The 288,358-nt window shown below is 41.9% G+C and overlaps 2 protein-coding genes across 5 annotated transcripts in view; both read right to left on the minus strand.

Moving 5' to 3' along the window:
- Window positions 1-23,735: 23,735 nt before the first annotated feature.
- On the minus strand, window positions 23,736-157,257 carry RSU1 (Ras suppressor protein 1). Of its 3 annotated transcripts, none has more exons than XM_063450775.1 (9): window positions 157,184-157,257; window positions 156,756-156,872; window positions 148,158-148,208; window positions 129,339-129,459; window positions 125,379-125,497; window positions 124,439-124,521; window positions 123,963-124,077; window positions 83,013-83,145; window positions 23,736-24,109 (listed from the first exon to the last, which is right to left on the minus strand). In XM_063450775.1, exons 2-9 carry the CDS (start codon window positions 156,862-156,864, stop codon window positions 24,007-24,009), a joined length of 834 nt encoding a protein of 277 aa, XP_063306845.1. In that variant the 5' UTR covers window positions 156,865-156,872; window positions 157,184-157,257; the 3' UTR covers window positions 23,736-24,006. The 3 variants fall into 3 exon arrangements, with proteins under 3 accessions (XP_063306845.1, XP_063306846.1, XP_063306844.1); XM_063450776.1 differs by lacking the exon at window positions 157,184-157,257 and adding an exon at window positions 157,092-157,167; XM_063450774.1 differs by lacking the exon at window positions 157,184-157,257 and adding an exon at window positions 157,030-157,048.
- Window positions 157,258-169,696: 12,439 nt separating this feature from the next.
- MRC1 (mannose receptor C-type 1) overlaps window positions 169,697-288,358 on the minus strand; it is a 122,714-nt gene continuing 4,052 nt past the window's right edge. The window contains exons 2-31 of one of the 2 annotated variants that reach the window (XM_063452501.1): window positions 284,444-284,842; window positions 278,423-278,596; window positions 260,884-261,045; window positions 257,565-257,678; window positions 244,823-244,969; window positions 243,351-243,533; window positions 241,157-241,314; window positions 240,626-240,739; window positions 237,109-237,224; window positions 235,200-235,348; window positions 228,224-228,423; window positions 227,366-227,496; window positions 225,776-225,863; window positions 216,920-217,064; window positions 215,311-215,352; window positions 214,339-214,502; window positions 208,978-209,051; window positions 201,286-201,386; window positions 200,739-200,881; window positions 198,656-198,770; window positions 197,597-197,769; window positions 195,725-195,778; window positions 184,139-184,241; window positions 182,594-182,826; window positions 179,909-180,074; window positions 177,050-177,196; window positions 174,974-175,090; window positions 173,104-173,271; window positions 172,590-172,625; window positions 169,697-170,724 (exon numbers count right to left, since the gene is read on the minus strand). In XM_063452501.1, coding sequence (XP_063308571.1) covers window positions 170,477-170,724; window positions 172,590-172,625; window positions 173,104-173,271; window positions 174,974-175,090; window positions 177,050-177,196; window positions 179,909-180,074; window positions 182,594-182,826; window positions 184,139-184,241; window positions 195,725-195,778; window positions 197,597-197,769; window positions 198,656-198,770; window positions 200,739-200,881; window positions 201,286-201,386; window positions 208,978-209,051; window positions 214,339-214,502; window positions 215,311-215,352; window positions 216,920-217,064; window positions 225,776-225,863; window positions 227,366-227,496; window positions 228,224-228,423; window positions 235,200-235,348; window positions 237,109-237,224; window positions 240,626-240,739; window positions 241,157-241,314; window positions 243,351-243,533; window positions 244,823-244,969; window positions 257,565-257,678; window positions 260,884-261,045; window positions 278,423-278,596; window positions 284,444-284,842 — 4,364 coding nt within the window. In that variant the 3' untranslated portion in view covers window positions 169,697-170,476. The remainder of the gene's footprint in view (window positions 170,725-172,589; window positions 172,626-173,103; window positions 173,272-174,973; window positions 175,091-177,049; window positions 177,197-179,908; window positions 180,075-182,593; window positions 182,827-184,138; window positions 184,242-195,724; window positions 195,779-197,596; window positions 197,770-198,655; window positions 198,771-200,738; window positions 200,882-201,285; window positions 201,387-208,977; window positions 209,052-214,338; window positions 214,503-215,310; window positions 215,353-216,919; window positions 217,065-225,775; window positions 225,864-227,365; window positions 227,497-228,223; window positions 228,424-235,199; window positions 235,349-237,108; window positions 237,225-240,625; window positions 240,740-241,156; window positions 241,315-243,350; window positions 243,534-244,822; window positions 244,970-257,564; window positions 257,679-260,883; window positions 261,046-278,422; window positions 278,597-284,443; window positions 284,843-288,358) is intronic. The other variant, XM_063452502.1, reaches the window with a different exon arrangement.

The raw sequence follows: 288,358 nt of genomic DNA on the forward strand, positions 1-288,358 counted from the left end.
CTTCAGGACTGTAGTGGACACTGAATACACTAGCCTAGCTATCGATTTCCCTATTAAATCAGCAGCAGCTACACTGTCCCTCCTCTCACTAAGAATGCAGCTTCCGAATGAATCTAAAATGGATGCTGTCCAGGAGGTGGGAAGGTCTGGGAGAGAGGGTCTGCTGCTGATTGGCTGGAATGTGCCTGCTGACTGTGAGGTGCAGAGTCAAAGTTTACTCAATGATGATGAATAGGGGGCGGACCGAACATCGCATATGTTCGCCCGCTGTGGCGAACACGAACAAGCTATGTTCGCCAGGAACTATTCGCCAGCGAACTATTCGGGACATCTCTAATCATCTTGTTTTTTACCCCACAGGCGGAAATCCGAATCACAACTCATATGAATGTGCTCGGTATTGCACAAGAGATTTGTTGGTTATACGTCCATATGGCACTTCAGAGTTATGGAATTCAGATTATCCACAGGTTGGCCTAAAGTAATCCGAATTGCCAATCGGCTGAAAACGAATGCAGAAGACTAATGCAATGTGCTGTCTGTACATAGGGCAGGCCCAAGACAATTTGCTGCTGGGGTTTGAGAACAAAATGTTACTTGTTTTATTATGTTACCATTTGCGGGAAAAACTTTTTTCAGTTTTATGCAATGAACAGTGATGAGTGATGATTGAGGTGAACATTAATCCTTATACTTTGCCCAATTGCCAGTCTAGGTATGTACAGAAGCATTGGAAGCACTGGCTGAATGTTGCAATTGCCACGCATTCACATTAGGTACTCGGTGCTTCTCTATGAGATTGGAGTTTGGATTGGACCAGAGATCATCCAGATGCATTAGTTCAGATGCAGAGGAGCGACTATCATAAGGCGACTTATCAGCACTGGATTAAACAGTGTTTTTTAGTTTAGAAGAGGGGCTCGTCATATAACAGTCCTCAGAAACATTTGATTTAAACATATGTTAGAGTGTTCCTTTAATTCTTGGCTCATCACAAGTTGTGATTTTAAAGTCAAGAGTGATTTACATAAATAAAATAAATTGATCTTTATGTCTTACTCCCGTGTACCTGAAAAGAGGATGTCATTCATCCATGTACGACATTTACTTGTCCATATCTGAACGATGGCTGATGTAGTTTGACTTATTACACAAGGTCCAGAATCTACAATGAGCTACAAAAAGGAATAAACAAACAAAATTCTCCACTTATGATCTGCAGAGCGTGTTCTGTGTTCCATATTTTATTATCACAGACGGCCTTTATTTTCGTTTTTTTCCACTGCAACACAATAAGGTCAAAGAGCCCGACACTGGGAAACAAAGATTTATTGATTTTTACATTTGAGAAGAAATGTCAGATATGGGGAGAGCTTCATCCTGAGAGAATCAACATTAAACTTACAGGAGAGAATCTCTGCCGGCAAAATATTCTTGTTTTTTTATGATATCTTTGCCATCAGTCTGATAAGGTTGGGATGCTACTTTTCATCTTTTCATTTGTAAATATTGCATTTGTCCCATTCTGCATCTGTCAGTTCGGTGTTTTTATCTATTACAGACATACAGTGAGCATTTGGCCACCAGAGCTCTTCAGTCTAGGAGGGAAATGGACAAATTTGGAATGAATATTGTTACTTTTGTCAGATGGAACGCTCACTTGCAGATAAAAGGACCAAGGGACACCGTCGCTATAGCTAATGCTGTTCCCTCGTTATTTAAAAACTTTTGACAATTGATTAGATTCAACTGGATCAAAGAGATGGAAGTTATGATTTAGTCTTTAAGGCTTGAACTATGCAGTTGGTAAAATATAGAAGCAGTCAAATTACCTTTGTTATTATATAACAAACAGAATGCAGCAAGGCAACAAATTGTCATAACTTGTTATCTCTGCCATTCTTACCAGTTCAGTCTTTTCTGGGAAAAAATAATTCTAAAATAATTGGGTTTTTTTTTTGCAAAGAGTAACAAAGCCTTATTGGAACATAGAGACATAGTTATACATACCGTCTATTCTCTGGGTCCGATCCAATCTTCCTAGAAAGAAGCCCTTCTGACAAGAATTGTGTTTAGAAAACGTTTCTGTAGATTTGGTTTTTGTTTGTTTACGTTTAGAATTTAAACCTGTCTGTTTGGCTAAATTATGTTCTGTGACTCCGTCTATAATATAAAGTTTCTGTACCTTTGATAGTGATAATTGTTGCCAGTATTGACAGCTCATTGGTGGAATGATAAGATTATCACGGTGATGAATCCTACTGGACAGATCTTCATGTAATCTGAAGGACAAAGGTTCATATCCCATTGAGGTCCAACTGAGGTCAATGACATCTACGAAGGCTGTAGGTAACCCATAAATAATATAGGCTGAACAAGAGAGTCGCAGGGAGACAGGTGTGTTATATTTAAAGTCAAAATATTGAGCAAACTTCTTTATAAATGATCAGTCTGATTCTCTTTAAGACATTTATTATTTTATACTTCAAAAAAAAAAAAGAAGAAAAAGTTTAGCATGACTGTGCCAATCCCACGCCGGAAGCTGACTTGTTAATATGGCCGATGTGGACGGATGTAAATAAAGTTGTTCACATACATTGTGGGAGCCATATTGGAAAAGCAAACATTTCAATCCAGGCAATTTCAAGGAACTTTGCAATCGCTATTTCCATATTAATCATGCACACCAACCTGCAACTATTCTAGTCATTCATGTATTTTGTAAATTACTGAATTATTGAAAACTTTATTTAAATTGGTTCCTTTCGGTTCAGATGAAAGAAACACAAATAATAGAATGACATGGTTACATGGAGGAGGAGAGTTTGTCTCTGCACAAACAACTCATCAAGATAGTAGGAGGAACATCTGTTAAGAAAATAATTTTAAAAAAGTGTAGCTAGCATTATAAAATATGTCTAATTAGTCTGTTATGAATATATCACCATTTCCAAATTAGGTGTCAAGTAAAAAAAAATGTGCCTGAAACCTGTGTTTTACAATACATTCTGTTCACTCCATTACACACACCTCACATACACGCACGCACGTCTATGAAGAGAGAAAAGTTCTCATACATTTCAGTGCCAATTAGATTGAGCCCCCTCAGAATTAAGTAAAAAGTTTACTTTTACTTACCTTAACTCCCCTGTTGCGCTGGTCTTGTTGCAGCAGTTCGGCCTCCCTAGCTGAGATTATCAAGATTGATAATCTCAGTCAATCCACTGCTTCCCCATAGGAGCACTAGGAGGTTAGTACGCATGCACAGCAAAACACCACACTGCGTCAATTAAATGCTCCCAATGAAAATTGTTTGATCTATAACCAAGTTAAGTTTGATTTGGTTATAGTAACGGAATCACATTTGGTGGCTGCCAGGAAGACAAACACAAGAGACGTGTTAACCTTGCATTAAAAACATTGCCATTTTTGCAAAACAGTAATGTTTTCAATTGCAGGGATAAAAAGACAGGGCCATTGCACCCACTTCATTGCGATAAGGTGGTCTGGGTGCTGTTAGTGCCTTTTTGAGCTTAGACACCCTGTTTCAATTTTATTTTTCCATGTTGGGAAGCTGTAATATGGTTATAATATTGCTATATTGTTGCCTATGTTAGAAGCTATTTTAATCACGAATGCAATTTATTGTGAGCATCATGTATATTTACACTATTCTGCAAATGTCTAGCACCCTTTATTTGGACAGACCGTCACAGATTTATTTTAAGATCTGTGAGACGAGAAAAAAAAAAAGTTTACAGGTAATAATGCTCAATTTTGTATGTGATCAATCAGACTCTGTTTCCCTAATGATTGATCGTCAGGACTTTGTGTAATATTTTTCCACATATTCCCAGGAAGCTATATAAACTTTCTGTTTAAATTCCAAAAACTGAAGATTCTCTGCATGCAAATCTGAGAATATAACCCCCATTTGTCTTGTACTATGACTCAAAAGGATTTTTTACGCACAGCAAGATATTTTTTTTTTCATTAACTGTAGGATCTAGTGAAGAGAAGATAGATGTCCTGACTGCAAAAGACTAAGGATATTCACTCATTAGCGTACTGCAGGACTGCTTTATACTATCAGCAGATTAATCTACATCAGGGGTGGCCATAAGACAGATGTGATCTATGGAGCAGTGATTTAGAGGAACATTGCAAGCACTATAACCCCTAGAGCCAGTTGTAGTAGTTATGGTACCAGAAGTGCCCTGGTGCTCTCCCCGAGCAATCTGTCAATCTATTTATGAATGGTTTCACAACTTACCTGGGTCCCAACAGGTATCTGTTGTCTCAGCCCTGCTAAACAGGGCTGCACATTGCCACATTCATTGACTGAGAGCATCAGGTGAGTCAATGAGTGCTGCTAAGCTCAGTTAAGACATCATGCTTCTACTGCAGGGGAAGGCTCAATGCAATGCAGGTGCCCAGGGGATGCAGGCAAGTTGTAAAAATGTTGTAAAACAATTTGACAAATTATTTTGGGATGGAGCCCGGGTACCCCCTCGTACCATATTCACTGCAGGTTTGCCAAACGCTCTGGACACCACTGAAATTATACTTGTTAAAAAGTGACCTTATACAATGGCTTAGACAGGGCAAAATAAGCCAAACATTTAGGAGCATGGCCAGTGTAATGTAGTACTGGGCTGCAACCTCACGGGCCCGGCGGGCCTGGGGGTCAGAGAGACTCCTAATGTGCTTACATATATATCACTTATCGCTATATATAGGTGCCCTGGCAGCAGCGAAACTCCTGCCGGTGCAGCCAGATTGCCACACGATGAGGAGGCCCATAATGTGGCCCTAAGTACGTGGGCCACCCGATGGGCATCCTGGCTGCACCCGCGGTAGTTTTGCCGCTGTCTTAAGGGTCTGGTCAGTGCTGTTGATCTATAATCTCCTTTAATGATCCTGGCAGTGCTGGGATGAAGTGAGATCTTTATCCAGCTAACACCCATGCAGGAGGGAGGAAGAACAGGGTTTATGTGTGTGTAACTTTGTGTCAGTGTGTATCTGTATATTTGCATGTATGTCAGTGTGTGTCTGTGTATCTGTATGCGTATCAGTGTGTGTGGCAGTGTATCTGTCAGTATGTGTATCTGTGTGTCTGTTTGTATCTGTGTGTCAGTGTGCATCTGATTGTGTGTGTAGATATCTGTCAATGTGTGTATCTGTGTGTGTAACTATTTGTCAGTGTGTGCACCTGTGTGTGTAACTTTGTGTCTGTGTGTGTATCTGTGTATTTGCATGTGTCAGTGTGTGTGTCTGTCTGTCTGTATGTATGTGTGTGTGTGTGCGTGCATGTGTATAAGTGTGTGTCGCAGTGTATACACTACACACAAATGCACGCTTGTATTTAAACACCAACATTCACATACACATATACTCTATACAAAAACATTCTTACACTCAAACACACATTCAATACACTGCTCAGTGCTAAATACAACCCTGCAAGACTGGGAAATTGTATATCCTAAGCAGGCAAAGCATTTTGGGACTTGTTTGATAGATGGGAATCTACATTTTGACTACTTTACACACACTGCATTCACTACACACACACACACTGCATTCTTGTGGGCGGACTCAGGGGCAGGCCCTTTATCAGGGGCCGCAACATTTCGGATGGCAGCCCTGTGAATATAGTATACAGCAGCGTCATGGCATTATACTAACACTTGCATTCTGCTAACAGCATGCTGTTTCTGCTGTCCATTCTACAAGAAACTGTGGAACATCAGATATTATCCTGGATGGCTGGTTAACGGATCCTCTGACTAAGTACTGTTTTTTTTACGAAGATAAATACTCTTACCTCAATAATTAAGATGTCAGGTAATGTTCTGGGTCTTTTTCAAGTCTGAGCAATTGACGTCACACAACATACATCTCTGAAACGTAGTGATACATTTTTTTTTTTTTTAATTCTTTATTTTGGTGTGCATAGAGAATACATACACGCCGGCATTGCCACAACAGCAGATACCTGCGATTCTAGATTAATAGACAAAGCTTCAGACTGCACAATTTTGGTATATTATTCATGCTTGACGCTTGGTTAAACGTTGATTATGTCAGTAAGCTGGCAACATAAATCATAGACAACTGGCATATAAACTGACATCAAGGGTAAGGTATTTTGAAACCATAGTATACATATACATGCTTAGATTATAGGCTATGCAAAAATAACTTCATGTACCGGTTGCTCTACTCCGATTGAATTTAACCACCAGGGGTCAGAGTCACTAGACTAGCCGGGTGAGTTATACAGGTTAAAACATACAGGTGGGCTCAGTCATCCACAGGTGATTTCTGCGCGGATCTGCAGGGTTAAGATCAACTGTGATATGCTCAAAAATAATATTTAAAAAAATGCTAGCATAGGAGATATCAAGTGCTCTGCTAGACCTTTAATTGTGAAGGATTAGTAACAGCTTAGTTGTGTCTGCAGCTGTGCTGGTTCGGCTTTGTCGTCCTGGCTGTACTCAAGTCCCTTATGCTTCACTTTGATCTCTTGGTAGCTTGGGTACTTGTTGGCCAGGAGTGCGATAGATCCCCCGTGTGCTGGCATCGGCCTCTGGTAGAATGAAGCCTGTTCTCGTGCCCGTTTCTCTATGTTTGAGCAGGGTTGGAGTCCCCACAGCTCCGCCGGTAGCGGTGAAAGATGTTGTCTCAGGCAGTGTAAAGATGAACTGAGCCCACATGATGAACGTGTTTGCGGACCGCTGTCAGTGCTTGGTGGTCTGGTCTGCTTCGGTTTGTGGACAGTGCGCAGCTGTTGCTCTAATGCTGCCACTTCTGTTCTTCTGCTTGTAATAGGCGCGGTGGCCATCTTGATTTTTGCCATGCGGTCTGTTTGATCTGTTCACGGCTCGGATGTTTTAGATGCTCTCTGCTTCCCCGGTTGGGTGCGGGATAACCCCCCCCGGCCCACAGGGGGGGGGGATTGGGGCCCTCAGCAGGCGTGCGGGAGGTCCTGCCGGACTAAGTACGAGAGATCGGCCGTTTCTCCCGCCAGAGCCTCGCGACAGGCCGCAGTCCCATATGCCCAGCAAGCCTCGCCGGTAGGACGGGGGCTCACTGCTGCGCTGAGTATTGATCGGGTCCCCTGTGCCTTCTTGCAGCTGCTGGATGTTTTTCCAGGGGAGACAAGGCAATTTTAGGCATTTTGGGCTGATTATTGATGTGTCGTGGAGCCGAGGTGCCCCACGTCCATCCAGCTCAGCGGTCAGGCCCCGCCCCCAGTGATACATTTTTAAAGACTCAATATGTAAAACATGGTTCCATTAGAACACTTTAAAGCATTGCTCCTCAACCCTCTCCTCAAGGCACGCCTACCAGTCCAGGATTTACTGATTACCCAGCTGTGTCTACGGTGTTCAGAAAAAAAAAACACCTTAGACTCTAAGGTTTTTTTTTTTTTTTTCTAAACACCTTAGACACACCTAGGTAATCAGTAAGTCCTGGACTGGTAGGCATGCCTTGAGGAGAGGGTTGAGGAGCAATGCTTTAAAGGACAACTCACAGATTTAGCTTTATCATTCATTGGGTGAAAAAAATAATAGTGGTAACACAAAAAAATCAGTGTGTTCACTCCAATAATATTAAAGGAATAATCCACTGGACAAATGTTTATATTAACAAGTTAGTGGTTATACCCCCAATAAAAATATGTGTGCATTTAATTATGCATTTTTTTTTATTAGGGTATATCTAAAAAAATTGTTTGTAAAAGCTGCAGATTTCTCTCTAGAAGGTTTTGCAAGGCTGGTGCTCTAAGCTACTGCCTGGCTTTTTAGTTTAGCTCCACTCAGACTGGTTGTCTGATTGAAGTTCAAGGGGTGTGTGTACACAAGGTTAATTTATAAAAGTTTCTATTTCTACTGAAATGTGCACTTTATTTGTAAAATAAAAAAAGAGCACATATACTTTATACATTAAAGGATCACTAAAGTGTTAAAACCCCTTCAGCTACTTACTTTAATCCAGCGCCGGGCTCCCACGGCGCTAGTGACCTCTCCTCCCCGCCGACGTCAGCTCCCGAGTGGAGCAGAATGCGCATCCAGCGTCTCTGAAACTGCTATGTTTACATCTGAAGGGTTAAAACCTGGGGGACCTGGCACCCAGACCACTTCATTGATCTGAAGTGGTCTGGGTTACTATAGTGTCCCTTTAAGCACTTCAGCATACGGAAGTCATTTAGGTGTGTGGAGTGAAAATTTAGAGGCCAGTTTAACACTATCCCCCATCCCTATTAGGGAGAAATCCTATTTTTTTTAAGACAGAGGCTGCGATCGCAGATGGAAGCAACCGTACTTAAAAAAACAACTTCTGAAGGTCATAGGGAAGTCTAGATTTGTCTTTAAAAGCCAAATATAAGAAACACATTTTGACCCAGAGCTTAGAGCTAGAGAGTTAAATAGAGTACCCACATATTGTAAGCATATTTTCTACTTGTCTTCTTTTGGCAAGTAGATCATGTTACAAAAACATATTTTGACCTGTCTACATTAATATTTCCTGGCTAGAGTTTCTGTTTTTTTTGTTATCAAATATCTCACCCATCTGCTAACCATAGAAAAGAATCTGTGGAACAGTTGGTCTGTTTTGATGTAAGTGATTGCTATGTTTTACGTTTATCTTTAAAAATGTGTGGGTTATTGTTTGTTAGAGATATACAATTTGGGGTTTTAATTGATACATTCATCTATAAATTGCAAACATACATTCCCTCTATAGTGGATGTAATAAGTGAAATTAAATATTGCAAAATAATGTAAAATGAAGACATGCGTAAAATATGTCTAATCACTAAATGGGAGTTTTTGTGCTGTTTTCCCTATATCTACAGAAACACACACAAAAACACACGCGCGAACACAAACACACGTGCACACTATTCAGTATTAGATCGATAGATGGACAAGCCGACAGATGAAATAAATATGTAGGCAGAGAAGATTGACAGACAGACAGATAAAGCATGTACTTTGTTGGTGCCAGTGTAACACCAAATGCTGATTAACGTTCTGAAATTTGAAATTCTAAGCACATGTTATTTGTTGGATAGCTTTTGCATCTACACATCCAAGTTTAAGTCTATTAACTAAAGATGAATATTCATTTGCATTTTCTTCCAACAGGAGCAAATTTCAATTGCTCGTTAATTGTCCTTTTGACAGTCACAAAAGTCCAAACTGATCTACAGCCAATAAGTTACTATGAAAATGTCTATATTGCAGTCAATATTCCTGTGAAGGGATCCTAGCTCACAAATAGAACGCAGTTCATTGACATGCAGTGATTTCAGCAAAGTCAATTTACCGGCTCTTAACAGGCTCTGTTTATTGACACATGTTAGAAGAAGCCATCAAAGCCACTACACAGCCTTATAAGGGTGTTAACATAGGAATATGGTAGAAAAACCGTACCCATTGTAACACCTAGACTGCATACAACATTTTACATGAAAGAAATCAGCACAAAGTCAAAGTACACATTTGAATTATTGTAAGGGTTTCTTAAAAACTCCTTACTTAAGAGAGAGTACTAAAACTCTCGGCTATTCTTAACGGGCGACTCTACCAAGACCTATTCTTTGGATCAAACTCGACTCCTGTGCTGATATTGCCACTACAGAATCATATTTGATGAGACACACAGAAGTGTAGTTTTTGCATTATCAAAGCGGCTGAAGAGGTTGCAGAGTTTGGGAGCCATGGAGAGTTCTAAAACAGCTAATTCACACAGTTGTATTAACTAAGTGTCAAATGACATAATTTGTCCAAATGTGGCTGTCTGCCTAGAACGTGCTAATTGTAACCCACTTGTCTATAGATAAATGTAAGATTTGGTTACTATGGTGATACTTGCACATCTGTCATCCTAGCCTCAACCCCTTTGCCCTATAACAATACCCACCCCTAAATTCCCTCCCAAACCTACTCATTCCTTGGCTTCATATATGTTTTTGTAGAAATACACCCCAGAGTGTTACATGAGGTGACTATTACACATTTGCTTAAGTATTTATAATCAGTTATTCAAATGTTAATGCAAATTTGCTGTTAATATACTCTTAGAGATTATTTTGCCAAAACTGAATGGCCTATGCGGCAATTTATACATGACGTTTCTGATGCTTCAATTAGATTTCATATTCACAAGCTCTGTACAATATTATTATAAGCAAAACACCAACAGGGCTATTTAATAAACTCCTAATTTTATCAAATGGCACAATTGAGGGTGAAATAGCGGCTTTATAAAAATTGTCCAACTCATCTATAGTCATAGACTCGGCTATACTTTTTTTAATTTCAATTTTGCCATTCAGATATAAACCTCAATTTAAAATAATATTTTCAAATGATTTATCTACATAAATTCCCATACACTTCAATGGTTTTGTCTGCAGCTAAAAAAGTTTTTTTTTCTGAGAGATATGAACAACTTAAAAAGTTTATGAAACTGAGGCCTAATTTGCTAGGAAATTGAGTTTATTAAATAATCTTGTCCATTACATAAATAGAGAGCAATAATTCAATTGTACAATAATCTGTCCTTCCAAGTGAATATTGCCAGTCTTATATGAAGCATTGGGAAAGGTAAGTCTTATTGGTAAAATTGCCCTTTCACGCCATTAATATTGCACTGATTTAGGAATAAAATGTAGACACTGTTAAAATTGTATGGAAACAAAGGTTCACAATCTTAAATGCCATTGGATGAACTTGTAGTGTTATCCTCGATTTCTAAAGGAAGCTTTCAATGAATTACATTATAGGTCCCTCCAGCATTGAAAGGTTAATTGCTTAACTGGAAGGTTGAAATATGGTATATGACGGAGGATACATTGTATGTGAAGTGATTGATTTCTAAATCTATACAGTGTATTTGTTCAATGACACTTTTACCTTGCTTATTAGGTAATTTTCCCAGCTATGTGCAACACATAAATAATTCATAAGGCAATTCGTTTTACAAGCAAGGCTTCATATTTCCATTTTTATTTTTATTAATTTCATGTATTTATTGTCTAATCCAGGACATATAATCTATACAACTGTACTCTACCATTTAAATATCTGTTGGATGTCGAAGCAATTTGATGATCTTACGCAGGTCTTAGGACTGGGACCTCTGTGATGCACAGAAGTCTTATTGCCTGTTAAAATGAGGATTTAATAAGGTTAGGGCAAAGAGTGAATCATAATTCTAAGCTCAAAATTAGACCTTTACATTGATTTCGATATCGGTTTGTACTATCTGCAAGCTATCTAGTGCGCTAGCAAGCATGTACCCCATCTACTGTATTTTCAGTGTGTACAAAATCAAAGTTTCATACATCATGGGTACTGAGACAGAATATCTCATGCTATTACTGAGCTCTTAACAGGCTTTGTTTATTGGCACATTTTATAAGAAGCCATCAAAGCCACTACACAACCTTATAACGGTACTAACATAGGAGGAATATGGTAGACTACATCTAGTAAATTATATTTTTTGAAATTTGTCCAAATTAATTATCAAGGTTCAAGATTGTTAATTTTCACTTGCACATTGTAAATATTGTAAATTGTATAAACATTTGTCATTTTGGAGCTATACAACATGTTGCATAACAAGGTACACTGTAGTCAATATAACCATTTCATCTGTTTGAATTGGTCTTAGTTCCTGAAGTTCCCTGGCACTGTCCCTCCATTCAATGTGAATCCATTTTAGAGCACTTTAACACTGAATACGGCTCTCTGGCCACCCATGGCACGGTCCCTCCTGGAGGTGTTTCTAAGGCAGAAACTACACACTTCCTTGTAGTCATACCCTTCAAACCATCAGATGGAGTGTTGATAGGCCAAAAGCAGTCAGCTAACACTCTCAGCTGCCTGGTGCTTCCTCACTAGTCAAAGCAGCACAAAGGGGATGAGCTGCTGGGGGCTCTCATTTAGCATTAAAACATAAAAACATTAAAAAATATGTGAATGAAATGACGGTACCAGGAGACTCCAGACACTATAACCAATTAAATGAGATGAAGCAGATACAATTCCAACACTGTCCCTTTAATTTATTTGTTCAAACAAAATAATGAGAAATGTTTATCAAAAATAATAATAATAATAATAATGATGATGCAAAGATTAAATGTAATGTTATTTAACAGACCATGATTGGTACATTTTATGTTTTTATTTCAATTCTGAACTATTTTACACAATTTCAAGCTTTTGGTTTAAAAAAATAAATTAAAAAAATCGAGATTCTTCTGAATTTGGGGTGTATCAGTGATTCATTCTGAATTCCAGAACTGTGAAACGCCATATGGACTTAGGACTATAAATAAGAAATGTGAAATGGATGAGCCGCGTTATTTGTTTTGTGATTTGTAGTTGCGTTCATGTAATATAAGGAAGGGAATGGAGGAGAATCTGATTTTTTGGGGGTAAAATAAGTACATGGACAAGTGGGGACGTGGGCTGTATCTCCTTTATAAAAACAGATAGGCATCCTTTGGCACTCCAGATGTTGTGGACTACATCCCCCATAATGCTCTTACACCCATAATGCTGGCAAAGCATCATGGGAGGTGTAGTCCAAAACATCTGGAGTACCGAAGGTTGTCTATGCCTGATCTAGAAGCTATGCTTCCTCGTTATCCGTACAAATTTGAATGGAAAGGATGTGATACTTTGGAGACTTACCTCAGCAGTTGCAAACTTTTATTGTTGTTAAAGGGACACTTTAGTTAACAGAACAACTATAGCTTATTGAATTTGTTCGGGTGAGTAGAATCACTCCCCTCAGGTTTTATTCTGTAAACACTGTCTTTTCAGAGAAAATTCAGTGTTTACATTACAGCCTAGTGATAACTTCACTGGCCACTCCTTTGATGGCTGTTAGATGTGTTTCTTGGGTGAGTACTGCCTAGAATGCATCACAATATTCAGTATCTTCACCCTCTGCATGCAGACACTGAACCTTCCTCATAGAGATACATTGATTCAATTAATCTCTATGAGATGTTGATAGGCCAGGGTGGCGTTTGACTTGTGCTGGCTCTGCCCCTGATCTGCCTCCTTGACAGTCTCAGCCAATCCTATGTGGAAGCATTGTGATTGGCTCAGGCTGCCACTTCTGATTATGTCAGCAGGCAGTGGGCAGGTCAAAAGGAAACAGGGACAAAGCAAGTAGCTCCAGACTTGAATACAAGGAAGATTTTACTATATTTAGGGATGCAAGAGAGGGGCCAGGGGGGCTAGATGGTTTTAACACTATAGGGTCAGGTATACATGTTTGTGTCCCTGACCCTATAGTGTTCCTTTAACATTTAGATATCTTTCTACAGATATTGCTGAAGTAAGATTTCCATATTATCTCAACAGCAGTAGAAGGGTTGGGTACCAAATGTTTTAAGGCAGAACTGTCAACTCCATAGAAGTAACATGACCTTGGTCCTTCACCCCAGTCAATGCTATTTCAGTGTTTAATGTAGTAAAATGCAACAGAAGTAAAAAACAAACAAAAACAAACCATACCTACTTTACACTTCCTATTGTGTTAGTTAGTTGTGTGTTGGGCTGTGCTAAACTTGGGAACATGACAATTCCTCTTTTAAAAACTTGTTTTCATTGGGCTGCATTGGATACAATTTGACAAAAATACTCCACAATCTGCAACCATATACCTTTTTCCCCATAACTGCTACAAATCTACTTGTGCAAGCCAAAAATGAAGTAGATTTAAGATGGCCTCAATGCACTATGCAGCTGCTCCAATCAAATACATTATGAAACCCAGTGGCACTCTTGGCTGACGCACCCTCTTCCACTAAGTGTCTTCACTACCGTTTTCAAAAGAACAAATTAAGAGACTCCATCTCCTCTGTCACCTAGCATCCAGTGATAAGGACATAAGAAAAGAATGGAATATTGACATGCAAGAAAAAACCTGGCAAACTATCATTGATATGATTTTTTTCTCTAAATGAATATTTAATAGACAGAAATACCTTAATTTACAAATGCCACGGAAGTTATAGGAATTGTTTTATACTTATGATGCCATTAAAAAGTCGATTGGCACCTTTCCTTTAGGTGGCATACCATAAGGATTCTGGCGAGATCTTACAATGACAGGGATGAGTATAGTCTGTATCAGTAGAAATATTTATCAACATTACAAGACTACATCTTAAAGCAAGTTTTCTTACAACAATTCAAAAGACCAACAATACGCTTTATGCAGAGAAGATTATGTATACAAAACCACAACACAAAACGTATGCCCACACATGTAAGTCCTATGTAATATATATATTAAAATGAAAATGCAAACAAGCAAACTATAGGCACCCAGACCACCTTAGCTCATTGAAGTGGTTTGGGTACAGTGTCCCTATTGCACTTAGTGCTGCAATGTAAAACAAATGTTTATCACAAAAGCTGTGGTTGGTTGGGTCACGCTTGGAGATGACTCTTATGTCTTTACAGCAGATGGTTAAACTCGGCTGAGCAAAGGAGATATCTAAAAAAAGTAGAAAGAAGTTCCTTAATGTCCAGCATCAGAGAATTGGCCATGATTATATAGGTAGCAATTAGCACAAACTCAACCATGAAGCTCATATCATAAGATACCGTGTGGGTTCTGTCATTGATTGGTGGCCATAGGTTGGAATAACAAACTGACCCCCCCCCCCCCCTCCCCCCATTTTGGACCACATGAAAATTAAAAAGCTCCCACCATCTTGTTCAGAACGTGAGCCTGATACCTGGTTCAATTTTGTTGCCTAAAATTGCTGCTGATCACAATATTGAACCAGGCATCCCTATTCATAAACTATTTAGCCTTTTATAATAAAAAAGAGGCCAATATCTACACGGCACTAGCAAAGTCTCTTACAGCCAGCATTATTCAGTAATTCGAACGGGAGATAAAGTGTTCAAATGTCAGATGTAGATGTAAGATGTAGTCTTTGTTGCTGACAAAAAAAAAAAAAATACAAAGAAACAAAAAACTTATGCTGAAGATACCTGGGTTCATCGCTGATTAAGACTCTTTGATCACAGACTCCAAGCCACATTCAGTATGCACAGTGGAAGAAAAAGGCCAGGTTGTGCATGAGTTTCAGGAACTTGCACCATGCAGTATTATAGGAACACTATAGTCACCAAAACAGATTTAGCTTAATGAAGCAATTTTGGTGTATAGATCATGCCCCATGAAGTCTCACTGCTCAATAGTGATGTCCCGAACGGTTCGCTGGCGAATAGTCCCTGGCGAACATAGCATGTTCACGTTCGCCACTGCGGGCAAACACATACGATGTTCGGTCCGCCCCCTATTCGTTATCATTGAGTAAACTTTGACCCTGAACCTCACAGTCAGCAGACACATTCCAGCCAATTAGCAGCACACCCTCCCTAGCAGACCATCCCACCTACTGGACAGCATCCATTTTAGATTCATTCGGAAGCTGCAACCATTTTATTTATTTTTTTCAATTTTTTTTTTCAGTGCATATAAATGTTACAAGCAGATACTCCCCCCAGACACTCTGTATTACTGCAGATACTCCCCCCAGACACTCTGTGTTACTGCAGATACTCCCTCCAGACACTCTGTATTACTGCAGATACTCCCTCCAGACACTCTGTGTTACTGCAGATACTCCCTCCAGACACCCTGTGTTACTGCAGATACCCCCTCCAGATACTCTGTGTTACTGCAGATACTCCCTCCAGACACCCCGTGTTACTGCAGATACTCCCTCCATACACCCTGTGTTACTGCAGATACTCCCTCCAGACACTCTGTGTTACTGCAGATACTCCCCCCAGACACTGACACAGAGCAGAATAGGGACTGTTCCCCCTACATAGGGTCACTTGGCAGATATGGATTGACACCTATCCTAACGATCCCTGATACACAGCAGAATAGGGACTGTTCCCCATACATAGGGTCACTTGGCAGATATGGATTGACACCTATCCTAACGATCCCTGATACACAGCAGAATAGGGACTGTTCCCCCTACATAGGGTCACTTGGCAGATATGGATTGACACCTGTCCTCAGGGACCCTGATACACACTGGGGGGGGACCTACTGTCCTCCCCGCGCCCCCACCCCTGCGTGGTGGGTGGGGGCCATACAATTAATGAGGGGGGTGACCTACTGTCCTCCCCACGGCCCCCACCCCTGCGCGGTGGGTGGGGGCCATAAATCACAATGGGGGGAGGACCTACTGTCCTCCCCCCGCCCCTGCGTTGTATGTGGGGGACATAAAAATAATGATGGGGGGGACCTACTGTACTTCCCCCTGCCCCCACCCCTGTGAGGTGGGTGGGGGCCATAAATGACAAAGGGGGGAGGACCTACTGTCCTCCACCCGCCCCCACCCCTGCGCGGTGGGTGGGGGACATAAAAATAATGAGGGGGTGACCTACTGTCCACCCCCAGCCCCGACCCCTGAGTGGTGGGTGGGGGCCCTAAATAAACCCCCCCCCAATCAAAGGTGACTAGGGGTCCCCAAGCCCCTAGTCAGCCACCCCCCCACCCCCAAAAAAGTTACCCCCTACCTACCCCCCTCAGCCTAAAAAATAGTGAAGGGGGAATAAAATAACTAACCTGTAAAGAAAAATTCAACTTACCATTTGACGTCTTCTTTTTTCTAAAATCTTATTTTTTCAGCCCCAGAAAAGGCCAAAGAAAAAGCCATAAGAACCGACGCAATTTAAAAAAAAAAAAAAATAATAAAAAAAAATCAATCTTCACCCTTGGAGGGCTCCGCGCAGTCTGAGCTCTGCAGGGCGGGGGAAGGCTTATAAAGCCTTGCCACGCCCTGCAATTAGGCTAAGAACACTCTGATGGGCTGGTGTAAAATGACAAAGAGCACTCTGATTGGCTTAAACCAGCCAATCAGAGTGTTCTTAGCCTAATTGCAGGGCGTGGCAAGGCTTTATAAGCCTTCCCCCGCCCTGCAGAGCTCAGTCTGCGCGGAGCCCTCCATGGGTGAAGATGGATTTTTTTTTTGCGCTCGTTTTTTTTTTTTTTTTAAATTGCGTCGGTTCTTATGGCTTTTATTTGGCCTTTTTTGGGGCTGAAAAAATAAGATTTTAGAAAAAAGAAGACATCAAATGGTAAGTTGAATTTTTCTTTACAGGTTAGTTATTTTATCCCCCCTTCACTATTTTTTAGGGTGAGGGGGTTAGGTAGGGGGTAACTTTTTTGGGGGTGAGGGGGTGGGTGACTAGGGGACCCCTAGTCACCTTTGATTGGGGGGGGAATTTTTATTTAGGGCCCCCACCCACTGTGCAGGGGTGGGGGCCGGGGGGAGGACAGTAGGTCCCCCCCTTATTATTTTTATGGCCCCCACCCACCACACAGGGGTGGGGGCAGGGGTAGGACAGTAGGTCCGCCCCCCATTGTGATTTATGGGCCCCCACCCACCGCGCAGGGGTGGGGGCCGGGGGGGAGGACAGTAGGTCCCCCCCTCATTATTTTTATGGCCCCACCCACCGCGCAGGTGTGGGGGAGGGGGAGGACAGTAGGTCCTCCCCCCATTGTGATTTATAGCCCCCACCCACCGCGCAGGGGTGGGGGCCGGGGGGAGGACAGTAGGTCCCCCCATCATTATTTTTATGGCCCCTCCCACCGCGCAGGGGTGGGGATGATGGGAGGACAGTAGGTCCTCCCCCATTGTGATTTATGGCCCCCACCCACCGCGCAGGGGTGGGGGCCGGAGGGAGGACAGTAGGTCCCCCCCTCATTAATTTTATGGCCCCCACCCACCACGCAGGGGTGGGGGTGGGGGGAGGACAGTAGGTCCCCCCCAGTGTGTATCAGGGTCCCTGAGGACAGGTGTCAATCCATATCTGCCAAGTGACCCTATGTAGGGGGAACAGTCCCTATTCTGCTGTGTCAGTGTGTATCAGGAATCCTTAGGATAGGTGTCAATCCATATCTGCCAAGTGACCCTATGTAGGAGGAACAGTCCCTATTCTACTCTGTGTCAGTGTGTATCAGGGATCCTTAGGATAGGTGTCAATCCATATCTGCCAAGTGACCCTATGTAGGGGGAACAGTCCCTATTCTACTCTGTGTCAGTGTGTATCAGGGATCCTTAGGATAGGTGTCAATCCATATCTGCCAAGTGACCCTATGTAGGGGGAACAGTCCCTATTCTGCTCTGTGTCAGTGTGTATCAGGGATCCTTAGGATAGGTGTCAATCCATATCTGCCAAGTGACCCTATGTAGGGGGAACAGTCCCTATTCTACTCTGTGTCAGTGTGTATCAGGGATCCTTAGGATAGGTGTCAATCCATATCTGCCAAGTGACCCTATGTAGGGGGAACAGTCCCTATTCTGCTCTGTGTCAGTGTGTATCAGGGATCCTTAGGATAGGTGTCAATCCATATCTGCCAAGTGACCCTATGTAGGGGGAACAGTCCCTATTCTGCTCTGTGTCAGTGTGTATCAGGGTCTCTGAGGACAGGTGTCAATCCATATGTCAAGGTGTCAATATGTCATATGTCAGGTGTCAATCCATATCCATTGTGATTTAGGAATGTTAGGTGATTTATGCCCTTTATGGATTAAATCCAGACTCTGCATCAACTGTGTAATTTTCCAAGGGAGTTTTGCCATGGATCCCCCTCCGGCATACCACAGTCCAGGTGTTAGTCCCCTTGAAACAACTTTTCCATCACTGTTGTGGCCAGAAAGAGCCTGTGGGTTTTAAAATTCGCCTGCCCATTGAAGTCTATTTGCGGAAGTTTGCGTTTGCGAACCGAAAATTTTATGTTCGCGACATCACTACTGCTCAATTCTCTGCCTTTTAGGAGTTGAATCACTTTGTTAATGCAGCCCTAGTCACACCTTCCGTGGCTGTGACATACACAGTTGTATAATTCTTCTTTCACCACCAATACTTCCAATTGGTATCCCTTGAGAGTAATCCACTTTGCAATGTGTACTAATAATGAATAGCATATCCCTTCTTCACCTCTTTCAAGAACTAACTTTATCCCTGTTTCGAGATAAATGTCTAGTACTACCAAGTTATTTAAACCAATATACAATTAAACGGTCTGTGCCATCATTCTTACCGGAGAATTTTTTTTTTTTAATTAAATGTTACAGAAGAATAAAGTAAAAGAGTTACAGTGTTACAGATTTACATCATATTCAAAACACTCAAACATTCCATCTGTCTAATATCAGTTGTATTGTGCATGTGCTGCATTGGGTTTGTGTAGAAAACATACTCGTTTTCCTGGCACGATAGGGTCTCTAGGTACCCCCCACCCTCAGGGCCCCCCTCCTGCCGGGCTCTGGAAGGTGGAAGCGGTTAAATCTTACCTGTTTCCCTCCTCCTTTTCGCCGTCATCAGCTTAATGCGCATGCGCGGCAAGAGCCGCGCGCGCATTCAGCCAGTCCATAGGAAAGCATTCTCAATGCTTTCCTATGGACGCTGGGGTCTTCTCACTGTGAAAATCACAGCGAGAAGTGCGGAAGCGCCTCTAGCGGCTGTCAATGAGACAGCCACTAGAGGCTGGATTAACCCATAGGTAAACATAGCAGTTTCTCTGAAACTGCCATGTTTACAGCAAAAAGGGTTAAACCTAGATGGACCTGGCACCCAGACCACTTAATTAAGCTGAAGTGGTCTGGGTGCCTATAGTGGTCCTTTAACAATCTAATCTGATATGTTATGAGTATCCTCAATATATAAAGGAATTTGTTACCATATTAAACATAGCTAGTCTAATTGATATAGAAATTGATATAGAAAATGCATTTTACTTTTCCCAATGCACAAACTGTTGTCCCCGCTGTCTCTTTATTTACTTATGCCTTCAAGGTGCTGTAGCATTCCCTTTATCTAGATAGAGACCCCATTGATGTGTACGTTTCCTCAACTCCCATACACACAAACAATCAATCATCACACACTTCCTGTAAAGAGAGATCTAATATTTAAATTTCCCACAGCGTGATTCCGGCTCTGCTAAAAGCCTGCTAGACCTTGCAGGAGCCTTGTGTGTGATTAAAGTTCAATTAACAGATCAGGAGATAAGAACTTTTAAAGTAAACACACTATGCTGTTACATACTATTAAAAATTAAAAACATTAGTGTCACAGCAGGGGAGGTGTGACTAGGGCTTCTTAAACAGAAACAAAACTGATTTAACTCCTAAATGGCAGAACATCAAGCAGTGAAACTGCAATGGGCATAATCTACACACCAAAACTGATTCAATAATCAAATATTTTGGTGCTTTGAGTATCATTTTAACTTTACACCATATAGTGGATTATTTTGTGCAAAACTAGGGGAATATTAAAGGTTCCATTTCTACAATTATTTCTATTAAACATTAAAACAGCAAATAAACGCAAGTGGGCTGAAACCGTAATTAACTTCAACCTAAAAGATCAAATCAGTATGCTAGTGAGCTCCTGGTTGTGTTATTGTAAAAACAAAACAAAGAAATACCTTAAATGAAATTCAGCTTCACATTTTGCCAATAGTTACTTGTGTGGCACGCACATTATGGGTAATGGTATTTTGTAATATATTTTATTAAAGTGGTTAAATGTGGATTGTTTCTGTAATTTGCAGGCACAATTGTGGTAGATTACCCATATATATATATATACATACATAATATAAATATATATATATTTATTTTTTACATTCGTACACGAATAAGTGTGTTTGTAACAATAAAAAAAGTAAAGGTGATGTGACAACAAAGTGTATTTCTATATTTCTTATAATGCATTAAAGGGACACTATAGTCACCTGAACAACTTTAGCTTAATGAAGCAGTTTTGGTGTATAGAACATGCCCCTGCAGCCTCACTGCTCAATCCTCTGCCATTTAGGAGTTAAATCCCTTTGTTTATGAACCCTAGTCACACCTCCCTGCATGTGACTTGCACAGCCTTCCATAAACACTTCCTGTAAAGAGAGCCCTATTTAGGCTTTCTTTATTGCAAGTTCTGTTTAATTAAGATTTTCTTATCCCCTGCTATGCTAATAGCTTGCTAGACCCTACACGAGCCTCCTGTATGTGATTAAAGTTCAATTTAGAGATTGAGATACAATTATTTAAGGTAAATTACATCTGTTTGAAAGTGAAACCAGTTTTTTTTTTCATGCAGGCTCTGTCAATCATAGCCAGGGGAGGTGTGGCTAGGGCTGCAGAAACAGAAACAAAGTGATTTAACTCCTAAATGACAGTGAATTGAGCAGTGAAATTGCAGGGGAATGATCTATACACTAAAACTGCTTTATTTAGCTAAAGTAATTTAGGTGACTATAGTGTTCCTTTAAGTTAAAATTGCAAAGTAAAATTTAAATTCTACCTTCACACTTGATGAGACATATGACTAACAAGGTTGAGATGAAATTCCGATAGTACTTCATAATGTGATTCCATGTTATAAGTTGCATGACAAGTGGAAAACAAAGTTGCTCAAATTATGCAAGGTTTCAAATTAGATTAACTAAAGATAATTGCTTAAAAAAACAACAACTTTCTTGTATGTGAAATAGTGTAATATGTTATGTGGCATGTTGGAATTTACAAATCTGGCTGAGGAAACATACATAGGAACATGCAACATTTTCAAAGAATCTCTGTATTCCAACTCATCGAGGTAGAGTTTGGTCGTACACACTGTAATTGTTGGTGCCAATCAGTTTGCGTTATTCTTGGGGAGCAGTGCTATGTGATAGATTGTTTGCAGCTAAACATTTGCACAATAATCACATACGTACTTTTCTTCTTTTCTTCAGGGTTCAACGTGACCCCTATTAACTCCATGAACGGGGCACAAGTAAATTCAGGGATTGTGATGAATTTATATTTGACAATGAATGGTAGCAAATAACAACAGGTTACTTTCACAGTCAGGTGGCAAATTGCATTTATTTATCATGTAGTTCCTCTGTAGAATTTTATGAATAATGAAAAATTTAAATATTCCCAAATGCAGCCGTTAAATTTCTTTCACTCAAAAATACCAGAAAATTGGCAATTTGGAATGAAAAAAGAAAATAAAAAAGGCTGTCAATAACAGTACAAAACTGGAATTAAAGAAAGCAAACACAAAATCCCAAACATTTAAATTTATGTAATTAAAATGATGTACTAGTCAGAAAAAATAAGACTCTAGGAAATAAAACGTAATTTCTGTAGTGTCAAATATTCTGCTCATTTTTCAAACATACCTGAAATTTCTGCAAATCCGTAGTTCGGCCCCAACTAAGTCAAAACTCTTGTCACTGTGTTACCACCTAACTCAAGACTACCATTGTCCCAAAACATACCCATATATTATAAAATGGGAAAGAGAAACTAGCATTAAGATTGATTCATCAGAGTTAATACGTGCAGTGACTATTTCGGCATGTACTATCATATTGAGGCACACTGCAAACTTCTGTACAGATGGTAACCCACACCAGAAAGATTAGCAAAAATATTCTCAAACCCTTTGGCTGCCAGCTGGTGATGCAGCTCAAGAGTAGGTACACTCACACACATATGGTGGCGATTCCCTTCAATGCAGGTCTTTGGTCACAAGTTGTCGACCTCATATACAAGTTGTGTATCAATCCTCAAAATAATACAAACCACATTATAGCTCCTGTTCCCGGAGGATAGTCCCTTTCCATCACATATTCTCGCAGTCAGACACCTCATCGCTCTCCAGTGGAAGAGCACTGTCAAACCCAACCCTTTTTAACTGATCAACAGAATTCACCTTAACTAGACGAATCTATGGCTGCATTTACAATGAAGCAACTATTGGGCACTGTGGACAAACTTTCGGGAAGTAGAATTTAGGACAAATGTCCAGATACCCATTGACCTCACTAGATCCTAGCAAATTCTTCCAGTAAGTAAAAACAACAACAAACAAACAAGAAACAAAAAACAAAACAATTGGCAGTTATACCCATCTCATATTTTAAAATACTGGTGTAGTCTTCCATGACAGGAATTCTTTACAGTAAAGATGATTATAGGAACCAGCAGCCACTGGTGTTCCGGAGCAGGACCAGCAATCCCAACACTTAAGGCATCAAAGAAATTCCCCAGGCACTCAGAGTGTTAAAGCCGCAGGTAGATTTAATGAAACAAAAAAAGGCAGCAACGTTTTAACCTACTAAGAGGTCTTTTTCCCAAGTTGGGGAATTTCTTTTGGAATTCTTTGTTACCTGGAATTCTTTACAGTCATCTAATCAAATAATTGGTCTTTTTAATTGCATATGTTTAAACCATGTGATGTACATGTTGTGTAATGTGAATTTTACTGTTCCCTCCCTCTTTTTGTTATGTGCATCACTTCCTTATATTTTTCAATAAAGTACTATAATTTTTTTTTTAAATAATAATAATAATAATTGTCTTGGCCAATTTGCACATTACAATACATAAGTTTCAATCCCCATGCTTCTGGCATAAAGGGCACAAATTACAATAATAGTGGTTACAAAGTGGTTACTTCTAAAAATACCAGGAAAGTTCAATCATACTCTACCTAGCGGACAGCATCGTGAGATTAGGATAGCATCTGTCTATTCTTATAAATGCATTGTGTGAGTTCTACTTTTTACATTTTCAGGGCATAAAGCACCAAACTGTAAGCAAACATCAGTTGCTATAGAGAAATAAACAGAAAACACGAAACATATTGTGTGAATATAAGATATATGTATAAATGAAGAGCAAAATAAGTAATGCCAGTGAACAAATACATAATAAAATACAAAAAAGTAACAGTCACTTTTCAACTGTTTGAGCCATCAAAGTATTATATGGTTGCGCTTGCCAAATAAGCAGGACATAATAAAAAGCTTAACAATGGAAGGATTATTTTTGTGTTAGTGATCCCTATACAATGTATATCAGGAAATAAATAAAAAACAATTAGCCATATTCCGAGCTCAGCGCCTATCGATGATCTATTTATTCTTGGCTGCGAGTGGTTTGCGGCTAATCTTCTTGGACTTGTCGTTGTTCTTCTTTGGAGGCTCGGGGTTGGCTTGCATGTGTCTTCCATAAAGACTAGAAAATAAAGCACAAACAAATGAATTATTGTCATTGGTGTGACAATGACTTTTTTTTGCTATCAAATGTATATATTAGGAGAAAAACCTATTTAAAAATATTATTTTCTCCGAGCTGCCGAGGCATTGACTAACAAGGGAGAGCAGAAAATAACTTCCACAGGAGATCCCTCTGCTCTCCTTCCATAGCAACCACAGTGCATGCACAATTGTTGCCATGGAAACTCTAGTTGGCGCTTCCAGCACTGGCTATGGAGTATAGGAACAAAGTGACATAACGTTACTGTCATCCAAGCCAGAGTGCCATCGTCACTGATGAGATTTGCCCTGCTTCAGGGTGCATCCCAAGCAGGGCAAATCAAAGAAGAACAGAGGCCACAGCCTTCCTATAAAGAGAGATATAATGTCTAAACTTGCATTACTGCACAGTCTGTTTAATTTAGAATTTCTTTATCTCCTGCCTCCTGTGTGTGATTAAAGTTCAATTTACAGAGCAGGAGATAAAAACTTCTGAAAAGTTAGCATTTGATTGATAATGAAACCCTTTTTATTTCATGCAGGCTTTGTGAGTTACAGCCAGGGAAGGTCTGACTATTGTTTATGAAATTTGTAAAAAAAATAAACCTGTAACTTTTTTTTTTTCTTTTTGCCTTTAAATTGTAATACAATTTTAATTTAATTTGTGCCCGAATGCATTTTTTTACATACATACATTAAAATTTACACACATATGTATTCACTGATATTGTATACCTCTCTGTAAGCAGACCTTTAAATAGTTAATTACACTGTAGATCTTCAATCATTATGTTTCTACAGACAGAGGTTTATTTAATACAATATCAAACAGTATTTTAACTTTAATGGTTCTTTAATCACCCATCTATGATAGGGGGAAAATAAACTAGAATGAAATGGGGACAATTTACCCTGGGCTACATATGGAAACATGGATTCAAATGCACATGAGTGACTTAGCTAGTGAGATTCACTTTACAGTGCACTGAACACGAAGTTTGGTAAGAAAACCCAAGGGCTCGATAATGTGACAGAGTAATGCTGTCAGAATATTCCCCAGCCAGTCCTGTATGATTGATTGTAGAGGCACTGCCACCAACACATCAATGCCACATTAATAAGTACTACTGATTAGATGTTGACAAAGAGTTCTACAATTAGAATGCCCAGCACTCAGAGCAATGCTTGATACAATGTGCACAGACAAACAATACATTCCATATGGCAGTGTATCTACAGAGGCATGTGATAGGCTGGAGCAGTTCATGTCACCTTAACTCTGCTAGATAACGACACAGAACAGATTAAACTACCAAAATGAAACGTCTAAAATAGAGATATATAAGGGAAGGTTTGTGTTGGTGGAGAAATAGTAATAAGGACTCAATAAAGCTATATAAATCTTCCGAGCAAACATTTTTTGTTGGGTTTTATTGCAAGACTTTTTAATTTATTTATTTTTTAGCAATTTTTCTAATAAAAATTTCAGAATTAGTGAGTGCTGCTAATGTTATTGAGCTATAACAAAAACATTGTTAAAAAAGTGAAGCTAATTACAAGACATTAATTTGAAAAGCAAACATAAAACAAGAAAAACCAAACACGAACTCCCACAAAATAACACGAACAGACAATAAAATGGTTTTATAAAGAGCATTAGAAATATAAACATTTTCTTTAAAGGGAACCTATAGTGCCACATGGTCCAGAAGGGGTTAAAAAAAACCTTCTGACTCCTACCTGGGTCCAGCACTGATGTCCATCAAGCGGTGGGGAACACCTAATGCAGATACGCGGCAATGGCCACGCTCGCAATAGGCTTTCCCCATAGGAAAGCATTATTCAATGCTTTCCTATGGGGATTCTGGTGATGCTAGAAGTCCTCATGCATTGACCAAAAGTCGCCTAACAATCCAGAAGTCCCTCTAGTGGCTGTCTGGTAGGCAGCCACTAGAGGTGGAGTTAACCCATAAAGGTAATTATTTCCTATTATAAAAAACTGCAATATTACGATTGTAGGGTTAAGGGTGCTGGGACACTGCACCCAGACCACTTCAATGAGCTGAAGGGGTCAAGGTGACTATGGTGTCCCTTTAAGTGTTCATTACGTGGTCTTAGCATGGAGAAATATTCGATTTTACATCATGCACTTGACCAATTTATTACCCATATTCACAAGATTTAGCCCCCACTCTCTAATTCTGTTAACACCTTCACAACGGGTAACATACCAGGACTATCACAAAAAGTGACCATGGAAGATAAATGACAACCTGGAAAAGTCGGGATACACTGAGCAGAAACATACATTAGTTATGCTGCGAGTGTCCACATTCTAAGCTCACACTTCTCACTCACAGTGATCCCAAGTAAAAGGGAGTCCTAGAGCTTAGGTCAGAGCTGCCACTCTCCCACCATTGATTAAAGGGGAACAGTCATTTCTCAGGTTTTCTTAACATTATGTTGTAACATTATTATACATGTCCTGATATTTAGCAAATATGTATTTATAAGATGTGAAAAAGAAAATTAATTTAATTCAACACCTTTTTAGTCTACAACTGGGTGCCTCCATTTGAGCTCCCTGTCAATCAGTATTATAAGCTCTGTCCATTGCACCTGCTAGTCAGCATAGAGAAAGCATTTTGAGAAGAGGAGAAATGAAACATTGTTTCTATTTCCACTTTTCATTTGCAATGTGTATTCCTGGCTATATTATTTAAAGGGATACTATAGTGCCAGGAATACAAAGCTGTATTCCTGGCACTATCAAGCCCTTCAATCCGTCCGTCCCCGGCTCATAAACCCTTTATTTACTTATCTGATCCCAATGAGCTGAAGTGGCCTGGGTGCCTATAGTGTCCCTTTAAACTGGATTATGATGTAATTTTTTAAATCTTTAGTACAATGGAAAAAAAGGATAACAATGTACAGGCGAATTTCTATGTTATAGTCAGTGGTGTAAAAGCCAGAGAAGTCATAGTTCTCCTTTAATGTTGAATGATAAAAATCACATCACTGAACATATGTACAAAACTAGGACAGTCTACTGGCAAGCAAGAATGCAGGTCACCCTAAGCAAAAGTAGGATTTATCCTGTTGACATGCAATATGAAATGTAAAGATTTTAGGTTTTACTCAAGGTCGAGTGCAGTGGTGTATTTTGGTTTTGTGCTGCCCTAGGCATGACTAAACTTATGCACCCCCCTCAATCTTAATGTGCCCCACTGCTTCTGGTCAAGGCCACACCTCTTCCTTTTAAGACCCAACCATTCTGTAAACTCTACCTCTTTCTCTTTAAGCTCCACCTCTTCATCTCTGTCCTCAAACAGTTTACGAAGCAAACTTTGCCATCAAACCGCTTTCCAATACCATCTTTGTCCCAAAACAACTTTACAGTGCCAGCTTTGTCCCCAACCAACTTATTAGTGCCATATTTACACATAAACAACATGCCAGGGCTATCTTTGTCCACAAACAGTTTGCCAGTGCCATCTGGTATATGAGGCCTCTATGCTTTAAATGCATAAACTTGGGATATCATAGTAATCGGTTATAAATGCATAAACTAGGCATATCATTGCAATCAGTTGTAAATGCACAAACTTAGTATATTTTGCCAATGACCTGGAGAGTGCCTCACTCTGAAGCCACTGCCTCTGAGCGAGCACTAGGATGTTTTGTTACACACGGCGCTCAGGTCCGAGGGGAGGGCGGCAGACAGCTCAGTAGTAAGTTGAAGTTGTGGAGGCAGGTGGGGGTCACTCTATGCAGTAACTCATGGTGTCACCCTACTGCATATCCTCCAGTATCAGACCATTCAGAATCCTTAGTGCAATATTGCAATTATTCAGTTTATTTACAATACCAGTATAGGATACGGTTATCACAGACCAACATTTAGAAGAAATGAAAACAGAAAACACTTGACTCCTACACATTTCAATTATTTTACAAACAAAGGTGTATTAAGCAACTTACTCAAGTTATTCAGGCTGGACATGGAAAAGTAGAAGTGTTAGGTCTAGCTCTCAGAACACATCAATTTCCAGGAGCAATGTTACCGACACAAAATGACAGAACTCTTAAAGGACCACTATAGTGCCAGGAAAACAAACTTGTTTTCCACTATAGGGTCATTAGCCCCCCCCCCCCGCCCCCTCCCCCCACATAGTCTTTGTGTATATATTTTTCTATAAATAAAAGTCTCCCACCTTTTTGTTGGACCTGGCTTCTCTATTACAGTATAATAACAGTATATAGTATTTTACTTCATACTTCTCATTTTAACAAAACAACTCCCTTGTAATTAAACAAATACATTTAACAACCTAGAAACATACAGTGAAACACAAATCAAACCACTTAAATAAAAAAATGGAGAAATCAATTACATTTAAAAGAGCAAATACACAGAATAATTTTAGTTTAATGTTCTAAAATGTGAGGTAGTATTAAATTCTGAAAGATCCGTGCAGCCCACTGTCCCTTTCAAATATCACTCTGAAGTGGCAGTAATTCCAGTCTGAAGTGGAAAGTGACCAAAGAAGTATGGTTATAAACAATGGTAAAATATGCAGAAAATACACTAGTAGTTAACCTATCAAATTTAAAAGATGTACCCAAAGACAAAGGAGGGGTAGGTCTATATTACCAAGCCATACATCTTGGTTGCATAATTGATTGGTCACACCAGACGTCATCCAAACTGTGGATTCCCATAGAACAAGCCCAGATAGGGGAATCACTTCAGACATTACCCTGGCTATTAACTGCCCCCAATGAGTGGAAAGTACCAAATCACCCGACAATATCTCCCACAATTAGAATATGGAAAAAAATCCTCGCGGGAGCAGACATAGCCCCAACTCCCTCTCCGAATTACCCAATAACAGCTAATCCAAATTTCCCAGCCGAGAAAAAAGGTCTACTGTTAAAACCACAAAAAAGGCATTAAACTAACAGGTCATATAACGTTAGTCAAGGTTATAGTCAAAGAAGGAATAACTCCAGTATCTCTTATGATGATGGGAGAAATGCCAACACTTATCCAAAATTTCCAATACGAACAACTACGGCATTTTTTTTAAAAGCACAGGACTTATTACACTGGAGCCCTAGGGAGCTGACTAAGTTTGAACAGTTGTGCCTTCAGGACAAAAACCCACTCAAACCAACTTCCACGTGTTATAAATTATTACAAACACAAACACATACCCAACTACCATATTTCACTAGAACATGGGAAGAACACCTACACACTGAGCTGGGGAGGGGGAATGGAACACTATATTTAAGACCATTTTCCATGCACATTCTAGCGTCCCACTACAAATTCATATCCAAATGGTACACTACTCCAGTAGATGTTAATAGATTCGACCCTACTACGTCCCCCAAGTGTTGGAGATGCACAATAGAAAGAGGCACGTTTCAACATATATGGTGGTCGTGCAATCTTATTACAGGATTTTGGAAGGAGGTATGGAACACGGTAAACTTAGTAACAAAATTGAACATCCCCTTTAACATAGAGGCGCTTCTCCTGTTCCATTTCAACACGTCGCACAGTAGCTTCAGGTACTCCCTCACTTATTTCATGCTGACAGCAGCCAAATATAATATAGTGAGTAATTGGAGAACCCCCGCATTACCCTCTAAAAAAGATTGGTACTGTAAAATTGAACACTTCCACACAATGGAGGAACTGAGAAGGGGAGCGCTAGATAAATGCCACAGATATAAAGAGATTTGGCAACCATGGCAGCAATTTCTAAAAGGGACAATCACAACATAACAGAAATCATAGGGTGCAGCCTAAGTTTCACTGTGTTTATGTTTATGTGTTTGTAATTGTCATGAGAACAAGCTGATTTCATTTCACTCCGGAGAATGTTAAGTTGTAGAAATTTAACTTTTGATAAGTAAAAATGTGCTAAACATTTTCAATAACATGTCATTACATTAAGTTACACCGTGTAATTTTGATATTTGCGTATTTTGCTGTATTGTTAAGAAACATCTATGTATCACAAGGAAAATATGACAAAAATAAAATATAAATAAATATATATATATATATATATAAAAAGATGTAAAACATAAAAAAAAGAAAAATAATGCTCCAGAACCATTGTGTAGTAAGTTTTATAGATCTGAGAAGATTGCTCCTACTTGCCTATTTTATTATTTAGAGTACTCAGATCCAAGACAAACAGTACTCAAGAAAAAATAATTACCAACTATAAATAATCTCACTCGTTGATTAGAAAACAACACAAACCATCTGTGAATTTTAAAGATGTAAACACTGAATCAAATAGAAATACGGTACCTACATTTCTGCATCCTTGCTTATGAAAATTAAATATTAAGAAATTATTATTTTTTTGCAAAGATTTTTTTATCTGAACAATTCCAAACAACTAGCTTGTTCTGACTCGAAATTGGTAATTGCAAACAAATGATCATGAAAACCTGTTGTTTTATTTCTTTGTAATTATAACAATAGCAATATCAACGTATTTAATTAGGAAAGGTACATTTAGCTTGTTGCTGGTTTCCAAGTACTTCCTGGGGTTGAGATGTTATTGTTACCCAATTTAAAGGTACTCATTTTATTGACCTTCATCAAAGGATAAACGTCTCAATTGATTTGCTGAGAATTAAACCTGTGACTCTGAGATGCTTTCTGGAAAGTATGTATACAGACATGAAATATAAATGCACCCATTTAATGACAAAATAACATTTTTGTTAATCTTTAACAGTCAGTTACAAAAACGTATTTAACTTACAGAATAACAGCGTAAAAGACCAGAATATTATATTAAACTATTTTATTAGCAAGTCATTCATGCAAAAAATGTGAAGTATGAGATCTTATAATGCATGCACAATCTCCCGGAAGGGTAAAATTAAATGTGCATTCCTAATGCTATAGTGCCCTTGGATCATTTAAGGACCCTGAAAGTTGTAAAAAAAACTTAACAAGGAGATTTTACTTGACTTTCTCCCATGTAGCGCTGGTCTTTGCGCTGCTGTCTCACCTCATTGGCTGAGATCATCGAGATCGATGACCTCAGCCAATAATACAATGCTGTGCTGTAGGAAAGTACATGAAGATTAGTGCTCATGCACATCAAATGATTACTAAGAGACAATCTAATAAAAATAGCCAAGTTGTACTATCTCTACTGAAGCGTCTCTGTCAATAATTTTCATTGAGATGCTGTGGTTTGAGTGCCTATAGAGTCCCTTTAAAGATGTTTACCCAGATCTTTTAGTAAGATTAGAATTAACCAAACCAGCTTTACGAATGAGAACAAGAACAGTGTTATAATTAAACAAAACAATGAATAGTAGTGAATTAACTAAAATGCAATATTTAGACACAAAATGCTGATCTGTAAATTTATCCAGCTCCTCTGTAATCACAGCTTACTTAATGCTTTCTGAACAATTCACACAAACCCCTTAGATTGTCACAATATGTTTTATATAATCCAATACTATATTACACAGGCTTCCCACACATTCTAGCTTGGGTACAGTTAGTATCACAGCAGGAGAGAGCATGTCGTAACAAGGTGTGAAAACTCAATGCTAGATTACAGAGTTGAAAATATCATAGACATCTTATGTCTTCTGAGTGTAAGGAGACTAATGGACACGAACAATACAAACAAAATGTCAAGCTCTTACTTCTTCAAGACCTCAAGGTCAGTATAACACCTTCCCACAAATGCAATTACAAACTAGCTAGTTACTTAAAAAAAAAAAAAAAAAAATCACAAAAAAACCTTGATGCTTTCACTAATATTCATCTATCATCCCCAGTGCAAGTGAGAGGTCAAGCTCTTTTATAAAACCATCCATAGTCCATATCTACCATAAATCTGTATGCATATATCAGTTTATAGTAATTATGTTCCTGTGTGAGCATGCTGGAGGTCTAGACTTAATAATACAAATGCTTCAAGTAACACTTTAAAGTTAAAAAAACGCTAATTATTTATCTCAAAGGGAAGCAGTGGCTGGAGCAAAGCAGGGAGCCCTCCTGGCTGTCAGCTTAACGTCTAGGGGGTATTCCTAAACACATTATTAAAAGAGACGGTTTCTCGTTAATAAATTGGGACAAAAGGGCCCCTCCTGTTAGCAAGCTAAATCGCATTAGGGGTCTGTATTGTTCCTTTAGAGCAGTGATAGGCAACCTTCGGAACTCCAGATGTTGTGGACTACATCTCCCATAATACTTTTACAATCCATAATGCTGGCAAAGATTCAAGGGAGATGCAGTCTACAACATCTTGTGTACCGAAGGTTGCTGACCCCTTCTTTTAAAGAGTCACAAATGTTATAGAGAATGCTGTACTGAAATCACATAAGTCAAAACTTGATATTGTCAATGTGTCAATTGTATTTTTTTTCTTGTGTAGTGGATGGCACAGATATCCTGTCCTGCTTAAAGCGGCAACAAGCGGTGATAAGAACAAAGATGGCTCTGCATTCCTACAACATTTTTTTTTTTTTTAAATCTGAGCAATGGTCTTTTCCAAGAAAAAGAAGACTTGATCTCTGTAAAAGCACTAAACTAAGGATTTGTGTCATTGGAGGAGTGCTGGGCCAACTTTGTCATTGTCAAAAAAGAATATTGGACCAGTCATACAAAGACAAGTAGATGCCAAGGTTTGTTTGATGTAAATTGTAATTGATATAATCAGCAAATACATTGATAAGTGTTATACAGTATACAAAGAAACAGACTTTGACATCAGTCAAATAGGAACCAGCGAAGTTAAAGTTGAATTATCACATCTTTGGAAGTGATAGTTCCTCATTCCTCCACCCCAATAAGTGATTTAAAAGTGCTTATTGGGTAAATAATGTAGTACAGGTAAACACTCTCACAGACGTTCTGCAACTGGGGCAACATCATCATCCCATGATGCTTCATATGTACGCAAACAGCTGTAGAGAATGGTGTACAAGTACAAGGCAACACGGGATATGCAAGCTGTACTCTGGCTTGTGCATGGACAGCCAGTCATACAAGGTACATTAAAAAAGAAACACTGTACAATGTAAAATGTAATATAAAGCACAAACACAAGCCTACATTTTAGTTGTCCAGGTTGTGAAAAAAAAACAAAAAAAAAAACACATTAGCAGTTTCATTTAACATTGTCGGTTTAACAAAAAATGTTAAAATAAAAAAAATTAAATAAAGTTTATTTTTTCTTTTAACAAATTGATGAGGCAAGGCAAGATACGTGGACAATGTGATTAACCGTGCCCTCAAATAATGCTGTGATATTTGTGGTTTACACCTCTTATAGACCCAATTAGCTACAATCTTTAATAAAACTGCAATTGTCACCAACTCAAAGGTGATAGATTCTCTAAAGTTTAGAAAGACGAAAACCTATTTCCAATTAACACGGGTCACTTGCACTTAAATGAAGTGTCATGACACTCATGAAAGTTTAGAAATGTAAAATCAGCTTTCTATGCAGAGAAAATACAATTATTGCTGTTCCTGCTGTTGCTCCTACGTTTATTTATAGAGTACCATTTTTCACATTGGTGAAATATCGACTATTAAATGGGCACTATAGGCACCCAGACAACTTCATTTTATTGAAATGGTCTTGGTGCACTGTCCTATTAGTCCTGCAATGTAAAACATTGCAGCTTTTGAGAAACTGCAATGATTACATTGCAGAACTAAGACTGCCTCTAGGGCTATCAATCAGGTATCCACTAGAGGCACTTCCTGGTGGCTAAGTGACTTAAGGTCGCTTTACTGATGCTGAACGTCATCACACTCTGCATGAGGACATCCAGCGTCAGTGAAATACACATAGAAAAGTATTGAATCAATCCTTTCCTAAGGCGTGGGCCTAATGTGCTTAAGCTATAAATAATATAAATAATAAATAATATAATAATAATAAAGGTGCTCGCTGTGCATGCGGAATAGCCCCCCTGTCGGATGACGTCAAAGGAGGTGGAGTGCTGACCCTGCATCGCGAGAGATCGGCGATGGATTTGGGTGAGTGCACAAAGGTTTTTTTTATTTTTTATTTAACCGAATGAGCCTGGGGGTGGGGGGACCAGAGGGCTCTATAGTGTAAGGAATATAACTTTGTATTCCTTAACCTATAGAATCCCTTTAAAGGTTACAGACAAAACAATGTCTAATTAGACAATCACAGTATGTACAGGGTACAGAGGGAAACAGCCCCCAGTACTGGGTAAAGGTATCGGCAGCCTATAACAGAATTCTGATCGAGGGCAGGCTTTGTAAACCTATTGCTGGATGTCTATACGTGAGATATGAATACATACCACAATCAGAACTTACTTGGATTTGTATAAACCATCAACAATGTCCTAAAACATGATTGCCTGATCCTTATGGCTTTGTGCAGCACTGCTATCCTTGGGCAGACTCAGTGGGCTACAAGGAGTTTGAATCTCGCCTGATCAGTTAAACCTGTAGTAAGGGGGGAATTTAAATGGCAGCCATAACCTGTATGTCGGCTGCCACAGACTGTATAAGTTATGGAGCAATAACAGGAACAGCGGCCATAGCGAACGACTTTTATATAGGAGCTTAGTAAATGTAATATTAAAAAAACCTGGAAAGAGAGTTCATCCCCACCCCAATGTAGGTAACAAACAAAGGATGGGTTCCTGCTAATGTATCAGGTGGTCTAAGCTGTCACAGGAAAGCAGGCTGTTCACAAAGGCAAACTCTCTAGGGAGCAGAGGGGATTTAGCTTCCACATAATAAATGCAGAAAAGATCAATAACCGCAAGCTGGTACATTACTTAACCATTTAAGGAAATAGGCAATTCTTTCAAATTAAACAACATTGTGCTTAATGCTGTAATTTCCCACTTAAATGCTGTACTGCTAACGTGACAATACACTAGGGGGAGGGAGAACCCTTACGAAATTAATGATTTTTTTTTTTTATTATTAAATTAAATGGACCAAGACTAATAACAGAAAGGAACTTCCCAAGTCATTTTAAAACGTGAAACGTGCCACGGATGTAAAAATATGTTTAATCCTGGTTTAGAAATGATAAACTGCATTTTATAGAATCCATGTGCCTAGTATATAATGTCTGTAGAAAGAAGGAAAAACCACTCTACTGCCTGAAACAATGATATCCCTGTGTCGGAGAAAACACTACACAACATGTATGTACATCACGTCTATGTCCGGAGTACAAGGACTGTATTAGGAAAACCCCAGGAGGACAACGCAGTGTACCCCAATAAAGAAGAGGTGCAGTTTGATGAGAAGAGTAAGTCATAATGAAGAAACCCCCATTAGAAACCACACAACATGTAGGATGAGCGCTGTGGCAATAATCTTGTATACTTATTGTGTTAAAAAAATGTTTTTAGTAAAAATAATAAAACATTTTGTATATCCAAGTATACAAGACCAATACATTGCACTGCGTTATACGCCTCACAAGACATGCTGCATGTTGTATTTTATCGCTTGAAAATAGCGTGCTAGAAAACAGCCAGAAAATGAATATTTTCAATGAATATACCCGTAGAGTATTTGCAGAAGAGGATTTTCTACAGGACTGAGTGGGCTCTTACATGGCGGTTACACATAACACTCTACGTGGAGTTCTATTCTTTATATAATGGATTATGTCATCTGCAAAACACAGTTGATAAGGTAAGCTTTAGGAGCATATAAAACACAGACTGTGTAGACGGAAAAATAAACCTAATCTGACCTCAACGTCTCCTCCAATTTGGCCAACAACAATATACAATTACAAACCATGCAGAGTACACATGGCCATGTCAAAGTAGGCACGCTAGCCCAGTATTATGGCAGACAAGGGTCTTGTGCTCCTGGCACGTTATGGCGACAATGGTCGAAGAATACCAGGAGTGCTGTGAAAGTGTGATCTGTACATCCACTCCTCACTACATATAGGACTGACACAATCAGAAAAAATAACAAATCCTCTTCATCGTCATCATTCATTCATTCATTTTTTGACTAGACTACATTTTTCGGTATCTATCCATTTTAGAGTATGCCCTGCCCCATTCTCAATAATGCTGTACAATAAAGCTTATTAAACTGGAATAGATTGGACGTATTGGGTAAACGTCCTCTGTATCTTTCTTTGTTTTTAAATGTTTTTTTTTTTGTTTGTTTTTTAATTGCACCTACAATACTTTTTAATGTTGCTCACAGCTACTAACACCCTTGCCAAACTCTTCCAAAACACAGCTAATTGTATTTGTAACATTTAGAATGTAAGCCATTAAACCAAATCTGCTCAGTCACTATGAAAATATAGGACAATGAAGCTCTGAACACCTACATAGCATAGGGGTTTTATACCGTCAAACAAAATAATATCAACTGCCTCTCTGGTCTACTTAAAAAGAGGACCCGTCAAACTGCCTTTTGTTATCCTGGGACACTCTACTGATCTGGAAACTACAGATTTTAAAACGACGAATAAATTAGATGTTATTATAGGTTTTTGCCACCTGTGTACTTCAGTACAATTATGTCATGACTCAGGCAATTTTAAAGATTTTTATATATGAGATATTCACTTGAATGACGCATCTTAAAATGAAAGGGGCACACAGTAATATGGAGCAGATTCTTACATCAAAGAGTTGTCTTATAATGCATTATTGAGGATGAGTGTCACTTCATAGTAATAATTAATTATGAACCAACAAAACAAAATTGTGCCCTGGCTCCAACATGAATGCCTTTGGTGATCTGTTTAATTATGACTCAGATTTTCTTGATATAATTAAATTTTAGTGTTTTTGGACGTATTTATTCACGGTTATTTTATTAAAGTGAGAGTTCAAAGTGAATTTTTAAACATGAGGCCAGGGAAGACAAATAGAATGCTTAGCTAACACAGAATTTGTCAAGTCTGGCTATTTTGAGTTACTTTCCTGATTTTGAGAAAAAAGAAGGAAGACTATGAGGTTAAACCATTCGAGAACGGTTTAACCCCTTAAGGTGAGGCAGCACCAGGGACCTCCTGGCACCATAACAACTTCACTCTGAAGAAGTTGTTATGGTGCCCAGAGTTACATCTAAATGGAGTGAATGTTTAAAAAGAATAGTTAAGTTAACGAAAATAACTAGTTAACATTCTGCATTGTTTTTTGTTTGGTTTTTATTGTTATTTTCTATAGCATTTTCATGTAGTTACACAGTCTGCTTTGAGGCGAAGATTTAAATCTAAAGTGTCTAAAATGTAATTCACTCTTAAAATACTTTAAACAAATAACTAAACTAATATGTCCAACAAATCAATAGAAAGTTAATTTTAAAAAAAAAACTAAACAAAAAAAAAACAAACGCTATGTTTTATTTAGAAGAACAGCAATAGTATGACATATCAGAGAGTTTGAAAAGCTATAGAGGAGCATATGGAATATGCAGAGAGAGAGAGAGAGCACCCCCTAAATAAGGAACCATTCTTTATGGTTCCCATAGAAATGTATTTATTAAAGGATTTCTACATAGATAGCAACGACAGGTGCACAATGCCGGCTCCAAGCTTAACCTCATAGTACTGGGAAGTAATCCGATAAATGCAATATTGTGTGATCACGAAAGGGCTCATATGTAAGGGAAAGCATGCACTTTGAAATACAAATCCGGGCATAAACAAGGATAACTAACTGTGGTGCACCAGATGTCTATGAACTGCAACTCCCATGTTGCACAGACAGCCTGTCGGGTGGCTGCGTATAATGGGAAATGTGATTCAGAAACGTCAGGGACGCTAATGTTCTTCGAGAAAAGGACTATAAATTGTGAAATGTAAGAATCAGGGTTATTTAAGTGAGAATTTTTAGAAATTAAAAGTGAATTTCATATTACTATGATTTAACCTAAAAAGTCCTTTCTTTTCTGTAACCCTTCTGTTGAAATACACCAAAACTCCAAAAAGAAAGAATTTATTTAAAAATAAAATAAAAAAAGAGAGTGGATTTCAGATTTTGGACCAAAGCAGCCAAACTGGAAACACAGCTGACTTGAAGGATTTTTTCCAATTCAGCTATTTTGGCCTTAAATTCTCTTTGAATTAGCGATAATTTTTGTTTTAGTAAATAATCCTGAATGTGTTAAAGGCTGAAAATTAAGACGTAAAATATCTTTCCTGTATGAATCCTTGACATGTCACCTACTGATAGATGGGAGTAAATAGCCAATGCTAAGGCATGAAACGTTATTGCTGGAGACATTTTCATCAACAATACTCTCAGGGGACTTAATATGTCAAACAGATTCTCTCTGTATAAACGCGGTGTAGAGATATTAGCAGCATCAATGGTGCATAATACAAATAAATGCAAATACACTGTGTGTTACCCACAAGGGATACAAGAGGATGGATGGATATTTAGATAGGGGAACAAACAGATGGATATTGTAAAATATAAACGTTCTCCTGTGGACCACAACTCCCATATTGCTCAGCCAGACACACACATTTCACGATGATTACTGAACACCATGAGACCTATAGTGCACCTGGACAGGCAGACACAGACAGACAAACATACACAGGCACTCTCTCTCTCTCTTAACAGTGCATTGGCACCCATATGCATACATCAGTGAGTGTGATTGGGGATCAGGGAAATGCAGTTTAGAGAAATCTGCGGTACCAAAGGTAACCCATCACTGATATATGTATCACACACAGGGATATTTATGTACAGTACAGTTGCAAAATTTAATCTGGAAAAAAGGAAAATATTTATGTTTCAGTTTATACAAGTTTGTCATATGATGCCCAAAGAGCAACAGATTGGTTCATATATAACATCAACGAGTTCATTTCCAGCAATGCGTTCACAGCCTGAGCTGGACATTTACAGCAATGCAATAAACGGGTATAAACAATCTGCCTGCTTACTCAGTGCGATGGTGCGAGAGAATCCGCCTTTTTGGTACTGTGAGACTTTCAGAGAAAATATAGCAACTTTAATGAACTTGCTTTTTTTAAAGACAATTTTTTATTTTTAGTAAGTTATACAACATACTAGATACATGTCCCCTTTGGAGGGGGGGGAACAAGTTGTTCTAATTGATAAACCGCTAAATACACTAAGATATGAAATACATTTTAAACAAGAAAAGGAAGTACGTTTCCTGGACAGCAAATAATCAGGACACGCAGTATCTATCTTGAGACAAAATATTTCTTTTTAGAAATGACAATAAAACAGATCTTATATCTGCCCTGCTTTATATGCCGTGGATATGATGGGAAACATAAAATCCTGATTTACTGGGTAAGATAGTGCTTTTGTCATGTAAACATCAGAGATATTGAAAATATGAAAAATCATGACTTATTCATAACTTCCAATTTAAACCATTTTTAGTGTATTCCGTTCAGTAGAAATGGTAATATAAAAGTGCCATTACATGTTTCAACATATACACGTTACGGAGTTACTTTACTAAAGAAAAGTGAGATTGGACTGGTGAGGCTGAAGAGGTAGAGTGGCAGTAAGACAATGTGCTCAATGCACACCCAATGGTCAAAGTGTCTGCCCGCAGCAGTCTTGTGCCAACATGCAACGCTAACTGCCAGTCAGCCTGGCACAGCAAAGCACCTGGCAAACACCTCGGTAAATCGGAACTGTGTTTAATAACAAGTTCAAGATATATTGATGTATTTATGTATCTTAAAATAATAATTAAAGGATCACCATAGGGTCATTAACACAAGCATGTATTCCTGACCCTATAGTGTTTAACCCACCATTTAGGTGGCTTGCCCCCTCCCTAGTCCCCCTATAAAAGTTTAAAACAAATCTTGTTTCCAGCGCTGCGCGGGTCTGCTGGTGCTGGCTCCGCCTCCTTTGTGACATCATCAAAATGGCCGATTTCTAGCCAATCCAATGTTTCCCTGAAGGGAGCTATTATACTCACTCATTAAGCTGTGGTTGTTTTGGTGACTATAGTGTCCCTTTAACTTGGATCTTAATCTATCAGAACAAAAGTCAGTTGAGAAAGACCGGTAATCAGACCACTTGTGTTTGTTTAAATTATACCATTTTGTTGTTTTTAATATTCAGTTCCACCCTATATACACAATATTAGAAAACGTGGAGTAAATTTCTAACAAAATACAAATTCAACAGTAAAAAAACATGTAACTGGGCCCATGGCTTATAAAACCTGTTTTTAAATCGGTTAGCTAAATGAATATTTACAGCCACTGAACCTCTCTGCTGTCCAGCCCGTGGTATCTCAAACCACCACACTCTGGGGCTCGAAGTGCTTAATCTAACAATATGATCGCAGATTCAGAAAGAAAATGAGTACATCAGTCGAATATTCCGAGAGCATAAACCCGCGCGGAATAGGACTTTAGCTCACTGCATTACTAGACTACAATAGGAACAATGTTTCCATTATAACTACAACAAGATAGAATGTAACAGTAGCAAGGAACAAAGGATACCACAATCAACAAATATATATATATATATATATATATATATATATATATATATATATATATAAAAGTCATCATGTTTAACAAACTACCAAAAAAAAAAAAAAAAACCCCAGTATGAACCATTAGAAAGACCATAGTGATATAAGACCATGTTTTTAAACTGTTGAGCTGTCCAGCTTAGAACACATTTCCTACAGGAGATATAATTCTTTCCTGACAGTCCATCCACATGTCATATGTCTTGTTTCATTCAATAAAAGGAAAGTACTGTTACATTGGGATAACCGTCTTGTACATCGTCTCCCAGCTGCCTAACTATAAAAATAAATGTTTGTTATAACACAGTAAGTTTTGTCTGCTCCTGACATTTTCCAACTGCCAATTTCTGGTGTCATAAAAAAAAAAAAATAACAATTTCATGAATTGTAAATGAATCCCACCCAATACAGTAAGAATAATAATGGGAATATTAGATTTATATAGTTATTTCTCAAAGAAATAGTGTCTATTTTCACACTTAAACGGATAGGTTAATTTGCACCTAAATCCCTAGGGTGTTTTTAGAATTACTTGCAGGGTTTGTTACTAGTCAGACCCGCCACAATATCTGAAAAGGGGAAAAGGTAAAAAATAGTAAAACTAGCTAAATACCAATTAAAAAAAACATTTCCAATATTTTTCAACAACAGATATGTTGAGGTTGTTTCCTAAAAACAAAAACTACTCCTCTCAACGGGAGGGTCAGATACTTTATTCAGAGGGAATCAAGTGTAATATAAGTGGTACGGTCATCTGAAAATGTCTAACCACGCTGAATAAATAATGCAAATAAATCAAGCAATTGCAAATTAAGTTATAATTTCCACCTGAAGATCTGTCAACATTTCAGTGCGGAGGTCGTATTTTCCGAATAGCAACTTTGGAAAACCATTTTTACTGAGACAAGTTCTAAAACTAGCCCATAGAGAACATGTGATATCGGAAGCCAATCAGAATGGGTGATTAAAAATAATCATCATAAGGTATAGGCAATTTTGTGTCTACTCCAAGCATCATACCAGCTAGTACCTTGAAGAAGTACTGTGGCCTGGATCCCTGTTAAAGGACAAACCCTAAGCAACAGTTTGCCCTCTGACCTGGGTCCCAACTGGGCGCCGAGGCTCTTGGTGGCTCCGGTGATGCACTTTTTCAGAATTGAAGGAAAGTGAAACTGATCCAGGCATCACTTATTGGCTAAGACCCCAAGGAGAAAAGAGGGACTGCACTCAATCATAGAAATCACAGGGTGCTAACCGAGTATGGGTCAGCATATCCTATAAGAGCAAGTATAAAATAAAAAAATCTCAGGCACTCACTGATAAATCAAGAAGATTTATTGGACACTGGAATGTTTCGACCTCTACCCAGGTCTTTCTCAAGACTGTCAGATGACTGCTCTCAGCCAATGAATGGCACAATGAGCATAAGAAAACATGCACAGAATTGACATTAGCCAGTCTGGAGCTCTCGTTCCGGCTAGCTGATAACTACTGCAGCCAAAGGGTTAAACTTGGTATGTGCTTTATTTCATAGCAAAACACTGCACAGACCATGACCACTTCAATACACTGTGTTGGACCGTTATAGCAGCATGTGCTCTGAGCTGGAGAAACCGTTCAGTGAGAGGCTTCTCTATGAGAAGACTATGATTAGACGACTCAAGCTTCCAAAAATTTAAAATATAGGGGGGACCTAGTGAATAGTGCCAAACACGGTATTTTATATAGGAAATCGATGTATCCAAAAAAAGAAAAAAAGGGTTAGGGTAAATCTTTTAAAATAAAAGCTGAAGCATGAAATCCCCCCATGTGTATATTAGGCAGAAAGAGGCTAAGCAAGTTATAAGAGCTTCCAAATCAAACACAGAAGAGAAAATAGCACAGTCAGTAAAAAAGGGGGACAAAACTTTTTTTAGATACATAAATGAGAAAAGAAAAGTAAAACAAGGATTAGATATATTAAAAACAAAAGAAGGAAGGTATGTAGATGAGGATAAAGGTCTAGCTGACTGCCTCAATGAATATTTTTGTTCGGTATTTACAGATGAAAATGAAGGAAAGGGACCTCAGTTAAGAAAAAGGATAAATGAGTCATTTATTACACGTGAGTTTACAGAGGAAGAGGTTCTATTTCAACTGTCAAAAGTAAAGACAAATAAGTCAATGGGACCTGATGGAATACACCCAAAGCTATTAAAAGAGCTTAGTGGTGTACTAGCAAAACCATTAACAGATTTATTTAACCAATCATTGATAACAGGAGTAGTCCCAGAAGATTGGAAGTTAGCGAATGTTGTGCCCATTCACAAGAAAGGTAATAGGGAGGAGTCGGGCAACTATAGGCCAGTAAGCCTTACTTCAGTAGTGGGGAAAGTGATGGAAACCATGTTAAAGGATAGGATTGTTGAACATCTAAAAACACATGGATTTCAAGATCAGAGACAACATGGGTTTACTTCAGGGAGATCATGCCAAACTAATCTTATTGATTTTTTTGATTGAGTAACTAAAATTATAGATCAGGGTGGTGCAGTAGACATTGCTTACCTAGATTTCAGTAAGGCTTTTGACACTGTTGCACATAGAAGGCTTATCAATAAACTACAATCTTTGAGTTTGGATTCCAATATTGTTGAATGGGTAAGGCAGTGGCTGAGTGACAGGCAACAGAGGGTTGTAGTCAATGGAGTATATTCGAAGCTTGGGCTTGTCACCAGTGGGGTACCTCAGGGATCTGTACTTGGACCCATTCTCTTTAATATTTTTATTAGTGATATTGCAGAAGGTCTTGATGGTAAGGTGTGTCTTTTTGCGGATGATACTAAGATATGTAACAGGGTTGATGTTCCAGGAGAGATAAGCCAAATGGAAAACGATTTCGGTAAACTAGAAAAATGGTCAGAGTTGTGGCAACTGACATTTAATGTGGATAAGTGCAAGATAATGCATCTTGGAAGTAAAAACCCAAGGGCAGAGTACAGAATATATGATAGAGTCCTAACCTCAACATCTGAGGAAAGGGATTTAGGGGTGATTATTTCTGATGACTTAAAGGTAGGCAGACAATGTAATAGAGCAGCAGGAAATGCTAGCAGAATGCTTGGTTGTAAAGGGAGAGGTATTAGCAGTAGAAAGAGGGAAGTGCTCATGCCATTGTACAGAACACTGGCGAGACCTCACTTGGAGTACTGTACACAGTACTGGAGACTCTATCTTCAGAAGGGTATTGATACCTTAGAGAGAGTTCAAAGAAGGGCTACTAAACTGGTTCATGGATTGCAGGATAAAACTTACCAGGAAAGGTTAAAGGATCTTAACCATAGGCGTGCGCACGGGGTGTGCCGGGTGTGCCTGGGCACACCCTAATCCCCGCGGCACGTCTATGGATTGAGTCCTGCAGGAACGGAGTTCCTGCCCTTTTTTTGTGCAGGAACGCCGTTCCTGCAGGCACTCAGCGCCCCCTTCCTCCCCCCATGTCCCCCCTGTCATGGATGGGAGGGGGGGGGGCAAGAGGTTATGGACCCCCCCCCGGTCGGCTCTCTCAATATCAGCCGCGGCGAGGGAGCTGTGAGCTTTCTGCTCCCTCTCGCCGCGCGCTGCTTGCTGATGCTGGGAGCCGGAATATGACGTCATATTCCGGCTCCCAGCTACAGCAGACAGCCCACGCGGCGAGAGGGAGCAGAGAGCTCACAGCTCCCTCGCCGCGGCTGATATTGAGAGAGCCGCCCGACCCACTGGACCCCAGGGACAAGTCCACGCCAGCACTCCAGGTAGGGAGGCTGGGTGGACATTTTTTTAATTAAAAAAATAATCATTTGTGTGTGTGTGAATGTGTGTGTGTGTCTGTGACTGTGTGTGTGTCTGTGACTGTGTTTGTGTGTGTGTGTCTGTGTGTCTGTTTGTGTGTGTGTGTCTGTGTGTGTCTGTTTGTGTGTGTGTGTGTCTTTGACTGTGTATGTGTGTGTGTATGTGAATGTGTGTGTGTGAATGTGTGTGTGTGTGTCTGTGAATGTGTGTGTGTGTGTGTGAATATGTGTGTGTCTGTGAATGTGTGTGTGTGTGTCTGTGAATGTGTGTATGTGTATCTGTGAATGTGTGTCTGTGAATGTGTATGTGTGTCAGTGTATGTGAATATGTGTGTCTGTGAATATATGAGTGTGTCTGTGAATGTGTGTGTCTATGAATGTATGAGTGTGTGTGTCTGTGAGTGTATGTGTGTGTGTTTGAGTATGCGTGTCAGTGTGTGTGTATATATATATATATATATATACATACACATATACATACACACACTGGAGTGTATATTATTTTTTTGGGGGGGTGGGAATCTTGGTTCCCACACTTTATTCCCCAGGACTTTATTTTCCCCTGTCGGCTCACGCAGAACCGGCACTGAGTGTCGGCTCTGCTCTAAGCCTCCATGGGCCGGCGGGGAGATCAAAGATCTACCTCACCGGCCCACAGCAGCATGAAGGGAGGCAGGAGAGGACCCGGGGAGCTCTAGACAGCAGCTCCGCCAGGTTCCTCTGGCGAGATCTGAGCGTTGCCACGGCAACGCTCAGATCTCACGAGAGTTAACTCTAGCCCCGCAGGCTAGAGTTCACTCTCCACTGGACCACCAGGGATGGCACATGGCAGCAAGGATCCCCCCTCCCTACATAAGGTAAGAAGGGAGGGGGGATATTTACTAATCTGCCCCCACCTCCACAATCTGTCCAAACATACAGCACACACACACAAAAAGCACCTACAGACATACAGCACTCTCACACAAACAGCACACACACAGCACCCTCACACACACAGCACCCAAACAGCACCCACACACATACAGTACACATACAGCACCCTCACACACACAGTACACTAACCGCACCCTCACAAACACACACAGCACCTTTACAAACACACAACACCCTCACACACACAGCACCATCACACACTAACACTAACAACACCCTCGCAAACACACACACACAAACAGCACCCTCAGAAATACACGACACCCACACACATCACACAAACAGCACCCTCACACAAACAGCACCCTCACACACACAGCACCATCACACACACACACACAAACAGCACCCTCACACACAAACAGCACCCTCACACACAAACAGCACCCTCACACACACACAAACACACACACACACACACACAACACCCTCACCCACATAGCACACTACCAGCACCCTCACACATACACACACACCACCCTCACACACACCACCCTCACACAGCACACTAACAGCACACACACACACACACAGCAGTGTATGTATATATGTGTGTGTGTGTGTATATATATATATATATATATATATATATATATATATATATACATACATATACATGCGGCGTGTGTTTGTGCTTTAGGGTGCACACCCTAATGCAATAGGCTGCGCACGCCTATGATCTTAACATGTATAGCTTGGAGGAAAGACGAGACAGGGGGGATATGATAGAAACATTTAAATACATAAAGGGAATCAACACAGTAAAGGAGGAGACTATATTTAAAAGAAGAAAAACTACCACAACAAGAGGACATAGTCTTAAATTAGAGGGACAAAGGTTTAAAAATAATATCAGGAAGTATTACTTTACTGAGAGGGTAGTGGATGCATGGAATAGCCTTCCAGCTGAAGTGGTAGAGGTTAACACAGTAAAGGAGTTTAAGCATGCGTGGGATAGGCATAAGGCTATCCTAACTATAAGATAAGGCCAGGGACTAATGAAAGTATTTAGAAAACTGGGCAGACTAGATGGGCCGAATGGTTCTTATCTGCCGTCACATTCTATGTTTCTATGTTTCTATGTATATGGGAAGGATGAATCTTTCATATGTCTTGTTTTACATGTGTCAACCAAAAACGTGCTCACTTGTGTTCATTATAAAAACACAGAACATCACAAAGTTATTTTGTTTGAGAGTCATTTTAAAGTCACAAGAGAAGAATGAGCACATTCAGATTAGGCATTATACTTTTTGCTGTGGAGCTGTGTTACAAACTCAGACACACCAGCAATGGAGCTCCCAGAAAAGAGGGATATTAGAATACAAAATAAGGAAAGAGATATTTGGGTCGAAATTAGGGACAGCCCCTCTGAAAAAGGGACACTTGGGAGGTATAGGCGATACAGTTTGAATGACTTGTACAAAGATTATAATGGTTTTAAATTTTGCACGCAAACATACCAAATATCTTATTACAAACACTTTAAAGATGTGAATCACCTTCTTTGCCATCAGAGAGGGGAGATCCACTACAACTTGATCATCATTATAAAGATCTACTGGAAATATATACGTATGTCCAGTCTCTGTGTAGCTATGAATTCAGATTATATTTATATCCTTACTGTATGTTACTCACCAGCAACTTTCTTTAGAAAAAGAAATGAAGTCTAGGCTCAGCAGTCAAGTATTAATTACAGAATATCAAGCGATGAGGTCTTGGCCTATCCCGAGGCTAAGCTCATGCGCCACTGCCCTAACAAAACAAATCCTAAAAGACTTTCCTGTGCGTTGTCAGCTTGATAGATGGCGCTTAATATTCCTTGCATTATAGTCCAAAGATTTATAGCTTTAAGGTGACTATTTGTATTCTGAGCGTTTACTATAGCTCTATTTCAAGACAATACAGTTAACCTGTCTTCTTCAACACTGCACAAGAGCTTGGTCAATTAACTATTCGTCAATTCTGGGCTGTATCTTAGTTTGACAGAGATACAGAAAGGCTTGAACGCAAGGATGTCAGTTAGGACAAGAGCATTATAGCTGTGAACGATACGTTATTTTTTAAACCACATCAAGCAGTAAATATAGATCATTATAAAAAACAAAGAAACGGAAGTTATATAAATATAGATCATTTACGATCTGTCAGTTAAATGCTTTTAAAGTCCTAATCCTGAATGCACTGGATAATGATAGCACACCCCTCCTTTTAAGATGCTAGTTTGGCCAGCTTTGAAGACATCATGAACACAGTAAAACATCTGTACTTAAAGTACATTATTGTGCTAGGTATACAATGCTAGAGTGTTACCATAACTATTAGAATTAAAGCTCCCTCTCCCCACTTCAAATCAATGAAAAGGCCATGGTGCTTGGAGGAACCCTCTAAATTATGTTGCTTAATGTGTAACTTTAATACAAATAAATGAAAGATGGCAAAGCTGACCTGAATTCTATTTTATCAGTATAAAGGGATATTTTTTATATATTGTGTTTTTGTTGTTGTTGTTTTTTTACGCATTTGTACCCTATATAAATTTGCACAGTCAAACTCCAAGCTTTTCATATCTAAAAATTTGTTAAGAAACGCTCATAATGAACATTTAACAATTTCACTGTAAAGTCCAACACAATCAAGAGATAACTACGAAAGAAATTAGGTATTTGGGGCAAAATGTGGCCATGGGCAGAGCTTCTCCCACGGCAAACAGCATTGTCCAATCAATATGTCAGTCACAAATGCTCATGGGAACAGGGAACAGGTAGAGCAGGCATGGGATTATCGGTGGAAGATCCATCAATCTCACACAATCTTCCACAGACCCAGCTTTGTATTTTTGTGCTTAAGTGAAAGTACATTAGTGACGTCGACTACTGGCACTTGAAGGAAGAAGATGGCAGCAGTAAGGAGAAAGAGGTTCAAATATGTATATATAATCTCACTCTCTAGGTATCACAGTGTAAGCAGATACCTCACCATCATTTTTAAAAATCTCAAAAGTGACAGTACCACTTTAAGACACCCTTATTTCCAAATCTTATGGTTAGAGTTGCTTGCATCTGATCTCTACTGTAAGACTTCTTAAAGGAATACTAATGTTAAGAATACAAACACGTTGAACTTGATGGATGGGAGTCCTTTGATCAACCTAGATTACTATGCAATTGTGTATTTAGAATATTAGAATGTTTTCCTATATATTGAGATGTATGGCCTCTATTTAGCAAGTTAAATAAAGCACTTTACTTACCTTTAGTCCCCTGGTGCACTAGTCCTGCCATGGCTGTAGCTCCTTCCCTGGCTGAACTCATCAGATAGTCACAGCCAATAGAATGTTTTCTCACGAGTGACAGTCACTAGATGCGACCTTTGGGACGAATGTATTCTCTGAAAGGCCGTATTTACAATCGTCAGACTGCAGGGACAGCATCTTTGCAGCAAAACCACTACATTAAGTAAATGTTACATTTGGGGATCTTTGCCTATTTTGCAAAGACCCTCAAAGGTGACATCTCTGGTTAGGGTTCAGTAGCTGTGATGTAACAGTCATAAGCAGGTTTACTTACCTGAAGCTGTACCTGGTTATTGATGGATCTTCATCCTAGGGACCGTCTTTAGCTCCTGTCACTTCAACTGCCAGGAGCCGGGTCAGTGCTGTACTCTTGCGCATGCACACTAGTACAGCACTGAGGACTATGGAGGATCCCACGAGCCTCCATAGACTGATGCCTGAATCCCACAGTCATCATTTATGATGCTGCAGGGATTGGACAAAAGTTAATATAGACTGTAAGCTCGTTTGAGCAGGGTCCTCTTCAACCAATCGTTTCTGTAAGCTTTTTGTAATTGTCTCATTCATTGTTAAATCTCCCTCTCTTATAATATTGTAAAATGCTACGGAATCTGTTGGCGCTATATAAATGCCAATAATAATAATAATAATATTGGAGTGCTTTCTTTTATAAACCTCACAGTTATACATGAGACAACGTAGTTTCTACTTTGTCTTATGGTATAACTGGATTGCGTTGGAATTTGCAGTCAATGGTAGTATGTCATTGCATTTCTGTACGAAATGCAGAAAAGTGACAAAGTGGCTTTAACTCACTTCTTTTTGACACTTTGCAGCCTCTTGTGGTACATATGGGAAATATATGAAAATGGGAAGCAGGTTAGATATGAACTGCAAATGCAAATTACATAACACAAAGTGAACGTTCCAACTGTTTTAAAATAAATGTTTACATCATGGATTGTATTAATTATAAGAGTTAAAAAAACACAAGTGCCATAGTATTAATATTATTATTTGTAAAGTGCCAACAAGTTCCGTAGCGCTGTACAACGGGTGGACTAACATACACGTATTTGTAACCAGACAAGTTTCGACGCACAGGAACAGAGGGATTGAGGGCCCTGCTCAATGAGCAGACATGGTAGAGGGAGTGGGGTAATGTAACACAAAAGGTAAGGCTAGGGTAGAAAAGTAGGTTGCTAGGATAGTGTTCATTGAGGGCGTAGTGTTTTGTTTTGATGACAGTTTCAGGAGAGGAATCAGGGTGCTGGGAGGGAAAGCTGTTCACAGTTTAATGGATTTGCTTTCCTAAAGAAGTAAGTTTTCAAAGATTTTTTGAAGGAGTGGAGATTGGGTGAGAGTCTAACAGAGATGGGAAGGGTGTTTCATAGGAACGGTGCAGCCCTATAGAAGTCTTTAAGGTGAGCATCAGAGGCAGGAGTTCAACAGAGGTTAGACGTAGGTCTCCGGCAGAGCGTAGGGGCCTAGACGGGACAAATTTGTGTATTAGTGAAGATAAGTAGGTGGGAGCAGAATTGTATAGAGCTTTGTAAGCAAATGTCAGGATTTTAAATTGAGCCCTTTATCTTACGGGAAGCCAATGTAGGTACTGACAAAGGGGGGGGGGGGAAGCATGGGAGGTGTGGGCGGACAGGAAGATGTGCCTCGCCACCACATTCATTATAGACTGACGGGGCACGTTGGGAACACGTAAGACCACTGAGAAATGGATTACAGTAGTCAAGGCGGAGAGGACAGCAGCATGAACAATCACCTTTGCCGTATCAGGTGTTAAATAGGGTCAAATCTGTGCAATGTTGTTGAGATGGAAGCAGCAGGATTTGGAGGGGTGAAGGAGAGGTCGGAGTCAAAGAAAACACCTAGGCAACGAGCCTTAGAGGTAGAGCGGATGGTAGCGCCATTGACTTAAAGGGACACAGACAAGGGAGTAGCAACACTTGAGGGAGGGAAGACCAGAAGTTCTGTTTTGCACAGGTTCAGTTTAAGGAAATGAGCAGCGATCCAGTTGGAAATAGCAGAGAGGCAGTCAGAGAAACGGAAGCCGAATGTGCTGATGAGTTTACCAAGGGAGGCAGTGTAGATAGAGAACAACAGGGGACAGAGGACCAGGGCCGGATTAACATAGGGGCCCAGGCCCATTTAAAAAAAAAAAAACACCTGATTGTGTTTTTTCACTGGCACAGCCGGTATTTGAGGCTGCCTGGCCGTGCCGGTATTGCAGCAATACCGGCAATACAAATGCAGGTAATTTTCTCTGAATAAATGGAGATTACTCTGCAATACCAGCACCGGCCAGTAGGGTTCACTGTGTGTGGAGAGAGGCAGGGATAGGAAGTTACAGCATGTCCCTGCCTCTCTCTACTACTCACTGATCCGTGGTCCAGACAGTCCAGAGAGCAGCTCTACAGCTCAGGTAAGTGAGGGACGGGGGGAAAGGCAGCAGGGAAACATGGGGACACTGAGACACTAGGGGACACAGACATTAGGGGACATATGGGGACACAGACACATGGGGACACAGACACGTGTGGACACAGGAAAACATGGGGACACTGGGACACATGGGGATGCTTAGACACTAGGGGACACTGTGAGACATAGAGACATTGGGAAACACAGACATTGGGACACGGAGACACTATGTTCCCATGTCCCCCAGCCAGTGTCCCTAGTGTCTCCAAGTCTCCCAGTGTCTGTGTCCCGTGTCTCTCAGTGTGCCTAGAGTCCCTATATGTCCACAACTGTCCCCATGTCTCCCCAAGTGTCTGTGTCCCTAGTGTCTCAGTGTCCCCATTTCTAACAGTTTCCCTAAATATCTGTGTCCCCGTGTCTCCCAGTGTCCCCATGCCTCTCAGTGTCCCCATGCCTCTCAGTGTCCCCATGCCTCTCAGTGTCCCCATGCCTCTCAGTGTCCCCAGTATCCTAGTGACATGGGGACACACTGAAACATTGGGACACTGGGAGAAATGGGGACACAGACACTTCGAGACTAGGGGACTGGGCGACATGGGGACACTGACACTGTGATACATACGGACACTGAGACACTGGGTGACTTGCGAGACTGAGACACTGGGAGACAGGGAGACACTGGGAGCAATCCATCTATACAGCAGAATCAAACTGTGAGTAGTTTGTTGGTGATTTTACAGAATTTTCTCTGATGTCACTCCTTGTGATTTACATCATTTGATGTCACGCATAACTAATTAATTATACAAATGATTAAGGCTGGTATTTTTTTCCAAGAAAGGTGGCAACCTTAACTACTCGTCACATACTCTTGCTTAAAGGAGCACTATAGGGTCAGGAACACAATCATGTATTTCTGACCCTATTATGTTAAAACCACCACCCTGGCCCCTTCTTGCCTCCCTAAATATAGTAAAATATTACTTGTATTCATTACTGCAGCTGCTGGCTCAGAAGTGGTGGTCTGAGCAAATTACAATACTTCCCCATAGGATTGGCTGAGACTGTAAACTAGGCAGATCAGGGGCAGAGCCAGCACAAGTCCAACATAGCCCTGGCCAATCAGCATCTCCTCATAAAAATAAATTGAATCAATGCATCTCTATGAGGAAAGTTCAGTGTCTGCATGCAGAGGGTGGAGACACTGGATGGCAGTGCTGCACACTAGGCAGTACTGCCCCAGGAAGCACCTCTAGCAGCCATCTAAGGAGCGGCCAGTGGAGTTATTTTCTCTGAAAAGACAGTGTTTACTGCAAAAAGCCTGAATGGAATGATTCTACTTACCAGAACAAATACAATAAGCTGTAGTTGTTCTGGTGACTATAGTGTCCCTTTAAGTTTGGAAGCTTAAGAGGGATGTATGGGAACAAAACTTGTGTGGACTGGCTGACATTAAAATTAGTTTAGGTAATGCAGACGTTGGTCTCTCTAACACTGTGGCATGTCCCCTTTCTTCTACACTAACTACATACACCTTTTCTCTGTCTCAGACTAAATAACTTCTGCCTGCTAGTAAGAAGGTAAGGAGGCAAGTGGACCAGCGAGTGCTAGGGGACAGTCCTTAGAAAGCATGGAGTGAGCGCATCATTAGACGCATTTATGTCAAGCTCAAGGTGCTGCCTGCATAGTATGCCCTTAGTTGGACAGCCTGCAGGATTGGCAGGCAGCCTGACATGCATTCATGCCAGGCTAACCTTCCAATTCTTTGGACAAACATGCCCCCTTTTTGGGCATGTTCACCCCTTTTGGCAGGTCTTGTCACGTGATTTGCGCCAGTGGCACAACCTTTTATCCCACCCATTGACTTCCTGCTTCACTGCTCTTAGGGGTTATGGATTTACTTGAAAGATGAAAGCATAAATTAGAGAGAAATTAGCATAGAGTATGTGTTTTCTTATAGCTGCATCCTATGAGTTTCCCTCCAGCACCATCTCCATCAGATACATGACACTTGGGAGGTATGACTGTTTTAGTGTTTTTGGTCGATAAGATTCCGTAATTAGGCCCATCATAATTGTCAGCACCAGGCCCACTGTGCTCTTAATCTGGCCCTGCCGAGGACAGACACTTGGTGAACACCAACAGAGATGGATTGGAGAGAAGAGGCAAAGCCAGAGGTAGGAAGAGCACCAGGAGAGAGCGGAATCTCGTAGACTGAGATTACGGAGGATGACAACAAGCTGTTGATGATCAACAGTGTCAAAAGCAGCAGAAAGGTCAAGGAGAATTAGGATAGAGTATTGGCCATATAATATTTAATATCGAAACTGTTGGTTGTAATTAACATTTTTCTTTTCTGAAATTAAATAAACTACGGTATTTCTAAATACTTTGCAATTCTAAAATTACTAATTACAGCATCTCAATATAACAAGCTGGGGGATACAGCTTCATTTTATATATGTGTAAACAATTCTGTCATCACTTACTGTTCATAGAACCCCCATCTAATTTTATTGCTGACAGAGGAGTTCAGAGTGCACATATCTTGCGAAAAAGATAAAGCTATTAAAAGCTCTAATTTTCAGATAATAATAATAGCCTGATCTTAGAACTCCTGAACCAAAATGTTAGTGGTGTAGAAATAATGCAAGCTCAAAAACATGCAACTACTTAAGTGTTACATTAATGATGTAATGTGATGTTGTGTCTCCACGGCAACGGAGCATTCGTGGCAAAGGAAAATACCATATTTTCTGGAAAATTGAGAAACACTTAGAAACTAGGGGACTCACACACATTTTATTTTGGCATGGAAAATAATATATGTAGTTCATTCACTTTTACAAGATAGACAGCCAGGGAATAGTCAAGCTAAACATTTGATTTCAGAGAATTTAAAAATCGATATCTGATTCTGACTCCATTTTTTCCCCAGGTTACTGTAGGACTTCCACACCTAGCTTGTAAAACGCATTAACATCCTGTTGACATGTGCTGTTTGGGAGAACGAGAATTCATAGAATTGCATGAGAATGAATATACACTGAACAGACTCTTCCTCTGAGTGAGTCCATTCAGGAAATAAGTCAGCTTAAAGGAACACTATAATGTTATGAATACAAAACTGTATTCCTAATGCTATAGTTTCCCTCTCCCTCAGTGCTCACCCTCCCCAGCCATGAAAGGGTTAAGAAAAACTTTCACTTAAATTATTCCATTGCTGAGGACCCTTGGAGCTGGATCTCTCTCCTCCTCTTGCAACGCACTGTGGAGCCCAATGAGCGGGTGCCACAGGTGCATTAGGCCTTCCCCCTGGGAAAAAACACTGAATCAAAGCTATCCTATGGGGATTTTTAGGATGCTGGATGTCCCCAAGCAAGATGTGAGGAAGTCCAGCGTTCGTATTTTTCCTACGCTTAACAAAGTTTATAAAATAGCTACCTTTTGTCAAGCCTTATCAAGCCCTCAGCCTCCACTAGTGATGGCTAATGGGAAAAAGCCTCTGTCTATGGAGGATTCATGCCGCCTCATGGGATCCTCCATAGACCTCCATGTACACGCCAATGTCGACTACTGGCCGCCAAAGTGCCAGGACCTATAGAGGACTGTCAGGAAGAAGATGGCAGCAGGCGTCAGGTATAGGTTCATGTAAGTATAACTTGCCTTCCTCTGCACCCCTCTGCCACTGCACACCCAACACCCAAATTATGCAAAGATGGTGACATAACCATTTTGAAGATCTGCTTAACTAATAGAAGTTTGTGTGTTGGCTCCAAATAATAGGTTTATATTTATTACACACATGTTAATATTGTGGCGGAACCACTGCCTGTTCATGTGGTTCCCGCTTGTAATATGTGTTTTCTCTGTATTTCGTTTATTGTGCCCTCTCTCTATTCGGGTGTGCTTCGACAAAGGGAATTAATTCACCACCCGAACGGGGACCACCCCAATACCTCATATAGAATGTTAGTACAGAATGTTCACACCTCCCCATCACCTTGCAACATAAATGTCAAAACCGCAAACAGCAAGGAAAACAATTAATGAGTGCTTCCCTGGGTGGCCGCCATTTGCATAGGCAACGTCATCAGGGGGAGCATTTGTGGATTGTTTCCTGACTCGTTCGTATCCCGAACTAGGGCCTCCCTGGTGCCCCATTAGAATGGTCACACCAATTAATCAGAACGCAACATAGATGTGAAACCGCAAGGGAAGTAATGAGTGCTCCCCTAGGTGGCCGCCATTCGTACAGACGAACGCCATCCAGGGGAAGTATTCATACCCCCAAAGTAGACGCTTCCCTTGTCTGTGTTTCACACCAGTACCTCCAAATGGAGCCTAGTCGATCAAGGCGAGGATCCCTGGGATTGGTGTGGGCCCTTTTGGGACACTGGCGAGTTTTGGCAGGCTCTCATGAGCCCGAGGGACAACGAGACCAGCTCTTTTCCCGCGTGCAAGCTTTTCTGTGCCTGGAAGACAAAAGGGATGTTCCATTTTCCCCGCGCTAGACTCCCAAACACGGTGGCTCTTGGGAAGAAGAACCCTGGCGGTTGGTGTGGGGAACCGCAGAAATTTAGTGGCGGGCTTTAAGGACAATATATATATTATTATTATTATTGTATATTTTTTAGTAATATTGATAAGTTTCAAAACAAAACAGGAGAGGAACCTTGATGATGTTGGGTAAGCAAACATTGCTATGGTGCTAAAACCTTTTTTCCTGAGTTTAAGTTGCATCAATAAAAATCTTAAAAAAACATTGCTCTTTAATTGGATGCATAGCATGCAATTCCTCATGTGCGTCAACTAATTAAAGTAAAAGAACCTCTCAAACTATTTAAGTAGATAATAGGGTATGCTTAAAACCTATACACACCTGCAGTTTTATAAATGAGAATTCTCAGAAAAAGAAAATGAAGACAGAACACTATGGCCCTGCTCTGATTATTTAAAGTGAACCACAATTTAGTAACAGGCACCGCAAATGAAAACAAATGATCAAATAAAGCAAACAACCTTAAGTTAGCGAATATCATGAACTGGTAATTAATTGTCTGCTGAAAAGTTACCAAGTTCTTCCTACAACTAATAAAAAGCTTCCTTCACCGTGGCATGCTGCCATCAGACTCCATCTGGCAATAGAACTTCAAAGGAGCAGCAGGAATCTCACCTGTCTGGGTACAGTGATTAGGAGCCATTAGCTGGAAAATTACAAGAAGCTGTCATTGTGGCAACGGCCTGAACGAAAAATAAATGTAGAGTTGAGTGAAAGGATTGGAAAAGTGCAGAGAAATGTCATGCTCTGCTCAACCATTTTACTCTCACTTTTAAATAAAATAATAAAAAAAAAAATATATATATATTTTGCTTTAGAGGTCCCATAAACGCCATTTACACAGGGACTTATGGGAAGCATACAGCTGTATGTGTTCCGATATACATTTTCCAGGAATGTTGTAAAAAAAATAAAAATAAAAATAAAAAAACGGTGGATCTAAAGACTTTTTGCAGAAAACTGATCTAAAAAAATCCAGATACTTTTTTATGAAACATATTGCTACATACAGGTACATTCTGGCATTGATTTCTCTTTAAAATTAACACTCGATCAATGTATTGGCAAGTCTATTTTGATTATAAGATAATAAATAAAAATCGGTGGGGGGTTATTACGCGTATGGGAGAGCAGTTGGATTCTCTTTATTTAGCTACACAGTGCACAAGAGCAAAGTTCTGTTGAAAACACATAGTTGTGCCACGATTTTTATATTTAGCCTGTATTTTTATTTTTCAATCAAGTAATCCAGAACCAGCATGGTATCAAAAACAGAGAGCACCATATGTATACGTTCTTAACAGCAAATGTATTTTAAGAAATATTGTAATTTAAAATCTGGATGCATTTTATGGTAGTCATGACAGTAAAAGACAAAGATACAATTAAAAAAACAAAAAAAAAACGCATAAATTGGACACAAAAAATACCTGTCATTTAAGATTTTTACAAATTTTTTTTATCAGTCAAAGAAACAAAAGTGTTAAAGAGGAACTTTGAAAGCTACATTATAATTTGATATCCCAACATCCAATTGTGGGTCTTGCACCAAACATCAGAAATATACATTGCGCCAAACAACAAACTCTGGAAACTATGTAAATAAATGTTTAAATATGTTGTTTGGAAAGTTCAGTACGTCTAAACATTCATGAGGTTTTTTTTTTGTTTGTTTTTTTTAGTATACCAGGAATTGCAGAAAACAGAGGGAGACTTCATATTTCATGCCAAAACAGCAGAGGGGAAAAAAGAGCAGCATTTTTCCAATTTGGATGTTATGGCCCAAAATTTGCAATTCCTGTCTCAATTTGCTACAATTTCTTGTGCAGGGAAAAATCTCTTTAAAAAAAAAAAAAAAAAAAGTCTATTAAAAAATGGAAAGCTGAATTAGAATTTGTACCTAAGTAAAGATTCCCATTGACTATGAAATAAGGCTCACTTGTTATAGAGCAACGTATTGTGCAGATATTCCAGTAAAAAGAAAGGTCAATGCTTGCTGGTTAGATCAGCAATAGCAGTACACAGAGAAGAGAGGTTTAAAGCTTTCACCCTATTACAAAACCAGGGATGTGGAATTCATGTTGCCTGACGCACAGGACCGGGCGTGAAGATTTTTTTCTTTCTTGCTGTTTGTGGCTATTTGGTGCGGTGAAATGACTGTCCGCCGTATCCTGGAGACAACTTGGGCCACAGCACACCGCCTGGAAGGAAGGGAAAGGTGCAATGAAGCCAGAGCTTCTGGCTGCCGGGAGCATGATGTCACATCCCGGCAGCCAGCACTGTGCATGGAGGGAAGGGGACAAACTGCAGACCGACCATGAATATTTTTGAATACATTTCTCAAGTGATTTCATATTTTTTTTTACTTCAAAAATATTATTTAAAAAAAAATAACAAAATGTCAAAAAAAAATTACAAAATGAAAATATTTTTCATGATATTAAATAATTGTAAAAGTCCTAACAAAAAAGGTTACATCATTTGAAATGCTTATACACAAATATTAAATATGGACCAAAATAAAGCTATTTTAATCTAAGAGAGCAATAGTAATGATACATGTAATTACTACATGAAGAACTGACCAAATGTTCAATGTGGATGGCTATCTTTAATTTGCATCATGAGTTTTCTAGCTGTTGCGGATAAAAAAAAAAAAAAAAGAATTCTGCACAAAACACGTGATGTCAGCAGCCAATCAGAATCTGTAGTAGGGGACAGCTTTGCACAGTGCAGGAAACAGGAAGATGAAACTCCACCTCCTTGTCTTCCTTGCCTGCTACTTTCAACATTTGGTAAAGGTTCAGAGACCTGCCTAAGTAAAGTGGGCATCTAAAAGCAGAAGTGGTCATGGTGGTTGCAGTAGCCCTTTAAAAAAAATAAAAAAAATAAAAAAATACAATGACAATGAAAGTAATAAAATATTCAGTTAGTGAGAATAAGAATTGCTGATTTTTTTTTATTAATAATTCAATTTCTGTAGTAGCTAATTGGAGGCAGTGCTCCAGATGACAATCAGCATTTTTCTCCTCAATTTCGACTTGAAGTGCTTCATTCTGAAAAACATCCGTTCACATAAGAACCTGCTTCCGATGAGGGAGAAGAATCTTGCCACATGCATTTTTAAATTGATGGATTTTCCCTTTTCTACATAATTTTGCTAAAATTGTAACAAAGACACTGGATTCAGTCTGATTTTCAGGTCTGGGGCATTATTATTGCACACATGCCAGAGTGAAGGGTCCGGTGGGGCAATGTGACATAGGCTGAGCATGTGAACCCCAGGTCTACTGGCTGATCTGACATAATTGGAGTTGCGGGTGGCACGGACAGAGTTGAGAGTGAAGATGTAAGTGGAGACTGCTGAACTGGGGATGAACTTGCATTGTTGCCCAGCCTACATGGTGAACACTCCTTCACAATCTCCTCAGACTCACAATAGAATTTCTTGTAGTCCAGGCTAAAGGCATAAACTGCTGTGTTGTTAATAAGACTAAAATTATTACCAGCGAAAGCAAAGATTAGGGACAATTCCCTCTTGTCCTTGACCATTTGGCAATATGTACTACTCCTCAAAAGTCTGTCCTTCGACTGATGGTGGTGACCGTAGTATTGCCACTAGTGATCGTTATGGTGAGGATTATTGCTGCTGCTACTAGTTTGTACGTCTGATTTTATTTATTGAGTAAATCACAAATCTAGAAAGAGTTAAATGCACTGAATCAAGGGAATTTATATAAAATAAAATAAAAACAAAACCCCAAAAGAGTGACTTTAGGAACAAACATCCTGATAAATCCTATATAATTAAATAATAATGACTGTAACTGCCACTTACACACTACCTGTGCAGAGAACTACTAGATTAAATTAAACAAAGAAAAACAAAAAACACTCTATGCACCATACTCCACTACAGCCCCAATTGAAGTAATCAAACCCATTTAGAATGTTATGACTTCCTACCTGGGGTCTGCTGGGTCCTGCTTCCCACCATCACTACATCATAGATCTGGAAGCTGTCTGCCTCTGGCTGAGAGCAATGAGCGGTCACTTGCAGCCAATGAGCGACCTAGTCTTGCACTGCAGGGCTTACCTCAGCAATGGTAATGGATGCTCCTAAGCTGGATCAATGGAGCTCTCCATTGAAAATCTCGGAGACAGGGAGTGTAGCCCAGGAGACACCAGGTATGACATCAAACCTTTATAAAACAGCTTGATTACATAGAAGGGGCACGGCATTCCTAACACCATAACCACTAACACCCACTGCAGCCCTCGTAGTGCTCAAAGTGTTCCTATAAAAGATTTCTAAGCTGACTGTACAATGACAGTTCACTATCTGGACTAACTGAAACTTTGCTACTAAGCTCACACACACTAAAGCATATTTCAGCTAAGTCCCTAGGACGAGCTAGCTACAGACAATCCCAAACTTATTAAAAAGTCTGTATAGAAGATAGGCCACTAAAAAAAAAAAAAATCTACTATTTACTACACGATTAGACTGGGGACTCTGGGTTAGGCTGAATAAAGCCTAGAGTGCAGGTCAGGAGCCTATGAACCTTTAATAAATCAGAATGTATCTGTAGATGGGATCAGAATTTATTTGCAATCTAAGAATAAAAAAAAAATAATAATAATAATAATCACACAGGACACAGGAACTATGAGTGGATACATTGCCGGTACATCTTCCCAAACAAAGGAGCTGATTAGTCAAGAGAAAATCCGCTCCTTCTCCCTTTCTTTAGACGAAATAAACTTAAACGAAAAAAAATGATTAGTCAAGTTGTTTTTCCTTCATTTTTACCATCTGCCATTTTGTTCATTATTTATTCAAACAAAGCAACAAATTGTTGCAAATTCACAATGCATCAAAAAAAGAATGTATAAGTCTAATAGACAGCGCTGGTTGGCATTCAGTTCTGGCTGTTTGCGCTGGGATAGCACACCCCCTATCTGTCTGCCATGCATGACAGTGTGCCTTTAAACTATCTGTAACACTCTGCATTCATATATTGTAACTACACACAGACAAGATGGTCAAACAATGAAACTACATCTACTCCTTACTTACCGACCAAGTTCCGTTTTTACGACTCGTTCGAAAACAAATTGGTCGGTAAGTGAGGATGCGTTACAGAGCATTGCACCAGTGAAGGTCTGTCTATGTTAGGGGAAATTTCCCTGGACATAGACCAGCTCTCTAACGTGGCGAATACCCTGCATCCCCATGCTAGAGAGCTGGTCGTAAGTGCGAGCCGTCGTAAAACAGGTAGGTAGTAAAGTGAGGGCCACCAGTACCGTAATACCAATAATAGAAAAATAAAGTGTAAATATATTTTATTCTGTGGGTATAATTTAGTTGAAGAAGCATCTCTAAGGAAATACTTCATTTTTAAATTAAATCTGAATCTATTGCCAAGTCATAGATCCATCCCCAAATGAATAATTTGTTGTATTTTTATTTATTATTAACTAAGTAACTATGCAGGCTACCGAGCTCCATTAGATCTCTAAACACATCAAGATATTGTACTTATTAACACCTGTCTAAAAGCGTGTTACACATTTCAACAGATTCTGACTAGTTATGAAAACTGTAATTAGTCTAGCTGTCAGAAAAGCACTAATAATATTGCAATACTGTACCATATTACTGTCTGCCTGACGAGGAATACGTTTTATTTATTAAAATAATTTTCAGTGACAACTCTGTTGGCAATGCATACACTAATATATTCAAATTACATTATATAACCCCAAATTAACAATATTTGCTTGTGGTTTTCAAAACGTACTATGACGTATATCTGAATTTTGTCTGTGGTTTAACTTGTTTTTGATCAGTGCAAATCAACTTTGCTGAGGGGGGGGGGGCAAGAGCTGAGGAAGGGGGACAGGGGCTGAGGAAGAGAGACAGGGGCTGAGGAAGGGGGACAGGGGCTGAGGAAGAGAGACAGGAGCTGAGGAAGAGAGACAGGGGCTGAGGAAGAGAGACAGGGGCTGAGGAAGAGAGACAGGGGCTGAGGAAGAGAGACATGGGCTGAGGAAGAGAGACATGGGCTGAGGAAGAGAGACAGGGGCTGAGGAAGGGGGACAGGGGCTGAGGAAGGGGGACAGGGGCTGAGGAAGGGGGACAGGGGCTGAGGAAGAAAGACAGGGGCTGAGGAAGAGAGACAGGGGCTGAGGAAGAGAGACAGGGGCTGAGGAAGAGAGACAGGGGCTGAGGAAGAGAGACAGGTGCTGAGGAAGAGAGACAGGTGCTGAGGAAGAGAGACAGGTGCTGAGGAAGAGAGACAGGTGCTGAGGAAGAGAGGCAGGGGCTGAGGAAGAGAGGCAGGGGCTGAGGAAGAGAGGCAGGGGCTGAGGAAGAGAGGCAGGGGCTGAGGAAGAGAGGCAGGGGCTGAGGAAGAGACGCAGGGGCTGAGGAAGAGACACAGGGGCTTAGGAAGAGACACAGGGGCTGAGGAAGAGACACAGGGGCTGAGGAAGAGACACAGGGGCTGAGGAAGAGACACAGGGGCTGAGGAAGAGACACAGGGGCTGAGGAAGAGACACAGGGGCTGAGGAAGAGAGACAGGGGCTGAGGAAGAGAGACAGGGGCTGAGGAAGAGAGACAGGGGCTGAGGAAGAGAGACAGGGGCTGAGGAAGAGAGACAAGGGCTGAGGAAGAGAGACAAGGGCTGAGGAAGGGGACAGGGACCGAGGAAGGGGACAGGGACCGAGGAAGTGGACAGGGCTGAGAAAAGGGACAAGGGAAAGGAGCAAGAGCTGAGCAAAGGGACAGGGGCTGAGCAAGGGGGGCAGGGGCTGAGGAAGGGGAACAGGGCTGAGAAGAGGGACTGGGCTGAGTAGGGGGACTGGGCTGAGTAGGGGGACAGGGGCTGAGGAAGGGGGATAGGGGTAGGGGCTGAGGAGGGGGATAAAAACAAAACAAAAAAACAACTAAAGTGTATCCCCCTCCCTGAGTCTTACCTTAGGCCAGGGAGGGGTGGGCAGGAGCCAGGAGGCAGGAGCCAGCAGAGTCGGCTGGCCTCTCCTGATGATGTCAGGAGGAGGGGGTGTGACTTCCTCTGCTCTCCTCCCAGACTCCCCATGGTCCTGGGAGAAGAGCAGTGGAAGTTATGCCCCCTCCTCCTGACATCAGGAGAGGCCGGCAGACTCCACTGGCTGCAGGGATAGTGAGATAAGTTGAAAAATCCGAGTCCCCAGCTTCAATTACATACAGGAGGCTCCAGCAGGGTTTAGCAAGGTATTGACATTGGAGGAGACAAGACATTAGAAATTAAACAGAGTTTGAAATAAAGGAAGTGTAGACATAAGATGACTCTTTGCAGGAAGTGTTAAGGAAGGCTGTATAAGCCACATGCAGGGAGGTGTGGCTAGGGCTGCATAAAAAAAGTTATTTAACTCCTAAATGGCAGAGAATTGAGGAGTGAGACTGCAGTGGCATGATCTATACACCAAAACTGCTTCATTAAAGGGAAACTCCAGTGCCAGGAAAACTATCAGTTTTCCTGGCACTGGAGGGTCCCTCTCCCTCCCACCCCCCAATCCCCAGTTGCTGAAGGGGTGAAAACCCCTTCAGTGACTTACCAGAGGCAGCGACATGTCCCACGTCGCTGCTTCCTCCTCCCCTGCTGCTCCTCCTTCTGCTTACGTCGGCTGGTGGGCGAGACTGATCTCGCCCGCCGGCCGAGGAGACCTAATGCGCATGCGCGGCAATGCCGCGCATGTGCATTAGCGCACCCCATAGGAAAGCATTGAAAATGAATTTCAATGCTTCCCTATGGGGAATAGAGCGACGCTGGAGGTCCTCACACAGCGTGAGGACGTCCAGCGACGCTCTAGCACAGAAAACCTGTGCTAGAAACCAGGAAGTTCCCTCTAGTGGCTGTCTAATAGACAGCCACTAGGGGAGGACTTAACCCTGCAAGGTAATTATTGCAGTTTAAAAAAAACTGCAAAATTACACTTGCAGGGTTAAGGGTAGTGGGAGTTGGCACCCAGACCACTCCAATGAGCAGAAGTGGTCTGGGTGACTATAGTGTCCCTTTAACTTTGATGAAGATGGAGGTGATCACTCAGCACTGAGAAGAGTTGTGGAGGTTAAGTTGCTTAAAGTGTTCTTTTAATATGTACAACTGTAAGACTCTACACTTTAGTAAATGTAAAAAAAGGGTGCATGTAAATTTTAACTATGTGCTTAAAGCTTACATTCTGAATTAAAATGTTATATAAAAAAAAATTACCAGATGCTTGACTTTCATGCTGCTGTTTTTTTTTTTTATATATTCTTTATTTTGTTTGTGCATAGGATTAACAATAACTATAATGCATTTTATGCCACAACAGCGCTGTTTTTGTTTTCAACAAGGAAATCAGTATGGCTCAGGTTAGACCTGCACAGTTTTTAGTAAGTTATTCAAGCATAGCGTGTCCGCTAAAAGAGGACAGTGATGGTTAGCACATTGTACATTGTACAGTTAGTACATTCATTCGTGTAGCAGTTGAAAGTTGAAAGCAGTTCTGAGTTTACAGTATGATATAACATATTAAGTACAGTATGATATAACATGTTAACCAGGCTCAACACAGTTATACTATGATTACAGAAGAAAACTTGTATGTCGTTAGTAGATCCTATTTGTCTAGCATATGCTCGTTAGTGGATGACATTTGAGAGCTTTCTGTGTGTTGGTGGGTCCTGGTGTGCGTGGGGGTGATATGGATTGTGCCCCTTAGCTTTCAGGTGTGGTGGTAGTGTTGGGCATAGGGCCTAGGTGGTTCGTACGTGGGTGTTCTTGTGTTTATTATTTTTGTGCCCTGCATGCCAGGTGGGTACATACGTGGTACATGTGAGGTTATGACCCCTAACCAAAAGGGGGTCGCGTGGGGGGGGGGGGGGAGGTGAGTAGTGATGGCCGCTGTGTGTGCCTTGTTTGCGGTAGTGGTCAGTGTAAGGTGTAGGCTAGCCTCTGGTGGACGTGTCGACCTTCGGTGTATAGCACCCCAGGGGGGGGGACGTCTTGAAACTGGGAGATGTAACATAAACATTAGACATTCAAAAACTCTATTGCATTAACTAAATAAGTAGGTAAACGTTGCGCCTGTGTGCTGTTGGAGTCATGTGGTATCTATCGGGGCGCCTCTTCATGCTGCTGTTTTTACTGCTAAATCTCTGACCATGGACCTCCCATCACTTTCATGAGGACAATTGTGCTTAGTCTGGCAATGGTGTATTCTTTTTTACCATTGAAAGTTTATTGGTGTTTTAGCAAAAAATAGAATAGAACAATTATTATTATCGCCATTTATATAGCGCCAACAGATTCCGCAGCTCTGTTTATGAGAGGGGGATTTAATTATAAATGGGACAATAGCAAGAAAACTTACAGGAACGATAGGTTGAAGAGGACCCTGCTCAAACGAGTTTACAGCCTACAGAAGACTGTTGCATCATGGATACATAAAGGGAACAAACTGGTTCGAGTCAATCAAATATTAACATGGTAGACACATGGATGTGTAAAAGACTAAATGGGAATTGAGGCACACCCAAAACATGCATTTCTAAGCAGTGGAGACCAAACTCTATGCAAAGTAGAAACAAAGGAATAACACACACAAAACAAAAACAGAGTTTTACATTTTATGACGCTACTTAAAATCACCTATCTCAGCAAACATTTTCAGTCATAGATTAAAACACGGCTAAATGTTTAATATAACCATTGCAATATTGCAAATATAATGCAAAAAATAAAAAAAATAAAAAAAAAGGGAGAAAAAATAAATAAAAAGTAAAAACATTAGCAAAACAATGCTCATTTTTAACAAATCCGGACTCTTTAAAAGTTCCAGTAAGTGATTATTCCCAAAGGTCATCCTGTAGTCAATAAAACGCAGGAAATATTATGTGTTTTTGTCATTTATTTGAAGACAAGATACACACAGTTTCAGCCAACTTAACTAGTTCTTTTACATGCTGCGCCGTTAGGCCATTTAAGATGGTAGTTGTTTCTGTGATTTATAGATTAATAAATTTTTGATGACTGCTAACTCCAATAAAATTGCTTGGGTGCTGACTACATTGATTAATAATTCTGTAGCATCGAAACTGTCAAGAATTCATGTATCGCTGGAAATTACGAGCACCCGGCATATTAGATATCCCATAAAACAAAGGATAAAAAGGTTGGTCTGGTAATTTTTATCTTGCTTCCATTTACTTGTTTTAATTTATACGCAAAATTGTCATTCTTCACATCGATTCTCCACTTCTCATAAAGCAAATTAAAAAAATATGCATGTTTTGGGGTAGCAAGGGTATACAGTAAAAATATATATATTTTCATGTTCTGTTTTGGCCGTGTACAGTGTGGCTATGCCTGTGGTCGAGTGAAAAAACAGGACTCTTTGCAATATGAGAAATTATGTTTGGTAATATATCGAGCAGACCCTTTTCTTTATTTTAACAAGGAAACACTGTATTCTGTTCATTTACTGGTCATAACCTAATCTTAGCTTACTCGCAGCTCCTAATTGTAGCATTATGAGAAATGTATTGAATATATGTACAGTGAAAAAAAAGCTGTCCATTGCAAAGGGGGTATGCAGAAATGCAGTATGAAGTCTGAACTACAATGCCTGTCTTTGCTCATTTGCATGTCAAGCTGGGAACTCTGGGATAGTTGTGAAAACATCATTTCTTGAGTTTCTTTGCCCCAAAAAAGGCCTTCTCAAAGTCCAACTTGAGATATGCAGGTGATGCATAACTCTAAAATTTGGAATTGTAGTGTGGATTATTTTTTCGTGTTTGATCTCACCATAATCTTTATGGTACCTAACTTTACAGTAAAAAACAAATATATTGCTAAATTACAATTTGGATGTAATATCACAAGGGCACTCTGCTATATAGCTTAGGATATTCATGCTGGGTCCATTTTTACTTTATTATTACTAATTATCATTCTTTCCTTTCATCAAAATAAGTCTTCCTTTTCTGCACTACTCTTTCAACATGCAGTATTTTCCTTTCTGCTCAAAATTACTGCCATGCATATAATGTCATGGCTTTCTACTACAGTAGACAGTGACGAGCTGAACTACAACTCCCACAATCCTTTACTGTGAGAGCGCAGACGATGGTCATGTTCTAATTTGTGCACACTCAAAGTCATCTTTAATGACTTTTAGTAATCTTTAATGTATTGTTTTTAACGTTACCTGCATAAAAATAGTGGAAGAAAACTCCAGCCTGCATAGCCCATAATTATTACAAATATACTAAAAATATTCATTTTCAGAAAAATAAAGATTTGTTTTGCAACCCCTGCGGTCCCAAACACAAGATTCACGTTTGTTTCAATAAAATAACAGTGGGCTAAATTTGGAGTGCATGCACACTGGGGTAGGAAACGTTCAGATACACATTCATTGGTCATAAACTTTTAAATAAAACTCTGTTCACAAATCAAAACCCATGTGATATTATGGAACTCATTTCTTTTAAACAAAGGCCATGAAGAGGGGTTCGTTTTAGATCTACATGGTCTAAAAACACATGATATACCAATAGAATGACATCGCAAGAAAGAAAATATATAAAATTGTGTAAGTGATTCTTTTCTCCTTTGCCAATCCAAGAGAATTAGGAGAAAATCTCGGAGGCACTCATACGCTGGAAAAACCCCAAGTCTCAAAGAGCATAAACAGGCAGGCAGCTGGTTTTAAAATTGTGGTTACTTTTCTGCAATTAATTAAACTCTTCACGCACAATCTTCTAATTAGCTCTGAGAGTGAAATAAGAAATCTAATTTCTGATGGAATGTCTAGTTTTGTGGAGTTTGGAAGGATTATTTATTGAAATGTACGTTTCTTGGACCCTCTCCACGTCTTAAGAGTAAATATTTTGCTAGGCCTCTGGGTCCTTCATTTTGCCAATATGTTGTTGTCTAATTTATGCATTTGGTCCAGAGTTGTCGCATTTAGGAGTAACTTAAAGCGTTACCAAATAGTCAATATTTATACACTTTAAAAATGAACGTTTAAATAAATCAGAACAAGTTAAGTGACTTGCGTTAACATCAGTTATTCTATAGTTCCGTTTTACATGTTGTCTTTTATTAACTGTAAAGTAAATGTGAAATAGACATTAATTCACATTGTGGCTACCTTCTTTTGTGCATTTACTGTATCTTCGCTCCATTTACTGTATTTTATTAAAGCTTGTTTTCCAGCTAGTGATGGACAATATTAAGGGACACAATAAGCATCAAAATAACTTTTGCTTAACCCCTTGGTGACCAGACTGCTTTTCAATTTTCTTACCAGGGCAGTTTTTACGTTTCTGCTGTGTTTGTATTTAGCTGTAATATTCCTTTTACTCATTTACTGTATCTACACATATTATATACTGTTTTTCTCGCCATTAAATGGTCTTTCTAAAGATACCATTATTTTCATCATATCATATAATTGAGTATATAAAAAAAATATAAAATATGATGGGAAAAAACAAACAAACACTTTTTCTAACTTTGACCCCCAAAATCTGTTACGCATCTACAACCGCCAAAAACACCCATGCTAAATAGTTTCTAAATTTTGTCCTGCGTTTAGAAAGACCCAATGTTAACGTGTTCTTAGCTTTTTTTGCATGTTAAAGGGCTATAGGTGCAAGTAGGACATTGCGGTTTCAAAATATATATTTTTAAAATGTATCAAAAGTGACATTGTAAGACTGTTATCTGTCATAAATCTCTGAATCACACACCTTACATGTACATATTTTTTTTAAAGTAGACAACCCAGGGTATTCAATATTGGGTATGTCTTTTTAAGTAGCTAGCCACTTAGTCACAAACACTGGCCAAAGTTAACATTTATATTTGTTTGTTTGTGTGTTAAAAATGCAAAAAACAATTATGAACTCTAACTTTGGCCAGTGTTTGTGACTAAGTGGCTACTAAAAAAAGACTGGACATACCCCATTTGCAATACCTTGGGTTGTCTTCTTTTGCAAATAGTATGCCACCATGGGGGTAATTCTATTCCTGGGCTACCATACGCTCTCAAAGGCAACATAACCAATCTGGCAAATATCAATGTGAAAAAAATGGAAAATCAAGCCTTATATTTGGCCCTGTAACTTTCAAAAACACCATGAAACCTGTACATGCGCGGTACTGTTATACTTGGGAGACTTTGCTGAATACAAGTATTAGTGTTTCAAAACAGTAAAACGTATCACAACAATGATATTGTCAGTGAAAGTCTCGTTTGTGTGTGATAAACGCAAAAAATGGCACTTTCACTGACGATATCAGCCAAGAAAGCGGAGCCAGCCCGTGAAAGGATGGCGCTGGAAAAAGGCAAGTAAAATCACCTGTTTAAAAGTAGGTAAGGAGGGCCAGGGGCTTAAACTGTTATTTTACAACTATAGTGTCAGGAGTACACATTTGTATTCCTGACACGAAAGTGTTCCTTTAAATGTGAAATCTACTTTGAATTCTCACTTTATTGAATAACCCTGAATGTGTAGGGTATATAAGCATAGCATCCCTCTCCTGGGCTTTTTATTTTGTTTTTAAACTATATAAAAACAGCTAAAACCTGTAAACGTCTGGTTTGTTAAAAATACCCAGGATATTTGGAAAGGCTAAAATTTTATTTTAACAGCAAAAGTTCTCATGTTTAAAAGGAACATTTTTTTAAAAATGTATCTTTCTATCCACTCTACATGATAAATATATGAAAGAAAATACCTCTTTCTAAAATGATCTTGTCGGAGATGTTGATTGCTACTTGACTGCCCTCTGGGAAACAATCCTCCTAGATACCTAAACAATTGGCAACTTTTCCATCATAATACTGTCTCAAAGCAGAACGCAGGTCAAGGGAAGGAGACAACAGTCGTTAAGAACTTAAGAACGTGTAACTCACTAACAATCAGCAAACTCTCAGAATAATGCAGACTCTTCAAACTCAGCTACAGTTCAGAAAGAAACGGAATCTAATAGGCACTGAATAATGATTGAAAATTATCATTTCTCTGCAATCAATTGACAGGGAATTATTTCCCTGCGTTCTAAACCAGAATACACAAGGAGTACCTGTCACAGATGACCAGATAGGGAAGTAAGATTAATAGTATACATGGTCCGTAACATCAATCACATTTAGTGTTGTCACAGTAAGTATGGGATTCACAGAAAGCGCGGTTACAGAAGCTTTTAAAGGATCTAATAAACAAGGTCTAATTTACAATTGCAATTCCCTAATAATAAACTCTGCAGTTTCTTAACAGCAATTACAATTGTATCTGGAAAACAAAAGTATATCAAGGTCTATATTTTGAAGACAATATATTTATGCGGGCCAGTTACCAACAAAATTAGCTTAGGGCAAGATCCTTTTCTGTTAAGAGAAACCTATAAAATAAATACTTTTTCACATGTTGGAAGTTTGCTGTACAAATCGGTATAATGTCTGTAATCACCATAATATTTATACAACCCTACACATTTGCCAGCATTCCATATAGAAGACATTTTAAACTCTTGAAAGGGTTACTCCTGCTGTAGCGGTTATGATGGCAGGAGTACCCTGGCACAGTTCCCCGGTAACCATTTTGTAATGGTTTACCCTCTTACCCGGGTCTCACTGGGCACTGGGTCTCCTATGCTGCTGGCTGTGACAATACTGTATTTGCATTCTACAGAGCAGCAGAAGTCAGTTGCCAAACCCCCAGCCATTTATTTTGAGAGTGTCAGGTGACCACTCTGAGAAGTGGCATTAGACAGCCCGTAACTCTAGTTCCAGGTTGGCTAATGATGCCAAAGTGACGCTGCCAGAGGTAGGATTACACCTCCGGCAGCAATGCAGTTAAATTCTGTGTGTGCAGCGTTACATTGCTGAGCCTGGAAGGACAGGGTAATAACACCAGAACCACCACATTAAGCTGTAGTGGCTCCGGTGACTATAGTGCACTTTTAATATATATATATATATATATATTTTTTTATAAGACTTCCTTTTATATCCTCTGGAAATAAATTATTATTAAATATGAAGAATGGTAACTTCTTCAAAAAACATGAAGTGAAACATGAAGGCAAAAACATGAAACAAAACAAGAAATAGGACTTGGTAGAGGTACGAGGTACAGGGGCAGTTTTTTTTGGACAGAATACAATGGTGTTTCAGCTCAAAAAAGGGCCTTTATCAAGTTTTGGGCTGGAGGGAAGGTGAAGGTCTTTACTTTTTGTGAGCCTACCCACATCTCGCTCTCTACTTTGGAGTGAAAGGCACATAACACTTAACCAACTGAATAAAAATGTAAAATAAAATAATTAATTTGCATCAAATGCAACTAGAAATTTTACCATGATCACCGTGCACGGTTTGTGTTGCGGCAGGACACAAAGAAAGATGATTATTGGAGCACTTGCATAAATATTATGGGAATACAGCAGTGCAAATCATCCAGAAATTGCAGCAAAGGTAGGTACTTACCTCTGCTGTGTACTACTCACCCGTGGACGTTTTAATAGCATTTACTGGATTGAGGCATTGAGGAACTGCCACCAACAGAAAATCGATGGGTTTTGTTTAAATAGGTCTGTTCATTTTGAACAGAAGAACATGGCCTCACTCACGTCTTGATAGTTTTAGAAAACAAAATTAACTGGTTTGACATAACTCCCAACAATGAGAGTTTTGGCACAGGACAAATAGTTGGATGAGCAAAGAGGGGTGGTGACAAAGGGCTGGCCGGCAAGTCAAGTGGTCTGCCTAAAAAAGGGTCAGCCTGCCACACATTTGCCGATACGGGACCTACATCCTAAATGAGTGCTCACTACATGTAAATACTTTGAAATTTGCCTATAAAATGGCAACAGTATCATTCTATCATGAGTGAAAAACACTTTAAAGAACAAAGAATAATTGCAGAAGAAAAATTGTTTATTTGTATTCCAATAAAAAATGATTGTAAGAAAGTTTTGTGAGACCTGACTTTGTGGCATGACCCCCTCTCCTTTCCTACACTACATAAAGAATCCGAAACGGCTGATGATAATATAACAGTAGTACCTTGCGGGGATAAAAATACCCAAAAAGTAAAAAAAAAAAACACCTCATGACAGTTCTGTACAAGATGTGAACACACGCATTTCTCTTCTAGCTGTTAATTGGTATTACATGTAGATTTATTTATTTTTAATTACTACTCAAAGACCTGTACTACAGGTAAAAATATCTATAAGGCAAATATGAGATAGGTGTAATTAGAACTGGGTCAATTAAGTAACTTTCCTTCTGGATAACTTTGCATTGCTTTAGCAAATCTAAGTATGACAGTTCACAAATTTTCACATTGCGTTATTTAATTAGTTTGCTGTTAATTACAGTAAACACCACATCATGTGATATATTACCAGAACACTTCTCATGCATTGCAGAAAAGTTGGAGAAATCAATCATTTTGCTGATGAAAGCTCAGTTCATTCTTTGGAGTGTTTACCAAATACAGAAGTGCAAATCGGAGAAGATTTTGATGCACTTAGACATTTTAATGGGATCTAATTTTTCACTATGTCATTAGGAATACAAAACTGTCCCTCGGTGCTGAATCGATCTCCTCCTCCAGCAACTTCACGCAATGGGAGAACCTAAAATGCATTAGACATTCCCCATAGGAAAACAATGAATCAACGTTTCCCTATGGGGATTTTGAAGACGCTGGACATCCTCATGCAGAGCGTGAGGATGTCCAACGAGGTTTCATAGAGTTAAACTCTGTGACAATTCAGGAGGATCATCTAGTGCAGTGATGGCTAACCTTGACACCATAAATAGTTTCTGGACTACATTTCCCATGATGCTCTAAAAGCTAGTGTTTAGACTCTAAAAGCTAGCTGAGCATAATGGAAAATGTAGTCCAGAAACAATTTATGGTGTCAAAGTTAGCCACCACTGATCCAGTGGCTGTTTGGTAGACAGCCACTAGAGATTGTCTTAACCCTGCATTTCAAAAACATTGCAGTTTTTCTGACGTTGCAACATTTTATACATTGCAGGGTTAAGGGGACATGGACACTGCACCCAGACCACTTCTATGAGTGTCCTTTGACGATACTCATGGAATAAGCAGTTTTGAACAAAAAACAAAAAAACGCAATGTATGCATATTGATATATTCATTTCATCATTGTAGTAACGGCTTAATGAGATTGAACAATTGAAACTTCTTCACGCATTTGCAGTTTAGAAAAAAATGGACAAAGTAGCCTCCAATAGACTACTTGCTATATCCATAATAGTTGAGGTTCCTTTCTATATGATTGGCCTGCTGTGAGCAAAATAAAGGAACCACCATCGCCTGATTGATAGAGTAAATGGAAGCAACAACATTTATAGGATGTTCAGTGGAAATACTTATCCTCATGGAAAATCAAGGAGGGGTTTGCCTCTTTAGTACCGGAGACCAATCAGACATTTCCTCCACTATTTTAAATGGGCACTTTCCCCCCTGTTATTGCACCCTATCTTGCTTGCACTGTCTTAAAAAAAAAAGTACTATCTTATACAATATATATATTTTTTTAATAAAACAAAATGGTAATCTATAAACTGTCATGGGGGTGATAACAGTAATTGTGTATACCTGTAAAATACATTTCTCCAACATGTCATTGTTTTTACAGCTGTGAGACCATGTGATTGCATTCTGACTGCAATTGTGAAACATGTGAGCAAATGTTTTATTTTGTACAAAAGAGAAGCTTCTATTTTATACTGCCAACAGGCCAAACGTCTTCCCAGTAATCACAAAGTTGTAGATCCACCGTGAGTACCAATTTATTCAAGGGTGAATGTGTAAAAGTCTAGAGCTTCCCTGGTACCATACACAACTATAAATACACATAAGTCTGCAATTCAATGCCAAGACTCGGCAAGAGCCACAAAAATGATTTTCAGCAAAACTTCTCAATTCCGAGCAATTCTGCAAAAGGAACATTATTATTCTGCAGATCTCCTGTTGTCAAAATCCAGTCTCCCCCCCAAGACTATTCATATTCCTCTTTAAAGGTTATGTTATCATCTGTATGGTAATAATTCATGTTTATACCCAAGCTGGAGAATGTACAGATACAAATAAACAAAGTAAAAGCAGTATACTATATTGAAGGCAATTGGTAACCGTAAAAAGATTCTAATACGTAAAACTGCCTGGCTTTCTGTCTGTATAGGTTGGGATATCTATTTTTTTACTTTTTTTTATAGGGTTGACAATGTCACCTCTGGCCACTGTCACCTCAAAACTATTTTTGTAACTTTTAATCCTTTCATCAAGTTTTTAAAGGAAATAGATTTTAAAAAAAATTACATATATGTAAAAAATTAGAAAACCTCAAACCTATGTTGAGTATATAACAGGATCCTTCAGCCATATGCCTGTACCCTGGGTTGGACACTGTTTGAAAACGGACAGTCTCTCTATTCTTCCCTGCTTCACTCCCTGTAGAGAAGCAGGACATACCATAGAGACCACCTGATTTTACTTGGCCAGTAAAGAACCTGCATGAGCGCCTCTAGTAGCTCTAAGGAATGTGGCAGAGACTTGAGCACTGAGACTGCAGGGCCAAAAACGGTCTACCAAAACCACTTTATCAAGATTAAATAATCTGCATTGTCACAAATACCTGCTGGCTGGCTGATAATCTGTTCTATAATACACAGTTTGCTCTTAAAGCGGCACTGAACTTACCTTTCCCCAATCGATTCCTCTTCTCTCCCTCTCTCAGGATCTGTTCTTCTTTTCTTCTTATCTGCTATAGTTTTCTTTAAAACTTAAGGAAAAGTAGGGACTATTTCTCTTCTGGAGGTTTCCTACGCAGTGACCAGCGGAGGAGCAACGTGTGCTTCGTTTCCGGTGGTCACTGCAATTTTCCCATGATCCTTAGCTTTCCTCCCTGTTCCCACGATGCTTCCTGTCACTTAGACAGAACGCCAGCAAAACTGCCGAATTGCGTTCTAACAGTTTCTCCATTCGTGTTAGAACGCAATTCGGGACTTTGTTCGGATCGGAATTTCATTCGAATGAATGAAACTCTGATCCTATTCATTGCTGTGGCTGCATCTTGCAGCCGCTTAGTAGATAACTCCCTAATTCCCACGGTAAATAATATGCCCCTACTCGCTATACCGAGAGTAGGGTCATGTCTAGTAAGCAGTGAGCAGCCTGAGGCTGCTCACTGTAAAAAAAAAAAAAAACCACACACAACCCCCCCCCCCAAAAAAAACTATTGGCCCCACCCCTACTGTCCTGCCCCCACCCCTGCGCGGTGGGGGCTATAAATCACAATGGGGGGGGACACCTATTGTCCACCCCCCGCCCCTGCGCGGCGGTTGGGGGTCCTAAATAAGGATAGGGGGGGGGACCTACTGTCCTCCCCCCGGCCCCCACCCCTGAGCGGTGGGTGGGCGCCCCGAAAAAACAATAAGGTGGGGGGACCTACTGTCCTCCCCCCCCGGCCCCCACCCCTGAGAGGTGGGTGGGGGCCCTAAAAAACAATAAGGGGGGACCTACTGTCCTCCCCCCGCCACCTACCCCTGAGTGGTGGGTGGGGGCCCTATATAAGACTGGTGCGGGGGGGACCTACTGTCCTCCCCCCTGGCCCCCACCCCTGAGCGGTGAGTGGGGGCCCTAAAAAAACAATAAGGGGGGGACCTACTGTCCTCCCCCCCCCGGCCCCCACCCCTGAGCGGTGGGTGGGGGCCCTAAATAAAAATCCCCCCCCAATCAAGGTGACTAGGGGTCCCAACCCTAAAAATAGTGAGGGGGGAATAAAATAACTAACCTGTAAAGAAAAATCCAACTTACCATTTGACGTCTTCTTTTTTCTAAAATCTTAATTTTTTTAGCCCCAAAAAAGGCCAAATAAAAAGCCATCATACCCGTCGAATTTAAAATAAAATAAAAAACCTAAGCGCAAAAAAAAAAATCCAGTCGAAAAAGAAAAAACCCGACGCTTAAAAAATTAATCCATCTTCACCCATGGATGGCTCCGCGCAGACTGAGCTCTGCAGGGCGGGGGAAGGCTTATAAAGCCTTGCCCCGCCCTGCAATTAGGCTAAGAACACTCTGATTGAAAGATTCCAAAGAACTTTCCAACGCTGTGTAAAATGACAGAGAACACTCTGATTGGGTGGCTTGAAGTCCATCCAATCACAGTGCTCTGTGTCATTTTACACAACGTGGTAAAATTCCAAAGAACTTTCCCACGCTGTGTAAAATGGCACAGAGCTCTGTGATTGGATGGCTTGAAATCCATCCAATCACAGTGCTCTGTGTCATTTTACACAGCGTGGGAAAGTTCATTTTCCCACGCTGTGTAAAATGACACAGAGCACTGTGATTGGATGGCTTGAAATCCATCCAATCACAGTGCTCTGTGTCATTTTACACAGCGTGGGAAAGTTCTTTGGAATGTTCCCACGCTGTGTAAAATGACAATGAGCACTCTGATTGGCTTAAACCCACCAATCAGAGTGTTCTTAGCCTAATTGCAGGGCGGGGGAAGGCTTTATAAGCCTTCATAAACTAAATATGAATACCGCACTCAATCAATAACATTAAATAATTATTAAACCTATGCTTAATTTCATAGTATTTATTGAAAAGCTTATAAGAATAATTCATAAAGGTAATGGTATTTCATCAAAGTAGCACATAATTCATCCTATATACACAAACTATGTACAAATATCTATCTAGACACAGTATCTTCCTATGTTCAATCAATAGTTCAAAACAGTGTAAAAAATGAAAACTATTGGAGAAATGAAAAAAATGAAAAAATTGTGAAAAAAATGAAAAAAATGAAAAAATGAGAAAAAATGCAAAAAAATGAAAGAAAATAGCAAAATTACAAACTAAAGTCCTGATAAGTGGCAGTCCAGTATATAGTGCACTATATGTTTGCCCACTATCTGTGGGTTGATCTCACCAATGTCGTCTCTCTTTATGCTGTATAACACTGTTTTGAACTATTGATTGAACATAGGAAGATACTGTGTCTAGATAGATATTTGTACATAGTTTGTGTATATAGGATGAATTATGTGCTACTTTGATGAAATACCATTACCTTTATGAATTATTCTTATAAGCTTTTCAATAAATACTATGAAATTAAGCATAGGTTTAATAATTATTTAATGTTATTGATTGAGTGCGGTATTCATATTTAGTTTATGATATTGATTAGGAGGTTTTTTGTGGGGTTATACCTCGAATACCGGCACCTAACACCTAATTGAGTGCCAGCACATATTGTTTTTTCTTTATAAGCCTTCCCCCGCCCTGCGGAGCTCAGTCTGCACAGAGCCCTCCATGGGTGAAGATGGATTTTTTTCGCTCGGGTTTTTTATTTTATTTTAAGTTCGACGGGTATAATGGATTTTTATTTGGCCTTTTTTGGTGCTGAAAAATGAAGATTTCAGAAAAAAGAAGAAGTCGAATGGCGAGTTTAATTTTATTTACAGGGTAGTAATTTTATTCCCCCCTCACTATTTTTTAGGGTGAGGGGGGTAGGTAGGGGCTTTTTTATTTGGGTGGGTGACTAGGGGCTTGGGGACCCCTAATCACCTTTGATGGAGGGGGGGAGGAGGTTATTTGATTTAGGGCCCCCACCCGCCGCCCAGGGGTGGGGGCCATGGGGGGGGGGGGGAGGACAGTAGGTGTCGTCCCCCCCTCATTATCATTATGGCCCCCACCCGCCGCACAGGGGTGGGGAGGACAGTAGGTCCCCCCCCATTATCTTTATGGTCCCCACCCGCCGCACAGGGTTGGGGGACGGAGAGGGGGAGGACAGTAGGTGTCGTCCCCCTCTCATTATCATTATGGCCCACACCCGCCGCCCAGGGGTGGGGGCCAGGGGGGGAGGACAGTAGGTCCCCCCCCTCTTCATTATCATTATGGCCCCCACCCGCAGCACAGGGTCGGGGGCCTGGGGGGAACAGTAGGTTTCCCCCCCCCTCATTATCATTATGGCCCCCACCCGCCGCACAGGGGTGGGGGCCTGGGGGGGAGGACAGTAGGTCCCCCCCTCATTATCATTATGGCCCCCATCGGCCGCACAGGGGTGGGGGCCTGGGGGGGGAGGACCGTAGGTCTCCCCCCTCATTATTATTAAGGCCCCCACCAGCCGCCCAAAGGTGGGGTCGGGGGGGAGGACAGTAGGTGCCCCCCCCATTATCATTATGGCCCCCATCCGCCGCTCAAGGGTGGGGGCCGGGGGGGGGGTAGGACAGTAGTTCCCCATCTCCCCCATTGTAATTTATTGCCCCCACCCGCCGCGCAGGGGTGGGGGCCGGATAGTAGGGATTTTATTTTACAGTGAGCAGGCACAGGCTGCTCACTCTTCAGTAGACATGCCCCTACTCGCGGTATAGCGAGTAGGGGCATTGGGGAGATTTTATTATTTTTTATACTATTATGGGGGTCATATGACCCCCATAATAGGGGGAGGACCTGGGGGGCTTATGAAGTGGTGGGGATCACTGCTCCCTGCCGCTTCTGTCTTTACATATTACAAGGAGGGAGCTGCGTGCCGGTAGCTCCCTCCTTGTAATAAACTGAACGAACAAACGAACACTGATACTCAGTGTTAGTTTGTTCGTCTGATTTTTCTATTCATTCATTCGTCTGTCTGATGAATTAATGAATAGATGAAATTCCCGTTCGCATGTCCAGGTGTTTCACTGGGCATGTGCGGGAATCTCAATGCTATCTAGTGTGGGCAGATGACGTGTCCCACAGGGACTTCACCTACCCACACAAAGATGGCGGCGCCCTGAATATAGATCGGGGCAGAAAATACAGATTAATAAATAGGTAATCTGGGGGGCTTAGGGGCATTTGGGGGTGACTAAGGGGTCAATTGGATGTAGTGGAGGCGGGTTAAAAAAAAAAACAACGGGATTCGGCATGACAGTGCCGCTTTAAGAGCTTCTGATTTATATACAGTGGAGTTTTCCAAGGGGCAAGATAGATCATCTCATTTCAAGTCTTGCAACTTTGAAAAGTTACCAAAAATACATATTAATTTCATATAATGTTCAATAATAAATACATACAATGGGATCATATAATGTATGCACTAACCAAAAATGTTCAGTAATCCTTTTATACTTTTCATAGAAATCCGCACTACATTGTGTGCTTAAAAAATAATCACGCTGAAGAGCCTTTGCTTTTCCCCTGTAGTTCTGATGAAATAGCTAAAATCAACCTTGACAACTGGCAATTTAAATAGACAAAAGAAAAGTTCAACACCAAAGACCATCCAGCATCAAACAAGTTAAATTCTTTGCATAAGACAATATTCACAGAGTTTTAGATTTATAAAGACATACATTTGAAAAATAAATTGGAAAAATAACTTGTACTTAATCCATTGCCATTAAAAAGTCAGTTAACAATAGTCTAAAAATAATTCAGCACCCTTCTTTTGTGTCTCTTTTTTAATTTTTTTTAAATAAATGAATAAGAACTCTTCCACACTGTCAAATGGGTCAACTTATACAGTTCGATGTTGCTTGGATGATTCATTTGTATCAAAGAGCTAAATTTAGAATAAGTTTAGGAGTTTTAAAAAAAAAATTACAGTAACTTATTAGCTTGGTGATTTGCTTAAAGGGACATTATAGTCACCAGAACCACTACAACTTAATGTAGTGGTTCTGGTGTCTATAGCCTGTCCCTGCAGCCTTAGCACTTTGAGTTGCTGGTTAGTTATACCACTAGTGGAGGTCACTGAGACAGCCACTATAGGTGCTTCTTGTGACAGTGCTGCACACTGGTGTTCAGCTTTTCTACGCTCAGCAGGGAGGCGCTGAAATTAATTCAATGCATCTCTATAAGGACATGCTGATTGGATACGCAATAGCCTCCGGAAAGCATTGTATTAGGTGAGATCATCAAGACTGATCCATTGCCAGCCACATCGAGAGAAGTGCAGCATTGGAGAAAAGGTGAGTAAAATCATCTTTAATCTCCATGGAGATGGGGGCTGAGAAATCAGAGGGTCACATTAGCAGAGGGAGGGTTAGGTTTACAAATAGCGCTCAGTACAGTGAAACAAATAGTATCACTTCATCAACTTGTGTCCCTTGTAAGTAAGCATAGAGCCATGTCAGAGTTAGAGCATGTCTGTTACTTGACCCTACAGTGCCTCACACTCCTGGCAAAAAGTACAAATGTTTGGTATCATGCATCATACTCCACGTATCTTGTATCAAGATCGGTAGTAAATTACAAATATGGAGTGTCAGTAGTGGGGGCAAACGTGGTGTATGAATTTGACATTAAAATGAATATATGAAACATGCAAAAAATTAAATATAGCTAGCAGATTTGACTGATGTAGGTGATAGTATGATTAAAAGAGAGAAATAGACTGGAAGATCTACTCTCTACTAATATATACTGTTGTGTAGCAGGGGGACACTATTAAAGTAATCTCAGCATCTCAAATTTTAGCTTTGGCACTGTAATTCAGTCTTTGCAATAGTTGTTTTATAATTTATAAGAATATATTAAAATCCTAGACATATTTGGCATTTTAAGAATCAGGACTAATTAGTGAATCTATTTTGAGTTATTTTTCTTTTGTTTGTAGAAATTATTAAATGCAAAACTGAGAATTAATAAACTGTTTTTTGTTTTTTAAGTGTGTCCCAGGGAAATGACCAATCAGAGGCATCTCACAGAGAAGCGTCTAAATCTCAGCCGCGAGATTAGGAGGACACAGCAGCTGGGGAACCCAAAGTAAAACAAGCTCTGTAGACAAGCGTATAAGCCCCTTCTCACATGCAAACTATGACTTGGGCAAGACAGTTGCAGGCACTCTTGTAGAGCACCCCTGCCACTTCCATGCACTCAGTTGGGGTAACAGAAGAATAAGAGAACCTCTCCAAACGTTTAATTGATACTTGCAAAAACAGAATATTCAAGGATATAATCTTTCAATGTGGGGTAATAACTGTTTGATCCAAGGATAAATCTGATTGCCATTCTGGGGTCAAGAAGGATTTTTTTTCCTAGCTTGTTGCAAAATTGGAAGGGCTTCAAACTGTTTTTTTTTGTTTTTTTTGCCTTCTTTGGGATCAACAGCAAAAAAACTAATGTGAGGAAGGCCGAATTTGATGGACATAAGTCTCTTTTCAGCTATGTAACTATGTAATAAGCATGGAGATATTTCTTAATTTACTTATAAAAGTGTCAATTTCTCATTGCAATTAAGATGGGATCATCTCATCTGAAGTGCGTTATTCTTGTGGAGTGGTGTTTTACTATTAAGTTATGTATACAACTAGGGTGTCAAAAGAAAGCCCTATAAATGATATAAACCGGTGCTGTTTAATCCTTACCTATGACTATATTTCACATTGCTTTGTGTACCTTCCGTTGCTTATTTTGCTGGGGCAAATGATGCTATGTGTTCCAACACTATTCTCTGTTCACAAACTGCATTTATGAACTGTATAGTGATGCACCGTGATTGCTTCCTTTGTACTACAATGTAAAACTTTCAGTAAACATTTAAATACGAGAAAAAAGAATTGATATATAATATGTATGGGTGCACTTAAACAGAAAGAGTGAAATGGTGGTAGAATGAACTCATGGCAAAATTACCAAAAGACCTTGGTCACGAAGGCATTTGCTCTTTAACAGAAATGGAAAATACAAAAAGGAATCCAATTTTGTGCATCTTTATGATACATGCCTTGCACCAATGACACTTGGCTGCTACCCAATGTAAGTGAGTGATTTGTTTTTATTCTAAATTCTCCTAGCAATCAAAATGTTGCACTGTCACTGCAGGACCAGCAGGAGAACCACACTGCCCAAATGGTGCCAACAAAATCTTATGTGACGGCTGTTGCTGTCAGACGCCTATCTGTGTAAAATTGGGAAAATCTGAAACGCAACACTCTACTTTACAACAGATAGCCATATTTTATCACAAACAAAAAGTTTAAAAAATAAAATAAATCAAAAAGGCTTGAAGCCTTAATATTGTTTAAAGTTTTTTTGCACATAATAATATTCACTTAATATCCGTTCACGAGGATTCTATGTGATAACCAAGTAGCAAAAAGTGTATTCTTAGGGAAAGCTTAACCTGGCAAGGGTAAACATCTTTATAACGGCCTGGATTTCAGTGTAAGGTCACAACTACGAAGTAGTAGTAGGCACAGCAGTAGTTTGGATACTATGTTAAATAAATGCCAAATAATAAGGTGTCATGCTCAAAATGTGAGACCGTGAGCTTAATTCTAACTTTACCATATAACTGATAAAAGCACACTTTGGGGGAAGATTTAAGTTAAACCAATAGCTGTTGAGTAGTCTTAGAGCAATAATCAATATATATATTTTCCCCAAGTATTAGAAACATAGAATGTGACGGCAGATAAGAACCATTCGGCCCATCTAGTCTGCCCAATTTTGTACTTTCATTAGTCCCTGCCCTTATCATAAGTCTAGGATAGCCTTATGCCTATCCCACGCATGCTTAAACTCCTTCACTGTGTTAACCTCTACCACTCCAGCTTGAAGTCTATTCCATGCATCCACTACCCTCTCAGTAAAGTAATAGTTCCTGATATTATTTTTAAACCTTTGCCCCCTAAAATTTAGGAACTATGTCTTCTTGTTGTGGTAGTTTTTCTTCTTTTAAATATGGTCTCCTCCTTTACTGTGTTGATCCCCTTCATGTGTTCAAATGTACACGTTAAGATCCTTTAATCCATGAACCAGTTTAGTAGCCCTTCTCTGAACTCTCTCCAAAGTATCGATATACTTGGGTACTAATATGCCTCTTTAAACCAGATGTTTTTTTTTTGTTTTTTTAGAATTTTGTCCCCATTTTATTTATTTATTTACTTTTAGACTCTCAGTACTATAAGAATAAAGCTTTCAAAAAGAGTATTGTACTCTCCACAATGTATTATTGTAGTCGGGAACCTATTAAAAGTCGGATTTGAAGAATACTTTGAAAGGTCTGCGCACTTTTAATTCTACGTAATGTGAATTACTGCACATACAGCCAGCAAATCCATGTGTTCTAAAGTTATAAAGCCAGAATAGAGCTATGTATGACTGTAACAGGCATGGCTTATTCTCACAGAGGATGCAGACTCGTTTATTGCTTATCCAGTTATGGTTACAATACATTTATTCTAGCTCTAAATGTTACTTACTATTTGTAGGTCTCTGAACGGATGTATTCAAAAACGTGAGACACTCCCAGTTGGAACTGATCGGCAATGGGTGTCACCCAGGGATTGTTCTCCGCTTTAAATACCTGCTTTTGTCCAGTGAGATCCAAATTACCTGCAAAAGAAAGCAAACACATTTCAGTTAGTGGCAGGGTCAAAATGTAGAGAAACTTAAAAAAAAAAAAAAAAAAATAATATGGGTAATTACAAGGTGACAAGTAAATAAAGTTCAATTCTATTAAGTGGAATACACTTCGATACAGTCTGTCGGTTCTCAGCATCTCCTATACAGCTCTTTTCTCTAGTGTATACACTTTATTAAGCCCCAAAAGACGGGGCGAAACGGGTCATATGACGTCAAACACCGGCCAGCCAAGCATGAGGAAAGAGCTGTATAGGAGATGCTGAGAACCGAAGTGTATTCCATTTGTATTTTAATCTTTATTGCTGTTTTAATACATTTTGGCATACTCGTACCTAGTGGCTAGAAATTGATGATTTCAGCCATGGGGGCGGGACGAGACGGAGCCAGCAGCGATGTGGGAGGAAAGGTAAGTAAACTCACCTTTTCACTGCATAGATGGGGGGGGGGGGGGGGGTACTGTACTGGGTACAGTGTCCCTTTTGCCCTTAGTGCCAATATCTAAAACATTCTGTAGTAGATATCTACCAGTAAGCCACTAGAGGCACTTCTGGAATCTTACCAGACTTTAGGTCCCTTAACTGATGCTGGATGTCCTCACGCTCTCCATGAGGACATCCAGCACCAGAGAAATCCCCATAGGAAAGCATTGACTCAGTGCTTTTCTATGGGGAGGGCCTAATGCGCATGTCGAAGGAGGTGGAGCACCAACCCAGCACGAAGCACATAGGCGATGGGATTTGGTAAGTAAATTAGGGGTTTTTAACCTTTTATTAGCCAGGTGTGTTGGAAGGGAGGCAGAGAGAGCTATAGTATTAGGAATGAAGATTTGTATTTCTAACACTATGGTATCCCTTTAACCCCTTAACCCCTTAAGGACACATGACATGTGTGACATGTCATGATTCCCTTTTATTCCAGAAGTTTGGTCCTTAAGGGGTTAAGGACACATGACATGTGTGACATGTCATGATTCCCTTTTATTCCAGAAGTTTGGTCCTTAAGGGGGTTAAACAAAACACCTCGCCCAAAAAAAAAAAAAAAGCAAACAAGCAAGGAAAAAAATAAACAACTTTCTGAAACAAGAAGGAGATGACAAAGTATTATTAAATAATAGTATAACTATTTGTAGTATAGTATTGTGGCGAAAGTTACCTCGCCACAGGCTTCTAGAGGGGCCTGCTAGCCAACCTCCTGCCCCAGGACTATGGCCCATGTGTAAGACCTTGGTTCAGAACTGTGGAAAGGCTTTGTTCGTGCCTTTTCCTTTGTCTGGTTCGGTGTATGGGATCTACCGAACGGATACGACTTATACTGTTCGTATGGCGAACCATCTCCCGTACAGTTGGACCACCCAGGAGAGTAGTGTGACTCTTTTGACCTCTATCAACTCCTTAACCACAAAATTCCAAGTGGTAGCTGGGTGGCCGTCGTTCATATGTACAAACACATAGCGGCGCCCATCTTTAGCCACGAACACGTACAGCGTTGTTGGGTCGTTGAGTGTATGGAACTATAATCGGGCACTCAACGGCACGACCACTGTTGGGACTTTCAACTCTACATACATTCAGCTGGAATAATATGAGAAGAGCAGCGTTCGGTGGGAACAAGCTCCCGAACGACGGGCACAGATTAAGAGCACGTACGAACAGTCTCATTCGTATATATTGATGTATTGTGAACTCCCGAAAGAGACAGACTGCACAGCCTGATTTCATGGAACTCTTTTGGGCAGGAGCCTTGTGTGCGGTCAGTCAAATTATGACCTCCATGGAAATCCCGAACCTCTGAACCGATCTGGGTGATTTTTGGATATGTTGGTCCCCCAGATTGGGGCCATCAGGGGATGTGACTTTTGTGGGGTTTCCATGTGTTTTAGGGGTACTTTCAGGAGGTTGTTAAAATGTGTGCTTTCTGTGCCTGAAAATAATAATTGAGTTTGGTACAGTTCCTGACTCAATTTTCTCTCAGGCACAGGGGAGGGATTACTCTCTTTTGTGTGGGAGTGTCCTGGGCCTGAGAGCCAATGTAATCATGTGTATGTTTTTACCGTAGAACCCTCTCAGGTGCAGTGGGGAATGCCCTGGAATATGTTAGAGTAAACCCCTTGCATGGAGACCTGCATATAAGGCCAGTTGTGGCTGCCATTAAAGGAGTTCCTCTTCACCCTCAACATAAAGCCTCGTCTTATGTGTGGAGGGGACAGCTAAATTCCCTCTGTGGATTGCTCTACTCCTTATAGTCCCTTGCATTATAATCACTAGCTCTTGAGAGAGCTATCCTGCTATACTATCTGGAGTAGGAGAGGTCTACCCACTGGAAGCTGGATCCTGGTCTTGGGTCCAGGGTGGGTGGAGGACAGCGAGACCCCAACCAAGTTGTAACGCTGGCTGTGGGAACTATGGTGGTTATGGTGTCTGGTGGAGTGCTTGGAAGTACTCGGTGAGCACTAGGAAGCATCGATTGGTGGAGGCACCAAGATGGGGTGCCAGGCGGTTCGCCACAAGTATGTATAGTGTTTACTATATCTTTCTTAACCATATAATTATAGTACAAGAAAAGGTACCTATAAGCTCATAAGAGCAGGGTCCTCATCAACCTATTGTTCCTGTAACATTTTGCAATTGTCTCAATTATTGTTACATTTCGCCCTTTTAGACGTTGTAAAGCACTGCCAATTTAGTTTAGGGGGCTATATAAATTCCAAAATGTATAATAACAGTAATAGTATAACAGCAAACATAATACTCATAGTAATCCTAACTGCTTGATTCCCATAGAGGGTGGGGTACAGCATTGCTGGTTAGTGATTCACACCCATCTGGGCCACGAAGGGTTAAAACAAGAGGTGATAGTGGGGAAGCGAATCTCCATCCATAATTTCTTCAGGCAGCAGACTGTTAATAAGCAACAGATGTGCATTAATAAATGTAGCATCCCACGCATGACAGAAATTTCAGTGCTCTGCAGGTACGATCCGTTCTCTAGCATCTCTCGCAGTGAAGGGAGCTGTGCACACCTGATTCACAATAACCCATCTTATTTTATTTCAGAATATCTGGAAGCTCCTCAGAAGCTATTTCCATGCAAAACTTGTTTCACCCTTGGCTAAGCCTTACAGGCAAATGTTCATTTGAGGAAGATCATTGTAGACTTTGTGCGGCCAAGTAAATCCATGGTTCATTCACAAACAGTTATGAATTCCAACGCACCTTCTAAGTGAAAGAATGTCCCCAATACACTTTGATCGCTTTGTAAAGACATTGCCATTATTTTTACCTTACAATCTAAAACTAACATATTATTCTAACTGCTCTCAAAGAGTCTCATGGCAAAATCTCTGTGGCATTGAAATGTACTTGGCGTGAAAATATGTCATTGTGACACTTTATAGAATACAATTTCATCTCTATATTGATCTAATCAAAGTTCTAGCCGAATTATTGATGCAATATTAAAAAATGGACAGAAAAACAAAATATGTTTGTGTTAAATTATCCCCCCATTCATGGTATTTCTTAGATACTACAGGACATAAAAAGATTTGTTGGATACAATTCCATAGGATGTTAGATCACAGATGGATGATATTTGCTCTGTTGGTATAACCAATGTTTATGTCACACAAGACTTTCTTTTACAATTGTAATTGGCATCACGGTGCTTTTTCATAAACATTTATAGGATAATTGTTCTATTATTAATGTAGTTTATTAGTTTTAAATAAACACTTTATGTAGCTCAATATTGTAATTTTTAACCCTGACAAAGTTCAAATGCAAACTTATGATATGGGAAAGAGGTTACATATATAAAGGAACACTATAGGGTCAGGAGCACAAACATGTATTCCTGACCCTATAGTGTTAAAACCATCATCTAACCCCCTGGTCCACCATTACCCTAAATATAGTACGATCTTACTTTTGTTTAAGTCTGCAACTGCAAGCTCTGCCCCTGATCTGCCTGCTTGGCTGACATCATCAGAAGTGATTCTCTGAGCCTATCACAATGCCCACAGGTTTGGCTGAGACTGTCAATGGGGCAGAGCCAGAACACAGCCCTGGCCAATCAGCATTTCTTCATATATGACTTGAATCAATGCATCTCTATGAGGAAAGTTCAGTGTCTCCATGCAGAGGGAGAAGACACTGAATGTCAGTCCCAGGAAAGCCCCTGGGAGAAAGGCAGAATTAATGGGTGCAGCCTCAAATTGGAGATATAGCTTGCAGTTTAACTCCTATCAATCTTGCACTGAGCTTTGGAAGTCTGCAATTCATGCCATCATGTCACACAGCAATTCACAACTAATTACATTTTTACATTCTGCATTAACCAACCGCAGGGGTAGGCAACGGTTGACCCTCTAGATGTTGTGGACTACATCTCCCATAATACTCTTACAACCATAATGCTGGCAAAGCATCAGGGGAGATGTAGTCCACTACACCTGGAGGGCAGAAGTTACCCCTTGACCAACTTGTTCTATCTACAAATGTCTTTAATTTTTGTTGACCCTATTCATCCCCCTAACTTGATTTAACAAAGAGAGTTATCTGTATATTATTATTATTATTATATTATTTATATAGCGCCATCACATTCCGTGGCGCTGTACATTGGGCTTGTATAAGAACGCTTTGCGGAGCGCCTCTACTTACAATGTTCCCAGAAGCTGCAGTATAGATTCTGTTAGCTTGCTGTGTCGTTTAATTCAGAAAACTAAACACATTGTGGCCATGCTAACTCCTGGCAACTCTGAAGAGATCTCTTATAGGAAGTTGCAGGACTTTACAGCTGTTCATGATGACCTCGCACACAGCTGTACTATTACATGAGAAAATCCATAATGCAGTTTGGGATAGAGGAACAGATTCGGGAAGACTGAAAATGAAAAAACAAAAATAAAAGCGAAGCAACAAATAGTGTGATTATTTGCAGTATCCCTTTAATCTGTACCATAGAATCTGCACTTACCAGCATTGGAACAGGTTAAAAGCAGGAGGATGAGCAATGCATTCTACCCTTTGCCAATCAAGCAGCTATTGCCTTAAATTTTGTACGCCTCAGTGGTCCAGCTTGAAACCATCTCCTTTATTAGGGAGCTCAGAAGCAATAGTGTTTAACAAGGATCAAGCAGCATGCAGCCAGATTAAGCACCGTGACAAAAAGAACCTAATAAGACAGAAACTGGCGAGTCTCAAATTATGCTAGCTGGATGCAAGATGCACACGTCCCCTCTTTTCACTATTCACTTTAAAAGCACAGAGTGTAGGAGGAGAGGCAGCAATGTGATTAGCAGTCACCTCTTGACCATTTCTGCCATAAAGATATATATCACTCACAGGACTGCTCTGCAATTGCAAATTGGATTTTGTGTTTATTGCTTAAAAACAGAACATCTTTCTTTGCAAAGTCACATAAAGTATGTTTCTCTGAACGTTTACATCTTGCAGCTAAGCAAGTCGCTGTTCAGTTATGTGCATAGCACAAATGGTTAAACAACCTGCTTAACCCTACAAGTGCTGGCACAACTCTTTGGGCACAAATGAAAGGTAAATAAAAGGTTGGTACTCCACATTTTGGAGTATTTTCTGAAGCATTTTCTTTTGTTGTATCTACAAGCTAACAGATTGAATCCTAATTTTGCGTTGGTAAAATTATTTATAAGACACCAACATAGTCTGAAGCGCTGTACAATAGACCAGTGAACAATGGCAGATTTAAGAAAACGAAAGCCAGCACAGACGTGCTTGTGTTCAAAACTGGACAAGATTTTGTGTGTTTGACTTTAAATGCATCTGTTGACGAAGTTCTCAACTCAAGCGTGTGTGCGGGCTGTTTTGATTCTGCTTGGCCACATTTAATTTACAGCCCATATTAAACAATCCAGGGAATTCTATTTTAACTTTATCACTTCTCGTGGCTCGAGCGCTCTTAACAGTCGCTGCAGCAACCTGCAACAGTGATGTCAATCTTCCGTTCCATATGCTTTGCAATAAAGGTTCTGACAAGAGAGAGCAAGTGTTAAGAAATGTTTAATGACAAAGAGGACCCTGTGGTTTGTTTTAATTAAGTAAAATGTCTTTTGCCAACACAAAATGAACAAACCCTTTGAAAAAAAAAAAAAAGAAAGAAAAATAAAATAAAAACGCAGGAGGATTTTAGTAGCAGCAAATTAAACAGATGAGCAAGTTTTGGCCGTAGTTGTAGACCTTGTATATGTGTATACAGTAGTTTAAAACCGACATTGTAAAACACAAACCAATGCTGTCTGCTATCTGGGAAAAGGATCAAGCTAACTGTTTAATACAGCACTCAAGACCATACTTTTCAAGGTGGCATTTATATAGCTGCTGCTGCTACCAGTAATCATTATAGACATCATCTCAACAAGCCTGTTAGTAAAATCATTTTTAAGAGCATAACATGCTAACAAAATTAGGAGCCAATCTGTTCGCTTGTATACGCAAGGAAAAAACATCCCCATTTTCTCTCCAAACAAATACTCAAAAATGTGGAAAACCAGCTGAAATACTGACCCAGCCATTCGTTAATCTTACATTTGTGCCAGGAGACTTGTGGTAGCACTCGGAGGGTTAAGCAGGCTGTTAAACCATTTGTGCTATGCACATAACTGTACAGCGACTTGCTTAGCTGCAAGATGTAAACGTTCAGAGAAACATACTTTATATGACTCGGGAAAGAAAGATAGTCTGTCTTTAAGCAATAAACACAAAATCCAATTTGCAATGGAGGCTAAAATGAAATTCAACATGATCTGCGGCTAGTTACAACTCACTCCTCATTGGCACTTAACTACCTCTATGCACCAGTACTAAGTACGAATATCTCCCCTTGCTGGATTCCTGTAGTACAGACTAGTACAGACTACAAGGTAGCGAGCTGTCAATATACTCCCTGTTGGCAAACATAGCTTTTCCTGTGTGGCATTCTGACTAAGTATGGCACTGGGACTATGGATTACAACATCAAATGCTCCTGGGCACTGCCATTGGATTTCTTTTCGCTGAGAGGGGCAGAACTAATGGGCGCAGCCTTAAATTGGAGATATAGCTTGGAGTGTAAGTCCTATCAATCTTGCATTTAGCTTTGGAGGTCTGCAATTCACGCTATCATGTCACACAGCAATTCACAAATATCTACACCATATTGAACAGTATGACAAGATTTCAAAATATGATTTGCATATTCATAAAACAGACTGATCATGCAGGTATGATATATATATATATATATATATATATATATATATATATATATACACACACAAATATATATGTAAAAAGTTGGCTTGTATTAGCTTATGAGCACAGCAGAGAAAAGGCTCTTCAAATATTAGGTTGTATAACTTGTTGACTTCCACAGCACATCTTTTGAGAAAGGGATTTATTTCCTTAATTAAGGTAGACAGTACAATTGAGATATTAATGTAATTTTGTATTTCGATTTAAGTAGCTAAATTCCAGTTTTATTAAAGGTTAAGAAAGGGATCAGACAGAACAAGCATTGCACAACCCTACACAACGGCAGTATGTAAAGTTAGAAGCAGCGAGACACATTTTCAAATTTCTTTTTTTTACTCCTGGGCTTTCAAATTTTATTACTTCAGAGCCAGGAGTTAAGGTTCTAGGATGATAATGTAATGTTCTTATATTCCTGCAAAGAGAAAGAATCAGGAGAGCAGACAGACTGTATCCCGCATTGTTTTATGCTTTATGCCCACATTACTAATGAATGATATGTAGGTTGTGACTAACACGACCTAAAATACTAACAATATGCTGGACCTGGCATGCATAAGTATAGTCCTGGGGTAGTCAACAATATTTTGACAGCAAAATATGATGGTTTATTCACTTACTGATGCCAGGTCTCCCAGAGCACTTAAAAAGATACTATAAGCACCAAACCAATGTAAGCTTATTGTAGTGGTTATGGTGAATAGATCATGTCACTGCAGTTTCCCTGCTCAATTTTCTGTCACAGAGTTAAACCACAGTGTTTACTCAGCCTAGCCACAGCCCCCATATCTTAAGCCCCTAGACACCCCTGAAGTGTCACAGGTGTACTTTTTCTGTAAGTGTGGACACACGCAGTGTTACGCTGGTGTCCAGGTGTGATCCAATCACAGAAATCTTTTTGTTATTTTTCCCTTGGAGATACACGTCTTAAAAAAAAAAAAAAAAATTAAAGCGTCACTGTCATGCCGAACTTACCTTTCCTCAATCTCTTCCTCTTCTCCCCCTCTCTCAGGATATGTTATTCTTTTCTTCCTGTCTTCTTTAGTTTTCTTTAAAATCATAAGACAAAGTAGGGACTCTGTCTTATGGAGGATTCCTCCGCTTGACCAGCTCTGACCAGCGGAGGAGCAAAGTGTGCTTCATTTCCGCTGGTCAGACCAATTTTCCCATGATCCCTAGCTTTCCTCCCAGTTCCCACAATGCTTCCTGTCAGTATTGCCGAACGTCCTGTCACTTAGACAGAACGCCGGCAAAACTGCCGAATTGCATCCTAACAGAATGAGCACTGTTTCTCCATTGGTGTTAGGATGCAATTCGGTACTTTGTTCGGATCGGAATTTCATTCTAATGAATGAAACTCCGATCCTATTCATTGCTGTGGCTGCATCTTGCAGCCGCTTAGTAGATAACTCCCTAATTCCCACGGTATCAGGGAGCTATCTACTAAAAGGCTGAAAGACCTAAATTGGTCTTTCAGCCAAATTTACTAACACTAAGTAAAAATGACTTGGTATTAGTAAATAATATGCCCCTACTCGCTATACCGCGAGTAGGGGCATGTCTAGTAAGCACATGGATTTCAAGCCATCCAATCACAGTGCTCTGTGTCATTTCACAAGCGTGGGAAAATTCCAAAGAACTTTCCCACGCTTGTAAAATGACAAAGAGCACTCTGATTGGCTTAAACCCACCAATCAGAGTGTTCTTAGGCTAATTGCAGGGCGGGGCAAGGCTTTATAAGCCTTGCCCTGCCCTGCGGAGCTCAGTCTGCGCGGAGCCCTCCATGGGTGAAGATGGATTATTTTTATGTGCGCTCGGGTTTTTTCTTTTTCGTCCGTTTTTTTTTTTTTTTGCGCTCGGGTATTTTATTTTATTTTTAGTTCGACGGCTATGATGGTTTTTTATTTGGCCTTTTTTGGGGCTGAAAATGAAGATTTTAGAAAAAAGAAGACGTTGAATGGTAAGTTTAATTTTACTTTACAGGTTAGCAATTTTATTCCCCCCTCACTATTTTTTAGGGTGAGGGGGGTAGGTAGGGGCATTTTTTATTTGGGTGGGGGGTGGGTGACTAGGGGCTTGGGCACCCCTAGTCACCTTGATGGGGGGGGGGGGGGGGAGATTTACTTAGTGCCCCCACCCGCCGCCCAGGGGTGGGGGCGGGGGGAGGACAGTAGGTCCCCCCCCCCATTATCGTTATGGCCCCCACCCGACGCCCAGGGGTGGGCGCCGGGGGGGAGGACAGTAGGTCCCCCCCCCCTTTTACCATTAGGGCCCCCACCCGCCGCCCAGGGGTGGGGGCCGGGGACTGAAGGACAGTAAGTACCCCCCCCTTATTACTATTATGGCCCCCACCCGCCGCCCAGGGGTGGGGGCCGGGGGGGAGGACAGTAGGTCCCCCCCTATTACTATTATGGCCCCCACCCGCCGCCCAGGGGTGGGGGCCGGGGGGTGGAGGACAGTAGGTCCCCCCCCCCTTATTACTATTATGGCCCACACCCGCCACCCAGGGGTGGGGGCCGGGGGGGGGGGAGGACAGTAGGTTCCCCCCCCTATTACTATTATGGCCCCCACCCGCCGCCCAGGGGGTGGAGGACAGTAGGTTCCCCCCCCCTTATTACTATTATGGCCCCCACCCGCCGCCCAGGGGTGGGGGCCTAAGGGGAGGACAGTAGGTTCCCATTATGGCCCCCACCCGCCGTCATTCCCATTATGGCCCCCACCCGCCGTCCAGGGGTGGGGGCCGGCGGGGGAGGACAGTAGGTCCCCCGTCCCCCCCTTATTACCCTTTTTTTTTTTTTTTTTACAGTGAGCAGCCACAGGCTGCTCACTGTTTAGTGGACATTCCCCTACTCGCGATATAGAGAGTAGGGGCATTGGGGAGATTTTAATCTCCCTTGTGCTATTATGGGGGTCATATTAACCCCCATAGAGTGAGGAGGGGACCTGGGGGGCTTATGAAGTGGTGGGGAGCACTGCTCCCTGCCGCTTCTGTCTTTACATATTGCAAGGAGGGAGCTGCACGCCGGTAGCTCCCTCCTTGTAATAAACCGAACAAACAAACGAACACTGATACTCAGTGTTAGTTTGTTCGTCTGATTTTTTCTATTCATTCATTCGTCTGTCTGATGAATGAATGAATAGGTGAAATTCCCGTTCGCATGTCCAGATGTTTCACTGGGCATGTGCGGGAATCTCAGGGCTATCTAGTGTGGGTAGATAACGTGTCCCACAGGGACTTCACCTACCCACACAAAGATGGCGGCGCCCTGAATATAGATCGGGGCAGAAAATAAAGAATAAAAAATAGGTAATGTGGGGGGCATAGGGGCATTTGGGGGTGACTAGGGGGTCGATTGGATGTAGTTGAGGCGGGAGGGGGGTTAAAAAAAAAAACGGAATTCGGCATGACAGTGCCGCTTTAAGTGTACATTTTGTAGCTGCCATCATTGCACAGTGTGTTTAAGGGACAGTGGTCACCTCAAAATTTTCTTTATTATATAATAATCCTTTTATCAAGTTTCGAAAGGAAATAGATCTTTTTTTTCTTACATGAAGTACGTGGAAAGAATGCAAAAACCCCATCCCCACCTTTACTGTTTGGCAGAGTCCTTCAGCCAAATGCATGAACCCTCAGACAGAGTTTAAAAATCTACACTTTATCTCTATAGTCTTGCCTGCTTCTGTACAGGAAATGATGCAGGAAGACCATAGAGCAGGGGTAGGCAACATATGGCATGTGTGTCATGTATGGCACTCGGGCGTCTTTGCACGGCACTCAAGACTTCTAGAGCTAAACAGGCTCTGGCCTATCAGGAGTCCCAGTGAAACTTCAGATATTGCAAAAAGGTGGTGAGGGACAATCCTCAATTTATGCATTACAGCACAAAGAGGAATGATCTGATTCATTACAGCACAAAGAGGAATGATCTGAGATCACTTCCTCACAGACATTTTGAACAGGAAACCACACTGGAGTAGAGCTGCCCGCAGCAGCTATTGCAGCTCCTGCCCACAACCTGTACTTGGCCGGTCCGGTCCCCACTGGACCACAAGGAAGCCACCCACACTGCTAGATATGCACTGAGCTGCAGAATAAGCAACCCCTCATAGAAATAATACAAACAAACCGCACACAAACACACACACAGTCCCCCCCAGACACACCACTGACAATCCACATACACACACAGAACTCCACAAGCAGCCTCTCACAGAGGCAGGCCACCCCGCAGGGGCAGTCGTGGTCGTGGTGCTCTGATTCCCTTTGGCCCTAGAATAATGCCCAGTGTTCAGAGGCCACGTACCCTGAACTTGAAAAGTTCTAAGGACATAGTTGACTGGCTAACACAGGACACCCAATCTTCTACAGCTTCCGCTCGGAACCTTGACGCACCATCCTCCTCCAGCTTAGCTTCGGGCACCTCTCAAGTTACCACTCGCCCGCCTGCTGCCACCACCAACACTAGCACCACAGCCGCTTCACTTGATCTGTCAGAGGAGTTATTTACACATCAGTTGGAAGAAATGAGTGATGCGCAAACATCATTGCCAATGGATGTAGATAACAGGGATATGTCTCAGTCAGGCAGCATTACACACATGGACGTACAGTGTGATGATGATGATGATGTTGTACCCGCTGCTGCTTCTTTTGCTGAGTTGTCAGATACAAGTGAAGCGGTTGATGATGACAATGCGTCCGTGGAGGTCACGTGGGTGCCCGCTAGAAGAGAAGAAGATTGGGGGAAAGTTCAGATGGGGATACACAGAGGACCAGCATCTTCAGCCACGTTAACCACTGCTGTCCTCCTTGCCCTCTCTCAACCATCCGCCCCTCCGTCTCTCGCCTTGAGCAGTTCCTGCTCATCTGCCCACAGTCAGGTGTCTGTCAAGGACATGTTTGAGCATAAGAAGACAATGTCACAAAGTCACCCCCTTTCCCGGCGTCTGACAGCTGGCTTAACTGAACTCTTAGCCCGCCAGCTTTTACCATACAAGCTGGTGGAGTCTGAGGCATTCAAAAACATTTGTAGCTATTGGGACACCACAGTGGAAGGTACCCGGACGAAATTTCTTTGCACAAAAGGCAATCCCCAACCTGTACTCGATTGTGCAAAAGGAAGTAATGGCATGTCTGGCACACAGTGTTGGGGCAAGGGTCCATCTGACCACTGATACCTGGTCTGCAAAGCATGGTAAGGGCAGGTATATCACCTACACTGCGCATTGGGTAAACCTGCTGACGGCTGCCAAGCATGGAATGCGTGGCTCTGCAGAGGAGTTGGTGACACCGCCACGACTTGCAAGCAGGCCTGCTGCAACCTCCTCTACTCCTCCTACTCCATCCTCTTCCATAACCTCCTCGGCTGAGTCCTCTTCTGCTGCTGCGTCTTGCTCCACATCAACGGCACTCCCCCAGCTCCCCAGGGACTGTTCCAGATCCCGGATACGGCAGTGTCACGCCGTCTTGGGGTTGACTTGCCTGAAAGCAGACAGAACTCCTGTCCGCCCTGAACGCACAGGTGGATCAGTGGCTGACTCCGCACCAACTGGAGATTGGCAAAGTGGTTTGTGACAACGGAAGAAATTTGTTGGTGGCATTGTATTTGGGCAAGTTGACACATGTGCCGTGCATGGCACATGTGTGTAATCTGATCGTACAACGCATTGTGCATAAGTACCCAGGCTTACAGGACGTCCTTAAGCAGGCCAGGAAGGTGTGTGGCCATTTCAGGCGTTCATACACAGCCATGGCGCACTTTTCCGATATCCAGCGGTGAAACAACAGGCGCTTGATTTGCGACCGCCCAACACGTTGGAATTCAACACTCCTAATGTTCGACCGCCTACTCCAACAAGAAAAAGCCATTAACGAGTATTTGTATGACCGGGGTGCTAGGACAGCCTCTGCGGAGCTGGGAATTTTTTTGCCACGTTACTGGACGCTCATGCGCAATGCCTGTAGGCTCATGCGTCCTTTTGAGGAGGTGACAAACCTAGTCAGTCGCACCTAAGGCACCATCAGCGACATCATACCATTTGTTTTCTTCCTGAAGCGTGCCCTGCGAAGCGTGCCCTGCGAAGAGTGCTGGATCAGGCCGTAGATAAGCGTGAAGAGGAAGAGTTGTGGTCACCATCACCACCAGAAACAGCCTTATCAGCATCGCTTGCTGGACCTGCGGCAACGCTGGAAGAGGAGTCAGAGGAGGAATGTGGCTTTGAGGAGGAGGAGGAAGACCAACCACAACAGGCATCCCAGGGTGCTCGTTGTCACCTATCTGGTACCCGTGGTGTTGTATGTGGCTGGGGGGAAGAACATACCTTCAGAGAAATCACTGAGGACGAGGAACAGGACATGAGTAGCTCGGCATCCAATCTTGTGCAAATGGGGTCTTTCATGCTGTTGTGCCTGTTGAGGGACCCTCGTATAAAAAGGCTGAAGGAGAACGACCTGTACTGGGTATCCACGCTACTAGACCCCCGGTATAAGCAGAAAGTGCCTGAAATGTAACCGAATTACGGCAAGTCGGAAAGGATGCAGCAGTTCCAAAATCAATTAAAAAGTATGCTTTACACAGCGTATAAGGGTGATGTCACAGCACAACGGGAATCTAACAGGGGAAGAGGTGAAAGTAATCCTCCTCCTCCCACGACCATGCCGGCAAGGACAGGGCGCTTTACAGACGTGTTGTTGATGGAGGACATGCAGAACTTTTTAAGTCCTATGCATCGCCACAGCCCTTCGGGGTCCACCCTCAGATAACGATTTGACCGACAGGTAGCAGACTACCTCGCCTTAACTGCAGATATCGACACTCTGAGGAGCGATGAACCCCTTGACTACTGGGTGTGCAGGCTTGACCTGTGGCCTGAGCTATCCCAATTTGCGATAGAACTTCTGGCCTGCCCCGCTTCAAGTGTCCTGTCATGGTTTCCTGTTCCTGGTTTCCTGAGAGTGCTTTATCATTGTGAATCTGATTTCCTGGTATCCTGATCTTGGCTTTTCCCTGGTTATTCTGAATTCTGGTTTCCCTGACTTGGCTTGTGTAAACAGTATTGTGTATTTTTTGGCTTCCTTGACCTCGGCGTTCCCTTTGACCATTCTCTGTCTCTAGCGTATTAGTCCGGCCATTCTAAGGTCCGGTTTATGCTTTGTCCTTTTATTTTCATTTTCTTGCCTATGTATATGTTTACATAGTTTCTGCGTGCTGGACCACACTAGTAGTCGTGACATTGGGATTAAACTGATAAGAATAGTACTACTTAACACACCACTCCTATCTGGTGGCACATTAGATTGCACGCGCAGTGCCCCAAATTTGAAGTAGGAGGACCGACCAAGCATCTTTTTCCATCTCCCGGTTCCTAAAATCGATGCCATATACACGTCCCCTGATAGGGGACGTAACAGGGATTAAACTGATAGGAATAGTACTACTTAACACACCTTATAATAATGCAGAGAGAGGCAACACTGAGAGAGGAGTCTGAAGAAGAGGAGTCAGAGGAGGAAGGTGGCTTTGAGGAGGTGGAAGACCAAACACAGCAGGCGTCCCAGGGGGCTTGTTGTCACCTTTCGGGGACCCTTGGTGTTGTATGGGGCTGGGTGGAGGAAGAGAGACCTTCAATGACATCAGTGAGGACAAGGAACAGGACATGGCTAGCTTGGTATCCAACCTTGAGCAAATGGGAAGTTTGCGGTTGTGCAAATGGACTGTTTGCAGTGCGTTAAACGGGGAGTGTGGTCTGTCACTGTGAAGCGGGCGTAACCCTTACACTACCTGATCGATACAACATAATACCTGATGTTTTAAAGCACGTTATTCCAAACAATTTAGGAATGTTAGGTGATTTATGCCCTTTATGGATTAAAACCAGACTCTGCATCAACTATGTCATTTTCCATGGGAGTTTTGCCATGGATCCCCCTCCGGCATGCCACAGTCCAGGTGTTAGTCCCCTTGAAACAACTTTTCCATCACTATTGTGGCCAGAAAGAGTCCCTGTGGGTTTTAAAATTCGCCTGCCTATTTAAGTCTATGGTGGTTCGCCCGGTTCGCGAACATTTGCGGAAGTTCGCGTTCGCCATTCGCGAACTGAAAATTTGATGTTCGCGACATCACTAATGAGGATCCTATGGCAAGATATATGCAAATGATTGCTGCAAAAAAAATTGCAGATAACTTGCGATTGGATGACTCGAGACAAGATTCTACAGTAGTTAAAGAAAATTAATGGAAATACAGCTCCAGGGTCTGAAGGTTTTCACCCACGAGTACTAAGGAGTTAAGTGGGGAAATAAGTGAACCTCTGTATTTAATCTTTCAAGATTCTTTTGTTTCAGGTATTGTACCAGAGGATTGGAGGAAGGCAGGTGTCGTTCCTATATTTAAAAAGGGTTCAAACTCCTTGCCTGGAAATTATAGACCTGTGAGCTTAACTTCTGTGACTGGGAAAATATTTGAAGGGCTATTAAGGGATAATATGCAGGAATTCATCTGGAAGAACTGTTATTAGCAATAATCACCATGGTTTTATGAAACCTAGGTCATGTCAAACTAACCTAATTGCATTCTACGAATAATTAAGTAAAAGTATAGATTAGGGTTTTGCAGTGGATGTGATCTACTTGGATTTTGCCAAGGCATTCGATACGGTTCCTCGCAATAGGTTAGTCTTTAAACTAAAGAAATTGGTCTAGATGAATATTCTTGTTCTTGGGTAGAACATTGGCTTAAGGATAGAGTACAACGAATTGTCATTAATGGTAAAATTTCAAGCTGGGCAAAAGTGGTAAGTGGTGTCCCTCAGGGTTCTGTTTTGGGACCGCTTCTATTTAACATATTTATAAATGATCTTGCAATAGGCATTGAAAGCCACGTTTCAGTGTTTGCAGATGACACAAAACTTTGTCAAGTAATAAAATGTGAGCAGGATATTGCTTTTCTGGAGAGGGATTTAGATAACTTTGGGGGACTGGTCATTAAAATGGCAGATGAAATATAATGTAGAGAAATGCAAAGTTATGCACTTCGGGGTCAAGAATGCACAAGCAACTTACACCCTAAATGGTAGTGAATTAGGGATAACCCCACAAGAGGAGGATTTGGGAATTATTATAGACAACAAATTAGGCAACAATATGCAATGTCAATCTGCAGTTGCTGAGGCCAGTAAGATTTTGTCATGTATAAATAGTGGCATAAATTCTCGGGATGAAAATATAATTTTGCCTCTTTCTAAATCACTGATAAGACCACACTTTGAATATGATGTGCAAATTTGGGCACCTGTTCTAAAGAAGGATATCATGGCACTAGAAAAAGTGCAGAGACGAGCTACAGAATTGATAAAAGGAATGGACCATTTTAGTTACGAAGAAAGGTATAAAAAAAAAATTATATCTCTTTAGTTTGGAAAAACAGCGCCTCAGAGAGGATATGATAACATTATACAAGTACCGTATATACTCGAGTATAAGCCGACCCGAATATAAGCCGAGGCCCCTAATTTTACCCCAAAAAACTGGGAAAACTTATTGACTCGAGTATAAGACTATGGTGGGAAATGCAGCAGCTACTAGTAAATTTCTAAATAAAATTAGATCCTTCAAAAATTATATTAATTGAATATTTATTTACAGTGTGTGTATATAATGAATGCAGTGTGTGTATGAGAATGCAGTGTGTGTGTGTGAGAGTGCAGTGTGTGTGTATGAGAATGCAGTGTGTGTATGAGTGCAGTGTGTATATGAATGCAGTGTGTGTATATGAATGCAGTGTGTGTGTATGAGAATGCTGTGTATGAGTTCAGTGTGTGTGTATGAGTTCAGTGTGTGTGTATGAATGCAGTGTGTGTGTGTATGAATGCTGTGTATATGAGTGCAGTGTGTGTGTGTATGAGAATGCTGTGTGTATGAGTGTAGTGTGTGTGTATGAATGCAGTGTGTATGAGTGCAGTGTGTGTGTATGAATGCAGTGTGTGTGTATGAATGCAGTGTGTGTGTGTATGAATGCAGTGTGTGTGTGTATGAATGTTGTGTGTATGAGTGCAGTGTGTGTGTGTATGAGAATGCTGTGTGTATGAGAATGCTGTGTGTATGTATGAATGCAGTGTGTGTGTATGAATGCAGTGTGTGTGCATGAATGCAGTGTGTGTGCATGAATGCAGTGTGTGTATGAATGCTGTGTGTGTGTATGAATGCTGTGTGTATGAGTGCAGTGTGTGTGTGTATGAGAATGCTGTGTGTGTGTATGAATACAGTGTGTGTGTATGAATGCAGTGTGTGTGTATGAATGCAGTGTGTGTGCATGAATGCAGTGTGTGTGTATGAATGCAGTGTGTGTGCATGAATGCAGTGTGTGTGTATGAATGCTGTGTGTATGGGTGCAGTGTGTGTGTATGCGAATGCTGTGTGTATGAGTGCAGTGTGTGTGTATGAATGCAGTGTGTGTGTATGAATGCTGTGTGTGTGTGTATGAATGCTGCGTATGAGTGCAGTGTGTGTGTATGAGAATGCTGTGTGTATGAGTGCTGTGTGTGTGTATGAATGCTGTGTGTGTGCATGAATGCAGTGTGTGTGTGTATGAGTGCAGTGTGTGTGTGTGTGTGTGTGTGAATGCAGTGTGTGTATGTGTGTGTGTAATGCAGAGTGTGATGCAGAGCCTTGGTGGGGGGTGGGCATTTTTATTTTTTAATTATTATTTTAATATTTTTTTTGTTTCATTACATTTTTTTATTATTATTATTTTTTTATTTTATTATTATTATTTAATTATTATTTTTATTTTATTATTTTTATTTTTTTATTATTATTAATATATATATGCATTTTTTCGTCCCCCCTCCCTGCTTGCTAGCTGGCCAGAGAGGGGGGCTCTCCTTCCCTGGTGGTCCAGTGGATGGGCACTGTGTAGGAGGGGGCTGTGGGGGCTGCAGAGAGATGTTACTTACCTTCCTGCAGCTCCTGTCAGCTCTCTCCTCCTCTGCCGGTCCGTTCAGCACCTCGGTCAGCTCCCAGTGTAAATCTCGCGAGAGATTTACACTGTGAGCTGACAGAAGAGCTGAACGGACCGGCGGAGGAGGAGAGAGCTGACAGGAGCTGCAGGAAGGTAAGTAACATCTCTCTGCAGCCCCCACAGCCCTTGTCTGTATTATGGCAATGCAAATTGCCATAATACAGACAATTGACTCGAGTATAAGCCGAGTTGGGGTTTTTCAGCACAAAACATGTGCTGAAAAACTCGGCTTATACTCGAGTATATACGGTATATTCGGGGCCAGTATCATTATCTGGAAATCTATTCTAAAACAGGGCTATACGTAGGAAACAAGGTCACACAGTCACACATTCCAGCTGGAAGAAAGGAGATTTCATCTAAGGCAAAGAAAATGTTTTTTTTTTTTTTTTACAGAAATAGCAATAAGGATATGGAATTCTCTGACTGAAGAGGTCGTTTTATCAGAGTCCGTACAGATGTTTAACCCCTTAAGGACACATGATATGTGTGACATGTCATGATTCCCTTTTATTCCAGAAGTTTGGTCCTTAAGGGGTTAACAACAACTGGATAAATACTTGCAAAAACATAACATACAAGGATATAATTTCTAATTAGTGGGGTAATAGCTGCTTGACCCAAGAAAAAAAATCTGACTGCTATTTTGGGGTCAAGAAGGAATTTTTCCTAGTTTGTTGCAAAATTGGAAGTGCTTCATACTGGGTTTTTTGCCTTCTTTTGGATCAACAGCAAAAACATATGTGAGGAAGGCTGAACTTGATGGACGCAAGTCTCTTTTCAGCTATGTAACAATGTAACTAAGGATACCTCAACTGGCCACTCATCATATGGCTACTAGAGGTGCTTCATGAGACAGTGCTGCGACATTCAGTGTCTCCACCCTCTGCATGCAGACACTGAACTTTCCTCATAGAGCTGCATTGACTCAAGGCATCTCTATGAGGAACTGCTGATTGGCCAGGGCTGTGTTTGGCTTGTGCTGGCTCTGCCCCTGATCTACCTCCTTGACAGGCGCAGCCAATCCAAAGCGTTTCTATTGAAAAGCATTGTGATTAACTCAGATCATAACTTCTGATGATGTCAGCCAAGCAGTCAAATCAGGGGCAGAGCCAGCAGCAGAAGACTGGAATAAAAATAAGATGTCACTATATTTAGAGGCCAAGGAGGGCTAAATGTTGTTTTTTAACACTATGGGGTCAGTAATATCAGTAATATATGTTTGTGTTCCTGACACTATAGTGTTCCATTAAGGATTAATGAGCAGGGATTCACAAAAATACCACTTTCTGTCCAATTAGAAATGTTGGCAGATGACCTCACACTCCAATGGTCATTGGAGAGATACTAAAAAACCCTCCAGTTATTTAAATGTAAATAGGGATTTGGGATAGTAAGCAAGTAACGGTTTTGTTTTATTCATTCGAACTAAGTAGTCTTTACTACACATCTTGACAGGCTCACCAACCCTTGGACCTGGTACACTCATATTTTGTCATTTCATAAGACTATATCGGCTAGGAGAGTTAATATGGTGTCTGATGATATACTTTAACTGGTTTACTGTGTGTACGGAATCTCTTTCTGTTACATTACTAAATCGGTAAAATGCCATCTTGTGCTGTTTTGCAGTTACATCTACTGTTCTAATTTTTGCTGACTCTTTGTTTTATCGTTTTCCTTTTATTACCGAATGCTGATTTTCAGGGGGCATTCTGCAGATGTAAGCTACTGAAGCGTTTGTTTTTATATGCAGTGCCACCAATTGTGTTATATTTCTATAATATGATATTCTATGGTGTATGCCTTGCTTAAACAATATGCATGGTTTTGGCTTATCTGCACTATGTTGTATTATTCACACTATACCATGTATGTTGTCACTTGCATTGCTATATACTCCATGGTGTCCTGTGTATACCTTATCAAGAACATTTAGCAGGAGGGGGAGGAACTTTACTTTAAAATACAATATCTAAAAGTGTACAACATGTTCTATCAGTTATACCAGTACAATGTAGAAATTAAATTGTATGATCTCTAAAAAGTGTACTACTTTACAATTTAAACCTGAAGTACTGGTGGAATTATTAGCTCAGAAGGAATGCAGAACATTACCATTAAAGGTCCCCCCCCCTCCAAAAAAAAATGCAACATATAAAAATAAACATTGTTATTTCTTTCATATGTTGGCCTTAAAAAAATAAAACATAATAAACAAGGCAAACCATTAAAGACCATAGAAAAGGTCATATGAATCATTAGAGGACACCTTGTGGTGACTTGACAATATATTACTCCAATAACACAATAACAGAGGAGAGATTAAAAACCCCAAGACCAGGTCCCAGTGATCCAATGAATACAGAACAGACTCATCATTTCACTTCTCTAATCAACGATCTATCATAACTAAAGAACTATAATTTCACATCCGCAGCAGCTTCCAGACGTGATGGACGAAACATTTCACCTCTCCAGACGCGTGATCAGTTGTCAATTACTCTTACAAGAGCTAGGAAAGGAATGTACGGAGATCATTGTGCAGTACTTTACGGGGGGAAATAGAGGCATATATATGATGGATCGCTGCCTGTCAATTTGTTCCTACTGCTAAATAAAAACTACCTTTGCTGGAAGGCTAATACATGAATGCACAACTCTTTCTGTTTTTTACTACTCCAATAAAATGGACACAGAACAATCTTTTCTTGCAGCTATCATCCTTCTGCTAAAAATGCTACCCTCTTAGATTATCACATGCATACATTAAAGGAAAAAAGCTTTTTATTTTTAAAATCCAAAATAGAGGGCGTGTAAGCAGTAATGGAAAAAAAGAAAAGAAAAGAAAAAAAAAGGAAAGAGCAAGTTGCTTTTTCGTTTTAAAACATATCTTTTTCAGTGGGATCTGAAAGAGGAATTTTTCTTTTTCAGGAAATGGCAATTCCTTGTTCCCTCACCCCTAAAAAAATGCTTTTGAAGCTGAATGTGAACTGTGCTGCACAGGTAAGTTAAAAATAGACTTACCTTGGCAGCCGTTCTGAGTTCAGGGCGAATTTGAAAATGCCAGAGAAATGCCAGTAGTGGTCAGGAGTTTCTTTCATAGAACCACTGCACTCATGCATGGCATTGCAGGGGTCATCGGGATTTAAATAACATGAAAAAATGTTAATTGAAAATAAAATAAAACTACTGGGATTTTTCATAAACTATAAACCCAAGCCATGAGGCAGTCTGTTATTGCATGCTTTTCTCTTACCTGCAATTCATGGGAATATATATGTAATGGAGTCCCATTGTACAGCGCTGCAGAATTAGTTGGCGCTTTATAAATAATAATTGCAACCATATAGCTTCCTTTGCTCTGTGCGATGTGCTGTAATTCTACAGATAATCTGACCTTGCTGCTCTGTGATTGGCTGAAGCTGGTTTGAAGTTTGAAACGTATATTTTTTATATGCGAGGGAAAATTGCTTCTATTTTGTCATGTAGCAGTTTAGCTAGGGAAAAAATAATGTTTTTTTTTGTAATAGTCGTACCATTGTAATATTTTTTACAATAAAGAATCTCAATCATTCTCTCCGATTACAGGTCATCCCCAATGTTGCTAGAAAGCACTGTGAATTTGTGTATCCTATAATCACAGTTGTGCAGCGAACAACTAATAACGAATTAACTCAGGATTACTGAATTGGACGTATTGCTGTTCTGGGTGCAGTAAAATAAGCTACAACTGCGGACTTGATGGGATGTTAGTCCACTTTTAGGCTGAATAAAGCACAAATTAAATTTAAAAGGAAAACTGAAATTTATCTGGAATGTACACCAAACATAGAAAATTCTGGTCTTTCCTCCCTCAAGTGTTGTTACTCCTGTGTCTGTCTCCATCCAAGTCAATGGTGCTACCATCAGCTCCACCACGCAGGCTCGCTGCCTAGGTGTTCTCTTTGACTCCGACCTCTCCTTCAAGCCCCATGTTCAATCGGCAAATCCTGTCATTTCGATCTCAAAAACATTGTGCGCATCCGCCCCTACTTAACGCCAGATGCGACTAAGGTGTTGGTCCATTCCACTGTCCTTTCTCGCCTTGACTACTGTAATCCGCTTCTCAGTGGTCTCACGTGCTCCCAACTTGCGCCGTTACAGTCCATAATGAATGCGGCAGCGAGGCTCATCTTCCTGTCCGCCCGCACCTCCCATGCCTCACTCTTGTGTCAGTCCCTACATTGGCTTCCTATAAAATATAGAGCTCAATTTAAAATTCTGGTTCTTGCTTTCAAATCTCTACATAATGCTGCTCCCACCTATCTATCCTCCCTTATACACAAGTATGTCCCGTCTAGGCCCTTACGATCTGCTGAAGACTTACGTCGATCTCCTGTCCGTACTCCCACCTCTGATGCTCGCCTTCAAGATTTCTCGACGGCTGCACCATTTCTGTGGAACTTACTTCCCTCCTCCGTTAGATGCTCACCCAGTCTCCACTCCTTCAAAAAATCGTTAAAAACCCACTTCTTCATAAAAGCGTATCAATTAAACTGTTAATTGCTCCCGACTGATTCCTCTTCTGCAACTGTCACTAGTCTAATACTATCCTTACCTTTTTGTGTCATTTTACCCCACTCTCTCTAGCATGTAAGCTCATTGAGCAGGGCCCTCAACCCCTCTGTTCCTGTGTGTCCAACTTATCTGGTTACAACTACATGTCTGTTCGTCCACCCATTGTAAAGCGCTGTGGAATTTGACGGCGCTCTATAAATATCATAATAATAATAATAGAAAATTATTTATAACTTGTGTTAACATTTTTTCATGAGATGCCCTGTTTTCCTTTAATGCTATATTAAAGTATTAGCACCCAGATACTGGATAAAGAGGTGTTGATTTCTACATTTAATTTGATTAGTTTCACACCTCACAAATACATATTTGCTAAATATAGGTATTGGTCAACACAATACTAAAATCCTGAGAAATGGAAGTTCTCCTTTAAAGGACCACTATAGGCAACCAGACCACTTCAGCTTAATGCCAGGTCCATCTAGGGTTTAACCCTGCCTGCTGTAAACATAGCTGTTTCAGAGAAACTACTATGTTTACATTAGGGTTAATCCAGCCTTCAGTGGCTGTCTCACTTTATGATTCACTTATCGGATGAATGAAGGGACTCTTAGGGGAGCTGAAGAAAACGGAAAAAAAATAGTTCTCTTTTGATGGTTGGACAATCAGCTAGGATCCAATTCTAGTGAGGTGAAAAGGAAATATAAAGAAATCTATTTGCAATATTCCTTGTCTTGCATGGTATGCAGTTTATATATATATATATATATAAATATATATATATATATATATATATATATATATATATATATATATATATAGGGTTACTCCAAACAAAATGACCACTATAGCCCATTGTAGTGATTATGATGCCAGGAATACCCAGGTCTGGTTTACCAGTTATCAGATAAACCGTTTAACAATGGTTTTCCCCCTTTTCTCGATACACACAGGCTCTTTTGTTCCTTGGTGGCCCAGTGATGCACTTCTCGCTTCTGCAGAGCTGCCAAAGATACACCATCGCCATTGATTGGCTGAGAGGGTCAGCTGACTGCTCTCAACCAAGAACAGACATTCTGTGCAAATCTAGTTCTAGGCTGGCTGATGATGCCCCAATGACATGGCCAAAGGTGGAGTTACACCTGCGACAGGGGGCCCAGCCGCCATGCGGACCCATGCAACCGGGTGCCCGTCGCCATGTGTTGCAGCACCGGCCCGCACGGTTAAGGGGCCCATCGGGTGGCCCATGCTGTTAGGGCCACCTGTTGGAGATTAATTTCCCCCTGTGATGACATCAGAGCTGGGAGGAAGTGATTGCCCCGGTCACTCCTTCCTGCTATCAGAGAGAGCCGTGCGGCAGGAAGGAGAAAGTGTCAGAGTGGGAACTTTGACTCCCACCAGCATGAGCCACCACTGGACCTAAGGAGGGTGACTTAAACATTTTGTATATGTGTATTTTTTTTGTATGTGTGTATGTGTTTGTGTGTCTGTGTGTGTGCATGTCTGTATGTATGTGTCTGTCTGTACGTAAGTGTCTGTATGTATGTATGTATGTATGTATGTCTCTGTCAGGGGGGCCCATGGATCAGTTTCACACCGGGGCCCCATGGACTGTGTGTACGCCACTGGCTGCCAACATTTGGTTTCCACCACAAGGCTGAAAGATGAAAGGACATTACCTGCTACTCTGAAGCAGATACCAGTGTGGCATACTCCCCAAGTCCCCTGAGAATCAACCCGAATTTGAGGGCCTGTCCCACTGTCCAGAAAATGTCCCCAATCAGTGTATCATGAGCGCATGGATAGACTTAACATTTTTAAATGTTCTTCAAAACAGTTATGCCTGTTAAGCAAATATGTTCTTTACCAATATACGGACATTCTAAGATGTAGCTAGTCATATATGGGATGCATGTACCTTACAATCATCTATACGGAGAACATGTATTCATTGTTTTAATTGTAAGAAAATATTTTGTGATAATGCCTTACAGGATGAAATTAAAATATATAAAAAAGGCAATTTACAAGATTAAAAGAAATTATGTAAATTCCTTCCATCGCATTTTTAAATTCGTCACTCACTACAAACGCTGCAAAGACATTTGACAAACACTTTAAATAGATGCTTCCTCTGTAACTTGCTGTGATAGAAAATGGATTCATTTGAGTACTACCCACAATCCATCATTTTTTACATCACTCTAATGTCATAAATGGTGCTTAGGCTTCATCAATAAACCTACTTAAGTAAGACAAACTATGCAGGATTCGATTGATTTAGTTTACTTACGAACAATTGCTATTTGGTTTTTTTCCCCATCGTGTTTTTTAAATTAAAATTATAAACTTCTTAGTAATGACATATCTATCCTCCTTTGACAGTGAAGGACAATCTTACATTTTCATTATTCTTAAAAAGGATTGTACTGAACACCAATTTCTAGACAGAAGACTAGCAAACAAAACAGACAGATGACTGGATTGCTACAGTATGAAATAAGAACAACATTTGTAGTTCTTCTTTGCTCCGAAGTAATACATCATTTAGCTTTTATGTCAGAGTGATGTCTTCAGTATGTACATCACGGTGCAAGAATCCCCTTTTGATCTGATGCTAAAAATCATACATGGCATGTGTCCATTATCAGAAGCCTCCATTTTGGCATTTAAGGCCATACTTTGTTCAAGGGTCCTATCTGGTGATGGGACCCACTTGGTTGCCTCTTTAAAGCTATGTGGGCAGGTTGAAGAGATAGAAATATCTCCTTAAACCAGACCACGTTTAAGAGCGCACCCTGAACAGACAGGAGCAAATGCTCTCTCACAGAAAAGCATGGGATGAATGTGATTACACGTTGCTTACTCGAGATGACACACAGAAAGATTCCCTGGACCGCCTAAGGAAGGGAAGCATGACTGCTGCCCAGGGATGGGGGCTTGATCAAAGGGGGAAACAATGTTTCAAAATGGGGTACAGATATAAGGGAGCCTGGGCGATGCGCACTTACCACTTAGAAGGAAGGAGTGTAATTGACAGGAGCTCTATACAGGTGTTGTGTATTTATTGGGCAACGGGAGGTTTACATGGGTCAGCAGTCAAGCCCAAGGCTGAGCTGCCAGTAATTTAGTCAGAGCCAGTGATACGACTGCATCCCTGGACTGCCCCTTAACTCATTTCCTACCTGTGTCCTGCTTCTTGGGACAAAAATGTTGGGGAATATTACAGATATATTCGGGGCCAATACAAACCATTGTGTGGAAATCTATTCACAAACTGGACTTTACATAGGACACGAGGCCATGCGTTTAGACTGGAAGAAAGAAGATTTTGTCTAAGGCAAAGGAAATGTTTTTTTTTACTGTAAAAACAATCAGGATTTGGAATTCTCTGCCTGAAGTAGTTTTATCAGAGTCCATACAGATGTTCAAACAGCTACTGGATGCATACTTGCAAAAACAGAATATTCAAGGATATAATCTTTCAATGTAGGGTAATAACTGCTTGATCCAAGGATAAATCTGACTGCCATTCTGGGGTCAAGAAGGATTTTTTTTCCTAACTTGCTGCAAAATTGGAAGTGCATCCAACTGGGTTTTTTTGCCTTCTTTTGGATCAACAGCAAAAAACAAATGTGAGGAAGGCTGAACTTTATAGACACAAGTCTCTTTTCAGCTATGTAACTATGTAAGAACTATGTATCTGTGTTTGTGTGTTTCTGGGAGTATGTGCCAGGAGCTCACCGCAAAATGATTTTATTAAGGGCCCAATGAATTCAGATTACAGCTCGGTGTCATTTCAACGGAAATATCGTGTTTTCTATTTCCATTCTGCATGGACAGTTAATTGATGGCTGCTAATTTATCTCCATAATCTTGTACAGACTGAGACTTGCTATGTCCTGGTCTGCCCACGAGTTACACTTCCAAATGGAACCTGCACCTAGTTTAATAGCAGCCGCTGCAGTAGCTCTCACTATCCTCCGGTAGCATCAGAAAGTATGCCAAAAGGATGCTGGGTACTTTTCCACAACTAATCCTCAGATGCGTGCCGAGTCTGGCTGTCAACATGCTGACTGGCTGTTGGTCATGCCCCTGGCAGCTGCCCATCACAACATCTTACGCCTTCCATCTGTCCCGAATCCATTGGGACAGTCCCTATTCCAGGGTCGTGTCCTGCCCTGAAGAGTTTTCATTATCATGGAAAAGCATAGCACAAGTGCACCAATAGATGAGCTCCGGCAGTAGTAACTGCATTAGGACCATGCAGAGAATGCTTTAACAGGAAGAAGTACACTGCAGAAACTGCATAGAGATAAAGTGACAGTGTGATATGTTTCATTTAATATTTTTTCTTTAAAATGGATTGGGTTAATGTAATGTAACCTGTGATTTACAACAAACCCGTTTCAAAAACATCCAGTCTTCCTTAACTTGCTCATGAAATTCACACTGTACTCATGATCTGAAATTGATCATTTTAATTAATTCCGCCTCTGTTTTTGAGTGCTGATAACATCATTGTCTTGTGAGAAGATAGTCATGTGCGAGAAAAAAAAATTAAGCTGATGGAATAATATTTTCAGCCAAATATTTAATGCACTAAGAACAATAGCCTCCATTTAATATTTTTGAATAAGCTTTTTCAAATGACTTACCTACAAAAGTCACCATTAAAGCCTACTATTTTTGTAGATACAATCATTTGAAAATGTAATCCAAAAATATTCAATCATTTAAACAGCTTATCATAAAAAATCTAAATTGAGGCAATTGTGTCTAAAAATGATCTGGTGTTATTTGGTATGTATGGTAGTTGTGGAAACCAGGCAAATAATAGAACTCTGCACTTAAAATATGTGTGAAGACTTAAAGGGACACTAGAGTCACCAAAACTACTTTTGCTTAATGAAGCAGTTGTAGTGTATCGATCATGCACCTGCAGTATTACTGCTCAATTAACTGCCATTTAGGAGTTAAATCACTTTTAGTTCTGTTTATGCCACTCTAGCCACACCACCCCTGGCTGTGTCTAACACAGCCTGCATGGAAACAAAATGGTTTCACTCTCAATCAGATGTAATTTAATTTAAAAGTTTTTATCTACTGCTCTGTAAATTGAACTTTAATTACATCAAGGAAACTCTTGTAGGATCTAGCAAGCTATTAACACAGAAGGAGATAAGACATTCTAAATTAAACAGAATTTACAATAAAGGAAGTGTAAACATTAGATGACTCTTTGCAGGAAGTGTTTAGGAAGACTGTGCTAGTCACATGCATGGAGGTGTGCCTAGGGCTGCATAAACAAAGGAATTTAACTCCTAAATGACAGAGAATTGAGCAGTGAAACTGCAGGGGCATGAGCTATGCACTAAAACGTCTTCATTAAGCTAAAGTTGTTTTGGGGACTATAGTATCCCTTTAAAAAACAGGTAAATATTCATACACATAAATATAAATATGTGCTTGTAGGTCTGAAAAATAAAGTTAGATCCACACTACATATTGTTATTCACTAAAGTGAGAATTGCTGGGAATTCAGACCGAATTGCAAATGAATTAAAATGTTTACCCCCTTAAAGACGAATTCGATTGTACAAGTTTGAATCAAAACAAAACCTAGAATTTGAGCTATATGTCTGTTCAACCATAATTTACCTATTTTATATTAAAGGAACACTATAGGGTCAGGAACACAAATATGTATTCCTGACCTTATAGTGTTAAAACCACCATCTAGCCCTCCTGGCTCCCCCTGCCACATTAAATATAGTAAAATATTACCTTTATTCCAGTCTGCTGCTGCTGGTTCTGCCCCCGATCTGCATGCATGGCTGACATCATCAGAAGTGTTGATCTGAGCTAATCACAATGCTTTCCCATAGGATTGGCTGAGCTTGTCAAGGAGGCAGATCTGGGCAGAGCCAAACATAGCCCTGTCCAATCAGCATCTCCTTGAATCAATGCATCTCTATGAGGAAAGTTCAGTGTCTCCATGCAGAGGGCGGAGACACTGAATGTCAGTCACAGTGTGCAGCACTGCCCCAGAAAGCACCTATACTAGCCATCAGAGGAGTGGCCAGTGGAGGTATCCCTAGGCTGTAATGTAAACATTACCATTAGTTATATGTAATGTAAACAAATAACCATTAGTTATTTGAGACTCCTGTGATCTAGGCAGAGGCCGAAACATTGGGGTATTTTTGTCTCCACCCCTAGGTCAGTATACAGTTTCTGAAGGTAACCTTGTTGCACTTTATTTATGTGGACTAAGGTGTAGATACTTTGCACTTTATTCATTATTTTTCGTGCGAGCAAGTAACAGACATATGTGTGGAGCCACGACAGCAATTACATGTTACATAATAACATAGCGTAGGTAATACAAGACGTCATGATGGTACAATTTGCAAATTTTTTGTAAAATGGACTGATAAATTATAGAGGTGAGACTTGAGATAAGGAGAGTGTAATTCGCTCGTCTGAGTGTGAAGTACAGCGCCACTATCAATGAACCGTGAAGCCAGTGAAATAAATAGGCTTGGATATGGTGTCCTGATGTTGCAGGTGTTCCTTGACTCTCGAAAGATTGGTAGCTAAGTGTGTTCTATGTGTGTTAAGTTTTGTAAGTCTAGTCTGTATGAGGACATAGTAATGTGTGTCGTTGGAGGTTCATGTGCAGCAAACCTGTTTTCTAGGGAATTTGCGTAAATTAAATTGGACTAGGACAAGTGGTGAGGTGTAGTCTTTTTGTGGAATACTAGCAGTGTAAGTCTAGTTGAGTAGAAGCTTGGCAGGGTTTCACAGCCTAGCTGAGCCGTTAGGGTGCAACCATAGGGATAGCATCTCTATTTATTTGCTTGGTGCGGGTTTAGGGAGGTGGGCACCTATGCAAGATGTACCCTGTTACCATGGGGTTATGTCACCAGAGAAAAAGAGCGTGTTTTAGAGGTGCATTGCTCTAGTCTCAAAGGCATTAAACCTGTGAAGTGCAATTAACTATTTAACAGGTGAAATAACAGGGTTAAACATGGCTGGAGAATAAGGTACTTTAACATATAATTATGATCATATAGAGAAACAGCTGTAGCCGATGGGAGTTGGCTCAGGTCGTGGCACTTCTCTTCTCTCTGGGTCTGTCTCACTTGCAACACTGCAGCCACTAGGCATATGATAAAGTGAGTTAGCTCTTCCAGCGGTATCGACTCCTTGATCACTCTGATTTTGATGTTCTTGCGCCTGCCCCTGTTGTCAAGTACGTTTACTTGTCTCGCCATATTGGCCTGTGTCCCGTGCCTGTGCCCTGTCTCAGGTCTTTTACTTCGTCCTTGGTCGCTTGAGTGCGTGCGGTCACCGCTTGCACTTTGGTAGTAAGTACCGCCAGATCCACTTCCCACATCTTCCTAACTGCTGTAGACCTGTCAGCATGGCTTGTATGTCACTTTTGAAGCTGATGTACAGTCCTGCATGCCCTGAGGGAGCTCTTGAGGTCAGGGGCTCGATTGAGGGCTGTCATGTGGGTTGGGTCCCCATTGTCCGATGGCAGTGGTGAGGCCTCTTGGTAGGTCGGGGCCCGTGCTGCGTTAGGCGTTTGAAGCATTTGGCCTATATCACGCTGTGGCTTGGAGGTGAGTGGGGGCGGTTTTTGCAATCTGCGTCCCATCTCACCTTCGTTATGTGTGCCGGGTGCCTGGTCCTCCGGACTGAAAGTATTCCACAGCCAGAGCCCTCCAGTGATGTCTCTGTTGTCTGCAATATCTGCAAGATGTTCTGTAGGTGATGGTGTGTCGGGTTGCCAGTTATTCAGAAAGATGTTCGTGATTTACCACAGATTAGGGTAAGAATTCTTGGAGCTCGGAGAAATGGCGTCTGCGCCAGTGCGGTGTTAGGCTCCGCCCCATCTTTATTGCACTTTTGATTGTACACTTATGACATGATATATTGTATCTTATTTAATATATATTTTTTGCATGAAATGGTATGCTGTGGGTTTCTTCTATTTGTAATGTAAACACTGCCTTTTCATCAAATATTTATACTGTACAATGTAATATACCGGTAAATACAATCTAAAAGTATGAGAAATTAAGATATGTTATTTTCTTAGTTCTGCATGGCATATTAACTGTGAATGTCATAATATGGTTAGCTTTTACTGCAATAAAATACACATATTTGTGTTTAACGGTCACACGAGTACAACAGGGTTTTGGAAACGTGCAGGGTCAAATATAGGGTTTTCCGTTTTTATACAGTGAAATTTGCCAGATTGTTTTGCTGGGCCTATGTGGCCTTTAAGACCGTCTGGCAACCTAGGAATGAAAATGAACCTCATCATGGCATACCATTTGCAAAAGTAGACAACTCAAAATGAATTTAAGAGGGGGGCGTGGCCTGGACGCTGAAGAAGATGGCAGCATAGACCTAGAGCTCCCTGTACGGCTCCGCTAAATCACCGCCTAAAGCACACTTTCACCCCGAAAATGGGCAAGACAAATCGACCCTCTCAACCCCCTAAACAAGCGGATACCTCCAGGAGGTCTCAAAACCCCTCCATGAGGCAATTCTTGACCGCACAAGCGGACGCAGACCCTCAGGCCTACACGAGCCAAACGGCCCCAGAGGACCCGCTCCCACTCACGCCAAACGGAGACGGGATCATGGCGGACAACCTGCCTGCCAATCCAGCCACCCATCACTCAGACTGGATGGAAATGCTACGCAACTTACCCACAAAAGCCGACCTAAAAGCGGCCAACTCGGAACTCCGCACCTCCATCTCAACGGAGCTTCAAACGCTCAAGGAGGAAATCCGAGGCCTACACCAGCGGGTCGCCCAAGTGGAGGCGGACTGCGACCACATGTCAGCGGCGCAGTCTGCGAACACGGACACGCTACGACTCCACACCCTCCAACTACAGCAAATGGCGGGCCATATGGAAGACCTGGACAATCGTGGCAGGAGGCAGAATATCAGAGTCCGGGGGATCCCGGAGGAAGCAGACAACTCCGCCCCAGTGCAGACCACGCTGACCGGCCTTTTCAATTCCATACTGGGCCGCACACACCATGATCCCATTGACTTTATAAGGGCACATAGGGCTCTACGGCCCAAAGGTCCGGAAGGGACCCCACCGCGCGACATCATATGCTGTTTGATGAGCTACCAACTCAAGGAGGACATACTCAGAAAGGCCAGGAACGCAGCACCGAGGTACAACTTTTTCCCGACTTGGCACCAGCCACGCTGGCTTACAGGCGAGCATTACGCCCCTTCACCAAACAATTACAAGCAAATAAGCTGCGCTACCGCTGGTGCTTCCCCACGGGGCTACAAGTACAGACACCAAACGGCCCCTTCCTGATGAAGGACAGACAAGACCTGACTGCCCTAGCAGCAGAACTCCATATCACGCCGGCACCCTTACAGTGGCCGGACCCGCTAGCACCATACACGCCTGCTCGAGGGGCTCCACCCCAACCACAGAGTACGCAGACCCGGAGAACTACGCGGCAACAGGCGCTGAGGCCCTCGGGGGCCCAACTTTGAGGGGACAGACGACACACGCCAAGATGGCGGACGACACCGGCCGACCACCACCAGTAGAGACTCCCCTGACACAATAGCAGAATCCTAACCAGAAACGGACTATCACAACTCACACGGACTCCCCATACCTGGACACGAGGAATGCCCACCTTATGGATTATACCTAATGTTCTATCTAGAACTTTGAAACCCCTCCTTCGGAGACACCCGCCTTCGGAACTACGAAACCCCGGGTGCGGCCCGGACTTTGCAAATCATTCGATATATCACAGGACTACCGCCCCCGGCCACAACCGAGACGGCGCCCATACTGAAAGACTCGCAAGTATATGCTGGACTCTTAACACAGGACTGGCTAAACCACCTGGGGAGGGGGTGGGGGTTGAAGGGTGGGCAGGTACAGCCAAAAGGTAACAGATAACGCAAGGGCCGGGAGGGAGACGGGCACAAGATGAGGCCGACTGGGCTGGGCAAACGCTTCTCCTACACCGGACCCGTGATGACCCCAGCAGGAGCGGGCGGGAGAGGCGTGGGCCCGGCTCACTCGGGAACTGACAGGGCCGCTATCGGCCCGTAGAGGAGGAGGTTAGAGGAGGGAGGAGGGGGGGACATTCCGTAAAGCCTAGAGAGCAGATACACAGGAAAGGGGACCGTAGGTCACCCCATGCGGACCACCTCGCACACAGGCTCCAACACATGCCCAGACCACTCAAGATACCCATCCAGAGCACGGAAGAGCTGGCAGGGCACAAGGACACCTATCACCACGAGCTAGGGTAACTGGGAATAACTGGAGGCAGGGGATGATCTATAGCCAACTTGCCTTGCTGAAAAAGCGAAGGGAAGCGGAGATATCCGCAATACTCACCGAAATCCAGGAGATAGACACACAAAACAAGGGCACCCAATCACACGCACTACAAGACAAACTTCTTACACTTCGCAGGGCACTGACCCAACTCCTACTGAAGAGACATCTCAGGGACGCATTGCGACACAAAGCGTTCTTTGCACTACATGGTGACAAAAGTGGCAAACTACTCGCTAGGATGCTAGCAAAACGCAGACAGCAGACATATATAGAGCGCATTAGAGACGAAAAAGGCACACTACACCGACTACCCACGAAGACATAATTAAAACATACTATGCCAACCTATACGACCTGCCCCGCCCACCGACACAGGCTGCCGACGAACGCCTGACGAATAAAATAAATGACTATCTCACTACACAAGACCTACCCTCACTAGACAAAAACACCGCAGACCTCCTAGAAGAGGAGATCACGCTGGAAGAATTGGCCCTCGCAATAAAACAGACGAAACCGGGCAAAAGCCCAGGCCCCGACGGCTTACCCCGGAGCTACTACAAAACATTTGCGGACATACTCTACACCCCCCTAGTAGACACATACAACGCTATCAGGGCGGGACACCACTTCCCCAAACAATCACTCGCAGCTCACATCACCATCCTCCCAAAAGAGGGTAGAGATGGGGACCACTGCGGAAACTACCGACCCATCTCTCTCATCAACTGTGACCTTAAATTTCTGGCCAAAATACTGGCCAACAGACTGCAACCACACGTGCCCTGCCTGGTACACCCGGACCAGGTGGGGTTCGTGTCGGGGAGAGAGGCACGGGACAACACTATGCGCACCCTCACTCTGATACACAGCCAGAAACACGCTCACGGGGGCCTCCTCCTGCTGTCCACGGACGCGGAGAAGGCCTTCGACAGAGTCGGATGGTCATACATGTTTAGAACACTAGCACACACCGGCATGGGCCCCAGAATTAGAGGCTGGATAGAGGCCCTATACACACAACCATCCGCACAGGTAGTGGTGAACGGGGCACTGACAACGGCATTCAAAATTCGAAATGGCACCCGTCAAGGCTGCCCCCTATCCCCATTGCTTTTCGTCCTCGCACTGGAACCACTCTTACAGGCCATCAGGACAAACCCAGACATCACAGGGGTGACGGTGGGAAAGACCCACCACAAAATCGCGGCATATGCAGACGACATGCTATTTTACATATCGAACCCGGAGGTTTCTCTCCCCAACATCTTGAAGGCACTACATGACTTCGGGGCCATATCTAATTTAAAAATCAACAACACAAAATCATCCATACTTAACATCAGCATACCGGAACACAGGACAACACACATGCGACAAAGCTACACCTTTAGGTGGGCAGCACACAAGATCCGATATCTGGGCATCTGGCTAACCAGAAAGGCAGGGGACATGTACGGGGAGAACTTTACACCGATGCATGCACAGCTACACGCAGACATGAGGGAATGGGCATACCCACACATCTCCTGGCTGGGCAGAATACAGGTGGTCAAGATGAACTTCTTACCACGCCTGCTGTATCTGTTCCAGACCATCCCCATAACAGTTCCTCGCACATTCTTCACCACATTACGCTCCGCTCTGGGCAGATACGTGTGGGACGGGAAAAGACCCAGGATAAGCCACAACACACTTACACTTCCCAAAAACAGAGGCGGTCTAGCCCTCCCGGATTTCCACTTGTATTATAGAGCCTGCCACCTCCTGCGGATACTGGAATGGTCCAAGGAGGGGGTACACAAGCTCTGGAAGCAAGCAGAGGAGGGAGAGGCAGGGATACCGACAGCGATAATACCATGGATACCACCAGGATCAGGGAGTAAGACGCTAACACAATCACAATATGTGAGGGCCACCCTCCAGGAATGGCAGAGGGCGAAGGGAAAACACAATCTGTCAACGCACCCCTCACCCATGCTGCCTCTGACATACAACCCTGAGTTCCCCCCAGGTCAAGACCCGAAAGCTTTCAGGGCCATAATTCCAAACCCCTTACCCAGGCTCAGACATATCTCTAGACCCGACGGCATTAAAACCCTGAGGGAGCTTAGGGGAGAAGCACCAATCACATTCCTGACGCAACTCAAATACCGACAGCTACGCCATTACATTGCCACACTCCCTCAAGGCACATCGCTCACGAGAACCCCAACGGCATTCGAAAGGGAATGCCTAGAACCCCAACCATTGGCACATGGAGTCTCTTTTCTATACAACCTACTACTGACTCACACACCAACGACCACACCAGGCTTCATGGGAAAATGGGAAGAGGCACTAGGGCACACACTTGACGAAGCGGCATGGGGAAAAATCTGCTACCTCACACACCACTGCGCTAGCTATAGCAAGACTCAGGACACGGCATACAAAATCATGACACACTGGTACCGCACGCCAACGACTCTACACGCGATCTCCCCGACACACTCTCCACAATGCTGGAGATGTGAAGCGGAGAGGGGCACACACCTGCACATTTGGTGGGAATGCAAGGGAATCATCCCGTTCTGGCAGGGAATCCACAAGATGCTACAACTGTTCTCAGATGACCCACCCCCCTTCAAGCCCGCAGAAATGCTCCTGCACCATACTAAGATGCCGAGATCCGCATACAAAAAATCGCTGTCCATACGAATACTGAACACGGCCAAATCCATCATCCCAAAATATTGGAAACAAACCACAACCCCACCACTGACCACTTGGTTCGCCCATATGGAAGACCTCCGAATCCTAGAGGAATTCCAACACACAGCAGCAAACACACAACAGACATATTTTAACACGTGGACACACTGGATATTACAGACCTCAAAACCAGACTTTACGGACCGCTTGAGACTGATAGACAGGAACGAACCATAAGGGACTACAGACGCACCCGACACCCCCCTAATTCCATGACCCCAACCCTCTACCCTCGACCTCTCCTACACACCCCGACCAAGAAGGACCAAGTCTACGACCTAGAAATAACAGACGGGCCTGACGGGAGTAGCAGACCGAACTAGAAGCTAGCATAGGTAACAGTTGCCATAGGCAAGCTGGCGCTAACTGACGCCCCTAACCAGACACTCTGAGAGGGCACAGAGGAGGCAGGGACAGACACGGCCAAGCCACGCGAAAATAGCTGTTCCACAAACATCTTGGAGCAGAGTGTTTACCAAGCCAGGGGTGGTAAAGGTTTTCCTATATGCTACTGTTCTAGAGATTTGAAATGTCTAGCTATGTTGAGCATAATGCTATCTAAATGAGACCGGTCTGTCTCTCTCTTAACACTTTACTTATGGAGATCACTTGAGGCCTGCGAGCCAAAATTAAGAACAGACGATAAACGGGCCTGCGTGCCCATGTGTACATGTGTGAGCTAGAGACCTGCGAGTCTCCATGTTGAATTTCTACGTTTGACATTACTTATTCCAAAAATAATAAAAATTATATTTACAAAAAAAAAAAATGAATTTAAAATGAAATATGTCCAGTCTTTATTAGGGTAGTTTATTTAGTGAATAACTTTACGTCTATCCTGGAACCATATGTCCCAAGTGTCCCTGTTTAGAAGATGCAGTCTCTATTTTAGACCCTAATTCCTCTGCTTCTCCTTTCTTTACGAATGTCTAGGAGCACCACATTGTTGTAGTGCCTGAGTGTATAACAGAGTTCCACAGCAACATATTCACAACAATGCGTCTTTAAACTACAATAAACATGCTTAATAATCAGTCTGTCAAGATATATTGCTTTAAATTACATTTTAGTTGCAAAAATTGTTATTCGAAAGTCACTTAAACTTTCTCAAAACAGCCCCACCGTCAAGGGTATGGCCAGCAGCCGATGGAGATGGTTGTGTTAAAAGGAGAGCTTCTCTGTGTCCCAGCGCAAACATCTTGATTACGTCAGCATTATAACCCCAAATCAGCCCAAAGTGAAATACATACAGCAAGTACCAATCATGCAGGGTACCAATCGTTCAGAAAAAAACAAAATTAAGCCCCTTTGCTTCAAATAGAGGCATTCTTCCCGTTGATTGCGAAGGCCAAAGAGGGCACCTTCCAGACTTTCCCACTATCCCTACCCTCGAGCTCATTCCAAAGCAACATCTCTACATCTAGGGTCCACACAGCCCCTTCTACTGACAGCTCAATTCAAATAATGTTAAACTCTTACAAATACACTTTATTAGCTGACTTACACCAGATTGCAGCTTATATTAGGAATGATATATAGGCTATAAAGGAGAGGACAGCTCATCTGGATGAGAAAGCGGAGGAAATTATAGATACACACAATTCCCTGGCAGATGTGTATACAGCCTTTGAAACCAAGTTATCTCATATGGAGCTCAAACTGTTGGACATAGAAAACAGGAGAAGAAGACATAATATTTGTCTCCGGGGAATCCCAGCAGCAGTTAAGCCTGCGGATTTCTATGAATTTGTGGCATGCCACAAGAGATGCTACAAGATCGGACCCACCGAATCGCTAAGCCGAAGAGAATTGCAGGCTCACTGAAAGTCCAACCCAGTCAAGAGATATACTGAGATAAAGTAGGGACTAATTTGTCTCTGTATATTTCCTACGTCAGACACTTCAAGACAATGGGCGGCGCTATCACTATCTAGAAGTGTCAACCCCACCAGCCATCACCAGTGACTGCTGCAGAGAAATGGCTTATCTATGGAGGATCCTGCTGTCTCGCGGGATCCTCCATAGACCACAACTGTACTCTGGCGCACATGAAAAGGACCTACCAGGAGAAGTTGGCGGCACCAGCAAGGGACAGATTCAGGTAAGTAGAATTCACCTTTGCCTGCCCACCCCAGCGGCGATGCAAATTCAGAAAAGTCCCCAGACGGTGACAGTGCTGCTTTGATAGTCCACAATACAACTGCATGAAACCCAGACAACCACACTGTTCCACTGTTACGTGTCATTTTATGAATGTGTATTTGCTATTTTTTTTCCGTGCCACATATAAGCTACATAGCTGGTTAGGAGAACATCTAGGGAAGATAGACAGACAGACATAAAATCCTAAAATAAAAACTACATAAAGACACACAAGAAATGCAAGCATTAAATTTGTCACACATCTAAACTGGATATATAGTTTCTTGGGGGTAATACCTGCATGAGCCTGTAGCACTGAACGGTGTTTTAGCACAACTCAGAAGAATAATAGCAGTGTACCTGCATTTTGAGAATGACCATAAATGGAGGAAAATATGAATTACAATGAATAGGCTGACGGCTATCTGAGCTGCTGTGACTTTATTGCATACGGAGGTCACCTCTGTTCAATCCATTTCATCCCACTGTTCTCTCTGGGATTGATGTACATGAGATTTTGATACGCTTTCAGCTGAAGAAGTAAACTTTTGATGCTTTTCCAGGACAAAAAAAAAAAGGGCAAAATCTCATTAACTTTAAATCTGTGCTCCCGTGTGTCATTCTCCGCAAAATTATTTGAGGGAATAAACAACTTGTACTAAATAGTCATTTTTTTTCCCCCACCTGTCAGTTTACTCCAATCAATGTTCCCAGCAGTGCTTTGGAGAGATGCATCAAAGCGAACATCACTTCCCTGGGAAATTCATTGTTCTCAGATGATGCAGTTCCAAACGGTGCACAATGAGCAAAATAAAATTTAATGGAAAGTGGATGTTTCACAGTGGATCAAGAATGTCACACTCTATTATGCAGCTATTTGATTCCTGCAAACCGCTATCTTGAAAAATAAAAAAAGGGATTTATTAGTCCTGTCAACGCTGAAATTTGGCATTTCTAAAGCTCTGAATAAGCTTCATTTTCACAACAGCAATGCTAGCTCCATGCAGCCACATTATTTCAAATGCCATTCCCAAATATTGCTAGTGAACAGGGTGGATCACGCTAACTGTATCTGTCTGAATATTGGAATCCTTCGCATCATTCTTTGCTTCTGCTCCAGCACCATTCTAATTGTTAAAACGGTGAAAATACAGAAAAAGACAGCTTTAGTGATTCTTTAGTGATTTATATCTCTGGCTGCAACTTAGTGGTTAGAAAAATCATGATTTATGTGTCTCACAGGCATGAAAATAATATCAGATCTGTTCCTTTGGTTTTACCCAAAACATCTCAAATCCGTAGAGTTAAATAACAAAAGCTTTCTCTTGGATTAGAACATAACTATATTTCAATATAGATCTCTCTCTCTATATATAACATATATAATTTTTTCTTATATATGATACACACACACATGTTCATTCATGAAAACTTTGGATAAATATATTTAGAGTATAAAATAAGCTAGTTATTTTCTTATTTTGGACTACAGACCTCTAGAGAATATGGAATTCTCTATTAGCAATGAAAAACACTACAATCATTGGCTTTGGCAACTAATCAATAATGTTTTATGACTTTAGGCCAATATTGTGCAACAATTATAAATATGATCACAATTCAAATTTCACAAACCATTTTACTGCCAGTATCGTCACTGAAATCTGAAAGCATTGCACACGTCTCACCTCATTTGAGGAATCTTTGATTAAGGATGGGACGTGCTTCCCTGCTAGAAGCCAAAGGGTAAATGGGTGTCGTTGTCACCAGATAGACTAAGTTAGCAAACAGAAGTCTATGAGTAGTCATCAACATGTTAAAACTGCTTCCATTGCTTTTGTTTTCCATACAGGGTGCCCAGTACCCATACCAAGGATATGCAACCTTTGTCATTCCAGATGTTGTGGACTACATCTCCCATGATGCTCTTACAGCCCCAATGCTGGCAAAGCATCGGAGAAGATGTAGTCCACAACATCTGGATTGCTGGAGGCTACACCTGACCTATACCAATACACAACATAATATAAGTGAAAGTACAGAAAGAGTGCAGGTATGGGGCAAGAAAATGCTAAACTAAATGCCAATATAAACGCCATGCTGATACGTCAGGGGTTGTGCTCAGATGAAGGCGAATCTAAAAACCTTCTTGCATCCAAAACCCCTAAATCACACAGTTCTTTATAACAGGATCACCATCAGCCAAACACTTTTTTTTTGCACTACACAGATATTATAATAATACAGTAACTTTACTAGCTAAGCAGCACGCTATTTGTAATCTGAATAAAATATACTAAACATATTTTTCAGGGCATCCTTTCTTAATTTCCTACGAATCTACCTTGTTAACTCTCTGGATCTTATTTACTTGGGAGTTGGTGATAATTTACGAGAAAGTAAACGCTCCATATAAGAAAAAACAAAAACAAAAAACAACAACCCTCCTTGGTGCAATCACAAAGAAAGGCGCCATCAGTCAAAAGGTGACATACTCGGAGATACAGAGGTAAGTTTAAGGTTGTGAGACTGGTAATCTCAGAGACACCTTTGTACAATAGCATATTTACCTACAGTACTGATGAATAAGAAAGTAGCTGCCAAGTAATATCTTTCTAATCAGATGAGGAGTTTTGCTTATAATGACAGGTACTCAGAGAATAGTTGGTGCAATTTAAACGTACCTAGTTCTGGGGGCAGAACAGTCAATCTGTTCCCTTGGATGTGAAGTTCTTTAAGCTGTGTCAGTTCGCCTATCTCTTTAGGTAATGATATAAGATCATTATCCCGAAGACTGATCTGCAAAATAAATAAATAAAATACATTTTAAAAATGGGGCGTGGGGGATTGGAAGCCCAGATACAGTCAATGTGTAATAATATATATATATATATAAATGCACATATAGAGAGAGAGAAACTTACATAAGATAATCTACATATAAACACATATACATATATATAAAATGTTTTTTTTTCTGGCCTTCCCTCTGAATTTTCAATTTATTTACAAGTTTGCACTGATGAGCAAGTAGCAGCAATGGTTTCAGTAGCTTCTTTCTATAAAATAAACCATACTACATCGCAAATTGACTAGATTCTACCATTACAAGGAGCGTGAAAGAGAATTGATTTTCCAGGAATTTAGATAAATTACTTACGATCTGCAACTTTGTGAGTTTCCCAATATCTGGCGGCAGGGTTTCAAAATCGTTGTCACTTAGATAGAGAGCACGCAGGGTGGCTGCAAATTAAACAGCAATATATAAACAGGGTGGCGTAGAGTCCAACAGCTCCAGTACTGATCAATAAAAGCGAGTCAGCTCTGATTAATAACTCTGACTTAGTGAAAAGCCTTTGACATACCCAGGGCTCACAATAATAACAAGCAGGTCAAACGCAGATTTAGTGGCTTTATTGTCCGGTTTGTACAGCGAGGAAAACATCCATATCCGAAGCCGTGACACAATTAACAGTTTATGATGTAGTAAATTGTTGTTTGATTTTTTTTGCCACATTCTCTGATGTTTTACACACTGCTATTGGTGTTTATAGACCTATTTGCATTGCACAGATTGTAGTATCGAAATACTGAAACTGTAGCGTTAAAATTGCAAGTTTGAGCAACGTTTATAAATGTAATCTACATAACATTTTTTATTGATATTATATGTGTGTGTGTGTGTGTGTGTGTGTGTGTGTGTGTATATATATTTATTACCGTCTATATTTTAATATTATCATTAGCTTATGGATTTCGGAATTAAATAAAATCTGTATCAAGCACACAACGTTTGAAAAATCAACAGCAAATATATAAATGAATAAGATTATCAAGATAAAAACAGGTGCAATGCAGAGGCACAGCGCTAAATAAGCACTTTGAGACAGTTTCAATATGCTTCTATAGCAGCGGTTCCCAACCCAGTCCAGGATTTAGGGATTATCCTGTTAAATAGAACTGGGGGGTACTTGAGGACTGGGTTGGGAACCACAGGTCTATAGCATCAACACCGTGGATATATACAACAGTATAGAGCTGGAGTGGTTATGGTGCTTAAAGTGCCGCTGAATGGAAAGTATACTGGTAAATTTACTTACTTAGATAGAAAAAATTTCCAGACAAAGAACTCTCATTCAAATTGTTGTACGTCAAATCAAGTACTTCTAGAGCAGGAAGTGAACCAAATCCTCTAGGTAATGTGTTTAACCTGTTCATGCTGGGAAATAAACATAAAAAAATAGCCATGCTATAGTTAAATGAAATTGTTGGCTGGTAGGTTAAACACAGATCGTTTATACGGTTAGTGCACCATAGCCCTACACCTAACAAAATGTTACACTACTCTGCAAAAATCTGTGTCTAAACTCTAATATCATTAAAATGTGTTTATCTAGACTGGTTATTTGTAAATCATACTGAATATACATTAAAGGAACACTATAGGGTCAGGAACACAAACATTTATTCCTGACCCTATAGTGCTAAACCCACCATTGAGGTGGCTTGCCCTTGCTTAGCCCCCCTATAAAAATTTAAAACTCACCTTATTTTCAGCGCCACGCGGGTCTGCCTGCACTGGCTCCGCCCCCTTTGTGACATCATCGAAATGGCCGATTTTTAGCCAATCCAATGCTTTCCCATAGTTGCTTTTTTGGCGGCACTAACCCAGGAAGCACCTCCAGTGGCCACTTGAAGGTGTCCCTAGAGAGAGTGTAAACACTGCCTTTTTTCTGAAAAGGCAATGTTTGCATGAAAAAAGCCTGAAGCGAGCTATTATACTCACCAGAACAACTACATTAAGCTGTAGTTGTTCTGGTGACTAGAGTCCCTTTAATATGCAGTATATTTCTATGCTCCTACATGAATAGAACACATTGGGTCTCTGATGTAAAAATATATTGTTTAGCCGTAAAAAAACTGAGTAAAATTTGTATAGTTTACATCTTTTTAAACAAAATGCATATGTTTCGTTATATTTTTCACAGATTTAAGTCATCATTATGTTGTTTTTTTTTAATGTGGCAATTAAATGTTAAAGAAATGGTTTAAAAATGTGAACAAAACTATTTCAGAATATATATACGTTCTTTTTCTACATTAATTTGCCTTGGGATTCGTAAAACAAAATATAAAAAACAAGACCCAGTGTATCACATTTTGAGAGTATAGTATTTATCCAAGTCATTAAGTCCCAGCACTTGAGAAGCATCCTTTGTGTATTCTAATTGAATGATGTCTAAAATCATTAGCCCAAGACTGCTGACAGATTGATTGCTCCCCAGAGTCTACCTAGAAGTCTTGTGTCTAAATGGATACTTCAAAATCCAAATCTATGCCATGCCAAAACCAATCAAGCAACAGGCATCAGGAGTACAAACTTACCATGAAAATTAACTATATTATAATTAAGATTTAAAAAAAAGAACCTAACTCTAGTTCTTTAAAGGACGCAGTACTGCAGCAGTTAAAGGGGAAGCATAACTACTGTCGTGAGTTACCTTGTTACGCCACTAGAATGGTAATGAGACCAATCAAGTAGACATCTCACTGGTGGTGAACAAGTTCTGGGTTAATAACTAAACTCTAAATAATAATAATAATAATAATAAAAACAAAGTATTTAACCAGGAAATGTATATTCAGGTTACTCTGGTTTCCAAGTACATCATGGGGATATTACTATAACCCATTTAATGGTACTCATTTTTTCTACCTCGGTAGGATGAAGGGCTGAGTCAACCCTGCCAGGATTTGAACCTGCAACCCTAAAGGATTCTACTGATGATGCATTAGCTCACTGAGCTATTTGACCATACTTGTTTTCCTGGCACTAGAGTGCCCTGAGGGTGCCCCCACCCTCAGGGACCCACTCCCGCCGGGCTCTGAGGGGAGGAAGGGGTTAAACTTACCTCTTTCTCCAGCGCCGGGCGGGGAGCTTTCCTCCTCCTCTCCTTCTTCCTTGCGACGTCATCGGCTGAATGCGCGTGCGCGGCAGGAGCCGCGCTCGCATTCAGTCGGTCGCATAGGAAAGCATTTACAATGCTTTCCTATGGACGCTTGCGTGCTCTCACTGTGATTTTCAGTGAGAAGCACGCAAGCGCCTCTAGCGGCTGTCAATGAGACAGCCACTAGAGGTTTAGGAGGCTGGATTAACCCTCAGTATAAACATAGCAGTTTCTCTGAAACTGCTATGTTTATAAAAAAAAGGGTTAATCCTAGAGGGACCTGGCACCCAGACCACTTCATTAAGCTGAAGTGGTCTGGGTGCCTAGAGTGGTCCTTTAACCCCTTAAGGACACATGTCGTGATTCCCTTTTATTCCAGAAATGTGGTCCTTAAGGGGTTAATCTTTAGAAAATGAAAAGTTAAATTTCAGGCTATTTTGGCCTTAATTTTCTCATTTAGATTTAGTTTGCTAAACGTAGTTTATAACATGTATTAAGCATCTTCGCTAATGAATGACCTTGCCAGTTAGTAGCCTTCTTAAACACTGATACATAGACACTTCTATATTTATTGGATTCGTTATACTCCCTGTACTGGCAGAGACAAGACAAAGATCAAATGCTTTTAGACCAATTTAGAACATATTCTGGGAATGGGAGGGGGATGTGGTGGGAGCTACAGACCCGAATATGGATGCCTTTAGCCCAGAATCTTTTTGCCTGCTCTGTGCTTCCTGACTTAGTAAGTCTAGGAGTCAGCAGAGAGTGGAAGCAGTGCAGTTATATGGCAGATACGTAATATCTATATATATCTATTATCGTGCTGCTACTGCTCCTCTTTGATAATAAGCAGAGCAGACAGGGAAAGCACAGAAGGCATGATGTCAGGGGCAGAATAAACCTAAACGAGTTCTGTGGTGTGACATCCTATCCCTGCCCCCTCTGCACACTGAGGCTGTGTGGGGACTAGAGAGCAGAAACCACAGTAGTAGGCGCTAAAGGCAAGCTATAAACCTAGGGAGGGGGATTTGTGACTTAGCTGGGAAACACAAGTATGTGGGTAAGCTTGATGGTGAGACAAGTAAAGGGTTGAGGAGAGATATGGGTTTGATTTGAGTTTGGATTGAGACACACACACCTTACAAAAGCTATCCTGCATTCATTCATACACCTGTGTGTACACACACACACACACACACACACCTTTGTCCATCCACCCAAATACAGCCCATGTTCACACAAACCAATCTCTGCTCACAAAAAAAAATTACAAGCAGTGTTCAAACAAAAAAACAACAACGCCAGTATTCACCCACAGGTATTTCACACAATCATATCATCTTAATTCTGGTGCACATGCATTAACAAACTTGCACTATACACACAAATTTGTCCTGCATTTGCACAACCTATATACTGAATTCACACAATACTGCCACTACAATGCATCTGACAATATACATTCAGACTTCTCCTTTATTTTAGCGTCGCGCGGGCCTGCTGCGCTGCAACTGCTCTGCCTCCTTCACGGAGATCAAAATTGACAATCTCAGCCAATCCAATGCTTTCCCAATTCTGATTATCTCAGGAGGCAGGGCAGGACCAAACACTGAGCTGGCCAATCAGCATCTCCTCATATAGATGCACCAAAACAATGCATTTCTATGAGGAAAGTTCATCAGAGACGCTGAACGTCAGTGCTGCACGTTGCCCTAGGCAGCAATGTAAGCACTGCCTTTTCTCTGAAAACACAGTTTTTAAAGCAAAAGGCCTGCAGGGATTTTAGTGTCCCTTTAAGTTAAATCAGGATTCAATGTTGCAAAGTAGAATTTCCCCCTTGATATACATTCAGCAAAGTTGTGCTCACAAGTAATTCTATTGACAAATGAGGAGTAACAAACAGGTAAGATAGGCATACTGAGCACCCAGTGACAGCCCATATGGCAATATCTACTTTCTTGGATATATTTTTATTTTTATTTATTTATTTCCCCCCCTGGGAAACCACACTGGGAAAATGTAACATAACAGTAATTTTCATATAAACCCTATCTAACTTAGTTTTTTTTTTCCATATAACATTCATGATGGAAAGAAACCATGGCAACGTACCCCAAATTGAGATGTTTTAGTTTTTGCAGGCTGCTAATCTGTGTCGGCAGTTCTTCAATCTGGTTGTTGAAAAAGTTGAGAACTTCTAGATTTTTCAAATCAGCAATGTTTGGCGGGACGGCTTAAAAAAAAATAAAACATTTTTTAAAACATTAAATACATGTCTGGAAACAACACAATATAATACTATTGGATCTCAAATCTGTGAGATGGTGTATGAAACTAACCCTGCGAGTTCCAGAGCAATAATTTTCAACCCAGTTATCCACAAATGCCTGCATTCCAGTGTTTAACAGGATTCCTATAAGAACTGATTCGGAAAATGACTCAATTGGTTTGCTGTGATGGCTAGATATGGAACCACTGGAGTACAATGCAAGACACTGTGAAATAATAGCTCATCAAATAACAAATATAAAATAGCACACTGCATAAACGGTAAGAGATGCAGATACAAACGGTATCTATGAAAGTTTCAAATGGCATAATGTTGCTTTAAAAAAAAAAATATCTCCATCCATATAAATAGATTGAAATTCAATGTGCTAGAGTAAAGAGTCTAAAACAACACCTTGGGCGCTCGTGGGCTGCACAGTATGCACAAAGCACATTATTTTTTTGTATATATACCAGTTACGCTTTCCATCCCGTTACTGCAGTAAATCACAACAATCAGAGCGCGAGTGAATTGCACAGTTTCAGTTCTAGAGATTCTACAATAGACTGATATCCTTGCTATCCGTTCTTCGGTGAATGTACTATCCGATGGTGTATCGCAATCAAAAACACATGTTAGAAAAGACTTGTTTGTGATTGGTATTAAGAATAAGAATATTTCAATCTATACATAAAGCAATCTAAGATTGGAATCTCACGTGAAAACAGTTTATATGCTTTTAATTGGCCTGACTAATTAGCTGTTTGTGGTTTCCCAAAACAAACAAATATTTTTCAGGATTCTGCATCTTTGCCCAGCTTTTAAAGAAGCTGATTCTTGCTGGTTTCTGTACTCTATGATTTCACCAGAAGACATATCTGTACCCTCTGTGTCTTGTCTCTGTCTGTCATTCTACCCCACTGTTTGCAGGGATTTCAAAGACCAGTCCACAGTGAAAATCCATGAGAAAAAAAAACTCTTTAGTAGATATACCCATAGAGATAAATGAATATATTCACGCATTTTTCATGCATGCATTCGTTGGCGGTATTTCTAAAAGGAGTTTGCAAAATCTGCAGTTTTTATGACTGCAGCCTTTGAAAGCCCTTCCTTATTTCTCAGTCTGTTCTCAGGAAGAATCCTCTGCAGCTATCCCCTGTGTACGCGCATGCACACACCGCACAGCGTTCAAAAGGAACACTGGTCTGATCTGAGAAGGAAGTATGTGGGGAGCAGCAGGCGCACTCAAGTAGATCGTGCCTGCTATTTTCATTAACAGTAGCAGGTAGAAACCGCTCTGGCTGTTTGATTGACAGCTGGGGGTGTTTCATTATTTGTAGTTGTTCTGGTGAGTATAGTCAGTCCCTGCAGACATTTTCATGTAAGCACAGTCTTTTCAAAGAAAATGCAGTGTTTACATTGCTGCCTACAGACACCTCCAGTGGAAGTCACTCAGACGACCACTAGAGGTGCTTCCTGGGTCAGTGCTGCACAATATCTGCATGGAGACGCTGAACTTGTCTCATAGAGATGCATTGATTTAGTGCATTTCTGTGAGGAGATGCTGATTGGCCAGCAGGGCATATGGCTGCCCCATCCCGCCTCCTTGACTGTGACCATCAGGATTAAAGATCTTGGCCAATCCTACGGGAAAGAAAAAAGAAAAAAAGTTACCTGCGCTCTTCCCAAATCCCTATGCATATTTAAACAAATGGAGGTTTTTTAGTTAATCCAATGGCCATGAGAGGGAATGCCCACCTGCCACGTCATGTGGACTGACGTGGAAGGTGGACATTCCCTCTCATTGCCATTGGAGTAACTAAATTACCTCCATGTGTTTAAATCTGCATTGGGATTTGGGAAGAGCGCAGGTAACTTTTTTTCTTTGGTTTTTAATGTGTGTATTGGAGCTGATGTGTACTGTGGTTGTTGCTGCCGCCCAAGAGTAGTGGCAGTTTGAGTGCAGGATTTGTTTTTTTTTTGCATTTGTATTCATTTTTGTATCGAACAGCTATGTTATAATGCTGCCGACCATTCCATGTGTTCCCTATTAAGGGTTAATTAGTATGTAGGTGTGGATATAAAAATACCCCCCTCTGTCTCATTAGATATATCTTTGCCAGAAGCTCAAGGAAGCAAGGTGAAAGGTTAGTGTAGGACCCACCTGAGAGGTTTGCCTTGACAGGACATGTGGGCATTCCCTCTCATGGTCATTGAAGTAACTAAATAACCTCCATTTGTTTAAATATGCATAGGGATTTGGGAAGAGTGCAGGTAACTTTCTTTCTTTGATTTTTTCTGTATTGGGGCTGATGTGTACTATGGTCGTTGCTGCTGCCCAAGAGTAGTGGGAGTTTGAGCACAGGACTTGTTTTTTGTGTGTAATCCTATGGGAAAGCATTTGATTGGCTGAGATCATCACTTCTGATGTCAGCCAAGGAGGCAGATTGTGGGCAGGGCCAGCACCAGCGGACCTGCACGGTGCTGGAATAAAAGTGAGTTTTAAAAAATTGTCAGGGTGGCCACGAGCCTAAACTGCATTTTCAACAATATAGGGTCAGGAATACACGTTTGTATTCCTGACCCTATAGTATTCCTTTATAAAAAAAAAATATTATAAATAAAGCATTATTCTCCACAAGCCAATAATTTTGCCTCCTCTTCTAACCTGCAGTGTTTGAATTTGCCGTCAGCATTGGTTTCTAGGTTTGTAGTTCGCATAGAAATGTGAATACACACAATTTGAATACTCAAGTGAACTAAAACTGGGATGGTAAATAAATTACAAAAATAGAATACATTTGCATAAACGTATATATATATGTATTAAAAAAAAAGGATTATTTACAGGTTTAAAACTAGCAATCATGGACTCCGACCAGACCTAAATTTCTCATTCTGTCAAACAGATTGTTAGTGTTATGTCTTGAGTATATAACTGTAATCAATACACACAAAAGGTTACATCAGATTAGCAACAGATCAATGCTTGGTTATTATCTAGAAATATGAGAAAGCTGCCGAACAACATGGTTTGAATAACATTGTGCAGATAAAAGGTTAATTTGGCTGCTCGGAATTAAAAGTTCCATTTTGTGTAGGTTTAATTGGAGCTGTGGAAAAAAAATATTTTTGTATTGCAAACAAGAAATCCATTTAAATTAATTTACTGCCAGAAGGTCTTTTAAGCCAAGAGCTTAATATAGCAACAGGAGCCCCCGGAAGTATCATGGTAGTCGGGGGTGGGGGGGAAGCATGATTAGGGGGTGGCTGGCCAGAGATCAGAGAGAGAAAAATATACAAATAAATATGTGCCATTGTGTTGCAGCTCACATTGCTCCCTCTTGCTAAACTACAAAGTAGATAGTTACGAGGGGTTGCAGACACACTGGAAGTTAGGCAGTTGTTGGGAAACATGAAAAACAAGCACTATAACCATTTCACCATAGTGTAATGATTTGACCTTTGACGTTTTTTCATTGTGAACATAAAATCAGAGATACTGAAATGTTGTCATATTGCTGCATACATTCCTGTAGTGGTGGTCAGATTGAATGCAACGTTAGCCACCTTAACAGCTTTCATTTTTGCGAAAGTCTTCACATTCGGCGTAGCCCATTTCTTCTCCGTGATAAGCACTGGATTGACGGAGCACAGCGATTGCTCCACTTCCCCCAATGCTTCTCTATGAGAAGTATTGTATTGGAAATAAATCATCATAACTGATGATCTCACAGAATGTTGATTGGCCGCAGACAGGAATTTAATAGATTGTTGTTTTTTTTTTAAAACAACCGTTAGCCCTGAAAAAAAACATTACGTTCTGTAGAATGGTAATGCCCACATCACAGGATTGACACACCTCTAGGAGGTGAACAGCATCACGGAGACCGGCGCAGTGAGAGCTAAAAGGTAAGTAAATCTCACCTTTCCAACCATCAAGCAGGGGACACATGTAGATAGATAACGGGGAACCATAATAAAGAACACGTGCTTTTATTCCTAATGCTATAGTGTTACTTGAAACTAATACATTTCATTTCACACTAAGTTAAAATGACCCTTTAAGAACCAATACTATATCTGATTCTGCCCAGAATTCAATGTGGTAGCGAAATTGGTAGCAAACAAACTCTGTTCTACGGCAGGATATCTCCAACCTATCAAGAAGAACAGGCTGTTCGTAGCTGAAAGCAAATCTGGAGGAAATACACCCGAAGACTCCAAACACCATTAAAAGTAAATTGAGTTGTAGTGATTAGGGTGCTTACAGTGTCCCTTTAACAATTGGCTTATATTGATATATATATATATATATATATATTTTTTTTTTTTTTAATCTATTTATGTTTAGTTTTACGTCCCTCCTTTCACATATCCACTCGGTTCCCCCTATCAGAATTGATGGAATACACTTGATTCAGGACTTTGAAAGTCCGTTCACCTTCAAAGTGTGACCAGGTCTCCTCGTACGCCTACTTTCAATCAAAGGTGACATGAAATTAAATGTAGCTAGGATGAAAGCGGCTTCTTAAAATGTGCAACCTTCCTTACATTTTTCTGTAGATGCAATTAAATTTGGATCTAAGGTATTACCTTTTTGACAGGATGAGAGATTATTTCAGTCTCCTTTCTAAATCAATCCCGTAATTTAAAACAGTGAATTATGGTAAATGTGTTCTCGATGTTCTTGAATTGATACATCTCAGTTCATTTTTCTAAATCACCTGTTAACATCTGTTCAGCATTTAAATTGGAGTCCAATACTCCCAAAACAGATTCAAGTACAATTATCCAGCACGAAAATATTTTTACTAAAAGATAATTTTGTACTTATATTAAATTTCTCTTAATCCAAATAAGCTCTGGTTTTAAAGCAACTGGTTGACAAGTAATAAAACACTACTTCTTGTGACATTAAAGTAATGTCTGCAATAGGGAAATAATCATACAATAATCAGGAACAATACTGCAAGGCAAATCACTGGGTTCCGTCAACAAATGTTTATTTTTCTAAATTTGGTTAACCATTACATTGGGTAATCCACTCCTCCACCATTCGTTTCTCTTCATATAAATCTGGAAAAACCGTACATTATTTTGGAAAGGAGTATAAAATTGTATGCACAACAGTGGGAGATGGTAAGACCTAAAGAAGGAAGACAGCCACAATGTTGATATTTTACTCTACATTTTTGCAGAGTATACTAAGCCCATTAATGTTTTTTGTACATGATTGCCATGGAGTGAGTCTCTCCGAGAGGATGGGAACATGCATGGTGAGTCTACCCCAAGATGAAACACCATACCATACAGATACTTGATATATGTGTGAGAAGGCTATATGTGGTGTGTTTATAAGGGGCTAAATAAAAAAAGAAAGTTCTGCGTTCTACAAACGATACATTGAAAAAAGGTTGCAACAATACTTGAAGTGTCTTTTTAATATACTATAAAACATCAACAATAATAATATGATGAGGTAACTGATCACATCTATAATTTACCTCTACAGGTAAAGGCTGCGACTTCTAATGTTTTTTTAAAGATTTTTATCTACGGTCAGTAATATTTGACCATTTCCGTTTGAACCTTCTCATCCCGAAGGTTTTCTAATTGCATTTACTAAATGCCCAGTGTGATATCCTTGAACGCTTTAAATCAAGTCTCCACAAATAAGATGATGTCGAACAGGCACAATATCTAGACAGTATATATGCAGTGTTAATTATCCAAAGTGAAAGCAAATGGGATTTTAGAATGCACATTGTGACTTTAACATAACGTTAACTTTTACTCTATCTGTCCTATTGATCAACACAATTCCAACATGTCTGGCCTTGAGTAAAGCTCATCAATGAGAATACAAAAAACACAAGCCCCACTAGAAATTAACACAAACTCATCTACCAATATAATCCTTATCACCCATTACATAAATACACCGAAAAAGTCAGCGCTGCAGAATTTATTGGGGCTATATAAATAATAATATTCCAACTTCAAGGTATCATAAATGATAATATGCACAAATACTTAAATATTTACATAGATCGAATACAGGCGTAGTACATTCTACAAAACTATGATAACATGTAACGTTGAAACACTGTCCGGTGAAAAGGTTGGATGGTCAACTGAGCTGACTTGCGTTATAAGAGCAAACTGTAATACACATTAACAATAAATAATATAGTCGAACGCAGCCTGGAATTTTCCCAAGTATTAAGTAAAGGTAACTGAGAAAGGAGAAATCAAACTGACAGGGGCGGCAGATGTAGAGCAATTAAAAGTAAAATGTTGAAACTCAGTCGGCTGATGTGTGTCACCAGCATATAAATATAACTCCATATATTTAATATATAAAAAAAAAAATGTAGAGGTCTTATTCAAGTTCACATCTTTTCTTCAGTTGCAATTTATATTTTCTGACCTTATATATTAACAAATTTGCCAGAAGCATTGTCAGGATCTCTGTAAGAACCTGTAGTATACAGAAGCATACATATTGTGACAGAGTCACAAATACAGCCTCCCTCGCACGGCAACTAGTAATCATTTCACACTGAATTAAAAACAGCATTTTTACAAAGCTTTGTCACAAGCTACGGGGAAAGTTTAGTACGGTCTTCGGGTTCACAGTATCTATTAATTGGCTTATGCAATTTTGTGATTCGCCGAAAGTGTGCTCTACGAACACAGCTTGACGGGGTTTACCGTTAAGTAATGGTAAAATATACTCCATCTTCTTTTATACACAGTAACACGTAAATATTGAGAGGTTAAAGATGTTCGCGAAAACTGTTGTTTAGCTCATTCTATGCACGAATCCATTTGTGTATGTGTCAAGGATACAGCAATAATGTAAGAATAATTGAAAAACAAAACTTTTCCTGAAAGATTAATGATCTTTTTCCCAGCATGCATTTTGTTGAACAGGCCTGATGAACTGCAAAAATACAGGTGCTTAAATGGAACTATCACAAAAAATAACTATATAGATACTGCATATTGTAGTTATATTTTATTATACGCTAGTATGCAAACTTGAAAAACAATGATCACAGGTTTTAATTCCTTCAGCCAGCTTCTGTTGATAACCTGTAAAAGGTCCCAAACACAACTGTAACCAGTGCAGATGCCAGTGTTCCAATCAGATAGGTCAACTTCTAATACTCAAAACATACAACATCCCAGACTGGCATGGATTTGAGGGTGCCTCATGGGCTGGGGGCAGTTCCATGGGCAGTTCCAATATCTCCAATATCTTAGTCTAAATGACTATTGCTAGACATTTCTTGGGCCATACAGCAAGATTCAACAAATCCAAGGTTCCAGTTCAACCCAAAAATTGGCACTGAAAATTTGGCTCCTTGATGATTAAGGTATTTTAAAGGCTGCTAGACATTATTCCTCCCCTTCCCCCACACTCCTGGCAGGCCAAACAGGTGTTTACATGTCCACATATCATTGCTCGACTCTCTCTGATCATATCGGAGGTATGGCTCTTTCCTGCACAGATACGTCTCCCTTCTACGATTGATTTCATGGTAAGTTGGTAAGTACTTTCCAAAATTTTTCAGACGGTATGACAACGGATAGGTATTACAGACTATAATGCTTCAGTGATGCAACCTGACTTCAAATTTCCTGTTGGAGAGGTACACATGGCAGGTGCTTTGCAGAATATGAATCATTAGGAGGTCCAGGGAAAGAGACACAGGGAAAAGGAATCTCGCAGTATATTATCGAAGATGCCAACAACCTCTGCAAAAGATCCCAAACACCAGAAACTGGCAGTAAAGTTCCTTCAATTAGGCGGTCTGTCCCAATTGCAAGTACCTACTGTACATAGGATTTGGTCCAGCGCTACTCTCGGTCTCCACTAACCCACTGTATCTGTTTGACCAATTACACAGCGATAAGCTGGTGACAAAATCTTGGGGGAGATGGACACTTGGCCACACAGACATGTCTGCATTTTTTTTTTTTACAATGTCAGCTAGTCCGACATAATTTCAAAGTCACTATATCTATTTGTATGCTCTGCTGTGCGATTTCATGAGATCAAAATCACTGGTAATGCCCACTGGTGAAGCTAATTATATACAATCGTAAAATAAGTACTACCAAATTCTGCTTATTGACAGGGCACTCTCACTTACTTTACTGCTATGTGTCTTATTATGTTGCCTTACAAAGTGTCTATTACTCATGGATGGATGGAATGTTCTCTGTGATCTTACTCAGGGCCGGAACATCCTATAGGCGACTTAGGCAGTCGCAAAGGGTGCGCCAGCCTGGGAGGCGCAAGTTTCGAGTTACCCAGCAGGAGGGAAATGCACAGCGCTCCCTCCTGCCAGTCACTCAGTGTAGCGTGGCCGGGCACTGAAAGGCACTCTCTCGGTGAGCACATCCTGTCAGTCTGGCCGGGTACAGGAAACAGAAGCTCTTGTACCGTGGTCGGCGCTGCCCGGCCACGCTACAAAGGAGGCACAAAAGGGAAGGGAGGGGAGTCTACACAAAGGGAAAGGGGGTGGGGGGAGCAGAGACCACTAAGGGAAAGATGGGGGGAGGAGGAGAAACCACTAAAGGAAAGATTGGGGTTGGGGGGGAGAAGAGACCACAAAGGAAAAGATAGGGGGGGACCACTATGGGAAAGATGGGGGGTGAGGAGAAGAGACCACTAAGAGAGAGATGGGGGGGTGAGGAGAGGCCACTAAGAGAAAGATGGGGGGGGAGGAGGGACATGGAGGAGCACTAAGGGATAGGGGGGAAGGGGAGATCACCAAGGGACAGGTGGGGAGGGGAGATCACTAACGGATAAGAGAGCACTAAGGGGCAGGAGGGGAGGGGAGAGCACTAAGGGACAGGAGGGGAGGGGACAACACTAAGGGACAGGAGGGGAGGGGACAACACTAAGGGACAGGAGGGGAGGGGACAATACTAAGGGATAGGAGGGGAGACTTCTAAAGGACAGGAGGAGAAGTGGAGATGAGACCACTAAGGGACGGGGGAAGTGGAAGAGATCATTAAGGGATGGGGATGTAAAATACACAGAGAGGCTGAGGAAGAGGTGAAAGAGAAGCACAGAAGGGCTGGTAGGGAAGACAAAGACACACAGAAGGACTTAGGAGAGAGACACACAAAGTCGCTTGTGAGGGAGACACACAGAGGGGCCTGAGGGGAAAAGAGACACAACAAGGAGAGGGGAAAAGAGACACAACAAGGAGCTGGGAAGAGTAAGACACAAAGGGACTTGGGGGAGTAAGACACGCAAAGGGGGTTGGGAAGACTTAGGAGACATACAAAGAGGGAGTGATAAGAGACACACAAGGGGCTTGTAAGAGATACACTAAAAAGGGTATAAGACACAAAACAAAGAAAAAAAATATACAAAAAGAATTATATTAACAAAATAAATAAAATAATAAAATTAAAAAGCTGCTCTCCTCTCAGCCCCTATCCTACACCACAAACCCTCTCTTTCACATTACACACACACAATGCATCCTTACATATACACAGAAACACACAATGCATCCCTACTCACATACAGACACACTGAAACATACAAAGCATCCTACACTCACACAGAAACACACAATGCATCCATTACACACATACACACACACACTGCTTCTCTTAATGCATCTCTTACACGCAAAGGGGGTTGGGAAGACTTAGGAGACATACAAAGAGGGAGTGATAAGAGACACACAAGGGGCTTGTAAGAGATACACTAAAAAGGGTATAAGACACAAAACAAAGAAAAAAAATATACAAAAAGAATTATATTAACAAAATAAATAAAATAATAAAATTAAAAAGCTGCTCTCCTCTCAGCCCCTATCCTACACCACAAACCCTCTCTTTCACATTACACACACACAATGCATCCTTACATATACACAGAAACACACAATGCATCCCTACTCACATACAGACACACTGAAACATACAAAGCATCCTACACTCACACAGAAACACACAATGCATCCATTACACACATACACACACAGTGCATCCCTTACACACACACACTGCTTCTCTTAATGCATCTCTTACACACACCCAATGCACCCATTACAGACACACACACACACTGCATTAAATTACTTACATAGAAACACATATTGCATCCCTTACACATACAAACACAGATTCACACAATGCATCCCTTACACACACACAAACTAGTATCCCTATACATTACATAAGAACACACACACATAAAGCATCCCCTACACAGCAAACTCAAGGGTGGGCCTTATAGGCATAAGACTTATGGATGGGCCTTGTAGGCATACTCACAGTCAGGCCCTGGGGAAAATGGAGCTGCTGCCTGTTCATTGATTGTTTATTGATTGATTTATTTTTGTGAGCACTGCCTCCAGAGAGCCTGTTTTAACACCAGACCAGTGGAGTCAGACTGCAGCCTGAGCCCATTATTATTATTATTATTATTGTCATTTATATGGCGCCATCAAATTCCGCAGCGCTTTACAACGGGTGGACGAACAGACATGTAGTTGTATCCAGACACGTTGGACACACAGGAACAGAGGGGTTGAGGGCCCTGCTCAATGAGCTTACATGCTAGAGGGAGTGGGGTAAAATGACACAAAAAGGTAAGGATAGTATTAGACTAGTGACAGTTGCAGAAGAGGAATCAGTCGGGAGCTATTAACAGTTTAATTGATACGGTTTTATGAAGAAGTGGGTTTTTAACGATTTTTTGAAGGAGTGGAGACTGGGTGAGCATCTAACGGAGGAGGGAAGCGAGTTCCACAGGAACTCGAGAAATCTTGAAGACGAGCATCAGAGGTGGGAGTACGGACAGAAGACAGACGTAAGTCTTCAGCAGATCGTAAGGGCCTAGACGGAACATACTTGCGTATAAGGGAGGATAGATAGGTGGGAGCAGCATTATGTAGAGATTTGAAAGCAAGAACCAGAATTTTAAATTGAGCTCTATATTTTATAGTAAGCCAATGTAGGGACTGACAGAAGCTTGAGGCGTGGGAGGTGCGGGCGGACAGGAAGATGAGCCTCGCCCCCGCATTCATTATGGACTGTAATGGTGCAAGTTGGGAGCACGTAAGACCACTGAGAAGCGGGTTACAGTAGTCAAGGCGAGAAAGGATAGTGGAATGGACCAGCACCTTAATCGCATCTGGCGTTAAGTAGGGGCGGATGCGCGCAATGTTTTTGAGATGGAAATGACAGGATTTGGGGATAGACTGAACATGAGGCTTGAAGGAGAGGTCGGGGTCAAAGAGAACACCTAGGCAGCGAGCCTGCGTGGTGGAGCTGATGGTAGCACCGTGGACTTGGAGGGAGACAGACACATGAGTAACAACACTTGAGGGAGGAAAGACCAGAATTTCAGTTTTGGTCAAGTTTAGTTTAAGGAAGTCATCATTCTCTTGTCCTCATCTGGTGGTATGTAGGCAATCCAGTATATTATTAGTGGCACTAATCTCTAATTTACCTCACAGTAAAGGGACACTATAGTCACCAGAACCACCACAGCTTAATGTAGTGGTTCTGATGTCTTTAGCCTGTCCCTGCAGGATTTTTAATGTAAACACACTGCCTTTTCCGAGTAAAGAGACTGTGTGCAGCACTGGCGTTGGCTCATATGGCAGATCATATGGGTGGGGCATTGTGATGTCACATGGTGGGCAGGGCATATTGGGGGGGGAGGGGGGGCAAATTTGTGTTTGCCTAGGGCAGCAAAAATACTTGTACCGGCCCTGATTTTACTTCTGTCTCCACAATGAATATCCAAGTAGCAGTTTGATCCACTATTTCAAGCCTTTATCTCAGCTGACTTCTTATTTATTTATTACAAAATGTGCAGTTCATGTATTTATTTTTTTGGGCCTTATTCTTGTGTATATGCTCATGTAACTGCACTGGAAAAAGTGAAAAATAAATTTAAATGGCCAGCATATAGGATGATATAGCTTGACTTTACTTTTTGTCTTTAATAGTAAATTTTTTGACTATTATTGGTAAAACAATCTAAAACGTATTAATCATTTTGATTTTGTTAAAAGAAGCAATATTGTGTAATTGGAACACATATCACCAGGATTAATCATAGCTATTGAGTCTTAGAGGAACAATGTACTAGAAAATAAAAATGGATCTTATAATCCCATAGAAAGTCAGCACAAACTACACTAGTGCATGACTGTATTTAGGAATATACCAAGGGGTGAAACGTTCCAAATCATTAATATCAAATATGCTCCACACTGTAGACTCTGTATTTCTACATTTTTTAAACTTACAGTGCAAAATAAAATATATCTGTTAGTTTTTTATTATTACAGATTTTATTAAGTTTTTTTCCACAATTTTTAACAGACATGAGGTACCGTAGTACATAATTCAATCATAATAGTTTTTTCATAAGTTTCAAGAACTCATGTCTGCCTCTAGACAATGACATACATATATACACAGAAGTCCTGTAATATTCACAGGGCTTTACCTAAAAAAAAAGATCAATCCGTTGTCGAACAGGATTTTTATTTTTAAAAGAAGACGGAACCTCACAGCAGTCAATGGGGCTGCTATTCGTTTACACTCAACTGGAGGTATTTTGGTCACTGACAATGTTCTGAACACCAGCCTTGCTCTGATAGGCTGGCTAGTGCTTTCAGTTAGCATTTTAAGTACCTGTCAATTTTTGCAACTTTTCAGTAAAATCCATGGTTTCTTACACAAAAGGAAAATACACTATGTTCTTTTTTTTTTTTTAACACTAGTTTGTATATAACATTCATTTAAAAGAAGGCATTAATGACCCTTTAAAACCGCACGCCAATAACCCCAATAAGCACTACAAGGATAAACACAGCAGAGTAGCTAGATTTTCAGGTTTTTTGTTTAACCTTTTGCTCTTTTCACAGACGGTCTCTTACGATATGTACTTGTCCTGATTTGATAGCTGACAGCTACTGCGTTTTGTTGGGCTGCTTGGCTTTCTAGGGATAATTTAATCATCTGACTTAGGTATATTCACATATGCAAACACTCTACAGCAAACCACTTTCATATCATTTGCTTATTTAAACTAAACAGTTTTTAAGCAATTGGTCTTTCCCAAGTTCTTGATCGATTTTCCTCTTTTTTTTTTTTTTTTAAAGAATATTTTCAACATAGCTGTAGCTCAACAGTGACCCCTGCTGAAAGTTAATGGAAATTTAACATTTATCCTTAATTTCGTTTGGACAGCTTTTGTAAAGGCAAATAAGATTATTACTAATATTATTATAATTATTGGTATTTATATGGCGCCAGCTTATTCCAAAGCGCTTCCCATTAAAAGGGGGAATTTACCAAATGAGACAGTAACGAAATGTAACAGGAACAATTGTGACAATAAAACATATTGCTGATCCTAAAGGGTACAACCTGCATAAAACCAGAGTAATTTAAAGACCTTAATAGTTACTTTCCTGAGCCTACAGCCTCCTGCAACTCAGCTGTTTGGAATGGAAGGATCAGCAACAGCTCTTCATTCCTAAGAAATGGTCACATCTGGACTTAACACAATTGTAATCAAAATTATTCAACCCCCCAACATTCAGTGCCTTCGCTATCTTTTTGTATCTTGTTCCTTGTTTGTGAAGGGCGAATTATTTATTCACTTAACTTTTGTGGACCAGTCTTTTGACTTATTCCTAACCCGCAGTCAAATGTGACACTCAACAAACCCCTGGCCAGTTCAGGTATTTCAAGTGTTCAAGCTGAAGCACACCTGGTGCAACTAATAAAGCCCTTGATTAGTTGCATCAGGTGTGCTTGAGACAACACCTGTTTAGCATATTTGTGCTGTTTTGATGGATTCTATTCAGGCGGTTGAATAATTTTTGAGACTGAGAAGTCATTATAAATTGCATTTTCAGTTGAATTTGGGAAAACCACTTGAAGCATTTGTTGTGTTGAGCCATTTCAATTGCTTTTGTTTGATTTGTTCATTTGTTCAAAGCTGAAAGTCTGTACATTTTAACAATAAACCTGACTTTCAAGGAGGGTTGAATATTTTTGATTATGACTGTATATGTTGTACACATTTGCAAGCAATTGCACCAGTATGTACAGATTTTTTCCAGGATGTAGGATAGGATTTAAAAGTCAGTTTCATGTTGCAACCAATGCATTGTTAATTTAACTGTGATAAATGAATTTAATAGGCGACCACGCATAAAATCTGTCAGCATAGACCTCTGGTGTAGACTGGGAGTCATAGTTTGGGAGGGATAGAGAAAGAGGGAGTAAAGGGGTGAGTGAGGTGAAATACGAATGACAATACTGGGGGTAGCATGGAGACAGTGTCACAAGTGCGGTGAGATGGAAAGACGTGTATCTCCATCCCAATGATTATTTGTAGAACAAAGAGTGAAACATTCAAGGGGAGGACTGGAGAGTCCACGAAAATTAAATGAAAAAAATAAATGAACTGTGAATAACATACATGAAAGATCACAAAACAACTCACTAAAGTTTGGGCACTCCTGCTCTATACCAGACGCACACATGACAAGTGACCAGGTGTTACAAAATGTTGTATTTAATATAATTAGCCAATACGCATAGATGGTCAATGGCAAAACCAAGCAGAAATATGTTTTCCCTTTAATTTTAGGCATTTCTTAATCCCAAATGTTAAAATAAACATGTGCACTGATATACATTAAATCTTAGGTGTAAGCCTGGAGTGCGCTAAGGCACACCCTAATGCAGCCGGAATTCTGGTTGTTGAACAAGTCAGCAGAGATATCAAGGGGTCTACCTGACTTCTGTTCCCACTTCTTCCAGAAGTTGCTGGCCGCAGTCATAAGCTGGCCCCTGATCCAAGGGGGAGGAGGGAGAACGTGGCCTGATCTACTACGTACAGCCACACACATCACACACAGCCAGTCTTATCCATCACACACAGAAAATCACAACACACACAGCTACAACACTTACAGCCACCCTACATCTACACAAGGCACACATCCACTCAACATTTTATTTAAATGTCCTGGTGCACAACCTAATGAAATGGTCTGTGCACACCTATGCCTTTGAGATTGCCAAAGGGTTTCAAGTATATATATATATACACATATACATATACATACATACATACACACACACACACATACTGAATGTCAGATGGGAAATGTGGTCACTACATCAGAAATGGACATCTCAACAGTGACCAATAGTACAGTTCATGTCACGAGCTTATTTAATATGTATCAATATCTATATTTAAAAACACATTTACTGCTAAACTACGGACTTCTACAATGTTTTCAGAAATAAGAATTCCGCAAGATAATAAGTGACATTTCTGTAAAGGGTTTTAACCGACCTTAAATTTGCATACTGACAGCTCCAATCCCCAATACTGAGCTAGCAGCAACAGTGTGAATAATAAATACATGAAAAAAATTGGTGTTAAAGCAAAACTGAAAAAAAAACCAATTAAAGTTTAAAGCCGTAAATTAAAGTAGTATGAAGCGTAAAAAAATAAAAACAAGTGGACAAAATGAATATGGCAACTATACACATTTTTTTTCCTGTGTATATTTATACACTTGTCAGGTGTGCATATTGATGCCACAGCTAGACAAACAGCGACAGATTCATTTAAATGCCACAAAAACAACAAAAGATGCTAATTTGACCTTAGGGAAACATTTCATCTGACTCTGCCAGAGGATTTCAAGTCATTTACGTGTGTTATCTATGGAGACAGTTAATTATTGTATCTTACTGGATTAGGTCAAATATGTCCCAGATGTTGGAATTAGAAACCTGGACATTTTCAAACAAGTCACATTCCAGGTTATTTAATTTCTTGTGACAGAAATGGAAAATAAACTTGTAATAACGTATTGTACCTTGGAAATAAACACATTTCTAGACTGCACCGCAGACCTGCCAAGGTTGAACGGATTCTATAAATAAACAATTTGGCATTTCGGTGATCAGCTTGTCTACCAGCAGTCACCTCACTCAATTGCTTCCATGATTGTTGGTGATATTTGATTTATTGTTATTATTATTTAGAAAGCGCCAACATAAACTACAGCGCAGTCCAACAGTTTAAGAAGTATACACTCTGTGGCCATTTTCTCTCTTTCTCTCTGATTTTTTTCCATTTCCCTTTGTAATTTTATATTAAGGCTAAGCGATCCTTCATTTAAAAAAAAAATGCTGCTTACTTCTACCTATCTGTATCACTTCTTGAATTTGCTCTTCCATGTTTTCTTGGTTATAATTCCAGTTCTGCAATTTTGGTGTAAAAAAGTCACAATTCCCTAGTCGTCAATTCTTCACATAACTGAGATTAGAGAACAGCCTGATAATAGATCAGAATGCTAATGTAGCACATGCGTGATAAATGGAGCTGTGCAGATGTTGCAGCATTTGAGCCTTGAAGACAGATTAAAGGGTCACTGTAAGCACTACAACCACTGCCTTTTTTTGTGTGTACAAGCTGCCTCCCTGAGCTGTCAATCAGCCAGCTGGAATACTCTCTTCCTGGTTGACAAAGTCAGTTTTTGCAATTTTTGTGTCTGGGGTCACCGCACAAAGTATGTTAACCCCCAAACACAGCAGACAGGCTGCACAGTTTATTTCTTTATCTGACACACAGCCAGCAGTAGCACGGTGTCAGCATAGATGTATGTATGCAGCTGTGGCAGAGTGTGAGGATTTTCCCTTATTTTACTCCTTGCTAAAGATAACAAAAACAAAAAGCAAAACATAAATCAGTTCTGGTATCTGCTCTTCTTAGGTGCATGGATCAAAAGTAAAACAAAAACAAAAACAAACAAAAAATAGCCCACTCTGTTGGAAATTTGTGTCCAATCAACTCAAGTGAAAAAGTTGCTGCTCCTGCTGGAGGATAACCTACAATACAATATGCCAAGTAAGAATTTGGGTGAGGCTGGTAGGAGTTAAAATATATATTGTCAGGAAACCAATTGCTAAACAGCTTGCCGTATATGTAATCTCCGATAAGATTCTCAGTACAAATATTATATAAAAAACACACACACACACACATAAATCCAAACCTTTGCACTCCAAAATAAACCCGGTGCCAAGTAACACTGTAAATACCTTATGTAGAAAATACCGGCACTCCTGGCTTTATAGTCAATGTTGTTCTTTTATTGTCAAAGACATCAACGTTTCAGTTCCTCAACGGGCGGGAGGACAGACACTGACACACACCAAAATCATAAAGAACGATAATTTAACATTTAAGCTGAAAACAGTAAGGAGGGGTTTCTCTTTGTTTTTTTTAAATTTTATATAAGCCCCTAGAGTGCGGATCCAGTATCCCTCCCTCCCAAGAAGCTACAACACCAGGTCCTAGCTGTGGGGAAGCTTTGGGACGTAATCAATCCCTATAAAATTAATGATATAGTAGTGGAAGTACGTAAAGTCTCAAGAAACATATTATATATTCTATTACTGTTGTAATCCATTAGGCAGTGGAAGTCCATCACAGGAGATTGGAAACCTTTTGATCTCTCCTGATCAACAGGGAGACACTTTGCAGGCAGCAATGCTGGATGTTTGAAATGCACATCATGAGGACGTTTGCATTCTAGAGCACTCCATGCTCCACGTACACAAGTGTATATGGGAAAAAAACAAATCTGAGTGAATCATAATTTGAGGTATTATTGGCTTGCTAAATTAACTGAAAATAAAGCATAGCTGACAAGGAGAGAAATCTAGCACAATTAAACATGACGGTGTGATCCTTCCCATGTGTGAGAGTTTATTGCCAGAAGATTGCTGGATAGATTATGTGTTCCTCGTGTCATAAGACATTAGAAAAACACGCAATCATAATTTACGCTTTCTTAGAGACAACAAATGGTCTACCAAATACAGCAATAAACACAATTAATTTTTCTATCTGAAGATTTACTTACAATACGAAAACATAATTAGTTTTACTAGATGTCAACAGCTTTATTATATAAAAACCACCAATAGCGCTACAAAATGTAACCATAGCCACTTGTTTTTAAACTTTATTTACAGATACACCTATGTGAAAAGGAGTCTAGGAAAATTAGAACTCAGACACCTTTGAAGGTGAACTAATAAATCCCCTTAAGGACACATGACGCAAATATTCCGTCATGATTCCGTTTTATTTTTGAAGCTGTGTCCTAAAGGGGATAAAATAAAAAGTTTTCAGGAACAAAAATGCTTTTCCAACAGGTTTTAATAATAATATATTGCACATGGCTAGTGTAGCAATAACAAAATAAAAAGATATGGGAGTTGTTGTTTTTTAATTGGGAATAGCCTATATGCAAGGATTTTTATCTTTTTAACTTTTCAAAACCTTTGCTTTCTGGGCCTTAAAATGTAACAGGATTTGATCCCAAACTAACAAAAACATGTATTTCTTTTTTTTTTTTTTTTGCATTATTTGCTCAGGAGATTGGTGTTGCAAAACAACTGCATTTGGCTTTCGTAGATCCATATTAATAGAACACTGTATCTGTGGCCATCATTTTTAACTCCGTTTCTGATTATCTACTTTTAAAATCAAGACAAAACCAGTAAAAAAAAATCAATCAAAAAAAAAATTATAAAATAGAAATCAGACTTACCAGTCAGCTTGTTGTGGCTGAGAATCAGCTGAGTGATATTGGACAAGGTGACTGAAACAAAATCACAAATGTTATTCAAGTCAGTAATAACAGTCATATAATAATTAAAGGAACACTCCGCTGCCTAAATACAATATAACATTTTAAAATCACTGTTTAGAAGATATGCCCCAAATGAAAACTTACACACATTTAAAAATGCATATTTTATTGTGGGTAAAGCTAAAACAGCTTGCAAGCTTGACAGTAATCCTGATATTAATATTTACTCTAGAATATTGCAAGGGTGGGGAGATTCTCCTTGCACCTAAAAGACAAGCCTTTGTCTGCTTCCAAGCTGTCCAACCTTGCATGGCAATGATACTATACCACTATAGGCACCCAGACCACTTCAGCTCAATGAAGTGGTCTGGGTGCCAGGTCCATCTAGGATTAACCCTGCCTGCTATAAACATAGCAGTTTCAGAGAAACTGCTATGTTTACATTAGGGTTAATCCAGCCTCTAGGGGCTGTCTCATTGACAGCCGCTAGAGGAGCTTCCGTGCTTCTCACTGTGATTTCCACAGTGAGAAGACGCCAGCGACCATAGGAAAGCATTGAGAATGCTTTCCTATGGACTGGCTGAATACGCGCGGCTCTTGCTGCGAATGAGCATTCAGCCGATGACATCAGAAGAGGGAGAAGAGTCCCCAGCGCCGAGGGAGCCCAGCGCTGGAGAAAGGTAAGTGTTTAACCCACTTCCTCCCCCTTCAGGAGGGGGACCCTGAGGGTGGGGGCACCCTCAGGGCACTATAGTGGTCCTTTAACTGGGAAATTGTTAAACAAAATAGCAGGATAATACCCAAAGAGACCCTGCACCATAACCACTACAGTGAGCTGTAATGGTTTTGGTGTGCCCTTTTATTATATATTTATTTCCATACATGCACCTCTAATTTCAATAACAAATGTCAATGCATGCATTAATATCATTCCTATTACATATGTAACCCCTTAAAGAGACACCCCACTGCTCAAATACAAAATAAGTAAAAAATCACTGTTTGGTAGATAAACCCCAAAATGAAAAAGTACATGCATTTAAAAATGCATTTTTTATTGGCGGTAAATCTAAAACAGCTTGCAAAAACAACAGTACTCCTGTCTGCAGCTCAATGCAAGCTCTCGCCTTCTAACCACTCTCAGACTTTCTGTGGCTGTCCAATCACAGGCTTCCCAATGCAAGTCAATGAAAAGTCTCTGCAAGGCAGGTGCTCTGAGCTATTGCTGCCTCTTGAGTTTAGTTCCACCAAGCTAAACTACCAGGAAGTAACAGGACCTGCTGTCTGCTTGAAAGTCAAGGGTGAGTAACCATTTTAATTAATTAAAAAAAAAGTACATTTTTTATTGCTCCACTTTAAAAAAAAAAAAAAAAAAAAAAAAATTAAGGAGGACACATAAAATAATCTGGGGTGTCCCTTTAAGGACAGAAGCAATTATACAGGTTCTGACCAAATCTAAAACGGAAATTTGAGAAATACGTGCACCAACACTTATCATTTTGTTCAGGAGAAACATCATACATACACATATACATATATATATACACACACACACACACTACTAATTTGAGGGCATGTATATGTTCTCATGTTAGTATATTTTAAACACTAGCACTTGGTTTTACTGTACCCAAGCACTTCTACTTTGCAGTGATTTGTCCCTCTTAGCACCATTGGGTACTTTATTGGATATAAACTGGTCCCTTTTACCTTTTTATCATTTTATCATTTGCACTTCAAACACAGTAGTTCACAGCACTGTCACTTTAAATAGTACGCATGGTACTAATCTTTATGTCTATTACCTCTATTTGCAGATTGGCTTTTGTCGTATAGAATATGGCAAAAAAATTTCTTAATGAACATGATTTTCTATGTATTATTCTTTATGCTAATCCTTGCTTTATATTACAATCCGGCACTTATCTTTTTGTTTACACTCATTCCCATAGTGACACAGCAGCTTCCCGCATCACTATGGTAGCAAGTATTGACGCCAGCACGGCACTTGGGATGCGAGGGTGGCGGTTTGACACTACACCTGGGTCAATTTTCTTATCAAATTACCTTTATAATTTATATGCTTGATATGCTATTATTTATTATTCTTTAATCCTGATGAAATCCCAAAGGAGGACTGAAACGTTGATTCGGTTTTCCTTTTTTCTATGATAAAGATTGGACGTTTTTACTGAAGACCCTGATTGCAGCTAACTCTTTATATTATTGTATATAATGATTGAAACTGACGATCCAGTCATGTGATTGCGATGTCTTTGCGATCACATGGCCTGGAAGGGCCGGACTGGCTGCAGAGGGACTGCCTGGGTTGTCAGGCAATCCCCCCTGATAGGGATCATCGGGCAAGGTAAGTATGCTAGGCTAAGGAGGCTGGCAATCATTAGGGCGTACTATGCTGCACTAACTGCGTTAAAGCCCTGCATTTGCAGGATGGCATTATGGGGTTAAAAGAACCATCTGAGCACCATAACAAGTTCATCAAAGTGAATAAATAAGGAAACTAAGGTAGTTATTCACTAAACTCAAAACTGTGGGATACTAACAAGGAAAATGCAAATATTACACCAAAATTTTATATGTCTGATCAGTAAAGTAAGGTTGTGATACTATAATTCTACTGTGTGTGGGGTAACCTAAGACGCCCGGATATCAAGTCTTGGTGGTGGCAGTAAAGTGTGTACTAGGGTGTTAGTGTAGAAGGGATCGCAGGGGTTAATTTAGTGGTTGCTTGGACTAGCAACAGGTAACCAGGGATCTGGTGTCATTAACCCTTTCACTTCTACACTCTCCCCACTGTCTCAGCTGGGCCAATAGCCCACATTCTCGACACCACCTATAAAATAATCTAAAACCAGATGTATTTTTCACTTTGTTTATCTACAGTGCAAACAACACAAACAGATTGCTTCATATAGTCGACAACTTACACCCACTCTCAGTATCTCCTATTGGGCCATACTGTAAGAAGTCATTAGCTAATGTTCTTAGGGGAAGTTCCAAACAACAATAAAGATACAAATGTCCACTTTATCAATTCAGAATTATGATCTCCTCCCTCCTGTAGTAATGTACAATGTGGCCACTAAGTAATAAAATGTGTTTCCTGCACACTACAGATTGTGGTTTATATGTTCCATTCTGAATTAGTGTTGTTATTATTACTAAACCACTCCACTGTCGAAATAGCATTATCCTAATTTGTTGTATTCTGCTAAATAGGACAGGGGACTGTATAGTAAAGGCAGAATATATCACTGGACCCCCTAAACCAGGTGCCAGACATGAAGCCCACGGTATACAGTATGTTGGGAACATACGGGAACTTAATTCCACACTACAGGACATGAGTGCCAGGAACACGTGTGTACTGTGGGCACACAGCCTGGCATGATTGACATCCGCTGGCTACCAGGAGATCAGGGGAACAATGGCTTTTTTCTCGTCAGTGATTAATGAGGAAGCACAAGAAATGAGCATCCCCTCTACTCCATCCATGCTCCCTGCTTTGTTCCTCGGTGCTGTGTTCACTGGGACATGAGCAATGTCAGTAACCAGCGCCTCCTATATGCCTTGCACTGTGCCATACAACGGAGAAGAGATAGAACCAAGTGTGTTTATGCACATTTTTCACATTCCTGTCACAAAGGTAGGGCAAGGGGAGAAAGTGGGTTGTATAAAACAAATCATTGTAACCAATTATAAAAATGAATACAAAGTGGAAAGGGAGATTTCAAATTAAAAAGGAGTAACTATTATAGAAAAAAGGAAGTTAGTACATGAGGAGGCGTTAAACTAAATATGGGGACAGACACAGGACGAGAGAGAAAAAAGACAAAATATAAAAGGGATGCAGAGATAATTAGAGATGTAGACCAACATATGGAGGTAGCTGACAGATGATGAGAGATATTGGGAGGTTAGGCAGAGAAAGAGACAACAGGACATAGAGAGAGAGAGGAGGAAGAAGGTGGGCTTTGAGACAGACACAGGAGATGAGAGAGAGGGTATATAAGGGGGGCTGTAAGAGTAACATAAAATGGGAAGGTTAAAGGTCAATTAAAGAGATAAAATGGGAAACTAAGAAACAGACAGAGGGAATGGGTATGAAAGTGACAAAGGGGTGACTGTAAGACCATGTTAAGGGGGCAGAACACAGAACGAAACAGTGAAAGTTAGATGTAAAATAGAAACAGGAATATGTGGAATAGATTTTGACATAAAGGGACGCTCGTAATATGGAAAAAGACAAATCCAGACCCAGATATGGAACAAAACAAAAAAGAATCAGTGTTAAGATGGTAATACAATTACTATACACATGCAAATGTTAAAATGTTACAATGATCAGAGATTGGGATTGATTGGAAACGTCAATTATGATGATCTCAGCGAAGGAGGCAGGGGCTGAGCAAGTGCCGGCGGGCCAGAGCGACACTGGCATAAAGATAGAATTTAACAGGGGCAAGGGGGGCGGCTGTCCACCTAAATAGTGTTAACACTATAGGATCAGGAATACATACGTTTAAATTCCTGATCCTATAGTGTTCCTTTCAAGTGTCACTGCCGATTGCTATGGGAAATCCAATGACAGCTGTCACTAGCAGCTGAACTCCAGGTGGGATTTGCCATCAATAGTGAACTTGCAGACATCAAGGGATTCAGTGGCAAATAGAACCAAAGTAAATGAAGAATAAAATATGACCAACAACAGGAGGGTTTACGGACAGATCCCATAGTGAAAACTGAAATCATGACAAAAAAAAGTGACGTTTATAAATGGCTTGATAATTAACTGTATCAGGATTATCTTTAAGTATGATGTGATTTTACATGTAGAAATAGAAATCAAAAAGATGTCTATGCCAGAATTTAAAGAGTTACTCCAACCAAAAGCCAATGTTTTACAAAAACATTGGTTTTGGTTAGAGTAACCCTTTATGTCAGTGGTTTCTAACCTTTTTTTCCCACTTTTGTGCACATTGGCAAACCTATTTTTATAAACTGTACCCTTAATATTAGCAAAATGTTTGTAATTAGTTTTTCTCTGCCCATCTCCCTTTTTTCTCCAACATTCCTAGGCTCCCCTGCTTCTCCTCTACCCCAGGCTATCCCTGCTTCTCCTGTGTGTCAGTGTATGTCTGTGTATTTAGATGTGTGGCAGTGCTTTTTTCTGTGTGTCTGTTAATCTGCATGTGTGTCAGTGTGGGTCTGTTAATCTGCATGTGTGTCAGTGTGGGTCTGTTAATCTGCATGTGTGTCAGTGTGGGTCTGTTAATCTGCATGTGTGTCAGTGTGGGTCTGTTAATCTGCATGTGTGTCAGTGTGGGTCTGTTAATCTGCATGTGTGTCAGTGTGGGTCTGTTAATCTGCATGTGTGTCAGTGTGGGTCTGTTAATCTGCATGTGTGTCAGTGTGGGTCTGTTAATCTGCATGTGTGTCAGTGTGGGTCTGTTAATCTGCATGTGTGTCAGTGTGGGTCTGTTAATCTGCATGTGTGTCAGTGTGGGTCTGTTAATCTGCATGTGTGTCAGTGTGGGTCTGTTAATCTGCATGTGTGTCAGTGTGGGTCTGTTAATCTGCATGTGTGTCAGTGTGGGTCTGTTAATCTGCATGTGTGTCCGTGTGGGTCTCTTAATCTGCATGTGTGTCCGTGTGGGTCTGTTAATCTGCATGTGTGTCCGTGTGGGTCTGTTAATCTGCATGTGTGTCCGTGTGGGTCTGTTAATCTGCATGTGTACTTCCATTAGGTGGCCCTAAATGCTAAAAGAAAAGCTTAAAACTTACCTCTGTTTCATCACCCCTCAGTCTGATCCTCCTTGGCTGATGTCACTCCACCTTGCCGCAAGGCAGACTGAGGGGAGGACAGTGGAGTATGCGCCATTGGCTGTCTGGTTAATGATTCTCAATCACGCTACCAGAGGGGCAGTTACACCCCTGGCAGCAGAAAGGTTAAAGGGACACAATAGTCACCAAAACAACTTTAGTGTAATGAAGCAGTTTTGGTGTATAGATCATGCCCTTGCAGTATCACTGCTCAATTCTCTGCCATTTAGGAGTTAAATTACTTTGCTTATACAGCCCTAAACACTTCCTGTAAAGAGTCATCTAATGTTTACACTCCCTTTATTGCAAATTCTGTTTAATTTAAAATGTATTATCTCCTGCTCTGTTAATAGCTTACTAGACCCTGCAGGAGCAGCCTGTGTGTGATTGAAGATCAATTTACAGAGCAGGAGATAGAAACGTTTATAGCAAGTTACATCTGATTGAAAATTAAACCATTTTGTTTTAATGCAGGCATTGTCAATCACAGCCAGGGGAGGTGTGGCTAGGGCCGCATAAAAAAAAAGAAACAAAAGTGATATAACTCCTAAATGGCAGTGAGATGTACGAGTCATGATCTATACACCAAAACTGTTCATTAAGCTATAGTTATTTTAGTGACTATAATGTCCCTTTAATCTCCATATGTGCAGGTTTCAAATCAAAATGTTGCACATACAGGCTCCTGGCACCATGTTCACTTAAAATCACTAAAGGGTCCAGTTCAGCTAATTGAAGTGGTCTGGGTGCATATTCCCAGGTCCCTTAACCCCTTAAGGACAAACCTCTGGATTAAAAGGAGATCATGACATGTCACACATGTCATGTGTCCTTATGGGGTTAAAGGGACTCTCCAGTGCCAGGAAAACATATCTGTTTTCCTGGAACTGCAGGACCCTCTAGTGCCCCTCTCCCTCCCACCCCCCATCCCAAGTTGCTGAAGGGGTTAAAACCCTGTCAGTGACTTACCGGAGTCCACCGCAGATGTCCCTCGGTGCTGGGTCAGGCTCTGCCTATGCTCCAGCCCCTCCGACATCAGCCGGCGGGGGAGACCTATTGCACATGCACGGCCGGGGAGACCTAATGCGCATGCGCGGCAATGCCGCACACGCGCATTAGTCCTCCCCATAGGAAAGCACTGAATAATGCTTTCAATGCTTTCCTATGGGGATTTTGGCGACACTGGAGGTCCTCACATAGTGTGTGGACGCCCAGCGTCATTATAACACACTTTTCGTGTTCTATGAACACAGAAGTGTCCTCTAGTGGCTGTCTAGTAGACAGCCACTAGACGGGGACTTAACCAGGCAAGTTAAATATTGCAGTTTATAAAAACTGCAATAATTACACTTGCAGGGTTAAGGGTAGTGGGAGTTGGCACCCAGACTACTCGAATGGGCAGAAGTGGTCTGGGTGCCTGGAGTGTCCCTTTAACCCTGCAAAGGTATTGCATTATTGAGGGTTAACTCCTCCTCTAGTGGCTGACTATTAGACAGCCACTAAAGGAACTTCCAGGTTGTTAGGTGACTATTGGTCGTATAACTGATGCTGGACATCCTCGCGCTATGCATGAGGACATTCAGCGTCACCCAATCCCCATAGGAAAGCATTACAGAATGCTTTCCTATGGAGAAGTCCTAATGCGAGTGCATGCGCATTAGGTGTCCCCGGTTGGCTGATGTCGGCGGGCCAGAGCCTGAACAAGTAAGTGACAGAAGGTGAGTTGGGGCACTATAGTACCAGGAAAAAACAAACAAAACAAAAAAAACTTTGTTTTCCTGGCACTATAGATTCCCTTGGTGGTCATGGTGCCTAAAATAACCCGTTATGGAGAACAGGTTAAAGGCATCATGCAATTAGAAAGTACAGTATTTATAAGTGGTCAAATCATCATAACAAACTTCAATTATGAATACATGAATCAGTATAGAGACTTATTAGCCACTTAGAAATAAAATGTTGGGACAGCCACAATTATTGCCAAACTTGTAAAATAGTTTGACACAAAGTGGAGGGGTGGGTGCCAGTGCCCACGAGCTGCTTGCACAATAACTACTATAATTGTCTGTAATCGTTATGCTGTGATCAAAGCTGCCACTGCTCTGAAGTAAATGTATATACTATGGACTAAAGCAGATATGAGGAACAGAACCACGCAGATTAGTCTATTTCCATAGAAAAGCATTGGGGGACCTATTACACATGCATCAAAACCACCTCATTGCACCAATTAATAAGTCCTCGTAGAGATGCACTATATGAATCCATCTCTATCGGGAAATTTCGGCAAATACATGCAAATTGTGCCATTTAGGTCCTGCAACTATTTCAGAACATTAACAGGAAGACTCTCTGAGTGACAGCCACAAGTAGTTTTCTTAAGGACAAATGGAAACACTACATATGCACAGATAAGGCTGTGTTTATATTTGTCAGACTACAGGAACAGGCTTTTCACACCAAAACCACCACATAAAGCTTAGAGTGTAAAGTTAATATAGAAATAACAACAATTAAAGCAAAGTAAAATGTAAAATGCTTTTATGTGCTGGATTTAAAAAAAACAAAATACCATTTCAACTAAATGGGACAAACCTGTTTAATCCATCTGAAGCTAATCTTCTCCTAACTTTATTCCATATCACACAATAACAGTTTCAATGACTGACTATCCTTTTAATATGATATTATTGAATGAGAGATTCCACTTACACAAGCCTGGGACATCCAGCATATTAGAGATGCCTCTCTCACACATGTCAACCTCGGGCACATTCTTCTCTCTGCTTTCCTCCACTATCTTCTTCAATGATTTCGACATCTCGGTTTCTAAATAAAAAAAAATGAAATATGAGTAAACAATATAATAGTGACTTTATCAGCTGTGAGCACTATGTATTTTAGAATTCCATGCCCGAGCCTGTTACAGATTGGCACTCCACATTAACCCTTTAAATCCCTGAAATATTTAACCCCTGCGTTTTACCCCCTGTTCCTAGGAGGATACGGCAGAGAAGTTTAGTTTATAAAGTTCGGTTAGGTTATTACACAGCAGGAGATGGGTTCTCAGTAGATGCAGTCCCTCACTCTCTCACACACACACCCTACAGGAAGTAGCCTGAGGCTGTAACATTACTCACTATCCTAATAAGGCAAATTCCACTCCAGCATCTGGAACGCTCGCTCAGTAGCTGGGCTGGATGGAACGCACAGGAACGGACCAATCAGAACGCGGGGAACGTCCTCTTTCCTCTACACGCGGCCAGTGGGGAGTCGGAGTGCTCAGTGTTGGCCAATCAGAATCCTGTGTGGGGCTACAATGTATCCAATGCGGAGGGAAAGGAAGCGCTTTAGGTTTCATATAGGCTGTTGCTGTGTTTTGCTTCCGACGTGCAGGGATACATTGTAACTGTTCCGGGGGGCTTGGGAGTCACTGTAACCGAGGCACTGTGCCAGAGGAGGGGGTCACTGAGTGAGGGGTAACTTAATACTGTGCCAGAGGAGGGGGTCACTGAGTGAGGGGTAACTTGATACTGTGCCAGAGGAGGGGGTCACTGAGTGAGGGTTAACTTCACACTGTGCCAGAGGAGGGGGTCACTGAGTGAGGGTTAACTTCACACTGGGCCAGAGGAGGGGTCACTGAGTGAGGGGTAACTTGACACTGTGCCAGAGGAAGGGGTCACTGAGTGAGGGGTAACTTAATACTGTGCCAGAGGAGGGGGTCACTGAGTGAGGGGTAACTTGATACTGTGCCAGAGGAGGGGGTCACTGAGTGAGGGGTAACTTAATACTGTGCCAGAGGAGGGGGTCACTGAGTGAGGGGTAACTTGATACTGTGCCAGAGGAGGGGGTCACTGAGTGAGGGGTAAATTGATACTATGCCAGAGGAGGGGGTCACTGAGTGAGGGTTAACTTCACACTGTGCCAGAGGAGGGGTCACTGAGTGAGGGGTAACTTGACACTGTGCCATAGGAAGGGGTCACTGAGTGAGGGGTAACTTAATACTGTGCCAGAGGAGGGGGTCACTGAGTGAGGGGTAACTTGATACTGTGCCAGAGGAGGGGGTCACTGAGTGAGGGGTAACTTGATACTGTGCCAGAGGAGGGGGTCACTGAGTGAGGTGTCACTTAACACTGTGCCAGAGGAAGTGGTCACTGAGTGAGGGGTAACTTAATACTGTGCCAGAGAAGGGGGTCACTGAGTGAGGGGTAACTTCTTACTGTGCCAGAGGAGGGGGTCACTGAGTGAGGGGTTACTTCTTACTGTGCCAGAGGAGGGGGTCACTGAGTGAGGGGTAACTTGTCACTGTGCCAGAGGAGGGGGTCACTCAGTGAGGGGTAACTTGACACTGAGCCAGAGGAGGGGGGTCACTGAGTGAGGGGTAACTTCTCACTGTGCCAGAGGAGGGGGTCACTGAGTGAGGGGTAACTTAATACTGTGCCAGAGGAGGGGGTCACTGAGTGAGGGGTAACTTGATACTGTGCCAGAGGAGGGGGTCACTGAGTGAGGGGTAAATTGATACTATGCCAGAGGAGGGGGTCAATGAGTGAGGGTTAACTTCACACTGTGCCAGAGGAGGGGTCACTGAGTGAGGGGTAACTTGACACTGTGCCATAGGAAGGGGTCACTGAGTGAGGGGTAACTTAATACTGTGCCAGAGGAGGGGGTCACTGAGTGAGGGGTAACTTCTTACTGTGCCAGAGGAGGGGGTCACTGAGTGAGGGGTAACTTAATACTGTGCCAGAGGAGGCGGTCACTGAGTGAGGGGTAACAAGATACTGTGCCAGAGGAGGGGGTCACTGAGTGAGGGGTAACTTGATACTGTGCCAGAGGAGGGGGTCACTGAGTGAGGTGTCACTTAACACTGTGCCAGAGGAAGTGGTCACTGAGTGAGGGGTAACTTAATACTGTGCCAGAGGAGGGGGTCACTGAGTGAGGGGTTACTTCTTACTGTGCCAGAGGAGGGGGTCACTGAGTGAGGGGTAACTTGTCACTGTGCCAGAGGAGGGGGTCACTCAGTGAGGGGTAACTTGACACTGAGCCAGAGGAGGGGGGTCACTGAGTGAGGGGTAACTTCTCACTGTGCCAGAGGAGGGGGTCACTGAGTGAGGGGTAACTTAATACTGTGCCAGAGGAGGGGGTCACTGAGTGAGGGGTAACTTGATACTGTGCCAGAGGAGGGGGTCACTGAGTGAGGGGTAAATTGATACTATGCCAGAGGAGGGGGTCACTGAGTGAGGGTTAACTTCACACTGTGCCAGAGGAGGGGTCACTGAGTGAGGGGTAACTTGACACTGTGCCATAGGAAGGGGTCACTGAGTGAGGGGTAACTTAATACTGTGCCAGAGGAGGGGGTCACTGAGTGAGGGGTAACTTGATACTGTGCCAGAGGAGGGGGTCACTGAGTGAGGGGTAACTTGATACTGTGCCAGAGGAGGGGGTCACTGAGTGAGGGGTAACTTGATACTGTGCCAGAGGAGGGGGTCACTGAGTGAGGTGTCACTTAACACTGTGCCAGAGGAAGTGGTCACTGAGTGAGGGGTAACTTAATACTGTGCCAGAGAAGGGGGTCACTGAGTGAGGGGTAACTTCTTACTGTGCCAGAGGAGGGGGTCACTGAGTGAGGGGTAACTTGTCACTGTGCCAGAGGAGGGGGTCACTCAGTGAGGGGTAACTTGTCACTGTGCCAGAAGAGGGGGTCACTGAATGAGGGGGTAACTTGACACTGTACCAAAGGCAGGGCCACTGAGTGAGGGGTAACTTCTCACTGTGCCAGAGGAGGGGGTCACTGAGTGAGGGGTAACTTGACACTGAGCCAGAGGAGGGGGTCACTGAGTGAGGGGTAACTTCTCACTGTGTCAGAGGAGGGGTCACTGAGTGAGGGGTAACTTAATACTGTGCCAGAGGAGGGGGTCACTGAGTGAGGGGTAACTTGATACTGTGCCAGAGGAGGGGGTCACTGAGTGAGGGGTAACTTGATACTGTGCCAGAGGAGGGGGGTCACTGAGTGAGGTGTCACTTAACACTGTGCCAGAGGAAGTGGTCACTGAGTGAGGGGTAACTTAATACTGTGCCAGAGGAGGGGGTCACTGAGTGAGGGGTAACTTCTTACTGTGCCAGAGGAGGGGGTCACTGAGTGAGGGGTAACTTAATACTGTGCCAGAGGAGGGGGTCACTGAGTGAGGGGTAACTAGATACTGTGCCAGAGGAGGGGGTCACTGAGTGAGGGGTAACTTGATACTGTGCCAGAGGAGGGGGTCACTGAGTGAGGTGTCACTTAACACTGTGCCAGAGGAAGTGGTCACTGAGTGAGGGGTAACTTAATACTGTGCCAGAGGAGGGGGTCACTGAGTGAGGGGTTACTTCTTACTGTGCCAGAGGAGGGGGTCACTGAGTGAGGGGTACCTTGTCACTGTGCCAGAGGAGGGGGTCACTCAGTGAGGGGTAACTTGACACTGAGCCAGAGGAGGGGGGTCACTGAGTGAGGGGTAACTTCTCACTGAGCCAGAGGAGGGGGTCACTGAGTGAGGGGTAACTTCTCACTGAGCCAGAGGAGGGGTCACTGAGTGAGGGGTAACGTGACACTGTGCCAGAGGAGGTGGTCACTGAGTGAGGGGTAACTTCTTACTGTGCCAGAGGAGGGGGTCACTGAGTAACGGTTAACTTACTACTGTGCCAGAGGAGGGGGTCACTGAGTGAGCGGTAACTTTTCACCGTGCCAGAGGGGGTCACTGAGTGAGGGGTTACTTAATACTGTTCCAGAGGAAGCGGTCACTGAGTGAAGGGTAACTTAATACTGTGCCTGTGGAGTGGGTCACTGAGTGAGGGGTAACTTGATACTGTGCCAGAGGAGGGGGTCACTGAGTGAGGGGTAACTTGCCACTGTGCCAGAGGAGGGGGTCACTGAGTAAGGGGTAACTTCTCACTGTGTCAGAGGAGGGGTAACTTGTCACTGTGTCAGAGGAGGGGGTTACTGAGTGAGGAATAACATGATACTGTGCCAGAGGAGGGGGTCACTCAGTGAGGGGTAACTTGTCACTGTGCCAGAAGATGGGGTCACTGGATGAGGGGGTAACTTGACACTGTGCTAGAGAAAGGGGTCACTGAGTGAAGGGTAACTTGTCACTGTGCTAGAGGAAGGGGTTACTGAGTGAGGGGTAACTTCTCACTGTGCCAGAGGAGGGGGTCACTGAGTGAGGGGTATCTTGACACTGAGCCAGAGGAGGGGGTCACTGAGTGAGGGGTAACTTCTCACTGAGCCAGAGGAGGGGGTCACTGAGTGAGGGTTAACTTCTCACTGTGCCAGAGGAAGGGGTCACTGAGTGAGGGGTAACTTAATACGGTGTCAGAGGAGGGGTCACTGAGTGAGGGGTAACTTGACACTGTGCCAGAGGAGGTGGTCACTGAGTGAGGGGTAACTTGACACTGTGCCAGAGGAGGTGGTCACTGGGTGAGGGGTAACCTGGTACTGTGCCAGAGGAAGGGGTCACTGAGTGAGGGGTAACCTGTCACTGAGTGAGGGGTAACCTGTCACTGAGTGAGGGGTAACTTTTCACTGTGCCAGAGGAGGGGGTCACTGAGTGAGGGGTAACTTGATACTGTGCCAGAGGAGGGGGTCACTGTGTGAAGGGTAACTTGATACTGTGGCAGAGGAAGGGGTCACTGAGTGAGGGGTAACTTTTCACTGTGCCAGAGGAAGGGGTCACTGAGTGAGGGGTAACTTTATACTGTGCCAGAGGAGGTCGTCACTGAGTGAAGGGTAACTTGACACTGTGCCAGAGGAGGGGTCACTGAGTGAGGGGTAACTTGGACTGTGCCAGAGGAGGGGGTCACTGAATGAGGGGGGTATCTTGGTACTGTGCCAGAGAAGGTTGTCATTGAGTGAGGGGTAACTTGACACTGAGCCAGAGGAGGGGGTCACTGAGTGAGGGGTAACTTCTCACTGAGCCAGAGGAGGGGGTCACTGAGTGAGGGGTAACTTCTCACTGTGCCAGAGGAAGGGGTCACTGAGTGACAGGTAACTTAATACTGTGTCAGAGGAGGGGTCACTGAGTGAAGGGTAACTTGAAACTGTGCCAGAGGAGGTGGTCACTGAGTGAGGGGTAACTTGGTACTGTGCCAGAGGAAGGGGTCACGGAGTGAGGGGTAACTTGTCACGGAGTGAGGGGTAATTTGTCACGGAGTGAGGGGTAACTTGTCACTGTGCCAGAGGAGGGGGTCACTGAGTGAGGGGTAACTTGTCACTGTGCCAGAGGATGGGGTCACTGAATGAGGGGGTATCTTGGTACTGTGCCAGAGGAGGTTGTCATTGAGTGAGGGGTAACTTGACACTGTGCCAGAGGAGGGGGTCACTGAGTGAGGGGTAACTTCTCACTGTGCCAGAGAAAGGGGTCACTGAGTGAGCGGTAACTTGACACTGTGCCAGAGGAGGGCGTCACTGAGTGAGGGGTAACTCAATACTGTGCCAGAGGAGGGGGTCACTGAGTGAGGGGTAACTTGACACTGTGCCAGAGGAGGGGGTCACTGAGTGAGGGGTAACTTGACACTGTGCCAGAGGAAGGGGTCACTGAGTGAAGGGTAACTTAATACTGTGCCAGAGGAGGGGGTCACAGAGTGAGATGTAACTTGATACTGTGCCAGAGGAGGGGGTCACTGAGTGAGGGGTAACTTGATACTGTGCCAGAGGAGGCGGTCACTGAGTGAGGTGTAACCTAATACTGTGCCGAGGAAGTGGTCACTGAGTGAGGGGTAACTTAATACTGTGCCAGAGGAGGGGGTCACTGAGTGAGCGGTAACTTAATACTGTGCCAGAGTGAGGGGTAACTTAATACTGTGCCAGTGGAGTGGGTCACTGAGTGAGGGGTAACTTCTTACTTTGCCAGTGGAGTGGGTCACTGAGTGAGGGGTAACTTAATACTGTGCCAGAGGAGGGGGTCACTGAGTAAGGGTTAACTTAATACTGTGCTAGAGGCGGGGGTCACTGAGTAAGGGTTAACTTAATACTGTGCCAGAGGAGGGGGTCACTGAGTGAGAGGAGGTAGTCGGCCAGATCCACAACCCCCTGATATGGGAACTCTGACCACCACATTATCTCCCCAGCAACTCTGAGAACCCCAGACAGAAGGAGTAGTCGATTCTTCTTTCCAGCAGCAGGTGCCCCCGGAGTTTGGGGTTGGCTGAGAAAGTGCCCTACTGCCAGCTGTGGTTTTGATTCAGCTGTGTTTTAACAGTTTAAGTAGGAACTGTTGACTAACTAGTAAGTACATTCATTCTGGATTTCCTTCTGTGTTAGTCTCCTTTAAAAGGGGGAGAAATATGATGGATACCACTTTGCACTGGGGTTTTGGGCGACCTTGATTACCTTTGGGAAGGCTGGGTCAAGAGGAACCACTGGGTCAGACACCGTCATCCAACTCTTTCCATGGATCTGGTAGATTGGGGCCCACCAGCATAAGTATCTGTTTGGTAGTAGGTTTGGGATGTGTGGGCCAGGTGAAGACAGTGTTTCTGATTTATTTACCTCCTCTTATGTCTGTCATCCTGTGCCTATTTGGGATACAAGGTGACCAGTAATAACAGCCTGCTCCGGCAGACCTCCAGGACCAAGCCTAACTTTGGGGCTTTGTGTGGCCAAAATGCAGATCAGGCGATGACTATCAGCTGGACATCTTGGTGCAGGTAGAAGTATGATTGTCTTAGTATGCAGACCTCTTTTCACTGGGAATCTGTTATAGGATGAATACATATTTGGAGATAGAGGGCATTGTATCTTGTGCAGTGTTTGTTTTAGTTGTTGTATGGTACTTTTGGAAGATGTTATTTCCTTTCTTTGGTGAGTAGCACATTGTATGTACTTAATGTATTGTATGACTCACTATTGTTTGCTAAGTAAGTTTTCTGGTATTAATATGTGTGTGTTTCCACAATAAAGTCAGTCTTACATTCACCCTTTACCATGTCTCGACTGGTTCTTCGTGGGAACTGCATTTCCCTGCATCAAGCTTTGGGCTGATGTCTGGGTATAGAGGGGATACACTGCATAAAAGCTATAATCACTGCATTTGGATCCTGGTGGGAAACTTTGGATTGAGTCGATGGCTTGAAGAAGCTGTGCCTGGTGGAGGTACCCATTCGGGGTACAGGAAGGTCTGTTACTAGAGATGTCGCGAACATAAAAGTTTCCATTCGCGAATGGCGAACACGAATTTCCGCAAATGTTCGCGAACCGCCATAGACTTCAATAGGCAGGCGAATTTTAAAACCCACAGAGACTCTTTCTGGCCACAATAGTGATGGAAAAGTTGTTTCAAGGGGACTAACACCTGGACTGTGGCATGCCGGAGGGGGATCCATGGCAAAACTTCCATGGAAAAGGGGGGCGGAGCTTGAACTCGGAGCTGAGCAGCTGCATGCCGAGCGAGCTCCTGCAAAACCTGACACTTATCGGGGTAATACCCCAATTTCCAGCCTGAATGTGGGCATCTATATCCATAAACCCACCTGGGGACAAGCTGCTGATCACACAGACCCCACTCTCGAACCTCTGAGACGCAGTAAGCCCGCGGAGACGAGCTGAGGCCTGCGAGTGACCGGGTGGAGAAAAAGGCGGCCGCTTTGTCTCCGAAATCTCTACACAAAGACCTCCAAACAGAGGCAGGCGACGGCGAACGTGATGGGACGAAAAACTGAAAAGCCCAAGCAGGACAGGCCACGGCAAAACCCGAGCATAGGAGACCTATGGAGACAGGCACGGATTGCGGTGAGTCCAAACATGGCCACCCTTCATGATGAGGATAGCTCTGACATGTCCGACGATTTTTCAACCGGACTGGAGGTAGAGCCCCCACCCGCACCAAAGGTCCCCCCCTCCACTCCCCCGCAACCCGACTCACCCCCGGTCACCATAGCGGTCATGAAAGACCTGCTCACCTAACATTCCTAAATTGTTTGGAATAACGTGCTTTTAAACATCACACACTTCACAGTGACAGACCAAACTCCCCGTTTAACGCACCGCAAACAACCGCAAACAGTCCATTTGCACAACCGCAAACTCCCCATTTGCACAAGGTTGGATACCAAGCTAGCCATGTCCCGTTCTTTGTCCACACTGATGTCATTGAAGGTCTCTTCCTTCACCCAGCCACGTACAACACCAAGGGTCCCCGAAAGGTAACAACAAGCCCCCTGGGACGCCTGCTGTGTTTGGTCTTCCACCTCCTCAAAGCCACCTTCGTCCTCTGACTCCTCTTCTTCAGACTCCTCTCTCTGCGTTGCCTCTCTCTGTTGACACAGACATACACACAGCATGACACAGACAGACACACACACACAGCATGACACAGACACACACACACAGCATGACACAGACACACACACAGCATGACACAGACAGACACACACACACAGCATGACGCAGACACACACACACAGCATGACGCAGACACACACAGCATGACACAGACAGACACACACAGCATGACACAGACAGACAGACACACACACACACACACAGCATGATACAGACACACACACACACACACAGCATGACACAGACACATACACACACCATGACAGACAGACACACACACAGCATGGAAGTTCCATGCTGTGTGTGTGTCTGTCTGTCATGGTGTGTGTATGTGTCTGTGTCATGCTGTGTGTGTGTGTGTGTCTGTCTGTCTGTCTGTGTCATGCTGTGTGTGTCTGTGTCATGCTGTGTGTGTGTGTGTGTGTGTGTGTTCCATGATGGAACACACACACACACACAGCATGACACACACACTCCCACTGACATACATATTTTTTAGTACCTGTGGGTGGGCAGACTGGTCGCTGTGCTGGCGGCCGCAGGGAGAACTTGAAAGGCGGCCGCAGGGGAAGCTCTTCATGAGGCCGGTAGCAGGCTCTTCTGGGGGAGCAGGCTGTTCTGTCTCTGCTCCCCCTCCCTCGCGCGCAGCTTAATGAGACCGGAGCCAGAATATGACGTCATATTCCAGCCCCGGTCTCTTTCTAGCGCGAGGGAGGGGGAGCAGAGACAGAACAGCCTGCTCCCCCAGAAGAGCCTGCTACCGGCGTCATGAAGAGCTTCCCCTGCGGCCGCCTTTCAAGTTCTCCCTGCGGCCGCAGGTCACCCCGGCCCCAGATGCCGACGGCCCACCGGGAAATTTCCCGGTATCCCGGTGGGCCAGTCCGGCCCTGCTTACAAGGGAACACCTGAAATGGCCACACACCTTCCTGGCCTGCTTCAGGATGTCCTGTAAGCCTGGGTACTTATGCACAAAGCGTTGGATGATCAGATTACACACTTGTGCCATGCACAGCACATGTGTCAACTTGCCCAAATTCAATGCCTCCCTGGGCCGGCCTTAGGGGTGTGTGAGCTGTGCGGCCGCACAGGGCGCTATGGAGCAGGGGGCGCCCTGCGGCCGCACAGCTCACACGGGCCAGCCGGGATTTAAAAATAAAATAAAAATTGTGGCGGGGGCGGGGCTTACCGTGCGGCGGGGGCAGAGCTAAAATGCCATGTAACTGCTGCAGGGGAAGCAGGAAGGAGTCCTGCTTCCCCCAACAACCAGAATCCAGGACCTGCACTGCCTCCACAAGGAACAGAGGTAACTATGTGATTGTCTGCTTGTGTGTGTGACTGTGTGTGTGTCTGTGTGTGTGTGACTGTGTGTTTGACTCTCTGTGTGTGTGACTGTCTGTGTGTATTTGACTGTCTGCCTGTGTGTGTGACTCTGTGTGTATTTGACTGTCTGCCTGTGTGTGTGACTCTGTGTGTATTTGACTGTCTGCCTGTGTGTGTGACTCTGTGTGTATTTGACTGTCTGCCTGTGTGTGTGTGACTGTCTGTGTGTGTGGCTGTCTTTCTGTGTGTGTGGCTGTCTGCCTGTGTGTGACTGTTTTCCTATGTGTGTGTGTGTGACTGTCTGCCTGTGTGTGTGTGACTGTCTGCCTGTGTGTGTGTGGCTGTGTGTGTGACTGTCTGCCTGTGTGTGTGTGTGTGTGACTGTCTGTGTGTGTGACTGTCTGTGTGTGGCTGTCTGCCTGTGTTTGTGTGGATGTCTGCCAGTGTGTGTTTGACTGTGTGTGTGTGTGTGTGTGTGGCTGTCTGCCTGTGTGTTTGTGTGTGGCTGTGTGTGTGTGTGACTGCCTGCCTGTGTGTGTGGCTGTCTGCCTGTGTGTGTTTGTGTGTGTGTGGCTGTCTGCCTGTGTGTGTGTGTGACTGCCTATGTGTGACTGTCTGGGCAGACTAGATGGGCCGAATGGTTCTTATCTGCTGTCACATTCTATGTCTGTGTGTGGCTGTCTGTGTATGACTGCCTGCGTGTGTTTGTGTGTATGGCTGTCTGCCTGTGTGTGTGTGTGTGACAGGGTGTGTGGGAAGGGGGAAGGAGTGGGGAAGGGGGGGCGCTGTGAAGATTTTTCGCACAGGGCGCCCAAATGCCTAAGGCCGGCCCTTATGCTGCCAACAAATTTCTTCCATTGTCACAAACCACTTTGCCGATCTCCAGTTGGTGCGGAGTCAGCCACTGATCCACCTGTGCATTCAGGGCGGACAGGAGTGCTGGTCCGGTGTGACTGTCTGCTTTCAGGCAAGTCAACCCCAAGACGGCGTGACACTGCCATATCCGGGATGTGGAATAGTACCTGGGGAGCTGGGGGGTTGCCGTTGATGTGGAGCAAGACACAGCAGCAGAAGAGGACTCAGCTGAGGAGGTTATGGAAGAGGATGGAGTAGGAGGAGTATAGGAGGTGGCAGCAGGCCTGCCTGCAAGTCGTGGCGGTGTCACCAACTCCTCTGCAGAGCCACGCATTCCATGCTTGGCAGCCGTCAGCAGGTTTACTCAATGCGCAGTGAAGCTGATATACCTGCCCTGACCATGCTTTGCAGACCAGGTATCAGTGGTCAGATGGACCCTTGCCCCAACACTGTGTGCCAGACATGCCATTACTGGCGAAGACCTCCCCCTGCTTCCAACTCGTCTCCTCCTCCTCTCTGTCTCCCCATCTGAACTTTCCCCCTGTTCTTCTTCTCTTCTAGCGGGCACCCACGTGACATCCACGGACGCATCGTCATCATCAACCGCTTCACTTGTATATGACAACTCAGCAAAGGAAGCAGCAGCGGGACAAGGCAGAAATTCTAAATTATTTTTCTTCAGTATGTAGGAAATAAAACGCTATGGCTTCAATATTCAATATAGAATTCATTGTGAACAAAAATATAATTAGCAGGAATCAACGTGGTTTTATGAAAGACTGATGGCAAGGTAAGATTCAATACAGATATATGCTTTGGAAATAAGGAACCCACACGCCACTTATACATTAGAGTTGAGATAGGCATAATATTTTTTGAAAAGGGCCTGGAAACTATTATATGTAATGCCGGTCTCACATAAAGCTGCCTACTTATGAAAGCACCAGGTGTGCCGTAATCCACATTGTTCTATTGGATCTTTCCTGGGTTTGTGGCCCTGCCTGTCTGGAGCACCCTGATGGGGGAGTACTTTCTGGATAGTATGTGCATATCCTCTCTACCTTTGCACAATGCTGGTAGCAGTCAGAGAGAAGCTGCAATAAGCTTCACAATTCTCTTAATTCTATGTGATGTCTGGATTTCTACCATGTGCTGAAATATATATTCCACAAACACTTGTGTAGGAATTCATGGGACAAGTTCAAACTCCATTGAACAGAATAACAGCCTTCTGTTGAGATGCTTCCTGTCCGGAGCAAATCTCATTGCAAATGTTGGAAACTCAACCTACAAAAAAATTAAACAGAGCATCTTTTTTTATTTTTGTTTTATTTGAGTTTATTTATTTTATTTTATGAAGCATTGAAAAATGGGGTCGCTTCCAGTCTGAAGTGTTCCTTTAAAATGAACATTTGCGGTTTTGGAAACAGACCATATAAAACACTAGTCCTTTGCTTATTAACACAGTTCGTTTATTTATGTGAAATGTTTACAGAGCACTTTATTGACAGATGTGCAACAAACCTCTCCCACATTATCTTCCCGACCAGCCACACATAAAATATTAAATTAAGCTTTTTCAGCAAAAAAAATAAAGCTGGAATATTTAACTGAATCTGGTATTTTTTTTAACACTGTAATTATAATAATAATAATAATAATAAAAAAAGACAAGTTTGACATGTGTTTTCCATATGTTTTAATTTTACAGCTTTCACCCAGTTTTAACTGCATAGTCAGTGTCTGATTGTGTGCTGCAGTGACACGTCTCCATTTTAATCACTCGAGATAATTATCGGGAAGTAAAATTGTAGGGCGAATTGGAAAACTTCTCCTGATCTGATTCTTTTTGCCTAAAATTTTGAATTGACATGCCTGTTTCTATCCTAAGCATTGTCATATTCTTGATAATTTCGGCAGAGAAAGTCAGAAGATTAATTTGTGATGAGGGTATATTGTTTCTTTTATTGTTTATACGTATCGGTGGAGGTTTGTTGAATACTATGTGGCTCTTTATTCCACTACTCCTATCAATTAGGGTTTTTAACTAAAGTGTGAATTTAATTTGAAAGGATTTTCAAATTTCTGGGACTGCCCAAAATAGAATTTAAACATTTTAATATATAATATAGTATAATTATACATTATATCTAAAAAAAAAAAAAAAAAAAAGCTTTAAAAATCATCTGGTCTGCAGTCTTTGCAAGCCCTCCCCTTCTAATCCCACCTGGGCTTTCTGTGGCAGCCCAATCACAGACTTACACATGCAGCTCAATGAGAAGTGCTCTAGAGTCTAGACAATTGCTCCCTCTTGAGTTCAGCTCCAATGAGCTAAATAACTAGGAAGTAACAGGACCATTTGTCTGATTGACAAAAATGTTCATTTATAATTAAATTAGCACTTTTTGTAGAAATAAAAAAATAAAAAGTACTTCACACATAAAGCATTTCAGCAAACTAAAGTGCTTTAGTGGTCTGGAGTGTCTTTTAAAGCCAAAAAGTTATATTGGAAACAAACAGCCTAGCTTTCTGAGAATTTTTCCAGTTCGGCTGCTTTGAGTAAAAATTGTAACTACACTTTAAATTCGTGACAATTCGCACTTCAGTAAATAATCCAGTGGCAGAGGGATGTATATACGCAATTAGTCAAGGTTGCTAACTAAACTATAATTTGCTAGGAATTCACTAGAGAAATATGCAAATGTAAGAAAAATTAGAAAAGGTAAAAAAAAAAAAACATTTCTCGAAGTGGTACATTTCCTGCAAATCACAGTTTAGTTAGTAACTAAGCTTGGCTTCCCGTGCTCTCATAGAAGTGATTTGAATAATTACAGACTGAACCAATGTATTCATTTGTTCTGTGTACAAATTGTAAACTATATCTCTGATTAAAGATCTGTCACATCCTCGGAATTATTTTACATTCATATATCCATTATGTAAGGCACTAAGAAATAGCATGTTCATTTTGTTCAATATTATCCACAAGAACGTTTATATCACTGGTTCCGGGTATACGATCACCATTGAAATACAATGTGTTATCAAAATTCGGGTCCGGTTGTGGTAGTTGCTTTGTCTGCTTTCTCTTCATAAAATAGTAAACCGCGAAAGTGCCTCCAACCAAAACAAGTATTACAACAATAACCACACCGCCAGTTGCACCATGTGACGATGTGTCAGCTTTTCGTTCCTCTGCAATACAAAAAAAAAAACGATTAGATTATATTGAATACATTTTTCAAGAGCCAAATATGTTTTGTTAATAAAGTGCATTTCAAAGTTATATAGTTAATATTTGAAAACAAAGATACGTTGACTTTGTTTTTCTACAACTATTACTTAGTGGGACCCAACTGACAAAAATATCTTCTAGAATGTTTTAACGCATTATATAGACACTGTATTAAAAATTATGCAAAGATAATAATTAGTTTTTAAGTTCCTGCACTTACAGAATCAGTTGTCAGCAATGGGTAGAATCATCAGCAAAAGGAAAATGATTTACCAGTCAGGCGTCTTTCATTCTGATCTGAGCAGAGGTTTGTGGGATAATTAGTTTATCCCCTAGCCACAGTTCCATTGATCATATAGGATAAGCAGAATTTCTTAGTACACAGATAGCAGTCATACCGCAGCTATTACGTGACGCATAGCCTTGTTCACAGTTTTGTGAACTGGACTGCCATGCATGCATGTGTTCAGGACTCAGGTTCTCTCTACGGGATGGGATTAATTTTCGTCCTAGTTGTGAGTGTAGCATATGCATAGTGGCGTAGCTAGGGGAATCGGAGTGCCCTGGGCAGTACCTCTTTAGAGGCTGCATTGTAGCATGCATGGCCTGGCCCCCTGCCTCACTTGCAAAGTGTCGCCCGTGCCGCACAGCCACTGGACGCCAATGTTGCTTTAGGGTAAACGGGCGCGGCCAGCGCTGTATTTAGAGCTACTCTGACAAGGCATTTGCATTGGGTGACACTTTCAGGGGGCGGCAAAAATGCCCTGTTAGCCTGAGGCTGGCATCTGCTCATGTTGGAGGCAGGCAGTGAGGGAGCACTTTCCTCTGAGCTCTTCCTGCTCAGCTCACTTGCGCTCCCCGCACTTGAAGAAGACTTTCCAGCCGAAATGCGTATGCTTGTTTTTTATCCCATTATATTGTGATAGCTTTTTAAATAGGGTTACTGAATGGTGGTAAGGGAGTCTTTTGATGTGTTAGATATATATGCTCATTACCATCAATTCTAAAGTACCCATTCTATTTACTGTTTTTTGAACTATTTGTTATTTGTATTAATAAAATCTCCCTCAGGCATAAACTACTTTGAGATCCCTCTACATAGCTCAAAACAGAATGTACCTGTCATGGTTGATTATATATTTCCTACCTGTTCTATGTTAAATTTTATATATATTGTGTATTAATATTGTTTTTGTAATTTATTGTACCCTATTGTATCAATGCAATGTTTTGTGACCCAGCATACTTAAAAATGAGGGAAATCTCAGTTGTATCCTTCCTGGTAAACTATTTTATAAATAATTAAATAAAGAATCTAGTCTGGTGGAATTTAACATCACAGTGTACCTAATCTCTTTTGGACCCAGTAGCCATATTTGGCACCCTTGTACTCCTGAGACAGAGCCTGGTACGGCTCTGGGCCATGTGAGTCATATTCTAACCCCATTCCTGTGTTATTTTCTCCAGTGTACACTAGGTTATTATTTTTTCTGCTTTTTATTGCAGAATTAATTACTTCATATATATGTTTATATTTTTTTTATTATTTTAATTTACACTGGTATATTTTTATGTTGTGTACTTTATATCTTGCTTTGAGTGGTGGGAAAGCACTCTTTTACACCAGGCTTTTTTTTTTTACTTAGCAATTAGATCACAGTAGCGCCTTACACTCTTTATTTTTTCCTTTTCTAGTTAATGAAAAAGTCACGTGATTTATACGTTATATCTGATGACATTTGGTGGATAAATGCAATAAAGGGAAAATAGTAATGTAAGCTAAATATGAAATGTGTAAGATGATTGTAATACATCATTACTATACCTTTATTCTCCATGGGTTTTATTGTAGGTTCAATGGCTGTTAATAAAAACATAACAGGATAGACATTGTTACAAATTTAAATTAAACAATATTGTGTATACTTAATATAATAAACTCTTAGTGAAGCAGTCCCAGGAGAAACAAATAGATCTCTCGATATAGTCATGTAGGGTGACACACAAGAGACTTAGAAGATCCCCCAAGGTGATGATGGTGTTATGGAGAGACACAAAGGGGAGTGGAGAAACACACACATTTTTTACACATATTTCTGCCCAAGGTACCAAATAATCTAGGCATGCCTCTATACACAACCACACCAAAAATAATTCCAACAGTTCATTGTAATGCACAACACCTAACCAAAGCCCGTAGACCAAGAATATTGCAGCATGTTCTACCGATTGTAATTATTAGTATTAAACCGTACAGATTGTGGTAACATCCCTCTAAATATGTACAATGTTTCAATTGTTATACAATGGTAAACATGTTTAGAAATACAATGACTTACTTTTAGGTTTCTTACAGATATACCCTCTGTAAGACGAGCAGTACATATTATTCCAGGTTCCTTCTTGTGAATACATTTCAACACATTCCTCTGTCTCGTGATTTGAAGGTTCACCTTCATTCCAATTGATATAGTCAACTGGACTATTGTCTAACCAGAGCCACTGTGCTACAAAATAGAAAGTATACATTCATATTAACCCTTGAACAAACAAATACGTAAAAGAAATAGGACTACAGATTTACAAATTGTTACTATAATTCATTTAGGTGTTTATAGGTGGAAATTGGCTAGCTTGGTCTTTTAATGGTAAAATATATGTGGCTCAAGTTGTGTATCAAATGTTGTTCAATCAGAATTCTCACTATTTTTGCATAATGGAAATAATGGCTTGAAAATTAATGTGCCTCACTGTCAAATTACTCACTTCCCCTCAATGTGACTTACAGAGGCCAAGCTGCCACATACAGCAGTCATCAATAAATAGCAGGGGGATAAGCGGAAAGAATGGTCAGGGCCTTAGGGAGCTGAGTGATCTGTACAGACCGGTTTTCTGCCCCAGTCTGGAGAACTCTTTGATTAGAAGTAATGAAATAGGAAGCAAACTGGGGGTGGCAGCTTTTCATAAGCCCAGCTCCCCTTATGGTACATATGTTAAACTATGCTGACTGGAAGCGCTTTCCACCTACGTAGAGCTGTAGTTTTTATTGGTGTCAGGTTCCTATCCTGACAACCAAGAATTTTGTTTCTTTTATTTCTATTTAAACATGTTCCAGTTTTCTCCACGAGTGGCCTCCCTAGCCACTAGTCTGAAAAAACTTTCTCTCACCTGCCTATCATATCAGTTCAACCTGCTATAAGAGGCCACACACCCTGCTAGGCAAACCACCTTGACGTTGATTGTAGTTGCGTTCTGATCCTGGCTCCTTCTGCAAAAACCTGTTATATCCTGGAATTATTTCATTCAGCCTGATTTATTCCTTTCAACCTGCTACTTTACAAACCTGCTTACTACCCATACGCTTTGAGAAAACCCGTTCGCTATCCATACGTTTGGAGACAATCTACTTGGAGAAAACCATATATACCATATATACAGTTGGAGGTAACCTAATCTGCTACCCGTATTATACACTACTGGACTTTAATATTGAATTGTTACTGAATTTATGGAAAACTACTTAACCAACGTGGAGATTACAAACACCCTCGATAATGACAATGATCCTAAAGGACTCTAATTCATCTATACGAAACCTGCAAACCAGAAGAGGCTTATTAACTAAATGTCTGACTTATTTGTATTACTTTATCCTTTATATTTCTGTTTTAGTTATGTCTGTTGTATTTTGTTTTACCTGTAACTTGTTATTTTCAGTTATAGGGTTTTTTTCTCTCTATTTCCTGTAATATCTATTCTATGTTATCCTCTTACAAAAAATCCTGCCTGGGGCATATTGTCTAAACGTTTGATTTTGGTAATCTCCTGCTACCTTACTTTTAACTTCCTTTTTATAGTTTCTCTTTCTTAATACTACCTATATATCTCGTAGGTTCTGCTTCTACCTTACTACCTGTTAATCCCATCTAGGGCTTATTGCCTAAAACTATATATCTTGGTACACAAAATATTTACCTGTTCTTTTCATTTATTCTTCTCTTTCCCCCTTTGTCTTATTTTCTCTTCCTAATCGTCCTGCTACTCTTATTATCTTCAAGACAAATCATGTCTAAGATGAAAAATAAAGACCCTGAAGTTAAGCCTAGTTACAGTCTATCTGACCTTATCAGAAGCGTGAAAAGAATGGGACTTGATCTCTCAGAAATTTAACTATAACATATGCTCACTAATACACTCTGCAACCATTACCTTCCACGTTTTTGTACATTCCTATCCAAAAAGTGTTAGACTGGTCAGAAAGTTGCTCAATACGATGCCAGAGAAAGTTTGATTCGTAGGTATTTTCAATTGAAACCAATGAGGCGCCTAAAAAGTTAAAAGAAAAGTTGCATGATCTTCATAGAAAATACATAAAAAGTAAAATTGACACACAGAACAAAATAATATTCATGTACCATTTTAAAGCTGCTCTGTAATGGTCTGGGGGGAGGAGGCAGGGAAAGGTAAGATTTACTTACATGAACCTGTCCCTTGTGGGTGCCGCCATCTTGATCGACTTCATCTGCCAGGAGCAAGTGTCAGTGCTGAACAGTATGTGCATGTGTACAGCACTGAGGTCTATGGAGGATCCCATGAGACCACAGGATCCTCTATAAAGAGATCTGTTTTTTGTTTTTTTTCTCACAGCAATGGGTGGTAACAGCGTGGAGAAATGAAAAGCTTGACAAAAGTTAACGCCCCTTTTTGTAAAGCGTAGGGAAAATAAATAAAGTATCTCCTACTTTTGTCATAGAGTTTCTTTTAACTGAGTTAGAATTTCAGTGAGATTCGCACACATTCAATATGAGCATTTCATAAAGATTCTATCTTTGCAAAACACATTTTTGAATTGGGGAGATAGTAGGTTTAAGTGCATATAAACAAAAGGCATGGCATGACATATCACACATCCAAATAGTCATTAATGAAAATTAAAGGGACACTATAGTCACCAAAACATTAGCTTAATGAAGTAGTTTTGGTGTATAGATCATGCCCCTGCAGTCTCACTGCTCAATTCTCTACCATTTTTAGGAGTTAAATCACTTTGTTTAGGCAGCACTAGGCACACCTCCCAGCAGTGACTTTTACAGCTTTCCTAAGCACTTCCCGTAAAGAGTAATCTAATGTTTACACTTCCTTTATTGCACATCCTGTTTAATTTAGAATTTCTTATCTTCTACTCTTAATAGCTTGCCATGCCCTGTTGGAACCTCCTATTTGTAATTAACGTTCAATTTACAGAGCAGGATAAAAACTTCTAAAGTAAGAAATATCTGATTGAAGATGAAACCATTTTATTTCATACAGACTGTGTCACAGTTGTTGCTAGGGCTGCATAAACTGAAACAAAAGTGATTTAACTCCTAAATGGCAGAGAATTGAGCAGTGAATCTTCAGAGGCATGATCTGCACACGAAAACTGCTTCATTAAGCTACAGTTGTGTTGGTGACTATAGTGTTTTAATTCAAAGTGCATTTCAAAATAAGACTAAATTAGCTAAACATAAAATGTTGTTCACTTTTTCCTGATTTGGTTATTATGGCCTGAAATGTAAAATTTATTTTGTATTCACATAGAAAATGCAACATTTCAAAGATTAGTGAATAACCTTAAAGAGGCCAAGAGCAGATCTTCAATTCTGCAAATGAATTGTCAACTATATTCTACAGAGCCTTTAAAGGTTCCACATAATGATTTTAAAAAAATAAATCATGCACATGTATTATTAAATTGGGCAAACAAAATACTTTCGTGACTGTCAACATTGCACATATACTTAAAAAAAAAAAAAAATATATATATATATATATATTTATTTATTTATTTTAAAGGTTTGTATTATTGCATAGAAATTAAGTTGTATATGCACTTAAAAGTAAAATGCCAAGAATGTAGAGTATTTTTTATAATTAAGGCTCAAATTGGAAATAGTTGACTTGGAGAATTTTTTTGCAATTTGGCTCTTGTCCTAAAATGTTGAAGCTCACAATGAATTCCAGACAATTCACATTTCTGTAAAAGCCCTTTAAATTTAAGATAGGTGCTAAGTCAATGATTATTTATTTTTATTTTTTTACTTATTTACGTTATGGAATGCACTGCTTTTTTTCATATCCCTATTTGAAATCTGATAATATTGACTGATATAAAATATCTAAGATAAGTCATATTAGATGATAGTCTCGTAGTTTTACCTGTACTGCTATATAAATTTGGTATTGCATATTTCTTTCTGCTATTTTAACCAACATTCATCCTTGGAAAGTAATGTGAAACTTTACCTTTTTGAAGACATGCCAGTGAAGCCTGAGCCCAGTTTCTGGTGTATACTTCGAAAAGGTAACAATAGCCTCCAAACGGAACCCACGGTTTGTCTTTAGAATCTGGGCATTTTCCAGGTTTTTGCGGTGGGTCAGTGGGAGCAATAACTGTAAAAAGCAAAATGAACAAGCAATTAGAATATATACTGCAGATTTATTTTTTTTGGAAACATTAAAACCATGCAAAATTGGTAATAACCAGTGAAATTAAAATGCTTAAAGGGACACTATAGTCACCAAACCAGCTTATGCTTCATGAAACAGTTTTGATGGTTTTTTTTTTAAATTGTTTTTGGTAATCCTGCCTTTGCAATCTGACTTCTCGACTCTCTCCATTTAGGAGATAAATCACTTTGAAAAAAAAATGAAAAATGTATGCAGCCCTAGTCACACCTCCCTGCATGTGACTTACACAGCCTTCCTAAACACTTCCTGTAAAGAGTCATCTAATGTTTACACTTTCTTTTATTGCAAATTCTGTTTAATTTAGAATTTCTTATCCCCTGCTCTGTTAATGGCTTGCTAGACCCTGCAGGAGCATCCTGTGTGTGATTTACAAGTTCAATTTACAGAGCAGGAGATAACTTATTTTAAAAGTTTTCAGCATCTAATTGAAAATGAATCCATTTTGTTTTCATGCATGCTGTGTGAGTGTGTAACTAGGGCTGAATTAACAGAAACAAAATTGATTTGACTTATAAATGGCAGAGCACTGACCAGTGAGACTTCAGAGGCATGGTCTATACCAGGGGTAGGCAACCTTTTAGCAGCACTGTGCCGATATAGGATTGTGATGTCCCGTAGCGTGCTGATCCTATTTTTTTTTAAATTGAGGTGTGCATGTTGCCGTATTCTGCTTGTGTTATTTTTACTGTAATTTCTTTGTATTGTTGTATTTGTGCGTATATGAGCTATTATATTGTACATGTTCATTAGTAGTTTATGGTATTGTGTATGATACATATGAATGTGGGCTGTGTATGAGGGCTGCTTGTGGAATTGTGTGTGGATATGTTACATTGTGTGTTTGGTAGTGGGCGTATGTGTGGGGCTGTTTGGGGTATTGCACGTGAGAGGCTGCGTGTGTGGTTGTGTGCATGTATGTGGATTGTTAGTGGTGTTGCGTTTGTGGGGATTGTGTGTATGTTTGTGTGTGGGCTGTTATTATTTGTATAAGGGGAGGGTTATTCTGCATTTCTGTGTATTTCTAGCAGTGTGGGTGGCTTCCCTGGGTTCCAGTGGGGACCAGGCTGGCCAGGTAAAGGTCAAGGACAGGAGCTGCAACAGCAGCTGCAGGTTGCTCTACTGCAGTGTGTATTCCTATTCACAAGTGCCGGGAGGAAGTGATCTGAGATCACTTCCTCTATGTGCTGCAATGCATAAATTGAGGATTGTCCTTCACCACCTCTTCGTATTAGCAGATATCTGAAGTTTTACTGGGACTCCTGATAGCCAGAGCCTGTTTGTCTCTAGCAGCCTTGAGTGCCGTGCAAAGACACCTTGAGTGCCGTGCATGGCACTAGTGCCGTAGGTTGCCTACCCCTGGTCTATACACTAAAACGGCTCAGTAAGCTAAAGTTTTGGTGACTATAATGTCCCTTTAATGATCCACTTCATATGTATAATATCTTATATTAATGCAATACTTTAGTGTTAGGAATACAAATCTGTTTTCCTAACTCTATAACTCCCTCTGCCTCCCCCTCCCCTTGTGCCCCCAGCCAGTAAAGGGATAAAAACCCTTTATTTAATTACCTGATCCCATCTGCCTCCTCCGACGGGGGACCAAATGCGCATGCTCGGCGAGTGCTGTGAGCCTATTAGGCCTTCCCCATAGGAAATCATTGAATAAATGCTTTCTTATGGGGATGTAACTGACACAGGCTGGCCTCATGCAGAGTGTGAGGATGTCCAGCATCAGTTAGGCGACCAAAAGTCGCCTAGCAAGCAGGAAGCGCCACTAGAGGCTGTCTTAGTGCTGCAATGTAAACGTTGAATTTTCTTTAAAACTGCAATGTTTTACATTACAGGAATAAGGGCAATAGGGACAGTGTACCCAGACCTCTGCAATAAGCTAAAGTGGTCTGGGTGTCTATAGTGTCCCTTTAGTGTAGTGCTTATATAATGACAAAATATGGAATAATATCAAATAAGACAGTATCCATCTTGTATCGAACATTGTTTGAGGCACCACATGTGTTGCATCGTAGTCTATGGGAAGAGTTATTTTTCTTTTTGTATCAGTATGTGTAATTATACATTCCTCTGCCTGTAACTATAAACTTGCTACAGTTTCAAAGCATTTTGGACAAGAGTGCTATATACAAACCATGCCTCCCAACCATCCCGATTCTGGCGGGACAGTCACGATTTTCCTGTCTCTACTTAGTTCCACAATGTCCCTTTTTGGGTACACTAGGAAACTGTCCGAAACAAGGGCAGCACAAGCGCATCTTATGATGCGCTCATGCTATGTTTAGTGCATTGGGACCCTGCAGGATCTTCTCTCAAAGGGCTGACATCATTATAGGCAGGAAGCCTGACATGTATTCAGTTTCTGGATGGGCCACCCCTTTTGGGGCAGAATAGTGACACTGGCCCACCTCCTCTACCCCACTCCCTCTGACATCTCTATTCTATAGATGCCAATCTTGGGAGGCATGTAAAAACTGTTATACAAATAAAGAACAAAACACTAAGTCTCATTCACAAAAACAATGTTTGTTGAATTCTAAAATACTAACTAGCATTTTTACTTATACAAAATCAATTTTCAGTGATCTGTTTGTAATTTGTAATAACAGAAGAATGAAACCTTACTATTACTGCGTTTGCAAACTGAGAAATAATTTTCATTGCAAGGTGATGTTTTCCACTTCCCATCTTTATCCATATAAACACAGGCATTTTTCGTTTTGGGTTCACCTGCAGCCCATTTACTATATCGTAATTTCCAGTTATCAATCCATTTGTATTGGCTATTAGTCTGAGAATGCAATAGAAAAAAAAAGATCAATGCATGTTTAAATTAATTCTATTAAAGAACAATCCTAAAAGTAATGATAAATATGTATCAATAGGAAGACCAAAGTGAAAATGTATTTAAGATAAATTCCACCTTGGCTTGAGTGACAAATAAAGAGTGTGGCATAACTTTATGCTTCTACAGGCACACAAATTAATGGGTAATCATGGTTCCTGGGTAAAATTTAACCCCTTAAGGACCAAACTTCTGGAATAAAAGGGAATCATGACATGTCACACATGTCATGTGTCCTTAAGGGGTTAAATTGTGCTATTAACGAGATATTAAGTAAATCAGTTTACAATCAAGTAATTTTACATTTCACATACAAACCTCAGTGTTTAGTTATTTTATATAGACTATCTGACTCCAGGCACAGCAAGAGCACAATGCAAAACCATCTATACAACATTTATAATGACTATTAAGGGCGCTAAAATGCTTGGACAGGGAGTCCAGTTCTTAATTCATCTGCCAAATTGCAATTTGGATAAAAAAGAATCCAGGACAGAGGCAAATACAGCAATGCAGCATGTACAATATTTGAATACTGTGTATGGATGGTACCCCCACCCCAATCCCAACTGATACATAAGGCACTCATTATGTGCTGTAAGGGGGTGTAGGACTATTACATGACTTTTGCTTCACTATCTGATATTAGGGGGGTCCGCTATCACTTCGCCTTACCCTGAGGCTCTATTAACTCCATTTGACTTTATAATATCTCCTCGATATATGCAGTACTTGTTTTGCCCTCCAACTCCTTTACTATAGTTTTCTATAATATTACTACCAGTTCACTGTTTAGTGAACCTTCTGTCCACCAGCCTATCCTGTCATTTTATAGGCTAGGTTTAGCCTTAAAATCAATAGACATAGGATAGGACATGGTGCTTTATATACGTAGTAACTACTTCTGCTCCCCAGTATCATTCACTTGTAATAGACATAGGATAGGACATGGTGCTTTATATACGTAGTAACTACTTCTGCTCCCCAGTATCATTCACTTGTATCCATTTGTTTGTTTAATTTCACTGGAAACATTTTGAAAAGTAAAGCTGTGGGAAGTCGGTTTGTTGCCCTACCAAGCCTTTTGAAGGAAAGTGATTGAAGCTGTACATACTCTATTTCCCTTTTCAATATGCCAGCGTAGAATCCGCCCTTATTTAGGGGGTATTCACCTTTTTCTTTTTAAATGTATTTATCGTTTCTTGGGTCCAGGACCATTGGTGGATCTGGTACCACCACACTGACCACTATATCCCCAACCCAATAAGTTTGGATTAGGTGACATAGTTCTTCATTATTTATTTACGTAATCCTAATTCTCAAATCGTTTTTAAAGGGTTTGCGGAATCTCCATAAAGCACTGCCAAACATTTTTGGAAAATATTTAGTTCAGCATTTGGCACTAGTTTAATTAATGAAAAAATATGAATGAAACAAGCATACAAAACAGAAGTTGGGTTGTGATATTGACTCCATTTACAAACAGCTTAATACATATTTGTTGGACATGGAGTTATTGGTGTCTCAATGCATCACATGTTCTGTCATTGTGAGCCTTTAACATGTAGCGAGAAGGTAAAGAGTTTCATCCATTGCCTGTGAACGGTGTAACTCCACCTCTGGCAGTGCCATGGGGCGTCATCAACCAGCCGGAACAATAATTTTGGGCCAGTGAATATCAGTACTGTGCAAATTAAAAATCACAGCCACTCATTCATTGGCTGAGAGTGGTCAGCTGATGCTCTCAGCCAATGAATGCCGAAGCCAAACGTCATAAACTTGCCTAAATCAGAGACCCGGCGTCCTGCAGGACCAGGTAAAATGGCAAACCATTGTGAAACGGTTAAGCCCATTACTGGGGAATGACACCAAGGTACTCCTACCATCATAACCACTGCAGTGGGTACTAGTGATTATAATGTTTGGAGTAACACATCTCATATATTTAGTGCCTACATAATAGACCATTTTAGAACTAATTTCAAAATGCAGATTAGCCAATCTTACCCTACTTGTACTTTCAAGTAGTCTGAATTATCTGTCCGATAATGAAATAAAGTGTTTAATGAAATCAAGAACCCATTAATTCCTTTCTCCAGTGTACAAACCAACATTTCCATTACATACACTATCTGCTATACTTTATCATCTGCATTTCTATATCATCCTGAAGACTTACTTCAAAGGTCCTGAATCCACTGATGACCCATGGACCAGAGTTTTAGAGGTACTAATCTATGTAAGTTATTTTGAGTCCATTCAGGAGAAAAGAATAGGGATATTAAAGTATGGTGAGGTCAACCAATTCTATTGAGCTTTTTTTTTTTTAATAAAAAAACTGGGAAATAATTATAATTAATAGTACACAACGATTCAATGAATCAATAATTCTGTTTTTACAGATTGCTAATTCTACATTTTATAATGTAACCTAGCTTCAATAACTATGGCTGTTGCATACCTACCATATTACTGTTGAGACCAATCCAGAAAGGTTCTTCATATTTATATAAACGAGTCCTTAAGAAAGAGTAGTCATATTGATCTAAAATGCTGACTAATTCAGAATCGTCAGCTTTACAAACCCGACGAGCCTCGTCCCACTTCATTTTGGAAGTAACGATTTTATAACTGTTATTACCAAACGTAGTAAATGTGGAAGTGGAAGTTAATGTTGGCAAAACAGGCAATGCAGGATCTACAGGGGAAAAAAATGTGATTAGTATCCATCAAAAACATAGCTCACTTATAGACATTCCCATATGTCATTTAGTTGCATGACTTCCAATTAAAATATTTATTATATTTATGCTTTTGCAGTAGGATATGTATAATATGTGCTGACATATATTTGCAGGGAAGATTAGAGTTACTCAACATGACAATTATTTCTTGTTTGCCTGGTTAATAAAATACCCATATGCCATGGGAATACCAAACATTCTCCCTTTCACCTCTAAAATTTGCAACTGGGGAGTGCTCATTCTCTTTGGCAATGTGGCATCCAATTGCACCCACAAATGGGCAGAGGAAAGAGATGGAAGGTGCAGCCAGCTGCAGGTTATTAGGAGCCCTGAGTATTGTTTGCAGGAAATATATTTCGATGGCCTGTCTCACATTTCATTTAAGAAGACAGCTGTGATTTTAGACTGCAGATTTATTAATAATATGAATATATAAATACACATCCATATATTAAACGTAACATCTGTAACAGCTCATGTTCTAGATTAAAAAAATACCCTTATTGCAAACATAGCAGTTTTTTTCAATGGTACAGGCGAAGTGTTTGTTACAATTGCTTTAAAAGTACAATCTAAGCACAATGACCACCACTTGTTGAAGTAGTGATGGTGTCTGTGGGTGCCAGAAGCCTCCAAGCAATGTAACTACTACAAAGAACCGTAGTGATTGTGGTGCTTAGACTGACATTTTAAGTTAGCAATAATATATAGGCTGTATATTAACTGGGGCCTTGCTGGCTTTCAGCAACACCTGGGGCTTGTGTCCAATGCAAAACACATTGACCCCCTACCCAAAGTCCCCACTCTAGGAGCCATATCCCCACCTCTGTATGCAAACCTTCCCAACTACACAAGCCAGGATGAAAAAAACAGTAATGCATTTCTACCCAAACTTGATAAGCAATTAAGAAGGAGTAAAGTGCACTCCCTTGGCTCAGCACCCCACTGTAGTCTACTCGGGTGACATGCCCCCCCCCCCCCCCTCACCTCCCCTCCTCCTTAGTAGGAGCACTATACTCTATAATCTTTTATATGTAAAGTGGCAGCTTTGATAATTACCCGTCTGACATGAAAAGAAAATCTAGTAACCTGGTGCCCCTTTAGCACCTATATATATCCAACATTAAAGACCCACACAAACAGAGATTCAGACCCAATTTCCCCCAAGGAATCAAATAAACTATCCGGACATCTATGAATGCACTAATTCAATCATACTGGAATGTTTTTTACAAAGTTAATGGTTTTAAATGCAATGAAACATACTTTTATTCTTCTGGCAAATGTAACCTTTTTTTATTGTACAATCTGTTTCGGTCCAGGTTCCTGCATCCAAAACTGCTCCTCGTTTCATAGCCACGCAATCAGTCTATAAAACAATTTACATAACTTTATATTCCACAAGAGGAAAATTAGAACACAGGTTATGGAGACAGCATCATTATCAGTAGGAATATAAACTCCAGGGTCTATTCACTTCACTGAGTTGTGATAACGTAAGAAAAGACTTACAGAATTGCAGAATTGCAACGTTGGAAAAACAATGATCAAGACCAATAAAAGAACCCTCTAACTGGCACACGAGGGGTATACATGGCATGAAGCAATCTGTGTGCTATTGGGTTCAAACAATGGTGTCTGGCCCTCTACATGTCAGCTGATTGTAGTAGATTACAAAAACTGAGAGTGAGGTTCTTAGAGGGTCATGCAAGTTAGACTCTAGCTGGATAGAATTCACCAACCTCTGGACAATGGGATATATGAAATCAGGACACAAGGTGGTGGAATGGGTATTTTGCGTTCCTAGTGACCCATGGGTTCTTGTCATTATCAAGGTGTGTTATTCTGGTATGCCTCACCTACCAGCCTGCCAATCAGGGATGCCCATGCACAGAGTGCACCCATGGAATCCATGAAATGGCCTCCCATTGCAGTGTTCATTTTGTCAAATAACAATTGTAGTAAAAAAAATGTCTGAGATTTAGTCGACTGAAACAATTCAGATGACTAAAATCTGACTAAAACTATAAATAGATAGGCGTAGCCTGTAATTGTGGGAGGGGTTACCCGGCTATATAAACTCAGGCCCCCTCCTAATCAGTACTGGTATCGCTGGGTTCATGCAGAACCTTTCACTTCCGGTTCAACTTACCTGGACATCGCTCCCACGTGGTCTGGCTTCCGACCAAGTTCTACCTGCCTCCTACTGTCCGTTTTCGGTGCCCTCCGGTCGGCATCCTTACCCGCTGGCAGGTCCTCCTACTTCATGTGGCCAGACTGACTTTGGCTCCAACTCCTATCCCGCTCAGCCACCATCACGGCGTACCAGCGCCAGATTATACTTACCTGCTCCAGTGGTCCGTTTCCAGGGTCCCAGAACCGTGAGTCACCCATTCACACCACACTCAGCCAGACGCCTGGCACCCGTTCATGCACTCAGACTCAGTCACCCAACTTTCATTCATACTTACCTTGTCGTTCCATGCTCCGTTCGAGACCTCACTCCACGCATGCGCATTCACCACTCTGGCACTTACCCTCCAACGCTGGTCGGCAAGCTGGTGATTAGTCAAACGATCAAATTCATCCTAATCATACTTACCACACATGCGGCTGCTCACAACGACCCCTGGTGGCGAAAAATATTATGACATGAAAATGTTTTTTTTTTCCCTCTCCACCTCTTCTTTCCCCACCTTAATTATTTAAACTGTTTATAGTACCTTATAAGTTCATTACTGTTTGGTCACCATATGTACGTTAAGGTGTAATTACACACTACTAATATGCTAACGGTAATATTACAATTCATACACGGCTATTACTCTTTTTCCACGTTGCTAAACTGGCTAATATTATCTATACCCTATACTAGGTATTTTCCCTAACATTACTTCTGCTAGCAGTCGCACTTGACTGCCTCAGTTCCTATACCCATTTAAGAAGTAGTCTGGTTCTCTTTAATCAGGAATAAAATATATTATTATAAAATAAATATATAAAACCTTTTAGGCGTTATTCTCTCACACCCCTACATAAATCACTTACTCCATCACCCCTCCCCTCTCAGGTTTCGCAAATTTCTAAAACAATCCACTAAACTACTCTAGCAGACTCCTGCTTACCCCATAGCGTATGGCCTATTCCGTCCTTTATATGTTCTGAACATATGAGTAACCACTGCCTCCTGTACTCGCTCTCATTTCATTCCGGACACCCTGACACCTTTTCAACTCTTCCCCAGAACCTTGGGGACTCATCGGACTCCCACTCCTAGTCCATTACAGCTATGTCAAGAAATCACCTCGTCCCCTGTGCTATATAAGACTAAGAGGGTATAGAGGATGACTCTAGCTTTAGTCTCAGATAACCCCCCCGTACTAGCATTATAGTACTACTCCTGACAGCACCACTGTTATCAATCCATCAGGTGAGATTACTCACACAAAAAAAATAAAATTATATTGGTAACCCCAACCAAGCAAACCCAGGCGTAACCAGCTATTCTAATATTTCAGATTCTCGAGTATCCTCTATTCTCCGTAGTGAACCCTTACGTTTCACTATTAGGTACGTCATCATTTGACACTTACTCGCTATATCCCAAATAAGTAGGGCTGTCAACTGGTAATGTATAGCGAATTGCCCCTAGCCTATCATAAGTTAAACTACTCCTGTGAGGCCAACATCCATCCTCATCGGAGGTATACGCCCCTCGGTCCAACGCATAGCTAGAGCCTCACTACAACCGCTGTCGGTTACCAGTTAGGGCCTCACCAGTCACACCCAATTACATTGTCTTGTTACAGTCACCGAGAGGCCAACAATCCTGCCACGTCATGCAAGTGGCCCCCGTCCACTCGGCCCTCCTCATAGATAGAGCCTCTCTCGCCACTTGGCACTAGCAGGGCTTCACCTTCCTTGCAGGACAGATAATTTTTCGCCTCTGGCCTAGCTAGTACCAGTTGACACAGGCACCTTTACTCATTATTAAAGCCATATCTTTACTCAGCTTTCATCTAGTACGTCTCAAATTCCCAACCGAAAAGAAGTACTGGCTATACCCGAAACCCCACCTAGGCCTACCACCCCGGCCGGCCCAAGCACCCCTACCAAGAACTTGGAACCAGCCAGTCCGTACTCTCCCCGGTCATGGACTATCCCCAAGCGCGCAGCCGAACGTCGCATGGGGGTCCCGTTTCCAGCTACAGCCTGCTAGGCCGAACTATATCAAAATTTTCATTACCCACACATGCACCCCCCAGCCAGGAGTGGTCCGGCATTCCAAGAATTATAGATTCGTTCGATAGAGATCGAGGACCTAATATAGAAACATAGTAACATAGAAACATAGAATGTGACGGCAGATAAGAACCAGTCTAGTCTGCCCAGTTTTCTAAATACTTTCATTAGTCCCCGGCCTTATCTTATAGTTAAGATAGCCTTATGCCTATCCCACGCATGCTTAAACTCCTTTACTGTGTTAACCTCTACCACTTCAGCCGGAATGCTATTCCATGCATCCACTACCCTCTCCTGGCCTCTATCAACACGATCAGCATTAGGCTGGACAAGTTGGTATCCCCCAGACATAGTCAGTCACCTCACCCATACCAACCTCCACTTCGGCTTCCCTTCACCACGGTAACGACACCCCCATAAACCCAATGCCAAGCATACCCACTTACATCATCACGCCTGCACACTTTGTAACCCCGACCATACGCAACGATATTTTTGAAGGCAAGTACATAAACCTAGTATCATTGCTTATCGCTTCTCAGGACGTATTAGAGAACAAGGCCTATTGCTACGGTGTTCTTTCGGTTGCGCTAAAAGCCAGAGACCCTAGACTCAACTGAAAGTTTACCATACCCGAGTTTGTTCTTGCCTTCGGCTGTTATCATTAAGTAGTGTGTAGCACTTCCCCGCACCGTAGGGAACAGTTGGATTTATATATGCACAAGTTGGTGGACCTAGGGCACAAGTATGGTGGCTTATCCTTTTATGATTATCACTAATCTTTTTGGCTAGACAGCGGCATCCCTTACTCAGTTTATCACCATACCAACTGGAGTAAGCTGGACACAGAACTTTTTCTGCTGTCATTTCACCAGCCAACAGCCTCCGTCTTGTGTCTTGTGCGCCTCCTTCTCACACTCCACCAACTTGTGCCCAGTCGATCCAAGCCTTCCTACCATTAGTGGTGCTCCCTTTGGTTCCTCCACGGCACAACATAGAGGATTGTAAGACAGGTTGGGCAGACCCATAATATACCTTGGGGATGCTCAAATCTACAACAATTTTAAATCTGGAAGTTGTGGATTTAGCTCGTGCAGACTGCTACACATCTGCTCAATTTGTTTCAGGGCACACACCTAAACTACGTGTCCAAATCATCTGTACCCAAAACATCACTGACCAAAGTTAACATCGACAACCTGGCATTTTACCTCCAGGCATACCTTTCCCATCTCCTAGTTGTCTTCCTGATCCAAGGCTTCTCCGACGGTTTCCCCACTAGCCTCGTTACACTCCACACAGGGATTCATGTATGTCCCAACCTACTGTCAGCCCTCCCTGACCCTGTCACCTCAGCTTTGTTACTCATGGAAGAGTTACGAACGGGTTTATCTGGGGGCCCTTTCTCCAATCCTCCGTTTCCCAGCTGGCATCCCAACCCAATAGGTATAGCCACTGGAAAGTTCAACAATAAAAAAGGCTTATATACGAGTTGTTCGCTCCACGTTCTTTAGCTACCCCCAGCATTAATTATCACATCTGTATATATCTAACGCTTTCTTGCTCCTACCCATTCACCTAGCCCTGTGACATATGCATGGTACAGGGTGGGAGAACATATATTATTTTGCGACTCGGATAACTTTTGGTGCCAAAAGCTGTCCGAAACTGTTTGATATACGCGCCGACACACCAGGTTGGCTACTTCTAATCATCACTCTTTGTCCCTCAGTTCTACATTATTGGGTTGATTTCCTTTCCATAGAACTACCTCAGTCATGTCCAGTCAGTCTCCAGGAAACCCTGGCCCTACTTGCAGCACTGGGGATACCTCTGTCCCAAGAAAACACGTTAGGCCCGACTACCATATCCTGACTTCCTAGGTATTCACCTGGACCAGGGGTAGGCAACCTTCGGCTCTGCAGGTGTTGTGGACTACATCTCCCTTGATGCTTTGCCAGCAATATGGCTGTAGAGGCATTATGGGAGATGTGGTCCGGAACGTCTGTGGAGCCGGGGGTTGCCTACCCCTGACCTAGACAATGTCACTTTACAGGCTAGTTACCAGGGGAGAAGGTGCGGCAAATCAGAGTTGGTGGAATATTTTCTGGCCAGGAACATGTGTACCAGGTCAGACCTACAATCCTTACTGGGCACGTTAAACTTCGCCATGAAAATTATTCCACAAGGCCGGACATTCATCTCTGGATTTTTGTGCTTCTCCCTCTGCTCAATATCGACAGCAGCTCCTCATCACTAGATGCCCACGCCTTGGCAGATCTACACTGGTGGCTGCGGTTCCTATCTCATTAGAATGGGAAAGCCATGTTCCTTACACCCCCTAACCGATTCCTCCCCTGTCATATGGACTGATGCCGCAGCTCACACAGGGTTTGCACCCATCTCTGGCAAGGACTGGTTTAGAGATTCCTGGACAATAGAGACCCTTGGTTTGCCTGCATTCAACACTACATCTGCCCTATTCACAATCTATACGATAGTTACAGCCTCCAGAGCATGGGGGCACCTATGGCAGGGGAAAGCAATAAAAATGCTTCTCCGATAACGAAGCAGCATGTGACATCATAAACAAGGGCAGAACTTCCTCACTCACTATTTTGAAACTAATACGTAGGATAACATGATCTTCTTCTGGATCCATCCTACAGCCAACACCAGACCGATCAGTACCCCCTCTTTCCAAGATCTCATCCTGGACTAGAGAGACTGCGGTCACACGGCAGATACCTAGCTGGTGCAGCCCTCTCTACTAACACATCCCGTACATACAATCGAGCATTCACCGTATATACCAAATTCACGACAGACTATCAGATAAGCGACACGCATTCACTAGACTCCATTATAGCATTTATCTCCTTTTTGCCACCTTAACTATCAGCTAGGTCCTCCTACCTAAGTCTACTATTATCACACCGGTAATCAATGGTGCCCTGTCACATTATTTGACACATATCTTGCTACCCTGGCAGGTCTCGGTCCTAATACTCCACTACTTTCATTACATGGTAACCCCTTAATCACAACAATTCATACACTACATCAGAACTTTGTTCATCAGACTCAGTCTTGTCCCCACAGGATTTTCAGGACACCCATGTAGAATTGGAGCCGCTTCTGCGGCTTCAAGCCACTACATCCCGACTCATATTTAAGAGACTAGGGCGGTGGAAGTCTACTGCATACGCCACTTACATTCCACAACCAGAACAAGATCTAAGATTGGCATTTAAAGGTCAAGCAATGTAACTCATGTTCAATACGTTATTTGGTTACACCAACCTTTTTGCCCTCTTTTATTACAGGCCTACCCCATACGTCGGTTCCGGCACATCACAACCGACTGTTATATTCTCATGTACTTATCTTATTATACGGCTTATGTCCCCGACTACAAATAGATAGGCGTAGCCTGTAATTGTGGGAGGGGTTACCCGGCTATATAAACTCAGGCCCCCTCCTAATCAGTACTGGTATCGCTGGGTTCATCCCTCCCACCTCACCCCTTTATCACTATACATGGGTGGGCCCTCTTTTATTACAGGCCTACCCCATACGTCGGTTCCGGCACATCACAACCGACTGTTATATTCTCATGTACTTATCTTATTATACGGCTTATGTCCCCGACTACAATGGCATTTTAGTTCAAAAAGACTGACTAAAACTAAATAGAAATTTGCCTCCAAAATTAACACTGCACAGAGGGGGCAAGAAAGACAGACCAAGGCTTGGGAGAGACACACCTAGAGGGGCTGGGATGACACAAAGCGACACAGAGGGTCTGGGGTAGAGGCAAAAGAGACAGTTATGCCTTGTTTCCACTGAGTGGATAAGTTCGTGTCAGTTCGGTACGGAACGCTATTTTGAGTGTTTCCATTATGAAAGTGGCCCACACAACCAAACTGAACCGCACCATTCCGGATCCTCCTTCAGATGTAGGAAATCATAGGAAATGGTACGGTACGGTTAGGGCGGAGCTACTAGCACACTATACAATCCATTGATTGGCGGACAGGAAAACATCAATGCTTACGACAAATGACACGCTAGGCATTTTTTCTAAACCCCGCATGGCCCCTGAAGGTCTGACTTGCAGTGGAAACGCTCACCTGAATAGGCTGGACCATTCTAACCCTTCCAAACTGTACCGACCCGAACCGATCCGCTCAGTGGAAACGAGGCAATAGAGGTTTTAACTAAACCCATTAGATTTTAGTTGTGTCGACTATAACTAAATTGATATTTGCTGCCAAAATGAACACTGTCCCATAGCTATGAGTGCGCTTGCACTACACAATATTGTTACTTTTTTTCCCCAGACATTGAGGTATGCAAGCATTTCAGTATAAATTTTACAATCTGGTTCTCAAGTGACCACAACTTGCTGATTTGTGAATAGACCCTGATTGTTATATCACTATTGCTAGTTGTCCTCAAATTAGCATAATAAAAAAGCACATTGCCAAAGGCATCAGGTATATTAAGCACAGTGTTTTTGTGGGATTTGGTGATGTGTTTGCACGTGGCAGGCTAGCATAATGAATACCGAAGCAACAGAAAAGCAGAGGAAGAGGGTTAGGCAATCTGGCATATGCACTAACACATAGCATCTCTGGGTTTCTTCTCAGCCTCTGACTTATATCCCACATGCATCAACGCACAAGTGTTGCTGGCATCTACCAAGCCTTAAAAAAGCCAACTTACCTGCTATTGCTTCCTTAAACATATGGTGCTCTTGGCTATTGAATAGTGTTAATTACGGGGCATCCAGCTGCTTTCCTTCTCTAACACCAGTATGTATAATACTAGGTGTGTGTGTGTGTTTGTTTATGTCTGTATATATCTTTTTTGTGTGTCCATTTGCCTCTGTGCATAGTTCTGTCTCTCTGTGTCTTATATGGGTGCCTCTGTGTGTGTTCTATGTGTACATCCTTTCATGTCTTTCTTTCTGTGTGAGCCTCTGTGTCTGTCTGTGAGTGTGTGCCTTTGTGAGTGCCTCTGCATGTGTTCTGTATGTTCATGTATATATCTACTACATTGTTTCTGCTCCCTTGGGACAGAATGTGCATTTTAATATAATGTTAATAAAAATAAGACTTTTATTTGAATGAGTTTGTTAAAAACACCCTCTTGCAGCAGTTCATTACCTGGACAAATGGCAGAGCCGAGCCAGATTAAAGGGACAAATTTCTAAGCACTAACACCCCTTAAATTTAACGGAATGGTTTTGTTGCCTAGACCTTATCCCTTTTGTGTGGCAATGTAAAATATTTTTGCAATGTTTATATAATGCCGAGAACAGATGCCACAACTCTGGATTGGACTAGAGATCATCTGAATGGATCATTTCACTATAGGAGGAGAAGCTGCCTTGTGATTACTGGTAAGGCCCCAAGAACAACTCTAGCATTAAATATAAATATATGTATTTGTAATATTAGAGTGTTCCTTTAATGGACAATTGTCACCTCAAAATATATATTTTTTTAATTATAATAATCCTTTCAAGTTTTGAAAATAAATATATATTTTTTTGTAATTAAATGAAGTATATGTAAAAATAAGGAGAGGAACTCATCCCTACCTTTAGTATAAGACAGGATCCCTCAGCCATATACATGCATCTTAGGTCAGACAGTTGGTCTCTATGGTCTTCCCTGCTTCACTCCCTGCACAGAAGCTGGGAAGACTATAGAGACTGTCAGTTTTAATACGGCAGTTTTAACCAGCAAGAAGACACCAAAGAAAATATCAGAACAGCAGTAAGGAAAGAAGGAATCTGTTATTAATGTACTACCTTTATGAGATATACTACACTGACAAATATAAAATAAAAAGCTTACATGTTACTTAAGTATATATATTTTCAGGAGTCCAAATGTTACAATCAAAAATTCTGCTGTATCAACAAGAGATCATAATCAGGGCCGTCTTTAACGCAGGACAAACGGGGCAGCTGCCCCGGGCCCAGTTATTCCTGGGGGGCCCAAGGCAGTTGCCCCATGGGCCCCGCCACCCTCAACAATATTTTTTTTGCAGCGTGGCCTCGCACTCTAAGGAGTACCACTCGGTGATCCATGCATTCAAGCTCCAACACCACATACAAACACATTCACACAAACATACTCCATGCAAAAACATGCTTACATTCAAACACACACACACACACACACACACACAAACGGCTGAGGGCTAAATACCAGGAAATTGGTAGAGCCCCAGCTATCAAAGTGTAACGAAAATATACCCCAACTCGCAGGATTCAACTCAACAAAAGGCAACACAGAGGAGAGATCCGTCTACCGGACCTTAGAATGGCCGGATTCGACGTATATGAGAGGAGACAGAGTCAGGAACGATCCGAGGTCAAGGGCACAGAGAGACAGCGTAAACTATTACTGTGTAGCTGGTACACAGTAAACAGCAAGCCGGCAAACAGAACAGATAAGGATAAAGAGATAACGTAGTCAGAAACAAAGCCAAGGTCAATACGAAGGAACACAACTGAACACAACAAGCGCTAAAGGGAACTGAAACAGAAACCACGATAGGGCAGGGAGTAAAGGGAGAGGTAAGTTTAAATACCTTCAACTTATTCTTGATTGGCCCCTGTCATATCCACGCCCCCAATATGTGAGAGTATGGGGAGTGTGGGGTGACAGGGGCCAATGGGAGACCGTTTTGATTTTCGGCTCCCACTTCCCCTTTAAGAGCGTGCTCGTGACGTGCGGCGCGCTCTCAGAGCTAGGCGGGACACGTGACCGCATTCCACGGTCAGCGCCTGCCGTCATCGGCGCTCTGAGCGCGCCGGGAACAGAGGACCTCGGCCGGCCCCCGGGCAAGGTAAGTAACGCTACACAAAGCATTGTAGGAGTTGCACACCAGATAGGGTTCTACCTTTTGTCCAACCTTGCAATTGGGGGCCAAATAAAATTCTTGCACCAGGGCTCTTTCTACTTTAGTTCTGACACTGCGTTGGGGTGGTTGAATTCCAGAGAGCTGAGTCCAGGGGACCAAAGCAAATGCTTGGCCAGGGTTCAATCAATATTAAAGATGGCCCTGATAATAATCATTATATGTGTTGCATGTATAAATATAATAGGCCAGGATACTTGTCACATGAAATAAAGTGGGGTTCTTAACCAAGGGGTTTATTCAATGAACAGTAAGATTATTCAATAAAATCAGAATTCAAAGTAAATTTCAAAGTCAGCTATGCTTTTAGTTTGGCTACTTTGGCCTCAAATTTGGAATCACTTTGAATTCTTAACAATGTAACTTGTAGTGAAATGAAAACCATATTTCAGAAATTAGTCAAAAAGAGCCAGTTGGAAAAATAAAGAAATAAAGTTGTAGATTTGTTTCCAAATCAGAAAATTTTGTGCTAAATTCTAAAAGTCTGTTTAGAATTCACTGTTCATTGAATATCCCTTAGTCAGGAATGAATTAGAATTAAAGGGTCACTCCAGACAACATAACATCTTGTATGGTGCCAGGAGATCCCTGGCGCCAGCTTATCTTTTTGGAGTTAAACATTCACTAACATTTTAACCACAAAATCTCGACTCCAGTACTGTTTAGATCTGCCTTTGCCCTTCCTCTTCTCTCCAATTCAGGAACAAGAAGCTTCAGACAGGTATAACACTGATTGGCTCATGGCGTGAGATGACGTTTAAATCCAATCAGTACCTCTTCATTCATAAAAACAGCTGGAGAAAAATATGTACATTTCTCAAGCCATTTGGGAATGGGGAGCTACACTGAGTCTCTCACGCTATCAGCAGCAACCCTGTCCAGAGCTTCCTGTTTCAAGAATCAGAGAGAAGCGGTGGGGCAGGGGCAGAGTTAAACGGTGCTGCATTTTTAAACGAAGCCGGTGCCACTGACCCTTCTGGCACCATAACAACTTAATTCAGCCAAATTTGGCTGAATCCAAATGTACAAGTGTAATTTATATTGATATTGATGGTCTGACTAAGCAAAAACAAAACAAAATTGGAAAAGGACCAATAGCTTATTTGCACCATAACCACTATACATTGTTACTGCTGCCTCTGCAAAGACTCAAATCTCACATTGAGTATGTCTGTTATGGAGTTATATGCAGTAAAGAGGAATACAATCCTCAGTTTTAGATTCCACTATATATGCATAACTGCAGCTTAACCATGTTTAAATTAGGCAACAATAACAGAATAAAGTGGAGATCCAGGTATATTGTAAAACTATAGTAGTTTGTGTTTTGTTTTGTTTTTTGTTTTTATTATTTGCAATATGTGATTGTAAGCTCACAGTAGTATCTAGTAGGGTGTTGAGGTCCGTAGGGTTCTCTTCTCCTTTTGTATCTGTGTGTGTCTGTATACCCACCTATGTTCTTTTTGATTAATTTGTAAAGCACTATAGATAAGTGATCTATGGTATATATTAGCTTTTATATTTGTTTAATTGTTTTTGTTTTTTAGGGGTTTAGCCAATTGATTATAATTTGATTCATTTTTTGTTTTGTGCAATTCTGATATTTTCTTTTGTTTTTCCAAGTTTTCTTGGAAGAGGCCCTAGTAAGCACCAGTGGTGGATAATCATTACGTTCTGTGATGATATTTCCCAATCCCAATCGTGAAGAGAATGAAAGTGTTCAAAGTCCTGAAATTTTGATTACAAGAAAATAGTTATTTAGAAAAAAAGTTAATAAAACTGGCAATACTGGTCAATGATATCTGTTAACTATGTAAAAAGTTCAATATTTATTGAAGAAAATGTTAATGAAACAGCATTTTAGTTTTTTGATTAATATGGAATGTATTTTGGGTGTCAGATAGCTATAGCATGTCTCCCAACTGTCCTGGATACAAGATCTTGGTGAATACAATCCCAATTTGGGACTTTTTGTCCCAACATTCTGGAACTGTGTTTTTAACTGACATGAATGGATGTCATGCATTGTGTCCAGTACATTTTCAGTAAAAAATGTTTATACTTTCTTGGTGAGTCCTTGTTTTATGGTCTTTGTATGTGTTTAACTGTGTGTATATCTATGTTACTGTATAAATGTGCCTATGTTATGCATGTAAAATAATAAAGAATGTGTAAAGAATGCACAAGCAACTTACACCCTAAACGGTAGTGAACTAGGGATAACCACGCACAAGAAGGATTTGTGAATTGTTATAAATAACAAACTAAGCAACAATGTTCAATGACAATCAGCAATTGGTGAGGCCAGTAATGTATTGTCATGTGTGAAAACATAGAATGTGACAGCAGATAAGAACCATTCGGCCCATCTAGTCTGTCCAAAAAAGGAGCATAAATGCTAATTTTGTCTCTACATATTAATGGTAAGACCACACGTTGAATATGCTGTAGAATTTTGGACATCTGCTCTAAAGAAGGATATTATGGCAATAGAACAAGTGCAGAGGCGGGCTATAAAATTGATAAAAGGAATTGAACATTTTAGTTATGAAGATAGGTTAACAAATTGAAATCTGTTTTAGTTTAGAAAAATTGTGCCTCAGATAGGATATGATAGCATAATACAAATATATTTGGGACCAATATAAACCATTGTCTGGAAATCTATTCATAAACAAAACTATACATAGAACATGTGGTCACACATTTAGACTTGAAGAAAGGAGATTTAGTCTAAGGCAAAGGAAATATTTTTTTTTTTCAGTAAGGATGTTACATTCTCCAGCCTGAAGATGTGGTTTTATCAGAATCTGTACAGATGTTTAAACAGAAACTGGATGAAGCCTGATAACAACATAGCATTTAGGAATATAATTTGTAATTTGTAGGGTAATATGAAGGATTTTATTCTAAATTTGTTGCAAAATTGGAAAGCACTTCAAACTGGTTTATCTTTGCCTTCTTTTGGATGAACAGCAAAAACTGACGTGATAAAGGCTGAAATTGATAGATGCATGTAACTGTGTAAGTATATACCTATTCGTGTATCCATGTATGTATGTGACTGAATGTGTTTATGTAACTATGTGACTGTATGTGTGCCTATGTATGTATGTGACTGTGTGTCAATGTAAATATGTAACTGTGTCAATTAATGTATGTTATAGTGTGTGTCTATGTAAGCATGTAACTATGTGTGTGTCTGTCTATGAATGATTGTGTTGCTAGTTGTATATGTATTGGCTAACTGTATAATTTAATACATCACTGGGCAAAACCTCATTACATCCCTACACCCTCCTTTTTCACCCCTTCACCATTCCTCATCCAGTAATGGGAGTTATGCTACAGCCCCTTTAGAGAAAAATGTGAGTTGTAGTCCAACAACTTCCAGGGGATATGAATGTTTGATGACTGATGCATGGAGGAGATGCCTCTGAATGTTTGTCTTTTGTAAATTAGTTCAATAAATGAGTTATTATACACAGAAGAAATCCGGGTCTGCTTCATTAATATAGAAACATACAACATGCAATTGTATAGACTTACATCATCATTGTGAGCATATGAAAGGCTTCCTGATGGATGACCTTTAGCCCAATTCGTGTAGTAGACTCCAGTTTGATCGGTCCAGACAAATTTGTGCTCAGAATTAACATCATTAAGTCCGATCCAAAGATCAACGACTGCTGATTTGGAATTGTAAGTGAGAACAGCTAGAATACAGAAAAAAATATTTTCTCAATATCTTCTATAGTATCCTTGTATCATGAATTTAGACTTTTAAAACTATAAGCTGTACAGAGGAATTCTATAGTTTTTAATTTAAATTTCCATATTGTATGTACCTTGTACATACAATATGGAAATTTTTATCCTGTAATGTTGGCCCGGCAATGGCTTGACGACTCACTGTACAGTTGTAAAATTAGCTCAGTGATCAATTCTTTAATTGTAACATTACATCAATAGTAATCACCTTTGGTAGGCTCTACCTAGAGTCTGATGGGTCTCCTTTGCATTGGTAAAAGCAATGCTGCAATTTTAAACCATTTATTGTGAACACGTCCTTGGGACCAGATGAATACGTTGTACCCATTGCAATGAATATGGGCTGATTTTAATAAAACGGCTCTGATTGTGGGCCTAGTATGCCGTTTTATAAAAGTGAGAATTTGTAGTGTTTTTAATTAATAAATACTCTTTAAACTGTTGGTGTGCCCTTTCTTATCCATACGCCATTCCACGTGCCGTGCCATCCATTTACTGATTTCAAAGGGGAAAAAGTCCCACTTCTGAGGCTAAAAGCCATTGATATGCTAATAAACGTAATCAGTATTTACTCCTTATATTGAGTGTGAAATTTGGAAATCTTTAAAAAAAAAAAAACAACAACATTTTAGAGGATCCATAACAGATACCAGACATCCGAAAGAAACTCTTGAATTGTGAGGTTTATATTTTCTGTCTATCTAGTTTTATTATTGTTTTATTGTGAGGCAGCGTTTATTTAATTCCATGACACAAACTGTATCATTTTTCCCACGTCATATCCTCATAAAATAGATTGCATACTGAGCAGCGGAAGCGGACATCCCTTACCTTGTAAGAGGTCATCATTTATTGTAACCAGGTTGCCCTCCAACCCCATACATGCTGTGCGTGCTTCGTGCCAGTCTTTCCGTTCACTTTCTTCATTGCCAAACATTTTGTAACACTAAAATAATGGAAAGTTAAATAGTCTGCATTGGAAATGAGAAGCTCTGAATTCTCTAAACAACATGGCTTGTGATATATTGGAAAACTATCCTAATTCATCAAAGTGATAAAGGTTTTACAGTTTCAGTACATAGATGAAGCATCTCTGTAGAATGGTAATAATGAGTTATGTGCACTCTTTTGCCAGAGGTAGTGGGCATTCCACTGACAGTTAGGTTAAAGGAGGGATGGTGGCATTTAAATGGATCAGAGGATAATGTATCCCAGGTCCATACTTAGTAGAAACCACAAGGTAGACACCCCCTCATGAGTACGGGATTGCTCTTCAACATTAAAAGTTGATTGTTTTTCTCCATTTGCAATAGGTTTTTAATTTTGATTATTCCCAAGTATACTTCTTTCCTAAATATACTTGTTTCTAGGACTGTGAAATTTAAGATACATCTGACGAGACAAGGTTACTTTTTTTTTAAATTACCGTATATACTCGAGTATAAGCCGAGTTTTTCAGCCCATTTTTTGGGCTGAAAAACCCCAACTCGGCTTATACTCGAGTCAAGGTCTGTATTATGGCAATTTACATTGCCATAATACAGACTGGGGGAGAGGGGGGCTGGCAGAGCTGTACTTACCTGTTCTGCAGCTCCTGTCAGCTCTCTCCTCCTCCGCGCCGTCCGGTCAGCACCTCGGTCAGCTCCCAGTGTAAATCTCGCGAGAGCCGCGGCTCTCGCGAGACTTACACTGGGAGCTGACAGAGGGAGCTGCACGGACGGCGCGGAGGAGGAGAGAGCTGACAGGAGCTGCAGAACAGGTAAGTACAGCTCTGCCAGCCCCCCTCTCCCCCCCACTGAACTGCCACTGGACCACCAGGGAAGGAGAGCCCCCCTCCCTGCCATATATCAAGCAGGGAGGGGGGACGAAAAAAAAATATATTAATAAAATAAGAAATAATAATATAAAAATAATAATAATAATACAAAAATTAATAATAACAAAAAAAGGGGTATAAGGACCACTATGGGAGGGGGGGGGGGGTATAAGGACCACTATGGGAGGGAGGGGGGGTATAAGGACCACTATGGGAGGGAGGGGGGATAAGGACCACTATGGGAGGGATGGGGGGGGATAAGGAACACTATGGGAGGGATGGGGGGGGATAAGGAACACTATGGGAGGGAGAAGGGGGATAAGGACCACTATGAGAGGGAGGGGGTGGGATAAGGACCACTGAGGGAGGAGGAGGGGAAGTCAGGACATATGGGGGGGGGAGGGGGCGGCAAAAAATGTTTTGCCTACGGCGGCAAATATCCTTGCACCGGCCCTGCACACACTGCATTCACACACTGCATTCATACACACACACTGCATTCATGCACACACACACTGCACTCATGCACACACACACTGCACTCATACACACACACACTGCACTCATACACACACTGCACTCATACACACACGCTGCACTCATACACACACACATACGCACACACTGCATTCATTATACACACACTGTAAATAAATATTCAATTAATATATTTTTTTTAGGATCTAATTTTATTTAGAAATTTACCAGTAGCTGCTGCATTTCCCACCCTAGTCTTATACTCGAGTCAATACGTTTTCCCAGTTTTTTTGGATAAAATTAGGGGCCTCGGCTTATATTCGGGTCGGCTTATACTCGAGTATATACGGTATTTAGCGGTCTTTCTTTTCTTTTTTTACAGCATTCTGGTTGTGGATTGGCTGAGCCTTAGTTTTCAAGTGAGTTACCCAGGAAATGAGGGAGATTTAAAGGTTGATTAAAGATGGTTACATTTTCATTTGTCTCATTCCTCCCCCTGACCCCTGTGGACAATGCAAGATTTTATCTTCTTTAAGAATAGTCATGAAAAACATCCCGTTTCGAAGTTGAATATGCAACCCAGAGATACAGATACTGTAGTTAGATGACATGCTAATCTACCTTTTTCCTAAATGAAATCCAGTCTGATGCGCATCCCCCCTCCGGTGATGGTAAGGTTGGTGCAACCGTTACATTTATAGAGCTATTTTTTCTTTCACATATGAATGGCAATGGATAACCACAGTTTATATCATTCCAATTTCCTGCAAGAAAACAAACAAATTACTTTTACTAGAGGTGAAAACACTGTTTTCTACGTTTTTTTTTCTACGGTTTTCTACTGTTTTAAGTGGATTATAATTCTGTACTAATAAAATATAGATGTAATCATGCAATTCACATTGTCCACACAGAGTGTGATGTACCATTTTAATGTCTATGGCAGTATTTTAACTAGAAGATTCACAAGGCTCATTCCACCATTAGAATATTTTATTAGGCAATGATTTTAAATTGTGCACCTTATCGTTTATATATGTATATTGTTTTACATTTTGTTGCTCTCGGTTGCTTGAGTTTTCTACGTGCCACTTGGCAAAATCTAAAATTTTTGTTCAATTCTGTTTTCAAATTCAAAGCTATTAATACAACAACATTTTGTACATACCCATATTTCTATAAATGGCAACACAGTTTTCATCGTTATTTGCAAAGTTGGGTTCATGGCTTGCCCAGGCCACATAATCTAAAGGGGTATTATCCATCCACCTAGCAAAAATATAACATGGACATTAAATATTTTTACACATATAGTTAAAGAATTGCACAGCATTACAGAGCTACTCAATAGTAGCAATGTCAAAATGGAATGCATAGTAATTAAAGAACTAATTACTTTATCCTAAATGTGATCTGGCAGCTTAATTAACTATTTTGTTGTTTCTCAAGGAAAAGCCTAGATCAAGCTTGACAAAGTAGTTTTCTATATCCATAAAATAAATACATTTTAAGACAAACCAGTGATGGTGAGGTTGAAACATACACTTTCATTTGATTAATAAAACATAACATCAATCAAAATTCTACTAAAACATATGCAAAAATATATAACTAAAAAAATGAAAAAAGAATAGGAAAATAGAGAAAAGAAAGAAGGGAGAAACTATGGATATTTACAAAATACACTCCAATTCATGGGTACCAGATCATAGGATATGTGTATGCAGTTTGTCCAGTTTTGCATAAGCATACTCCTAGTATTGGGTATCCTTTCAACACTTATAGTCAAATTAGTAAAAAGAGTAACAGAGTATATGCAAAGTAGCGATTCCCTGAGCATCAGATTGAGTGAAGTGATTGTATCTAGTGATGTCCCAAACTGTTCACTGGCGAATAGTTCCTGGCGAACATCGCTTGTTCGCGTTCGCCACAGATGGCGAACACATGCGCTGTTCGGTCCGCCCCCTATTCGTCATTATTGAGTAAACTTTGACCCTGTACCTCACAGTCAGCAGACACATTCCAGCCAATCAGCAGCAGACCCTCCCTCCCAGATCCTCCCACCTCCTGGACAGCATCCATTTTACATTCATTGTGAAGCTGCATTCTTAGTGAGAGTAGGGACAGTGTAACTGCTGCTGATTTGAAAGGGAAATTGATAGCTAGGCTAGTGTATTCAGTGTCCACTACAGTCCTGAAGGACTCATCTGATCTCTGCTTTAAGGACAGCACCCCAAAAAGCCCTTTTTAGGGCTAGAACATCTGTCTGCTTATTTTTTTTTTCTGTGTAATGTAATCGCAGTTGCCTGCCTGCCAGCCTGTGTGTCAGGGTCACAACATATACTGTGAGCACTTGCCCAGTGCCACCACTCACTCACTGGTGTACCAATAGCTTGCATTTAAAAAAAACTAAACTTTTTTTGACTGTAATATAATAGCAGTCAGTTTCCTTCACTAGTGTGCGTTTCAGGGCCTGCCCAGTGCCACCACTCACTCATATCTGATGTCACAATAGCTTGCATTTAAAAAAAACAAAAAACTTTTTGGACTGTAATATAATAGCAGTCAGTTTCCTTCACGAGTGTGCGTTTCAGGGCCTGCCAGGGCACAGTGTCACACCAGTGCAACTCATATCTGGTTTAACAGTAGTGTACATTTAAAAAAAAAAAAATTTGACTGTAATAGATTGAATAGCAGTTAGTTGTCTGCCAGCATGTGTGTCAGGCTCACAGCGTATACTGTGCCCACTTGCCCAGTGCCAGCACTCAGTCACTGGTGTCACAATAGCTTGCATTTAAAAAAAACAAAACTTTTTGGACTGTAATATAATAGCAGTCAGTTTCCTTCACGAGTGTGCGTTTCAGGGCCTGCCCAGTGCCACCACTCACTCATATCTGGTGTCCCAATAGCTTGCATTTAAAAAAGTAAACTTTTTGGACTGTAATATAATAGCAGTCAGTTTCCTTCACGAGTGTGCATTTCAGGGCCTGCCAGGGCACAGTGTCACACCAGTGCCACTCATATCTGTTGTCAGAGTAGCTTGCACGCATAGTACCACTAATCGAAAAAAAAATGACAGGCAGAGGCAGGCCACCCCGCAGGGGCCGTCGTGGTCGTGGTGCTGTGATTCCCTTTGGCCCTAGAATAATGCCCAGTGTTCAGAGGCCACGTACCCTGAACTTGAAAAGATCTGAGGACATAGTTCACTGGCTAACACAGGACACCCAATCTTCTACAGCTTCCGCTCGGAACCTCGATGCACCATCCTCCTCCAGCTTAGCTTCGGGCACCTCTCAAGTTACCACTAGCCCGCCTGCCGCCACCACCAACACTAGCACCACAGCCGCTTCACTTGGTATGTCAGAGGAGTTATTTACACATCAGTTGGAAGAAATGAGTGATGTGCAACCATTATTGCCAGAGGATGTAGATAACAGGGATATGTCTCAGTCAGGCAGCATTACACACGTACAGTGTGATGATGATGATGTTGTACCCACTGCTGCTTCCTTTGCTGAGTTGTCAGATACAAGTGAAGCGGTTGATGATGACGATGCGTCCGTGGATGTCACGTGGGTGCCCGCAAGAAGAGAAGAAGAACAGGGGGAAAGTTCAGATAGGGAGACAGAGAGGAGGAGGAGGAGACGAGTTGGAAGCAGGGGGAGGTCGTCGCAAGTAGCTAGTGGCACAGTCAGACAGCATGCATCGGCACCCGGGGTCAGCCAGACAGCACGCCAATCAACGCATGCTGTTGCCACCACCAGAATGCCGTCATTGCAGAGCTCAGCAGTGTGGCATTTTTTTTGTGTGTCTGCCTCTGACAACAGCGATGCCATTTGCAACCTGTGCCAAAAGAAACTGAGTCGTGGGAAGTCCAACACCCACCTAGGTACAACTGCTTTGCGAAGGCACATGATCGCACATCACAAACGCCTATGGGATCAACACATGAGTACAAGCAGCACACAAACTCAAAGCCGCAAATTCTCCTCCTGGTCCAGCATCTTCAGCCACGTTAACCACTGCTGTCCTCCTTGCCCCCTCTCAACCATTCGCCCCTCTGTCTCTCGCCTTGAGCAGTTCCTGCTCATCTGCCCACAGTCAGGTGTCTGTCAAGGACATGTTTGAGCGTAAGAAGCCAATGTCACAAAGTCACCCCCTTGCCCAGCATCTGACAGCTGGCTTGACTGAACTCTTAGCCCGCCAGCTTTTACCATACAAGCTGGTGGAGTCTGAGGCGTTCAAAAAATTTGTAGCTATTGGGACACCGCAGTGGAAGGTACCCGGCCGAAATGTCTTTGCACAAAAGGCAATCCCCAACCTGTAATTGATTGTGCAAAAGGAAGTAATGGCATGTCTGGCACACAGTGTTGGGGCAAGGGTCCATCTGACCACTGATACCTGGTCTGCAAAGCATGGTCAGGGCAGGTATATCACCTACACTGCTCATTGGGTAAATCTGCTGACGGCTGCCAAGCATGGAATGCGTGGCTCTGCAGAGGAGTTGGTGACACCGCTATGACTTGCCGGCAGGCCTGCTGCCACCTCCTCTACTCCTCCTACTCCATCCTCTTCCATAACCTCCTCGGCTGAGTCCTCTTCTGCTGCTGCGTCTTGCTCCACGTCAACGGCACCCCCCCAGCTCCCCAGGTACTGTTCCACATCCTGGATACGGCAGTGTCACGCCGTCTTGGGGTTGACTTGCCTGAAAGCAGATAGTCACACCGGACCAGCACTCCTCTCCGCCCTGAACACACATGTGGATCAGTGGCTGACTCTGCACCAACTGGAGATCGGCAAAGTGGTTTGTGACAACGGAAGAAATTTGTTGGCGGCATTGCATTTGGGCAAGTTGACACATGTGCCGTGCATGGCACATGTGTGTAATCTGATCGTACAACGCTTTGTGCATTAGTACCCAGGCTTACAGTACGTCCTTAAGCAGGCCAGGAAGGTGTGTGGCCATTTCAGGCGTTCCTACACGGCCATGGCGCACTTTTCCGATATCCAGCGGCGAAACAACATGCCAGTGAGGCGCTTGATTTGCGACAGCCCGACATGTTGGAATTCAACACTCCTAATGTTTGACCGCCTGCTCCAACAAGAAAAAGCCATTAACGAGTATTTGTATGACCGGTGTGCTAGGACAGCCTCTGCGGAGCTGGGAACTTTTTTGCCACGTTACTGGACGCTCATGCGCAATGCCTGTAGGCTCATGCGTCCTTTTGAGGAGGTGACAAACCTAGTCAGTCGCACCGAAGGCACCATCAGCGACATCATACCATTTGTTTTCTTCCTGGAGCGTGCCCTGCGAAGAGTGCTGGATCAGGCCGTAGATGAGCGTGAAGAGGAAGAGTTGTGGTCACCATCACCACCAGAAACAGCCTTATCAGCATCGCTTGCTGGACCTGCGGCAACGCTGGAAGAGGATTGTGAGGAAGAGGAGTCAGAGGAGGAATGTGGCTTTGAGGAGGAGGAGGAAGACCAACCACAACAGGCATCCCAGGGTGCTCATTGTCACCTATCTGGTACCCGTGGTGTTGTACGTGGCTGGGGGGAAGAACATACCTTCAGAGAGATCACTGAGGACGAGGAACAGGACATGAGTAGCTCGGCATCCAACCTTGTGCAAATGGGGTCTTTTATGCTGTCGTGCTTGTTGAGGGACCCTCGTATAAAAGGCTGAAGGAGAACGACCTGTACTGGGTGTCCACGTTACTAGACCCCCGGTATAAGCAGAAAGTGGCTGAAATGTTACCGAATTACGGCAAGTCGGAAAGGATGCAGCAGTTCCAAAATCAATTAAAAAGTATGCTTTACACAGCGTATAAGGGTGATGTCACAGCACAACGGGAATCTAACAGGGGAGGAGGTGAAAGTAATCCTCCTCCTCCCACGACCACGCCGGCAAGGACAGGACGCTTTACAGACGTGTTGTTGATGGAGGACATGTGGAGCTTTTTAAGTCCTACGCATCGCCACAGCCCTTTGGGGTCCACCCTCAGAGAACGACTCGACCGACAGGTAGCAGACTACCTCGCCTTAACTGCAGATATCGACACTCTGAGGAGCGATGAACCCCTTGACTACTGGGTGTGCAGGCTTGACCTGTGGCCTGAGCTATCCCAATTTGCGATAGAACTTCTGGCCTGCCCCGCTTCAAGTGTCCTGTCAGAAAGGACCTTCAGTGCAGCAGGAGGTATTGTCACTGAGAAGAGAAGTCCCCTAGGTCAAAAAAGTCTAGATTACCTCACCTTTATTAAGATGAATGAGGGATGGATCCCGAAGGGACTGACCGTGGGCGATACATTCGACTAAAAAAAGCCTGATGAGGGGGACTACTTAACACACCACTCCTATCTGGTGGCACATTAGATTGCACGCGCAGTGCCCCAAATTTGAAGTAGGAGGACCGACCAAGCATCTTTTCCATCTCCCGCTTCCTAAAATCGATGCCTTATATACACGTCCCCTGATAGGGGACGTAACAGGGATTAAACTGATAAGAATAGTACTACTTAACACACCACTCCTATCTGGTGGCACATTAGATTGCACGCGCAGTGCCCTAAATTTGAAGTAGGAGGACCGACCAAGCATCTTTTTCTATCTCCCGCTTCCTAAAATCGATGCCTTATATACACGTCCCCTGATAGGGGACGTAACAGGGATTAAACTGATAGGAATAGTACTACTTAACACACCACTCCTATCTGGTGGCACATTAGATTGCACGTGCAGTGCCCTAAATTTGAAGTAGGAGGACCGACCAAGCATCTTTTTCTATCTCCCGCTTCCTAAAATCGATGCCTTATATACACGTCCCCTGATAGGGGACGTAACAGGGATTAAACTGATAAGAATAGTACTACTTAACACACCACTCCTATCTGGTGGCACATTAGATTGCACGCGCAGTGCCCCAAATTTGAAGTAGGAGGACCGACCAAGCATCTTTTTCCATCTCCCGCTTCCTAAAATCGATGCCTTATATACACGTCCCCTGATAGGGGACGTAACAGGGATTAAACTGATAGGAATAGTACTACTTAACACACCACTCCTATCTGGTGGCACATTAGATTGCACGCGCAGTGCCCCAAATTTGAAGTAGGAGGACCGACCAAGCATCTCTTTCCATCTCCCGCTTTCTAAAATCGATGCCTTATATACACGTCCCCTGATAGGGGACGTAACAGGGTTTAAACTGATAGGAATAGTACTACTTAACACACCACTCCTATCTGGTGACATATTAGAATGCACGCGCAGTGCCCCAAATTTGAAGTAGGAGGACCGACCAAGCATCTTTTTCCATCTCCCGCTTCCTAAAATCGATGCCTTATATACACGTCCCCTGATAGGGGACGTAACAGGGATTAAACTGATAAGAATAGTACTACTTAACACACTACTCCTATCTGGTGGCACATTAGATTGCCCGTGCAGTGCCCCAAATTTGAAGTAGGAGGACCGACCAAGCATCTTTTTCCATCTCCCGCTTCCTGGGTGGAGGAAGAGAGACCTTCAATGACATCAGTGAGGACAAGGAACGGGACATGGCTAGCTTGGTATCCAACCTTGTGCAAATGGGGAGTTTGCGGTTGTGCAAATGGACTGTTTGCAGTTGTTTGCGGTGCGTTAAACGGGGAGTTTGGTCTGTCACTGTGAAGCGGGCGTAACCCTTACACTACCTGATCGATACAACATCATAGCTGATGTTTTAAAGCACGTTATTCCAAACAATTTAGTAATGTTAGGTGATTTATGCCCTTTATGGATTAAAACCAGACTCTGCATCAACTATGTAATTTTCCATGGGAGTTTTGCCATGGATCCCCCTCCGGCAAGCCACAGTCCAGGTGTTAGTCCCCTTGAAACAACTTTTCCATCACTATTGTGGCCACTACTGTGGGTTTTAAAATTTGCCTGCCCATTGAAGTCTATGGCCGTTCGCCCGATTCGCCCGTTCGCGTACATTTGCGGAAGTTTGCGTTCGCCATTCGCAAACCGAAAATTTTATGTTCGCGACATCACTTATTGTATCAATTTATCAGTTGAGGTTTGTAACTAGTGGGACTACACCCAAAGGGAAGATAGTATGCTTCCTATTAAAGTGTACCCAATAAAAAATTACGATCTGGTTAAGAATTAGAGGTAGAGAAATGCTAATATAATAGCTTTTAAATCTTGGAGTTTAAATAGCACTAGTTTATACTGTGCCTTTGTGGGCACCCAATCTTCAAGGTAAACTAAGTAGCTCTATCTTATTAAGCTCCATGAAATCGGCTCGGTGCTCCCATTCTGCAAACAGTATTACTTAGCTATCGTTTCCAGAGGTATAACCTCTGCACACCCATAAAGCTTTGTAAGTTATTGCAAGAGAGTACCGTAAACCGTGCCCCGACACGTGTTTCACCAGGCAGGCTCTTCTTCTGAAAGCTTTGTGAAGAAGAGCCTGCCTGGCGAAACATGTGTCGGGGAACGGCTTCCGGTACTCTCTTGCAATAACTTACAAAGCATTCAGAAGAAGAGCCTGCCTGGCGAAACATGTGTTGATATTTTCAGCTCAACTATTTTAGCTTTTTGTTTTAATGAATACATCCAGTTGAATATATCAGAGAGCTTGCTGTGTGGCTGTAGAATAATCATTTTATCTCCCAGAATTGATTGGATTTTTGTTATTACATTTTAGTATCCCTTCGCATGCACTTTGATGGAGGTATTGAAACCAACAGGACTAGTTTAGGTATATACCAAACATGCGTCCCTTTTTGCAATCCTTTTTTTGAAGCATTAATAAAGTTATTAAAGCATGTGAACGAAAAGTAAATCATTTAGATGTAATCCATGCACTTACTTAAATTCTGCATCCAGTCCTAGTCTCATCCCAATGTAATATGAAGAGTGCTTAGAATTTCCTTTCTTAAGAATCTTTGGAGTATAAAAAATAGAGAAAGTATTCAGTTAAAAAAACAAAACAATTCATTAATAAAAATATTCTAAACCAAACAATACATTATTTAAAGACAATAATTAAATGCAAACCCCCCCCCCCCCCCCACAAAAACGTAACACACAATATCTCTGGAAGCGATAGCTAAGTAATACCTATATAAATATATATACTGTATATACTTGAGGATGAGTCGAGTTTTTCAGCACATTTTTTGTGCTTGAAAACCCCCACTCGACTTATACTCGAGTCAATGTCTGTATTATGACAACTTACATTGCCATAATACAGACCAGGACCGCCAGGCTCATTACAAACCCGGCAATCCTGTTGGAGGCTGGCAGAGAGCTGTTACTTACCTTTCCTGCAGCTCCTGTCAGCTCCCTTCTCCTCCGGTCCGGTCAGCTCCCCTGTCAGCTCCACTGTAAATCTCAGCTGTGGGGTCAGAGCGTTGCCACGGGTTACCGTGGCAACGCTGCGCGGCACTCAGACCGCGAGACTTACAGTGGAGGAGAAGGGAGCTGACCGGAACGCAGGAGAAGGGAGCTGACAGGAGCTGCAGGAAAGGTAAGTTACAGCTCGCTGACAGCCCCCCTCCTACACAGCCCATGCCACTAGACCCCCTCCCTGGTCAGCTAATAAGCAGGGAAGGTGGACGGAAATAAATAAATAAAAATTTAAATAATAATATAAGAAAATAAAAATATTCATAATATAAAAAAAAATAAAAAATAATTTTAAAAAATGCCCACCCCCCACCAAGGCTCTGCATCACACACACACACTGCATTCATTCACACACACACTGCACTCATACACACACACACACTGCATTCATACACACACACACACACACAATGCATTCATACACACACACACACTGCATTCATACACACACACACACACACACACACAAGGCTTCCGAGCTGGACTGGACTAACAATGGGTTAATCTCAGCATTCAAAAAGGGTCTCTCAGAGACTATACTAGATGAGATGAGATATCCGCTAAAGAATTACCTAAGAGTCTTAACAAATTTATTACGTTTGACATGCATATTGATAATAGGTTAAAACTCAGAGAAGTCACCAGAAGCAAGACCAGACGTATGGCTATGTCCCTAGCACCTCAATTCTCTAAACCTGTTTTGTCTAACGTCCCTGTGCAGTCCAAACCCGAACCTATGCAGTTGGGGGTCACTAGACTGTCGGAGGCCGAAAAACAGTATAGGAGAAGGCAGGGGTTATGCCTACATTGCGGTAGAAAGGGACATATGATAACTAATTGCCCAGTGCGTCCGGAAAACTTTCGCACCTAAGAACCTTAAGGGGACAGATCTTAGGTGTGATGGAGTTGTCCTCTAACAAAAACAAAAGTAGATTCCTCCTTGAGGTATCTATTTCCCTTGATAACAAGAAGTTTTCTTGCAGTGCCCTAATGGACTCAGGTGCTGCTGGAAATTTTATTGATGTCCAGTTTATTAGGGGTAATGAGATACCGGTCAGGGAGAGACCTACGCCGCTAGCTGTAGAGGCTATTGATGGTAGACCACTCACACAACCGCTTATAACCCACAAAACTGTCCCTATTATGATCTCTATTGGGGCCATCCATAGGGAGGAGATGATGTTTCAGGTTATTACTTCTCCATCATGTCCTATCATATTAGGGTTTCCGTGGCTGAGTAAACACAATCCCTATATTGACTGGGCTAATGGGGAGATATTAGAATGGGGTAAAGAGTGTATGGGGAGATGTATAAAACCAATACTAAAGAGATTGTATACTATTGACCTTCCCACTGCCACTCCCCAAACTCCTGGAGTTCCCATACAATACCGAGAACTTCAGGAGGTGTTTAACAAGGCTCAATCCGATGTATTGCCTCCCCACAGAGCATATGACTGTGCCATTAACCTGTTTCCAGGCGCTATGCCACCTAAGGGGGCAGTTTATGCCTTATCTCCCAGGAGAGTAAAATAATGGAGGAATACATCAAAGAATCCTTGAGGAAAGGGCACATAAGGAAGTCATCCTCACCAGCTGGTGCAGGATTCTTTTTTGTTGAGAAAAAGGGTGGTGAGTTACGCCCTTGCATAGACTACAGGGCACTTAATAAAATCACTGTAAAAAATGCATACCCTATCCCAATCATTTCCGAATTGTTCAATAGACTTCAGGGAGCTAAAGTATTTACTAAGCTTGACCCTAGGATCGCTTACAATTTGGTTAGAAATAAAGAGAATCATGAGTGGAAGACGGCATTTAATACCCGTAGTGCACACTATGAATATCTGGTAATGCCATTTAGGTTATGCAACGCCCCGGCCGTATTCCAAGACTTTAGAAATGATGTACTCCGGGAATTCATTTACTCATTAGTCTTGGTTTATTTGGATGATATTTTGGTGTATTCCCCTGATATTCAAACTCACCACTCCCATGTGAAACAGGTTCTGCAGACGTTGTTGAAAAATAAACTTTATTATGAATTAGAAAAGTGCATATTTAACCAGCCTGAAGTCCACTTTTTGGCTTACAACATCTCTGCATCGGGATTTCAAATGGATCCTAAAAAACTAGAGGCTGTACTACACTGGTCATTACACTCTGGTTTAAAAGCCATTCAAAGGTTTTTTTGGTTTTGCCAACTATTACAGAAGATTCATCAAGGGATTTTCTTCTGTAATAGCCCCAATCACTAATATGACTCGCAAAGGGGTTAGTAGCACGGTATGGTCCAAAGAGGCTGTGAATGCTTTTGAGACTCTTAAACAAAGATTTGCTTCTGCGGACATACTAAAACATCCCGACACCAGTAAACCTTTTATATTGGAGGTTGATGCATCCGAGACAGGGGTAGGGGCTGTTTTCTCTCAGAGAGAAAGCCAGGGAACACCATTGCATCCTTGTGGCTACTTCCCCAGAAAGATGTCTCCTGCTGAGCGCAACTACGATATTGGCAATAGAGAACTGTTGGCCATTATTCTTGCCCTCAAGGAGTGGCAACATCTTTTGGAGGGTTCCAAGGACCCCCTGTTGATCATAACTGACCACAAAAATCTGGCATATATAGGGGATGCCAAACGTTTGTCTTCTAGACAGGCTAGATGGTCACTGTTCCTTTCACGTTTTAACTTCCTCATTACTTATAGACCTGGTTCGAAAAATACCAAGGCTGATGCCTTGTCCAGGCAATTTGATAATGAATCAGCTCCGGAACAGGTGACATCTCCTATTATTCCGCCAGAGTGTATTATTGCTACTACTGTCCTCTCACTGTCTTCTCCACTGCTTGGCACCATACTGGAGGCCCAGCCTCAGGCGCCCAGTGGTAAACCGTGTGATAAACTGTTCGTTCCCCTATGTGAAAGGGTTAATATCATGAAAGTGTTCCATGACAATATAACTGCTGGACACCCGGGCATCAATAAGTCCACTGCCGCAATCACTAGATCATTTTGGTGGGATTCACTCAGGAAAGATGTAAAGGAGTATGTGTAGGCATGTTCTGTGTGTGCAGTTTCTAAGGTGACTCATGTACTTCCTTGTGGCCTGTTGCAGCCTCTTCCTGTTCCTGAGATTCCATGGTCCCACTTATCCATGGACTTTATTGTTGAGCTTCCTAGCTCTGCTGGGTTCACTACTATTCTCATGGTTGTAGACCGATTTTCTAAGATGGCTCACTTCATTCCTCTCAAGAAGTTGCCATCTTCGCAAGAATTGGTCCTAATTTTCATATGTGAAATTGTCCGTTTGCATGGCATCCCTCACAATATTGTGTCTGATAGGGACTCTCAGTTTGTGTCCAGGTTCTGGAGGGCGTTCAGTAAACAATTGGGGATTGATCTCTCCTTCTCCTCCTCCTACCATCCACAGACCAATGGTACAGCTGAGAGGGCTAACCAGTCATTAGAAGTTTATTTGCGTTGTTTTATTAATGGCACACAGGACAATTGGTCCGAACTACTCCCGTGGGCCGAGTTTGCTAGAAACAATGCTGTTCATGACTCCTCTGGGCACAGTCCATTTTTTGTCAATAATGGTAGGCATCCTATGGTTCTCCCTGCGGTATTTTCTGATACTGCCATTCCTGCTCTGGATGAGCGTCTGGCCTCCATTCGGGATACCTGGGTTAAGGTTCAAACTGCTCTAGGGGCTGCTGCTGAACGTTTCAAACATATTGCTGATAAGCGTAGGAGTGCCAACCCGGTGTACCAAGTGGGGGACCGGGTTTGGTTGTCATCTCGCAACATCAAGCTTAAGGTCCCTAGCATGAAGTTTGCCCCCAGATTCCTTGGTCTCTACAGAGTGCTTCGTAGGATCAATCCAGTGTCTTACTCTCTGTCTCTTCCTGCATCTTTAGGTATTCCCAACACTTTTCATGTGTCCTTACTCAAACCTCTTGTCTGCAATAGATATACTGTTCCTTGTGTTCCTCCCCCTCCCGTGGTGGTGGGTGGTCAGGAGGAGTATGAGGTATCTTCTTCTTTACAGTACTTGGTTGTTTGGAAAGGTTACGGTCCTGCTGATCGTTCTTGGGTTTCGGCTCCTGACCTGCATGCAGGCCGTAAGATCCGCACTTTTCACGCCAAATTTCCTCTCAAAACTGGTCCTGCCCGCCCGGTGGGCGTTTTTCAGGTGGCGGTAATGTCACGTATTCATCCGCTTATAGAAATGTGGTTAATGACATTTACTGTCCACACAGGAAAAGTTGTGCCAAGCAGCAACCTAATCCACAGAAGGGTTATGCTGAGCAGCAATTATGCAAATGAAACCTGGTAACTGACTTTGGGGTCAAAGGCCGGTTACAGCCTATCAGAACTAAAGGAGGGGTATTTAGGCCCAGTTCTCATCCTGCTCAGTGCCCTGTCATGGTTTCCCTTGTGGTTGTCCGAGAGCGCGTTCCTGTTATTAGTTTTCTACCTGGTTTTTGACTTTGGCTTTGTTTATTGACTTCTCTATATTCTGGTATCCTGACTCCTGGCTTTCCTCATCGCTGCGTCCCTTTCTGTGTTCCCTGACCTCGGCTAGTATTTTTGACTATTCTATGTACGTTAAATCCGGCCATTCTAAGGACCGGTAATACGTTACTTATTTGTCATCCGTGCTATACAGTTCTACGTGCTGGATCAAACAGTAATCCTGACAACTTATACTCGAGTATATGCGGCATATGCGGCTGCGGCTTGAGATGGGATTTTACAGTACTTATTAACTATGGAATTATATATATCATCAATGTTACTGTAATATATAGCTTACATATCTCCAAAGAAATTTTCTTTCTGTTTCGCTTGTAATTACAACGAGGTCTCCAAAATTCTTTTTACAGAATTCCCTTCCTTTTTCCATTGGCACTTCATCAGTGCCTAGATAATATTGTGTATCCTCTTTAATTAGCCATCCATCAGGGCCAACCTCAAAATCTGAAATATAGAAAGGTAAGTCTTAATAACACCTTGGGTACGGTAAGGTAATCTCCTGCTCTGCTAATAGGCTTCTAGACCCCACAGGAGCCTCTTGTGTGTGATTAAAATTCACTATACAGATCAGGAAATAAAAACTTCTAATGCAAGTTAACAACTGATTGAAATTTAAACATGTTCCATGTAGACTGTGTGAGTCACAGCCAGAGGAGATGTACCAAGGGCTGCATAAACAGAAACAAAAGTGATTTACCTCCTCTACTGCAGGGAAGTGAGCAGTGAGTCTGCAGGATATGATTTATACACCCACACTGCTTACTTAAGCTAAACTTGTTTTGATGCCTGAAGAGTCCCTTTAATATTTAAAGATATATAACAGTGAAGCAGTTATTACATGGACATGTCTTCAGAACCCTGATATGCCATTTTCTGCTAAAAAAAAAAAAAATGTATGTGTATCCTGCACATTATTTTAAAATTAGATTTCAGGCTAGTGTTAGGATTTGGCCTAGTTACGGCACCGTGGAACATATGTACTCATGTGCCTGAGACTGGAGGGAGGTATGCTGCTCGGCAGTAACTGTCTTTTGTTGTTGCCACCATTCATTCAGCAGGATTGGATTGGAGTTGAGCTGTGTTATAGAATTATAGTGTTTCTGTCTCCTCAGCATCTTATCTGCGATATAAATGCCTAGAGAAGACTGAATTAAAATGGCAGCAGCTTTGAAAATGAATGGATGGAAAACATTTACATAAAGTAAAGAATGCAATATAAATATGCTTGAAAACAGAACAAAGTAATACATGCCTGGAGTTGGAGGGCCTGTTGGTTCTGGTTTTAAGATTGCACCTGAAAGCAAAATAATGTTATTAATTTAGGTAAATATAAGACATATAACTAGAAAGTACAAACTTATAAGTTTAGGTTTACTAAAAAAAAATCTATTTACAGTATGTTGTGTTCTGTATTCAAGTCAATCTGTGTTCAATAACTTTAAAACCTCTGCACCCAGGATGTCTTAGCTGTCAGTCCCATTGCAGACTGCCATTTTTGTTTGGCATACTTATTATCCTTAAAAATGTGCACAGCAACATCAGGACAAATGCTGTGGACTCTACGTCTCCCAATGCACACTAGGAAAGGCCTGTAATTAGCTGACATTTTTTTATGTTGTTGTTTTTTTTGTTTTTTTACCGTAACGCTAAAATAAATTTAATGGCATACAATAAACTTTCAGAAACATACATATACAATAGAAGAAAAACTAAAAATAACAACATGTACAAATATAATAAAATGATCATATACAAAAAAAAATTTTTTCCGAAACATATGTATAACATAAGGCAATTAGCAATTTTTGTTTTGCTTGAAGAAACAAATTGGTGTGAGATTGCATTACTACCACTAGAGGTCAGTAATATCTTGAATAATTGAAAATATTTGTATTTGTGTTACTCTGTTACAGTGCTAGAACCTATGGTACTAGACCACAATTGGTACATATCCTTCTTAATTTTTTTTTGTAGTTAAGTAATCAGTCTTTAATTCCAGTCTTCAAATAAAGTGTGGAAGTATTTTGTAAAGGCACTGAATCAAATGCAGACCATGTTTAAATCATAGCAGCTGTGTATATAATTATAATTCTATTCAATTAGTCTAATTTGTACTGCACGTAAAGTGACATTCTTCCCTGCCTACAGCAAGGCGGGCACTTTGTGCCTCCCCCATTTCTGCACACACTCCCAGCCATACACATAGATACAAACTCCTAGACACAAACATATTCCTAGAAATACTCACACACTCTCAAAGTATTTCCGTTAACACCTTGGTGGTGGCACAGCACAGCAGCAACGTTGTCCTTCCCTCCACATCCGTAATCAGTTGCTTTGAATTGCTGCCAATGCATACTTTTGCAAATAACTCTGATAATATCTATACTTAACTCACAAGGCTCCTTCCTCTTACAGAAACAGGCATTGCATAAATATCATTAAAATAAAGGGTGATATTTCAACATATGTTTGTAGCTTGTGACAAAGTCCTCCAATGTATGTCCACTCCCCTCCAAATGCTAAAACATGCTGCCTATGTGAATCTCTTTTAAATGTTATTTTACTTAAGGTACTGGGTATACATAGATTGGAGAGCGAAAAAACGAGTATACATGGGATTGGGAAGAAAAGGTTAAAATTCACTAGCACACATAATTTTCATAAGTAAACTAAAATGTACTTTTCATAAATTAACTAGATGTTTGTAGATCTGTTGAACCTTTAGATTAACTGTTAGGTAAACTGCAAGATAAAAAAATTTCACTTTGGTGTCCCTTTAAAAACAGATGTATTTTACCATTCAAAATATTTTTTTAGCACTTTCAAATTTGTTGCCACCCACAAATCCCATGAAGTACCTTTTCTCAGCTCACAAATCCAATCTGATGGAGAGTCACAATGTCTGTCATTCCAAGATAAGCGATAATCAGCACTTAGCTCTCCGCAAAGTTCCATCCCTTGGTAATTGTTAGGCTCTCCATATGCCCAATTTTCATAGGACAACTATGGCAAAAATTCAATTAAATTAACTTAAAAAAAAAATACAATTATAATTTCTTCTTGTCAAAGACTGATTTGGAGTATGGAAGTCTCTAAATTACTTTCTAATATTTATGTGCAGAATAGTCTTATACTGGATTTAATATAGATTAATGAAGCCAATGAATTCAACAAAGGTTTGGAAATACATAAAGCCATTCTACAGAACAAATTTGTAAAATTAGTATGACTTTTCAGTATAATTTTTCCAGTACTTTGATCACAGCACTTCAACAATTAAATGAACACTGTAGTACTAAGAATACATACATATGTTCCTAACACTATATATAGTTTTTTGGAGTGTGGTTTTTCTTTATTAATTTGTAATTTTATTAAAGACACGGAGGCGAGTATTATGCTTCTCTTTCTTTAATTTTCCCTCAGCAGCGAAGAGAGAAATGAGTGAAAAGAGAAAAAACATATCATTAACATATATACATATTCAACATATTCCATAGTGCTACATAAGGGAACCTCCCCCTTCCAGTATATAAGGTGTAGCACTCTCTTCCTCTTCCTCTTTCTTCGCTGCTCCCTCAGACCAGCTAAGTACCTTCATTGACTATTTTATATTATTGTCATTTGTATCTTCATTGACTGTCCCTGTTCTTCTGCAGGGCTTGTTCCTAATTCATTTATTCCTATTATATACTTTTACTGCTGTGTTTCTTCTATCCTGTGGGGTGGGCTCAGGTCCCTCTCTTCTCTCTGGGCTGTTTTGACCCGGCCCGTTTTCGCCCGGGTCCCTGGGCTCTTTGAGTGCCCCTGGCATTCTCCCCACCCCCCCATAGCCGTTTTCGGCACCCTTAGACTCCCGCCGGCGGCTTACCCGAGCGGTTTTCTCTCTTCTCCGGTTCCGCCGCGCGCACGTTCTGCGCATGCGCGGAAGACGCGCGGCGGCCATTTTGTTGGTTTCTTGTCGCCGGTTGTGCCGGCGGCCATTTTAAGACCTTTTTTCGCGGCGTTTTTTGCTGTATTGCTCCGTGGAGGCTGCATGCTCCCTGCTCCTGCTCCTATACCGGGTATTTCTCTCCTGCTCTGTCCTTTGTGCGTGGGTTAATCAATCCAGCATCTATCCCTGTCCTATACTCTCGGTATTTGCACTATATTATCTATAATTATGCAGTCTGCCTGCGGTGATTTAATTTCTCACCCTGTCCCCCCTAGGGGTACCACAGGTTCTGACTCCCAGGCTGACTCTAATCTTATAGGCTCTGAGGAGTTTCAAAGCCTCCTGGACACCACTATGTCCACCTCCATTAACAAGGCCATCTCCTCGGCCATGGGAGCTATGTCCTCTAGCATCTCCCTGTCCATCTCTCAGGCCCTTAGGCAGGCCCTCCCTGCCCAGTCTGGGCCAGGACACTCTCCCATCTCCCCTGAAGGGACTACCCCAGGGCGCAAGGCGCCTGGCAAACGTAAACACGCTGCTGACCACCCCCATACCCAGGTAAAGCCTGGTTTGAATGACACGCCTCAGGCTGTCGATGATGGCGCGCAACAACCGCGCAGTAGAGCTACTGGCCGGGCTACGGCGGCCAGGGAATGGAAACGGGCACGTGCCCATGATTTATTGTCCGATTCGGACGAGGATGGGGACGAGGAGTCAGACAATCAGTTCTCGGATCCCTACGGGGACGAGGTTTCAGGGGACGATGACCTCCCGGGGTCACAATTTCCCTCCAAACCAACCCAGACCAAAGCCCTTTCAGGGGCCCATGATGCAGAGCTAACCTCTGACGATAAAGATGCCCTGGCATTTGACCCAGACAACCTCAGACACCCTCGCTCCGCGGAATGGGAGCCTTCGGACCATATAGCCCGGTACCTGGCCCTTAGGGTCCGTAAATCCCTCTCACAGGAGGGTCGGAACAAACTGAGGGCGGAATGCCCCCGCCCGATCATACCCGATGCGGTAGCCAAGACCCCTGAGGTAGACCCCCAGATTATACAATTCCTAGGCAAGACGGGTTCGAAACCCAAAAAGGGCCTGGACTACTCCATGCGCAACTGTCAGGACAAATTCCTTGACACCCTGGGCCCAGTCACCAAACTATATGAGCTACTAGAATCGGCTCAGGCTAGTGGGGCGCCAGTAGATTTTGATGTGGCGTTCGGATGGCTCCAACGTCTTATATGTATGATAGGCAACGCCAATACGGCTATGTCAACGGAACGCAGGAAAGCCATCCTGCTTAAGATTGAGCCCAAGCTCGCGAGCATGGCCTCCAATGAGCCCGGTGCCTCCGCAAAGGGCCTTCTATTTGGGGAGTCCTTTGTAAAGGACCTGGGGTCTTACGTTAAGACCTTCACAGCTTTGGACAAGGCCCAATCCTCCATCAAGCGGGTATTTAGCCCAAAGGTTTTTGGCGGGGCCGGTAGAGGTAGGAGCCGTCTACCCGGCCGCAACCCCCGGGGTTTCTCAAGACCGGGCAGAGGCTCCTTCAACCAACAGAGACCGACCCAGGAACGGTCCTTCACCCCGTTCTTCCCCTCACGAGGACGGGCTTGGCATACCCGCGGCAGTCGAGGAGCACCCACGGGAAAACGCCCTTATGGTGAGTACCATGTTTCCCCTTTCTTCCCATATACGGGTAGGGGGTAGACTGGCCCGGTTCACTCGGGCATGGACACTGATCACGTCAGACAGTTGGGTGTTGCAGACGATAGAGGGCTACCACCTAGAATTGACTGCTCCCCCCATTCAGACCTCTCCCCCAAGGGCGATTCACATGCCGACTGCGCACTTAGACCTCATCTCTACAGAGATCAGAGAATTACAGGCAAAGAGGGCCATAGAGGAAGTCCCTCTAGACACACCAGGTTTCGTAAGCAACCTTTTTCTAGTGCCCAAAAAGGGAGGCGGGGTCCGCCCGGTTATCAACCTACGGCCCCTGAATGCCTTCATACAATACCGGCATTTCAAGATGGAAGGCATTCATTGCCTCAGAGACCTGCTCCTACCCGGAGACTGGATGGTCAAATTAGACCTGCAAGATGCTTACCTAACGATCCCCGTAGCCTCAATTCACAGGAACCTACTCCAGTTCTGCTGGGAAGGCAAGAAGTGGCGTTTCACATGCCTACCCTTCGGTCTGTCCTCAGCCCCTTGGTGCTTCACAAAAGTACTGAAACCGGTGGTGGCCTTCCTCAGATTACACGGGGTCCGCCTTATCATATACCTGGACGACATCCTCATACTCTCCGGGACTCAATCCCTCTTACTAGAGCACTTAGGGTGGGCCCTACACCTCATACAGAACCTGGGCTTCCTTGTAAACTGGAAGAAATCGGTTCTGATCCCCTCTCAACAAATGGAATTCCTTGGATTCCGAATCGACTCAGTACTACAAGTTCTCTGCCTCCCGGCGGAGAAGATGTCCAACATCAAGAGGGAAATAAGGAAACTTATGCAACGGCCGGACATATCCCTGCGCCAACTGGCACGGGTCATCGGCCTGTTGGCAGCCTCCATCCAGGCGATTTTCCCAGGCCCGCTGCATTACAGAGCCTTACAACGACTGAAAGCGGCCTGCCTACGAAGTGGCCACTCGTACGAATCCCACATTTCCCTGGACACGGAGTCGAGGGAGGAACTGAACTGGTGGCTAACCCACATGGAGGCTTGGAACGGCCACGGAAGAGTCCTTCTTACACATAAACTCTCTGGAACTGCTGGCGGCCTCGTTCGCCATTCGCAGTCTATCACCCAAAGGCATCTCATGCTCGATTCTTCTCAAGCTGGACAATGTCTCAGCGGTACGTTACATAAACCATCTAGGGGGAACCAGGTCCCGCATCCTAGCGGTTTTGGCCAGAGACTTCTGGAATTACTGCTTACAGAACAGCGTGTCCGTTACCGAGGAACACATCCCGGGCCTGGACAACTACACCGCGGACTGGAACTCCCGCTACTTGAGGGACTCGGGAGATTGGAGACTGCTACCGAGCATATTCCGCAGAATCTCATCCCTATGGGGACCTTTGAGCACGGACCTGTTCGCATCCAGACTCAACACACAACTACCGAGGTTCTGCAGCTGGCGACCAGACCCAGAGGCCATAGCGACAGACGCTTTCCTCCAAGATTGGTCCGAGGGCAGGGCTTACGCCTTCCCACCGTTCAATCTAATAGCTCGTTGTCTGGCACACCTCCGACGCTTCAAGAGCTCGTTGGTCCTGATAACCCCGTGCTGGAGATCTCAACCTTGGTTCCCACACCTGCTGGAGATGGCGATAGACCACCCAAGGCTACTGCCGGACCATCCATCTCTACTGACCAACCCAGACGGGGAGAACCACTCCCTAGTGGAACAGGGCCTTCTCCGTCTCATGGCATGGCTCCTTTCCGGGGACCCTGGGAGATCACAGAGGTTTCGAGCACGACTATGCAACTCCTGGCAAACGCATGGGCACCTGGTACACGACAAGCTTATGCTGCGGCATGGAGACAGTGGGCCAATTGGTGCTTGGGACGATCATTGGATCCGGTATCAGCCCCTGTGAAGTCGGTACTAGATTTCCTTACACACCTGTTCGAGTCAGGCAAGGCCTTCCGCACGGTCAATGTATTCCGCTCGGCCATCTCAGCAGGACACGACCAGGTGGACGGCCTCCCACTAGGACAAAATCCTCTAATTTGTCGCCTGCTCAAGGGAGTCCGTTTCTCACGTCCCCCCACATCCAAATACGGATCCTTCTGGGATGTCAACTGTGTGTTCAGACTCCTAGATGGCTGGCCCACAAACGTGGATCTTTCACTTAAACAATTATCGGCAAAACTACTTATGCTGCTCTGCCTACTATCCTGTAAACGGGTATCAGATGTGAGAGCCTTGGACTGGCGAGCCCGTACATTCACCCCGGAGGGGGTGTCGTTCGATATCTCACGAAGAACGAAGTCGGCCACCAAACAAGTTTGCTATCCACGAATACCGTGTTTGCCTAACTTATGCCCAATAGCATGCCTAAAAGAGTACGAGTCTCGCACCTCTACACTGCGCCCGTCTAATGACGGCCCTCTGTTCATCTCCCTGAAGAAACCTCATCTACCTGTATCCACGCCGACACTGGCACGATGGATCAAATGGCTGTTAGCTACGGCCGGGATCGATGTCTCTGTTTTCTCATCACACTCTGTTAGAGGCGCCATGGCCTCAAAAGCATCGGCAGCCGGATGCCGCTTGGAAGACATTCTGAAGGCTGCAGATTGGTCTACGGAATCCACCTTCAGGAATTTTTACTTTAGACCGATACAACATTTTTCAGATAAAGTTATAGCTCAGCTTTAAAAAAGCATAATAGGAGCCTCCGTGTCTTTAATAAAATTCCTAGATTTTACTAGTAGCATGACGTAAAGTCATGATTTTATTAATGACACGGAGGCGAGTATTATTCCCTCCCTCCCTCCCTGGGAAGGAAGTGGTGGTATGTTCTTCTTTTACAACCTGTTATTCTAGACTGACTCACAACTTACACTCATACCTTTAGGACGGGTCTTCCTGGCCCAAGTTTATTAAGTTATGCATAACTATTTGACGTTCTTTTCTTGGGGACACTGTGACGCCTTTTTCTGTCAGGCATAGTTGACGTTAGCTTATTTGATCATAACCGTTGCATATCCATATATTATGTCTATTTAATATGACATTCATTTCCTTTTCAGAAATATAGGTTACTAGAAATACTGGACTATGTTACACCCAGTTGTCAGTTGAGATTTTACCATATTTCTCCTCTCTTTTTTAGCATGATTCCACAAACCAATGGAACTAACAGGAGCTTCAAGGTTGACTCCGCATTCCCTAGGAAGATATGTTCAACTTCCCAAGATTACAGTTCAAGTTCAAGTTATGGTTCGGTTTACTGGTCTTCGGATCGCTACGAAAGAGGAAGAGGAAGAGAGTGCTACACCTTATATACTGGAAGGGGGAGGTTCCCTTATGTAGCACTATGGAATATGTTGAATATGTATATATGTTAATGATATGTTTTTTCTCTTTTCACTCATTTCTCTCTTCGCTGCTGAGGGAAAATTAAAGAAAGAGAAGCATAATACTCGCCTCCGTGTCATTAATAAAATCATGACTTTACGTCATGCTACTAGTAAAATCTAGGAATTGTATTTTGCAAAACCGTGAAAAAGTGATAGATAAGTACAATCTACAGGGGAACAACCACGTCCATGAATGATATAGTATGCTCTTTACATAACTGGTTGGGATACTCTTACAGTTACACACAGGTTATGTGTTAGGGAGTGTTATATAATGCAAACAAGCATGGGAGGGCATGGGAAGGGTGTTGTGTAACACATTCATTGCGAAAGACTATAGTTTCCTGTACAGCATGGATTGCTAAGATTATTGTACATATTAGCTGTCCAATATTTGAACTTTGGTTGTAACAAACAAAAATAAAATAGAGAAGGATGTAAAGGACCAAAACAAAACAATTACAACATAAGGTCAATCGAAAGTATGAGTGATTTGTCAGAGAGGCCAAAGGAGTGTAGATAATGTACAATTTATTTTTATTTCTGTATGGCATGTGTCGCTGAGAACTTAGAAAATGAGTACAAGTCATTTGGTTTGGAATATGGAAAGGATTTTGGAAGGTCGAGAAGTAAGTAGCCCTATGCGGGGGTGGTTTTCACCCAATCTTTAAATGAGGGGGTTGGTAGTTTTGGGACTTCCTTGTCAGGTTTGGCCATTATAAGTATGAAATTAGTGATGATGGTTCATTAAGTTTTTCCTTGGTTGCCAGATAAATCTCTATATTGAGAATACTTGCCGAAGTAGGACCATCTCAACTCCTTCATTGTGCGTAAATATTCTACTTTGATGATCAGGATTGCTGCCATGGCCCACGCAGACTAATGATAACTAGTTTCGCTGTTGTATGAATTATATTATTGAGCATTTATATTTGGTCTGAGCAATATCCAATTTGTGGAAAAGGAGAGAGGGTATATCTAGATTCGGATAGATACCCAAAACATCCCTATCAAGTTTTGCACATCCTTCCAGAAAGGCAGGATATTATCTCAGGTTCACCATATGTGATAGAGAGGGCCTCCTGCCCTCCCTCATCTCCAGCAATTAGTTGGAACAGAGGGAGTATAACTATTGATGACTACCGGTGTGAGATACCATCTTGCCAGTAGTTTGTAATTTGCTTAAAGGAGTGGAATGCTAGTGTGGGAATGGAAGGTTCTATATACTATTAAGTACCAGTCTTTCTCTGATAAAGGAGGGTCAAGGTGTTTGCTCCAGGTAAAGGTTAGGTATACCATACTATAGTTTTCATCTACCTAATTTGGTGTCTGCCCTGAGGGTTTAGAAGTAGAAATCAAATTACCTTTACTCCCTTGCTGTGCTTGTCAGGCCATGGCCACATTGTCTACATGGCTAAGATCATCAAGATTGGTGATTGTAGCCTATCCAATGCTTCCCCATAGGGAAGCAATGGGAGTCTAGTGTGTATGAGTGGCAACTTGCTGCACTGTGCCAATCAAATGAATCTATGAGCATAATTTGACTCAGTTCTCACAGGGAAAGCACCTCTGATGGCTGTAGACAACCACTAGACGTGTATGTAACCCTGCAATGGCATTGCCAGTCCTACAAAACTGCAATATTTTGCATTGCAGGGTTAAAACTACAGGGCCACTGCACCAAGACTACTTCATTATCATCATCATAATTATTTTACATTTCTTCCTGAATTTATCTGACCTTGGAGATAACAAAATGTCTACCAGACACTGAGGAATAGGTTTGTAAACAGACCAAATCATCATCATCATCGAAATGTCCAAGTGAAATAAACAGTGGGACGATACGCATAATATAAATATTGTCCTGATAGTTGGGAAATAGGTTTATCAACATGAGCTACAAACACATTTTACATAGCAGCTATTTAGGGAAATCAGTTCTACCCAAAAATGCTATAGTAGCTCCAAAAATAAACCGGAAACAAGTTGTACAAACTAGGGTTCATGTAAGTAAATCTCAAAAACCTCTGGATGAAGACATCACAATGCTGAGTGTCCAAGGTAATATTCAGTGAGGATTCTTTAAAACTGGTTCAATGAATGAATAAGTACAGAGCTTAGACTATCAGCAAATGGAAATTGGATGTATCCATCGTTACAATAACTCTAAGGAGCATATATGCAAAACAAATTGTTTTTGCAAATTGTGAATTAAGAAAATTGAATCTAAAATAGCTCTGGTATAAATTACAATCCAGGTTCTGAAACTGATGATTATGGCTGATTATGGCTATTAAGATAGTTAGATAATGACAGAAATATGTATTACTGGTATGTAGGGTGGCTGGACATCATTTAGTACCCCTGAGAAAGTATATTAAAGGAGGTCACTTGTAAACAGCCAGTCATGGAGATAACACGCCAATGCCAGAACTTCAACTTTTTACCCTACTCTAACTCAATAAATTTGACAGTAAAACTAGTATACAGAATAACGGAGTAAATGAGTAACTGGGACAAACTACATAATCAACTATAATTGGTAACGAATGAGCTGATGAAATTCTCAGAATTACAAGTCAGGGTGCCTAGTGCCATGTAACGTGGGCTTAAATAGCATATTATATGTTTGATTTCGTGTCGTTATGCATCATTTACAAATACATTTACTTACAGGTGTGCCATCTGACCATCCAAAACCTTCATCAGGATCCACCGTTAGGAGTCCTATCCAGAAAATACCACTGTATACATCTCCTCTCCTTAGAAGATAAAGATACAGAGATTATATTAACAATATACTGTTTATAAGTTTCATTGGCTCGTAACTGTGCCACAGGGAAATAGTTTTAGGTCTTTGTTGTGCACCCAATATTACCAATTTGTAGTTCTAAATATCTCTAAAGAGAGTAAAACATGTTATATCTATGTAAATTAGACGTTTGCATATTATGTCCACTCTTAGTTTGTTACTCATTTTTTAAAAAAAATTCAGGGGCTTCTTTTATAACTGACCCAGGAGAACTAAGGAGACAAGTATTTTCTCATCGGTGAGAGGTAAATGTTACATATATCAAAGACATCAGAATCAAAACTGGATATTACAACCGGTATTCGAAATATCTCATCACACCACCTCACTTATTGGCCTAAACTGGCAGAATAATTTGTATCCTGTCAAAGTGGGGTAACCTAAAATCTAGCATGCCTAGAGTTCTTCTTTTTGTTACTAATTTTGCTTTTGTGTTTGGGGCGTAACTCGTAACATTGTGAGTCTGCCAAATCGATTCAGCGAAGAATCTATCATTACCGTATGCCTGGGCCCTCATGGTGATGCATAGGAGGTTTTGTCTCTGTCATCTAGGTAAACATTCAATTTCTTACATTAAACCTGTGCTTTACCTTGGATTTTCACTATAAATGTTTGCAATCTCCAGAATATGCTTGGAAATGCTGGTGCCCCTGTACTTGAAGACAAGCCTACTAAAAGCTATCTTGTTAGACCCTTTCTATGTTCCTATTACCAACTATCTGCCATTTGAGATCCTGCATTTGCACGCAGGCTACATGAACCATGGCTTTTTATCTGCACTATTTGCTGCCCGGCGTTAGGCCATTTCAAAGGAACACTCCAAGCACCATAACCACTACAAGTCATTGTAGTGGTTATGAAGCCAGGAGTTACGTGACGCCCCTGCCCCCTTTCTTCCATTGCAAGGACATAAGCCATTTATTTAAACAGTTTCTCATTTTACTTGATGTTTGCCAGGTGCCTCTCCCCACCTCCACTACATCTCAGAAGAGCATGAAGTTCTTCAGCAGACACTACAGTTAGTTCTCCTGAGCTAAGCTGTGCAATGTGAGATGTAGTGGTTATGGTGGTTGAATAGTTCCTTTAACCATTTCTTTTAGATCTTTATAGTACTAATGGCCTTTAGTTGTTTGATAAACCTGAAACCAGTTATTTTTCAGTCCGCTGCACAGGTTCCTGATCTATCAGTGACAGGTGCTCAATCTTAACAAATTTTGGGCAAGATAAATTATTATGCAGGGGGATTTACTGTAGCATACAATACTAACTATTTATGTATGTATTTATGTATTTTGTTTTTTCATAAAACTATCAAACAACTTGTTGAACAGCAAACACTACTACGATTTTGGAAACCATTGGAATAATCAATATTAACGCAAATATAAAAATTCCAGCAGATGCCAATATAAAAACTGACTGCGTTAACTGGAAATAAACTCTCAAACTTACATCAACATAGACCAAACGGCACTTTCTTCTTCTTTGTTGCCAATGCTGAGTAATTCACCTCCTATAGTCTTACAAAACGTTCTTGCTTCAGACCATGACCTCTTTTCAGACTCATCACGATTCTTGTAATGCTAACGACACATTAAAATAATAAATAAGTAAGATTATGAAAAACAGACAGATCAGACAGACAGATAGATAACTAAAGTATTTACTTATTTCTGATGAATTTTTCTAATAGGAGAAAGGAAAAGTTTGTTGATATTTTTTGTAGCTTGAAATCAATAGCTCAATTGCAGCAGTCCATTGACCAATTTGTCTCAACCCCTTAAGGACACATGACGGAAATATTCCGTCATGATTACCTTTTATTCCTGAAGTTGAAGGAGTTATATGTATCACAGACCTCGATAAGACATACTGAATACCATACAAACAGGACTGCAAAATTGTACATGGATTCTTTACTTATAAATTCTGACTTGTGTAATTTATTGCCATTGGCCAAAGTTGTGTGTCTTCCAATACAGGTAATACAGGTAATGTAATCAAGCATTTTTAATAGTCTTCTTCCCACCAGTGGAATATATGACTCCTACTCTCCACCAAAAGTGGGAGCATAGAATATTTTGGCTATCATGCACTCATCAAGACAGTAATAAATAAACATGTTACAATGACAACTGCAAAGCAACTTCATCAATTTAAAAGTCCTCAAATGAAGAACTAAGTCAAATTCGGTTAAAAGCTACTTCACAAGGCGAATGCCCCCCGGCTGATAGAGAGAAGCGAAAAAATAAAGTTCTACTTGTGAAGTGATTTTTTATAAATATATAAAATTCATGATGTTTTACTCACTTTGTAGCATGAGTTTAGGGAATCTGTGGTTTTCCAGCCTGTTGGACATTTAGGTGCAACTGTTGTCGTTGGAATAGGAGGTGGAGTGACTCCCTCAGCCCAGTGTTTACAAACATATTTTGCCTTCTCTTCGCAGTTTATAATATTCCACAATCCGCCTTTAATTCCTGTATTCATCACGACACATCCTTGCTTCCTTCCTTGTAAATAGTATTGAGGAAGTAAAAGCTGTAAAACCTGGACTAGCAACATGAGCACATTCAAGGACTGACTGTTTGACTAAAGCCTTGTACGCGGCATATGGTTCAAGTAATCGCCATGCTTTTTGGATGGAAGCAATATTCATATTTCATGTCATGTTAATTTTTTCTCTATTTTCAATTTTTTCCCTGCATTCTGTTAAAAGGGAACTGCTACTTCCCAGAATTTTTTATTGTATGTTTGCTGATTCCTATATAGAACAGATACACAATTCTGCTTTTCCTGCTGGTCTAGCTCACAGAGCCTTCTGGTTTTTGAATAGGAGGATTTCTTATCTGTAATTGCATAAAGCTTAGGAGACACCCTCCTAGCAGGGCTGTCTTAACGCATGGGCATGCTGGGCCCCATAGGCTTGCCTACTTTTCAGTATATTATTCTGGGAGATTTATTCAGAACCTTCACACCATCTTTATTGAACCATTAAGGTGGACTAATCACCTCTGTTATCTGTACATCCGATCTGGATCTTGTTGCGAATACTTATCTTAACGAAAACAACATAAACATACCAATTGTACAAAAGCAAAACAAAATCAACACACACAATTTTTTGAAGGTGTAAAGTATAATAAAGTTCTTCTAATATTTTTAACAGTTTATGTCAGTTGCCTCCCCCTGCTACCCACTAAATGTTTGTGTGGATTAATCTTTAAAGTTTGAACACTGATTTTGTCGGAGGTACTAATAAATGGGGTTGAGCTTCACCCCTTCTGACTGCAGTTACGTCTATTATTCCTGTCCTCTGGATGCAACCACACACACTCACATTCCGGAGTTGGTTGGGCCATGTTGAAGAGATTCACCAGACAGAGGAGCAGGCTGCAGGACTTAAAGGCAGAACTCCCCCTTTTATTTTTTACATCTAATTGTCCCCCTAGTTACCCCCAAATGCCCCTAAGTCCAGTATGTTACCTATTTTTTAAATCTTCATTTCGTGCCCAGTCCTAGGTCCTGGGCGCCGCCATCTTTGTGTGGGTAGATGAAGTCCCTGTGCGACACGTCATCTGCCCAAACTAGATAGCGATGTGAAATTACCACGCATGCCCAGTTAAACACTTCGGCATTTAAATTTCGTATATTCATTCGTTCGTCAGAAAGACGAAGGAGTGAATAGAAATTTCAGATGAACAAACACAGAATATCAGTGTTCGTTTGTTCGTTCGTTCAGTTTTTTACAAGGAGGGAGCTACTAGCTCTCAGTTCCCTCCTTGTAATATGTAAAAATAGAAGTGGCAGGAAGGTATGCTCCCCGCCACTTCATAGCCCCCATGTCCTCCCTCACTCTATGTGGCTGCTCACTGTTGTAAAAAAAACAGCCTCCCTTCCAACAAATGGGCCCATGGTGGGGCATCTATTAACTAGCCCCCACCCATGCCCTGTGAGTGGGGCTATGCAACTAAATGGGGGACATAGGGTCCCTCTTGGCCCCCACCCATGAGTGGCGGGTGGGGGCCCTAAATGACAATGGCGACGGGTCGGAGCTTAATGTAAAAATAACCCCCAGGGGTGACTAGTGGTCCCTAGGCCCCTAGTCACCCCCTCCACCCCAAATGTTTTTAATAAAGTGCTACCTACCACCCTTCTCACCCTAAAAATAGTGTGAGGGGAGACAATAAAACTAAATACATGTAAATAAATAAAAACAATACTTACCATTTGATGTCTTCTTTTTTCTAAAACCTTATTTTTCAGCCCCAAAAAAGGCCAAATAAAAATCCATAATACCCGAACTTCTAAAATAAAAAAAACCAGAGCGCCAAAAAGTAAAAATATCCTGGAAAGAAAATCCCAGTGCTAAAATAAATATTCCATCTTCACCCAGTGAGGGCACTGCACAGACACAGTGAAGCCTTCCCACGCCCTGCAATTTGACTCAGAGCACTCTGATTGGTTTAAGCCAACCAACAAGAGTGCTCTGATAGGTAAATAGTGAGCCTTATCTGATTGGTTACCTGTAAGGCTCACTATTCACCTATCAGAGCACTTCTGTCATTTAAGGGCCCCCACCCGCAGCCAATGGGTGGGGGCCATGAGGAGGAGAGACAGTAGGTCTTCCCTCCCTTCTGTCATTTAGGGGCACCCACCCGCAGCCTATGAGTGGTGGCCAGGGGGGGGGGAGACCGTAAGTCCCCTCCTTTATTCATGGGCCTCCACCCACAGCCTATAGTTGGGGGCTATGGGAGAGGGGGCCGTAGGTTCCCCCCCAACCTTTTGTCATTTAAGGGCCCCCACGTGCCTCTCATGGGTGGGCCCAGGGGGTAGGCAGTAGGTTCTCCCACCACCCTTTTTTCATTTAAGGTACCCCACCCTCAAGCTTTAGAAAGGGGGGCATGGAGGGGGAGACAGCAGCCTTCATACCAATTGTGTCATCGGAGGACCTCCACCCGCAGCTCAGGGGTGGGGACCCCCCTTTTGCCACTTAAGTGCCCCCACCCACCCCTCATGGGTGGGGGCTGAGTGGGGACACTAGGTCCCCCAGTTAGTGGCCCCCACTATGCTTCCCACCCATTAATGATTGTTGTAGGTGCTCCACTAAAAGGCACTTTATTAGAAGAGGGGGTCTTTTTTTTTTTTTTTACAACAGTGAGCAGCCACTGGCACAGTAAGCAGCAGGGGCGGGCTGGGCCGGGGGGCAGGGAGGCAATTGCCCCCCAGGCCGCCCGAAATTATTTTAGGACCGGCCGCGGCGGGCCGGCCCTTTAAATGCTGCAGCCGCCGAGCGCTCTGTAAAGAGCGCTCAGACGGCTGCAGCAGCTTCTCCCCTCCCTCCCCTCCCCTGTAGCGGGGCCGAGCCGGTCTCCGGTCCGCGGTCCCGGCCGGAGTGATGGGAAGGTGCACACTGAGTGTGCACTTCCTGTCAGTCCGGCCGGGTACAGGAAACAGAAACTCCTGTTCCGCGCGGAACAGGAGTTTCTGTTTCCTGTACCCGGCCGGACTGACAGGAAGGTGCACACTGAGCACCTTCCTATCACTCCGGCCGGGACCGCGGACAGGAGTGCAGCTCGGCCACCTACAGGGGAGGGGGTAAGAAGAAGGGGGGGGGGGGAGGAGAGTAAAAAGAGGGGAGGGGGGGAGAGTAAGAAGAGGGGAGGGGGGGAGAGTAAGAAGAGGGGAGGGGGGAGAGTAAGAAGAGGGGAGGGGGGAGAGTAAGAAGAGGGGAGGGGGGAGAGTAAGAAGAGGGGAGGGGGGAGAGTAAAAAGAGGGGAGGGGGGAGAGTAAAAAGAGGGGAGGGGGGGAGAGTAAGAAGAGGGGGGGAGAGTAAGAAGAGGGGAGGGGGGAGAGTGAGGGGAGGGGGGGAGAGTAAGAAGAGGGGAGGGGGGAGAGTAAGAAAAGGGGAGGGGGAGAGTAAGAAGAGGGGATGGGGAGAGTAAAAAGAGGGGAGGGGGGAGAGTAAGAAGAGGGGAGGGGGGGAGAGTAAGAAGAGGGGAGGGGGGGAGTAAGAAGAGGGAAGGGGGGAGTAAGAAGAGGGGAGGGGGGAGAGTAAGAAGAGGGGAGGGGGGAGAGTAAAAAGAGGGGAGGGGGAGAGTAAAAAGAGGGGGGAGAGTATGAAGAGGGGAGGGGGGAGAGTAAGAAGAGGGGAGGGGGGAGAGTAAGAAGAGGGGAGGGGGGAGAGTAAGAAGAGGGGAGGGGGGGAGTAAGAAGAGGGAAGGGGGGAGTAAGAAGAGGGGAGGGGGGGAGAGTAAGAAGAGGGGAGGGGGGAGAGTAAAAAGAGGGGAGGGGGAGAGTAAAAAGAGGGGGGAGAGTATGAAGAGGGGAGGGGGGAGAGTAAGAAGAGGGGAGGGGGGAGAGTAAAAAGAGGGGAGGGGGAGAGTAAAAAGAGGGGAGGGGAGAGTAAAAAGAGGGGAGGGGGAGAGTAAGAGAAGGGGGAAGTAAGAAGGAGGGGAGATAAGAAAAAGAGGGGGGTAAGAAGAAGAAGGGGGTAAGAAGAAGAGGGGGAGTAAGAAGAAGAAGGGGGTAAGAAGAAGAAGGGGGGGTAAGAAGAAGGAAGGGGTAAGAAAAAGAAGGAGGGGGTAAGAAGAAGTAGGAGGGTTAAGAAGAAGAAGGGGGGTAAGAAGAAGGGGGGAGTAATAAGAAGAACAAGGGGGGGAGTAAGAAGAACACAGGGAGGAGGGGGGTAAGAAGAACACAGGGGGGGTGAGAACACACAGAGGGAGGAGTGAGAAGAACACAGGGAGGGTGGAGGGGGGATGAGAAGAGCACAGGGAGGGTGGGTGAGTGTGAGAAGAGGCCGCTAGGGGAGGTATGGGGGAGAGGAGAGACCACTAAGGGGCAGGGGAGAGCTCTAAGGGACAGAAGGGACAGCTCTATAGGACAGGGGGCAAGACAGGGAGCTCTTTAACACTACGCGCACACACACACACACACAATGCATCCCTATACATACACAGAAACACACAATGCACCCCTATACATACACAGAAACACACAATGCACCCCTATACATACACAGAAACACACAATGCATCCCTATACATACACAGAAACAGAACATGCTTCACTTACACACAGAGAAACACACAATGCATCCATTACACACACACACAATGCAACCCTTACACACAAAGACAATGCATCATTTGCACACATACACAGAAACATACAATGCAAACCCTTACACACACATGCAAACACACACACTGTTTTTCTTACATACACACAGAAACACAATGCATCTCTTACACTCAATGCACACACATACAGACACACACCTTGCATCCCTTATGCATACAAACACAGATTCACACAATGCATCCCTCACACACAACCAGAAACACATAATACATCCCTTATACACAAATACACACTGCTTCCACTACACACAAACACACTGCATCACCTGCACAAACTGGTATCCATATACACTACATACCATAAGCACACATATGAGATCACATAACACATCCCCTACACACTCCACTCCCTGTGAGCGAGCTCATGGGTGGGTGGAACATATAAGTGGACTTATGAGTGGGCCTTATGGGCATACTCACCGTCAGGCACTGGGGCCCAGACCTTGAGCTGTGTAAGAGGCCCCCAAAAAATGGAGCTGCTTCCAATTCTCCCAGAACGTTGAATGTTGTGACCATAGTTGCAAACAGCCTCCAGAGGTCCTGTTCTACACCAGACGAGTGGAGCCAAACTGCAGCCCATCATCATCCTCATCTAATTGTAAGTAGGCAATCTAGTATATTATTAGTGACACTAATCTATAATTTACCTCACATTAAAGGGACACTATAGCTTAATGAAGTGGTTCTGGTGTCTAAAGCTGGTCCCTGCAGGCTTTTTAATGTAAACACACACTGTGTGCAGCACTGGCGTTAGTTCATATGGCAGATCATATGGGTGGGGCATTGTGATGTCACATGGGGGGGCGGCAAATGTATATTTTGTCTAGGGCGGCAAAAATCCTTGCACCGGCTCTGATCCTGGGCAGGTGCACCAGTCTACTGGTGACCCACAGGAGGGGAGTGCACTGATTGCACTGCACTCTCCTCCTGCCCAGACCCGTCTTGACCGCAGTGCAAGTGCCCTCTGCCCCTAATTTACAGTGGCTCACACTCACAACAAGCAGTGCCTAGAGCCCTTTGCAGAGACGGAAACAAAGAGGTTCTGCGGCAGCTGGCCGTCCTGCAAGCATTACATTAAACAGCTGTTCCCCAGCAGCCACAGGTGGCGTTGTGCTGGGAGACTGTGATTACTCTTCACTTCCTCCCAGCCTACAGAGAGGAGGAGGCATGATTTAATCTTGAATAAATCCTCTAAGCAAACCTTTATAAATTTGGGGGGATCAGCTCTGTTTCCACAGTTTATTGGTGTTTACTCTGATGTCTGTATTAATATTGAGGGATGTCTAAGGAGTAACGTCAGTGTGTGTCAGCAGGGCCAGCCGTTAGGGTGGGCAAGCTGTGCGGTCACGCAGGGTGCCATGACAACAGAGGCGCCCGGCGGCCAACACAGCTCACAAGTTGGGTACACCAGCATATTTAATTTAAACGATTCGCTGGTGGTCCACTGGTGCGCACCAGCAGTAGGTGCAGTCAGATCAAATCCTCTCCCTCGTGGTTCCGGCGCTCAGTTAGTGAGTCAGAGCACAGGCTCAGAGATTCTCAGCCTGTGCTCTGACAACATTGAAAGTCAGAGCCGTGAAGGAGCGGGTATGGCAAAGAGCTACTGATTAGCATAACATCAATAACATCCGTTATAAAACCAGAAAAAGGTGGGCATGGATGGTGAACTGATTTGGTGGCGCAATGGGCCACTTGACTGGTTTTGCCCCCCAGGCCTAAGGCTGCCAGCCCTCCCCTGGTAAGCAGCCCTGCTGTTCAGCATCCCCACGCTCTGCATAGAGTTGCTGAATCTTCCTCATAGAGATGCATTGATTCAATGCATCTCCATATGGAGGTCCTGATTGGCCAAAACGGCATTTGGCCCCGCCCCGTGACGATTTTTCCCTATGGGAAAGCATTGGATTGGCAAAAAATTGTCAATTTTGCTGATGTCTCAAAGGGGGCAGAGCCAGTGTCGGCGGACCTGCGCGGCGTTGGAAATAGGGCGAGTTTTAAACTTTTATAGGGAGGCTAGGGGGGGGGGGCAAGCCATAAGACAGATCATTGGTTCCAGATCATTGGTTTATTTATTCTGTCGTTTAAATGCTTTGTTGTATAATAAATTATGTCATGTGTTTTTTCTGTTATAGAAGGTTTTGACGTACCAGGCATCTGCGCATCCCAGTGAGTGAACAAAACCTTTTCACCATTAGTCCATGTAAAATTTCCTCTTTGCCCCATATCGGATAGACCGGTCCAAAAATATTTTTCTGGCCTAAGTCCAATCAAACTTGTTAAGTAAGCTTGTTCGTACCTGTAGAAAAATAATAATAAATCAATGTTGATTTGCATATGTAGCACACAATACTCAACACTACATAGGAAACAGTTAATGCAATAAAGAATATGGAGGGGGATAGACAAAATAAAGACGGTTTAAAGGTAAGCCATCGTAAATTACATTTACTTTAAAATGACCAGGACTATAGAGTTCCTTTAATCATTGGAGTAAGGTTGCTGCATGTTTTTTTTCAGTGTAACTCAGTGAATTAATTTGGAGTGTGTAATGTTTTTGGTTGCTACTGTTGATTGAAGCTGAGAAAAGATAGAGAAACTTTATATTACAGGATCCCAATATCACTATATAATTTTACCAATAAATAATAATTAACATATTTCGCTAGGAATCACAATACAATTTATTTAAAGATATAGTTATAGATAAAGTTATAGTTAATAATAGAAAATGTGTTTATTTTAATTGATACAAAAATCCATTTAAAGTGAGAAAGTTTGCCTTAAAATAGTGCTTGCTTCAGCACATAACCCTCCATCTTATTGACCACAATTACACTGTAGACCTTTGGCCCCTAATTCCTCCCTTATTTGCTTGCTCAAATATTTTTTTTTATCAGACTGTCTTTCCTGTTGAGTAACATCTCTTGAAAGCTAGATTAGTTGTATGTATGGAATCAGCAGGTTTTTAAATGCCAGATAACAGCTAATTGTGGAAACAAAAAAACAAAATACCTAAAATATACACTGTCTGCGAGTTTGCATTTTGATTATCTGTCATTTTCAGCTGTACAAAAACATTGAGCGAAATTCCACAAAGCAGATAGCAATTTGTAAATCTTGAAAAATATTGCAGATTATAAGTGTACACAACTAAGAGAAGAAAGGGGGGGGGGGGGAGTGGGAGTCTCATTCTCTAAACTAATGTTTAGATACTGGAGTGCAAGAGTTTGTAAAGAATACAATTGTGGCGCCTCTTTGTGATTATAATTACTATACTATAAAGTATTTTGGGGTTTGCTTTTCAAATTCTTTTTCAAAATATAAGAATAGGAAAAAATATATCAAATATATATAATATATCAATAAATAAGAAAAAAATATCAAAATATTTTTCAAAATATTAAATCATTTGAATAGTTTATACCAAAATATTAAATCGAGGCCTTACAGTTAAAAAACAAAGTTAAGATAATTAAAATGCTTATCATTGCAACATTTTGGCATTTTGGTTTATGTCTGTCTTCATACCAAAATGAAGCGATACACTCTACATCAGCACGCATCAGTTTAGAGTTTCACCTTCAACCAATTGTTGACAGAATAGACCAAGCTTTCTAAGGGTGTGTTAGGGTACATTTATTGTAGCTACTCTGGGTGACATTTTGTCTCAAACGAGGCATTCTGAAACCTCACACATCGATAAACATCTCACGTTTTAAAGGTACAAGGCATCATTTGATGATGTAAATTACAAATCAATAAGGAATTACATTAAGTGCAAGTAAATAGAATCATATTACGTTGTTTTAGGAAAAAAATGTTATGGAATACTGATGTTTATAAAAGAAAAAATACAAAGCCAAGAGACAAAATATATGCAGCAATGACAACTAAACAGTAGGTCATTAGATGACAAATTATAGAAAACTTTAGGATTGGGTATTCGAAAGCATTCCTTACTACAACACAGCTTTTGAATGCCTGATCTAGTCTGTTTGTCAGGCTACCAAAATAAATGATACCTGTGAATTGGCAAATTCAAATGATACACAGTACCTGTCCTCAACAGTCATGAGATATGCTGAATTCTGCTGGCAGGTTCTATTGGCATCTGAAAATGATTCTGCTGAGTTACTGATTAGATAACAATAGAAGCCATGTCTTTTCCAGCCCTGTGAACATACAAGTACATTGTGTTTATACAATCTTTTTTTTTTCCCAGAAATTGTTTTGCCTACAAGGAAATTAACTATTTTGCAGATATTTGTGCTCAAATTTGATAAATGGATTTAAACACCACCTAAACCAGAGAATGATTAACATTCCACAAGACCTTACGCAGATTACCGGTTTGGGCCACCCCTTTATTCTTCACATAGGAATGCAGTTTTGGGCCAAGGAAATGTATGCTTCTGGAACCCCTGTCTAACCTTCCACACTCCAGATGTGTGGACCATATCTCCCCAGCATAATGGCTGAAAGAACATTTTGGGAAATGTAGTCAAAACATCTGGAGTGCCGAAGGCAGCCACCCCCAACCTAGGTTTTCCTAAACACATATACTGCTCAATATTTGAAACACATTTACAGTGGTATTCATCCGCGTGTGCTTGGGGAGCTTAGTGTAGAAATATCCATAGCACTGTTTTAACATTTTTCAGGATTATTTTCTTTCAGAAATTGTACCAGAGGATTAGAGAAAAGCAGATGTGGTGCCTACATTTAAAAAGGGTTCAAAACCTCAAGTCAGAAACTACAGATCTGTGAGCTTAGCATCTGTGGTTGGGAAATTCAATAATTAGTTTAGAACAAGAATATCATTAGCAGAAATCAACATGGTTTTATGAAAGACAGGTAATGCCAAACTAACTTAATTGCATTCTATGAAGTTAGTAGAAACATAGATCAGGGTGATCCGGCAGATGTGATCTACTTGGATTTTGCAAAGGCATTTGATACCATTCTACACAAAATGTTTCTAGTGAAACTGAAATCACTTGATTTAAATGCAAAATCGTGTTATTGGATAGAACACTGGTTTAAAGATAGAGTGCAGAGAGTAGTTGTAAATTAAAAAAATTCAGATTGGACAAAAGTGTAAGTGGAGTGCTTCAGGGGTCTGTTCATAAGTGATCTTGAAGTGGGCATTGAAAGTCATTTGTCAGCGTTTGCAGATGACACAAAACTAGGTAAGAAAATACAGTCTAAACATGATATAACTTCGCCACAGAGGGATTTGGAAATATTGGGGGACTGGGCAGGCAAGTGGCAGATGAGATTCAACAAAGATAAATGTAAAGTCATGCATTTATGAATAAGGAACCCATAAGCCACTTATACATTAAATAGAGTTGAGTTAGGCATAACATTAAATGAAAAGGACTTGGGAACAAATATAGATGATAAATCTGACAACAGTATGCAATGGCGATCTGCCCTTGCAAAAGCAAGAACGGTGCTTTCGTGTATAAAAGGGGTATTGATTCACATGATCAGAATATAATGTTTCCTCTTTACAAGTCAATGGTAATATGCGTGTGCGTGTGCAATTTTGGCATCATTTTTAAAGAAGGATATTGTAGAACTATATATAAAAAGTGCTACAAAAACTAGAAAGGGGGAGGGAAAACATTAGTTATGAGGAAAGGCTAGGAAAACTGGAATTGTTTTATTTAGAAAAAAAAAAGGCGCACTGGAGGGGATATGATTGCAATATACAAATATATACAGGGTTAGTACAAACCACTATGAGAGGTCACCCATTAAAACTTGAAAAAAGGCTTTTTTTTGCTTACAGCAGAGGAAAAGGTTCTTTACAGTAAGAACAATAAAGATGTGAAATTCTCTGCCTAAAAAGGTTGTGTTATCAGATGCTTTTTTGCATAAACAGAATATTCAAGTGTATAATTAAATGTATGTTATTGATCCAATGAGAATTCTGATTGCCATTATGGTTTCATCGCTGATGATACTAAGATATGTAACAGGGTTGATGTTCCAGGAGGCATTAGCCAAATGGCAAATGATTTAGGTAAACTAGAAAAATGGTCAGAGTTGTGGCAGCTGACATTTAATGTGGATAAGTGCAAGATAATGCATCTTGGACATAAAAACCCAAGGGCAGAATACAGAATATTTGATAGAGTCCTAACCTCAACATCTGAGGAAAGGGATTTAGGGGTAATTATTTCTGATGACTTAAAGGTAGGCAGACAATGTAATAGAGCAGCAGGAAATGCTAGCAGAATGCTTGGTTGTATAGGGAGAGGTATTAACAGTAGAAAGAGGGAAGTGCTCATGCCATTGTACAGAACACTGGTGAGACCTCACTTGGAGTATTGTACGCAGTACTGGAGACCGTATCTCCAGAAGGATATTGATACTTTGGAGAGAGTTCAGAGAAGGGCTACTAAACTAGTTCATGGATTGCAGGATAAAACTTACCAGGAAAGGTTAAAGGATCTTAACATGTATAGCTTGGAGGAAAGACGAGACAGGGGGGATATGATAGAAACATTTAAATACATAGGGAATAAACACAGTAAAGGAGGAGACTATATTTAAAAGAAGAAAAACTACCACAACAAGAGGACATAGTCTAAAATTAGAGGGGCAAAGGTTTAAAAATAACATCAGGAAGTATTACTTTACAGAGAGGGTAGTGGATGCATGGAATAGCCTTCCAGCTGAAGTGGTAGAGGTTAACACAGTAAAGGAGTTTAAGCATGCGTGGGATAGGCATAAGGCTATCCTAACTATAAGATAAGGCCAGGGACTAATGAAAGTATTTAGAAAATTGGGCAGACTAGATGGGCCGAATGGTTCTTATCACATTCTATGTTTCTATGTTTCTTTCCTTTTTGGAAATACCACAATTGTTGTTTTTTTGCCTTCTTTGGATCAACAGCATACAAGAATGGGCTTCAGTGTTCAACTTGATGGACTTTAGTCTTTTTCCAATCTAGGCAACTATGTTAGGCTTCAGAGCTTCTTGCAGGCTGCAAAGGCAGCAGACAATTCCCTGTATAGCAGAGATGCTGGGTATTATGCACCTACAGGTTCCTTAAAGGATTACTCCAACGCCCATGACCACTTATGCTTTTTTTTTTATTCTTTATTTTCTTTGTGCAAGGATAGAACACATCAGGCTTCCAATGCACTTCTGCTTTTTGAAGTGGTCATGGTGAAAGGAATCCGGCTGTCCCTATAGACTGTAAACTCGTTTGAGCAGGGTCCTCTTCAACCTATCGTTCCTGTAAGTTTTCTTGTAATTGTCCTATTTATAGTTACATCCCCCCTCTCATAATATTGTAAAGCGCTATGGAATCTGTTGGCGCTATATAACTGGCGATAATGAATGAATGTGCAGTTTTTCTGCTTTAAACACTGCACACAGAGAGTTATTTGCACATTTGTGCCGGTAACTAGTTACACCCCTGGCACATGTGATGGCCCGGAACTCTCTGCCAAATGCAAATACTGTGAATACTTTCATGAGCTGCGTCCACCTATGTATTCCATATAAAGGCTGGTCATTTGTTTAAAGAGTTACTAAGAGTACAATGTATTTTACCTTCTTACAGCCTTCTTCAACAGCAATCGCTTGATCAGGATCTACAGGTAATGGTTTCCTCTTACAGATGTATTGAAGCTTACTTTCACATATTTCATCTGACCAATGGCCTTCCTGTACAGGTGAAAATAAACCATTATATAAAAAATAACTTTGCTATAAATATTTTAAAAGTCATACCGTTCAAAAAAATTAAAAATGCATTTTCTATCAAACAGGAATAAAGTTAATTCTTATCAGCCAATGATAACAAATTCCGAGACATTCCAATTGTAAATAATCAATATGTTTAATTTAGATCTATTCATAACACATTCAAATCACACACTCCCTTTAAAATAATACACACATACTCTGCATTTTAAGAGAAAGTTTCATTTTATTCTACACAGTGGAATAAAAGTTACATTTTAAATATAATAATGATGGAAGGTTACATCATACGTTATATTACACCAAATCGTTTTCAGGTGAAATGGGATGAAAAACAAGCAAAGCAAAAAATAGAAACAAAAACACGACACAACATACCTTCGGATCTAGACTAACACAGTCCTCCTCTCTGTTGTTTAGATGAGATGGCTCACCCCTGCGCCACACAGTGTAGGTGACAGGTGTTCCATCACTCCACTCAAAATACAACTGAATCTTCAGATCATTCAGCCCAATCCAAGCCCGATTTCCTGAATCTGAATGATAAGGCAATTGGATACATGAAAATATATCATGGCCGCATGTTGCTACTCCTGAACTTCAGTACACATATATCCTAACACAAACGTCCTTAACTTTTCTTTGACAGGGACCAAATCATTTATAACATTAGATGTCAAGAGGGTCTCTGTTGCACTGGGAAAGGCAGTTGCCTAGTGCCTCACTAATAGTGTATGTTACATCATCCGAGACACTATAAAATAGCAGAAAGTCACGGTTTTGTGTGCAGGCCCACAGGAATAAAAACACTTTCCCATTATGTCAATTCAAATTGTCCCAATATCTCAATTTCAATTATAATTGTTCTTAAACACACTCAAAGGGGGAAATGTAAGATTTCAGCAAAGCTCAACGGGAACAAAAAGGAGCACTTTGAGAGAACAGGGAGTTTTTAGGAGGAAACATCTGGGACATTTAGATCCATCAAATGATGCTGCTCTGTCACATTTAAACATTTTCACATTAGAATTTGAAGTTAGTTGCTATTGTGTCAATGTTTTAACACCTTATGACTCTTTTCTCCTAATCTCTTGTAGCTAAGATATTGGACCCTACAAATCGCCAAATTTAGACACAAACAAGACCAGACTTGGACACAGTAAAACATATCTGCATAAGATCCCTACAGTGATTTATTTATGGAAAAGGAGATTTGTGTTACACAAGCCCAGATCTTTATAGCAGTTCAGTCATAGTTCTGAGCTCAGCCAAGGTGCAGGCCTTTGCCCTATCCCACTAGACATGTTACTAATTTTTCCCCAAATGGTTTTACAGGAAATTAACAGACAAATGATATAAAATAAACAGGCTGTGGTGTAGACAGATGACAAAATGAATTTAAAAGCAATAAAAGGGCACAAATGGAACATTTTAGGGAAAATTTGAGAATAAAATATGGGAAAAATGTACAGGGACAGAAGTGTGGGTGCTGCTTTTCTTATCTGTTTATTTTACTATGGGGACCACATGACACAGATATTAGAGAAATTATTACTATATTCCTTGAAAATATTGATAGTGTATCACGTAAGCCCATGAGAAAATCAGAGAGCAGTGTCCATGGGACATTACATACACAGTGTTTCAGAAGGCAGCAAGCAGAAAAGAGGTGACCTCATAAAGTGTATAGACAGAGAGGAGACCTCATTCATGTACTGTCAGACATGTGCCCTCATTCAGTGTACTGGCAGAGAGGTGACCTCATTCACTGTATCAGTGTATAGACAGAGAGGTGACCTTATTCACTGTATCAGTGTTTAGACAGAGAGGGGACCTCATTCAGTGTGTCAGTGTATAGACAGAGAGGTGACCTCATTCAGTGTGTCAGTGTATAGACAGAGAGGTGATCTCATTCAGTGAGGTGACCTCATTCCGTGTATAGACAGAGAGGTGACCTCATTCAGTGTGTCAGTGTATAGACAGAGAGGTGACCTCATTCAGTGAGGTGACCTCATTCAGTGTACTGGCAGAGAGGTGACCTCATTCAGTGTATAGACAGAGAGGTGACCTCATTCAGTGAGGTGACCTCATTCAGTGTTTAGACAGAGAGGTGACCTCATTCAGTGAGGTGACCTCATTCAGTGTACTGGCATAGAGGTGACCTATTAAATATATAGACAGAGAGGTGACATCATTCAGTGAGGTGACCTCATTCAGTGGGTTGACAGAGAGGTGACCTCATTCAGTGTACTGCAGAGAGGTGACCTATTAAGAGTATAGACAGAAAGGTGACCTCATTCAGTGAGGTGACCTCATTCAGTGTACTGCAGAGAGGTGACCTATTAAGTGTATAGACAGAGAGGTGACCTCATTCAGTGAGGTGACCTCATTCAGTGTATAGACAGAGAGGTGATCTCATTCAGTTAGGTGACCTCATTCAGTGTATAGACAGAGAGGTGACCTCATTCAGTGTATAGACAGAGAGGTGATATCATTCAGTGAGGTGACCTCATTCAGTGTAAAGGCAGAGATGTGACTTCATTCAGAGTACAGGCAGGGTATGGTTACTTACGGAATTCAAATTGTGAAATTATAAAACTTAATTCTTCAACGTTGTGAATACTTGCTAGATCTCCTTCTTCCTTTCTACATGAAGATAAAGCATCCTTCCAGATCTTAGCCTCTTTTTTCAAAGAATAGCATTGTCCTGCATATGATATCCATGATGGAGGACATGAGACTGGAATATTTGGCTCTGCAACAATATGTAAGATTATATGATGAACATGAAAAAGAGTTTAGGGTAATGCTTTGGTCTCCAAATTCCCCACATGTAAATCTGATTGATCATTTCTGTGATGTGCTGGAACAACAAATTCATGGAGGCCCCACCTGCAACATGCAGGACTTAAAACATCTGATGCTAATGTCTTGATGCCAGATAGAACAAGACACATTCAGAGGTCTTCTGGAGTCCATGCCTTAATGCATCAGAGCTGTTTTGACAGCAGAAGAAGAACCTACACGACATTAGGCAGGTGTTTTTAATGTTGCTGATCAGTGTACATTTAAAATAGTATATGAAGTTGAATAATTACTGTATATTTTAAGGAATTTTTTCCATGTTCCTATACAAAGTCATGACACCATTTTGCGGCAGAGACTTCTAAATTACAATCATTAGACTTCTAAAATACAATCCCATTCCTAACGTGTATACGATGTCTGGAACTGATCCCAATTCTGGTTTTAGCTGGTGGGCACAACAGTAACCTGACAAAATTACACATACTGCAAAAAGATAGCATTGAATGATGGAATTACAGTCTTCTCTAATAAAGTATTAAGTAAATTATATTAATGCGTAGAATGAAAGTTGTCATGAGTTCAAACAGCCCTGATATGGCCGGTACAGTCTTGGATTTTGGGTTCCTTTACTGTCACTGGTACTTCTGCTGCTCTGGGTAACCTATTTATCGACTGACAACTTGCTTCCTGGATAGTAGTCAATCAATATTGGTAGGTATGACATGTTATTAATCACAGTGATATTTCACCTTCAACAGCTATAGCTGATTTTTTTTCTCTTTGAGAAATGACTAGGTTTACAGTTGTGCTTATGTTTGGGCCAAAATGCTTGCCACATTTCAACTAAGCATTCACAGGTTTGCTTTTAATTGATTGCCGCAAAACTGACATAAATACATTTGAAACCACCTCCCCCTCCCCCCAAAATGTAATCACTGCTCCATACGGCCAGCACTATCGGCCAAGGGCACACATATTACACAAAGTTCTGCCCCCCAAATTGAAGTGAGTGCAGTTTTTAATTTTCATTCCACATTTATTCCATATCCAGCTTGACGCAAGTTAAAAATACTTGGATTGGAGGACAAAACTTGCCCAGGCTTCCTTTTAACCAGAGCCAGACGCAGACATTTGCCCAAAAATTCAGGAGTTTATTCAACATTTTCGTCATAATTTTGCAATTCACTACAAGTGCTAAAAAAATAAATAAATAAGCCCCACCATTACTGTTCTTACCAGAGGGGAATACAAATGTGTTTGATGTAATGTTTCCTTTCTTACAAATGTATCCCAGTTGCTGTCCACAATCCCTGTTTTCCCACTTGCCGTTCTTCATAGAGTTTAATATGACACAATTTTTTCCAGGTTCAACTGTAGGATTTCCTGGGCAGCAATAGAAAATAAAAAATTAATTAGCATGTTATCTAATATCTAAGTAATCTAAGTAAAATTCACTTAAAAATTAGTTATCATTTTTTTTTTAGAGAATAACATTCAAGGTCAAAGTAGATAAATAGGGGGCATATATCATTGACAATGTTTTCCAGTTCAGTTAGTTATTATGTCCTTGAATTCACTAACTATTTTAAATTCCTGACAATATACAATTTAGTGAATAACCTTGTAAGAATTCAGCATGTTCTTTTAATATCCAATTTTTTAGCACCAGTTGAATAACCAACATGTTAAATCTGTTGTGCACAAGTACCTGTGCTATATGTGATATTTGTAGTACAATATACGGATAAACATAAATTAATTATAATCAAATAATCGAAACATGTTTTTTATTCTATTTTACTTTAACTGTGTATGAACAATGGTAACAGAACAAAGTGACAAAAGAAAAAAAAAACACTTCCATAAAAAAAAAGTAAATATGGTTTATAAAAATACGCTTGTAAAGTAAAAAAACAAAACACTAGATAACCAAAATTTTATCCTTATCATAACAATTAATCCTTTAAGGGGTTAAGGGAAATTGCCATTTGCCAAGATATTTCACATTTTATTTACTAATCCCTTGTAGTTAGCAAATATGTGTTTGGAAGCAAGAATAAAAAATGAAAAACTAAAATTACAAGCAGAAATCCACATAGGTTTATTTACATAACTGGGTGCCTCCATCTTGGCTCCCTATCTATTATTGTTACATATGTCTCCCCTTTTTTTCAGTGAACATCGTGGAAGGGGGAAGAGCAAAAACAATATTTCTTTTTCCTCCTTATTTGCATAGTGTGCCATGACTGTGCCTGAAATGGACTAGATTACAAACATCACTTACTAAATCTTTAATGTACATTTTTATTAAAATGGTGTATTGAATGAAAAAAAAGGTTGACACACATTATAGTTACATTTTCAGTGTTTTGTTTAATGTTGTAATTTCCAGAGAAGGGACATCTCCCCTTTAATTACATAGCATCAACACATGCGACAACACTAGATAAATTAATTGTCAGTTTAATAAAACTCAGTGTGGCTCAAGTAGTAAAAAATGATCTGCCTGTCAGGATACAGTTGGAAAAATTGAGAAAATGATAGGAGAGATAAAAGGTAGATATTAGAGTGTGTAGAAGACTAGTGTCATAAATGACTAAAACATTGTTGCTGTTACAGGAATATCGGCATAAATGTTGAAGAATGTTCTAGTGATGTGATGTGGAGTAGCTCAGGAAAAAGTCCTCAATGTGAAAGAGAAAGTATCTAATTGGAAGTGGAGAGTTTGCGTTCATGACAAGAATGTATGGGTGGAATAACCAGGTATTCAGTACTAAAAGCAGAATATAAGAGGAAGCAGAGATTTTGAGACAATGATAAGTGACTCACTAGGAACGTGCTTATAGAAGATTGCCCATATTTTCCTTGTCTGAAATGGATCAGTCTGTATTATTGGTGGAATGAGAAAAAAATGTAAGAACATTGCAGATTGGAGTAATGTACACAGGTCCGACATGGGGAAAAAGGGAGAAAGGGGTCATTCATCAAGACTAATTAGTTAGCGATATATAAAGCTAAGGAGGTGCAAGAAACAGCCTGGAGGATGAGGAACTATTGGAAGAACGTAAAATAATTAGTTCTATTTTAGAGAGGCAGCACATCAGAAGGGATTGCATGACATTACAGAGAGGAAGTTAGGAATATCAGAGTGACACATCAGGAGGGGTAAATGTGGGCTTGTTGACATAGGTAGAACTGGAATAGAAACCAAATGACAGTTATGGCATTATGTGTGAAGCCAAGATGACCCATGCTTTTCACTTGATGGACACCAAAGGAGAGTAGATCGAAGATCGTGAATTACCATAAAAGCTGACAGATTTTATGATGAAAGAATGGGATTTAGATCAGAACTGCATGAATGAATGCAATGGAATTATTTCAAGGCACCAAGGAAAAGGTACTTTTTTAGAATGTTTAATAGTGAGCCAGTAGAGATACATTATTACGGCTAACTTAGTAAATGTAGTGTAGTCCAAACTGAGACCAAAGATGGTCAATAAGATTGTTTAATTATAACTTAAAGGGGAATAGTGGGGAAAATGACCCTTATTTGTAATGCATCATTTAGTGATTAATGAAATAAATCTAATGTAAAAATGTTTAAATAAAACAAAAATAATAATAAAAAAAATAATATAATAATCATTTAATCAGAAAGATACTCTCTATAGAAGCTACGGAAAATAAATATTCTCCAACATTAGAACTACTAAATTATACAGATCGATCCAACACCCCTATAGCTTTTAAAAATTGGGAGAGAGATTTCGGCACCAAAGTTCACTTCAACTTATAGTGCCTTGCATTTCTTAAAGTCAAAAAATATGTTCATTGTTTAAATATATTGGAAAACTTTATTAAAGTTAGCTATAGATGGTATATGGTCCCAAGGAGGTTAAACAAAATATCCCAGAGCAATCCTCCTAATTGTTGGAGATGTTTTAATCTAGACGGCTCTATGATACACATATGGCGGAATTGCCCTAGAATCCGATCATTATGGGACCTTACATTTAAACTAATAACTGTGATAGGTAATGCCGTTTGACTTTTACACCTAAAGTAGCCTTATTACACATTTATGATATTAAGCTAGACAAAAAAAACGAAATACTAGTTACCCATTGCCTTATGGCGACCAAGCTTTTGATTGCAAAAGCATGGAAAAAAACGGACATTCCAAATATACACCAATTAAAGAGTCAAATTTTGAACCAATTGGAGATGGAAAAGGGAGTGATCTGGTATAATGTTTATAAAAAAAATATACTAGGAGAGTTATATGCTACCCTTATTGAAGATATAAATCATATAGAAGGATAAAAATAATAAAAATCAAGAGGATGGAACTACAGCGTAAAGCAAAACATATTACTAGTGAAAGGAGAAGGAAGAAAAAAAGGGAAAAAGGAATGTAAATAAGTGTATATTAAATATCATAACCGCTATATTCGCTTAAAAATATGATGAGTAAAGAATCATAAATATGATGAGTAAAGAATAAAAATCTTTTTATTTGTTCACCGTACAGCAACAAGTGTCTTAGGCTCGCAGGCCAGTAAGAAAGAACATCTGGTACAATATATTTTAGAACTGGTAACGAACAAGTTATCATGACATAACAGTGTATAAAGTGTTGCATAAGTACTGTACAGCATTTTTTTTTTTTTTTTTTTCTGTTTGTTTTCATTTTTCGTTTGTTGTTGTGTTTTAGGTTTTTGAAAAGGAGTAGGATATCATATAAATTAGCAAGGTAACAGTAATTATAGGGCTCATAGGCTTCAAATAAACATTCGTGGTTACATAGTATGTCTGTATCTTATATCTTTCAGTTTATAATTCAACATTTTTTTTTTTTTTTTTTTTTTCCCCCAACAGATTGTGCTTGTTAATACCTTCGATATGTGTAAGATGCAGTGTCCTTTTATATGAGTGTATAGTGTGTGTATGTCAAGGTTGTAGCGTGTGTAAGTAAACAAAAATAGTGCTTTCCCACAGGTGGGGTATTTCATCTCACATCTGAGTACCTTTTTGCCCCTCCGAGTAGAGTGTACATGATGAAGTCTATGTGAGGTGTCTTTATTTGTAGGTAGTGAGGAAGATCAGATTGTTGGTAGGCGATATGATAGGTGGGTTGTGGTGGTGTTCATGTCAGCGTCCCCCTCCGGATCCCCGCGATGCGGCCCCCACGGCAAGCGACCCCATCGTCCCAGTGAGGGAAGGCCTTGTTCGCTCGGGCTACTCATCCCCAGCGCCAGATTGGGTGTGTGGGAGACCATGCCCGAGATCTAATGTTGAGGGTACTATTCTCGTGGGTATTCCCTCGGTATAAGGGTGTTTGAGTATCCGGCATTGTGAACGTGCTGTGTTATGTTCTAATGTTCAACCTCATTTCCCCCTCCCTCATGTTAGGCTGTGTTTTATTTAGTGTCCTCTGGCTTTGTAAATGAACCATGGTTGCCATAGCTCCGCGTGCCTAGTCTCTCGGCCCGCCAGGGATGCCTGCAGTGCCTCCGCCAGTTGTATGTCTCCGACCCTATGGCGCCACTCCTCCACCGTGGGGACTTCCACACGTTTCCAGTACAGAGGTATAAGGGCCTTGGCTGCGTTCAATAAGTGTCTGAGTATGGACTTCTTATATCTAGATATGGACTGAGAGGTGATATGGAGGAGAGCCAGTTCTTTAGACCACTCTGTATCATCCCCTAGGACCACTTTAATTTCTGTCCTAATTTGTTCCCAGTATGGTATAATGGTATTACAATCCCACCACAGGTGAACCACCGTCCCCCTTTCCTCCTGGCATCTCCAGCATGTTGGGGACACCTCCGGGAATATTCTGTGTAAGGCGACTGGCGTTCTGTACCACATGGAGATCAGTTTATAATTGACCTCCTGGTAGTGGGAACTGGAGGAGCTTTTGTGTTGCCACAAGAGTGCTTTGTCCCACTGCGATGTTGATATGGTTTCTCCCAGTTGGTCTTCCCATCGTCTCTTGAAGGTGTGGTTATTTGCGGTGGTACTGACTATTAAGTGCTGGTAGAGCTGTGAGACTGCTTTGTCGAGTTGCGCTCCACGATGGCATATATCCTCGAACCAGGTGAGTTCTCTATGTAGCTGTTCTTTGAGTGGAAGCGATTCATAATAATGTGTCAGCTGCATATGTCGGAGGGATGCCATTGGTGTAAGAGGTCTATCCGCCAACAGTGCGCGCAGGGGCTGTAACGTTCCTTCTTTAAGCACAGTGTATATCGGGATGTAGTCCCTTGCTTCCAGGAATATCCAAGCCCGGGCCGGGACACCTCCCCCTATACCCGCGTTAGGTGTAATGGGGATCAGGGGGCTAGGGATCGGGGAGACCTGTGTGGTTTTCCTTATCTTCCCCCACGTCACCAGTGTTTGAGTCACTGGGTTCCCCGTTCCCCCGTCATTGTGACGTCTCGATCCTCCTTGCCACACTGCTGCCTCAAGTTTAGCTTTCGAGTCTCCTCTGTCCAAAGTCACCCATAGTTTTGGGGAGTCGTTGGAGTGCCATTCTAGAATGCGCTGCATCGTGGTTGCTTGATGGTATCGTTGGAAATCTGGGAGTGCCAGCCCTCCTTCTCGTCTAGGTAGGCATAGAATTTCGTGTCGTAGTCTGGATGTTTCTCCCCTCCAGACGTACCGTATGATAGCCGATTTTAGGGTGGAAAAGAAGATAGGCGGTGGTGCCAGCGGGATTGTTTGAAACAGATAGAGGATTCTCGGTAGTACATTCATTTTAAGTACGGCAATTCGACCATGCCATGTAATGTGCGGATATCTCCAATTGTCGAGATCTCTGGTTACCTGTTGGAGGATGTGTGCGAAATTATATCGGTACAGCTCTTGGGGGTTCGTAGTTATCCAGACACCGAGGTATTTCATCTTCCCTACGCACCATCGGAACGGGAAGGTGGCTCCCATGTCTGTATATTCTCCTGTTGGGAAGGTCAAGTTGAGTACCTCACATTTTGAAAGGTTCAGCTTGAACCCCGATATTCTCCCAAATTTTTCAAATTCCAGGAGTAGGCATGGGATCGTGATCCGTGGGTTAGATATAAAAAAAAGGAGGTCATCCGCGTAAGCGGCTACCTTGTGCTCTGTGTCCTTCCATGTGTATCCCGTGATATCTGGGTTCTGTCGGATCGCCTGTAGCAACGGCTCCAGTGTCATTGCGAATAAGAGTGGTGACAGGGGACATCCCTGTCTCGTTCCGTTGTTTATCGCAAAGCTAGGTGTCAGGGCCCCATTCACTCGGACCGTTGCTCGGGGCGAATCGTACAGCGCCGATATCCATGTCAGCATGTTTTGTCCAAGTCCCATGGCTCGCAGCGTGTCCAGCATGTATGACCAGTTGACGCGGTCAAAAGCTTTTTCAGCATCTGTGGAAAGTAGGAAAATCTTATCCCGTGACTCCCGGGCTCTGTGTTGTATAGAGAAGAGGCGTAGGGTGCTGTCACGGGCCTCTCTCCCTGGTATGAACCCCGTCTGATCCGCGTGGATCAGACTCGGTAGCACACGTTGTATCCTGGTTGCGAGTACTTTAGTGAGTAGTTTCGTGTCTACGTTTAATAGGGATATTGGACGGTAACTGCTGCACTGTTCGGGGTCTTTTCCGGGCTTGAGTAACACTGTGATGGTAGCTGTCAGAGATTCTGGTCCAAATCGTTGCCCCTCGGTGATGGTGTTGACCGCAGTCGTCAGTCTCGGCAGGAGGATGGAAGAAAAGCGTTTGTAATATCCTGTGGAGAAGCCGTCAGGTCCTGGAGCTTTGCCCAATTTGGTGCGCTTCAGGGCCGCCGCCATCTCCTCGATACTAACCGGGTCGTCCAGTATGTTAGCTGCCTCCCTTGTCACTGTTCGGCTTACGGTGTTACGCAGGTAGTCGTGTATAGATGTGTTGTTATTTTGCGTCGGTGGCATAACTCCGGGGCCAGGTAGGTTGTATAAGGTGTGGTAAAATCGACGGAATTCCTTTGCGATGTCGTCTGGGTGTTGGGATGAATTCCCTGTCGGTAGTCGTATCTTGTGCACCCGTGTGCGGGGGGTGTCGCCTTTCAGGATGCGGGCCAGGTATTTGCCACCTTTGTTTGCGTGGATATAAAAAAAATTTTTTGAGCGTTGTAGAGATCGGTGGTGTCTTTTCGTGATTAGGTCCCTGAGTCGGTGTCGGGCCTCTGTTAAGTCCCTTTGTACGTCGGCACTTTGAGTTTCTTTGTGTTGGAGTTCCAACCTCGAGATGGTAGCATATAGGTCCGTCATTTCCCTCAGGATTGCCTTTTTCTTGCGTGAGGCGATTTTGATGAGTGTGCCACGTATGGTGCACTTGTGGGCTTCCCACAGTGTGATTGGTGAAATGTCCGCCACATCATTTTCTTGAAAGTATAGGTCGAGAGCTTGCGTAATTTCCCCTTTCACCTCCGGGTCCTGGAGCAGGGACTCGTTTAAGCGCCAAGTCCATTGTGCCGGCTTGAACATCGGCGATTCCAGTTCCACTGTCACCGGGCCATGGTCAGACCATGTAGCGGGTTCTATGGCGGCCTTCCGTAATCTGGGCAATCCTTCCTGTTGAAGTAACAGGTAGTCAATTCGCGAGTAGCGTCCATGGAGTGCGGAGTAATGAGTGTAGTCTTTAGTATCTGGGTTGAGCGTTCTCCAACAGTCTACTAGCCCCAGGTCGTCCATCGACTTACGTATTGAGTGAAGGCTAGATCGTGGTATATGGCTGTGCCCTGTGGAGGTGTCTATGTGGGGTTCTAGGGGGGTGTTAAGGTCCCCCCCCAGGATGAGTGAGCCCTCGGAGAATTCCCGCAGCTTGTTCAATGTTCTTCGGATGAAGCGTGCCTGGTTCTTATTGGGCACATAGATGGATGCTAAGGTGTAAAGCTTGCCTGCAATGGTGCCTTTGAGGAAGAGAAATCTCCCTTGTGTGCCTGTCATCTTACCTAGTTCTTTAAAGTCCAGTTCGGCTGCGAGTAGTATTGCAACTCCGGCTCTGCGGGCCGTGGGGTGATTGCCAAAGGAGTTGTTAGGGAAGTGTCGGTTTCGGAGTTTGGGTGCGGAGCCCTCAAGGAAATGGGTCTCTTGGAGCATTGCCACTGAGATCCGTTTCGTATGTAATTCCCGCAGTAGGTGAGTGCGTCGTTCTGGGACGTTTAGGCCCCGACAGTTGAGAGTCATGACATTGAGCGGGGCACCGAGGTACGCCATATGCACACCACCGAGGTAGCCCGGTCGCGCGGAGACACCAGCACCTGTCTTTTAGCTATTGTTATCAGTAGGCCTAATCGTGTCTCCGTATAGTTTCCCGGGGTTCTATGTGTTGCGCGTGCGTGGTGTAGCAGGTTATGTCGTGTTACTCCTTTGCGTGTATTGTAGTCCCTGGCTATATCTGTGTAGCAATAATTCGTGGGTCTCTCGAGTGTGCGGACTTTTACGTGTTATCTGGGTAGGAGATGTTGGGATTAGGTAGGGTGCCGGGTTCGGTGAGCTCACCCGCCCGTGGGCCGCACCGCAGGGCAAGGGAGAGGTAGACGCCGGTGTGTTAAGTGTGGAGTGTAAGGTGTAAGGTGGGTGTAGTGGGAAGGTTAAGAAAATGGGGTTGTTAGGTCCCCAGATAGAGGTGATCCCCACAGTGGGAAGGGAGAGTGGTCACCTCGGTCCCCCTTCAGGAGAAGGGGGGTATAGTCGTGCGACGGCAGGAGTTGCCTAGGCCCACTCCAGTAACCAGACCAGGAGTTGGGGTCCCGGGGAGCTCCGCCGTTGTATTCTATGCACGGCCTGTCGTAGGGGTAGGCGGCCTCGCCCCGATCCGATACGGATCCAAAGTATGTGTGTGGTATGTGGTTCGTATCAACTAACTCCCCACCGCCAGCATCACAGCCTAGTGCTGTGAGGAACACATGGCATGGTATGGAACAAAGAAAACATGAATAGCAACATATAAACATTTCAACATAGCAATATTATTAAACATGTGGCATAATTCAAGTCACTTCCCCTCCCCGTCTCCCCTCCACCCATCCCACATCTATCCCCGCAATGGATGTACATTTAACGAGTATCAGGCAATGCGTATAAGGTACAATCAATGGTATCACCTCCACGTGTGTCTGTATAAGTAATAAGTAGCATTATTCCTCGACATTGTTGTAGTCATATACCCCCTAGAGCCCCTCTCCCCCCCTTACATCATGTTGCGGGGTGTAGCATGCGGTATAGGTACATGTCCCTGCTAGTATACCCTGGTATTACAGATGTTGCAACAGAATGAGTGTGTGCATAACCTTTGAAATGTGAGCTGTGTGCGGCCTATGTGTAGGTAACATGACTTTAAGCGTGTCAGTAAGTTGAACACCTAATGTTGTGTGAGTGTGGACGTGACACCCTGTACCGTAAGTCCATCGTGAGCATCTTTCGATTAGACGGTGCAGTGTGGGGGTTCAGAGTTTTGTTCAATGCAGAGGTGTGCGGTTCTCACAACGGAGTCCTGTTTTGTAGGGTTAGAAACAGTCACACGTGCATGGGGCCGTTCTTCCTGGTGTATCTGCTTTCCAGGGGCTGGTTCGGTGCACCATTCAACAAGTGTGTCGCAGTGTCCATATTTTCCGTAGTTGGTGGGTTCTGTGTCCTTTGGTCTGAGAGTTGGTATTGAACGTGTTCTCACTTATGTCCGTGTGGGCATATAACAATTACCACCCATATCCAGCGAGTTGGCGCAACGAAGGGAAATTGTGACCTGTCTTTGTGAGGGGTAGTCCCCTAGGGTTCCAATGTCCGCGGCTAGTCCATAAATTTCAAGGGGGTGGTGGGTACGTGGGTATCCAGGGGAATGCAGAATTTGGGATGGGTATTTAGGGAGGCGGTGAGCATACTCATTATTCTGGTGCCTCTGGGTTGTTGCGTCTGCGTCTCGCTAGGCCCCGGGGCGAACCACCTCCACGCCTCCGTGGCGCTCCCCTTTGAAGTTGGGGTCTCCCTCCCAATGGGCCCAGGACCCAGTCCGGGACCGAGATGTTCGGTAAGTCCATTTCCTCGAGGAATCTGGGGATCTCTTCTGGCCACTGAATGGAGGCCCAGCCATTCTGGTGTCTGGCCATCAAGGCAAATGGGAAACCCCATCTATAGGCGATATTTCGTTCTTGTAAGGCTGCCGTGATGGGTTTTAAAGCCCTCCTGGCCTCTAAGGTGATGGGCGAGAGGTCGTTAAATATTGAGACCAGTGCCCCTCGATGGTTCCAGGTAGGTTGAGCTCTAGCTGCTTTCATGATGGCTTCTTTGTCACGGAACGAGCTGAGGCAGCATATGATATCCCTTGGGCTGTCCTCTAGGGATCTGGGGCGCAATGCTCTGTGTGCACGGTCGTATTTGAAGGTGTGAGGAGCTTGCTCACCCATGATCAGACGGAAGAGATCATTCAGGGTGTGTTCGACATTTTCCTCTCCTTCAGCTTCAGGGACTCCACGTACTCTGATATTGCTCCTCCGTCCCCTGTTGTCTAAGTCTTCCACTGTCCTCCTCATGTGCAACAGCATTTCTCCCTGGCGTGCAAGGGCTGTGTCAGTTGCCTGCAGTCTTGTGGATTGGGCCTCCTGTGTGTGCTCAATAGTCTGAATGCGGCCTGCTTGTGCTGCAACCTCTGATCTGATACCTGCAATTTCCGCACGTAAAGCATCTTGTATGGATGTGGTGTGAATTAAGAGGTCTGCCTTAGTCACCATTGCTGCAGCCATCGAGCGGATCTCTTCCCCAAGCCCATCCAGGGTAGTGCCACGCGGTCCGCTCGTGGGGGGTGATGTCGGCGCCATATTGGATCCGCACGCTTCCCCACTTACTTCGGTGTGGGTTTGGAGGAAGCCGTCCATCGGTCCATGAGTGTGTCCGGACTGGGAGCCCCTCGGGGTCTGAGGGGTATCGGTGCGGCGATTTCGTCCCATGTGTGCCGTTTATTGCTAGTTTTAAGGCTGTGTTTTGTGCTGGCGGAGCGGAGCTCACTCTCTATGCGTCCATCTCGGTCAGAGCTCAGGCCACGCCCCGAGTAAAGAGTTAACCCAATCTATGTTTCAGTGTTCGTAGAAGTTTGAATGAATGTGAGATAATCAAAGGATAGACACATTACTGAGAATAAGAAAGTTTGTATTGATGGTTTTAAAAATGCACTAAAACAGGGTTATATATTATAGATATTAACCCCTTCCCGCCGTTACGGCGTTCTATGCCGTCCTGCTTTAAGTGGGCTTTAAAGCCGTTGTGGCGGCATAGAACGCCGTAACGGCTTTGAGCCCTGGAGCGCCCCGTATACTTACCTTACCGGCGCTCCGCTTTGTGACTAAGTGGCTACTAAAAAAGTCTAAAGATACCCCACTTTCAATACCTTTGGTTGTCTACTTTTTCAAACGGTATGCCATTATGGGGGTAATTCTCATTCCTGGGCTACCACACCGTCTCAAAGGTAACATTACCAATCTGGAAAATTTCTATTTGAAAATGGAACGTTCTATATTTGACCCTGTAACTTTCCAAAACACCATAACACCTGTTAATGGGGGTACTGTTGTACTCGTGAGACATCGCTGATTACAAATACGTGCATTTTTTTGCAGTAAAACCTAACAGTATTATGACATTCACAGCTAAAATGTCAGACGGAAATACAAATTTGAAAAAAAAATCTTATTTTCTCACATTTTTTTTTACATTTTATTCATAATGAATTATGTTCCATATATGAATAGTTAATGATGAATTAAAGCCCTGTTTCTACTGAACAAAATGATATATAATAAGTGTGGGTGCATATAATATAAAAGAGGGGAACTACGGGTGAACAGACATATAGCGCAAATTCCAGTTTTTGTTTACGTTTTGTTTTGATCAGAACGTGCACTATTGACTCCGTCCTGAAGGCGTTAATTCTAGGATAAAGTTATCAAAGTCATAATATATCAATAACCTGTGTAATTGTTTAAATGAAATTTGAAGAAAATTAGTAACAACGGTACAATGTAATGCAATGTAAAGATATTTGAATACGAATAAGATATCTTTCTGCGATTACGGTATGATTTTTTGATCCTAATTAGAATCAATGTTTTTCTTTTTATGTCTATTTGTATAAAATGTTTTAAGAAATTTTTTTCAATAAAAACAAATTACAATAATTAAAACAAAAATAATAATTATCCAAACATCCTGAAACTACAAAGCTCAGATAAGCTTCCAACAGATGCTTCTTTCACAATCAGGAGTCTGTCATTCTAATCTATTGGGTGTTATATTCCCCTATAAACCCAGCAGAGATGTATGGGATAAATAGCTCATACCTCAGTAGATATATAAAATACATTCACCTCGAGACTTGATAACAGCCCATTCTGTAAACTGAAATAGTGAAAGGAAACTCCACATCCCAAACACAAAAATAAATAAATCACCATTCAGTTGATCTACCCCAAATGAAAACATTCATGCATTTAATGATGTGTTTTTTTCACTGGGGTTAAATCTAAAAACAGCTTGCAAAATCTGCAGATTTCTTGTCTGCAGCCTTTGCAAGACCTCCCCGTGTAACTCCACCCCGACTTTCTGTGGCTATCCACAGACTTCCCAATGCGGTTTAATGAGAAGTCTTTACTTGCTGTCAGCGATTGCTGCCTCTTGAATTTAGCTCCACTGAGCTAACCAAACCAGGAAGCAACAGGACCGTTGTAGCAGGATTAAATTTATAAAAGTGAAAATTTCTAGTGAAAAAAAAAAAAAAGAGCACACATGAAATGCTTTGTGTTTTTGGAGTGTTCCTTTCACTACCTTGTTATGAGATAAGCATTTCTCTCTTTAACCCAGCACTTTTGCCAAAATCTCAAAAAGTTATATCAGATCTACGAATGTTGTAGACTACATGCCCCTTGATTCCTTGTTAGTTCTTATTACATATTCTTAACTAAGTCCAACTTACCTGGAACCCAATTAAGATATCTAAAAGGGCTTCTACTGCTCCATTGCCATCCCGCATTGAAGTTTAAACTGTTAAGACCCGTCCAGAAGACAACATTTGCAGTGTTTGTTAATCCTAGGAGAGAAGGAGAAAATAAATTCAGATTCTTATGAAACAGAATTTAACCCCGTAAGGACAAAACTTCTGAAATAAAAGGGAATCATGACATGTCACACATGTCATGTGTCCTTAAGGTGTTAAAGCAGATGTGATTTCCATGGATTTTAAAAATGAGGCAAGACAATTAATAATCCCATGCTGCAAGGCGGCATGATTTATTTTGGCGTTACCATTGGGCACAAGGAAACTAGTTGGTGCTTTTGTTGCACACAAACTTTAAAAGATTCGGAGTCTATTTCCTTTGGCAATTAATATGAGGCTTATTGTTATAGCAATGGAGTGTGACAAAACAGGACAAGGCTATGTAGTTTCCCAAAGAAAATAATTTACCTTTTACGAAAAAGTAAGAAAAAAAAAAATCTCTAGCTATGCACAGAACATCTGAGCTGGTCTTAAACCTATTAACCCTCTTTTTACTACCCCCACAAAGTTACAATTCCACTGCTTTTTAGGCAAGTTGAAAAGTGGAAATGTCCATTAATTATTAAATGCATCAATTTGAGACAAGTATTACCCTGGCCCTGTTCCTCGATAAGACCTTTGTTAATGAAAATGTAGAGATAGCACAATAAAAAACACCACATTTGTCTTTTTTCTAAGAAATTCACATTTATATTTTTCAAAATTTAATGTATTCATGAAGATTTGGAACTTTGCTTACTTTTCTACAGAACTACAGTAACTGCTATATATTTAAATAGGTAATAATAATAATCAGTGAATAACTAGCAATAAACTCAGTAATTGATGGGCTGAGGGACATGGACACCCATCTAATATTTCTTGGGTGCTTCAGACAGACTGCCCTGATAACCAGGGAACGTAAGGCATGTGTTCTTCCTATTCACTCTGCATTGGGTGTGTTAAGGGGTTAAAAAGTGGACCTCTTCCCTCCATTCCCTGGTGGAAACGAGATATGATAACCAACATAAATAAGAGTAAATCACTGCTGATCGCCTCCTACTGAAATGAATAAGACAATGGGACACAAAATGCATCTAGACAATTCAGCAAGCTCAGCTAGTATAAGCTGGATAAGAATGCGATAAAGTAGACAAACCAAACACAAACAAGACAATAGTGTGATAAAAATTGAAAGTAAATAGGATCAGGATGTAGATTAGGACTCAGAGGACGGGCAAAGAAGATATGAAGATGGAAGTAGGGGACTAGACAGGATGCAATGAACTGAATGCGATATGGCGGGATCTAGCAAGGGCCACTATAAGGATTATTACTTGAGGACAAGCCTAGAACAGGAACTGACAACTAGTCAGGATACTAAGAGCCGAGCAGGAATCAGGAAATAGATAATAGGAGATGATGATAGAAACATAGGATGAGATGCGCAGATGGACATGCTGAAATGCCAATGATCAAGTCATAGTTCATGGGAAATGCCTGGATTTATATATCTGGGGCTTCGTTTGACTAGTCACTAATCTGACCAGAAATTCATAGTGCATGACATTTTCCTTAGTAAATATGCCTCAACAAAGCAATTAATGAAGATAAGTGAGTATGCGTTGATAATGCAGTAGAACATTCAAGTTCAGGTTTCAGTCCCCAGCTCCTTATGATAAAATGCAAATATTTTTGTATTCTGGTAATTCTGTAATAATTTCTATGTGTGAGTCTTTGAAAAACATTTTGAACAGAGCAATGCAGGGCTGGATTTTCCAACAGGAAGTGTAGACAGTTGTCTACCGGTGCCTGTCACACTATTCTGAATACATATATTTAAATATATTTTCATGTATATTTCTCATTTTGTTACATGGTAATTGCATTTCTCTTTTGTTTGCAGAGAGAGTAAAATCAGTCTACCTGACTCACTGGACAACAATTATTTTTTTTATCTTCACTTTTATCTCTGGGTCCGGTTGGATTTAGGCAGGCCGGAGAAGTTCCAGACTGTCTAATGTTAGTTCTGTGCAAAAATGACATTTCATTAGCATGCTCTGTGCACTGACAACAGATGGAATGAGATTCATCGCTTGCAGGCAGCTCCCTTCACCCATAACCACCATCTATCAGACATTGTGGCCAATAATAAATTGCTCTCCGTACCCCAATCCACCCTTTAACAAGCAGTTCAATGCTTTCGATAGAAAATAATTGAATCTGATGCTTTTCTATGTGAAGAAGTTAGTTGGCACATTTGTGGTGCTCGCTAAGCGTACGCCAAAGGACCATCAATGCCGTTTATTAAGACTATGGAAAGTAAAATAAAAGCAGAAACCTTTTAAACTTGGCTCCTGCAGTGACTGGTAATATACAGATACCTTTCCTTCTGCCCTATTTTACCTTGGTCTATTTAACTGCATTAAGGGTTTCCAAACTCATCAGTTCCTGATACTTAAATGACCACTATAGGCACCCAGACCACTTCAGCTTAATGAAGTTGTTTGGGTACCAGGTCCATCTAGGGTTAACCCTGCAGCTGTAAACATAGCAGTTTCAGAGAAATTCCTATGTTTACATATGGGTTAATCCAGCCTCTAGTGGCTGTCTCATTGACAGCCACTAGAGGCGCTTCTGCGCTTCTCACTGTGATTTTCACAGTGAGAAGACGCCAGCTTCCATAGGAAAGCATTGAGAATGCTTTCCTATGGACTGACTGAATGCGTGCGTGGCTCTTGCCGCGCATGCGCATTCATCCAATGACGTCGAAAGGAGGAGAGTTCCCAGCGACGAGGGAGCCTGGCACTGGAGAAAGGTAAGCCTTTAACCCCTTCCTCCCTCTTCCACCCTGCAGGGGGGCCATGATGGCACTATAGTGGTCCTTTAACTGACACTAATATCACCAGGTATATGACTGATTTTACAAGACTATCTTCTATCTGTCCTCACTCTTCCTCATTCTTCTGCTAACTTTATGGGGAGAAGGTGACAGGCAGAGGCTCTATTTTTGAGCAGGGTTTTCTTAAATCAAGTGTATTTAAAAATAAAAGCAAGTGTCCCATCATTGGTACATAAAAGCTATAAAAATGTTTATATGTATCTTGCAGGTGGGACCTTATTTTAGAACTTAGGAGATCTTAGCCTAAGAAAAAATAAAGACAATATTTTTCGAAGACCTAAATTCAGCCCTTTGTAATATAATATGTCTAGCCTCATGACAACAGTCCCTAAAACTGTATTGTAAAAGGAGTCTTACCTGTGAGATATGACTGTTCATGAACTTCTGTTATACTTAATAATTCAGACTCCTGCTGTTGGCAGCTTCTCCGTGCCTGATACCAAGTCAAGGCTGAATTTGAATTTGTCTGGTAACTTACTCCAGTCACAGAATCTGTAGTCCACCAATTGTCACTGTCAGCTAACAAGAAAAAAATATATATAATTAGCGAAAAAAGAGAACAATGAAAGTAAAAATAACTAATCTAGGGCATTCGTTTTTGGACAAATACATATTCGTAGTAAAATCTAGCAATTTGGCCATTGTTCAGGCCGAATGCACCCGATGGCCGAATGAAAATCCCAATGGAAGAAATGCTGGATGACTTGCTTGTTGGACAAACTATCACATATACAATTCAGTCGTTTGTTTGTCTATTAATGTTAATCTTTCAGCTGCTTAGAAAAGGAAGCTCAAAGCTGTATATAGATATATATCTTGGAGCTCCTAAAGTACAGCTGTGGATCATGGAATTTCATTATTGTGAATGATATTCCGATCCGAAAATAATGAAGGAATGTTGTCCGAACTGAACAGTCTAATGCACTAAACAGTTTGGAGTAAGGAAAAATCCTTGCATTCGGATGAACATATATAAAATTTCTGTTGTGCCAAAGTCTAGAATAAAATTTAAGATGATGCTATATTTTATATACGTTAATGTTTAGGCATGCGTGTGTGAAAGTGAAGAACAGAACTCTGAAAAAATGCATAAACTAGTGAAATTGGTACAAAATATTAAACCAACAGATTGTTTCACTAGGGAGACCCAGAATGTAGTTTTTTTTCCCCACATTTGTAAATTAACTCTTGTATTATCTCAAGCAATTCCTAAGAGAGCAACATTCCTTTAAGATAATGTATAACGGAAGCTGTAGTAAGTTTAACGTCACAATGGCTCAAGCAGAACACAGATCACAGGTCTTCCCAAAATACAAGCCCCAGCCTTCTTATGTCTTTTGAACCACAACAATTATTATGCAAAATCTTTTTCTTTACTGCGATGCCTTGCTAGAGTATCCTAGAGAACATGTCACTTTTACTGCTTTTTGGGGAATAAGCCAACTAAAAAGCAAACTAAAAGATGCAAAGTTTAAATTAATGAATGGACTAGAATGTAAAACCTACTCTGGATGTAAACATCCAAAAGATAAATAAATAATATACTATAATAAATAAATAATAATAATAATAATAATAATAATAATAATAGTAATAACTAAGTTCTAATGCATAATCATGAAATATCACATGTACGAACTCACAAACATATATTGGCTTCAGAGTCTCATATGAAACAGTGGGTTGCATGAAGGTTAACGCAATGCAACCCCAGCAGAGGATGGTTAGGAATGGTGCAGAGACATAGGGGAGTCCCTTCCTTGCGCTATGTAGACATTAAGGACCGGGACTTCTTAGTATTCAGGGTATATAACCCAGTCCCCTGGCAATCGTTTCTTTATGTCAGTGGTGTATTCCCAGCCAAATATCAATAGCACTAAAAGAGTAAACATCCCAGTGCTTGGGATTATATATATATTTGATTATTTTCTGACTATTTGTATTTTGTATTATTATGTGCCATTTACATTATATGACTAAATTGATATATCTCTGTGTATGCAAATTTTTTCCGAATCTATATTTTCCAAAAATAATCTACAAAACTTTGTAAACCTCCCTCACCTTAACATTTTTACAATGAACAATGAACAAATAAATGAGCATTTACTTAGGGTGAATGAAATCATGCACGAATGAATGAATGAAAGAATGAATGAAAATCTGTTCATAGAAAAGCAGTTGAATGATTACTTATCCCAATGCTGTATGTGGAATAGTGCATTTTAAGAACATTTATGATGGCTGACTAATCGTTGTAACAAAGTATTTTAAATAAGACACCATACAAAGTACAGCAACCACCGATTATCTATTACTTGTCAAGAAAGAGGAAATTCCTGTTGACCTTCTGACATGTGAAATTATTTTTTTTGTGCTGCCCATTGTTTACTTTTTCCTCCAATTTTATCTCAACAGCTTTTCTTTTTCTATCTAGTATACAGGAAAGGGAAACCTGCAGTCCTGCAGAAATTCCATATAGATTGCTGCAGTTAGATACAGACTTTATACGGCAAAGGATTTAGACCTTCGGGTCATTTCCTCATTTTCTTGGATCATAAAACCCCAACTTTCAGAAGAGTTTGTCACTTAAAAAAAAAAAAAAAAAACATTTTATTTGTTTTATTTTTATGTAATGTGTCTAAAAGGTATGCATTCAATAGCAATAGGGATAAAACCAAAACATACATTTCAATAGAGTTAAACTTGGGGAAAAGTAAACACATATATTATTATTATTATTATTATTATTATTATTATTAATTTAATTATTACTATTTATGGCCCCAGTCATTTGAGTTTAGGTATGTCATAAAATGTGACTGACATAAAAGGGAATTGTTTAGAGGAGGGTATGGCTAGCTGTAATAGGTGTAGGATTTACTGTATATGGAGGAGGTAGGAGTTTTGGTGAGCCAGGAGGCAACGTATAGTAAATAAATAAAGTAAGTGAATCTGAAAAGTAAGAGGATTACCTTTCTGCATACCTCCCAATTGTCCCTTTTTCAGACGGACAGTCCTTATTTTGGGCCCAAATCGGGATTAGAGTGGGAGGTAGTTGACTTCTCAAATTTGGGCTGTATTTCTGCTTATTAATTACAGAATAACATGTATCATGGTGAAATATAACCAATGCAGGCAAGTTTAGGAATGAACTGTCTTGAACCAACTTTGAATGCATGCCGTATGCTTACTGTTACATTGCAGTCCTTGTTAAATTTTATTTGAGGCCTATTGTTGGAGTAGGTAGTGTCAAGGTAAGATATTAAAAATTGGAATTGGTCCAACATTTAAAACACAGGTAACACATGTTCTCTTGCATCCGTAGAATGTGTTATTTTGGGCAGGATAAACTAATCTAATTCTCACACACATTAAACATCTGTTCTGGGCACTAACCTTTGATAATTCTGCTGTCAACAGAGTGCTGCTAAAATTAATATATTTCCTTTAGCTCAGCACATTTAGCAAAGCAACTCGTTCCTAGATCTCTTCTATATACATGCTAGGGATTAACCCCTAAATTCCGAAGTTATTTGCATAAAAAATGCATAGAAATTATTTGAAACATCTTGCATATTTAGTATATCCAACTAAGAAACAATGAGAAATTGCATATAGGCTGCTCTTCTGGGAAACCTTTTAATTTTGTAAACGTATCCAGATTTAATGTTCCATTTATTTATTCACTGATTACAGAAATATTGGGTGAATAAAAGGGACACTGTAGGCACCTAGACCACTTCAGCCCATTTAAGTGGTCTGGGTGCCAACTCCCATCACTCTTAACCCTGCAAGTGTAATTATTGCAGTTTTTATAAACCTTGCAGGGTTAAGTCCTCCTCTAGTGGCTGTCTACCATTAATAGTGGCTGTCTACTTTCGGGTTCTTAGATGACTTTTGGTCGTCTAACAACGCTGGACGTCCTCACGCTATGCATAAGGACCTTTAGCGTATCCAGAGGTCCCCATAGGCTGCGCATGCGCATTAGGTCTCCCCGCCGGTGGGAGGAGCCTGACCCAGCGCTGAGGGACATCGGCCTTGGATTCAGGTAAGTGTCTGAAGCGGGTTTTAACCTCTTCAGCGACATGGGGTGGGGGGGCCTCCAGGATTCTACACTGCCAGGAAAACGGGTTTGTTTTCCTGGCACTAGAGCATCCCTTTAAACATTTTAGATATAGTTATCTGATATCCCTTATCTACAATAATCGAGACAGTGTCTGAAATATTAGCATAAAAGAAGAAATGCATTTTGTCAAATAGAGTAAAAAATAAATGGTCAAATACCCTACTAATGGGTAGTCTTTTCACCAACATTTGTTTAATTCATAAACTAATCTATTCATCTGAATCAAAATCCTTTTAACCCCTTAAGGACACATGACATGTGTGACATGTCATGATTCCCTTTTATTCCAGAAGTTTGGTCCTTGAGGGGTTTATCCACACCCAAACAAATTGATTCATCCAAAACAAAAATGATTTATTTGCCAAATTGGTTTTTGCACAAGCCTACTAATAGGTATGGAAAGAACCTGAACATTTCACGCCACAACATCAGGAAAATATTATGTTAAAGGGACTCTATAGTCACTAAAACAACCTTAGCTTAATGAAGCAGTTTCATTAAGCTAGATGGCGTATCATGTCCCTGCAGTCTCACTGCTGACTTCTCTGCCATTTAGAAGTTAAATCACTTTGTTTATGAACCCTAGTCACACCTCCCTGCATGTGACTTACACAGCCTTCCTAAACACTTCCTGTAATGAGTCATCTAATGTTTATACTTTTTTTTTTTATTTAGGATTTCTTATCTCATGCTCTGTTAATAGCTTGCTAAACACTGCAGGAGCTTCCTTTATGTAATAAAGTTAAATTTACAGAGCAGGACATACAAACTTTTAAAGTAAGTTATATCTGATTGAAAATGAAACCATATTTTTTCATGCAGGCTGTGTCAGTCACAACCAAGGGAGGTGTGGTTAGGGCTGCATAAACAGAAACAAAAGGGATTATGTGGTGGAACCAACCGCGCCACTGTGCACTGGAGAAGCCTGGTTGCTAGCCTCCTGCCCTGCGACTATGGCCCTGGGATGTATTACCCCTTTAAGAACTGTATTTGGGCATAATGGATTTGTATAATGCTATTCCTGGCCCTTTAATTACTTTGGAGCAGTGTTATAACTTTTAAACTGGCACTTCGGATGCAGTCGAAGTGCCGAATTCGTCGACGTGCCATTTTAACTTATTTGAACGCGGTCAGCGGTGTGTGCAGCCAAATCTATGGAACTGTTTTCGGCTACCCAGTTGCACGAACATTGCTGACCCGTACCTTCTTCGACACCGCGGCTGGAGACTAAGTCCCGTTCGAAGATTCGAACGCTCGTTCGAATGGGACTTAGTCAATTTCTCGGTGTAAAATAGACCGACCGCACAGCCCAAATCCATGGAACTGTTTTTTTTCAGCTTCTGTTATTATATTAGCACTACACCGTTTCGTATATTGGAAATACGTGAAATGTGATGATGTTAAAACTGAGCAGAGATTTACCAATAATTATATTAATGTGTCAGATTATCACAGGGTATAGAAAGACTTCACAAATCCTGAAGATAAAAAAACAGTAATTCATGTACTGTTATACTGTAATACACAACACTGTAAATGTGTTGTACTGTTGTATTTAACATTAATAAATAGTTAATAAAAACAACGATTCTAAGCCTAATGTATGTATGGGGTAAAGATGTGGTGCTTTAATTTTAGGAGTGTGTCCAGGGAGGGGGCTGGTCTAAAAAAATGTATATGACTTACTAATAACAATTTATGTATCTAAAATTTAATTAAGAACTATGTATCTTATTTACACAGCCTGATTTCTAAACACATTTATTTTATTTAGTTTAAAAGACAAATAATGTCCCTCTTTTCTAGAAAATCCATATTGTTGGTTTGTCTGAGTGTATAACAGCAATAATACTCTAGACAATGAGACAATTGCAGGGTCAGCTCAGGCGAGTTTGTAGTAACCATAGTCCTGTGTTACTTTAAGAGGTATTGCAATAAAGTGCATATTATTATAACTATTAAAGGAACACAAGTAAGTCAGGAACACAAACACGTATTCCTGACCCTATATATATCCCTTAAGGACTAAACTTCTGGAATAAAAGGGAATCATGACATGTCACACATGTCATGTGTCCTTAAGGGGTTAAACACCATATAGCCCCCTGCCCCTACCTTAGTGTCCGTAAATATAAAAAAACCTGCCCCTGATCTGCCTGCTTGGCTGACATCATCAGAAGTGATTCCCAGAGCCAATCACACTGCTTTCCCACAGGATTGGCTGAGACTGTCAAGGAGGAAGATCAGGGGTAGTGATGTCGCAAACATAACATTTTCGGTTCGCGAACGTCGAACGCGAACTTCCTCAAACGTTGGCGAACTGGCGAACCGGGCGAACCGCCATTGACTTCAATGGGCAGGCGAATTTTAAAACCCACAGGGACTCTTTCTGGCCACAATAGTGATGGAAAAGTTGTTTCAAGGGGACTAACACCTGGACTGTGGCATGCCGGAGGGGGATTCATGGCAAAACTCCCATGGAAAATTACACAGTTGATGCAGAGTCTGGTTTTAAACCATAAAGGGCATAAATGACCTAACATTCCTAAATCACAATGGATATGGATTGACACCTGACATATGACATATTGACACCTTAACATATGGATTGACACCTGTCCTCAGAGACCCTGATACACACTGACACAGAGCAGAATAGGGACTGTTCTCCCTACATAGGGTCACTTGGCAGATATGTATTGACACCTGTCCTCAGAGACCCTGATACACACTGACACAGAGCAGAATAGGGACTGTTCCCCCTACATAGGGTCACTTGGCAGATATGGATTGACACCTGTCCTCAGGGACCCTGATACACACTGACACAGAGCAGAATAGGGACTGTTCCTCCTACATAGGGTCACTTGGCAGATATGGATTGACACCTATCCTAAGGATCCCTGATACACACTGACACAGAGCAGAATAGGGACTGTTCCCCCTACATAGGGTCACTTGGCAGATATGGATTGACACCTGTCCTCAGGGACCCTGATACACACTGACACAGAGCAGAATAGGGACTGTTCCTCCTACATAGGGTCACTTGGAAGATATGGACTGACACCTGTCCTCAGAGACCCTGATACACACTGACACAGAGCAGAATAGGGACTGTTCCCCCTACATAGGGTCACTTGGCAGATATGGATTGACACCTGTCCTCGGAGATCCTGATACACACTGACACAGAGCAGAATAGGGACTGTTCCCCCTACATAGGGTCACTTGGCAGATATGGATTGACACCTGTCCTCAGGGACCCTGATACACACAGACACAGAGCAGAATAGGGACTTTTCCTCCTACATAGGGTCACCATTGTTAGCCCAAGGCAGCTCATCTCATCAGGCCTTTTTTAGTCGAATGTATCGCCCACTGTCAGTCCCTTCGGGATCCATCCCTCATTCATCTTAATGGCACAGGTTGCAAATGACATCGCTGTTGTCAGAGGCAGACACAAAAAAAATGCCACCCTGCTGAGCTCTGCAATGGCGGCATTCTGGTGGTGGACACAGCATGCGTTGATTGGCGTGCTGTCGGGCTGACCCCGGGTGCCAATGCATGCTGTCTGACTGTGCCACTAGCTCCTTGCGACGACCTCCCTTGCTTCCAACTCGTCTCCTCCTCCTCCTCTCTGTCTCCCCATCTGAACTTTCGCCCTGTTCTTCTTCTTGCCAAGCGGGCACCCACGTGACATCCATGGACGCATCGTCATCATCAACCGCTTCACTTATAACTGACAACTCAGCAAAGGAAGCAGCAGCAGGTACAACATCATCATCATCACACCGTACGTCCATGTGTGTAATGCTGCCTGCCTGAGACATATCCCTGTTATCTACATCCTCTGGCAATAATGGTTGCGCATCACTCATTTCTTCAAACGGATGTGTAAATAACTCCTCTGACATACCAAGTGAAGCGGCTGTGGTGCTAGTGTTGGTGGTGGCGGCAGGCGGGTGAGTGGTATCTTTAGAGGTGCCTGAAGCTAAGCTGGAGGAGGATGGTGCGTCAAGGTTCCGAGCGGAAGCTGTAGAATATTGGGTGTCCTGTGTTAGCCAGTCAACTATGTCCTCAGGACTTTTCAAGTTCAGGGTACGTGGCCTCTGAAAACTGGGCATTATTCTAGGGCAAAAGGGAATCACAGCACCACGACCACGATGGCCCCTGCGGGGTGGCCTGCCTCTGCCTGTCATTTTTTTTTGGAATAGTGGTACTATGCGTGCAAGCTACTGTGCAGTGGCTGAGGTCGGCAGAGTACACGCTGTAGGCCTGACACACCCGCTTGAAGACAACTAACTGCTATTCAATCTATAACAGTGAAAAAAGTGTTTTGTTTTTAAATGCACGCTATTGTGACACCAGATATGAGTGGCAATGTGCACTGGCAGAGGTTAGCAGAGTACACACTGTTGGCCTGACACACAGACGCGTGCAGACAACTAACTGCTATTCAATATATAACAGTGAAAAAAGGTTTTTGTTTTTAAATGCAAGCTATTGTGACACCAGATATGAGTGGCACTGTGCACTGGCAGAGTACACGCTGTTGGCCTGACACACAGACGCTTGCAGACAACTAACTGCTAATCAATCTATAACAGTGAAAAAAGGTTTTTGTTTTTAAATGCAAGCTATTGTGACACCAGATATGAGTGGTGGCACTGGGCAAGTGGGCACAGTATCCACTGTGAGCCTGACACACAGACGCTTGCAGACAACTAACTGCTATTCAATGTATTACAGTGAAAAAAAGTTTGTGGGTTTTTAAATGCACGCTATTGTGCCACCAGATATGAGTGGCACTATGCACACTGGCAGAGTACACGCTGTTGGCCTGACACACAGATGCTTGCAGACAACTAACTGCTAATTAATCTATTACAGTGAAAAAAAAATTTCTGTTTTTAAATGCAAGCTATTGTGACACCAGATATGAGTGGCACTGTGCACACTGGCAGAGTACACGCTGTTGGCCTGACACACAGACGCTTGCAGACAACTAACTGCTAATTAATCTATTATAGTGACATTTTTATTTTTTTTAAATGCAAGCTATTGTGACACCAGATATGAGTGGTGGCACTGGGGAAGTGTGCACAGTATCCCCTGTGAGCCTGACACACAGACGCTTGCAGACAACTAACTGCTAATTAATCTATTACAGTGAAAAAAAAATTTTTGTTTTTAAATGCAAGCTATTGTGACACCAGATATGAGTGGTGGCACTGGGCAAGTGTGCACAGTATCCCCTGTGAGCCTGACACACAGACGCTTGCAGACAACTAACTGCTATTCAATCTATTACAGTGAAAAAAAAGTTTGTGGGTTTTTAAATGCACGCTATTGTGCCACCAGATATGAGTGGCACTGTGCACACTGGCAGAGTTCACACTGTTGGCCTGACACACAGACGCTTGCAGACAACTAACTGCTAATTAATCTATTACAGTGAAAACATTTTTTTTTTTTAGATGCAAGCTATTGTGACACCAGATATGAGTGGTGGCACTGGGGAAGTGTGCACAGTATCCCCTGTGAGCCTGACACACAGACGCTTGCAGACAACTAACTGCTAATTAATCTATTACAGTGAAAAAATTTTTTTTGTTTTTAAATGCAAGCTATTGTGACACCAGATATGAGTGGTGGCACTGGGCAAGTGTGCACAGTATCCCCTGTGAGCCTGACACACAGACGCTTGCAGACAACTAACTGCTATTCAATCTATTACAGTGAAAAAAATGTTTGTGGGTTTTTAAATGCACGCTATTGTGCCACCAGATATGAGTGGCACTGTGCACACTGGCAGAGTACACACTGTTGGCCTGACACACAGACGCTTGCAGACAACTAACTGCTAATTAATCTATTACAGTGAAAACATTTTTTTTTTTTAGATGCAAGCTATTGTGACACCAGATATGAGTGGTGGCACTGGGCAAGTGGGCACAGTATCCTCTGTGAGCCTGACACAGAAGCTGGCAGGCAGGCAGGCAACTGCAATTAGATTACAAAAAAACCCCAAAAAGCAGACTGATGTTCTATCCCTAAAAAGGGCTTTTTGGGGTGCTGTCCTTACAGCAGAGATCAGATGAGTCCTTCAGGACTGTAGTGGACACTGAATACACTAGCCTAGCTATACATTTCCCTATCAAATGAGCAGCAGCTACACTTTCCCTCCTCTAAGAATGCAGCTTCAGAATGAATCTAAAATGGATGCTGTACAGGAGGTGGGAGGGTCTGGAAGGGAGGGTCTGCCGCTGATTGGCTGGAATGTGTCTGCTGACTGTGAGGCACAGGGTCAAAGTTTAGTCAATGATGATGAATAGGGGGCGGATCGAACCGCGCATGTGCTCGCCCGCCATGGCGAACGCGAACACGCTATGTTCGCCAGGAACTATTTGCAGGCGAACAGTTCGGTGCATCACTAATCAGGGGCAGAGCCAGCACAAGTCAAACACAGTTCAGCATCTTCGCATAGAGATGTATTGAATCAATGCATCTCTATGAGGAACATTCAGTATCTCCATGCAGAGGGTGGAGACACTGAATGGCAGTACTGCACATTGTACAAAATTGCCCCAGGAAGCACCTCCACCAGCCATCAGAGCAGTGGCCAGTGGAGTTATCCCTAGGCTATAATGTAAACATTGTTTACTGCAAAAAGCCTGAAGGGAATGATTATACTCACAAGAACAAATACAACAAGCTGTAGTTGTTCTGGTAACTATAGTGTCCCTTTAACTCTTGTATATCTTCAACATACACCTAAGCACATTACAATTTTACAGAGGCTTTATAAAATAGAAGAAAATACAAATCAAATGGACATAAAGAAGGTGAATAAAGTCCTATTCAAGCAAGCTAACAAACGCAGTAACCATTGTTTAAAATAATGTTTTCTGATCTTTAACTGCATTATATTCTTACAGACCTTTGATTTTTGCTCCGGTCCATAAACAAACAGGAATTTTAGCAGCTTTAATTTTTATAGTTCTAAAATGTCCAACCTGTACCATAGTTGCAAGCTCTCTTATTTATCAGGATAGTCCCATGTTTTTGTCAAAACTACATATAAATATGGACTTTTGAATCATAAAGGTTTTTATTCTGTTTTGTTTCATCAAGCCCCTTCTCCCCCCTTCCCACACACATATAAGGGACAGGGTGAATGAAACTGCAACCCTAGTAACTTAACGGGGCCCTTTTATTTAATGTTCTGTTATATTAAAGGAACACTATAGCATCAGGAACACAATCGTGTATTCCTGACCCTATAGTGTTACAAATCACCATTTAAGTGGCTTACCCCCAGGGGCGGGCTGGGCCGGGGGGCAGGGAGGCAATTGCCCCCCAGGCCGCCCGAAATTCTTTTAGGACCGGCCGCGGCGGGCCGGCCCTTTAAATGCTGCAGCCGCCGAGCGCTCTGTAAAGAGCGCTCAGGCGGCTGCAGAACAGATTCTCCCCTCCCTCCCCTCCCTTGTAGGTGGCCGAGCTGGTCTCCGGTCCGCGGTCCCGGCCGGAGTGATAGGAAAGTGCACTGAGTGTGCACTTCCTGTCAGTCCGGCCGGGTACAGGAAACAGAAACCCCTGTTCCGCGCGGAACAGGAGTTTCTGTTTCCTGTACCCGGCCGGACTGACAGGAAGGTGCACACTGAGCACCTTCCTGTCACTCCGGCCGGGACCGCGGACCGGAGTGCAGCTTGGCCACCTACAGGGGAGGGGGTAAGAAGGAGGGGGGGGTAAGAAGGAGGGGGGGGTAAGAAGGAGGGGGGGGTAAGAAGGAGGGGGGGGAGGGGGGTAAGAAGGAGGGGGGGAGGGGGGTAAGAAGGAGGGGGGGAGGGGGGTAAGAAGGAGGGGGGGAGGGGGGTAAGAAGGAGGGGGGGGTAAGAAGAAGGAGGGGGTAAGAGTAAGAAGAAGGAGGGGGTAAGAGTAAGAAGAGGGGAGGGGGTAAGAGTAAGAAGAGGGGAGGGGGTAAGAGTAAAAAGAGGGGAGGGGGTAAGAGTAAAAAGAGGGGAGGGGGTAAGAGTAAAAAGAGGGGAGGGGGTGAGAGTAAGAAGAGGGGAGGGGGTGAGAGTAAGAAGAGGGGAGGGTTTGAGAGTAAAAAGAGGGGAGGGGGTGAGAGTAAAAAGAGGGGAGGGGTGAGAGTAAAAAGAGGGGAGGGGGGGAGAGTAAAAAGAGGGGAGGGGGGGAGAGTAAAAAGAGGGGAGGGGGGGAGAGTAAGAAGAGGGGAGGGAGGAAGAGTAAAAAGAGGGGAGGGGGGAAGAGTAAAAAGAGGGGAGGGGGGAAGAGTAAAAAGAGGGGAGGGGGGAAGAGTAAAAAGAGGGGGGGGGAAGAGTAAAAAGAGGGGGGGGGGAAGTAAAAAGAGGGGAGGGGGAGAGTAAAAAGAGGGGGGAGAGTAAAAAGAGGGAAGGGGGGAGAGTAAAAAGAGGGGAGGGGGGAGAGTAAAAAGAGGGGAGGGGGGGAGAGTAAGAAAAGGGGAGGGCCGAGGGGGGGAGAGTAAAAAGAGGGGAGGGGGGAGAGTATAAAGAGGGGAGGGGGGGAGAGTAAAAAGAGGGGAGGGGGGAGAGTAAAAAGAGGGGAGGGGGGAGAGTAAAAAGAGGGGAGGGGGGGAGAGTAAGAAAAGGGGAGGGGGGGAGAGTAAGAAAAGGGGAGGGGGAGAGTAAGAAGAAGGGGGGAGTAAGAAGAGGGGAGGGAGGAGTAAGAAGAGGGGAGGGAGGAGGAAGAAGGGCGGGGGGAGTAAGAAGAGGGAAGAGAGAGAGTAAGAAGAGGGGAGGGGGATAATAAGAGGGGGGAGTAAGAAGAAGGGGAGATAAGAAAAAGAGGGGGGTAAGAAGAAGAAGGGGGTAAGAAGAAGAGGGGGGTAAGAAGAAGAAGGGGGAGTAAGAAGAAGAAGGGGGAGTAAGAAGAAGAGGGGGGAGTAAGAAGAAGAAGGGGGTAAGAAGAAGAAGGAAGGGGTAAGAAGAAGGGGGAGTAATAAGAAGAAGGGGGTAAGAAGAACAGAGGGGGGAGTAAGAAGAAGAGGGGGGAGTAAAAAGAAGAGGGGGGAGTAAAAAGAAGAAGGGGGTAAGAAGAAGAAGGGGGTAAGAAGAAGAAGGGGGGTAAGAAGAAGAAGGAAGGGGTAAGAAGAAGGAGGAGGGTAAGAAGAAGGGGGAGTAATAAGAAGAAGGGGTAAGAAGAACAAGGGGGGGAGTAAGAAGAACACAGGGAGGAGGGGGGGTGAGAACACACAGAGGGAGGAGTGAGAAGAACACAGGGAGGGTGGAGGGGGGATGAGAAGAGCACAGGGAGGGTGGGTGAGTGTGAGAAGAGACCGCTAGGGGAGGGTGGGGGAGAGGAGAGACCACTAAGGGGCAGAGGAGAGCTCTAAGGGACAGAAGGGACAGCTCTATAGGACAGGGGGCAAAACAGGGAGCTCTTTAACACTACGCGCACGCACACACACACACACACACAATGCATCCCTATACATACACAGAAACACAATGCATCCCTATACATACACAGAAACACACAATGCATCCCTATACATACACAGAAACAGAACATGCTTCCCTTACACACAGAGAAACACACAATGCATCCATTACACACACACACAATGCAACCCTTACACACAAAGACAATGCATCATTTGCACACATACACAGAAACATACAATGCAAACCCTTACACACACATGCAAACACACACACTGTTTTTCTTACATACACACAGAAACACAATGCATCTCTTACACTCAATGCACACACATACAGACACACACCTTGCATCCCTTATGCATACAAACACAGATTCACACAATGCATCCCTCACACACAACCAGAAACACATAATACATCCCTTATACACAAATACACACTGCTTCCACTACACACAAACACACTGCATCACCTGCACAAACTGGTATCCCTATACACTACATACCATAAGCACACATATTAGATAACACATAACACATCCCCTACACACTCCACTCCCTGTGAGCGAGCTCATGGGTGGGTGGAACATACAAGTGGACTTATGAGTGGGCCTTATGGGCATACTCACCGTCAGGCACTGGAGCCCAGACCTTGAGCTGTGTAAGAGGCCCCCAAAAAATGGAGCTGTTCCAATTCGCCCAGAACGTTGAATTTTGTGACCACAGTTGCAAACAGCCTCCAGAGGTCCTGTTCTACACCAGACCAGTGGAGCCAAACTGCAGCCCATCATCATCCTCATCTAATTGTAAGTAGGCAATCTAGTATATTATTAGTGACACTAATCTATAATTTACCTCACATTAAAGGGACACTATAGCTTAATGAAGTGGTTCTGGTGTCTATAGCTGGTCCCTGCAGGCTTTTTAATGTAAACACACACTGTGTGCAGCACTGGCGTTAGTTCATATGGCAGATCATACGGGTGGGGCATTGTGATGTCACATGGGGGGGGGGGGGGCAAATTAATATTTTGTCTAGGGCGGCAAAAATCCTTGCACCGGCTCTGATCCTGGGCAGGTGCACCAGTCTACTGGTGACCCACAGGAGGGGAGTGCACTGATTGCACTGCACTCTCCTCCTGCCCAGACCCGTCTTGACCGCAGTGCAAGTGCCCTCTGCCCCTAATTTACAGTGGCTCACACTCACAACAAGCAGTGCCTGGAGCCCTTTGCAGAGACGGAAACAAAGAGGTTCTGCGGCAGCTGGCCGTCCTGCAAGCATTACATTAAACAGCTGTTCCCCATGCAGCCACAGGTGGCGTTGTGCTGGGAGACTGTGATTACTCTTCATTTCCTCCCAGCCTACAGAACAGCGCATGGGGGAGAGAGGAGGAGGCATGATTTAATCTTGAATAAATCCTCTAAGCAAACCTTTATAAATTTGGGGGGGATCAGCTCTAGTTTCCACAGTTTATTTGTGTTTACTCTCATCTCTGTATTAATATTGAGGGATGTCTAAGTAGTAACATCAGTGTGTGTCAGCAGGGCCAGCCGTTGGGGTGGGCAAGCTGTGCGGTCACGCAGGGTGCCATGACCACAGAGGCGCCCGGCGGCCAACACAGCTCACAAGTTGGGTACACCAGCATATTTAATTTAAACGATTCGCTGGTGGTCCACTGGTGCGCACCAGCAGTAGGTGCAGTCAGATCATATCCTCTCCCTCGTGGTTCCGGCGCTCAGTTACTGAGTCAGAGCACAGGCTCAGAGATTCTCAGCCTGTGCTCTGACAACATTGAAAGTCAGAGCCGTGAAGGAGCGGGTATGGCAAAGAGCTACTGATTAGCATTACATCAATATCCGTTATAAAACCAGAAAAAGGTGGGCATGGATGGTGAACTGATTTGGTGGCGCAATGGGCCACTTGACTGGTTTTGCCCCCCAGGCCTAAGGCTGCCAGCCCTCCCCTGCTTACCCCCCTCTTAACCAATTTAGAAGGGGTTAAAACGTATCTTATTTCGAGCACTGCATGGGTCTGCCAGCGCTGGCCCCGCCCCCTATCCGCTTCCTTGGGGACATCATCAGAATTTACAAATTTTTGCCAATTTCCCTACGGGAAAGCACTGGATTGGCTGAAATTGACAAGGAGGTTTGGATGGGGGTGGGGCCAAATGCCGGCTTGGCCAATTAGCACCTCATCATATACATGCATCAAATCAATGCATCTCTCCATCTGGGGAGTGGCCACTGGAAGTGTCCCTAGGGGGCAATGTAAACAGTGCCTTTTCTCATTAAGCTGCAGTTGTTCTGGTGACTATAGTGTCCCTTTAAATGTAGGTAAAAAACACTTGCATTGGCAAGACCAAGAACAACTTTACTAGCGTAGTGCTCACACCTCCTTACACAAGAATGTTCTGGAGAAAAGTGTGTAGGAAGACTAGTAAATCTGTTGTGCTGCCAAAAAAAAATTGTTGTGTATTTTAACGTTACATTTAAGCCACAAAAGAAGCAACAAATGAAAAAAAAAATGACAGATTTAACAAATTGCGCCAAAGTGAGGTAAAAGTAGAGGTAAAATTGGGAACAACATTTCAATAAATCTCCCTCAAATTGTTCCTGGTAATGTTTCAAATGTTGGCAAACATGCTGTACTAAAGGAGTGAAATATTGTTAACAAATTGTAATTCAGCTAATAGACTCCATTGTCTTTAGAAATCTGCCGTAATGGAGCCCATTTATCCTGGTCTATAAGATAAACATTGGGCGCCAACGATACAGCTATCCGAAAGCAAGAGATCCTTCCTTAGTGTATTAGACTATATGCCATGTGTGAAGCCGTGATGTTGAACATATTTTATTGAAACCTATTTTTTTTTTTTATTCTTTATTTTATTTGTGCATGAATAAATCACGAGGCTTACAATGCCACAACAGCGAGGGTAAGCGATTTTTTCCAACACAGTTTTACAGTCGTTAGGCATTAGAGGATACTGCACATTTTTTATACAAATATTAATGTCGCTTGTCGAGGAGTTTCTTCTATTCTGCTTATCATGAAAGGTAAGGTACAAGATTAGATAGAACAAAATAATATAAGATTACACAAGGTTAGCACTGGAGATTGAAGCGTTGCTGTTGCAGAGTATGCATTAGTGAGAGGTATAATGAGATTAGCTTAAAGACTTCTGCATTTGTGGGCTAAACTAACTGTTATATAAAATATGTTTAACTAAATATAAGAACTAACTCAGGTGCAGGCATAAATTGAGTACACACATTGTGTTGGACCCAGTGCGCAGCGTCCATAGTAAGGGACACGAAGTCCTAGCTGTGTGGTCTAACCGATCCCCATCAGCAGTAGAGTTGGTGCCCGGAGTAGCAGACGGTGGGGGTCTCCCCGGTCGGTGCCCTTCACATTCCCAGCTGGGATGTAGTCGGAGGGTTCAGTAGCATAAGTCCCCTGTCTTGTGACCAGCATGTCATGGGCTTGTTGTCCTTGGTGGGGATTGTAAAGGTTGTGGTCGCTGGGATCCTCTGCCGAGGAAGATTGGTGAGTATGGGGATGTCCCTTATCGCGCTACAGCACTTTTAGGTAGAGTCGTGTCTGGAAGTCTGAGGACCTTCGCCACAATGTCTTCGCCTAGGAGAAGTAGTGATTATCCTGGGGGGGGGGGGGGGGGGGGTGGAGCCACGGGCTGTGGCTTGGTGACCTGTGGAGTTGTTGCCGATGGGACCTCTGCTGGAGTGCTCCTGTGGACCGAGAGCTTGGCCCAAAAGTTAGCTAGCAGGCGGTCCAGCCGTTCCGAGATTGGTGTCAGTGGGGATCTGCGATCTGGCTGGCACGTGGCATCCGCCATGTTAAGCAGCGCTGGGCCAGCAGTGCAGGTAAGCCAAGGGTGGTGCCGCGCTCCTGAGTCGTGGGCTGTTTGCCGGGATATCCCTCTCCGGCAGGAGGGGGTGGAGAGTGTGCCGGGGAGACCTCCATGTGAGTAGGCTGCAGTCAGCAGAGGGATCGGCCGCTTCCCTCGTGCCGTCTGAGTAGGCCGCTTGTAGGCCTCAGGTCAATCCCCGGTATGTCACCGCTGTTTTTGGCCGCAGTCTTGCTTTTGCACTGCCTCTGTGGTAAGCCCTCTTCTCGGAGGTTGAAAAGCAGTCAGTTTTAGCGCTTAATGTGTTTTTTTAAGCTTAGTTCAGGCTTTTTTAGTGTGGAGCTCATCTGATATGCGGCCGTTCAGCTTGGCTGCTAGGCTCCGGCCCCTATTGGAACCTATTTTAAATGTTTTCCAAGTGTTGAAAAATAAGTGATGCCTTGACATATGCACAAGTGATGTCTTACTTACCGCTTGTTGGGCAGAAACCATATAATTTATTTTTATCATATTCTGCTGTTGTTGAACACCAAAGTAGCCCGTCAGACCTCCCTTCCACAGTACAATCTGCATACCATTTGTTTGCGTATTTAAAGGGAAATACACACGGCTGACCATTGCTGTTCCCTTTTATCGTATATATATCTGTTAAAAAGAAGAGTGCGTAACCATATGTCAGTATAGCTTTATAATCGATACATTCAAATTGGAAAAGTAAATTAATAAATGTAAACTGCATATTTTCATAAACAATTTTAGAAAAAGCTCATCATAATTCTAAAATAGTTAGCTCTTAGTTATTGCTAAATTCTTCTTTTTTTCATAATTTGTAGTAATATTTGAAGCCTCCTCATTTCATATAAGGTGTTGATATTTTTTGTAAACACTTAAGGTCAGATTAGGTTGTTAAGAGCCATGATTTCTGATAGAAATATAAAAAAAAGACTATCTTCTAAACAAAAAAATGAATACCATTTATATCCCAGTTTGAGTTTTATTTTACTAAAATTCTATTGCCAAAAAATGGGGAATGGCAGTGTGATGGAGGTTTATAAAATAGGGCTAATGGTAAAATGGTCATTGTGCTAAAATGTGAGCAATCACCAGGAAATCGGTGAAGTGTTCTTCATGATTCAATTGATTTCTAGGGTGATTGTCCTAGTTTTTATTTTGCTCCATATTTCTATTGGTAACTCTTATAAATCTACGCCTGTTTCCAGGTATGAAAACAGTATGTAGGCAATATAAACTGCTCTCCGAGGCAGTTAAAGAGTTAAAACCTCTTTAACCCCTTAAGGACACATGACATGTGTGACACGTCATAATTCCCTTTTATTCCAGAAGTTTGGTCCTTAAGGGGTTAAACACTCACCTTATTCCAGCACCGAGGTCCCTCAGCACTGGGTCTGTCTCCACTTCCTCTGGACTCATTGCAATGGGGGACATTTTGTGCAGCGAGCGTCATCTGTGCATTAGGCCTCATGCACGCTGGACATCCCCATGCAAAGCGAAATGACATCCAGCGTTGTTTCATGGAGTTAAACTCTATGAAACAGCAGGAAGGGCCTCTAGTGGCTATCTGGTAAAATGGGATGCCAACCATCTTGAAAAACCCGTAAGAAAGCATTGATTCAATGCTCTCCTATGGGAAAGGCCTAACGCACTCTCTGCACGCGCATTACGTTCCCAGATCGCCATAATGTTGCAGGAAGAAGTGCCCGATCCAGCACCAAGGACTTCCGCACTGGAATCAGGCAAGTGGGGGAAAAATGGTTTTAACCCTTTCTTGACTGCAGGAGAGGGGGCAGGAGTGCCACAAATGCAGAGGGACAACATAATGTTAGGAATACAGTTTTGTATTCCTAACACTGTAGTGTTTCTTTAAACACATTATTTTATTTAAAGGACCACTATAGTGCCAGGAAAACATACTCGTTTTCCTGGCACTATAGTGCCCTGAGGGTGCCCCCACCCTCAGGGACCCCCTCTTGCTGGGCTCTGGGGAGAGTAAAGGGTTAAAACTTACCTTTATTCCAGCGCCAGGCGGGGAGCTCTCCTCCTCCTCTCCTCCTCCGATCCTCCCTTTCGGCTGAATGCGCATGCGCGGCAAGAGCTGCGCGCGCATTCAGCCGGTCTCATAGGAAAGCATTTACAATGCTTTCCTATGGACGCTTGCATGCTCTCACTGTGATTTTTATGAGCCGGTCTCAAAGGAAAGCATTTACAATGCATTTACAATGCTTTCCTATGGACGCTTGCGTGCTCTCACTGTGATTTTCACAGTGAGAATCACGCAAGCGCCTCTAGCGGCTGTCAGTGAGACAGCCACTAGAGGATTTGGAGGCTGGATTAACCCAAATATAAACATAGCAGTTTCTCTGAAACTGCTATGTTTATAAAAAAAAAGGGTTAATCCTAGAGGGACCTGGCACCCAGACCACCTCATTAAATTGAAGTGGTCTGGGTGCCTAGAGTGGTCCTTTAATGAACTCACCCTTTCAGCCCTTTCTTTTTTTGCTCCAGTAACGTAACTGTATTTGATGCACCACAAATGTTTCCGAAAGTTGTTGTTGTAACATTGTGAATGTGACAGTTGAACTTCAACTGACAGACACCCTTATTGTTCATAAACACCGTTCTGTTTGCATTTATGAGATAAGCTCAACATTCCCATAGAATGCTAAGGAAACATCAGGTCTGTCTCAGAAATTTCCCGAACTGCTCAGACCTCAGTACAGTAACTGCAAAGCGTAAAGTTTGCAATTAATGCAGAAACATCAAAGGTGAGTATGTAGAACAATTGTTGTATATTTTAATGTACTATGTACATAATGCTTTAGAAACAGAATGAATCAAACAACAGATTGTAGTGTCCCTTTAAATCTGTGATTTTCCCAAAGTGTTATCATTTACACCCTCTGCTAAAATCCCATGTACATTCTTATAGTTACATTAATGCTTTAATATGTACACATCATGGTAAATACATGACTTAACAAATTAAAGCACTTACAATGTAATCTATATACCTACTAGCACAAATGCCACAAAATGTATAGATTATGAGCAAAATGTATTTAAAAAATACGGTTCCTTCCCTCAGCTGTCAATCAATTCTCAGCGTAATGGGCTATACCTATGGCAAAATTGATTGACGTAGGTGTAGGAGAGCCATAATTCATGTGGTCCTCCCCCACAACCACAGAGCATGCGCAGGAACTAATATTCTACTGGCATGCACGACCTGCATTTTGCCCTAATGTCACATTCGCATAATCTAGATTAGGGTTTGGCAATTTACGCACCAGGCCCCAATCCCTGCAATACAACGCCCTGTACCCTTATGCCTTGAAATAGGACATACACTGCTCCTGCCGAGCCACTGATGCATTTATTTTTATTACAACTATTATTATTATATTATTATTATCATATCACATATATATATATATATATATATATATATATATATATAATTATTATAAATTATATATTCATTGTGTTGCTATAATACCGGAAAGAATATGACACTATAATATCACGCTGCAATAATGTGACACAAGTACGTTGTACCCAAAACTCTAGTGAAGCAGGATAAAACAGTATCACTAGAGAAACACAAGATTCGAAATTGGGCACATTGGCCTGAGTAACAGTTTAATACCAAACTGTTTAAGAATGGGTTCATACAAACCAAGGACTTATATCGGCACCTCAATTAACCTCAATGCATTATCAATTACACTTTCTTACATCCATTGGCGGATCCAGGGGGGGGGCAACGGGGCAATTGCCCCCCCCGAGATTCCCCCCTGCCGGCTAGTGCAGGGCTGGCATTCCCAAGTGCCAGCCCTGCAATGTGCCTGCGGATCGGGGAGAGTGATCAGTGATCTCCCTCCCCGGTCCGCAGGCACTGTGCTGACAGCCGACAGGGGAGGGAGAGAGGACCCGGGAGCTGTTACCAGCAGCTCCTCCGGGTCCTCCTCTCGCGAGATTTGGAGCGTTGCCGCGGTTACCACGGCAACGCTCCAAATCTCGCGAGAGTGATCTCTAGCCCTGGAGCGCGGGCTAGAGTTCACTGGAACCACTGGACCACCAGGGATTCCCCACTGGGACCACCAGGGATCCAGAAATGTCCCCCCTCCTCCTCAATAAAGGTAAGAAGGGAGGGGGGGCATTAATATATTTCATTAAATACATTTTTTTTTTTCATTAAAAAGCCTCCCTTCCCTTCCCCCATGAGGGGGGCATAAATATATTTTATTAAATACATTTTTTTTTTAAATTAAAAAAGCCCCCCTTCCCTCCTCCCCTCCCCCCCATACACACTGCCCCACATACACTGCCCCATACACACACTATACACACACTACACACACTGCCCCCATACACACACTGACCCCATACACACACTGCCCCCATACACACACTGACCCCATACACACACTGACCCCATACACACACTGACCCCATACACACACTGACCCCATACACACACTGACCCCATACACACACTGACCCCATACACACACGGCCCCCATACACACACGGCCCCCATACACACACGGCCCCCATACACACACGGCCCCCATACACACACGGCCCCCATACACACACTGGCCCCCATACACACACTGGCCCCCATACACACACTGGCCCCCATACACACACTGACCCACATACACACACTGACCCCATACAGACACTACACACACTGACCCCATACACACACTGACCCCATACACACACTGACCCCATACACACACTGTCCCCATACACACACTGTCCCCATATACACACTGTCCCCATATACATACTGTCCCCATACACACACTGACCCCATACACACACTGCCCCCATACACACACTGCCCCCATACACACACTGACCCCATACACACACTGACCCCATACACACACTGCCCCCATACACACACGGCCCCCATACACACACTACAAACACTACACACACTGCCCCACATACACACACTGACCCCATACACACACTGCCCCCATACACACACTGCCCCCATACACACACGGCCCCCATACACACACTACAAACACTACACACACTGCCCCACATACACACACTGACCCCATACACACACTGACCCCATACACACACTGCCCCCATACACACACTGACCCCATACACACACTGACCCCATACACACACTGACCCCATACACACACTGACCCCATACACACACTGCCCCCATACACACACTACAAACACTACACACACTGCCCCACATACACACACTGACCCCATACACACACTGACCCCATACACACACTGACCCCATACACACACGGCCCCCATACACACACGGCCCCCATACACACACGGCCCCCATACACACACGGCCCCCATACACACACGGCCCCCATACACACACGGCCCCCATACACACACTGGCCCCCATACACACACTGACCCACCTACACACACTGACCCCATACACACACTGACCCCATACACACACTGACCCCATACACACACTGTCCCCATACACACACTGTCCCCATACACACACTGTCCCCATATACACACTGTCCCCATATACATACTGTCCCCATACACACACTGCCCCACAAACACTGCCCCATACACACTACACACACTTCCCCCTTACACACTGACCCCATACACACACTGCCCCACATACAAACACTACACACACTGACCCCATACACACACTGTCCACATACAAACACTGCCCCCATACACACACTGCCCCCACATACACTGCCCCCATACACACACTGCCCCACAACCACTGTCCCCATACAACACTGTCCCCATACAACACTGTCCCACAAACACTGTCCCACAAACACTGTCCCCATACAACACTGTCCCACAAACACTGCCCCCATGCACACACTGCCCCACAAACACTGCCCCATACACATACTGCCCTGCACACTGCACACCCATACACACACAGTGCCCTACACAAACTGCTGCCCCCATACACACATTGCCCCAAACACACACACACGACCCCCCCATACACAGTGCCCCCCATACACACACTGCCCCACACATACATACAGTGCCCCCATACACACACTGTCACCCTTACGCACTCACACTCACTTCACCGCTCACACACACACACTGCACCTTTCACACACACTTCACCCCTAACACACACCACTTCTCCTATGCCCTATATCCCAGCAGACCCCAGGTAAGTTGTCAAACTGTTCTTAAACGGTATGACTACTTACTCTGGGGTGGGATCCTGGCACTACTGGCACCATAACTACTACACTGAGCTGTAGTGGTTATTGTGCCAGGATTATTTTTTTTAAATAATCTACAAGTGCCCCTCCCGAGATCAGGCTCTGGATCCGCCACTGCTTACATCCTGGACAATATAAATTGGAATGGAAGTGAAATATTTAAAATTTTAAGATGATGGATGGTGGCATATTTGTATATTATTTTAAAATGTTCATAGAAAATGTAAACGTATATTACCTTCGTAGGCTTTAGTACACAAATCGTCAGAGGTCCCATAGACCTTCCACCTACTCCATCCCCCAGTTCCATGCCAAAGGACTACTTTGTCTTGCGTGTTGCCATAGTTCAAGTGGAGACTTTCTCCTTGAATTGCAAAAAGAGTTTCATTCGTGCATTCCCATTTCTGAAACCCACTTTCACCATCGCATGTAAACAAACTAACCACAGCCGTTGACGTCTTTGAAGCGGATGCCAAACACTGTTTTGCACCTACATTTATAAGCTGGTGTTGAGAAATCCATCGGAATTTTTGGAAGTCCTTTTTTTCATTACACATGGTCATTGATATTTTACCATTGCTGTCAGCTTGAATACATTTTTTATGGTCTGCATTATATATTAAAAATATTTTAGAATCTGAAAAACAGAGAATGGGAAACGTTAATTTTTTTGTAATTAATATTGTAGTTTTTTTTTTTTTAAACAATTATGAGTACAGTACAATTAAGTATTTGCAAAAGCATTATGCAGGAAACATACAATACATACTCGAGATTAATTGAACAGGTGCATGTTGAGAATTCCATAATGGAGCAGCAAAAGTTACATTGATATCAAAGCATGTTGCCACAGGCACAAATGACATCATATATAATAAAAGAAACAGAAAATACTTTCAGACCACAAACAAAAACTGTTAATGTATTACTTTGTGGGTCTTTGGATATTTTCCCACTTAGTTGGTCGTGACAGGGGTGAACCTTAGAGGATATAGTTACCTTAAAAGATCACTATAGGGTCAGGAACACAAACATGTATTCCTGACCCTATAGTGTTACCACACCATCTAGCCCCCCTGGGCCCGTCATGCCTTCATAAATATAGCAGAAACTTACTGTATTCAAGCCTGAAGCTGTAATTCTGCATGCTGTTAGACTCAGAAAAACAAGCAGTCTGCTGACAATCACATTGCTTCCCCATAGGATACTGACAAAGAGACAGATCAGGGGCAGAGCCAGCACAATTCAAACACAGCCCTGGCCAATCAGCATCTCCTCATAGAGATGAACTGAATCAATGAATCTCTATGAGGAAAGTTCAGTGTCTGCATGCAGAGGGAGGAGACACTGAATGTTTGGATGCATTTTAGGCAGCCATTACCCAGGAAGGATCTCTAACAGCCATCTGAGGAGTGGCCAGTGAAGTTATCACTAGGCTGTAATGTAAACACTGCATTTTCTCTGAAAAGACAATGTTTACAGCAAAAAGCCTGAAGGGAATGATTCTACTCACCAGAACAAATTCCCGGGCCGAATTTTTTGAATGACAGACACATGCCCTCATTGATACATGCACTGATATACACTCACTGACAGATAGACAGTCATTGGCACACACTGTTTAACCAACACACACTTTCACTGACAGACACACACTCTCAGATACACATAAAATGACATATACACACTGACACACATTCACAGGCACACCCATTCTTACTCACAGACACACACTGACAGCTACACTCACTCACAGTAAGGTGGACAGCCCCAGAACACGAGGCAAACAAGGCATTTGTCTGAAAGCTTGGGGTGGCATTTTTTTGCCCCCCCCCCCGCCCCCCTGAAAGTGCCGCCCTAGGCAAATGCCTTGTTTGCCTTGTGGTAAATACGTCCCTGGTTGGAAGCAGATGTCCGCTTGCTTATCATAAGAATCGGGCAGTGGTAAGGCCTAAACTGGCTAAAAAAATTCGGCCCGGGTGTTTAAAGATTGACCAGCCCAAGATGGGTGGTGGAGGTGGCGGGTCCACAGAGAAATCCTTTGGGAAAGGCATAAGGGCTGTAGTAGAGGGAATATGGGCTATGCTGGAGGGATACAGCTGTGAAGGAGGATATGGCCTATGATAAGGGATCGAGGCAGTAGTGGGGCGGGGATTGTGGAAGTAGTGAGCAATATATATACACACACATATATAATTAAAAACAAGCTAAAGTTTATTCTTACCATGGACCAGTGTGTGGTAATTCCTGCATTGGTGGTCCACTGGGATATACTGCTTGTTTGACTCTAGGGCAGGTGCAAACAGCTCCTTCTGGTTGGTGCAAGGAAAGGTATCAGGTTTGCTGTTGTATCCCATGGTAACTGTACTCTGATACAGTAGAAAGAGTGGAGAACTTAGTCTGTACCCTCATGAAGTGCCATTCAGAAAAAGTTCTCCATCTCCCCTCTTAACATCAGGTTGGCCTGGCCAGTGATAGAGATCTTTGATCTCCCCACTGGCCTTGAAGCCCCATCTCTGAGCTTGAGCAGCTCCAGGTCCTTGCTCGATAGCCAGTTTAGGCCTTACCACTGCCCGATTCTTATGATAAGCAAGCGGACATCTGCTTCCAACCAGGGACGTATTTACCACAAGGCAAACAAGGCATTTGCCTAGGGCGGCACTTTCAGGGGGGGGGGAGGCGCCAAAAAAATGCCACCCCAAGCTTTCAGACAAATGCTTTGTTTGCCTCGTGTTCTGGGGCTGTCCACCTTACTGTGAGTGAGTGTAGCTGTCAGTGTGTGTCAGTGAGTAAGAATGGGTGTGCCTGTGAGTGTGTGTCAGTGTGTGTATGTCATTTTATGTGTATCTAAGAGTGTGTGTCTGTCAGTGAAAGTGTGTGTTGGTTAAACAGTGTGTGCCAATGACTGTCTATCTGTCAGTGAGTGTATATCAGTGCATGTATCAATTAGGGCATGTGTCTGTCATTCAAAAAATTGGCCTTGACAGGAATTGGGGGGGCAAATTTAGATTTTGGGGGTGCCCAAATTTAGCCGTGCCTAGGGCAGCACAAATCCAAAATACACCAATGCTTCCAACAACCATTGCTAGTGACAGCTGTGGGGAGTGGAAATAAGTAATATCCTGCACATTTAATGACAGCAATGCTGTTGCGAGGTATATAGACTCTGTGCCAGGGTCATTTTCTGACAAAGAAGAGAAGGTCTGTGCTGGGGAAGAAAGAGAGGGCTTGCAGTAGATGCAGGTACTAGATATGCAGCTATTGCAAGGTAATTACCATTACCCCACAAAGAAAACATGCATGCTGTCTATGGGAGCATATCAACTAAAAAAATAATTAGTGACATGTTGCTTTTACTGGAGTTTATAATCTGCAATTTAAAAAAAAAATATATTATTTTAAAGTTTTTGGGAGGTTTAGGGCTTCATCTCACTTGTCTTTCCCTAAAAGAGGAAGGTGACAGAGGCCCAATCAAGCGCATAGATAGACTTGCCTTGGAATGGAGGAAAGCTAAATAAAGTTGGGATTGTGACTGCTGAATGATGGAAAGCAATACCCTGAAGATCTGTGATATTACTCGCCATAACGCATCACCAGCTGTGCCAAAGAGTTCAAATATTGGATTTATTTTACTCGTGTAAGAGCATGCACGCTAAGTTTCATTTTATCAATTTACTTTCACTTCAGTGCCACGGTGAGTATCTTACTGCTTTCCTATGTGGCGCTGAAAGGGTTAATTTATTGATGTAGCTTGCCTAGAGATGGAGTGCTCGTGCTCCTTTCAAAACTATTAATTGATTAATGTTGCAGAGAAGTTTCGCCCGTTAGTAAATAGTATTTTTGGAGCAACTTAATTCAGACAGCCACCACAGAAGATACCTGCGTGGCCAAAGATGCATTGTGTTTTCTTGTAAAACATTATTGCTGATACAATGTTATATAAAACATGGTTTAGAGTTGAGATAATGATGTGGAGAATGTAGCCCTCTGACCCTACAATCTACAGGTTAAATGTGAACTGTCACACAATGATAAGATGAGCTTCCTTCCACCCATTGATGCTGACACATTTCACACTCCGGCCACTCACCAAGACATCTATCTCACACTTTCTCCTGTCAGCTCTTTTTTACAGTAGTGTATGTCAAAATTC

This window comes from Pelobates fuscus, chromosome 4 (genome assembly GCF_036172605.1).
Source record: "Pelobates fuscus isolate aPelFus1 chromosome 4, aPelFus1.pri, whole genome shotgun sequence".
NCBI classification, from domain to species: domain Eukaryota; kingdom Metazoa; phylum Chordata; class Amphibia; order Anura; family Pelobatidae; genus Pelobates; species Pelobates fuscus.

Coding starts and splice junctions, on each gene's coding strand:
- RSU1 (XM_063450775.1), bottom strand. CDS start 156,864: ATGTCGAAATCATTGAAGAAGATAGTGGAGGAAAGCAGAGAGAAGAAT. Junction 124,522..125,378: donor TGGAAATTTTTTCTATCTAA/GTAAGTAAATTT, acceptor TTTAATTTGCAG/CCACCCTGCGTGCTCTCTAT. Junction 24,110..83,012: donor CGTTCAGAGACCTACAAATA/GTAAGTAACATT, acceptor TTTATTTTCTAG/TCTTTATGGAAGACACATGC.